The sequence below is a fragment of the Schistocerca gregaria genome, chromosome 4 (assembly GCF_023897955.1).
Source record: "Schistocerca gregaria isolate iqSchGreg1 chromosome 4, iqSchGreg1.2, whole genome shotgun sequence".
NCBI classification, from domain to species: Eukaryota; Metazoa; Arthropoda; class Insecta; order Orthoptera; family Acrididae; genus Schistocerca; species Schistocerca gregaria.
Window position 1 is genome coordinate 585968318 of NC_064923.1, and position 288358 is coordinate 586256675.

The 288358-nt window shown below is 40.2% G+C and overlaps 1 protein-coding gene and 1 non-coding gene across 3 annotated transcripts; one reads left to right on the forward strand and one right to left on the reverse strand.

Moving 5' to 3' along the window:
- Positions 1–76939: 76939 nt before the first annotated feature.
- LOC126267478 (cystatin-like) lies at positions 76940–215664 on the reverse strand. 2 transcript variants are annotated; one of them, XM_049972761.1, is made up of 6 exons: positions 215518–215664; positions 172240–172386; positions 132422–132526; positions 115041–115145; positions 107045–107188; positions 76940–77291 (listed from the first exon to the last, which is right to left on the reverse strand). In XM_049972761.1, exons 1-6 carry the CDS (start codon positions 215596–215598, stop codon positions 77235–77237), a joined length of 639 nt encoding a protein of 212 aa, XP_049828718.1. In that variant the 5' UTR covers positions 215599–215664; the 3' UTR covers positions 76940–77234. The 2 variants fall into 2 exon arrangements, with proteins under 2 accessions (XP_049828718.1, XP_049828719.1); XM_049972762.1 differs by lacking the exon at positions 132422–132526 and having other exon boundaries at positions 215518–215658.
- On the forward strand, positions 95404–95478 carry Trnas-cga (transfer RNA serine (anticodon CGA)). The gene has a single exon. It is a non-coding gene; the product is annotated as a tRNA-Ser (tRNA).
- Positions 215665–288358: the final 72694 nt, after the last annotated feature.

A 288358-nucleotide genomic window follows, 5' to 3' on the forward strand; every position in this document is an offset into this window, starting at 1 on the left:
GCACAAATTGACGTAAGACACTATATCTTAACTATATTCAACTTAAAACCGAAAATGGGAAGAAAATTCAGTTAACGAACTACTAATAGATATCTGAGGTTGTTGTTCAGTATTATGTAACGCTCCTCTACCAACAAGTGGCTGTTCAAGCTATCACCATGTCGGGAATCTTCTTCGCGATTTTCTCCGCTCTTCTTCGACAGTTGCTAATAGAGTTAATGGAGCTGTTTTACGCACTTCCATTTTCGTCACGAAACTACCTATGTGGTTTGTGAGCCAAACAAAGCCACTGGAGAGAATCGCGTTAGCCAGCTTGTCCCGTGTGCCGATGACTCTCTCGTGAAGTCGAATGTCTCGTCCGCGTCCAGGTCAACGTTAGCTGCTTCGTCCCATATGAGGATGGCTTTATTGTCCTCTCGTTGTTGTTACAATTATATATTGTATATTACTTGTCTTTCTCTATCCTGTGCACTTATATACTGCTCTGAGCATATGAAATATCTTACACCACTTTATATGGTCGAACATATGCTCCCGGTCGGAACACACTGTATTCCGTAACGCAATTTAAATTCAACGTGAAAGAGTAAGAACCGTGGTCTGACAACTAATACAGGTGTGTTACCTATCTTGGAGGTCTGCTTTTTGTTTCTTGAGTGTACCTGTGACTGTAGTCATAATGGGCTTGGGCACAGAGTGGTGACATCTTTGCGGTGTATCATGATTCGAGAGTTATTAATTCGTTCATTTATAGCTTGTTTACATATCTGTATGGTACATAGGAATTGAAGGAAACACAAACTTTTTATTGTGGATCAAATAGCTCCTATACTTATTATAAATTAAAATCCCCGTCATCTATTTTGTCTGTCTGTGAAGGCTAGTCTCAGGTATCTGATACGCTTTTCACTAATAGTAAGAAGGATGTAGGTTGCAGTAAGTACTGGGAGATGAAGAAGCTTGCACAGGATAAAGTAGCATGGAAAACTGCATCAAACCAGTCTCAGGACTGAAGATCACAACAACAACAACAACAAGACTGATTAACAACGAAGGTTTTTATATATAGTTTACGAGGTGCGTTCGTTAACTAACGCTACACATTTTTTCCTCGACCAGTTTAGGTTCAAAAATTGCGGGATTTGTTGTGGGATGTCGTGGAATATTCCGGCTACAGTCCCTATAGCTTCATGGCGTTCCACTAGATGGCAGCGTTATACATAGCTTTCAAAATGGCGTCTGTAAAGACGTCCATTCCAAGCAGAGAACTGTCATTGAGGTTTTTTTTTTTTGGTGAAAAACTAGAGCTTTGTGGATATTCATAGACACATGTAGAATGTCTATGGTGACCTGCAAGTGAACAAAAGAACGACGAGGTCATCATCGCAACAAGGTCGCGCAAACCTCTCCAAACTCCCACATGCCAGCCACCCGCATAGAGCCGTGATTCATGCAGCGTTGGAATGTGCGGGCTCTCTCATTCTAGGTGATCAATGGATCACAATGATATGTCTCGTTTCTAACTGGATGTGGCTGTTGGCAATGGTGGCACACTCCTCTACCAGTTGGGGTACTCAAAGATATCTACCAACTGGGTTCGTCGCCACCTAAGACAATCGTAAAGAGCAACGAAGGACCATCTGTGCAGGAATTGCTTGGGCATTACAATGCGGTGAAACATGGGTTCACGACTTCGAACTGGAAATAAAACAGCTATTCATAGAGAGGTGCATTCAGTCAAAAAGTAGGCTTGAGGAGAAGTGAGATGCAGCAGAGCCAGCCACAGGCAGGCAAGGGTGATAGGCGCTGTTAAACAAAACACGGCCGACAGACAGTGCGAAGCAAAGCAAAGTGGGTGCAGTATAGCGACAGCCGGTGCTGCAATACGCCAGCTGAAGGACAGAAGCCTTTCCTCATTTGTCACCGCGGAAGTGTTTGGAGTGTGTGCCTTATGCCCTACACGAACATTTTCTTGAGTGTATAAGTAGTCAGCTTTTCACGTACTAAAATATTCTCATCTGAGTATCACAGAGCGTACACCTGAAGCCAGTGACACCTGGAGCGACATCCTGAAAGACAGTACGGGTCCACTGTTCGACCAGTGGTAGGGCAGCCTACCCTGAGTCATGAAAGCAGAAAGCAGCTGCGGCCAGAGCAGAGGGTTATCTGCTCACTGTGTGTATGTGTGTGTGTGTGTGGGGTGTGTGGGTGGGGGGGGGGGGGGGGTGGGGGGGGGGGAGGTCACGGCCACTTCTGCGGAACTGTCAGCTGCGCTTTCGGACTATCATCACGGCCGCCTCCGCAGACGTCCTGGACTCCTATTCTTTCACATGAGAGGCAACTGGACGCCTCCACCAAGCTGTTCCTGATGTACTACAGCTGAGGGCTGGAATAAAGAAGTTAATTAAACAAAACTACTGGCGTCCTGACGTCTCATTTCGCTCTCCACGGGTGACAATCCATATCCATATACCAGAGCCCCCCCCCCCCCCCCCCCCCCCCCCCCGCATTTCCACCACCGCCGCCCACACGTTATTCGTTCGTTTCTTTTGCCAGCCGACCAGACTGAATCGAGTTATCGAGAAGTTGTACTTTCCTATGCATCACGCGCGTCCTCGTCATCGTATTTTATACGTTTGTGTTTAGCACATAGATAGCTAACACATACCTACTAGAAAAGTCGTGACCATTCTAGTGATCTCGATACGTTATTCTGTCTCACATTTGTTCGAGAAAAGCCCCGAATATTCCACTGTTTTCTTGTACAGAGAACCTTCAATACGTAGCCTTATAAATACGGACTATTCGCCTAATAGGAAGCTAGTTTACATTCAGAAGCAGAAATATGGAAACTGAAGAATTAATAAGTAAAATGTCCTAGTTATAGCAAGTGAAAGTGTGAGGATCAATCAAGAGCGAGAGTGATTAGTTAACTGTGAAGTATTAATAATAGTAATTCAGAGTAATTTCTCAGTAAAAATATTGTTTCGTGACTCGTAACAATATTTTTACCAATAACGTAGCAGGCCAGAGTGACCGAGTGGTTCTAGGCGCTTCAGTCTGGAACCGCGCGACCACTACGGTCGCATGTTCGAATCCTGCCTCGGGCATGGATGTGTGGGATGTCCTTAGGTTAGTGAGGATGAAGTAGTTCTAAGTTCTACGGCACTGATGACATCAGCTGTTAAGTCCAATAGTGCTCAGAGCCATTTGAACTAATAACATAACAATAGTTACTATTAAGACGTATATCTCCGATAATGCGACTTTTTTATTGCGGTAAAAGTAAAGATAGCTCAAGATACCTTTAGCGCCCCCTCCTTTTCTGTATCCGCCACTGTCTAACAATGGTGTCAGATCATTGATGTCGCCTTCTTAGATCAACGTCTGAACCTGCAGCCTGGGGTACCGTAAGTCCAAAAATTTTGATTGTATTTTGGCCATGGAGAAAAGGTTTGACAGTCGTGCATTTTGTAAAGTAGATTTTATTGTGAATAGGGAATCAGTGCATTTTTCTAGGTTTGGAGTTAATGGAAGTCACGATTGGTTAGTGCAAGTTAGATGCGCACAGTATAACCTTGAGGCCACTCAACGCCAAGTACAGAATCAGTTCCAGTAAAATGTTATGCGTGTAATTGTTAGGTAGGCAGTGCCGGGAGTCGAGATGGCTCATGACTGCACTTAAGAATTAAGTTAATGTATTTTGTTCCCTTGTCTTACGAGTGTTGGTTCTCAAAATGGATGTTTCAAGGACAAAGCTTCGACAGACCAGAGACACAAGAAGCGCCAGAGCCTGAATCAAATGGTTCAAATGACTCTGAGCACTATGGGACTTAACATCTGAGGTCATCAGTCCCCTAGACTTAGAACTACTTAAACCTAACTAACCTAAGGACATCACAGACATCCACGCCCGAGGCAGGATTCAAACCTGCGACCGTAGCAGCAGCGAGGTTCCGGAATGAAGCGCCTAGAACCATCAGCGCCTGAAGCAGTGTGCATATTGTCAGAAAAGGTAGTACAAGTGACATTGGATAGTACAGAACTGCGTGGGTTGGTAGAATCGCGATCGTCACAGCAGCGTTTGTACACTACTGGCCATTAAAATTGCTACACCACGAAGATGATGTGCTGCAGACGCGAAATTTAACCGACAGGAAGAAGATGCTGTGATATGCAAATGATTAGCTTTTCAGAGCATTCACACAAGGTTGCAGCCGGTAGCGACATATACAACATGTTGACATGAGGAAAGTTTCCAACTCATTTCTCATACACAAACAGCGGTTGACCGGTGTTGCCTGGTGAAACGTTGTCGTGATGCCTCGTGTAAGGAGGAGAAGTGCGTACCATCACGTTTCCGACTTTGATAAAGGTCGGATTGTAGCCTATCGCGATTGCAGTTTATCGTATCGCGAAATTGCTGCTCGCGTTGGTCGAGATCCAATGACTGTTAGCAGAATATGGAATCGGTGGGTTCAGGAGGGTAATACGGAACACCGTGCTGGATCCCAACGGCCTCATATCACTAGCAGTCGAGATGACAGGCATCTTATTCGCATGGCTGTAACGGATCGTGCAGCCACGTCTCGATCGCTGAGTCAACACATGGGCACGTTTGCAAGACAACAACCATCTGCCCGAACAGTTCGACGACGTTTGCAGCAGCATGGACTATCAGCTCGGAGACCATGGCTACGGTTACCCTTGAATCTGCATCTCAGACAGGAGTGCCTGCGATGGTGTACTCAACGACGAACCTGGGTGCACGAATGGCAAAACATCATTTTTTCGGATGAATCCAGGTTCTGTTCACAGCATCATCATTGTCGCATCCGTGTTAGGCGACATCGCGGTGAATGCACATTGGAAGCGGGTATTGGTCATCGCCATACTGGCGTATCACCCGGCGTGATGGTATGGGGTACCATTGGTTACACGTCTCGGTCACCTCTTGTTTGCACTGACGACACTTTGAACAGTGGACGTTACGTTTCAGATGTGTTACGACCCATGGCTCTACACTTCATTCGATCCCTGTGAAACCCTACATTTCAGCAGGATAATGCACGACCGCATGTTGCAGGTCCTGTAAGGGCCTTTTTGGATACAGAAAATGTTAGACTGCTGCCCTGGCCAGTGCATTCTTCAGATCTCTCACCAACTGAAAACGTCTGGTCAATGGTGGCCGAGCAACTGGCTCATCACAATACGCCAGTCACTACTTTTGATGAACTGTGGTATCGTGTTGAAGCTGTATGGGCAGCTGTACCTGTAAACGCCATCCAAGCTCTGTTTGACTCAATGCCCAGGCGTATCAAGGCCGTTATTACGGCCAGAAATGGTTATTCTGGGTACTGATTTCTCAGGATCTATGCACCCAAATTTGCGTGAAAATGTAATCACATGTCAGTTCTAGTATAATATATTTATACAGTGAATACCCGTTTATCATCTGCATTTGTTCTTGGTGTAGCTATTTTAATGGCCAGTAGTGTAGATTTGTCAGTTATTAGTTTAATTGTTCCATTTTCTGGTAACGCAACTGAGGATGTGCAGGCCTTTGTGGGAGACCTTGAAAATCTGGTTGAGATGGAAGGTTGGTCTGATAAGGAATTATTAAGTGTTAGAAAACTGAGGCTAACAGGGGAAGCTAAGACTTATGTCGAGTATACAGTAGCTCTTAGGGGAGGCACAACATTCGAAGAATTGAAGAAGCGTTCATTCAGAGGTATGCAGAACGAAATATACCAGACACTGTAGGGAATCATTAGCGGTATTAACTAAGAGGAATATGGAAACTGTGGAACAATTTGCGGAAAGGATAAGGAAAATTAATGGTACCTATGAATTAGGAAAGGATGCTGAAGTCTACGCAATTATTTTATAAGAATCTGACAGAGGGCGCTCGATGCTTTTTTAAGAGGGGTGCATGGGGAAATGTCAAGATGTGTACGGACGGGAGGTCCGGCGGATTTGTGCACAGCAGTGAGGTTAGCTATAGAGCGAGGGGAGATAAGTTTGTTGACTGAACTGGAGGGTAAACGCACACTGTTTGCATCTAGTATGAAATATTTCTTGTGTGAACGAACGGGACATGTAAGAAGGCAGTTTCGCCAGGCTCAGTGTGAAGTGAATAAAGTAAAAAGAACTGATTGCTTTAGAAGTAGAGTACCTGGGAAGAATAAGGTGTTAAACACCAACGAAGTCCCCCTATGGTCATTACCAGTAAGATTTGATGCTACTAAATCGTACGTAGAGGTGGATTGTGCGATAAGAAGAATAGTAGAAAAAACGAGTTGCAGGATGTTATTGGCCAGAGGGACGCATGTGTCGGTCACCATTAACGATCTGGTGAAACGTAAGCAATTGGACGGACCACGGTGCAGATTGCGTTGAGTGGAGGACTAAGATGTCACACCAGTCAGATCGATGGAAACAGATTTTTGCTTGGCTGCGGTTCAATTTAAACAGTATGTAGAGATAGTGCCACACGCGAGTGAGTGCTATGACGTGATACTGCGATTAGATTACATATATCAGCATTGTGCCATAATCGATCTCCAGCAACATGGGTAGAACTTGACGGGAAAATGTTTCAGTTAGGTGAAGCCATTGCCGGCGTAGCGATGTCGCGGGGGTGTCTGTCGTGAAAGACACCGATTAGACCACGAACGACCACACTAAGATTTGATTCGCACGATTGTGTACTTAGGGGTACTGGGGACTCCCATTGGGTCAGTGTGGAATCTAGGTTGCTTGTGAGAACTTTGTCTTTGGTGGAACCATTAGAAGAGAATGAAGTATTATATCAGGCGGGTTGCTTGCTTAATAGAGATATTGTATGCATAAAAGAAATAAAGGTGGAAAAGAAGGAACCTGTTTTTAAAGATAATTTTAGTGCAGAGTTCATAGGATCAAGAAAGGGGTTGTTAATCGCTAAGATGGATAACCCGGAAGAAGAGGAATGGGCATGACCCATGTCAGACACTGACAATCGCCGGACGCCACTGAAACTGCATTATGAAAAAAAGTGAAGCACCCAGAAGGAAGCAATAGGAAAAGGGTGGAAAAATTACTTTTACAATTTAAGGACTCGTTTTTTCCAAAAGGGCCACTACCAGCTACGCATATTACACAGCATCACTTACCAAGGAGAAATGAATCACCAGTCTCAAACCATACAGAATACCTAGGAACTTGCAGCAAATTTTGGAGGAATTTACCGAGGAGTAGCTGAAAGACAGAATAATTGAAAAAAGTAGTAGTACTTAGGGGGCAGGAACAGTCGTCGTGCAAATAATAATAATAATAATAATAATAATAATAATAATAATAATTAAATGCATGAAACACGAAAGTATAGCTTTTCTTGTGATTGCAGACATATAAATACGAAAACCGTAACGGACACCTACTCCTTGCGAAACATCACAGAAACCTTGGATCATTTATGGCAACGAAAATATTTTTTAATAAAGGATTTGAAGAGCTGTTATCACCAGACAGAAGTTGCACTGCAGGATCGACACAAAATAGCGTTTTCGGCAGGCACCCTGGGGGCACTACCACTTCAGAAGAATGTCATTCGAATTAGAAAATGCACCTGCAACGTTTCAGACATCGCTGAACGGAGTGCTCAGAGGTTGAAAACCATATTTATCTATGGGAATGATACGGAACAGCATATACAGGGATTAAGGGAAGTATTCCTCAGATTAAAAGCAGCGAAGTTAACATTGAGTATGAAAAGTGTAATTATGTAATGGAAAAGGTAGCATACGTAGGTCATATCATAAATAATGATGAAGTTAAGATAGACAGAACATTAATTAGAGCTGTACGTGAATTTCCTGTACCAGAATCAGTAAAGGAGTTGCAATCGTTCTTAGGAGTCGCGGACTATTACTGCTGGCTCGTAAAACGATTTGTGGATACAGCCAGACCGTGGCCACAATTGTTAAAAAAGGGTACTGAATTTGTGTGGTCAGAAGAATGCCAGCATGCTTTTCAGGACCTAAAAGAAGCTTTAACATAGAGTCCGATATTGGTATTTCCAGATGTTAACAGAGAATTTGTTTTACCGTGTGATGCATCAAATCATGCACGTGTTGTCACAAGAGGTAGAAGGAGTAGAACATGCGGCAGGTTATACATCAAGGCAACTAAATTCTGCAGAAAGCAGTTATTCCACGACAGAAAAAGCGATGTTAAGCCTTATTTATGGATCAACGTATTTCCTATCTGTACAGTAAAAAGTTTAGAGTAATAGCAGATCGTACAGCATTAAAATGATTGTTTGGGTTAAAGGATTCTTCTAGTAGGCTGATGCGATGGGCAGTAAGACCAGGTGAATTTGATTTGGAAGTCATACAAAAACATGGGAAAAGGCACGGAAATGAGAATGGCTTAAGTAGAAAACCAGCAGTATTACATATGGAGATACTGAGCCTAAGGAATGGCAAACTGCAAAGATGGTAGTTGATGATTTTAAGCCGTATTTTAAGCAGTCACAGATTCGTGTGAGAATTGCGTTGCTATGTAGAGAACCCATGTTGGCACCACGGTAGTAGTACCAGCGAAGTTAAGGAACAGAGTGCTACAGGAGAATAGGCAGACGTACGTAAGCCAGTATGTGTGGGACTGCATACAGTGCCCACAGAGAGTGCATTTGTATCCAACAAGAGCAGCATAGTAGTGGGGGTAGGCCAGTGCGAACACATTTTGTTAGTACGGGATGCCTACATCAGGGGCAGGTATGCACTCAGGGACTAACCTATTGTTCTCCTTTGATTGACAGGTGGGTTAGTTTGTGGGTGTTGAAGGGACCAGACTACAAAGGCCATCGGTCCCTGATTGACAGGTTCTTAATCTGTTGTTCTGTTAAGTTTTTCTCCATGTCACCCCCATTTCCTTTTGACTGACAGGTACTTAACCTATTGTTCCCCCCACCGCCTGCCCCAACCCCTGTCGCACCTCGCTGCTAAAGGTACACTTTCAGGTCTGAGTTATTGGAATAGGCCCCCCCTCTCACTGTTATCAATTTGATTAACTGCTTAATTAAATTGATCAATTTATTAACCTTTCTGGTGTGAAAGTGCACGCCCCCCCCCCCGCCACACCCCTAAGGAGGGAAGTCCAAATTCCATCAGGGCAATTACAACCTCTACTAACCTAAGAAAATGGCGGGAAAGAAAGGGAACTTGGGCTACCTCCACTAACCTGTCATCTGACCGCCACCTCTTCCTAGCAATTGGTTGGAAAAGGACTCAGCCTGTTCTGGATAGGACAGACATAAGTCTCACTTAACCTATTGTTCTGTTAAGTGGTTTTCAAAGTCATTCCCATTTCCTTAAGCTATTGTACCGCCTTTGATGCCAAATTAAGTAATTAGTGCTTTTGAATGCCATTTATAGCGCATTCTTCTTCTGACACTCACCCCCTTAAACTATTGTACTGAATTTTACAAAAAAATTACGCAAATTAACCTAGTGTCATGCACTTAACCTGCTCATCTGCTACATGTCACCCACTCACGCAACCCCCCTCCCCCCAACTATTGTACAGCTAACACCACGTTGATATAAAAAAATTATGCAAATTAATTAAATCGATATTGTTCACATGTATGGGGTAGTTTTTTTTTATTCACAGCATCCTATTGGTCAGTGAAATCGATGGAATACAAACCCCCACCCCCACTCAACGCCCACTGCCGCAGCTGCCACTGCCGTCAACTGCCAAGCGGCGCGAATGCGTCAGTACAGGTCCTGGAGGGATGAGGCAGTGACATCTTTTTCATACATGACACCCGAGAAATTCCTGTCGAAACACGTGTTCACTGAGGTACCCTGCTGACACAAAGACGCACAGCTGTGCTGTGGGTCTAGCGCCGAGATAGAGGCCCCAATGCTTCCCAGAATAACACAGGCTGCATTCTTCCTAGCGATCATCACTGAATTTACCCATCAAACTGCTGCTGCTGCTGCCAGTGTGTGAGCAAGATAGAAGATAACAAAATATGTATAATGGTTGCATGGAATTACGCAGCATGAATTCGTTTATAGGAGCAGGAGGCATATGACTGTGTCCGCTTCCAAAGATATATAGCAGACATGTCTACAATTATATCTCCTGTACTTGAGGAAAACCACAGACATAGCATGTGATTTAAAAACTGTACGCTGTCACAGCAAGAGCATGGCTGAGAAAAAAAGAACACAGAGGTTGTGAGGTAAAAATTCATTTATTTTTGATCCAACGTAAAAGTAAATTTACATTTTTATAAGCAGACACAGCAACATGTTTTTATAGATGTTCTTGAGTCGATGGAGAGAAGGACACCCGTAGAATTCCAGGTCTTGAATAGTAGCAAACTTTAAGATTCGACACATCCATAAGATCTTCTCCTCCCTTTCATGTAGACGATGGTATTCGTGAGATCGAATAATTTAAGTGCCGTCACCATATCTTTATATTGTATGCCTGGAATCATCCCAGTCAATACCATAGTAGAAATGTGTTAACCACTTTGCACTCTTCCATGTCTTAGCACACTTCACGTACTTGAAAGACCTTGGTGATGCAATATTTGCTGAGAATGTCTGTATTATTCCAGCATCTTGTGTGAACGCAACAAACGCGACATCTCTAAATATTTACTGACTACACTCACCATCATAGAAACCCTGAGCGGCTGCGATGATGTTCACACCTTGAGACGCTGTTGTGAAATGCTCTAGGTATGGTACAGCACCTATTCATTTATACAGCGTGTTGCACAACACCGGTGAGCAGGCAGTAGTTGATCACACGGTCATGTAGAACTAAAGTATATGTGGCAGTGTGTTCTGGGAAATTTGTCGAAGATTCAAATTCAATTCGCACATCTGTAGGTCCAGACTTTGTATTGTGATGATCCTTGAAGTTACGTGGACTGAGTAGACACCCTCTTCTCTCTCCTTTGGCAATTTTATAGTAAAAAGCAAGAAACCTTGCATAATGTCATAAACTAGACTGTATACATTTTGATTCCACTGCATATGTAAATTGTCATATGGTTAGAATTCTGAAGTGAGGTTATAACGCTACCGTCTGCTACCGCTGTACCATAACCTTAAAGCAGGTTGTGAAATAAAACAATATTATTAAAGCAATTATGGTATAACGCAACAGAGCAGTGTTACCCTCTGGGAGGAATTTTGATGTGTTGACCGTGTTGTACCTAACGGAGGTGGCTTATCGGAAATGAAAGTCAGAACTACGGAAATATTTGAACAGTAACAAACAAAATTTTGCCTATCTGCACTGTTTAACAGGTAAAGAAAACGGTCGCTAGCCTAACTAGACAAGAGAATGATTAACATTCTCGTTCAAGAAAATAGTTATTAGTAACTTGAATGGATAAACACAACCTATACTTTGTCACACGTGAGTGCAGTGCACCTTTGACACATACATATGTGTACGGTAAGATTGAAACTAACAGTTAAAGCAGCACAAACTATTTGCAAAATTATAACAGATACGGAAACACACTATTACTTTCAGGGCTTACACAAACTGAATGGTCTTTATAATGTTATTATTATTAACTGCAGAATCATTAATTGGATATAGGTTAAGTCTCTCTCAGTTAAATACGTTACTATTTAAAATGAAAGTTAATTTGAATCCACTTAAAGGTTGCTCCTCACAATCATTTGACTAAAGAAATTAAGGTTTCCTTAATTAGTGGTCTTTCCGTTACTTGTGACCGAGCATTAACTCAATAGACAAACTGTGGATCCTATTATATTATTAATAAGCACTTTTGATACACAGGAGAGACAAACACTTAGCAAACTCGAGTATATAACGTTCCACAATGCAGTTTTTCACTTTTACTACATTGAGACACAAAATTAACATATATGTAAGATACTGACTCACCTTCTGTGATTTACAACAGGCAGTAATGAGATCATTTACGAAGCAAAACTTTATAAGCCTCAGTCTTACGAACTCTTAATTTGAAGTAGGCAACAATACATTAATAAGCACTTTTATTAGGAAAATTACTTTAATTAGCTTTCTTTTTTATGTTCAAGAGGCATTAATTATCAAAAACATTGTTAATGTTCTTTCATTAGGGACACTCGGAAATCACTTTAATTCAAACGGAGAGGATCCTGAGAGGTGTTATGATAAGGAGAAAAATTAAGGTAGGTGCATAAACTCAGTTATAAATTACCTTATATTTGAGCACACTAACACATCCATTTAGCTGATCCTTCACTGTACATTGCTATAGTGCTCCATTACAGTGATTGCGCAATGTGGTGGCGATTGCATGTCGGTAGGTGGAATTGCAGGTAGAATTACTGGACTCAGTCATTTCTTGGTGGCGATGATAGATACAAATTCCAGAATTTATCCATCCATCCGAGGCATTAGAAAGTAGCAGAAAAAGCCTCTCTCGGAACCAGGACAATGTGCAACTATTACATGGCAGTGCACAGTTTGGTAGCTCGTCCACGACTCGTAGCTCGTCCCTGACTGGTGGCTCGTCCCCGACTGACTCTTGTTCCACCTTTTCTACCTAGGCCAACCACAATTTGCGCGCGCTACACAGTTCCGTTCCCGAGGGGAACCACAACACCTTTTACATACCAAGTAACTAAGAACCCTAAGTGAGGATCAGCAGTTTACATAACAACAACCAAATTCATTCAATAAAACAGAATATTTGCACATATTGACATTTCTACCAAAAAAAAATATTCACACAGAAATTACAATTATATACAGTAAGTTTTGTTCCCTCCAAATGGGACAAAGAATTTAAATGACAGATACATTACATTGTAAAGAATCATATCATGACATCGAAGTTCTTACAAAGAAAGGGGTATACAATTTTATGTTATCGATCCAAGCAAACACATTTACAGAAGCTCAATGATGTAACATTAAATAAAACAAAAGCAAACTAAATCAGTAAAGCACTAGAGCTATGGTGTTACAAGGTAGACTTTGGCATTAGTTGACCTGCAGTTGCTGAACACGGTGGAATCATTTGTTATATTACCTCTTCTATCAGTCTGAAACGCATGTGTGATGAATCTAGGTGTCTCTAGCTGCGAAGAGGTTTTAATAGCCCGCGTATTTGTCTGCTCGCAGTCGGTAACACTGGGTACTCGAAAACCTCTCACAAGCGAAAATTCAGTGACAGAAATGTACCGGAATCCAGGACTTTTAAAAACTTCAAACACTACTCGGCGGATACGATGATGTGAGGCATTTTCCATATTATCTTGTTGATTGTGATCATATTCTCCTGTTGAGCTCCTTGAATGTATGAGTTATTGTCTGTCGCGCTCCACACCAGAATGAGCTCCTATTTAGCCTTCTTAATAATCTACCTCATGTCCTCAAAGTACCCCATAAGAGTTTTTAGAGGTATGCATGCAGTAAATCGCTTGTACTCTGCAACTGTTCTATCCTCTGGATCGTCTGTAGACCATCCCGCATTTTCTATACTATGCAAATCTGTGGGTGATGCAAAGACATATGTTTTAAGGGTCGATGTTATGCTGACATTGTGTGTAAGGTCGATCTCGAACCCATTGAGTTCATAGCGTATCTCTTGGAACAGGAATGCTAAAGCAATATGTGTAATCTTGGATCCCACTGTATCACTGCCGTCGGTTTTCTTGAATGACCCCTCTAGATGTATGAAACCCTTGCATGGAAGTGTGAGTGCATCTTGGTGCTGGACGACAATTCTAATTTCATCGTTCTTGTTAAATATGGTTGAAGCGTAAGGTTTATGAGAGAAGTATTCCACACGTATAATTCTCTCATCATACTCTACCGGAGTGTTATATTGAGTGAGGAAGCCACTGTGTGGTTTCAAGCCAACTGATTTAAGAAACTCGTAGTTCACTCGTGTTATCACCTTGCTGTTCGGTAGCGAAGTGACATGCTGTGGATTGCGTGCACTTTTTTTATACCATACACCCATCCCGCCTTAGATGATCTCCTCACCACAAAAAGTCAATAAGTTGGTTATTTTGGTAGGCAATACGCAGCTGCAAATAATCCACTGTCTGAGCTGTCACTGGAAGATATATTGCATTGGCAGGGTTCTCAACAATCTTATACGCCGTTGCAGCTAAGGGGAAGAATCCGTAAATAGTATAAATCAGACTATCGTTGAGATGAGATGGGAGTTCTTTGCAGTGTTACACTCAACTCGGATTGTGCTGGCGGGAAGTATGTCCACAGTCTGATCTGACTTGTAAAATTTACATTGATCCTTCTTCAAAACCTGCCCTTTTGTGAAGCCCAGCAGGCGCCCTATTCAACCTTTCTGGTTAAAGTCAATCGTTGCATTTATAGTCCTTATTTCAGATTTAAGTGTATTGATGTTTGCACGTAGTTCAATACCTTTTCCAGACTGTTTTAAGACTTCGTTTAAATCGTCGATATCGTATGCATCCGGATCTATTTCCACAATATCTTTTTCATCATTAATATCCAGATGCAGTTTGCTGTTAGTGATATTTGGGATGCTGTTGTACATCTCCAGCCCGTTCAATGCAATACTCCATTCACCAATGCTCAAATCAATTGGCGGAAGTAATTTGCATACAATACAGACGATCGTTCTTTTAACGTCAAAGTGCACGACATTGCATCTGAATCTCAACTGATGAAGGAATGTGTAATGCTCTTCCTTATATAGCATGCTTCTTCTTCTTCACAAACGTCAAGGGAAAAATGATATATAGATGTCCAGAGAGGTATGTATTTAAGTCCTGATAGCGCCGATAATTGTAGAATACAAGTCTTCTGTGAGTGAAGTATCGTTGTAATTCTTCTGGCGGTTGCAGGTCACCAAATGAGTCGAAATAGTAGATGGTATCTGCATTTTTACGTTTCTAGCATTCGCAGACTTAGAGAAAGCTTTTGACAATGTTGACTGGAATACTCTCTTCCAAATTCTAAAGGTGGCAGAGGTAAAATACAGGGAGCGAAAGGCTATTTACGATTTGTACAGAAACCAGATGGCAGTTATAAGAGTCGAGGGACATGAAGGGGAAGCAATTGTTGGGAAGGGAGTAAGACAAGGTTGTAGCCTCTCCCCGATGTTATTCAATCTCTATATAGAGCAAGTGGTAAAGGAAACAAAAGAAAAATTCGGTGTAGGTATTAAAATCCATGGAGAAGAAATAAAAACTTTGAGGTTCGCCGATGACATCGTAATTTTGTCAGAGACAGCAAAGGATTTGGAAGAGCAGTTGAATGGAATGGATAGTGTCTTGAAAGGAGGATATAAGATGAACATCAACAAAAGCAAAACGAGGATAATGGAATGTAGTCGAATTAAGTCGGGTGATGCTGAGGAAATTAGATTAGGAAGTGAGACACTTAAAGTAGTAAAGGAGTTTTGCTATTTGGGGAGCAAAATAACTGATGATGGTCGAAGTAGAGAGGATATAAAATGTAGACTGGCAATGGCAAGGAAAGCGTTTCTGAAGAAGAGAAATTTGTTAACATCGAGTATATATTTAAGTGTCAGGAAGTCATTTCTGAAAGTATTTGTATGGAGTGTAGCCATGTATGGAAGTGAAACATGGACGATAAATAGTTTGGACAAGAAGAGAATAGAAGCTTTCGAAATGTGGTGCTACAGAAGAATGCTGAAGATTAGATGGGTAGATCACATAACTAATCAGGAAGTATTGAATAGGATTGGGGAGAAGAGAAGTTTGTGGCACAACTTGAGCAGAAGAAGGGATCGGTTGGTAGGACATGTTCTGAGGCATCAAGGGATCACCAATTTAGTATTGGAGGGCAGTGTGGAGGGTAAAAATCGTAGAGGGAGACCAAGAGATAAATACACTAAGCAGATTCAGAAGGATGTAGGTTGCACTAGGTACTGGGAGATGAAGAAGCTTGCACAGGATAGAGTAGCATGGAGAGCTGCATCAAACCAGTCTCAGGACTGAAGACCACAACAACAACAACAACAACATGATACCCAGTGGCTGCTGGGGCCTCCAGCAACATCTAAATTCACAATGCCACATTCACCAGTTTTCCACATAGTCTTCGATAACGTATCCTCATAAACACTCCACGGAGTCTTGGTATGTTGAATTTATTTCTGACAAAACTTAAGATCAGTATTTGCGAGTGGTCGGTCTAGCAGGACCGCTAATGGGCTTTTTTATTTATGAATAGACCAAGCCCTTTCCTGTACTGTTTCAAGTATAGTCCTTTTCCGATGGCTGCTGCTTCCATCGTGCGGTTATGTCTTCTTGCCTCTGCTAAGTACGCTTGGGAGTTTTGTGCATTCTTGACCGTTCGAGAGATAGCTGCAGCGCCACCAGCGATTGACCCTACCGCCGAGGGTATTGGATATTGGTAGAATTCAAAGTGCTTTAACCGATCCTCTTCTTCTTCTTCTTCTTCTTTCCGCATCTTTCTGCTTCAGTGCGGTTTTCGCTACATACATCGCTGTCAGGATACAGTTCTTCAAACAGCTCTACTTCCCGCCCTTGTCTGTCTTCTTGCTTAGTGCACAACGTGCAGCATTCATAACTCGCTTGAAATTCATCACTCCTAAACCCAATTTAAGTTTTCCTCGCATGGTTTTATCAACTGCAAATGCTGCAAGGCATTTACCTGTACCACTATCCTTTCTTCCTCGTATCGCCTTAGCCTTATCAGCTAAAATCATATCTGCAATGTGACGACTTGATAGATCTTTATTTGCTGTGTATGCAATGTCATGTTCCATACACGCTTCGTCGAGCAGATTAAGCTCCTTATCACCTCGTGCCAAGTGTTTCTGAAGCTTTGTCCCAGATCCACAGTAGTTATACCCAGGGATGTGTAATTCCACTGGCAGTTTGTCTAGAATACCACCACCTCCTCTAACGCGTCTCCTAGCATGCGTGTTATGCTACTGTGGTGGTAGTGAACTATGCGCCCCCATTATATAGCAAACTGTTTTGAGTTGCAGAAAAACCAAGCCATTTGACTACTGCTTTATTTCCACGACGTGTTATGGCTCTCTCCACGAGAAAAACTCCCGGTTCTGAGCTTTTCTGCGGCTCCTCAGTGTAGAAGCTGCCTGCAATTTCTCCACCTTTACTATCTTTCAATATATAAGTTCTAGGATTCGTTCTTTGCACTTTTGAAACTGTAAATATCTCTGTTGACCAGTTCGGTAGGTATGATTTCTCAAATGCCGTCTTGTGTTTTGAGATACGTACCAAATCACTTAAATTAAATGTCTGTGTGCGTGGGTCCAGCATTTTAATGCGATAGTACACCGTATCCATGAGTCCATTATCACGATCATCGATTGGTCCCATTTTTATTGTGGTAGGTTTGGTTCAATTATACTGAGCAATTATTTCTGGGAGAATATCTGTCCATTTGTATGAGCTGCGATGGTTAAAACGCATCCACATTCGACCTTTTATTTTTCTGTTCAGCCGCTCCACGATACTTGCCTTCAGGTGAGTCAATGTTGAGTAGTGATGTATTCTATACCACTGCATCATGGTCTTGAAATACCTATTGTAAAGCTCTCCGTCGTAATCGGTTTGGACGTTGTCTGGGCATCGATTTGTCCCTGTCTAAAGCAAACCCTCAAAAATATCAGAGACATTTCTATCTGTTTTTGTTTTAACAGGTAATGCCCAAGTAAATTTGGAGTATGTATCAATAACCATTAAAATATATTTGAATATATTATTCTCATGTGAATATTCCATCATATCTACAAGATCAGCTTGACAGAAGTCATCCAAATCTTTAATCATAACATGCCTACGAGGATATGTTTTACGTGCTGGTTTGTGCAGTTCTCGAACTACTGTCTCCATACTTATCCGATGATACCTCTCTCTCAAAGCTCAGAGATTATTGAAACAACCTCATTCGAATGAGCTGTATTACCTGCAGCAGCTGATACCATAAGCAGCCGTAGTCGATCTATTAGCTCGTTGGGGTCGTCATAATACAAATACTGTGGGATTCAATTGTTCACTGCTTTATGCTCAATGTCAATACTATCACCGCTGCTACAGCTGTTGTTGTTGTTGTTGTTGTTGCCGTTTTCGCCTTCAAGTACTGGTTGCATAATGGTTTTATATTTCTTGTTGCTCAGTCTTTTTGTCGATCTTATGTACTCATTCATGTGCATTATTTCACGGTACGTTTCCCTATAATTAAGTGAATAATTTATAGGGTTTTTGGTGGGTCTTAGGAAAATAAGATTCATTAAGCCAGGTGTTCTCTCAAACCGTCCATCACCAATCTGTATTGTGTCATCAGTTACAGTTATAGGGTACGTACCCAACATGTACGGTCTTCCCCTGCTAAAGCCGAATGTTCTATCTATCTGACCAGGGGCGTGACGGATAATGAAATCGTCAATGGCTACACCATCCTTATCGTGTGTTTTTGTTTTTTCTTAGAGCTGTCGGAGAGATTCAGTGATCGGTTTAAAGGTCTCTCCCTTAGTGTTTGCTGTCTATCAATATGTCCTAACCTCAGCAACCGTAATTTCTCACGAACTGCTTTCCACACTTGAATCACTTTCTGCTTCGTTGACATCTCGGTGTATACTAATCAGACATCCGCTGATTTTCTTCTTCCTCTTCCTGTGTACCTGCTCCCCCTTCTCAACAACAAGGAATTCTACATCTATTTTCCCCTCAATAGCTTCGACCTTTTCATTTAAGTCGGTTATTTTTTTACGGACTTCATGAACTACCTCATTTAACACATTCACCATTTTCGGAAGAGTCTGGTAATATGTCTCTATTCCCTGGCATACCTCCAACTTTATGAACAATAGCCTGAATTTTTGCATCCATGTACAGGCGAATGATCTGTCTGTGTACACAAATTCTCTCGGGTCGAGAGCTACACATATGCGCTAATTTTGTCCATGGTGTAGCGTTGACTGATGTACTATCCTCTCTTACCGTGCTATACATGCATTAACTCTTGAAAGTTTCGCCTGTACCTACCATCACTCAGTTTTCTTGTTTTATCAATAACGAGAAACCCATACTGTGAATGATTCCAGCAATCAACACATATCTTTACAAAATCATTGAACGACATGTCAGTTCCGACATGTGCCTGGTAAATGTGTTTTAAATTCAGATTGTCTTCTTTGAAGACCAACTGTTTCGGGATTCTGGAATATGTTTGGCTTAGATAAAATACATCAGCACACATATGACGACCGGAACAGAAATATTTTCAAAGTTGGTCTTGGTTTTCCACAGCAACATAGTCAAATATGAAGACAGTGTTTGGTTTTGCTTTTTCAACTGGAGGGATATCACCGCTTTCACCGAATGTGCAAAGAAAATAGTGTGGGTGGTATCATGTCAGGTCATAAAGGAGGTATAGATTCAACATGGAAAACTGTGATTTGAACACACTGATAGCCGTAACAGGTATAAAATATTTTACGTGGAAAATTACGTCCAGTCATAGGGAGAATATAGATCTGCGTGGAGACACTGTTGCCAGGAGCAGATATTTCCAATACTCATTGTATTGTTGAATATCACAAAATGGCGCTGAAGTTGTAATATTTAATTGTAACTGTTGTTGTTGTTGAGATATTCGGTCCAAAGACTGGTTTTATGGAGCTCTCCTGCGCAGACCTCATCATCTCCAAAAAACTACTGCAACCTACATCCTTCTGAATCTGATTAGTGTATTAATCTCTTGGTCTTCCTCTACGAGTTTTGTCCCCCATGCTTCCTTCCATTACTAAATTGGTGATCCCTTGATGCCTCAGAACTTGTTTTACCAAAGATCCCTTCTTCTAGTCAAGTTGGGCCACAAATTCCTCTTCTCCTCAGTTCTATTCAGTACCTTCTCATTAGTTAAGTGATCTACCCATCTACTCTTCAGCATTCTTCTGTAGCACCATATTTCGATAACTTCTATTCTATTCTTGTCTAAACTAGTTATTGCTCATGGTTTACTTCCATACATGGCTGCACCCATACAAATACTGTCGGAAAAGACTTTCTGACACTTAAATCTACACTAGACGTTAACAAATTTCTCTTCTTCAGAAACGCTTTCCTTGCCTTAGCCAATATAGATTTTATATCCCCTCTGCTTCCTCAGTCATCAGTTATTTTTCTTCCTAAACGGTAAAACTCATTTTCTACTTTAGGTGTCTCATTTCCTTCTCTAATTCCCTCCACACAAACTGATTTAACTCGACTTCATTCCATTATCCAGGCTCAATATCCTCAGGTTCCTACCTCTTTGCAGTCTCTTCAGCTTTAGTCTACAGTTCATAACCAATAAATTGTGGTCAGAGCACGCATCTGCCCCTGAAAATGTCTTACCATTTAAAACCTAGTTCCTTGATCTGTCTTACCATTCAATAATTTATCCGAAACCTGAAACTTCCTGGCAGATTAAAACCTTGTGCCGGGCGCAGACTCGAACTCGGGAGCTTCTGAGATTTTTTTTTTTTGGGGGGGGGGGGGGGGGAGTAGGAGACTAGGTACTGGCGAAATTGAGGCTGCGAGAATGGACCGTGAGTCTTGCTTTGGTAGCTCAGATGGTAGAGCAATTGGCTGCAAAGGCAAAAGTCTAGAGTTCCAGTCTCAGTCAAATAGTTGTAATCTGCCAGGAAGTTTCGTATCAGCGACACTCTTCTGCAGAGTGAAAATCTAATTCTGGAAATATCGCAAACCCTTCAATGTCTCCAGGCCTCTTCCACGTATACAACCTTCTTTCATAATTCTTAAACCAAGTGATAGCTACGATTAAGTTATGCTCTGTGCAGATTTCTACCAGGCGGCTTCGTCTTTCATTTCTTACCCCCGTTTCATATTCAGCTACTACTTTTCCTTTTCATCCTTTTCCTGCTGTCGAATTCCAGAGGATGAATGAAGTGAACTAGCAGAACTATTCCATATATATATGCCAGTGTTTTCTCAAAAAGACCAGGAGTAATTAACACATATTCTTATAACATTGAAATGAAGCCTCATACAGTATTCTACCACAAATCATATAGTGTACCACACTCACAGAAAGCAGCAGTTTCGAAAGAGTTAAAACAGATGCTGGAGTGGAATATTATTGAGCCCAGCACATCTTCATATTGCAGCCCGCTCTTAGTTGTAAGGAAAGCTAATGGTAGCATTAGACTTGTGTTAGATGCTAGGGCAATAAACCAGATTATACTACCTGTTCGAACTAAGCCTGAGAATCTTGAAGAGTAACTGCAGAAATTTCTAGATGCAAGATATTTTAGTTCCTTAGATTTGGTCAATTCCTTCTGGAAAACAAGACTGGAACCTCAGTGTAGAAAATATACAGCTTTTTCATTTAATGGAAAGAGTTATCAATTTTGTGTACTGACTTTTGGCTCGAATATCAGCTCTGGTGTTTTCATCGCAGCCTTAGAGACGATACTGAATGAAGACTTAAAATATTCTGTCACACACTATGTGGATGATCTTTTGATAGCCACCCACACATGGGAAGAACATTCATACATTCTTAACAAGCTATTAAACAGATTTACGGAATGTGGTGTTACAGTGAATCTATCTAAGTTTAAGTTTGCTTGTGAACAAATAAAATTTCTAGGACATATAATAAATGCACAAGGCGTAAGGCCAGATCCCATGAAGCTGGATGCACTGAAGAATCTCCCAGCACCTAGAACAAAGAAACAATTAAGGTCACTAACTGGGTTTTTCTCATTTTTTTTTAGAAAATTTTTACCTCACCCACTTCTAAACAACCCACATCTACTCAAACTACTTAAGAAAAACCAGACTAGGTATTGGAGTAAGCAGTGTCAGGAAGGCTTTGAGAAAATTAAACATGCACTAATGAATGCAGACATATTATGCCACCCAGATTTTAGCTCAGAATTCTGTTTAGCTTGTGATGCTTCCAACTATGGTTTAGGAGCATATCTTTTCCAAGTTGTAAATAAAGATGGTAAGGAAGAAGTTAGAATTATAGGATTTGCTAGCAGAACTTTGACCGAATGTGAAAGATCTTACACAACTACAGAACTAGAAACATTAGCCATAGTCTGGGGTTTCAAGAAATTTAACTATCATATTTTTGGCATGCACACTAGGTTATACACAGATCATCATGCATTCACATTTCTTCTATCATGTAAATTATTACACCCCAGATTAGCCAGGTGGGCGATTTCCCTTCAAGGATACTCATTTGAAATAATTCACATTAAAGGTACAGATAATGTCATAGCAGACACACTATCACGACTTCCACAAGGATTAAGTAAGGATACAACAGAACCAGAGAACCTCCTTGATAACAGAATTTTGCTAATGCAGAATACCAATTATATTCAGTATTACAAAGACTTGTGTACAAACATAGAAACACTACAGATGGCAGACCCTCACTGGTCAAAAATTAGTAAAGTTATCACATATCAGCCTCAGCACACACTGTGTAGTAAATATAAACTAGATAGAGGAGAACTATTTTACAGAAGACACATTCTGAGTAAAAACTGGTGCATTGTATTCCCCAGGAATATGAAGGATATCTTATTTGGCATACACATTTTCTCTTTGGTCATTATGGATCTAAGAAATGTTTTTTCTAGATTAAGTTCATACTGTTACTTCACGAACATGAGGAGAAAAGTACATAAAACACTCAAAACTTGTATCATATGTCAGAAAGCAAAAGCAAGTAACCAGTCACACAGAAAAGAACTACATTCAATACTGCCTACCAAACCATAGGAAATAATTAGTACTGACATATCTGGACCTCATACTACAAGCTCTGGAGGAACAAAATATATACTTTTATTTCATGATGTTTTTAGCAAACATGTAAAATTATTTGCACTGAAATCTGCAACAGCAAATGCCACTATCAGGAGATTTAAGGACGATTACATACCACATGTAGGAAAACCTGTTAAAATCCTATCAGACAATGCCACATACTATACAGGATTTCGTTGGAGGAAATTTTTATCCGACAACAACATACAACCCATATTCATTAGTAAATTTGCAATACAAAGTAACCCAGCAGAAAGAGTATATAGGGAACTCAGTCGGGTTATCAGGACTTACATACCAAATAAGCAAACCAAATGGGTAAGGGTAAGCCTATTGAACTCATTTGAGGAGGTGCACAATAATCTAAACATATATGACAATACCTATACACCCATGGAAATCATGTTTAACATAGCAGAAAGAAATGAATGGAGTCATCCAATACCAAAGTTGAAACACGAAGAAATCCCACTAGAAGACTAGCTAAGAGAAGTCTACATTACATTGGAAAGGGAAAGTAAGATAAGAAAAGGACACTACAGTAAAAAATCTAAGAAAAGACTAAACTACAAGCAAGGTGCAATTGTACTTTAGCGTATTCACCACAAATCCTCAGCTCTGATGCATAGAATCGCTAAGCGGAGACTTGTCTACGACGGTCCATACATAATCCACGGGAAACCGCATCCAGGAGCGTACTTACTAAAGAACAGGAGAAATGACAAGGTTATAGGATTATATTCATATAAAGACATTAAAAAGTACAACACAGAATAACTACATGTAAACAGTAGTTTTAAGGGAATGCACTGAATAATGACAGGCAGAGGATACTAATATTAATTAAGTAATATTTATATACCTGACTGAAGAAAGAAGACATGATTGCAGAACGCTGATGCTGAATATTATAGGCTAGTCATTAAGATAGAAGGTACGTGATATTATTTGTTATTAAGTGTATATGATTGTGCAAGGCACATCTATTAAAGAAGTTTGCAGTTCGATGTGCAGATTGTGACACCGATTCACACGCATGCCTGCGGAACAAATAGAAATTCTTGAGCACAGCGATTTGAGACAAAAACACACGACATTGAGTGACGCGAACACAGAGGCCAATTAATTGCATGGTTACCTTAGGTTATGATTTACTGAATAAATTTCCTTTTCGTTACGCGTTGACGTTTGTGTTTAATAAGCGCCTCAGGGTCCAGTGCTCTAGTTATGATGTATTTTGTCTTATATTCTCTATTTTCAGGTGAATTTAAACTTGTATATATTTGTTGAATTTTTGATTTGCAAACAATTCTTTCCATACCTTGTTGACAAAGGATACTTATTTCATTATGTTATTTAGCTGTGAAAACTAGACCACAACAGAAGGAGAAATGTGAATAATATTGTACATGTCTAACATGAAACCCTGACATGAATGAGTGAGAAATATAGTTGTAATTGTATTCTTTATTTTATTTCCATGTCAATGTATTGATCTATACCTGTAAATAAGGAAAAGAGTGTAGAAAAGGACCAGAATATATAAATGTCCACAAAATGAAACTTTTGTCAAACACAATGTGATTAGTGTGTTTACGTGTGAAGTTATTCCCGTGTATGAACAAGTGCGTTGTTAGGTCTTGTGTGTGAATGCGAACAATGTCAACGACGTGATACGGTGAAATTTGCAGTCCAGACGACTCTGAACAAAGACATTATGCCAATTATGTTTGACAACGAGCGCAAGCTGTCGCGAACAATTATCGTTGGAGAAACTGACTATGTAATGCCATGCCTTCTCCGGGACTAAACACTTGTGGCACACCTGAAGTTACGTACTTCAATTCTTACGTACGACCGGATCTGTGAACAACGACAAAATAGTCAATCAAACGACAAAAATGAACCCTTTCCTTCGTTAAAAGCGAGGAAAATGTGCACTATAATAAACTTTAATGGACAATACAAACCTGTATCACATGTGCAATAACACCGACAAATGGACTTTGACGGCTGACGTCAATTGACGGCACGAGAACCTAACGGATGCAAGAAATGAATAAATGATAAACAATACCAGTGCAATGAACATTGAAAACCAACGGAAAATATTTTCTTTTCAAAGTGATGAAGTACTTACTTGCAAGGAACTTTGGTATGCAGTCATATGAACGTTATCACGACGAGATACATCCGAGAATGTACGCGCGGCAACAGAGACTGAAACCGGCAACTATGCGAGACGGAGTATCTAGCAACGATCGCGGCGCGGCAGCAACCTACAGTGAAGCACATGCGCGCGGACTACAATAACAGACTATGGTCAACAAAGGGACATAATCCGGCAACTTAAAGACCGGCTAAGAACTTGATCTGTCAAAATGTAAATAAATGCAATCATAATGCATCTGTATATGTTGTTATGTTTAAGGAATTGTATGCGTATTTATTGTTTATTATTTTTTTTATTTTTGCCATCCCACTTGGGAAAGCTGCTTGTCTAAAGATGTGATCTTTTGCCTAGCAACTTTAGGGCTGTTTAAAGGCACATTTTTAGCCATAGCATGTAAATCTATTTTTTTAAAATCAGAAAACCCTTTTTAATAAGGCATGAAAGCCAATGCAAGTTATCTTGTGCGCGGTCGCATGTGATTGCTGGTGAGACACAGTAAGGATCTCTAGTCTATTGTTAATTACTTCTTGTGTTATCTGTTCTGGAATGGCGTCGAGGGAGAGCCTCGCGCGTTAGACTGACCGCTCTTATTTAAACTTTTTAATTTAAAAAAAAAAATCACTGCGTACTGCAGGGCGCATACTCGTGCATACTAGTCATTATATAAGAAAATGTCCACTGCGCACGGACGAGATACCGACGTGATTAATATTGTATTCCCAATGTGATTAATATTGTATTCCCAATGTAAGTAGCATAGTGCACCTCAGTAATTATAGTTATGCTTAAACACTATAGTGATTTCATTATTTGTTTAATCGATGATCCTAAAATTTCAACATTATATGTAAACTGTGTTTTCAGTATTTAACTCATTTTAGCTCAGAAATAACGTGGCCCTCGAACCTCATTCTTACAGCGACGAAATTCTCAAAGTATATGTCCGATGCCACCTTATCATGGTTTAAATATATTCACTGATTTTTAAAATATTTCCATCCATCTCAATTCAGTTCAACAAAAATTAAAATAATATAAATAGTCATATATATATTTTTAAAATATTTCCATCCATCTCAATTCAGTTCAACAAAAATTAAAATAATATAAATAGTCATATATATATATATATATATATATATATATATATATATATATATATATAATTATTATTTACAGTTGCCCTCCCAATCCCTGCAATACCCTTGCCAAGTTCTGTGCTCTTTCTCCACCCATCCTCACTGCAAGTCTTGCGCTACGCACCCTCCTACCATAAGCTATGTCAGTCCTGTAACTCGTAGAATATATACTATCAAAGGAAGAGCCACCTTTTACATCGGCATGACTACAACCAAGTTCTCCAAAAGAGAAAATGAAAGCGTTGACAATGATGGAAATACTGTTATAAGTCCATCTCTGATTCCAGAGTACTTTAATGAATTCTTTATAAATGTAGCAAATTTTGGTGTAGATGTAACAGATTATCACAAGAAAGTAGATTCCTTTGGCCTAAGTGAAAACGTGGAGGCTGTAGAAAATGCTATTCTACCATTAAGAAAAAAAAATCTGTGGGTTGTGGTGGAATACCAACCAAAGTTCTATGTACTGACTTGGCAGAAAATCCTAAGAAATTTTGGTCCTATGTCAAAGCGGTAGGTGGATCAAAACAAAATGTCCAGACACTCTGTGACCAAAATGGTACTGAAACAGAGGATGACAGACTAAAGGCCGAATTACTAAATGTCTTCTTCCAAAGCTGTTTCACAGAGGAAGACTGCACTGTGCTTCCTTCTCTAGATTGTCGCACAGTTGACAAAATGGTAGATATCGAAGTAGACGACAGAGGGATAGAGAAACAATTAAAATCGCTCAAAAGAGGAAAGGCCGCTGGTCCTGATGGGATACCAGTTCGATTTTACACAGAGTACGCGAAGGAACTTGCCCCCCTTCTTGCAGCGGTGTACCGTAGGTCTCTAGAAGAGCGAAGCGTTCCAAAGGATTGGAAAAGGGCACAGGTCATCCCCGTTCTCAAGAAGGGACGTCGAACAGATGTGCAGAACTATAGACCTATATCTCTAACGTCGATCAGTTGTAGAATTTTGGAACACGTATTATGTTCGAGTATAATGTCTTTTCTGGAGACTAGAAATCTACTCTGTAGGAATCAGCATGGGTTTCGAAAAAGACGATCGTGTGAAACCCAGCTCGCGCTATTCGTCCACGAGACTCAGAGGGCCTTAGACACGGGTTCACAGGTAGATGCCGTGTTTCTTGACTTCCGCAAGGCGTTTGACACAGTTCCCCATAGTCGTTTAATGAACAAAGTAAGAGCATACGGACTATCAGATCAATTGTGTGATTGGATTGAGGAGTTCCTAGATAACAGAACGCAGCACGTCATTCTCAATGGAGAGAAGTCTTCCGAAGTAAGAGTGATTTCAGGTGTGCCGCAGGGGAGTGTCATAGGACCGTTGCTATTCACAATATACATAAATGACCTGGTGGATGACATCGGAAGTTCACTGAGGCTTTTTGCAGATGATGCTGTGGTGTATCGAGAGGTTGCAACAATGGAAAATTGTACTGAAATGCAGGAGGATCTGCAGCGAATTGACGCATGGTGCACGGAATGGCAATTGAATCTCAATGTAGCGAAGTGTAATGTGATGCGAATACATAGAAAGATAGGTCCCTTATCATTTAGCTACAAAATAGCAGGTCAGCAACTGGAAGCAGTTAATTCCATAAATTATCTGGGAGTATGCATTAGGAGTGATTTAAAATGGAATGATCATATAAAGTTGATCGTCGGTAAAGCAGATGCCAGACTGAGATTCATTGGAAGAATCCTAAGGAAATGCAATCCGACAACAAAGGAAGTAGGTTACAGTACGCTTGTTCGCCCAATGCTTGAATACTGCTCAGCAGTGTGGGATCCGCACCAGGTAGGGTTGATAGAAGAGATAGAGAAGATCCAACGGAGAGCAGCGCGCTTCGTTACAGGATCATTTAGTAATTGCGAAAGCGTTACGGAGATGATAGATAAACTCCAGTGGAAGACTCTGCAGGAGAGACGCTCAGTAGCTCGGTACGGGCTTTTGTTGAAGTTTCGAGAACATACCTTCACCGAAGAGTCAAGCAGTATATTGCTCCCTCCTACGTATATCTCGCGAAGAGACCATGAGGATAAAATCAGAGAGATTAGAGCCCACACAGAAGCATACCGACAGTCCTTCTTTCCACGTACAATACGAGACTGGAATAGAAGGGAGAACCGATAGAGGTACTCAGGGTACCCTCCGCCACACACCGTCAGGTGGCTTGCGGAGTACGGATGTAGATGTAGATGTAGAAAGTGGTACCTACACAATAAAATTGCAAACCCAGTTGCTCAAATAATAAATCAATAATAAGCTGTAGTTAAACCACTCTTCAAGGTTCAAATGGCTCTGAGCACTATGAGACTTAACTGCTGAGGTCTTCAGTAGCCTGGAACTTAGAACTACTTAAACCTAACTAACCTAAGGACATTACACACATCCATGCCCGAGGCAGGATTCGAACCTGCGACCGTAGCGGTTGCGCGGTTCCAGACTGTAGCGCTTAGAACCGCTCAGACACTCCGGCCGGCCACTCTTAAAGAAGTGATCAATAGAAATTATGGGAAATTATCATCCTATCTCGACTCTCCCAGTCATATCTAAAGTATCTGAAAAACTTGCTGTTGCATAAATCCAAAACTTCATTGCAAAAATTCTGTTATTCTAAACCATCAGTTTGGTTTTCAGCGTGGGAAAATCACCACAGATGCAGTGAATAGTTTCATTACTACATTCATAGTACATCATTAGACAGGAGAAATAAGGTGGCAGGAATTTTGTGCAACTTCATAAAGGCGTTTGATTCTGTAAACCATACATTGCTTGTTTACAGGCTTGAAAAGTATGGCATTAGTGGCGGTGCCCTACAATGGCTTAAATCCTACTAATCAAATAGAAAGCAAAGAGTTAGCATCTCACCAAATGGCCCATACTATTTTTCTGACTGTAGGGTGTTCCACAATGCTCCATATTAGGCCCAGTCCTATTTCTCTTCTATGTCAATGACTGGCTATTAAATATCAGCTCCAAATCAGTTCTGTTTTCAGATGATACTTCTGCCTTAGTTAAAGATCAGGATTTGCAAAAAATTCCCAAATCTATGATCAGTACCCTCAGTACCTTAGAAACTTGGTTTCAGCTAAATGGGTTGAATCTAAACATATCTAAGACTCACATGATGCATTCAAAATGTGAGCAGATTAAGATTGCACACAACAACAGAGAAAAAGAAGAAGCTGACTTGGTCATATTCTTAGGTTTAAATGTAGATAAAAATTTGAGCTGGCAGGCACACATTGAATACCTAGCATACAAACTGAGCAGCTTTGCGTTTGGAATGCAAAAATTATCTACTGCAACTGACATGGACACATGAAAAGTAGGATATACAAGCTACTTTAAATCCATTATTAGGTATGGTATTCTTTTTTGGGGTAACTCGACAAACATAGTGCGGATACTAAAAATACAGACAAAAATCGTACGGAATATGTGAATGCAAATCATAAAGTACAATCTCGACCATTAATTAGAAAACTTAAAATATTAACTCTGTCATCCTTATAAATATATGAGAGTATTGTATGTTAGTGCACCAGGCATGAATTATTTGAGGGAAACCATTTTGTTCATCCACATGATACTCGAAACAAAGACAATTTTATGCTCCCCACTCACCGTCTCAGACTGTATGCCCTGGGACCTCAATACATGGGAATGAAAATTTGTAGTAAATTAAAAGGGAAGAAGTTGAAGTTGATGCACTTAGGTCCACTTAAAAGAAAGCTATATGAGGTACTGACACTGAAGTGTTACTCAGTGGATGAATTCATGCAGGACAAACTGGGAATTTGAGCTAGATACAATGTGTTACATATTCCAAGAAATATCCGTATAGTGTTATTGTTTTTTGTAGTGCAATTATTTATTAATGTAAAAATAATTGTAACTGAAACTTCTTGGCAGATCAAACCTGTGTGCTGGACCTAGACTCGAACTCGGGACTTTGCCTTTCATGGGCAAGTGCAATTCTTACGTGTCTCCTGTACGCAAAACCAAATGGATTGCAAATGTACGTCTTGAAATGAATAAAACACAATTCACAATATCACAGCTGGTAGCAATGTCATGGGGAACAAAAGAGAACTAGGAGCAATAAAACACTTTTTTGGATGTTCCTTCCTTTACGTTCCGAAGCGTTTCAGATATGGCGCAAAATATGAGAGTATTACCCGCTGAAAAGAACTAAACGACATGATATAAGAGTGGTTGCCGTCTCCAGGTAAAGGAGCTGCTGCACAAATTTCCGTCAATTCGTTTTTTATTATAGTCTTTAATCTGAAGACTGATCTGATGCAACTCTCCACATTAGTCGATTCTGTGCTAGTTTCTTCATTTCTTCATACCTGCTGGAACAGACGACCACTTGAACCTGCTTTCTGTAATCAAGTTTCTACAAATTTTATCCTCCAACAGTTTCATTCATCACCGAATAAACTAATCACTGACGCCTCATAATATGTGCTTACAAACTATTTCTCGTTTAGTTGAGTTGTGCCCTGAAACTCTTCCCTCCCTGTTTCGGTCCCCTATCTCTTCACTAGTTGCTCGATCTGCCCACCTAATCTTCAGCATTCTTCTCGAAAACCTCATTTCAAAAGTTTTTATTCTCTTCTTGCAGGTATTGCTTACTGTCCCTGTTTTATTTTTGTTTAAGGCTTTCAAGACAAATTTAGAAAGGACTTCTTACTATGCAAACATGTATTCGCTGTCATCAAATCTCTTTCTTCTAGGTAAACTTTTCTTGCTATTGGCAGTTTGAATTTTATATTCACTCTGCTTCTTAAATAAAAAGCCCATCCACTATTTTTAGTGCCTCATTTCCTATCTTGATTCGCTTAGCATCGACTGGCGTAATTGAATTACAAGAACTGGCCAGGTGCGAAGATGACTCGACCACTGAGGGTTCCGTACATACTTAGTTTTGTGTATGTGTATACATACTGGAAATCGAGAATCTTTTTGTTTATGATCAACACTGATACTGGCAAGATATCGCTCCCAGGGGTTTCAAGATTTTCAAGAATGTTTTAATTTCAATTATATAAATGTGACATTGTGTCACGCAGGAGGCAGGCAACCATTATTATAATAACCAGTAGTTCTCCATTCAGGCTGACTGGGTCGGAAAGGTAAAAGTCAAACGTCGACTTTATCTTACGATGGATAAATTACGAAACCCGTCAAATAAGCAATAAAGTCATTCCTTAGCTGATGCTTGACTTTTACTATTGCGACCCAGACAGGTTGAATGTAGAAATACTGATGGTTTTAATTTGAAGTTTGATGTCGATAACAAAAGACAAAATAAATACTCTTTTCGTCGAATGTAATTACACTTTATCAATTTTCGGATTTTTTCCTATACTTGTACTGTGCAACTTTGTTTCTTGCCAAATTTGTGATTCTAGTTCAACTGGAAATGCCCTATAGGTTCTGATGAGTCAGTTTACGAGTATCGAAATACGTGATCTTTTGATTGCAGTGACTTAGAAGCTAACATTTGTTCAGTATGTGACACAAATTTCAACTTATCAGTTTATCAACAGATAACGAATGATAAAAAAATTTGTTTGTGATATAATTGAAAATTTACAGTTTTCCGGGTTTTTCCTATATTTGTACTGTGAAACCTTGTTTCTTGAGAATTTCATAATTCTATTCCAACGGGAAGTACTCTATAGATTTTGATGAGTGAGTTTGCGAGCATATGTGACATAAACAGCTGTGTCTTTTGACTACATTCATCCAGAAGCTTCAATTTTTTACGTCGTCAAGGGGTCATAGGCATTAGTACGTGACATAAATTTCAACTCGATACTTGTACCCGTTCCTAAGAAAAAAGGGATCTTAACGGAGGGACGAATAGACAAAGTGTTGGATAAGAAATGTCAACATATCTCTTGTTTCTTGTGATATAATTACAGTTTTAAAGTTTTAGGATTTTTTCCTTTGGCTGTTATATAAATGCCGTGTTTATCAGAATTACGTCAACAGCAATAGCAAATGTCAACTTTGTTTCTACATCAACATTTCCCATTAGTTTCTGGGCTGCTTCCTTATTTAGAGATTGAATAACATTGGCGATAATTAAAATCGCGTCTCACTCTCTATGTAACTACTACTTTTTATACGTGTCCTTCAACCCTGATAACCGCAGTTACTTTCCTGTGCAAGTTGGAGATAACCTTCTGCGCTTTATATCTTTAGCTGGTAACATTGTAATTTCCAAGAGCTGCCAAAGACTTTTTCTCAATCTACATGTGCTATAAATGTACGTATGTCTTTCTTCAAACTATGTTTTAAGCTAAGTAAAAGGTTTAATATTGCGCCGCGTGTCCCCGAAGCCAAACTAATATACCAGTACTATTCGGCTTCATTTTTCTTTTAGTAGACGAATCGCAGGTTTAAGCTATGTTACAAACAGAAAAAGAGTGCGATGAACACAGTAGTTACAATCTTAGTGGATATTTCTTCGTTTATCTTCGAGTGCATCCTTAAGGGTTTTTTTTTAGATAGAAATTTTCGACCTCCGAGAGGAGGTCACAAAACTTCATTGAACTCTTTTCCCCCATCCATCCTACTGCTCGACTCTCGCACCTTTCGACTTCAGTCTGTTAGGCTCAATGAAAAATGCTGTTCATGGGAAGTAGTACATGAATGATTTGGAGATTATTGGTGCAACAAGACGGTATGTCCAGCATCAACCAGTAGCGTGTTACCATGCAGGAATACAAGCCCCCACAGTAAAGTGGCTCAAGGCCATCAAATTGAATGGAGACTATGTTGAAAAATAGGGTTGGAGCCAAAAGAGTGGGAAATAATATAGTATATTGGAATCATGAATGAAACGTACCTGCTTTCAGAAAAAAATTGCATTACTTATTGAATGTCCCTTATATACAGGATGGCCGCTATCGACAGGGGATCTCAAGTTGATTCTGTATTTCTAGATTTCCGGAAAGCTTTTGACACCGTTCCTCACAAGCGACTTCTAATGAAGCTGCGGGCCTATGGGGTATTGTCTCAGTTATGCGACTGGATTCGTGATTTCCTGTCAGGAAGGTCGCAGTTCGTAGTAATAGACGGCAAATCATCGAGTAAAACTGAAGTGATATCAGGTCTTCCCCAGGGAAGCGTCCTGGTACCTCTGCTGTTCCTGATCCATATAAATGACCTGGGTGACAATCTGAGCAGTTCTCTTAGGTTGTTCGCACATGAAGCTGTAATTTACCGCTTAGTAAGGTCATCCGAAGACCAGTATCAGTTGCAAAGCGATTTAGAAAAGATTGTTGGATGGTGCGGCAGGTGGCAGTTGACGCTAAATAACGAAAAGTGTGAGGTGATCCACATGAGCTCCTAAAGAAATCCGTTGGAATTCGATTACTCGATAAATAGTACAATTCTCAAGGCTGTCAATTCAATTAAGTATCTGGGTGTTAAAATTACGAACAACTTCAGTTGGAAAGACCACATAGATAATATTGTGGGGAAGGCGAGCCAAAGGTTGCGTTTCATTGGCAGGACACTTGGAATATGCAACAAGTCCACTAAAGAGACAGCTTACACTACACTCGTTTGTCCACTGTTAGAATATTGCTGTGCGGTGCGGGATCCTTACCAGGTGGGATTGACGGAGGACATCGAAAGGGTGCAAAAAAGGGCAACTCGTTTTCTATTATCACGTAATAGGGGAGAGAGTGTGGCAGATATGATACTCGAGTTGGGATGGAAGTCATTAAAGCAAAGACGTTTTTTTCGTCGCGGCGAGATCTATTTACGAAATTTCAGTCACCAACTTTCTCTTCCGAATGTGCTCCAAGGAGGTAGAGCTACTGAAAAGAGGAGGTAAAAGTTCTTTGACAGTAACCCCAGTACCAGCAACAAGCAGATGGCCCACTAGCCTAAAGTAAACCAGAAAACTGTGGGCAACATTCTGCATGAGAACTACCAGTATCTTTGCCACTTACAACACGTGCATGCTTGATTAACTACGAACTTGTCTTCACGGCGATGGTTTTGTCGCTGGTTCGTCGCACAGACCATGACCGTGCTTGAATGTCTATCAATTATCTTACTCGCAAATAAAGGTACCTTTGTGGGGGGAAGAGTATCATCAATCTTCACAATGCCCACCTGAGGGCTATTAATAATCCCCATAATATGATGGTAGCGAATCATCAGCACGAGCCTTAACGTGGATTACGGGCGACTGCCTCTTGGCGACCAGTATTCCTTCCACAACACGTCACAGCCGAGGCATATCTACGCTTCCTGTTGATGACCCTGTCCCTCCTGCTGAAAGACGTACCTTTGGTGGTGTGAAGGGTACTGTGGCTGTTACATGATGGTGCTCCAGCTCACTACCCTCTTGGGTGCGGAGCTGGAACACTGTTTCAGGCACAACAATCTCATTTCCTGGTGTGTTCTCATGTGTTCTTTCAATCATTAGAACCTACACAGCTAAAGAACTCTTATCTCTGTCTTCAAGAGAGTACCTTCCGTGGAATGAATGTGCAACCATATGTCCATGTGACCTTGAATGCTCTGTATCTCTCAAGAAACGTTTCCTGCAGTTTTTCCGCATTTACCAAAACCACCCTCCATAGATAAAGCTGTCTCAAAAATTGTTCATAATACACTCAAAAAGACAAGAAAGCAACGTCGCACCACAAAGGACTTATCTGTATTGGGTAGATATCGTCAGATGCGATGTACATTTACAGACAAACTAATGATTACAAATTCAGAAAAATTTGGTGATTTATTCAAGAGAACGAATTTCACAAATTGAGCAAGTCAATAAAGCGTTGCTTCACCTTTGACCCTTCTTCAAGTAGTCGTTCAGCTTGGTATCGATTGACAGAGTTGTTGAATGTCCTGCTGTGGGTTAGAGTGACAAATTCTCTACAATTGGTGCATTAGATCGTCAAAATCACGAGATGTTTGGAGGTCGCAGCCCATTGTGCTCCAAACATTCGCAATTGGGGAGAGGTCAGGCCACCTTGCTGGCCACGGTAGGGTTTGGCAAGCACGGAGACAATCAGCAGAAACTCTCGCCGTCTGCAGGCGAACGTTGTCTTGCTCAAATGTATGCCCAGGATGGCTTGCCACGAAGGGCAACAAAACAGGGTGTAGAACATTATTGACGTACTGCTTACTGTAAGTGTGCAGCAGATCACAACCCTAAATGTGCTGCTATGAAAAGAAATGGCACCCCAGACCATCTCGCCGGCCGCGGTGGTCTCGCGGTTAAGGCGTTCAGTCCGGAACCGCGCGACTGCTACGGTTGCAGGTTCGAATCCTGCATCGGGCATGGATGTGTGTGATGTCCTTAGGTTAGTTAGGTTTAAGTAGTTCTAAGTTCTAGGGGACTGATGATCACAGATGTTAAGTCCCATAGTGCTCATAGCCTTTTAGCCAGACCATCTCCCCTGCTTATCGCGCCGTATGGAGGGCGACCGTCAGGTTGGTATCCCACTGCTGCCCAGGGTGTCTCCAGACCCGTCTTCACTGGTCACTGGGGCTCATTTCAAAGCGGGAATCAGCGCTGAAGACAACTCTACTCAATCAGATTCCAGGCCGAAGATGTTGCTGGAGACGTCCCAGACAGCGGTGGCTACCAACCTGAATGTTGCCCCCCTTATGGCCCAACAACCAGGTATGATGGTCAGCGGTGCAATTTCATTTCACAGCAGAACCCCTTTGGTTGTCTACCACAGCACCCTTACACCATAGCGGTACGTCGACGGTAATCTACGTCCCATTTCGTTGCCCTTCATGGCAAGCCATCCTGGGCTTGCATTTCAGCAAGATAATGCCTGCCTGCACACGTCGAGAGTTTCTGCTCCTTGTCTTCATACTTGCCAAACTCTACCCTGACCAGCAAGGTCGCCAGATCTCTCCCCAATTGAAAACATTTGGAGCATTATGGTCAGGACCCTCCAAATAGCTCTGGATTTTGATAATGTAACATGCCATTTGGACAGAATTTAGCTTGATATCCGTCAGGAGGAGATCCAACAATTCCATAACTGCATAAGGGCCAGTTGTGGGCCAAGGAGCTACTTCTTGCTCAATTTGCGAACCTCTTTCTCTTGAATAAATCATCCAATTTTTCTGACAGTGTGATAGTTTGTCTGCAAATGTACATCATATGTACCGATTTCCGTCCCATTCGGATAATTCCTTCGTGGTGTGTCATTTCTTTTGTCGTATAGTGTACCATTAAAGAAGGAAGATTAGATTTTAAAGTCTCGTCGAAGCTACTAGAGAGGGAGCACAAGCTCTAATTGTTTCGAGGATGGGAAGGAAATCGGCTGTGCTCTTTCAAAGAATCCTTACTGATATTTGTCTGGAGCGAATTCGAAAATAACGGAAAACGTAAATCTTGAGGCCGGACGCTGGTTATAAGCATCGTCTTGCTGAATACGAGTGTACTAACAACAGTGCCACCTCGCTCGGTAATATTACTAACGGTTCGAACCCCAGATTCAATTCATTTCATGTCAGCTTAAAAGAAAGGAAAATATTTGCTTCTTCTTTCGTGCATTTGTTTGCGACAGATATTGACTGTACACTCTCTTGTCTTCTTATCTCCGCAGAAATCTTTGCTGCGATGGCTTTCCTGTGTGGGCAATTTCTTCGCAAAATATATGTCCCAACCACGACGTATTCCTCATTCTTATCATTTCTATTGTAGTTTTCTTTCCCTACTGTTCTTAAAAGTGCCTTTCGATTTCTCATTCTGTTAGTCCATTTCATTTCAGGTATTTTTTACGACTGCGACGTTAAAAAACCATCCTAGTATCTTTTCATACATCTTTTTGACATCCATTATTCACTGCCATATAATACTACATTCCAGACAAAATACGTGTCGAATCTCGTTATTAGTTCTGACGGAATTCTTGTTACTGTCAGAAAAATAAATATTTACCAATCGCTTGCGTGGAAACAGGACGAAAAGGCTGGTTTCACTGCGTACAGAGCACAATCTCCAAACTTTCCATCGTTCCAGATGACCGAGTGACACGGAAAATCCTGCTACGATCGAGTTATCTTGCGGTCCACTCATGTTAAGTTTTCCATCGTTATAGATGACCGAATGACACGGAAAGTATCGCTACTCCGGTTCTATCTTTTTTTTAGTGTGATCCACTGGTTTTAGAACTGGCCCCGGTATAACCTCGGGCCATGCCTGATTTCCTCTGATAAGCGACCACGACCTCTGCTTGCATGATGTGCGTTTCTTTTTTGGAGATAATGTGGACCAGCGCAGCTGCCACGAAAATGGCTGATGCAAAGATTCCGTGCTTGACTCCCTCTTTGCTGGTTTGCGTCTCACCTTGTTGCAGGGTCCACTTGCTTGGTTGTTTCCCTCCAGTAGTATCTGTCGAGCGCGTCCTCGGTTTACAGACCTGTTTCTCGTGCAGTCTCCTTCACCTTGCCACTCACCCGCTCATGAACAGCCACGGGATCTACGACTACAGGGTGGTACAGGTAAAAGTAGTCACTGTAGGTATAAGGGAAATGTAGCGAAATCACAAAAACGACGAGCTGAAATGGACTTACCATTTATTTACAGCGAAAAATAAATTCATGTATAATGCTGAAAGGGGCCCCCTTGCAACATCTATACACAGCCGTGCAAGTCTAAGCGTATTCAGAGAACCCAGCGTAAATTGCAGATATCGATGGCGGCAACTTCACGGCTGATGTTGTCTTCTCAATTCCTGTATTGTCTATGGATTTGTTTCGTAGGCTTTGCTCTTCAAGTGCCCCACAGGAAAAAAATAACATGTTAGATCCGGCGAACGTGGTGGCCATGGATGTTTGCTGACAGTGCATTCCTTAGTGAAGACATCGTGGACTCGTTCCAGGAATACCTTAGATGTGTGGCATGTTGCCTCATCTTGCTGGAAGAAGCAATATTATCTTTCAAATTCAGTGAGGTGAGCTTAAAGTACATTAAAAATTTCTGTATATGCAACCGTGTTGAGGATAGCGTCAAAAAATGTCAGTCGCATGATTCGCGTGCCTGCTATAGAGCACTAAATATCGATTTTTTTTTTTTTTTCATTAAGGAGTGGTTGTGATATACAGTTTTAGGGCTCCGTGTTCTATGAAGTCACACGAGTGGAAAGGTGAAACCATGCTTCATCACTCATGATACAATGGAAAGGCCTAACAAACTATCGTTAATGTTGTTCAAAAGCCACGTGCAGTAATTTACACTTTCTGGCTGTCCTCCTCCCATAATTGCTAGACAACCGTCACGCGATATGGTTTCAAATTAAGACTTTAATATCCGCTTGCAACTCCTCCTACTTAAATGCGCCTGTTGGGCCAATTTACGTGTAGACTTCTTTGGACTGTCAATAGTTCTTCGGTGAATGTCTGCAGTAGCTTCTGGTGTGCGAACTGAAGGAATTTTTGTCGTTCCATTTTGCACGGATCCGTAGGTGCGTCAATTTTTATACAGAATCTGTATGCGTCTCTTTGCTGGTATTCCTCCAACCAGATACTTGAGCTCGAAAATTTCGCGATTTTCCTTAACGAACCTGTTTTCACATGTTCTTCCACAATTTCTATTCTTTCTTCAAACCAGAAAGTCATTTCGCAGACCGCAAAGAGAAATTTTTAACTTCACTGATGAAACAAACTGAAATGCTGACAGAAGAATGGTAACAATCGATTACTGCGTAAATCTGTCCAGTGTTGTAGCTGCTTATTTCAGAAATCGAAATATTGTATACGCATTCAAAGGGGAGGCGGGCTACTTTTTTTTTACTGTGCCACTCTGCACATCTATATCTACGTGACTACTGATCATGTGGAGCACCACAGCAGACACTAGTATTGATGGTTAATGAAAAGCGCCTTTCATGTATTGTTACACATTCATTGTGATACGGGAGGACGACGGTTCAATCCCGTCTCCAGCCATCCTGATTTAGGTTTTCCGTGATTTCCCTAAATCGTTTCAGGCAAATGCCGGGATGTTTCCTTTGAAAGGGCACGGTCGATTTCCTTCCCCATCCTTCCCTAACCCGAGCTTACGCTCCGTCTCTAATGACCTCATTGTCGACGGGACGTTAAACAACACTAACCTAACCTAACCACTGTGTTACGATCGGTTTCGTTCGCTGAACATCATCGGGTTGCCTGCAGTTAAACAAAATAGGAAATTAGGGTAAAACTACAGCATCTTAACGAATAAAATGGGCAACTCGTACTGATAACAACCTTATACTAAATCCTTGCCTAGTTGTCCTTAAGTCATGACATAAATGGTCCGCTTGTCGTAAGTAATGTGAAAGACCAAATCCAAAAACACTGATCATAAACATACTGCCTGTCACTCGGGAGAAGTACGTCGAGCAGACACAGCATTCTACGTACAGCAAACCGCCCAGACAGGCCGCTCGACGAGAGAAGTAAACATGTAAACTTAGTACTGGGGTTCTGTTCAGTGAGGTCATCAGTGTTGTATTGGCAGAAGAGCCAACACCGTGTTACTACTGGAAACCGAAATGCACGCGTTTTAGCTGGCGTGAGGAGGGAAGGACTATACTGACGTGAAGTCTGGAACATGACAAGGAATTAGAGTTCAGAAAGCGGACGTAATTAGTTTGATACTTAACTTTTATCCATTAATGATGAACGTCGGTCTTGACGGTACATGATTCACAATATTATCTGTTCAGAATACATTCTTGAAGAATATGGCGTCTTGCTAGGTCGTAGCAAATGACGTAGCTTAAGGCTATGCTAAACTGTTGTCTCTGGAAATGAGAGCGTATGTAGACAGTGAACCATCGCTAGCAAAGTCGGCTGTTTAACTGGGGCGAGTGCTAGGGAGTCTCTCTAGACTAGACTTGCCGTGTGGCGGCACTCAGTCTGCAATCACTGGTAGTAGGGACACGCGGGTCCGACGTATACTAACGGACCGCGGCCGATTTAAAGGCTACCACCTAGAAAGTGTGGAGTCTGGCGGTGACACCACAATCAGTCCCCTAGAACTTAGAACTACTTAAACCTAACTAACCTAAGGAGCCCACACACATCCATGCCCGAGGCAGGTTTCGAACCTGCGACCGAAACGGTCGTGCGGTTCCAGACTGAAGCGCCTAGACGCCGGCCGGTGGTGGCCGAGCGGTTCTAGGAGCTTCAGTCCGGAACCGTGCTCCTGCTACGGTCGCAGGTTCGAATCCTGCCTCGGGCATGGATGTGTGTGATGTCTTTAGGTTAGTTAGGTTTAAGTAGTTGTAAGTCTAGGGTACTGATGACCTCAGGTGTTAAGTCCCATAGTGCTCAGAGCCATTTGAACAATTTGAAGCGCCTAGAACCGCTCGGCCACTCCGGCCGGCTGGAGCTCTGTGAAGTGCGTTAATCAACTGTGCGACCATAACCATTACAAGCAATACAGGTGCAGAAGAGATATTGAAAACCGCAGAATTAAGCCAAAAGATCGAAAAATTGAACCCAAGAAAAGTTAACAACACAATTATGCGCAGTAACAAGGAAACAGGTGACTATGCTTAGACCAAACTACATTGTCATTTGACAACTGTGACAGTAAGTGAATAATTATAAAATACAGTTCGAAAATAATTGAGTAAGATATATCAGGAACGGCAATATTCATATCACAGACCGATTGTAAGTCATTAATAACACAGTTACAAAGACTGTATTGTCTTTGAAAATTTAACTGGTTGTTATCATAGGGTGTTAATAAAATCACAAGCGAGTTTTGTTATATAACCTACAATTATTTACAGTGGAAGAGAACATACACCAGTCCTTACACAAACATGTATCAGCAATAGGGTGGTAGATTGTGAAGTAATTGCATATAATACAACAGAACCAGTGACTGTGGTCATACAAAGTGATCATGACTGCAGAATAAAAGATTTTATGCATTGTTCACGTTCGCTTTTTGTGAGCACATTTACTGTCTTTACTACATTGTGCACACTTACTTAATTTATGTAAACAGTTACAGTTTCATCTGTCTAAATTTGGTGGCATTTTTGTAAGCTTTAGCATTTGTTCTTCTATTGTACAGCACTGTTTGTACATTACAGCAGATCCAGCTGAGCCCTTGCATTGCTATAATTTGCAGCTGTTTACGAAGTGACGAAGGTACATCATCCTCAGATAATGCTGATGACATACCTTACTCTGTATAGTTGTATCTGTCTCAAACATGTCTTGCTTAGGTACTGGTGTGCATGTCTCTGTATCATTATGTTCATCTGATCTTCAAATAACAGATCAACAGTATCTAGAGCCTGGAGAAAATATTCTATGTCATAATCCGGGATATGTAACAATTTCTCTTTAATATAGAACGGTAAACGTGCTTTCAACGCACGGAGCAGATCTCTAGACATGACAGGTTCTGACAAGATATGCATCATATTTATATACTTCTCAAAGTAACGTCTAAGATTTCCATACTTTGGATTAAATGGTTCGGGTTCTACGATCTGTCTCCTTATTCTTTCCTGCACGATATGTGACCAGAATTTGGACAGGAAAGCATTTTCGAATTGCTGAAAAGTCTGGCATCTGTCTACCTCATGATAGCCCAAATAGCTGCGTTTCCTTGTATAATGACCTCATTGTCGACGGGACGTTAAACACTAACCACCACCACCACCACTATAAGATGCTGCAAAATTAATTTTCCTCTGCTCACTCCACGTGTGAGGAAATGCGTCTTTGATAGCTTTCATGAAAATTTCTTGTCTGAAGTAAAAGGTTGAAAGGTTCGGTGTTTTATAAAACTTTCTTGCCATCTGTCAGATTGATCTAGGTTTCCTCTTCTCGTCCTTCGTTTCTGATACATTTCAGGACAAGAAGACTGTGGGACAGAATCATTTCTGAAATTTCGGTTTTGTTCTACTTTTCTGTACTTACATCTGTCTGCATTGCCTGAATAAGTTTCTCTCTTATGTCTCAACAATTTATGTTGGTTGTGTTATTGAATGTAACCATCACTGTGATCTGAATTGTCTGTACTGTCAACATTGTGTACACATTTGTTTACACATATTCTTGTGTGTGCGGCATCAGGTACTTTGTCTTCTGTTAATCCACTCATGAAATTCTTCATTAATTTTAGAAAAACATTTGTCTGTCTCTAATTTGATTGTTTGGTCAATTGTCTTTCTCATGGTTTCTAAATTTGTCTCTACTTGTGTGACACACTTCGTGATGTCATCATGAGCAGTGATGCACTTTTGTCGCCACGGTGTCACACGTGCTACTTAACTGTTTGACATGGGTTTCAAGAACACTGATTTTGGTTTCTCTATGTTTTGCTAAAACTGTTAGTTTTGAAAACTTTGTGTCCATTTCATCGATCCTTTTGTTTAAGTCAGTACCAGTTTTGGTTAATTTAGCATCATTACCGTCAAGTTTTTTGTTTATTTCCTGAAATTTTTCCGTAAACTGTTTGTCATTGTTCTGTAAACTTGTATTCATCTGCTGAAATTGTTGTGTGACTGCATTGATAAATTGTGAGAAATTTACTGTTTGAACATTATCTGCCCCCGTTTTTTTTAATTTATTTATTTACACAACAAAAAGATATTCTAGATGTGGTGGACAAAAAGTTGTATAGAATGGACATAATTTCAGGGCCCATATAAGATACATATGATAAAAAGATATGTGTCCTAGGAAACATACTTCAGATAGATTCACATCCTGTGTGAATTTAGCAGACTGATGTCCACCAGGTACCAAGTTGTCTGCTTTAGCAGTCTTTTACCATTTTCCCTATCTTCTGTAAAACTGTAATTACTTTTAACTAGCCTACGCTTTATAAGTAATACGATAGAATAGATACACAGTGAGATAATTGTGGGCAATAAATGATGTAGGGTTACACACATAAATGGCAAACAACAGTAATTATCAAACATTAGCTAGCAGATGGGCTATGGAACCTATTGAGTTATTTCTTCTAAGTGGTACTGGCTGTTTTCACACTCAGTTTTGACAGGAGAATAAAGATGGTTACACCCTTCCCTATAAAGTGTAAATATGACAGCCTAACATCCAGATATGATTGCTGAAACACAGAATAGAAGGGCATTCAGAGTTATTGTAGTATGTAGGTAAATAATGAGTAATTACGCACAGAAGGCAGATTAGAAACCAAGTATCAATTCGGGATACATTAGGGACATTTTACCTTGATATATATGTATTGAAGAGAAGGTAAAGTTGTAGATAATATTAACAGGATATTGTACACTAATCTGTATGTATGTATGTATGATGTCTTGCAAAGGATTGGTGAACCTAGAGGAAACATGTGACCTTTACCTGAGAGAGAAAGGAGGATACATAAATAGCGACACTCGTAGGACAGTATGCCATTATAGCTTTATAACTCTTGCAGAATTTGAGATGCTCTTCCTAGGGGAAGTAAGTATTTAGTTCACTAAAAGTTTGTATTAGAAGAATTTCTAATTTTCTTATTAGAGATAAGTGACATGGTTAGGTTTATATGAATTTTTTATGTGATTAGGGTAATTTAGTCCTTGGAATTGCTTTACTTGTCCTATTGGGTTTTCTGTCGAAAAGGTGATTACTGTGTTGTGTTGCTATCCTCTCCACTAGGCATCAACAGTAAAGTTTTAGCATCATTTTTTTAAATATGGTGAGGAGAGGCCAATGGAGATTGTTTGGTAGAATTGATAAACGTTTTCATTCTCCAACCCAGAAAAAGAGATTCAATTTAAAAGGCAGAAAGCCTTATCTTAAAACATCATGTATAAGTTCAGCATCAGTAGCAAGAAAAATATCTCATAAAAATGACTGTAAAAAACACAAGCTTTTTGCAAAATCAGGAACTTTTCACTGTTGTCACAAGACAGGTCACTCGATCCGTACCTGCAAAAAGTGAAAACCCACAATTGCAAAGCTATCCTCACACAATGGAGCAGCTTCCATTGTAGACACACTGTTCAGGGCAACTGATTCAGGTGCAAATGGAGAAGCATGGTATGTAGATTCAGGAGCAACTGATAGTATGTAAAATTAATATTCTTCGTTCACCACATACACAGAAATTCCGGAGGCAAGACCTGTTCATATTGCTGATGGAAAATGCATTCCTCCTCTTGGATCTGGAGACATTAATATGAAATGAGTGGAAGGAAAAGCCATCAGCAATGTTTTGTATTTCAGAATTGACCTTCAATCTATTTCACTTGGGAGCAGCCCTTGATAAAGGTATGACATATCAGTCTGACAACATTATGTGTAAATTTTTAAAGGATGATAGTGTTGAGAGAAAAATGGCAAATTACATGAAATGAAATTTAAGTTTGTGCCAAATCGTGAGTGTTGTGGAAATGATGCTGGTTGTGAACCTCTTTCTTTGTGGCACAAGAGGATGCCACATCAGAATATAATTCAAATTAAACAAGTTTTGTCAAGTACCAACATAAATTTTCAAGATCAGAAGTTTCTGTGTGAGGACTGCATTATCCATTTCCATCCATTGATACAAAATCAAAACTAATAGGTGAGCTCATACATGCAGATCTGTATGATAAAATGCAAGAAGACTCCATGGGTGGTGTAGAATATTTCTTGATAATGAAAGATGACTATACCCACTGGAAAATGGTTTACTTCATCCAGAATAAATCAGACACAGTTGAATGTTTGACAAATTTCTTTAAACTGAGTGAGAAACATTTGTGCAGAGGCGTAAAGACTTTAAGAACAGATAATGGTTTAGAGTCTTGTAATCAATAGGTTAACAATTTGACTAGCCAGTACGAAACTTTTCACCAGAAAACATGCCATACAGTCTACAACAGAAAGGAGTTATTGAAAGGGACAATAGAACTGTTGTTGAGTTAGCAAGGACTAACATGCTTGCAAGTGGACTGCCAATTGAAATGTGAAAAGAAGCTGTGAATTATGCAGTATCCACACTGAACTGCACCAAAACAAGTAAAGAAAGCAGAGTTGTGCCATGTGAGCTGTTGCTAGTCAGAAAACCAAACATAAAATACTCAGAACTTCTGGTGAAGAGATTTATATCCATGTTCCTGAAGAGAAGAGACAAGAAGAGACAAAAATGGAATGCAAAGACCGAGAAGAGGTATTTTAAGGGCGTTTTGTTGCTTACAGCCAAAAAACCAAAGGTTACCACATGTGGTTTCCAAACTGGTGAAAACTTCACAGAGTTGTTACTTTTACTGAAAGACACTTTAAAGGAAACTGCAGCACACATGGAACATCAAGACCAAGAGCAGCGGAATTTTACATACCTGAAAATAAGTTATCATCTGTAGAAGACAACCTTCAGAATATTCGTGTGATGCAGGCTTCTACAGAACTGTATGAGGAGACAAAACTGCACATTCTGATGTTATCAGTGAACAACAGGCAGTAACAGACAAAGCTGTTTAGTTGTTGTTGTAGTCTTCAGTCCTGAGACTGGTTTGAAGCAGCTCTCCATGCTACTCTATCCTGTGCAAGCTTCTTCATCTCCCAGTACCTACTGCAACCTATGTCCTTCTGAATCTGATTAGTGTATTCATCTCTTGGTCTCCCTCTATGATTTTTACCCTCTACGCTGCCCTGCATTACTAAATTGGTGATCCCTTGATGGCTCAGAACATGTCCTACCAACCGATCCCTTCTCCAGTCAAGTTGTGCCACAAACTTCTCTTCTCCCCAATCCTATTCAATACTTCCTCATTAGTTATGTGATCTACCCATCTAATCTTCAGCATTCTTCTGTAGCACCACATTTTGAAAGCTTCTATTCTCTTCTTGTCCAAACTATTTATCGTCCATGTTTCACTTCCATATATGGCTACACACCATACAAATACTTTCAGAAAAGACTTCCTGACACTTAAATCTATACTCGATGTTAACAAATTTCTCTTCTTCAGAAACGCTTTCCTCGCCATTGCCAGTCAACATTTTATATCCTCTCTACTTCGACCATCATCAGTTATTTTTCTCCCCAAATAGCAAAACTCCTTTACTACTTTAAGTGTCTCATTTCCTAATCTAAATCCCGCAGCATCACCCGACTTAATTCGACTACATTCCATTATCCTTGTTTTGCTTTTGTTGATGTTCATCTTATATACTCCTCTCAAGACACTGTCCATTCCATTCAACTGCTCTTCCAAGTCCCTTGCTGTCTCTGACAGAATTACAATGTCATCGGTGAACCTCAACATTTTTATTTCTTCTCCATGGATTTTAATACCTACTCCAAATTTTTCTTTTGTTTCCTTCACTGCTTGCTCAATATACAGATTGAATAGAATAGGGGAGAGGCTACAACCCTGTCTCACTCCCTTCCCAACCACTGCTTCCCTTTCATACCCCTTGATTCTTATAACTGCCATCTGGTTTCTGTACAAATTGTAAATAGCCCTTTGCTCCCTGTATTTAACCCCTGCCATCTTTAGAATTTATAACTGCCATCTGGTTTCGGTACAAATTGTAAATAGCCTTTCGCTCCCTGTATTTTACCCCTGCCACCTTTATAATTTGAAAGAGAGTATTCCAGTCAACATTGTCAAAAGCTTTCTCTAAGTCTACAAATGCTAGAAACGTAGGTTTGCCTTTCCTTAATCTTTCTTCTAAGATAAGTCATAAGGTCAGTATTGCCTCACATGATCCAGTATTTCTGTGGAATCCAAACTGATCTTCCCCAAGGTCCGCTTCTACCAGTTTTTCCATTCGTCTGGAAAGAATTCGTGTTAGTATTTTGCAGCTGTGACTTATTAAACTGATTGTTCGGTAATTTTCACATCTGTCAACACCTGCTTTCTTTGGGATTGGAATTATTATATTCTTCTTGAAGTCTGAGGGTATTTCGCCTGTTTCATACATCTTGCTCACCAGATGGTAGAGTTTTGTCAGGACTGGCTCTCCCAAGGCCGTCAGTAGTTCCAGTGGAATGTTGTCTACTCGGGGGGCCTTGTTTCGACTCATGTCTTTCAGTGCTCTGTCAAACTCTTCATGCAGTACCGTATCTCCCATTTCATCTTCATCTACATCCTCTTCCATTTGCATAATATTGTCCTCAAGTACATCGCCCTTGTATAGACCCTCTATATACTCCTTCCACATTTCTGCTTTCCCTTCTTTGCTTAGAACTGGGTTTCCATCTGAGCTCTTGATATTCATACAAGTGGTTCTCTTATCTCCAAAGGTCTCTTTAATTTTCCTGTAGGCACTATCTAATTTACCCCTAGTGAGATATGCCTCTACATACTTACATTTGTCCTCTAGCCATCCTTGCTTACCCATTTTGCACTTCCTGTCGATCTCATTTTTGAGACGTTTGTATTCCTTTTTGCCTGCTTCATTTATTGCATTTTTATACACTCCTGGAAATTGAAATAAGAACACCGTGAATTCATTGTCCCAGGAAGGGGAAACTTTATTGACACATTCCTGGTGTCAGATACATCACATGATCACACCGACAGAACCACAGGCACATAGACACAGGCAACAGAGCATGCACAATGTCGGCACTAGTACAGTGTATATCCACCTTTCGCAGCAATGCAGGCTGCTATTCTCCCATGGAGACGATCGTAGAGATGCTGGATGTAGTCCTGTGGAACGGCTTGCCATGCCATTTCCACCTGGCGCCTCAGTCGGACCAGTGTTTGTGCTGGACGTGCAGACCGCGTGAGACGACGCTTCATCCAGTCCCAAACATGCTCAATGGGGGACAGATCCGGAGATCTTGCTGGCCAGGGTAGTTGACTTACACCTTCTAGAGCACGTTGGGTGGCACGGGATACATGCGGACGTGCATTGTCCTGTTGGAACAGCAAGTTCCCTTGCCGGTCTAGGAATGGTAGAACGATGGGTTCGATGACGGTTTGGATGTACCGTGCACTATTCAGTGTCCCCTCGACGGTCACCAGAGGTGTACGGCCAGTGTAGGAGATTGCTCCCCACACCATGATGCCGGGTGTTGGCCCTGTGTGCCTCGGTCGTATGCAGTCCTGATTGTGGCGCTCACCTGCACGGCGCCAAACACGCATACGACCATCATTGGCATCAAGGCAGAAGCAACTCTCATTGCTGAAGACGACACGTCTCCATTCGTCCCTCCATTCATGCCTGTCGTGACACCACTGGAGGCGGGCTGCACGATGTTGGGGCGTGAGCGGAAGACGGCCTAATGGTGTGCGGGACCGTAGCCCAGCTTCATGGAGACGGTTGCAAATGGTCCTCGCAGATACCCAAGGAGCAACAGTGTCCCTAATTTGCTGGGAAGTGGCGGTGCGGTCCCCTATGGCACTGCGTAGGATCCTACGGTCTTGGCGTGCATCCATGCGTCGCTGCAGTCCAGTCCCAGGTCGACGGGCACGTGCACCTTCCACCGACCACTTGGCGACAACATCGATGTACTGTGGAGACCTCACGCCCCACGTGTTCCTGGTGTGTCCGCTGTGCCGTGCGTGTGATCATTGCTTGTACAGCCCTCTCACAGTGTCCGGAGCAAGTATGGTGGGTCTGACACACCGGTGTCAATGTGTTCTTCTTTCCATTTCCAGGAGTGTTTTTTCTCCTTTCATCAATTAAATTCAATATTTCTTCTGTTACCCAAGGAATTTCTACTAGCCCTCATCTTTTTACTTACTTGAGCCCTCTGCTGCCTTCACTACTTCATCCCTCAAAGCTACCCATTCTTCTTCTACTGTATTTCTTTCCCCCATTCCTGACAATTGTTCCCTTATGCTCTCACTGAAACTCTGTACAACCTCTGGTTCTTTAAGTTTATCCAGGTCCCATGTCCTTAAATTCCCACCTTTTTGCAGTTTCTTCAGTTTTAATCTACAGCTCATAACCAATAGATTGTGGTCAGAGTCCACATCTGCCCCTGGAAATGTCTTACAATTTAAAACCTCATTCCTAAATCTCTGTCTTACCATTATACACTCCTGGAAATGGAAAAAAGAACACATTGACACGGGTGTGTCAGACCCACCATACTTGCTCCGGACACTGCGAGAGGGCTGTACAAGCTATAATCACACGCACGGCAAAGCGGATACACCAGGAACTGCGGTGTTGGCCGTCGAATAGCGCTAGCTGCGCAGCATTTGTGCACCGCCGCCGTCAGTGTCAGCCAGTTTGCCGTGGCATATGGAGCTCCATCGCAGTCTTTAACACTGGTAGCATGCCGCGACAGCGTGGACGTGAACCGTATGTGCAGTTGACGGACTTTGAGCGAGGGCGTATAGTGGGCATGCGGGAGGCCGGGTGGACGTACCGCCGAATTGCTCAACACGTGGGGCGTGAGGTCTCCACGGTACATCGATGTTGTCGCCAGTGTTCGGTGGAAGGTGCACATGCCCGTCGACCTTGGACTGGACCGCAGCGACGCACGGATGCACGCCAAGACCGTAGGATCCTACGCAGTGACATAGGGGACCGCACCGCCACTTCCCAGCAAATTAGGGACACTGTTGCTCGTGGGGTATCGGCGAGGACCATTCGCAACCGTCTCCATGAAGCTGGGCTACGGTCCTGCACACCGTTAGGCCGTCTTCCGCTCACCCCCCAACATCGTGCAGCCCGCCTCCAGTGGTGTCGTGACAGGCGTGAATGGAGGGACGAATGGAGACGTGTCGTCTTCAGCGATGAGAGTCGCTTCTGCCTTGGTGCCAATGATGGTCGTATGCGTGTTTGGCGCCGTGCAGGTGAGCGCCACAATCAGGACTGCTTACGACCGAGGCACACAGGGCCAACACCCGGCATCATGGTGTGGGGAGCGATCTCCTACACTGGCTGTACTCCTCTGGTGATCGTCGAGGGGACACTGAATAGTGCACGGTACATCCAAACCGTCATCGAACCCATTGTTCTACCATTCCTAGACTGGCAAGGGAACTTGCTGTTCCAACAGGACAATGCACGTCCGCATGTATCCCGTGCCACCCAATGTGCTCTAGAAGGTGTAAGTCAACTACCCTGGCCAGCAAGATCTCCGGATCTGTCCCCCATTGAGCATGTTTGGGACTGTATGAAGCGTCGTCTCACGCGGTCTGCACTTCCAGCACGAAGGCTGGTCCAACTGAGGCACCAGGTGGAAATGGCATGGCAAGCCGTTCCACAGGACTACATGCAGCATCTCTACGATCGTCTCCATGGGAGAATAGCAGCCTGCATTGCTGCGAAAGGTGGATATACACTGTACTAGTGCCGACATTGTGCATGCTCTGTTGCCTGTGTCTATGTGCCTGTGGTTCTGTCAGTGTGACCATGTGATGTATCTGACCCCAGGAATGTGTCAATAAAGTTTCCCCTTCCTGGGACAATGAATTCACGGTGTTCTTATTACAATTTCCAGGAGTGTATAATCTATCTGATAACTTTTAGTATCTCCAGGGTTCTTCCATGTATACAACCTTCTTTCATGATTTTTAAACCAACTGTTAGCTATGACTAAGTTGTGCTCTATGCAAAATTCTACCAGGCGGCTTCCTCTTTCATTTCTTAGCTCCAATCCATATCCACCTACTATGTTTCCTTGTCTCCCTTTTCCTACACTCGAATTCCAGTCACCCATGACTATTAAATTTTCATCTCCCTTCACTATCTGAATAATTTCTTTTTATTTCATCATACATTTCTTCAATTTCTTCGTCATCTGCAGATCTAATTGGCATATAAACTTGTACTACTGTAGTAAGTGTGGGTTTCGTATCTGTCTTGGTCACAATAATGCGTTCATTATGCTGTTTGTAGTAGCCTACCCGCATTCCTATTTTCCTATTCATTATTAAACCTACTCCTGCATTACCTCTATTTGATTTTGTGTTTATAACCCTGTAGTCACCTGACCAGAGGTCTTGTTCCTCCTGCCACCGAACTTCGCTAATTCCCACATTATCTAACTTTAACCTGTCCATTTCCTTTTTTAAATTTTCTAGCCTACCTGCCCAATTAAGGGATCTGATATTCCACGCTCCGATCTGTAGAACGCCAGTTTTTTTTCTTCTGATAACGACATCCTCTTGAGTAGTCCCTGCCTGGAGATCCGAATGGGGGACTATTTTACCTCTGGAATATTTTACCCAAGAGGATGCCATCATCATTTAATCATACAATAAATGCCCTCAGGAAAAATTACGGCCATAGTGTCCCCTTGCTTTCAGCCGTTCGCAGTACCAGCACAGCAAGGCCATTTTGGTTATTGTTACAAGGCCAGATCAGTCAATCATCCAGACTGTTGCCCTAGCAACTACTGAAGAGGCTGCTGCCTCTCTTCAGGAACCACACGTTTGTCTGGCCTCTCAACAGATACCCCTCCGTTGTGGTTGCACCTACGGTACGGCCATCTGTATCGCTGAGTCACTGAGGCACGCAAGCCTCCCCACCAACGGCAAGTGCTATCCATTGCACATCTAGAAACTGGTGTCTTGAACAGTTTGATGTCTGAACCACTTTTCTTTATGGAAATATATCAGAAAACATTTACATCGATCAACCAAAAGGTTTTGAAGGTAGGACTGATCATATGCGTAAACTAAATTGAAGCTTGTATGGCCTGAAACAAACTTCCATGTGTAGAAACAAATTCTTCTCAGCAGTTTTATGCAAGGTTGGACTTCAGCCAATGAAAGCAGATCAATGTGTATTCAGCAATCAGGCACAGATAATCCATTAATCTTGGCAGTGCTTGTGGATGATGGTCTGGTAGCTGCTAAAGATCCTGCTACTAGCAACGTTTTGCTAAGTGGACTAGGAGGAGAATCTGACATCACATCCAGAAAACTGGGTACCTACTTGGACCTGCAAGCAGAACAATTAGCAGATGGTACTATTTTTCTGCACCAAGAGGCTTATGCCAAGAAGGTTCTATGCTGCTTCAGGATGGAATATGCGAACCTTGTAACAGTAGCTACAGATTTCCATAATCAGATGTGTGCTGGGGAGAAGAACATGTCCAGTGTTCCATATAGGCAAGCTGGGGGTAACCTGCTGTATTTGCGAATGGGAACATGGTCAAAGATTACGTTTGCAGGCAATAGTGCCAACCAGCAACTTGAAAAACCAATGAAAATCCATTTCAGAGCTGTAAAACTGTAAAAAGGATCCTGGAATATGTTAAAGGCACTATGGACTTTATTTTCCTTCAAAGCAGGAAAATCACTTTCATGCCTACAGTGATACAGACTAAGCTGGTGATGTCAAAACTAGAAGATCCACATCTGGTATGTTGTTAAAGCTTGATGTATCCACTATTACCTGGGGTTCAATAAAACGTAAAGTGGTAGTGCTTTCTGCAACTAAGGCGGAATACATTACAGTCAGTCAGACAGCGAGAGAAATTGTTTGCGTTAAAAGTTTTCACAGTGGCTTGGGTTTGTTTAGCAAAATAAAGACAGCTATGAAAATTGACAATTTAAGTACTGTGAAAATTATTAAAAAACCAGAGTTTCATCAGAGAAGCAAGCATATTGATGTATGTTATCATTTTGTGCCCAATAAGTACAAGGAGAATGAGTTTGTTCTGGAGCATGTTTGATCCAAGGACCAGCAGGCTGATTTACTAACTAGGCAATTAATAAAGGTGACACTTCAGGCACAGATGAAGATATTTAATATACTAAGCATTCAGGACATTTTAAGAAACTTATAAACACTAAATAATTTGTGTCCTCTTTAATTGGGAGTGTTGAAATTAATAAAATGGAAAAAAATTATTTTTTGTATATGTTCTGGAGTGCTACATTCATTTTCTTTGCTGTGTGGTTTCTTTGCAGCCCATTATTTTTGTTTTCCTCATAACAAGTATTTAGTGTTCCTCCAATGTGTTGTGTGTGTGTGTGTATTACAAAATAAAATCCAAGTTAATCACATCTGATGTATTATTTGTTAATCCAGAAAGAATCGGTTCCAACAGAATCCTCTCAGATATGCTTCCCACCACAACTTTGGCTGAGCTGGTTGTTGTTGTTGTTGTTGTTGTTGCTGTGGTCTTCAGTCCAGAGACTAATTTGATGCAGCTCTCCATACTATTCTGTCCTGCACAAACTTCTTCATCTCCCAGTAACTACGGCAATCTACATCCTTCTGAATCTGCTTAGTGTATTCATCCCCTGGTCTACCTCTACGATTTTTACACCACATGCTGGGTGGTTCTTCGACGCCTCAGAATGTGCCCTTCAAACCAGTCCCTTCTTCTAGTCAAGTTTGACACAAATACCTCTTCTCCCCAATTCTGTTCAGTACCTTCTCATTATTTCTGTGATCTACCCATCATATCTTTAGCTTTTTTCCGTAGCACCACATTTTGAAAGCTTCTATTCTCTTTTTGTCTAAACTAGTTATCATCCATGATTCACTTCCATACACTCTATACAAATACTTTCAAAAAAGACTTCCTAACACTTAAATCTATAGTCAATGACAACAAACTACTCTTCTTCAGAAACACTTTCCTTGCCATAACCAGTCTACACTTTATATTCTCCCTACTTTGACCATCGTGAGTTATTTTTCTCCCCAAATAGCAAAACTCATCTACTGCTTTAAGTATCTCATTTCCTAATGTAATTCCCTCAGCATCATCCGATTTAACTAGACTACATTCCATTATCCTCATTTTGCTTCTGCTGATGTTTGTCTTATGTCCTCCTTCCAAGACACTGTCAATTAAATTCAACTCTTCTTCCAAGTCCTTTGCTGTCTCTGACAGAATTACAATATCATCAGCAAAACCTCGAAGTTGTTATTTCTTCTCCAAGGATTTTAATAACTACTCTGAATTTTTCTTTTGTTTTCTTTACTGCTTGCTCAATATACAGATTGAATAACATTGTGGATAGGCAACAACCCTATCTCACTCCCTCCTCAAACACTGCTTCCCTGTCATGCCCCTTGACTCTTATAACTACATTCTGGTGTCTGCACAAATTGTAAATAGCCTTTCGCTCCCTGTATTTGACACCTGTCACCTTCAGAATTTGAAGGAGAACACTCCAGTCAACATTGTCAAAAGCTTTCTCTAGGTTTACAAATGATAGAAATGTAGTTTTTAATTTCATTAATCTATCTTCTAAGATATGCCATAGGGTCACTACTGCCACATGTGTTTCAACATTTCTACAGAATCCAAACTGATTTTCCCTGAGGTTGACTTCTACCAGTTTTTACACTTGTCTGTAAAGTATTCGCACTAGTTTTTTGCAGACATGACCTTATTAAACTGATAGTTCAGTAATTTTCACACCTTTTAACACCTGCTTTCTTTGGGATTGGAATTATTATATTCTTCTTAAAGTCTGAGGGTATTTTTTCTGTCTCATACATCTTGATCGCCTGATGGAACAGATGGAAGAGTTTTGTCAGGGCTGGCTCTCCCAAGGCTATCAGTAGTTCTAATGGAATGTTGTGTACTCCAGGGGCCTTATTTCGACTTAGGTCTTCCAGTGCTCTGTCAAATTCTTCATGCAGTATCGTATCTCCCATTTCATCTTGATCTATGTCCTCTTCCATTTCCATAATATTGCTCTCAAGTACATTGCCCTTGTATAGACCCTTTATGTACTCCTTCCACCTTTCTCCTTTCCCTTTTTTACTTATATCTGGTTTACCATATCACCTTTTGATATTCATATAGGTTGTTCTCATTATTTTTCCTGTAGGCAGTATCTATCTTACCCCTAGTGATATATGCCTCTACACCCTTACATGTGTCCTCTAGCCATTCATTCTTAGCCATTTGGCACTTCCCATCAATCTTATTTTTGAGACGTTTGTATTCCTATCTGCCTGCTTCATTTACTGCATTTTTGTTTTTTCTTCTCTCCTCAATTAAATTCAGTATCTCCTCTTTTACCCAAGGATTTCTACTAGTTATCATCTTTTTACCTTCTTGATCCTCTGCTGCCTTCACTATTTCATCTCTCAAATCTATCCATTCTTGTCAATCATTCCCTAATGCTCTTTCTGAAACTCTCTACAACTTTTGGTTCTTTCAGTTTATACAGATCCCATCTCCTTAAACTCCCACCTTTTCTGCAGTTTATTCAGTTTTAATCTACAGTTCATAACTACTAATTTGTGGTCAGAGTCCACATCTGCCTCAGGAAATGTCTTACAATTTAAAACCTGGTGGTTTCTAAGTCTCTGTCTTACCATTATTTGATCTATCTGAAACTTTCCAGTGTCTCCAGGTCTCTTCCACATATACAACCTTCTTTCATGATTCTTAAACCAAGTGTTAGCAATGGTTATATTATGCTATGTGCAAAATTCTACTAGGCAGCTTCCTCTTTCATTCCATCCTCTCATTCCATATTCACCTATTACTTTTCCTTCTCTTGCTTTTACTCACATGAACTCCCAGTCCCCTATTACTATTAAATTTTCATATCCATTAACTATCTGAATAATTTCTTTTATCGCATCATACATTTCTTCAATCTCTTCATCACCTGTGGAGCTAGTTGGCATATAAACTTGTACTAATGTGGTAGGTGTGGGCTTCACGTCTATCTTGGCTACAGTAATGTGTTCGCTATGCTGTTCATAGTAGCTTATCCACGTTCCTATTTTTCTTATTCAATATTAAACCTAACTCTGCATTACCTTTATTTGATTTTGTATTTATAACCCAGTGTTCACCTGATCAGAAGTCTTGTTCCTTCTTCCACTGAACTTCAATAATTCCCACTGTATCTAACTTAAAGCTACCCATTTCCATTTTTAAATTTGCTGACCTACCTGCCTGATTGAGGAATCTGACATTCCATACTCTGATCCATCTCGCAATAATGACGTCCTCCTGAGTATCCCCACTTAGAGATCTGAATGGGGAACTATTTTACCTCTGGAATATTTTACCCAAGAGGACACCATCATAATTTATCCATATGGTAAAGCATCATGCCCTCAGGAAGAATTACAGCTGCAGTTTCCCCTTTTTTTCAGCCATTCACAGTACCAACACAGAAGGTTGTTTTGGGTAATGTTACAAGGCCAGATCAGTCAATCATCCAGACTGTTGGCCCTGCAACTACTGAAAAGACTGGTGCCCCTCATCAGAAACAACACGTTTGGCTGGCCTATCAACAGATACCCTTCCCTGCCCCTCCATTGTGCTTGCATGTACAGTACTGCTATCTGCATCATTGAGGCACTCAAGCCTTCCCCATCAATGGCCAGGTCCCTTGCTGCTTCAGTAATGGATCTCACTATTTGAAAGTGTCTTGTAATTTGCCTTATTATTATATATATATATATATATATATATATATATATATATATATATATATATATATATATATATATATATATTTTTTTTTTTTTTTTTGCTGGTAAAATGTTTGAGTGTAGCAAAAACATGGCTCCCTATAAATTAGAAAACTCTTTCTAAATTTTCATAGGCAAATGAAGAGTAGGAAATGGCCAAATGAGGTGTCAAATAGACCAGTGTGACTTGTAGTTTTTGGGGGAAAATATTAATTGGTTAAAAGAAATCAGAGTAATTATCAAAACCCTAATTAGTAATTCCAGGGAAAACTGAAATATTTTATTAACTGCCACTGCCACAGTACCAGTGTCAACAAGTTGCTTTCTTGAAAGCCTGGCTATTTCATAAATAAAGATTTGCATTGGTGTGATATTTAATTGTCAAAACAGCTTTGAAACAAGTACAGAATTCAGGACATTCTGAGGTGGCCAAGAAAAAGATGCTAGGGAAATGATTTTGTAAATGTATCAGTGATAACCCTTCAGAGCTTTATGGATGACAGCTGCATCTCTTGCAGCAGTTAGTGCTTCACAGTTAAAGGCAGGCAACAGCACTGCTCATTGTTAGGGATGTTGTTACACTGAATTGACTAGGGAATGTCTCAAGCATTACCTGAGGAGTGCAAGCATGACCGACTGTCAAGAACACCCAGAAAACATGAAAGGTCCCCCAGCAACATAAAGGAAGGGAAATGTGTAGAAAGGACTTCGAACAGAAAATCATACAGGAGTGTGGAATTACTTGAAAGAGTAGTGAGAGAATTCTTGGCAGGCATAACATTTTCCTGGCACATTCTGGATGTGTTTGTGAACGCCAAATGTTTTCACATCTTTTGGTGTGGCTTACAGATAACAGTAGGATTAATGACTGGGAGAACTTGAGGCATTACCCTGAGGGTGGTAATATATGCATGACAGCTGCAGCTGGTGCTCTTTGCACAGCAGTCTTCAAACCATAATCTCATCACAAAAAAAGGATTTTGATGCAATTTTATTGAGATGAGATGATTGTTGAAATTAACATCACAACACTTGTTTAAGATGCTCCCTATATTTCTAGTCTTGATGGAGAATAAGTGCCAATCAACTGCTTCAACAGTAATTAAGTACCAGAACAGTTTTTGTGGTCAATTATCACTGCTTGTTCTGAACTGAACTGTATATAATGGGAGGGATATTGTTAGTCTTGAACAATTTAGTGAACATCTAATAACCACTGGTCAAACCATGACTATACCTTTGGACAAAAGTTACACGTATTGCCATACTTACTCGCAAGCTTGGATGCCAACTGGTTATCACAATTGTCACTTGTAGTTCACTGGAAATTGAACTCAGACATCTCAAAAAGAAGTTCACATAGTCCCTGTTGAAAATCAAAAGATTTTTATTGCTTTCTACCTCATCATTCCTGTTGAAATTCCTAGAAATATTTCTTGACACACTGCTGAAACTATAGCAGTTTCTGACATGTCTGATACAGATAAAGACAGAACTGCGATTGGAAAACACGTTCTTCCTTTGAATAAAGAATTCCAGCCACCAGTCATTGAACGAGTTTTCAAAGAAGAAGAAGAAGGAGGAGAATGCAGATAATTTGTAAGACAATGTAAATTTGGAAAAATTGACTACCAATTGTGCCAACAATATTTGAAGGAATCTTTATCCAAGTGGAAGAAATGGATTTGCAGAAGAATGTGAAATAACCATAACCTGTGATTATTTCCAGCAGCCTGCTACAGGTAGTGATAAAAGATTCTGGTTTAGTGAATATATTTTTTCAATTACAGATTTTATTTCAAGAATATGTATTCTTATGTGAGTTACTGGAGAAACGTGATTTCATCAAAATGGTCAACCAGTTAAGACCTCCTTTCTGGTTCCTCACTTCAGGTTTAGTGACCTTTTCTGATGTCAAGTGATGAACAATCTGTTGATTGTGGACAACACTACCAGTAACAAAACAAATGAGAATGTGGCACTGGATGAAAGGATGGCATTATTAGACAAATTTCCTGTTCTTATGACACATTTTTATCATTGTTTTTTCAAGCATGTATAAAATGTAATTGTGAAGACAAATGTATTGAAAACATACTTCATCTGCTAATTCACCTGTTTTGAATTTCAAATGTGAGCTTCCACACATGCTCATGTTCTGCTCTGAATTGAAGTTGTTTCTGAAGAGTATTAAGCTGCAAGAATTGCATACACCAAGCAGGTGAGTCATTATAGTCACAAATTAGTACAGAAGCATCAGTTACACAATCATTGTAAGACTTGCAGAAAAGAGAATAAACTCTGCAGATACAATCTTCCTTGTGAACCCTGCTAGAATAAAACAGCTCTGAAAATGGTGGAAAAAATGCTGTTTGCCAATTACACCTGAGAAGCTGGTGAGTCAATGGTCAGTTACTATACTCCTGACATTCTGAAGCTATGCAAGCCAATGTGGGCATTCAATTAATTGAGATTGGTATTGCCATTTATGTTTCATAATGTATTGCCATATCTGAGAAAGACAAAATCAGCAAAAATATTCAAGTGGCTGTAGGAACAGACCCACAAAAAGTTAGCTTTTGTTTGATCATATGCAACATTCTGAACAGTTGAGAGGTTTCTAAACAAAAAGCATTTGCAAAGCTTTGCAGTCTCAAGTCATATTGCACTGTGTCAGATTAATTTGAGTAAAATCTGTACATGGAATATGCCTCCAGTGATTCTCCTGACAATGTTCAAAATCTATGTACTAGCGTGTGTCTAAAATTAATCACTGCAGCAGTCAGAACTCTGCATACTGCCACACAAAGTAATATTTAACTCACAGAATGTACTAGCACTTCAGTACTCTCTGACCACACTGGTGTTGACTTCGGTACCAATACATATACTGTGTAAATATATCTGTCTGGGATAATTTCATAAGCAATCAATGATTATGCCCAAAAAAGGTGAGTAGGTGCCTTGCTTGTATTGAAACTATATTACTCCTTTTAAGTAAACAAAAAAGTATGTACGTACATGCATACTGTGATGTTCCTTTGATTGGTTATCATGATAATAAGAGGAGATGTAACATTTATTCTGCAGCTATGATTTCTTGTTCATGTGGTTCACCTTGTTATTTCTTCACACTCACCACTATCTCTCAAAACAAAGTGTCATGTATAGTGCTCTTCTTAACAATGACTGTGTGTAATAGAGATGGCTCATTATTCAGAACATCACAAATACATAAATATGGACTATGCCAGAAAACTGTCCATTCAAGTTAACAGTTTCGAATTCAATATCAGTATAACAGTTATTCTCTTGTCCACATGATGTCATTGCACTTTGGCGTGGATAACAGAGATGACACATCATGGAATGGAAGCAAAGGAGCTTGGAAGGTTGCTGGAGGGAGTTGGCATCACATCTGCACACACATACCATATCATTCCTACAAATTCTGGGAATGGGTGCTGTGAGTTCTGACACAACGTTCAATCACATCCAAATGTGTTCAAGTGGGTTCAAATCTGACAAGTTGTGGAGGGAAAGGGGGGAGGGCAGAACATCAATTGAAACTCACCACTGTGTTACTCAAACCACCCCATCACTCTCCTGGCATTGTGACGTGGTGCATTACTTTGTTGAAATATGCTGCTGCTGCCTGTAAACTTGAGCGTCATGAAGGGGTGTATGTGGTCCACAACCAGTGTACAATACTCCTTGGCTATCATGGCACCTTGGATGAGCTCCACTAGACAATTGGATGCCCACATGAATGTTCCCCAGAGCATAATGGAGATGCCACCACCTTGTATCCATCTTGTACTACAGGTGCCAAGGAGCTGTTCCCCTGGAAGATGACAGATTAGGGCACTCCCTTTGGCATGACAAAGAAGGTGTCAGGATTCATCAGGCCATGTAATGCTCTGCCACTGTACCAACATCCAGTGCCAATGGTCATGTGCCCATTCAGTCACAATTGCCAATGTCGTGATGTTAACATTGGCAAATGCATGGGCCATTGGTGGGAGAGGCCCATTGTTAGAAATGTTCAGTGCACTGTGTATTCAGACATGTTTGTATTCTGCCCAGCAGTAAAGGCTGATTTAGTTCCACCACAGTTTGCTGCCTGTTTTGTTTTACCAGTCTGTCGAGCCTGTGACGTCCAACACATGTAATGAGGGGTGGCTGCCTAACCCTATGGCATCTGGATGAGGCTACACTTTGGTTTTGCCCTGTGTTGGTAACATTCACCACAGCACTTCTCAAATGTGTGCCAAGTCATGCAGTTTCTGAAATGCTTGTGCTGAATCTCCACGCCATCACAATCTGCCCTGAGTCAAACTAAGGCAGATCATGTGCCTTTCCCAATCTACACATGGGTAGCACACTCACTGATACTACATGTACTATGCATGTGTCTGAGTAGCAGAGACTTCTTGCCTGGTAACGGTGCTATCACCTGGAAAGGTTTATATCAATAGTAGGTCAGTGGTCATACTGTTCTGGGTGATCATTGTACTTGAGCCGTGAATGGCTCGTGTTCATACCATTTATTGTTTGTCCACTTCTTTTACGGTACTGCTGCCTCATTTTCTTATTCCATTTACTGGTGTCACTAGCTTTCTGCCTTACTTATCCGTGAGCAGCAGCAGCAGTGCATATTCATAAGTGCACTGTCATACCATCTCTGGAGCGACTGACAGTATTTCTGGGTCGTCACGTGTCTGGCAGTGAGTTGGAGATGGACCAGTAGTGCAGTCAGGATGCAGCAGCAGTGAAGTCAGGGATGGAGTGCTGGTGATGCATGGACAGCCAGTGCTCAGCGACCACTGGTGACACACATGAACTGTCCGACGGAGGGAGATTGGAGCGTGACAACCGTTGAAACTTCCTGGCAGATTAAAACTGTGTGCCCAACCGAGACTCGAACTCGGGACCTTTGCCTTTCGCGGGCAAGTGCTCTACCAACTGAGCTACCGAAGCACGACTCACGCCCGGTACTCACAGCTTTACTTCTGCCAGTACCTCGTCTCCTACCTTCCAAACTTTACAGAAGCTCTCCTACGAACCATGCAGAACTAGCACTCCTGAAAGAAAGGATATTGCAGAGACATGGCTTAGCCACAGCCTGGGGGATGTTTCCAGAATGAGATTTTCACTCTGCAGTGGAGTGTGCGCTGATATGAAACTTCCTGGCAGATTAAAACTGTGTGCCCGACCGAGACTCGAACTCGGGACCTTTGCCTTTTGCGGGCAATTGCTCTACCAACTGAGCTACCAAAGCACGACTCACGCCCGGTACTCACAGCTTTACTTCTGCCAGTACCTCGTCTCCTACCTTCCAAACTTTACAGAAGCTCTCCTGCGAACCAAGCAGAACTAGCACTCCTGAAAGAAAGGATATTGCAGAGACATGGCTTAGCCACAGCCTGGGGGATGTTTCCAGAATGAGATTTTCACTCTGCAGCGGAGTGTGCGCTGATATGAAACTTCCTGGCAGATTAAAACTGTGTGCCCAACCGAGACTCGAACTCGGGACCTTTGCCTTTAGCGGGCAATTGCTCTACCAACTGAGCTACCGAAGCACGACTCACGCCTGGTACTCACAGCTTTACTTCTGCCAGTACCTCGTCTCCTACCTTCCAAACTTTACAGAAGCTCTCCTGCGAACCATGCAGGTAGCTCAGTTGGTAGAGCACTTGCCCACGAAAGGCAAAGGTCCCGAGTTCGAGTCTCGGTCGGGCACACAGTTTTAATCTGCCAGGAAGTTTCATATCAGCGCACACTCCGCTGCAGAGTGAAAATCTCATTCTGGTGACAACCGTTGGTTGGTCGTTTGGTTGGTCGACTCACGCCCGGTACTCACAGCTTTACTTCTGCCAGTACCTCGTCTCCTACCTTCCAAACTTTACAGAAGCTCTCATGCAAACCATGCAGGTAGCTCAGTTGGTAGAGCACTTGCCTGCAAAAGGCAAAGGTCCCGAGTTCGAGTCTTGGTTGGGCACACAGTTTTAATCTGCCAGGAAGTTTCATATCAGCGCACACTCCGCTGCAGAGTGAAAATCTCATTCTGGTGACAACCTTTGGATGGTCGTTTGGTTGGTCGTCTCATTGGCTGATGTATATTTGGTCCTTACACCTTTTCTGGGCCTGGGCAACTGGTCAGTTGGCGTGGAGTAGCAAGGAAGCCCCTGTTGTGCAGAGTCGGGCCGGAGCCACTGGTGGTGTGCACGCATGGTTGGAGTGTGAGGTGCTGCTTGCAAGTGCTATGAAGTTTGTCACCCACCAATCTTGGACATGAGAGTTGAGTCCTCATTTAACCTACTATCAAACCTCAGCTGTTTACATTTCTTTGCCACGTGGGGTTACCCGAGCGGTCTAAGGCGCTGCAGTCATGGACTGTGCCACTGGTCCCGGCGGAGGTTCAAGTCCTCCCTCGGGCATGGATGTGTTTGTTTGTCCTTAGGATAATTTAGGTTAAGTAGTGTGTAATCTTAGGGACTGATAACCTTAGCAGTTAAGTCCCATAAGATTTCACACACATTTTTTGTTTACATTTCTTTCTTTGATCCTGGTAGTCACTTTTGGGACATTCCCGTGAGCAATAACGTGTTTGTTTTCAAGTTGGCTAAGATTCCAGCCGTCTTCCTGTGGAGTTTAACTTAACTTAATTTATTCCCTGTTATTGAAGTTGACCAGCAGTATCTTATGCCTTGTGGCCTTTGATGTTGATGTCCTGGTCATTGACATAATTTTAGGCAGTGTATTTTCCTTGTCGTGTTGTTGCTGTCCAGTGCATCACGTAGTTTGACAGCTGAGGGGTTGTTGGTCATTGTGGGCCCCAATATCCTGTGTGTCATTATATTGAAATCTTGTGGTCATTTTGCTAGTTATGTGGAGTGGAACTGATCTTGTTCATTGGTCAGTCGGCTGTCTGTCGGTTGAATTGCATTCATATTAAGAAGTCGTTGGACCGGCTACCTGTCTCACCTAAATGGACATTAGTGTTACAATCCCAGGCCGACCCTTGGAAACTTGTGAGCGCCGTTCTTTGTGTGTTACATAGTAATTTCCCTGTTTTGATTTTAGTTATTGGTTTGATGTGTGGCCTTCAGCCGAGTATCAATAACTCTTAAATTAATTTTCTTGTCATGCCCTTAAGGAATGAGGTTGTTATTCTTTTATATGTGGTCTTCCAGTGCATGATAGAAATGACTATTGTTCCATTTTAAAAAAGAAGGTATCTTTTTGCTGTAACTCTTTGGATAATAACACAATAAACTATGTTCATAGCTCCGCAGACAGTGTAACATTTCTAATGGTGACCTACCATAATAAATATCCTGTCGCCTATTACTTCTTAACTTACAGAGCAAACACATTGTGAAACACCCAGTAGGTTCAATAAGTACATAAAAATACTGTTAGGTGCCTCGATGGTTGTGTTTAAAGCATCTATGAAATGTGCAGTAGAAGAAACTGAAAATATATTAGCGGAACCAGGGAAATTGCTGGTGCACTTGATGGGACATGACAACATCAAGGACATTGTTCCTTGAATGGTGTTGTAAGTGCTACTTCTCTAAGGGAATGGAAAATTTGATGTTGAGTGCTTATCTAAGTACTGCCACACCTGCCATAGTAACACTGAAGGACATATTGAACACTGAAGGACATATTGAACGTAAGTGTTTTAAGGATTATGACGGTTACAGTGGAGGTATGGAGTGTGATGGAGCTCTACAAATATTTCAGAGGTCGGTGCCCATTTATAACATTAGATGTATGAAATACCTAGATGATGATGAGTCTAAAGTTTTCAATAAAATTAATGTGTTTAATATTTATGGTGATACCTTGGTAACAAAACTGCAGTGTTTTGGAATGTGCAAAAGAGGATGGGTGCTCGATTGAGGAAGCTATGAAGATAAATGAAAGGAAGGTTCTATCTGATGGAAAATCTCTGTCTGGCTGAGGCAGATTGACAGAAACTGAAATAGACCTTCCTAAGAACTATTATGGACTGGCCATTAGATGAACTGCACTTCTGAATGATGTTATAGCAATGAGATAAGCTGTTTCGGCCACCTACTTTTATAAGTTGTCCACAGATGACCACTCTGTTCACTGACTTTGCCCTGAAGGAGCAGATTCTTGGTGTGGTTACCAAAAAGCAAAAGAAAGTGTTCAAATATACCATCATAAGCATTCTCTCCCTGAGCCTGTTATGAATTAAAGAAAACCAATTTTTAGAGACCTGAGTGACCCTGTTTTGCATAGTAAACGTCTTCGTGGGAGCACTCAGAATACAAATAAAAGTTTCAGCCATTGCATATGGGAAAGATTACAAAGAATTTTTTATAGGACTAAATACATTAAAAGTTGGTGTACTAGCTGCAGTGATATGTTTCAATGATGGAGTGATAGGAAATTTGGAAGTCCTGAGAAATTTTGGCATAAAATGTGACTGTAATGTGGAAGATCAATTGCTTGAATGTGACAGACAATGGATGCATGTAGCTGAAAGATTCACACTTCAAGCTACCAAAGAAGCAAGAAATGCTGAGGTACAGTTTAATTGGACTCATATCTCCATTCGCAATTTCCCACAAGTTGTATTTTTCAGAATTCAGGTACAGCTATTTCCTAAGGTTTATAAAGCATTGCTCTAATTTTTTTTGTAACTTGCTACAGTCCATACTTATGTTGTAGATGTAAGCTTTATTGTACAATCAACTAAATTACAGAAAAAACAACATTTTTACTAGAACAAAAATTATAAAAATTAAAATGTAAGATTTTATATTTTTTTATCCTTGTAATATACATAATAGGTGGAATTAAATAGGCATAGTACCATAGCCATTATGTCATTCATATCTCTTAAAAATTTGGTCTCCTTCAAATGTATAACATTAGATTAAATGGTACCTAAATCTGAGGAAGCATTTTGAAAAATTGCATCAATTTCTTTGTAATTTTTTAATAACCATAAGCAAGTTCAAAAATATTCAAACTACTTCTAATTTGTTTAGAAAGTGTACTGCATTATCTAATATCAACAAAAAATTTGTAAAACATATACATTATAAACATTGCCTGAAAGAAATAGGTGTTGGTTTTTACATCTTATTGATCCAGAAAAGTACCCTGTATTCTTAAGAGATATAGTAACATGTTGTCGAATGAACGGTATGTGTTGTTAACATTTAATGAAAAGATTAATGTAATCGAGGTGAATGATAAAGACAAATTCTCTACGCGTGAAATTATGTTGGGTTTGAAATGCGGTAAAACACAAAATTTATGAGACTTTAAGAAACAAGGATAAGATTGGGGATGAATGGATGAAAGGAAATGGGCAGATGAAAAGAAAGGTGAAGAAGACTGGAGATGAAGAAATTAATGAAATAGTGTGTGAATGGTTCATAAGTGTGAGGGTAAAAATTTACCTTTATCTGGATCTATGTTGCAGAGTGAGTCTCTGAAAGTCGCTAAAGAGCTTGGAATTATGGAGTTAATGGCATCCAAAGGATAGCTGGGCAGTTTCAAAGTGAGGCACATCATTGTGTGGAATGAAGTGTGTGGGGAAGCTAAGGATGTGCAGGAAAGTGTAGCAACAGAATGGAAGGGAATAATGCACAACTTAATTGTGAATTATGATCCAAAAGGTGTGTTCAATGCCAATTAAATGGGACTGTTGCATTGTGCGCTGCCTTCAAAATTGCTAGTGAGGTGAAATGTGCACCGGTGGAAAAATGTCCAAGGAAAGACTCACTGTACTGCTGTGTGGATACATGCTTGGTGAATTGGAGAAGTCACTGGTGATCGGAAAGGTGGCAAAACCACATTGTTTCAAAAACATAAATGTCAGTAAGCTTCCAGTCACATGGTGAAACAATAAAAAGGTGTGGATGGTGAGTGGCCTTAAGGAAGAACTGCTGGGCCCATTCAATGCCAAAATGAAAAAAGGAAATGAAAAAGTTCTCCTTTTTCTAGACAATGCAACCTGCCATCTGCAAGTAACTTCATCAGATGTGAAATTGACTTGGTTCCCTCCAGGTTCAACCAGCCTCATGCAACCTATGGACCTGGGGGTTATTTACAGTCAAGTTTCATTACAGGCAATTTCCAAAGCAATATGTTATTCTTAGTGTTGCAGAAGATGAAAGTGCTTTTGCTCCTGCACGGTCAGTTTCTGTCCTGGGTGCAGTAAATTGGATTGGCATGGCACTAAAGGAAATAAAACCTGAAACTGTCACCAAGTGCTTCAACAAAGCAGGGTTTGGGCTCATGAACAAGATGCTTCTGTGGCCATCAAAGTTCAAGAAAAAGCAGCAGCAATTGCTGAATTAATGGTAATGCAAAACAAGTGATAACTTTCTGTCAACTCACTCAACTTTCACTTCAGCAACAGATTTAATACAAATTCGCAACACTGATGATGATCATGATGATGATGATGATGATGGTGATGAAACAAAGGAAAAAGGAAAGGAGCAAAATGATGTACCTAGAAAAATTAATACACCTGCATAAGCCATTGTATGCATAAACGATGTTATGCAATTTGCAGCTCACTCTTCCAACTTGTTTGAACTACTGTTTGGTGCAAAAAAATTGCCTAGAAAAAACTGTTTTCAACAGGAAATTAAAACAAGTTTCCCTCTGTGATATGTGATGAAAAAAGTGAAATGTAAAGCATGTAAACATGGGAATAATATGTATGTGTATACAATAATAAACGAGTTTAAAGTTTGAGTAAAACTGTAGAAATGCTGTGTTATTTATCCATTAGTGTAATGGTACAGTGTTCTGTTGTGCAATATGCAGTTAATTAACATCTATTGTGTAGGATTGAAGGTACGTAAATACTGTATATGCATAATACCTGACAAATTTTACATAGCCCAGTGAATTCTGTGTAATCCAGGAACTTGTCCAATTTGGAAAATTATTTTAGTCTCAGGCAATTCTGTTTTGAGAAAGTTTTACTGTATCTGAAATGCTATTCATATGGCAGGAAGTTCAGAGTGATAATTGACTGTACTGTCCTTTTATGGCTCCCGAATTGGAAAGACTCCAGCAGTCATTTACCTTGTTGAGCAGTGAAATTAAGTGAGTACGACCATGACATACACCAGAAGCTGGACAAACTTCATCAGAATGCACATGACTCAACTAAAAAGACATATGTAATACAAGCAGATGAGCATTGCGGGTACAAATCAGTATCGGTTGCCTTCCAGTACACATTGTGTCCCTTAGTGCCATTTGCTTTGTGCTGGACTAGGACATCCAAGACAGGGAGTTCACAATTCTCTTCGGCATCCATGGTGAATTTTGTGTTGGGATGCAGAATGTTCAGATGTTGAATCACTTGAAGCCTTTCACACCCATGTGGCTACCAACAAATGTGTCATCACCATATCTGAAGATGCATGCTGGCCATTGGTGAAGCTTTTTCTAGAGCTTGCTTCTCAATATCTTCCATGAATATGTTTGCCACAACTATCAACAGAGGACACTCCATGGCAACATGTTTGTTGGTAAGAGACTGTAGATTTGAGGACAAATTCTAAGAGGTTAGTCATTGTGGGGCTGAACTTCTCTCTGATCAGAATGAAGGAATCAAAGAGCATTACTCTGGTCAAGAAAGAGACCTCAGCTAAACTCTCCATAAAATCCTGGTTATGATGGCTTCTTGCTAGCAGTTTAATGAGTATAGAAGTGTACAGTGATACGAGTATAAAGGAGGTGTGATAGAGCAAATATTCTCATTCAAACATTATCACTCGAAAATAGCAGCGAATATTACGCTTCAAAAATGTCTGCCCCCAGCTGGACATGAGAGAGAAATGCAATCTAACTATGTCTTTGTGGCCTCTACAGGAGCGAGATGTATAACTGTCTTACATTTCTAGATTTCTCACTTAATATTGGTTCTGGAAACTTTGTAAGTATGTGTTCCTGGGCAGAACTTGATTAAATGAAGGATAGGTTTTTAGAACACATCCGAAGGCTACAAGAATTAGTTAATTTGGTATTGAAGTGTGGAATAACAGTTTTAGAAGGAAACTGAGGCTTAACTACAGTAAGCAGATTCCAATGTAAGAAAGATGGAGTGGTTATGCAGATATGAGTGAATATTCCGAAGAGAGACTAGGGTGGATAGCTGCATGAAACCACTTAAAGCCTGATGAGTACTGTTTGCACAGCAGCAGCAGCAGCACCTGCAGCTGGTTTGTCAGGGTGAAGAACTAACGTTGGCATAATGTTTTAATTCTTCTCAGATTTTCAGAACTTTGTTTGCTTCTTCAAACATTTTATCAATGCTACTTTGTCTATAAGAAAATAGAAATTAAAAAAGACTTTCTCACTGTTCAAGCACCTTTGAAGGTAATGACACCTTGACAATCTTCTTAGGGATTTTCTTTGCACGTCTTTTGAAAATCATAATTTAGTTGATTCCAAGTGTGTCAATTTTCCTTAGAACAATCTGTGTAGCTGGCAACTCCCATTGCAGAATGTTGTGGCTGCAAATTGCATTTCTGGCAGTCAACATCTATGATAGAAATCATGTCCACATCAGTTTTCAGATTGAGTGTGAGGCATGAAGCCTATTAACAAGTTGGAGACGCCTGCAAGAGTGTACCAAAACATTATGTTTCTTTACCTGTATGGTTACCTAGACATGTGTTGTTGAGTTGTGGTCTTCAGTCCCGAGACTGGTTTGATGCAGCTCTCCATGCTACTCTATCCTGTGCAAGCTTCTTCATCTCCCAGTACCTACTGCAGCCTACATCCTTCTGAATCTACTTAGTGTATTCATCTCTTGGTCTCTCTCTACAATTTTTACCCTCCACACTGCCCTCCGGAATCAAATTGGTGATCCCTTGATGCCTCATAACATGTCCTACCAACCAATCCCTTCTTCTAGTCAAGTTGTGCCACAAACTCATCTTCTCCACAATTCTATTCAATACCTCCTCATTAGTTATGTGATCTACCCATCTAATCTTCAGCATTCTTCTGTACCACCACATTTCGAAAGCTTCTATTATCTTCTTGTCTAAACTATTTATTGTCCATGTTTCACTTCCATACATGGCTACACTCCATACAAATACTTTCAGGGACGACTTCCTGATATTTAAATCTATACTCGATGTTAACAAATTTTTCTTCTTCAGAAACGCTTTCCTTGCCATTGCCAGTCTGCATTTTATATCCTCTCTACTTCGACCGTCATCAGTTATTTTTCTCCACAAATAGCAAAACTCCTTTACTACTTTAAGTGTCTCATTTCCTAATCTAATTCCCTCAGCATCACCCGACTTAATTCCACTACATTCCATTATCCTCATTTTGCTTTTGTTGATGTTCATCTTATACCCTCCATTCAAGACACTGTCCATTCCATTCAACAGCTCTTCCAAGTCCTTTGATGTCTCTGACAGAATTGCAATGTCATCGGTGAACCTCAAAGTTTTTATCTCTTCTCCATGGATTGTAATACCTAATCTGAACTTTTCTTTTGTTTCCTTTGTTGCTTGCTCAATATACAGATTGAATAACATTGGGGATAGGCTACAACCCTGTCTCACTCCCTTTCCAACCACTGCTTCCCTTCATACCCCTCGACTCTTATAACTGCCATCTGGTTTCTGAACAAATTGTAAATAGCCTTTCGCTCCCTGTATTTTACCCCTGCAACTTTCATAATTTGAAAGAAAGTATTCCAATCAACATTGTCAAAAGCTTTCACTAAGTCTACAGAAACGTGGGTTTGCCTTTCCTTAATCTTTCTTCTAAGATAAGTCATAATCCAAACTGATCTTCCCCAAGGTTGGCTTCTATCAGTTTTTCCATTCATCTGTAAAGAATTTGTGTTAGTATTTTGCAGCTGTGACTCATTAATCTGATAGTTCAGTAATTTTCACATCTGTTAACACCTACTTTCTTTGGGATTGGAATTATTATATTCTTCTTGAAGTCTGAGGGTATTTCGCCTGTTTCATACATCTTGCTCACCAGATGGTAGAGTTTTGTCAGGACTGGCTCTCCAAAGGCTGTCAGTATTTCTAATGGAATGTTGTCTACTCCGGGGGCCTTGTTTCATCTCAAGTCTTTCAGTGTTCTGTCAAACTGTCCACGCAGTATCGTATCTCCCATTTCATCTTCATCTACATCCTCTTCCATTTGCATAATATTGTCCTCAAGGACATCGCCCTTGTATAGACCCTCTATATACTCCTTCCACCTTTCTGCTTTCCCTTCTTTGCTTAGAACTTTGTTTCCATCAAAGCTCTTGATATTCATTCAAGTGGTTCTCCTTTCTCCAAAGGTCTCTTTAATTTTCCTGTAGGCAGTATCTATCTTACCCCTAGTGAGATAAGCCTCTACATCCTTACATTTGTCTTCTAGCCATCCCTGCTTAGCCATTTTGCACTTCCAGTTGATCTCATTTTTGAAATGTTTGTATTCCTTTTTGCCTGCTTCATTTACGGCATTTTTATATTTTCTCCTTTCATCAATTAAATTCAATATTTCTTCTGTTACCCAAGGGTTTCTACTAGTCCTCATCATTTTACTTACTTGATCCTCTGCTGCCTTCACTATTTCATCCCTCAAAACTACCCATTCTTCTTCTACTGTATTTCTTTCCCCATTCCTGTCAACTGTTCTCTTATGCTCATCCTGAAACTCTGTACAACCTCCAGTTCTTTCAGTTTATCCAGGTCCCATCTCCTTAAATTCCCACCTTTTTGCAGTTTCTTCAGTTTTAATCTTCAGTTCATAACCAATAGATTGTGGTCAGAGTCCACATCTGCTCCTAGAAATGTCTTACAATTTAAAACCTGGTTCCTAATTCTCTGTCTTACCATTACATAATCTATCTGATACTTTTTAGTATCTCCATGGGTTTTCCATGTATACAAACTTCTTTCATTATTCTTGAACCTTGTGTTAGCTATGATTAAGTTATGCTCATCCATGATACTGACAAGAGGGAGATTGAGTTAATAATTAAATCACTAAAGACCAAGAACTCTCATGGATATGACAGGGTATCTAGCAGAATACTGAAGTATTGTTGTATGTATGTTAGCCCAGTACTTAGCCATATCTGTAACTTTTCCTTTAGGAGTGGTCAGTTTCCTGACCGATTAAAGTACTCGGTAGTGAAGCCACTTTGTAAAAATGGAGACAGGGATAATGTTGACAATTTTAGACCTATTTCTATGCCATCGGTGTTTGCTAAAGTTATCGAGAAGGTTGTATATACAAGGTTACTGGAGCATTTAAATTCACGTAATTTGCTGTCAAATGTACAGTTTGGTTTTAGAAATGGTTTACAACTGAAGATGCTATATTCTCTATTCTCTGTGAGGTTTTGGATTGATTAAATAAAATGTTGCGAACGCTAAATGTTTTCTTTGATTTAACGAAGACTTTTGACTGTGTTGACCACAAAATATTACTGCAAAAGTTGGACCATTATGGAGTAAGGGGAGCAGCTTACAATTGCTTCGCCTCTTACTTTAAGAACAGAAAGCAGAAGGTAATTCTGCACAATATTGAGAGTGGTAGTGATGTTCAGTCCCAATGGGGCACTGTTAAGTGGGACGTTCCCCATAGGTCGGTGCTGGGGCCACCGCTGTTTCTTATTTATATGGATGATATGTCTTCTAGTGTTACAGGTGATTCAAAAATATTTCTGTTTGCTGATGACACCAGCTTGGTAGTGAAGGATCTTGTATGTAATACTAAAACAGTATCAAATAATGTAGTTCATGAAATAAGTTCATGGCTTGTGGAAAATAATTTGTTGCTAAATCACAGTAAGACTCAGTTTTTACAGTTTCTAACTCACAATTCAACAAGAACCAATATTTTGATCAGACAGAATGGGCATATTATAAGCAAGATGGAACAGTTCACGTTCCTAGGCGTTTGGATAGATAATAAGCTGTTGTGGAAAACCCATGTTCAGGATCTTGTTCAGAAACTAAATGGTGTTTTATTTACCATTAAAACAGTATCTGAAATAAGTGACAGTTCAACATAAAAAGTAGTCTACTTCACATATTTTCATGATGCCTTATGTCATATGGTATTATTTTTTTGGGGTAGTTCTTCTGATTCAAAAATGGTATTTTTGGCTCAAAAACGGGCTGTTCAAGCTATATGTTGTGTATGTTCTTGAACCTCTTGTCGACCCCTATTCAATAGTGTGGGAATTCTGACATTGCCCTCACAGTATATATTTTCTTTAATGTCATTTGTTGTTATCAATATTAGCTTGTTCCCAAGAGTTAGCAGCATTCACTCAGTTAATACTAGGCAGAAATCAAATCTGCATGTGGAATGCACTTCCTTGACTCTTGTGCAGAAAGGAGTGCAGTATTCTGCTGCATCCATTTTCAATAAGCTACCACAAGAACTAAAAAATCTTAGCAGTACCCCATACTCTTTTAAGTCTAAACTCAAAAGTTTCCTCATGGCTCACTCCTTCTATTCTGTCGAGGAGCTCCTGGAAGCGCAAAAAAATTAAGCAAATTCCAGTATTAAATTGTTGATTTTCTTTATTTAAGCTTACGACTTGTCGCCTGAATGTGTTTTTTATATTTCATTTTATCTGTTTCTACTACCGTGTTATAATTTCATGTATCGACTCATTCCATGACCAGGGTGACTTCTCCTTAATTTGGTCCCATGGAACAATAAATAAATAGATAAAAATAAAATTCTACCAGGCGGATTCCTGTTTCATTTCTTAGCCACAATCCATATTCAGCTACTATGTTTTCTTCTCTCCCATTACCTACTCTTGAATTCCAGTCACCCATGAGTATTAAATTTTCGTCTCCCTTCACTACCTGAATAATTTCTTTTATCTCATCATACATTTCATCAATTTCTTCATCATCTGCAGAGCTAGTTGGCATATAAACTTGTACTACTGTAGTAGGCATGGGCTTCGTGTCTGTCTTGGCCACAATAATGCATTCACTATGCTGTTTGTAGTACCTTACCCGTACTCCTATTTTTTTATTCATTAATAAACCTACTCCTGCATTACTGCTATTTGATTTTATATTTATAACCCTGTATTCACCTGACCAAAAGTCTTGTTCCTGTCACCGAACTTCACTAATTCCCACTATATCTAACTTTAAACTATCCATTTCCCTTTTTAAGTTTCCTAACCTACCTGCCCAATTAAGGGATGTGACATTCCATGCTCCGATCAGTAGAATGCCAGTTTTCTTTCTCCTGATAACAACGTCCTCTATAGTAGTCCCCACGCAGAGATCCAAATGGGGAACTATTTTACCTCCAGAATATTTTATCCAAGAGGATGCCATCATCATTTAATCATACAGTAAAGCTGCATGCCCTAAGGAATTGGAATTAATAAGCAGGGACAATTTGTGGTGTACTCCAATCTTGTAACTGATGGTTGACTTTGGACTTCAAGCTCTGCACTACTGTAAACAGTTTTTGACAGCTTCATAGTTTTACTTCTTGCAGCAATATGATAAGTAAATTCTGCACCCTATTCTCATGCCGCTGCAGGTGATGTCTATACTCTATACAGCAAGAGAAGAGTCCTGACAGTTGACGCGGCCTAGGCGCACGTGCTTTGCGCATCCACGATGGACACTTACATCATGACATTTTGTTTACTTTACCATGGCAACACTCCAGTGTTGCCGTATTGCTGGGCCGCTGCTGCTTTCAGGCAGTTGTGCCATGTGCTACATTCAGGTTTGTGTGTATACGTGTGTATTCTGCTACCTCTGTGAGTTTCTTGCCATGTGTATAAGTGGAAAATAGAGGTAACATCCTTATTCGATATTTTACACATAACATTTGTGCAATTTGCTTTACCTTGTTAATGTTGAAAATCTGATTTTGTGTAATTTTTATTTTGGCTGGTACCATAGTCATGGTAATTTTATTAATGATGTTACTGCACTATGACCTTAATAATTTTTATTTTATTGTTATATGATCTAAAGTGCATTCATAAGCAATTTTTCAAGTACAGTAACTTATTTATATTTCAAAAGGTATGAGACTGATATGAAATACAGCAAAATCGCAACCGCATAACAATGAAATAAAAATTGTTGCTGTCAAATGGCTGCAACATCATTAAGAAAATATTTATGTGTATGTTTGTGTAAGGTGCAAACACTGGTGGTTGTTGTTGTGGTCTTCAGTCCTGAGACTGGTTTGATGCAGCTCTCCATGCTGCTCTATCCTGTGCAAACTTCTTCAACTCCCAGTACCTACTGCAGCCTACATCCTTCTGAATCTGCTTAGTGTATTCATCTCTTGGTCTCCCTCTACATTTTTTAGCCTCCACACTGCCCTCCAATACAAAATTAGTGATTCCTCGATGTCTCAGAACATGTCCTGCCAACTGATCCCTTCTCCTAGTCAAGTTGTGCCACAAGCTCCTCTTCTCCACAATTCTATTCAATACCCCCTCATTAGTTATGTGATCTACCCATCTAATCTTCAGCATTCTTCTGTAGCACCACATTTCGAAAGCATCTATTCTCTTCCCTTCCAAACTATTTATCATACATGTTTCACTTCTATACATGGCTACATTCCATACAAATACTTTCAGAAATGCCTTCCTGACACTTAAATCTACACTCGATGTTAACAAATTTCTCTTCTTCAGAAACGCTTTCCTTGCCATTGCCAGTCTACATTTTATATCCTCTCTACTTTGACCATCATCAGTTATTTTGCTCCCCAAATAGCAAAACTCCTTTACTACTTTAAGTGTCTCATTTCCTAATCTAATTCCCTCAGCATCACCCGACTTAATTCCACTACATTCCATTATCCTCATTTTGCTTTTGTTGGTGTTCATCTTATATCCTCCTTTCAAGACACTGTCCATTCCATTCAACTGCTCTTCCAAGTCCTTTGCTGTCTCTGACAGAATTACAATGTCAACAACGAACATAAAAGTTTTGTATTTCTTCTCCATGGATTTTAATAGCTGCTCCAAACACTGGTAGTGCATGTGAAAAAACATTCCATCAAAGAACACATCGGTCAGCAGAATGCTGCCACTACAAGAATGCTACAATGAATGACCTGGCATTGTTAGGTTCTGAAGGAGTCGAGTGTTGCCGTGTGCTGAAGGGTGGGATGGGAAGGTCTGTCACCCTGCTGCCCCCGCCACTGGCTCACTGCCCATCTGTTTCGAATAGTGGCAATGGTGCTGCCAGCTGTCAGATCTTTTCTCTTGATGTACAAAGTATAGTACAGAACAGGGCAAGTGTAAACCTACACTACTGGCCCTTAAAATTGCTACACCAAGAAGAAATGCAGATGATAAACGGGTATTCATTGGACAAATATATTATACTAGAACTGACATGTGATTACATTTTCACCAATGGCACCTGATACCATGATGCCAGGTGATATACCAGTATGGCGATGATGTATAGGCGCTTCCAATGTGTGTTCACCGTGATGTCGCCAAACACAGATGCAACCATGTTGATACTGTAAACAGAACCTCGATTCATCCGAAAAAATGACGTTTTGCCATTCATGCACCCAGGTTCGTTGTTGAGTATACCATCGCAGACGCTCCTGTCTGTGATACAGTGTAAAGGGTAACCGCAGCCATGATCTCCGAGCTGATAGTCCATGCTGCTGCAAACATTGTCGAACTGTTCGTGCAGATGGTTGTTGTCTTGCAAACATCCCCATCTGTTGACTCAGGGATCAAGGTGTGGCTGCACAATCCATTACAGCCTTGCAGATAAGATGCCTGTCATCTCGACTGCTAGTGATACGAGGCCGTTGGGATCCAGCACAGCATTCCGTATTACCCTCCTGAATTGAATGATTCCATATTGGATCTCGACCAACATGAGCAGCAATGTCACGATACGATAAACTGCAATCATGATAGGCTGCAATCTGACCTTTATCAAAGTCAGAAACGTGATGGTACGCATTTCTCCCCCTTACACGGGGCATCACAACAACGTTTCACCAGGCAGCGCCTGTCAACTGCTGTTTGTGTATGAGAAATCGGTTGGAAACTTTCCTCATGTCAGCACATTGTAGGTGTAACCACCGGAGCCAGCCTTGTGTGAATGCTCTGAAAGGCTAATCATTTGCATATCACAGTATATTCTTCCTGTCGGTTAAATTCGCGTCTGTAGCAGGTCTTCTTCATTGTGTACCAATTTTAATGTATAATTGTGTGTAAAATTTGACAGTACACACTGCATATATTGTAAATAAGATATTAGTTTTCAGTGAATGTGTAGGATTAACACTTGCTTGCAGATGTTTTGATGGAAGAGTTCTCACTCTTTATTTTGTGAAACAAATTACATACAAAAAACACTGAATGGAAGCAACAAGGAAATTTATTTCATTAAAATGTTTGTAAATACATATTAATTTAATTCTTCCTTTATTATTTTTTCTACCTTTTACATTAATCTATTTACATTTTTTATAATATATAAAAAATAGTTACAAAATGCTTTTAATTTTTTTTATAAATTAATCCATGCTTCTTCACAGTACATGGATTTTTTTGTACTTTAGACTTAACTGCAGATTGGCCACATCATGCCATTTGTTTATACCTGCCTTTCATCAGCTTTAGGAATGGACCCTGATTTAAATATTTCATCTGTTTTCATGCGAAATATGAATATATGATGTCCATTCTGGAAGTTATCAAAATCAGTGTTCTTCAAGATCAGCAGCTTTGAAGGAAATTGATCTGACTTTAGCAGCATCCTGGAAAACAAAAATAAAGTTTTCCACATTTTTACAAAGATGGAATTTCAGAGTAGAATGCAGTCATTTGTTATTTGCAACTGACAACTGAATTCTGTGCAGAAATTTATGCTATAATTGCTGAAAAATTACAGCTATGACTAAAATAATAAAGTTAGAACTGCATCAGACTTTTTAAATGCTACAAAAAGAGCAAAGAAGAATGTGTAATAAAACTGCTCACTAATCACAAATACATTTCTCATTTTATTTGTACATAAACAGGAGACAACAGTTTTTAACTTCTATATTTTTGACCTTATCTCACAACAATTTATAGTTTGTGTGGCAAATATAATGGATCATTAACTTCTATGGTAAATCAGTGCCTTATTAGTTCTTAGGAAAAAGGTCTAATTTGGTAACTCAGTTTGGCAGGCAGTAGAATAATCAAAAGGTTTGCAGTCAGTCTGTGCTTGACATTAAGGATTCTTTTCTGGAAAAAATTTAATATCATGTCTGCACAGTGGTTTGAATTATGTGATGAACTGGAAATTAATTTGCATTTGGAGGTGCTAAATTTCATGTTAGAGCAAATGCACAGTGAATGCATGGCTCTTATGGGTCTGCAGGGAATATGTGGTGGAACTGTGTATGTGTGTGCAAAATATTTGAGCAGATACATGATTAGATCAACACAAACATACATGAGGATGTTGTTCTTAAGAGGAAAGACAGTCAGAAGCAAAAGTAACATCTGTTATGATCAAGATAGTCTAATGAGGCCACCACTGGCACTACTGTTCACAATATATATAAATCATCTTGCAGATAATTTATATATTTCTGTTAGCCTGGTGGCACCTTTTGCAACTTATTACAAACTGCAGCGACACATTCAGATGATCACTGCCTGATGCGAATACTATTAGTTGATGCGAAGACTGTTAGTTTACCCTCAGTGCCAAAAGTAATGTAATGCACATAAATAAATGAATGTATCTGTATTAATAACATTTCAATGAACAATTAGTGATCAGTCACAATACGCAAGCATCTACAAGTTATTGTGCATTATTATTTCATGTGGAATGCTCATAAAAGACCAACTGGAAATTGCAAATATTTTTAATGAATATTTTTCTTCCATAGGGGAAGCCATAAATGACAAACATAAAAATGTGCACTACAGCTTTAAAGGTAATACATGTGACCATAGTATATATCTAGCACCCACAAACTCTGCAGAAATAATGGGCATCATTAGCTCTCTAAAACCCTCTAATTCAGCTGGGCATGATGGCCTAAATACTAATGTTTGCCAAAATGTCTCTGTACTTCTGTCTGCAGCAGTCAACAATATAATAGAATCAGGCACCTTTCCAGACAGACTAAAATGGTGACAACAACAAAACAGAAAACTACAGACCAGTCTCAATCCTTCCTGTCTTTTCCAAAATAGTTGAGAAAGTTATATACAACAGGATTATAAACTTTCTTAACAAACACAACTTGATGTTCGAAAATCAAAATGGATTCCTAAAAGGTAAATCAACTAGCACTGCAGCTGCTCAACTAATTGAAGAGGTGTTAGGGGGTATAGAAAGCAAGGAACATGTGGCAGGTGTATACCTAGACCTGGAAAAAACCTTTGACTGTGTGAACATTGACATCCTATTAGACAAGTTATGGAACATGGGCATTAGAGGCGCTGCTTATGACCTAATAAAGTGTTATATGAACAATAGAAAACAATTTAAATAAAATAGAAAGAAACTTCCACATGGGAAAAATATATTAAAAACAAAGATTCCAAGACTTACCAAGCGGGAAAGTGCCGGCAGACAGGCACATGAACAAAACACACAAACACACACACAGAATTACGAGCTTTCGCAACTGGCAGTTGCTTCGTCAGGAAAGAGGGAAGGAGAGGGAAAAATGAAAGGATGTGGGTTTTAAGGGAGAGGGTAAGGAGTCATTCCAATCCCGGGAGCGGAAAGACTTCCCTTAGGGGAAGAAAAGGACAGGTGTACACTCGCACACACACACACATATCCATCCGCACATACACAGACACAAGCAGACATATTTAAAGGCAAAGAGTTAAGGGCAGAGATGTCAGTCGAGGCGGAAGTACAGAGGCAAAGAAGTTGTTGAAAGACAGGTGAGGTATGAGCGGCGGCAACTTGAAATTAGCGGAGGTTGAGGCCTGGCGGATATCGAGAAGAGAGGATATACTGAAGGGCGAGTTCCCATCTCCGGAGTTCGGATAGGTTGGTGTTGGTGGGAAGTATCCAGATAACTCGGACGGTGTAACACTGTGCCAAGATGTGCTGGCCGTGCATCAAGGCATGTTTAGCCACAGGGTGATCCTCATTACCAACAAACATTGTCTGCCTGTGTCCATTCATGCGAATGGACAGTTTGTTGCTGGTCATTCCCACATAGAAAGCATCACAGTGCAGGCAGGTCAGTTGGTAAATCACGTGGGTGCTTTCACATGTGGCTCTCCCTTTGATCGTGTACACCTTCCGGGTTACAGGACTGGAGTAGGTGGTGGTGGGAGGGTGCATAGGACAGGTTTTACACCGGGGGCGGTTGCAAGGGTAGGAGCCAGAGGGTAGGGGAGGTGGTTTGGGGATTTCATAGGGATGAACCAAGAGGTTACGAAGGTTAGGTGGACGGCGGAAAGACACTCTTGGTGGAGTGGGGAGGATTTCATGAAGGATGGATCTCATTTCGGGGCAGGATTTTAGGAAGTCGTATCCCTGCTGGAGAGCCACATTCAAGGCCTGATCCAGTCCCGGGAAGTATTCTGTTACAAGTGGGGCACTTTTGGGGTTCTTCTGTGAGAGGTGACCTTCCGGGTTACAGGACTGGAGTAGGTGGTGGTGGGAGGGTGCATAGGACAGGTTTTACACCGGGGGCGGTTGCAAGGGTAACAGCCAGAGGGTAGGGGAGGTGGTTTGGGGATTTCATAGGGATGAACCAAGAGGTTACGAAGGTTAGGTGGACGGCGGAAAGACACTCTTGGTGGAGTGGGGAGGATTTCATGAAGGATGGATCTCATTTCGGGGCAGGATTTTAGGAAGTCGTATACCTGCTGGAGAGCCACATTCAAGGTCTGATCCAGTCCCGGGAAGTATTCTGTTACAAGTGGGGCACTTTTGGGGTTCTTCTGTGAGAGGTGACCTTCCGGGTTACAGGACTGGAGTCGGTGGTGGTGGGAGGGTGCATAGGACAGGTTTTACACCGGGGGCGGTTGCAAGGGTAGGAGCCAGAGGGTAGGGGAGGTGGTTTGGGGATTTCATAGGGATGAACCAAGAGGTTACGAAGGTTAGGTGGACGGCGGAAAGACACTCTTGGTGGAGTGGGGAGGATTTCATGAAGGATGGATCTCATTTCGGGGCAGGATTTTAGGAAGTCGTATCCCTGCTGGAGAGCCACATTCAAGGTCTGATCCAGTCCCGGGAAGTATTCTGTTACAAGTGGGGCACTTTTGGGGTTCTTCTGTGAGAGGTCGCTTAGAGGAAGCCTTCTTGGTTACCCAAGCCTGCCAACCCAAAGTTTGGTACAGATTTATTGATGACATCTTCATGATCTGGACTCACAGTGAAGAACAACTCCAGAATTTCCTCTCCAACCTCAACTCCTTTGGTTCCATCAGATTCACCTAGTCCTACTCCAAATCCCATGCCACTTTCCTAGATGTTGACCTCCATCTGTCCAATGGCCAGCTGCACACATCCGTCCACATCAAACCCACCAACAAGCAACAGTACCTCCATTATGACAGCTGCCACCCATTCCATATCAAACGGTCCCTTCCCTACAGCCTAGGCCTTCGTGGCAAACGAATCTGCTCCAGTCCTGAATCCCTCGACCATTACACCAACAACCTGAAAACAGCTTTCGCATCCTGCAACTACCCTCCCAACCTGGTACAGAAGCAGATAACCAGAGCCACTTCCTCATCCCCTCAAACCCAGAACCTCTCACAGAAGAACCCCAAAAGTGCCCCACTTGTAACAGAATACTTCCCGGGACTGGATCAGACCTTGAATGTGGCTCTCCAGCAGGGATACGACTTCCTAAAATCCTGCCCCGAAATGAGATCCATCCTTCATGAAATCCTCCCCACTCCACCAAGAGTGTCTTTCCGCCGTCCACCTAACCTTCGTAACCTCTTGGTTCATCCCTATGAAATCCCCAAACCACCTCCCCTACCCTCTGGCTCCTACCCTTGCAACCGCCCCCGGTGTAAAACCTGTCCTATGCACCCTCCCACCACCACCTACTCCAGTCCTGTAACCCGGAAGGTGTACACGATCAAAGGGAGAGCCACATGTGAAAGCACCCACGTGATTTACCAACTGACCTGCCTGCACTGTGATGCTTTCTATGTGGGAATGACCAGCAACAAACTGTCCATTCGCATGAATGGACACAGGCAGACAATGTTTGTTGGTAATGAGGATCACCCTGTGGCTAAACATGCCTTGATGCACGGCCAGCACATCTTGGCACAGTGTTACACCGTCCGAGTTATCTGGATACTTCCCACCAACACCAACCTATCCGAACTCCAGAGATGGGAACTCGCCCTTCAGTATATCCTCTCTTCTCGATATCCGCCAGGCCTCAACCTCCGCTAATTTCAAGTTGCCGCCGCTCATACCTCACCTGTCTTTCAACAACTTCTTTGCCTCTGTACTTCCGCCTCGACTGACATCTCTGCCCTTAACTCTTTGCCTTTAAATATGTCTGCTTGTGTCTGTGTATGTGCGGATGGATATGTGTGTGTGTGTGTGCGAGTGTACACCTGTCCTTTTTTTCCCCTAAGGGAAGTCTTTCCGCTCCCGGGATTGGAATGACTCCTTACCCTCTCCCTTAAAACCCACATCCTTTCATTTTTCCCTCTCCTTCCCTCTTTCCTGACGAAGCAACTGCCAGTTGCGGAAGCTCGTAATTCTGTGTGTGTGTTTGTGTGTTTTGTTCATGTGCCTGTCTGCCGGCGCTTTCCCGCTTGGTAAGTCTTGGAATCTTTGTTTTTAATATAGAAAACAATTTGTTATACTTAAAACAGAAAGTGGTTTCTACAAGTCAAAGATCACTTGCATAAAATATGGTGTGCCCCAGGGCTCGTTGTTGAGCCCCCTTCTGTTCTTGATCTATTTAAATGATATTAAATACTGTACTATAAATTACAAAATTGTTTTGTATGCCGATGACACGTCCATTGTATGTAAAAAGGAATCATGTAACGAACTAGAGGCCGAGGGTAATAATGTGACAAAAGAAAATGTTCAGTTTTTTAATGAAATTCACTTAAATGTAAGCACCAGTAAAGCATGTTTGATGGAGTTTAACAAAAGTAGTTTGAATAATGAAATTAAATTATACATGGGCAACGAATTGGAAAAGAAAGAGTCTAGTGTAAAATTCCTTGGCATAACAATCCAGATCAACCTGAAATGGGAAACACATATTGACTCCCTAGCAACTAAGTTGTCAAAAAATATATTTGCAATCAGTACTATTAGCAAGTTCTGTAGAAACACCATAGTCCTAAAGACTGCATACCATGCTCTTTTATCCTCTCAGTTGAACTACAGTATTAAAATTTGGGGGGAGGCAACAACCAAAGCTAATCTAGATAAGCTACTCATTCTTCAAAAAAGGGGTGTGAGAATAACCTGTGGAGCAAAATATAGGGAATCTTGTCGCAACTTGTTTCCAAAAACAGAGGTGTTAACTGTTATAAACACATACATTCTAAAAGCCATACTGCTTGTGAAAAGACTGCACCCAAACACTTATTCAGATTTCCACCAGTACAATACTAGAAATAAAGAAAGATTTTACATTGGCTGCCACAGAACAGCACTTTACAAAAAGTGGCCTCAGTATGCAGGTATAAAATTAGCTAATGCACTGCCTAGTGCAGTCATGGCTCTTCCTACAGTTAAACTGAAACATCAGCTTAAGAAATTTTTAACAAAACAACCTTTCTACACATTATAAGAGTACGATACTTGTATGAAGAACAACAAATGCTCTGTGAAATTATGTGAATAGAAATCAGTAAACATCTTATTGTAATTTTGTTGTAAATTAATGACGTATTCAGAAGAATGTGTCTTGTGTATTGTACAAATAACTTTAATCACTACTGTTTCTTTGTACATGTGCAGTGTACCATTTGATGTTGAATAAAGCTATTATTACTATTATTATTATTATTATTTAATGAACACAGGTCCAGCCACTGGGAAGGCAAATGGCAATCTGATTTATTGGAAGGATTATAGGGAATTCATGCACCTAAGAAGTTTCTTAAAAAACCTTCTCACAACCGGATTATTAGATAAATTCTGGACTATGCCAAAGGGTACTGACAATCTCTTCCTCCAAGAACCAACAGTGAAAAGAACAGGAAGGGGATACAATGATACAGACACATTATGTTTCCCAATGTGGTATCCATATGTGGTGAGTGCCACTAGGCACTTTCACTAGAAAACTGCAAGTGGCTGAAACAATTGAGTGGATGGCAGCGCCTGCTACATGGACGTCTGAGTCACAGCTCTTGTACAGGATAAGTAATTTAAGTAGTAATAAACTGTTTTTAACACTTTAAACTAATTTATTACGTTAATTATAGTGCTCTGCAAGCATACCATTAAAGGTTTTTGTCTTACTCGCGTATTTTCACAGTAATCACGTAAAGTTCGTTTTGTTTACATATCGCGGCCAGGCCGAACTTTTGAGTTTTCAGATTAAACTTCATACCGCAATCTTAAGTGCATTTACTGATAGTTTAGTGTGCTAAATACGTTTGCTGCCCCTTTATATCTGTAGAGTATCCTCATCTCTTAAGTAATTTCCAGTAAAAAACTTCTGAACCACTGTTTACATAGTCGCGAGTAGGCCTAATTTTTCGCACACGTATTTTCATTGTTTTCCGGTAACTTAATTGTCTTTCTGTCACTAAAATCGATTTGTACCATGAGTGTAAAGTGCCTGACGTGCCGTAGGATCGTTAGCTCCGGGGTCTGGTGTGATGGATGTAGTAACTTTTTTCATTGGGGCGACTGTAGTGGCGTGGGAATTGGGAAAATGAGCGAGACTCATCAGTGGTTCTGTAGGCTATGCAGTAGAGATAGGAAGATTGTGGAACAGGAGGGGAAAATTGCTGCCCTTCAGGCTGAGTTAGATGAGGCTAGGTGAGAACTGGGCAGGTTAAGGGGGGAGAAGGGTAAACAGGGGTGGGAAGTGGCAACAGGCATGAGGAACAGGCCAAGAAATTCTTCTGACAGCTTTGTTATTAATGTACAAAATAGGTTTGACCTGTTGCCTCAGTCAGAAACTGATGAGCCTCTCACAGAAGTAGATGTAGACAGGGCTCAACAAGCTTTCAGCAGCAAATTGATTAAGAATGTAGGGAAGTCTGCAAAGAGAAAGAAAGTCTTGTTGCTAGGTAGTTCGCATGCTAGGGGTGTGGGCCAACTTCTGCAGGATGAATTAGGGTTGGATTACCAGGTCACAAGTTTTTTCAAACCTAGTGCTGAACTTGGGCAGGTTACAGAGGATTTAGGTTCACTATGTAAAGGTTTTACTAAGGAAGACACCGTGGTTATTGTGGGTGGGCCGGGCAACAGTATTGACAGAGATCCGGGGTACTGCATAAAGTGTGACCTGGCAAAGATTGCATCGGCATCGAATCATACCAATGTTGGGTTTGTGTCGGTTCTGGAGCGCCACGACCGACCTCATTTGACCTCTTCTGTCAGGAGAGTTAATTTGGAGTTGGAACGGCTACTTGGATCTGGTGCAGGGTCACACATTGGTGTGGTTCCTGTTGATTCACTCTGTAGGTGGGACTATACTAGACATGGCCTACACCTCAACAGGAAAGGGAAGGGTAAACTGGCTGGGCTGATAGCAGGAAATTTAAAGGGGGGAGGAACTACATCTCATGGTGGAAACTCTTTTTTAGTGTAAGATCAGTGTCCAGTGGGAAACTCAGCCAGGCAAGTACTAAAGATGTTAAAAAAGTTCAAGATACTCACAAAAGTAAAGTGAAAAATAATGTTAGTATATTTCATCAAAATATTGGGGGATTGAAGAATAAAAGTACTAAAGATGTTAAAAAAGTTCAAGATACTCACAAAAGTAAAGTGAAAAATACTGTTAGTATATTTCATCAAAATATTGGGGGATTGAAGTATAAAATTGATGAGCTTCTGCTTTGTTTAGAAGATATAGAAACCAAGAATGTAATAGATATACTATGCCTGTCTGAGCATCACATTGTCACTGATATGCAAAAGGTTAGCATCAATGGGTACAAATTAGCTGCACATGTAAGTAGAGATAATATGATGAGAGGAGGAGTTGCCATATATGTCAAAAGCTTCCACAGTGCAAAAAATTTAGAAACTAAAAAATTTTGTGTAGAGCAACATATGGAAGGATGTGCCACTGAACTTAAACTAAATGATGGCACTTTCATAATTGTAACAGTGTATAGGTCCCCCTCAGGGAATTTCCAGCTATTTCTAGAAAACTTGGATGCTTTGTTGTGCTATCTGTCAGACAGGGGGAAGCAAATTATCATTTGTGGGGATTTCAATGTTGATTCCCTGAAAGAGTGTAATAGGAAGAATGACCTTTTAGTATTACTCAGTTCTTTCAATTTGAGCTCCGTCATTGATTTTCCTACTCGGATAACAAAGAACAGCAGTACATTGATAGATAACTTTTTTATAGACCAAGATAAGTTTAAGGACATAAATGCTTATCCTGTTGAGAATGGTCTTTCAGATCATAGTGCACAGCTTGTTACAGTACATGACATAGCTCCATGCAGTATAATAAATCAGACTTTCAAAGCAGTGCGTTCAATTAACAATATAAATATTGCAAACTTTAGGGAAAGCCTACAGCAGCTAGACTGGGATGAAGTGTATAAGGAACCCAATGCAAACTTGAAATATAACTTATTTCACAATACATTTTTAAGGGTATTTGAAAATTGTTTTCCCAAGAAAATAGTTAAACATAATTCCAAGAAAACATATAAAAAACCTTGGCTAACTAAAGGAATAAGAATATCTTGCAACCGTAAAAGAGAACTGTATCTAACAGCAAGAGGGAGTACTGACCCCGAAATTGTTCAATATTATAAAAACTATTGAGCGGTACTAAGAAAAGTTATTAAAAAGTCCAGAAGCATGTGTATCATGTCTGAGATCAGTAACTCTGATAATAAAATTAAAGCAATTTGGAATATTATTGAAAGGGAAACAGGGCAACCAAGAGCACAGGAAGACTTTAGTGCAATAAAACTGAATGACAAGTGCACAAACAAACAATCAGAAATTGAAAATATTTTGAATAATCATTTTTTAAATGTTGTGGAGAAAATAGGATCTAGATTTCACTAGAAGAGGCAAGGCTATTAATAGAAGAGGCCATACCTGCGCAGTTTGAAACAACTGTAATTCCACCAACCTCTCCCTCTGAAATCAGTAAAATAATAAACTCACTGAAAAGTAAAAGCTCTTACGGAATTGATGGCATTTCCAGCCAAGTACTTAAAGCTTGTTCCCCACAGATAAGTAGGATTCTCAGCCACGTATGTAATAGCTCTTTGGAGCAGGGTGTTTTCCCTGATAGACTGAAATATGCCATTGTAAAACCATTGCATAAAAAGGGGGATACGTCGGATGTCAACAACTACTGCCCAATCTCTCTTCTGACAGCTCTATCAAAAATTTTTGAGAAAGTAATGTATTCAAGAGTAGCCTCCCATATTTGTAAAAATAAAGTACTAACAAAATGTCAGTTTGGTTTTCAGAAAGGCTTTTCAACAGAAAATGCTATATATGCTTTCACTGATCAAATATTAAATGCTCTGAATAACCGGACATCACCCATTGGTATTTTTTGTGATCTCTCAAAGGCCTTTGATTGTGTAAATCATGGAATTCTTTTAGATAAGCTAAATCATTATGGTTTGAGTGGGGCAGTACACAAATGGTTTAATTCATACTTAACTGGAAGAATGCAGAAAGTTGAAATAAGTGATTCGTGTAATGTTAAAACAACAGCTGATTCCTCAAACTGGGGTGCTATCAAGCACGGGGTCCCACAGGGTTCGGTCTTAGGTCCTTTACTGTTCTTGATATACATTAATGACTTACCATTCCACATTGATGAAGATGCAAAGTTAGTTCTTTTTGCTGATGATACAAGTATAGTAATAACATCCAAAAACCAAGAACTAAGTGATGTAATTGTAAATGATGTTTTTCACAAAATTATTAAGTGGTTCTCAGCAAACGGACACTCTTTAAATTTTGATAAAACACAGTATATACAGTTCCGTACAGTAAATGGCACAACTCCAGTAATAAATATAGAATTTGAACAGAAGTCTGTAGCTAAGGTAGAATTTTCAAAATTTTTAGGTGTGTCCATTGATGAGAGGTTAAACTGGAAGCAACACATTGATGGTCTGCTGAAATGTCTGAGTTCAGCTACGTATGCTATTAGGGTTATTGCAAATTTTGGTGATAAGAATCTCAGTAAATTAGCTTACTATGCCTACTTTCATTCACTGCTTTCGTATGGCATCATATTCTGGGGTAATCCATCGTTGAGTAGAAAAGTATTCATTGCACAAAAACGTGTAATCAGAATAATTGCTGGAGCCCACCCACGGTCATCCTGCAGACATCTATTTAAGGATCTAGGGATCCTCACAGTAACCTCACAGTATATATATTCCCTTATGAAATTTGTTGATAATAATCCAACCCAATTCAAAAGTAATAGCAGTGTGCATACCTATAACACCAGGAGAAAGGATGATCTTCACTATGCAGGGTTAAATCTGACTTTGGCACAGAAAATTATGCTGCCACAAAAGTCTTTGGGCACCTACCAAACAGCATCAAAAGCCTGACCGATAGCCAACTAACATTTAAAAATAAATTAAAAGAATTTCTAGATGACAACTCCTTCTACTCATTGGCTGAATTTTTACATATAAACTAAGTAAAAAAAAAAACTTAATCATTAGTGTCATGCAATATTTTGTGTAATGTAATTTCTTGTACAGACATCTTTTATTAACCTGACACGTTCCACATCATTACGAAGTGTCGTATTCATGATCTATGGAACAAGTATTAATCTAATCTAATCTAATCTAATCTATACACAAATAAAAAAAGAAAAAACAAAAAGGAATTCAAACATGAAGCTCAGAATCATTAACAGTGTACAAACAAATAGCAAACCAAGAGAAATAACTGAGTACAAGCATCCTACTGTGTACATAGTAATGTCAGCAACCAAAAAACTTTGGATACATCAACACAACTGGCTGATGAATGCACCCACACTTTCCTAGTGGTCTATGCTACCAGAAAGTCTTACCAACAGACCTGTGAATGACCATGACATCATAAATCTCTGAAGAGCCAATGCTGGTATATCTATCTGTACGTCAGTGTCAAAATTCAGTGAAGATACTAAATTCCTCTCCACTTTAATGTGGTTGGAAGTGACCAGACCTGTGTTTTAGCTACTGTGGCAATGGGGAGCATTGTCCTCTGGCAGTGGCTCCAACAACATTTTAATTTTCAAAGTTTCCATTTCTTTGGCATCTTATTCATTTTCCGTCTAGTTCAGTTGAGGCTGGAGTTGTTGCTGAGGCACTTAGACTGTCAGTGATTGTAACATCACAGGAAGTCACTCAAATTCCATGAGTTGCCAAACCTGTGCTGGTTCAGTCATCAACTGCTGCCACAGTTGGTAATAGTGGCATGGTGATACATGCTTGAAAGAGCTAGGTAATGTATTGCTGGAAAATGGATCCAATATACTCCACAGAACAACAGAGTGGCACATCGGTAAACAAGCAACATCAAAGCTGACTCAATGAAGTGTCCCGAGTCCTTTATGTATATATCAGTCTCTCACACATGCAGCTGGAGCAAAGAGGCCAAGTGTTTTGCAGGTTTATACATTGGTGAACCAGGAGCACTAACAGTCAGTCTTAATGGAACATTATTCTTATGGATCTTTGGTAATCCATACAGCCGAGGTGGTAGTGCTTCTGTGTTCTGGAGGTTCCTCTTATTGTCTACTGAGAGAGATGACGCCTTGGTTAACTTATTCTTATTCTGTGTGATCCGCTACATCAGATCTCCACTTAGTTTTTGGTGCACATTGAATCTAATAGGTCCTGGATCTTCTGCTTGTAATCTTCAGTTTTCATTGTGATGGTCACATTTCCCTTATCCACGAAGATCAAAGAGTGTCTTAGATCAGCAAAGGAGAAAAGAAACCCACTTGCAATGTCAGGAATATACTCCATACCATGTATAGGCAGAAAAGTCTATGTTGGTATAACTGGATGATTGGTCAACAATAGGATCACTGAACATGAGTCGCACTGCTGGTTGGACCAGGACGAAAAATCATCCGTGGCAGAGCAAACACTGTGGACGGCCAACCACATAGTGTAATTTGTGAACATGGAACTTCTTGGTGTAGAAACGAGTTGTCACACCAGCTTGTTCAGGGAAGATAAATATATACACAAACATGACGACAGTTTCAACAGAGAAGAAGAAACCTCAAGTTGGATGGATCCTGGATTCCCATGTTGCAGTGAATTATGATTGCAGGTAGCAAGAGGAGAACCTCTGTGATAATGGCCACAGAAAAGCTCTTGGACATTGGTGTGCCATATATATAAGCTGCAGCTGTGAGTTTGACTCCAGTCCACTATCAGCAATGTAGGGTGAAACTTACAGCTGTGCTGGCAAAACATCAGAAAAATCATCAAACATATGTCAACCAAAGACCCTGAGACAGTTCTTAAGCCAATAGACAATTTTATAAAACAACCTGCCACTACAGTCCCTGCAGAGAGGGGATCCTAAATACTGCTAGGATTCTTCATTAATCAGACAAATTACTGCCTCAGTGTCCATGTGGAATTAAGTATAAATACCACCGATGCACAACTCAACCAGGAATTTATTAGGCACGTGAACGAGTTCTGCCAGGACTGCACTTAAAGTGAACGTTGATGCTTGGTCATGTTCTGCTGCCCACAGTTACTGGTGAACACTGGTGCATCAGTACACAGTACTGTTTTACTGCCCTGTCACCTTGATTGCGACAGGCATAATATGTATCAAAAAGATGCAGCACTGCTGACTCTTGTGGCATGTCCCACAGTCTGGACAATGGCTTAAGTAAGCATCAGTGGGGATGAATACAATGCAGAGGGGGAACATTCCTTGATCTACATCAAGATACCTGACTAGGTAGCACTTTCTTACTACATCCATTGAAATCTGCTTAGAAGCAAGAAACATTTCTTTGCACAGGATGCACATCTTGAGTACCAGCTCAGGAAATTTCAGCACATGGCAGAGAGCTGAACTATGTGCCAACTATTGGAAAGTGCATTTTGAGCTGCTTCTGACATCTCAAACAGGTTGGCAGTAATAATGATTGTGCTTAAGGTGAGGTCAGACTATTCCAAATCTCCATACTAGACATCTACAATTTAAGAATCTGTGTACGAGACACTGAAGTTTGTTCATTAAAATTTCCATTTGCGGGTTACGCCATGCTATCCACTCTCCGGGCTGCATAAGACTGAACATTAACCAGGGTGAAGACTGCCCCACAGTTGTTCAACCCACAGACTGCTCAAGTTTCAGATCAGCTCCACAATGTTTGATCATCTCCTGCATCTGCTCCTGCTGCACTATATATGTTCCTTCTGCATTATTTGACACTGCCAAAGTTCCCAGAAATTATTGGTATTTTGTGATGAGATATTTAGCCCATGAGAGACAGCCTCATTGCCACCTATGTAATGCACTACTTAGGTGAGGGGAGTGCCACTAGGCAGTTTCTCTGATAAATGACTAGTGGCCACAGGACCAAGCAGACAATGGTTAATCATACACATGTCTGGAAGGACAAACCTAGAGGTATTCAAATGTGAAACCCAGGATCACCAACTGTGTTTGAGCAAAACCTGAATAGCAAACAGAGAGAAAAATGTGAGACCAAGCATGGCACTGCTAGCAAACAGTAATACACTGACCAGAAGGATTTGGATACATCAACACAACTGCCCGAGGAAAGCACATGCCACATCATTCACTCTGCAGCTAGACAGTGTTGCTAACAGATGCAGCTGTGAAACTCTGCAACTTTGGATGGCCATAGCAGTTCCTTTCATCTCAATATTAGTGTCCAAATCTGTGATGATGCTAAACTATGTACCATCCTCTGCACTATGTATGCAGAGTTGCATGAATAACATGCACGTGTTTTTATGAAGGCAACATTTTTCTCTCACAGGTCTGAATGGGGAGATGACTGGACACCTGAAGCTATCAGTCTTTCAGAACAGTTTTCACCTTTCACCACAACTACAGATTTTGGACATCTCAAAACAATTTTCACAGTCTCATTGTACATATTTGTTTACTAGGGAGTACTATATAACTTAATGCTTCCCTGTAATTAATGATCACAAGGCAAACAAAAATAGAATCATGGAACTTGTAATCAAATTATGTGTGTTGATCATCACTGTGCGCAGGAAACTTACGTGTTTTACTTGTCACAAACAGTGTGCCCGAACTTGGGACCTTTGCCTTTCACGGGCAAGCGCTCCACCATCTGAGCTACTGAAGCTTGACTCGCAGGAGAGCTTCTGTAAAGTTTGTAAAGTAGGGGACGAGATACTGGCAGAAGTAAAGCTGTGAGGACCAGGCGTGAGTCATGCTTCAGTAGCTCAGATGGTAGAGCACTTGCCCATGAAATGCAAAGGTCCTGACTTCGAGTCTCAGTCAGGCACACAGTTTTAATCTGCCAGGAAGTTTCATATCAGCGCACACTCCGCTGCAGAGTGAAAATCTCATTCTTGTTACAAACAGTTTGTGATTCAAATAAAGCATGCTCTCTCTTTCTCTCTCTCTGTGCCAATGGATTGTGCCTGCTGAGCACACATTCACTATTTCTTCAGCTGATATAATGTAGTGGCACAGTGCATCTGTTTTAAAGACTTTCTTAGAAAAAAAGTTATTCTGGCTATACAGCTTTTGGTCATTTTATGGCAAGTGGTCCAGCCTGACATGATTTCTGCCTGACCATTCACAACCCAATGAAAGTTTTTGAGCAGGTTCAACAAAGTATTGGATACACATGTACAAAGTTTAGATAGGGGTCCCAAATTTGCACCAGCTATTTGCATGGCTAAGTACCAACTTAAAATAACTATTATGAAAGCCCACATTTCTGCATACTTAAATAACTTTTTGTGTCTGATAAGAATATATTGCTTATTGGACTGTCAAATACATTTGATGACAGCTGTAATCCTTCAAAGGTGGAAGAAAATTCATTGTGCAACTTGGAGAGCACATCTGTGATCAGCCATAAATCGTAATTTTCGGGATGGATTCAGCCAAGAATTAGTAATATGATACGCAGTTGTGTTGTCTTCTTGAGGTCTTTGTACAACAGCCTATGTCCTATATCAAAATGTATCCTCCTGCAAAATTTGACAGAAAATTTTCAGTTGCCAAATTTTGGGTAGTTTTGGAGGGCCCGTATGTTAGGGTATATTCTTTATCTTTTTTATCTTGCTGTGTCTAGAAAGGGTATTCGTTAAGCTTTAGTAGGTATATAGTTCAACTTTTGGGCAATGCCCATTTATAACTGAAAACATGTTTGAAAGTTATTACCTTTCATACATGTTCTATATGCTGGAATGTGACATTAGTTAGTAAACAGAAAGTAAAAATCAGTGAATACTGCTTTTGTGCCCATAAAAATAAAAATGTAGTTATGTACAAATTAACTTCAAGCATTAATCAGCAATAAAACAAATGAAGCTCTACAAAGCTAGAATGTCAAACTCTACAACAGGAATAATTCTTTTCCACTTCAGACTGAATAAACTGCTGATACTGCTTCCAAATTCTAAGTAAATATATTGCCTTCCTGATGTTGTTGATAGTGCTTTAATGATTTTAAATTTCCATAGTTCAGGAAACCAGCAAGTATCTTTACTAGATGGCCAACTCAAGCAATGGGCAGGACCATGTAGTGTAATGTATCACTCGGTGAAGTGATGTATTGCACTGCATCAACTGAACTGATGAATGGTCATGGCCACCATAAAAGTTTTACTTAAGTAACAAGTGTAATATGGTATAGTGATAGCAAGTTTGTTTTATTTATGTGTATGTATTCTGGAGTTAAGAGATGCATTACATCTGCAAGCTGGATGATGATAGCAATGTCACTATGTTTCGCAGTAACTACTGTTTGGGCAGTTTATTCCATGTCCTACCTTGGAGATGTGGTGCATGCCACAGAAGAAGAATGACAGTGGCAATTCCAGTGAAGTCAGAGGAACAAGACCAAAACTTATCTATCAGATTCAATTTGATCCTGCTAGCCAAAACTGTCAGTCTACTGACATTGTCCTAACTGATGTATTTGTGGCATTCCAAGTAACAAGCACGTTATGAACTGTCATTGTAAAAGGAGAGTGCAATATATATCACATTATGTCATATTTATTTAAAGAATTTGAATAGTGGATTGTATTCTTTACTTCCAGCAATAAGTTCAGCACTTTGAGACACAAAGTCCAACCTAGAGATATTGGTAAATGTGAAGAAATGATCTGGTGAGCAAATCAGTAAAAGGCAATCATAGATCCTGAGTAAATGTTACATTACTAATCAATAACATTGGAACACCACAACCATGAGCATGCATAATGCTAACTGAGCTATCATTTTGTTCTTATGAAACTTCACACACATTTCTCACCCACCAAGCATTTTTATACACACAAACTACATATTGCCCACATTGAAACATTGTAGTTGAAACAGCTGGAATATTTCATCTGTTTGAAATGCTTTAACTGTGAATGCTACAGCATCCTTGGAAATGCTGCTTACTCTGTTTTTGGTTAAACCAATGAGCTTGAACTGATGATTTTCTCTTGTCCCAGAAATTGCATGGCCTCTAGCAAACCTTCCTTCCTGATCAAACAAAATTTGTTCACAGAATGAGATTTTCGCTCTGCAGCGGAGTGTGCACTGATATGAAACTTCCTGGCAGATTAAAACTGTGTGCCCGACCGAGACTCGAACTCAGGACCTTTGCCTTTCACGGGCAAGTGCTCTACCAACTGAGCTACCGAAGCACGACTCACGCCCGGTACTCACAGCTTTACTTCTGTCAGTACCCGTCTCCTACCTTCCAAACTTTACAGAAGCTCTCCTGCGAACCTTGCAGAACTAGCACTCCTGAAAGAAAGGATATTGTGGAGACATGGCTTAGCCACAGCCTGGGGGATGTTTCCAGAATGAGATTTTCACTCTGCAGCGGAGTGTGTGCTGATATGAAACTTCCTGGCAGATTAAAACTGTGTGCCCAACCGAGACTCGAACTCGGGACCTTTGCCTTTCGCGGGCAAGTGCTCTACCAACTGAGCTACCGAAGCACGACTCACACCCAGTACTCACAGCTTTACTTCTGCCAGTATCTGTCTCCTACCTTCCAAACTTTACAGAAGCTCTCCTGCAAACCTTGCAGAACTAGCACTCCTGAAAGAAAGGATATTGTGGAGACATGGCTTAGCCACAGCCTGGGGGATGTTTCCAGAATGAGATTTTCACTCTGCAGCGAAGTGTGCACTGATATGAAACTTCCTGGCAGATTAAAACTGTGTGCCCGACCGAGACTCGAACTCGGGACCTTTGCCTTTCGCGGGCAAGTGCTCTACCAATTGAGCTACCGAAGCACGACTCACGCCCGGTACTCACAGCTTTACTTCTGCCAGTATCCATCTCCTACCTTTCAAACTTTACAGAAGCTCTCCTGCGAACCTTGCAGAACCAGCACACCCCCAGGCTGTGGTTAAGCCATGTCTCCACAATATCCTTTCTTTCAGGAGTGCTAGTTCTGCAAGGTTCACAGGAGAGCTTCTGTAAAGTTTGTAAGGTAGGAGACAGATACTGGCAGAAGTAAAGCTGTGAGTAGCACGCATGAGTCGTGCTTCGGTAGCTCAGTTGGTAGAGCACTTGCCCGCGAAAGGCAAAGGTCCCGAGTTCGAGTCTCGGTCGGGCACACAATTCTAATCTGCCAGGAAGTTTCAAAATTTGTTCAGTTTCTTTAAGTGTAACATAAAGAAGATGCTGTCTGCAATATTTTCATTGGAGAACTTATCATAAGGCATGAATATTTGGTTATCTAAAAGTCTCTGTGAGCTAACATGTGCTGCCTTTTTAGCTGTTCCTCCAGTTCCATCACAAGGAGAATTTCCACAGCTGATTCCAAAGAAATTTCACTCAGCAGAGATATCAAGTCCTTTTCATGTAGACATAAATTGATAAAAAATTTGTAATGGGCAGCATATCCATCACTAAAGTAGTGAATGCACTTGATTTCTCTTATTTTTATCCTCAAATATTTAATCGGCTACATTATCAATGCATGAGCTGCAGTGCCATCATGATGGAGGCACTAATAATACAGACACTGATATTCTGTAGAGTATTACCACCAAAGTAAATCATAAGGGGATGTAATGTGTTTGGCTGGTTTCCCATTGAAACCCCTGAACAGCATCTTGAATGACAAATGGGTAGTTTTTGGCAAAATCCATCAAAATGATCACTTAACCATCTGCAAGATTGTTTCAAGTGCATGAAATACATCACTTTGGACTGAGTTAACAAAATTTTGAGAAGCCCGATTCACTGCCATATGCTTACAGTAAGCTATGAACATTTCTTTCATGTTACATAGTAGGAGCCATTTCTGCTTATGAACTTTTCACCATCCACTCTTACTCCTATGTAATGATTTTTGCCTGGGCACAGCCAAGAAAATTCATTGTCTTTGAAGAACCTGAGCACTTTATGCCTGAGGCATTTTTGAGTACACCTAGCAATGTAAGGGATCCAACTTTCCTGAGAAGAGGGGAACTAATGCATGAATTATGAAGGAGACAGGTAGATCCTAAATGTACTGTCCAGGAGCTATGGAACAAGTATGCAACAATAGTTATTTGCAGGTTGTTCAACAGATTACTGAGCTCAGTGAGCTACGTCTGACTGTTGTCTCAATTTGTGCCACATTTAAAGAAATATTAGAGGTCTTGGAATGTGAGGATAATTTTACTCTCAATTGAGTTCGAAGATTTCAGGCCCATTTGGATCACTGTGCCGACAGAATGAGTGACCTAGTGGATATGGACAAGAAACAGGAACAATGTTTAGAAACCTATAGCAACACTACTAATGAATGGCTTCAGACCCAAAATGAGAAAATGAGTAATTTTGGTAGTGAAGGTAATCAGAGCGTTCATCAGAGAGAGGCTCGGCAAACAATCATTGATACTCTGTTCACAAAGTTGCAGAACCACAGTATCTTGTCAGGTGTGCAAGATGTTGGCTCAATTAGACAAGGTAGTTCTGGAGAGCCAGGCTGTGGAATTTTTGGATATGATCAGGGATAACCGATTTGTAAGAGTAAGAGATTGGGAGAGTAGAGATTTAGATGGGAGACAGGAGGAGCAGGAAGTGTGAGTAGGAGGAGGAGGAGGAGAAGGAGGAGGAGGAGGAGGAGGAGGAGGAAGGTAGTAGAGAAGAATGCCTGAGGAACAATTCATCAAAAGTAGTTTGTCGGAATTGTGGCAAACCTAGACTTTTTTTAGTAGACTTTTCTATCAGAAGGTCAGTTGTACACTTTCCTCCTACTTATAGTATTACTTCTTCAGGAGAGATAGCCTTATCCAATTAGTAAAAATCCATTATGCATACACGCGATTCATGGTCATATTTTATATTGCAAGCAGGATAGGCCCATTAGTAAGGGGAAGGTTACAACTTAAAGTTAATTTTTACTCCTTTCACAAGGAGCCTTTAGTTTCATGATGATATTTGGGTGAGGATGACTTCAGATGATTAAGTTATTCTATTTTTTTTACACAAGAGGATGGCACTTCTAAGTGTTCTGAAATCATTGTGTACACAATAAAACATTGTGAATTATCCAACTGTCCAGTGGTTTCTTCACTTTTGAAAATGGACTCGTACAGTTGCAGATGCCCCACAAGAAGAGCTCTTTGTGAGTAGGTAAACATATTTCACTTGGACAGTTGTCTAATGTATTTCATTGGATAGTGTACCTGAATTATGTGCACAACATACTGTATAGTGGTTGTCAGGTGATGTAATATTATTTGGGCAGCATTATACTTGGCAATAATTCAAGTTATCTATAGCTTGATTGTAGTTACAATGCAATTTTCTATAAAATTTCTTGAAAGAAGACTAAATTTTATCATAATTCATTCACACTATAGGACCTTCCCCTCACAGAAGTGATCCTAGCAATGCAGACATGATACTGAAGCTACTAGAATTATCTGTCAAATGATTAAGATGAAATAGAGAACACTGAGACTATAAGAGCCACTTTAGGTTTGTGTCATGTGTGTTGAAGAATTATCCAGACACGACAAAAATTGAACATGATGACATGAAGTAAGAGTGTAAATCTTGGCACAGAATATCAGTTTACAGAAAAAAGCCAGGCAACACCACTTCCCTATTACTTCTTCAGATACAGCATACAACTCAGCAGGAAACCTCTGATATTGCCCCTGACAAGTGTGTCATGTGGTACATACCAGATGAATTATACGAACTTATTACTGAAACTTCAAATAAATATGATCTTCATAAAAACAAAATGCAAACAAACATCAGGTGATTCAATACTATGACTTGTGATGAAGTAAAAACTTTATTTGGCCTCCATTTAGCAAACAATGCTATGAAAACCACCACACATGAAGATACCAGTACACTCTCCCACAAAGAAGTGAAACACCCAGAAAATGTGGCTGGATGTCAGTACAACTCCATACACATACACACAATTGGTGGGTACGTAAATGATTAGGACTGTAAATCCCTGTAACAGGCAAGGGTATATTGGAAGTGTTAACAGAGTCAGGTGTTGAGTGATAACTGTGAAGATCAGGGAGATGCTAGGTACTTGTCTGAAGGAGAATTATATGGGGTATCATTTTGTGTTTTCATTTGGCTGGGTGGTCAGATTGTGCAATTTCCAGGTTTTTGGTGCATTCATGTGTGTCAGTAGCCTGATGTCGGACTGGATGAGAATTTGAGAGCAGGCATACTTGTCGTCAAGGTCAACAGCTTCTGACCACCACAAGGGAGTATCACTGTATTGTGGACTGAGCATCTGTATCTCCTTCACACCTGTGCCTGCAACATTATGTGTCATTCTGCACCATTAGTTGGAGGCTATCAACAGCTGAAATGGCTGCCACTAAAACCAGGCCATAAATGACCTCATTTAGAGTGGTGTTGCAGGGAGTATGGGACTGCTGATAAATAGTGTAGCATTGTGTATACCAAAGAATCATGGTTCCTGCTACCCTGAATTATTATCATCAGTGAGGATGGTGGCAATCTTGGGAGAGGTCCCATTCTTGTAATGTTTTGGAGAGATGCAGATGCAGATGTTATGATGTTGGGAGTCATCAGGTATGACATGAAGTCACAGGTGGTGATGAATGAGGGAAGTTTGACAGCAGCACAGTACACCACAGACATCCTCAAGTGTTACCTCTCATGGGACAGTATAATGAAGTGCACTGATGGCAAGCAAAATCCCCAGATCTGTCCTTGATGAAAGACATGTGGGACCAGTTCAAATGTCAACTCTGCCCTAAAGCCAGGATATAATGAATCGGTCACAACAGTTGAGGGCTGGCTTGTTACCAACCAAAACAGTGAATGCATCCAGGCCAGAGGGCTGCAACAGCATATGGATCGGTGGGCTCACGGTGCCAAATTCTTTATAAATTGGACTCAGTTTTGCAGTCACTGGAATAACATGACATAGTCTCTCAACTTGTGAATTTTCATTTTTTTTCTGTCTTCTGATTCTGGGTTCTTCACTTTTTTTGTCAGGCAATGTGCCAAGTGTAGAAGTATGGAATCAAAATTTGGTTCCTATAAGTACACATCTGTTATTTGAAACTGTTAAACAATACTTTATTCAAAATAACCTCCTTTGCTATTTATACATTTCTCTCACCTCTCTCGCAGGCTATGAATGCCACGTCAAAAAAACAGTTCTTCATTCGAAGTGAACCAGTCAGTGAGCCATTTTCGTACATTTTCATATGAACTGAAGCATTGTTCAGTGAGAGGATGTCCCAGTGGTCAAAACCTGATAAATGGACAGAGCCAAGTCTGGAGAATAAGCCACATGCCCTAGTATTTCCCAACTGAACACCTCGATAATTTCCCTGACCCATTTTGCTGTGTGTGATGGGGTGTTCTCATGGAGCAATATGACTGTGTTGCCTTTTTCCATATTCTGATAGTTTTTCATGTAATGCTCAAGTTAAATTGATCATTTGGTGTTGGTAGCAATCAGTGTTAGCAGTTTCACCAGGTTTTAGCAACTCATAATACATGACACCCTTCTGATCCCACCAAACACAGAGCATTGTCTTCTTTTTAAAGTTATTTGGTCCTGCAGTGGATGTCAGTGGTTTGCCTGGATTCAATCATGACTTACAATGATTAGGATTGTCAAAATATATTCATTTTTCATCACCTGTCACTATTCAATGGAGAAACAACTTTCTTTTGTATCTGGCAAGCAGTATTTCACAAGTGGTCTTTCTATTTGCTTGCTGTCTATCATTCAGTTCATACAGAACCCATTTTCCCACTTTCTGCATCTTTCCTATAGCTTTAAAACAAAGAGAAATGGCTTTCTGTATCACATTCAATTACTTCATGAGTTCCTGTTCAGTTTGAGTATCATCTTCGTCCAGTTGGGGCTTGCAATTCATTGTCTTCAAGCATTTTTGGTGGTTTGCCAAGCTTGTTGTTTCTCCTGTCAAAATCGTCACTTTTAAATTTTCAAATCTCTCAAAACACTGTGTTTTCCCAAGAGCACATTTGCCAAAAGCTTTGACAAGCATTCAACACCATTATGCAGCAGTTTTCTTCAAATGATGACAAAAAACCAATGCTGTCTGCAAATCATAGTTCATAGGCACAAAACTTGGCATGTTTATGGGTTTGAAATACGTATTGATGAATGGAACTTGGGTTATTGTGTGCTGATATTCGTCATCAGCCATTACAAGAAGCAGATGTCACTGCAGACATGGTCTCACGGGCCCTGCAGTGACAGCTAGCACCAGCTATAGGGAAATTCCAGTTCCATACTTCTACACCGGGTATATTCGGATAATACAAGGCATATTCAGAAAATAAGTGTACTAGATTCTTCTTCTTCTTCCTCCTCCTTTTTTCCAGAAGTGTATTACAAAAAAAAATTTCAAGATACTGATGTACTTGAAAAAGTGTATTTGAAAAGAATGCAAAATATTGTTGATACACTTATTGACTATTTTTCTACATAACTGCTGTCCCATTCAATGCAATTGGTGAGCTGTTGCATGAGCTTCTCCATGCCCTCCTCAAAGAACTCTCCCTCCATCTCCTTCCCCCCACTTCACAACCTGTTACTGCCCCCTTTGTTGAAAATTTGATATCAGTCATGTGTTCCTTCGCAGAGGTTAAAGATATTATCTGAAGGCACCAAATCAGGAGAATATGGGGGATACGATGCTTCAAAACATGCAATGGGGTGTATACACAGATAAGGGAAAAAAAAAAAAAAAAAAAAAAAAAAAAAAAAAAATCCTCGATTTTTCCCAGATTTCCCAGTTAAAAATGCATTTTCTCCTGGGTGAAAATACATTTTTTCCATGTTAAACGACAGTGGATTTTTCCCTCGGAATTGTAAAACTTGTCAATCACTTGAATGGTTATGTTTTTATACATGGGCATGGAATTTCCCGGCACTTTAGGAAACGAAACTCAGGGGAAAAAAACATGTTTTGTAAAGATCTTTCATGGGCAGCAACATGTATGCTGTGTATTTTCATATTATGAAAGTATAAATTTGCATTCCACCAAACACCTTATGTTACATTTGGAACCATTGAAATTGAGATTCCCATGTGCTTCATAAGCCAGTCATAACTCATGTCATGTGATCTCGCCAGCCGATGACAGTGGATATTCAGACCGTAGGACACGTGATGTACTCAGCCAATAGCAACCTCACTGTTAAGTATTGCAAATAAACAAACAGGAAAAGTTAATGTTTTAAATTAATATACATACTGTTGCTACTAGAAAAGCAAAGCTTTCATATATAATGTTGATCTTTTTTGTGCTTGTTACACTTTAGGATATATCCCATAAAAGTACCAGCAAAATTTTACGCCAAATCCATTGACTTGTGCTCGAAGTTTCCCACAAATAAATTAGTTACCAGAGACGAGAGAGGGCATCCCATAGTACTACATCAATTTACTCATAATCATGACATAGAAGTGTGATTTTGTGGGTTCGAAATTCCTCTAAATGGCTCGTCACCAAAGAGTTGACTTTTAAATGAGAGTCAAATTCTCTGTGATTTAAGAAATTCATTGTACATTCACACATAGTCCAACTTGCATAAAAGGAAATTTATTTTTAAAGTGATGCTTGTCAAACCACCATTCACAATATTTTCCCACAACATGTTAGGGACAAGTTCATTCCAGTAGTTGTCAGAGAGTGCCAGATAACAGGCACCACCACACTTGCTCAGCTACAATGACGCAGGAAGCCCGTATGTTCATACATATAAAACATTAAAAGATCTTACATTATGTCATAAAAGAAACAAGACATCAGAGTATACTCCAAATGCATTGGAATTTTGTTAACCATACTAAAATGGGCACATTTAAATTGCATACTTAAAGTGCACATTCACATGTCCAGATTGCCAATGAAGTAAGCCTCAACGTGATATTAAGCTTTTCACTGTGGTTTTTGGGATGTAAATTTTCTTCGAGTACCAGTACTGTATTGTCTCATGTTTGGTTCTTTATTATGGCATAATGCTACATGTGCTAAAAGATGAAAACATGCACTTGAAATGCAGCGTGCAGTTGAAATTAGCCAATAGTGTGGAATTAAACACTTAGTTTCAAAAACATTGAGTGCCTCAGGGGGAAAGATTAATAAAAGCCAAATTTCTTTAGCAAACCGACAAAAATAACTTCATTGTTCTGCAATGCGATTAATGCTTGACTGTCAGAAAGGTGGAAATAAAATAAAATCTGAAACTATTAAAATACTTTAACCTTCCATAATTATGTGAATGTATTTTAATTTACTCAATAGCTCCTGGCCACAGAAATCTGCTTTGTTTTCATTTGACAAGAGAGCAGTAAACAAAGAGGAAACAGCAAAATCACTAAATGTAAACACAGGTCACATGGAGACTACACACTTCCCCACTATAATTCAGACTGTTCTGCACATCGGCTCCAGATCAACACCTGCGCAATTCTAGATAGTGCCCACCCCCCCCCCTCCCCCCCTCCCCCCTCCCCTATGCACACATTCAAAAATCAACTTATGATTCATTCAGAAATCAACTTAGAATGTGTTGAAAAACCAACAGGGATGCATTTCAAAATCATATGAGTAATCAATAGAGCAACATGCGATTGATGCTAGGCACTTTGTGAAACAAGGTTTTTCCTCAAGAATATGAATTGCCTCCTCACCCCACACCCCATAGATCCGGGCCTGATGTGCATGCATGAATCTGTCAGGTTACGTGCGGAAGTAAAATTTTTCCCGGTTGCATCTAGCTGCTTGCTGCGAATGTTTACACAGCTAACAGCCCATATTTCTGTAGCCAGAAGTTGCAGAAGTACTACTCATTGACTCAACTGCGCATGCACATAAGCCGGCTCATAAATGCAAACAGTTGTGATGTCACGCTCGTCAGAGGCAATTTGTTGTTTTGTTGTTATGAAGCATTCCATAGTCTTCTTAAAGCCTTTGACACATTTTGTTGTTGCCAGGCACTTGTATGAGCACTGTGTTTTGTTGTTGTATATGGCACATTTCCTTTGCAATTTAAGTTTTATTTTCATTTTTTTTCTCAAGTTCATGTTTTATTGCTGCAATATTATTCTGCAGTAGCAGGATACAGTAATATCCTTTGTTAGAGTATCAGTTCTTAGCAGTAAAAATTACAAAAAATTAATTGAAAACTAAAACAATGAAAAATTCCCAGAATTCTAAAAAATTCTGGATTTTTCTCGATTTTCTCCCGGATGAAAAAATTCCTGACTTTTTCCCAAATCTCCCAGTTGTCCCAGATCATACACACCCTGTGAAATCAAATGAGTGCAAGAGTGCATTGTGGGCTAAGGCTGTGTGAGGACAGGCATTGTGATGCAACAAGCACACTCCTCTCATCAGCATTGCCTTTGCTTTGTTTTGAATGCTCGTTATGAGTTTTTTAGGGTCTCAAAAAGGTTGTTGTGCATTGATGGTTCCTCCTGAGGCAGAAATTCAACCAAAATTATGCCTGTTTGGTCCCAAAACACTGAGGCCCTGAGTTTTTGTGCAAAATTTGGTTTTGAATTTTTTGGATAGTGGGGGATTGGTGTGTCACCACTGTGTTGACTATTTTTGGCTCAGGCATGTAATGAGCCACCAACATTTCATCTCCAGTCACAACAGAGATCAGAAAATTCTCTCCTTCCCATTCACATTGCTCAAGAGACCCACAGGCACTAGTGACCTGATTTTCCTTGTGCTGTTCTGTCAACTGTTTTGGGACTCACCTTACATCCCAGTGTTTCTCTGGGCGTCTTGTATAAGAGAGTTCTGGAGAGTTGTGGACACTTCACAGAATTATCATCCACTGTCAATCAGCAGTCTTCATGAACAATTTCCTCAATCTTTTGCACCAACTCATCAGTCAAAACAGATCTTTCACTCTTCTGTCATCACGAACATTTGTTCTGCCTCCACTAAACTCCTTAGGCACTGAAACATACTCATTCTGTTCATAACACCCTGCTGTAAACAATTTTGATTCGCGAAAAAATTTCACTATGTGTTGTTTCATCCATGAGTAGGAAAAACTGGTCTCAAATTGGGCAGAATTTCTTATCGACATCTTTCACACAGTTGGACACCACAACATGAGCAAGTGCCTTTCTCGACATGCCTCATATATATGTCATACATATATTTAACAAACGATTCTTTCTCCCACATGAGAAGTAATTTACAGTTGGTAAACAGTTTGGAATGACCAATCAGTTGCCAAGGTGTGTTTCAGTATTGCACCAATATACAATTCAGTTATGAAAATTAGCCTACTACTCTATTTGGGCAGCAAATTTTGTATTGAGAAACAAATGATTTGATTTCATGTGGAACTTAATGTGAAACAATATGTACAAAAGCTTGACTCTTGGGCAGTTAAGACTAGTTTTGTGTGGAAAAATATTAATACTTTATTTCCATATGGAAACAACGCTATTGAAAGACATCGCACACATCTTGCCTTGTGTGTCCTTCTAATTCTTTGTTACAGACTATCTTCTTCAGGCTATGAATTATACTTTGATGACTATTTTTGATAAATTGTTTAGTTGCACATACCGAAAATGGAGAAAGGTAAGCATGAGGAAGAACTGCTTTAGGCACCTTCCGAATATATGTATTCGCTAAAGAATCCAAGGTGAAACCAACGGAATACAATGAAGAAGTCAGCAGTCTGGATTATGATGGTATAAAATGACTAGACAATAAAGCCATTATGATGACCTCCAGCTGCGTAGGAATAGAGAACTTGGGTTGTATGAGTAGATAGCATAAGAAAAATGGAAAATATTCTGAAATCCTAAGGCCTGAAAATGCCAAATTTATAACCAAAGTGCAATAATTTTCAATTTTTATAGCAAATTGCTGTCAAAATTCATAAAATGTGAAGAACAACGGCATCCATTAAGTAACATCAAAGAATTAAACTAATTTGAACTTATAACATTTTCTCACAAGAAACCTACTTGTCCCAGGGAGATGAGTAAGCACCACTCCAGTCAGAGTACACAGCATATGATACATTAAGTAGTTTTTATGACCTTAAAAAAATGAGTCACTTTTTTGTAATGGGTAGGGAGAGACAGAGAGAGAGAGAGAGAGAGAGAGAGAGAGACAGAGAGAGAGAGAGAGAGAGAGAGAGAGAGAGAGAGAGAGAGAGAGAGAGAGAGAGAAAGAGAGAGAGAGAGAGAGAGAGAGAGAGAGAATATCCATTGATAAAATAGGCCTAGAGTATTTTGTGTTAATTCATCCTCTGTCTTCAAAGGAGAACAAGGCTGCAAAAATCCTTGCTGAGTTGGTACAGATGTAATGGCAACAATGCACTCTCAAGACATAGTTAATTCATTGGTCCAGATACTTTTATTGAGATGCAACAAATCTGAATGATGATGAATGAAGTGGCAGGCCATCTCCCTGAGGAGAACCAGGAGAAGAAAGTAAGGGCTCTGCTGCTCAAAGACCAGCATATAACACTCAAGGAAATAGTGCAAAAAGCGAAAAATCAGTCCTGGGCCAGTTCTCAAAATCTAATATCCCTAATATCCTGCGTGGCATTCTGAATATGTTTGAAGGTCACCACCCACTGAGTTCCTTGGTGCACACAGCCATTCAAGAAAGGAATAATGTTGCAACTGTATCAAGCCAATTCAGGTGACCTCATTACCTCCCTGATCACCATAGATGAGTGTTGGGTGCATCAGTATGACTCCACTCCAAATCACCAAAACAACAAGTGGAAATATGTGGTTCTACTACCACAGAAGAGGGCATATACCCAACCATTATCAGGCAAGTGGAAACAGTTTTTCGATTCAGCTGTAGTACTCAAAATGATCAAGATAATTTCTTGTCTGCCTGAGAAGGCAAAACAAGCAACCCCTGTAGTTCAATGGACAGGAGTAAAATTGACAACCTGAAGATAGTCTAAGAACAAACCAGGTGGTTGCAAGACAATAAATGTTGAACAATGAAGCTGATGAGGTTTCCATTAATCACTAAACCTAATCACTTAATCTATAGCTGTTACATTGCAATCTCTCTCTACAACATGACAAGGAAATTTAAATATAACTTTCTTTGATTATTTCCTTGAAGTGTTCTGTCACTTGATTTGTGGTACTGAGCAAGGTGGTGCAGTGATCAGCACACTGGACTCTCATTTGGTAGGACAGCAGTTCAAATCCCCATCTGGCCATCCAGATTAAGGTATCCCAAAATTCCCCTAAATTGCTCCAGGCTAATGCTGAGATAATTCTTTCACAAGGGCATGGACGATTTTCTTTCCCATTATTGCTTAATCTGACCTGTATTCTGTCTCTAATGATGATTGCCGACTAGATGCTACAATATAAACTTTCTTCCTTCTTTTGTGTCTGAGGCATGTGAGCAATAAATGCCTACGTTTACTCTCTTAGAATGTGAAGTCTTGTCCTACATGAGAAGTTGTACAGTAAAAATAGTCTACCAGCATTTATGCTATACCGCATGGTGAAGCAATTAGAACATCATTTAGCAGTAATGCAGTTACCATACTCAGTACTCTTCCTTCCAGTGAATTAAAATTTTAATCTCAGCTGTGATGGTGCAATAGATTCAGTGCTACAGATATACTGCCAGATATTTGAGTAACATATCAAACTTTTATGTTCTCACCTGCTTCTGGGCATTCAGAATCTGAACTAGTGTCTGCTTGTAGGCTGAGTTTGACCTCTTGTCAATTTCAGTGAGGGCAAATTCTGCAGCTCTCCTGACACCTTCTTCACTCACATCTGCATCTGAAAGGCCCCCTGGAATTGTCTAGAGAATAATTCACATAAAATTAGGAACATATATAGATCACTACAAATGTTGATTTTCATTCACAATAAAATTTAGCCACTAACTGCAAAAAACAGATAATTAGTCTGAACTATACAAAGTAAAGGATTATCTCAAAATCAAACCAAAAATATTGTTAAGTAATGTAATGTAATTCAGACTATTATGGTGGCTATTAAAGTGTAAAAAGTTAATTATAGAAATCTTGCACTGATTTGTTGAGCTGTCTCTTCACTTTTGCACCCATTGAACATTAGGTATTCATTTATAATTTAAGTAGCAAAGATAACAATTCACTGAGTAACGGAGGTGCTGAGTCATCAATAGGTATACAAACAAGTCTGAGAACTTGTCCACATGGCTATGAATGACTTAGTGCCTCCATTATTCTGTGAGTTGTTGCCTTTTCTCCTTGAACTACTTATATTCCATTAAGTACTTTCCATTGCCATAAGAATCTATTTAGATAGAAATACTCAATATGAGGACCAGATGAAAAACTCTCAATCCAGCACATGTCAATGAACTCTTGATTTTCGTTGACAGTTGATCTTTAACGCAAGTCAGCTGTTAGTCTTCTTGCTGGAATATTTATATTTATCAACCTTTCAGCAGTCATGTTATGAGTTTCATTCAAATGGAGAATTGGAACACCAAACAATCATGTCAAACAAGTATTATCAAGTTGTCATCAGACACTGTATTTAAAAAAGAAGGAAAAAGAGGATATTAAAATAAAAGGAAACTAAATTGCACATCTAACTTCTGTATGCAACAATATGCATTTCAGTATATAACATAGAAACTGGCAACTGAACAGGACCAGAGATGTGCTCACAATGTAAACAAAGGAAGTAATAAAACACTTTAAAAATGCAGACAAAGTGGCACACATTGATAAACATCTTGATACCTGTCTATGTTCTTAAAGGATGCCATTTGGATGCACTTGCAAAGTTTCATATTGGTACTGATATTAAAAAAATGATTTTGAGAAGTACCCACAAAAGTTTTACACAATTAATGTGATTTCCATAACAACAACTTTTCAAAGTATTTTTTTACCTGGCATCGTGTTTCTCTCCTCCCTGCTGTTTTTGCTTTTTCATTTGTTGGGATTTTTTTTAATCAGCATGAACTTCTCTGACAGTAGTTTGATGTAAAAGTTGTTTCATTCTGGTAGTTTAGTACACAGCAGTGAGCACCAGCTAGTAGTTTGCTTCTCACAATTTGTTTCTGTAGGTTGACTTCATCTACCCTGCTTCTAGTGCTGACCTAGCTTATCTAAACCAGCAGTTAAGAAATTTTTTGTGGTTTTCACTTGAAGAATGGTTTCTCCAAAACTATATTTTGTATTGAGAATATTTTTTATTTTATGTCTGTGATTAAAGAGTGACCAACTTCATACTATTATGTACCTGACTGTAGCCTACAATTCTAAATTGACGAGTTACTGTGTTATGTGTTCAAATAAGTATAGTTGTGTACAGAATTTTGTTTTTCTTGTAATTTAATTCCATACTATTTTGCTGTCCTCCTTTTCTTTCTTTTTAAACAGCTCATCTGAAAATGACTTGGTAAGAAGTCAAGACCAGTAATGTTACCTCTCACATGACACCAGTTTGAATTAAATAATAAAAAAATTATAAGATTGTCTCTGGGGGAATATATAACAATTTTAGATATCTGTGTATAACAAGTTTCTCCATCATTTTCAACACTTAAGAAATGGGAAGCCTGTTGTTATTGTTTGACCTCAACATGAACCAGATTCTTACAAACAAATAAAAGTAACAAAAATGAATAAAATACTGGTGATATATAACATCAAAACATCTTGCAGCAAATCAAAATCAATGTCTACAAATAGCAAATACTTACAAAGTGTTTAATAAGTGACTAAATCAATTGGTAACTCTATTTCAATATTTTGTTTGCAATATCTTTTTAACAGACCTAACATGGACAATAAAACATTGTTTAAAAATACTACAAATTTAAGGAATGCATTAACAAGCCCTTGCAGATATCTGCAAAAATCACATGCATACAATCAACTCTCTTTTAAGGAAGGAAGATGTGGGAATTAAAGCAAAGAAATAAGAGAAGGTATAGAGGCAGCAGAAATGAGACTTCAGTGATAAATTGGGGAGTGATGATATCCACAGGGAACTTAATGACAAATGAAATACATAACTACCAAAAACAATGACACTCACATTTACAATGAATGACCCAAAACTCTCTCCACAGCAAGCATGCTTCTATAAATTCATGGGGAGATGACATATTGACAATTGAGAATAAGATGACTGTGTTGTCACCACCAGACACCACACTTGCTAGGTGGTAGCCTTTAAATCAGCCGCGGTCCGGTAGTATACGTTGGACCCGCATGTCGCCACTATCAGTGATTGCAGACCGAGCGCCGCCACACGGCAGGTCTAGAGAGACTTCCTAGCACTCGCCACAGTTGTACAGCCAACTTTGTAGCGATGGTTCACTGCCTACTTATGTTCTCATTTGCCGAGAATATAGTTTAGCATAGCCTTCAGCTATGTCAATTGCTATGACCTAGCAAGGCACCATTATCAGTTACTATTGATATTGTGAACTATGTACCATCAAGAGCGATGTTCATCATTAATGGATTAAAGTTAAGTATTCCACCAGCTACGTCCATTGTTTCTAAATTCTAATTCCCTTGTCTTGTTCCAGACCTCACGCCAGCCTGCATGAGCTAAATCACATGCCTTTAGGCCTCCTCTAGTAACACAGTGTTGGCTCTCCTGCCAACCACAACAATGACGTCAACAATTTTATTACTATCAAAATGGTCCCCCACCACATTAAGGCATTTATTGACCGATGACTAAAAGTTCATAAAATGGGTGATGCCATAGGCTTATCAGCAGAAAGAATAAGATATACATTACTTATTGAATTAACAATGAGAAAGCTTTCTGGAAAAAACTGGGGGTCAAACTTTCTCCATATACTGCGTGTTTCATATGATTTGTTTGGTCAGTATAGGAACTGATTCTTAAGAATATAACACATCAATGAGACGTTGTTTTCACCTAGGAAAACCTTTCCATACTGTGAACCATGAAATACTACTAGGGAAACTTGAAGCAATTGGCATTAGGTCACTGTCATAAACTGGTTTGAATTCCAGATGCAAAACAGTTCACAAGTTAATGAGCTGAGGTCATCTCACAATTTTCATAATTTTAAACTCATATCAGAATCAAAACAAACTGGAATAGGTGTTCCACAGGACTTCATCCTGATTCCTTTGTTATTTCTAATTTATAACAATGATATACAGGTTCTAGGCAGCTCAGCCAAGATTGCGTTATTTGCTGATGACAGATGTGTCATAATCAGTGATATACAAGAATCATTGTGTACCACAGCAGATAAAGTGCTCTCACACTTACAGTCATGGTTTCATTCAAATATGATGACTTTAAATATACAAAAGACTTAACATGTTATGCAGTATGGAAGTAAGTGTCAAGAGGAAAATATGTGCATGATGCTAGAAAACAAATAAAAGTTTCTGGGAATGTGTATTGAGCAACATTTAAACTGGAATGAGCATGTTGTGTGTCTTACTCAGAAACCAAGTTCAGCATGTTTTGCTTTATTAATAATACCCAAAGTATGCAGCCAAGAAGGTAGTAGAGCTGTGTACTTTGGTTATTTCCATTCAACTGCAAACTAAGGCACACGTTTTTGGGACAAAATCAAGGGAAGACTAAAAGAAACTTTTATTATACAAAAAAGAGCTATTTGTATCATGACTCACAGTGCACCATAAACATACTGTAGACACCTGTTTACACAATTAAGATATTAACAACACCATATGCCCCTGGAAATGATCAGTAAAAATCACTGTAATCTTCAAACCAACTCTATCTACCATTATCACAATAAAAGGCACTGTAAGGACTTCCACATTCCCCATGTAGCAAAAAGCAGAAGTCAGAAGCATGTGGGCCACTTAGAAACAAACATTTTAAATGCACTTCCATCCCAAACTAAAGAGCAGGAAAACAAAAGAAATTCAAGCATGAAGAAAAGAAAAGCCTGAATTAAAAAAAAAAAAACCTGATGGATAAATGCTTCTACAGTGTCGATTAACATCTGTCTGAGACAATAAATTGAAAGCTTTACCTGCTTTCAATAATTTAAACAAATTTATTTTCAAATTATGAAATGCTTATAAAATGCAGTTAATACCCTACATATTGCGGTGGCCTGGTGTACTGTTAAGCTCTCTCTATACTGCTTAATCATTTTCGTGGACTTACTTGTTGAAGACTGTTGGTTCTGCTTTCTTGCAGCGCCAATGTCTTCTGCTAGCACTGGACCCTTCTCCAAAGATTTCACTGCTAGGAAGGGGAAATTTTCACTCTCTCACTCTCTCTCTTCTTATTTAAAAAATACACTACTCTTGGAATATCATTCAATGCACCAGAACATATGTATTTCCACTTTGTACAAAAAAACAACTAAACTTTATTACATAAGCCCACACATTACCAAGTACCCCGAATCAGTTAATTACACATTTTTGTACACAATTAATACATAAAGTTTTATCGAAGCTGACAATCCACGTCCAGTCCACGTACTCTCAACAGCAGTTCAACGTCTAATAAACAGTCACTATTTCGAGTACCTCCAATTGTTTTTTAACAATACAATGCTGCATTACTCTTTGCAGCTGACCACGGAGCTTCTGAGCCATATTTGCTTATCCTTGGCATGTCGCGCTGAACACTTACCAGTGCTGACAAATTATCTCCCTGCACAAATAATAAATGGGTGCAGTATCCCATGCTCATCCTTATGGCCTGCTTTAAAATAATGTGTGTTCGAAACGGCTGGAACACAAGTCTCTCCAGACTTTCATAAAATTCTGGGGCACTACAATATGTTTGTCATTAGTATGTGTTTTTTGTGTACTACATGTTTGTTTTCTAATTATGTTCTATGGGCACGTAATTTGCTTTGCTTGTTTATTATGTTATGCAGTGTTATCATATGTTACATGCAACCAGTCTAATGAAAAATCCTTTATCACATGTGTGATGATGGATAAAATAAATAAACAAATAAATAAATAATTCCTGTGAAACGAGTCATGTTGTCTACAAGCTAAGCTGCAAGCACTGTGCTACATTCTATGTAGGCATGACAACTAACAAGCTCTCTGTCCACAAGAATAGCCATGACAACATGTGGCCAAGAAACAAGTGGACCACCCTGTTGCTGAACACTCTGACAAATATGATATCCTTCATTTCAATTACTGCTTCACTGCCTGTGCCCTATGGATGCTCCCCACCAACACCACCTTTTCTAAACTGCACAGGTGAGAAATTTCCCTGCAGTACTTCCTACATTCCAATAACCCTCCTGGCATCAACCTTCATTAGTCACTGTCCTCACCCACCCAGCCCCTTCCCTGTTCCCATCCAAGCACTACACATCCGTCTTTCCACCACCACACCCAGTGTTTTTAGTCTCTCCTTATCCACTACTCCCCCCCCCCCCCCCCCCCCACCTCCAACCCCTCCTGTGCCATCTGTCTAACCTGCAGCACTTCACTGTCTGCCACCCCCACCATACTACTACTCCCCCTCCCCATCCCAGCCTCCTCCTTACCCCCACCCCATCACCACTCCATCTTGCACTGGTGCTGCTGCTTGCAGTGTGGGTTCAGTTACATGAGACTGCAATTGTGTGCGAGAGTTGCATTTGCTTGTGTGTGTGTGTGTGTGTGTGTGTGTGTGTGTGTGTGTGTGTGTGTGTGTGTGTGCAGGTGAGTGCATCTATTGTTGATGAAGGCCTTAATGGCTGAAAGCTTTAATTGTGAGAGTCTCTTTGTTGTGCCTATCTGCAACTCAGCATCTCCGCTATATGGTGAGTAGTAACTTCCCTTCTCATAATACTGTTAATAAATAAATAAATGTGCATCTGCAAGGCCTCCCACAAGTGTCTACATAACAGTCTACATAACATTTTACACGCAGAGTATATATTTTTATTTTTCGCAAATTAAAGGTATCAAACTACTGACAACAAACACATAAGTCTGAGATGGTAGATTGTGTAGAATAGTCTTACATTTATAGAGGTCATCTTACATTTAGAGATGAAGCTTTGGCTATTGAAGTTGTGCAGGTTTATTTTGAAAAATTCAGGAAAGTAAGGCTCGGCACTTGATATTTGCATCGAAAAAGGCTTAAGTTTTCCCAATATGTTGAATTGTTTGATACAGTATCAACATTGTTTGAATTATTATGTGACATTGACTCACATGACACTAGTGCAAGAGATATGCAAGAACCTATGAACTGGGCACTGCAACAGCCTATTGCTTGGATTAAAATGTGATGATTCTGTGAAACATAAAAAGAAATAGCATTAAATTCTACCATTGTACAAACTTGTATCGTATTTGAACAGGTTTGCAATAAACATTGTCAAACACAGGTTGACTAGGTATACAAACACTAATGCTGATTTTTAAGTAAAGGTAACATTCAAAAACAGAAATGTTGTTCTTCAAAAAACATTGATTCAGAAACCAGACCAGTATTTTATTTGGTTATGGGAGACTGTAATAATTTGCTAAGTGGGTTGCAAATTACAAATTTGGTCACTGTTCATGTATTAGAATACAGGGTAAAAGTGTTACCAGCTTTTAATCGCCTTTAGAAGATGATTGTGACATTCAGTTGAAACAAGAAGAAAAATTAATCCAAAATGAAATATCTAACAAAGGAATTAAATCATACTAAACTAACTGTAATTCTTATCACTAGAATAAATTACAGCAGCAAGACCTGTCATGTGGATAGTAACAACAGACATCACTATGGATCATGGGACGAGCAGAAGTCTGAGAATGGGACAGAATTGTAACTGCAATCTTTCTTTCATATATTAGTTGGTGTTGTTACATATGACCTGCACTGTAGAAGATATTGCAGCCCTTTTTCACAGTTGCTCAAGGTGGGGGTTGGAAGAGGAACAGTGACACCAGCTCAGCTGTGAGCTTTGAAGATTTCGGTGAGGGGAATGATGAGTGAGTGGCAAATTTTCTCATGTTGCCAACAATAAGAACCTATACAACCTACTTTAGCTTTTTATGAACATCTACCACATTTAAACAGCAGTTTGCCTGAATCTACTTGTAATCTGAATCAAACTGACTTTAAAATTGGACAAATGCTCAACAACAGTATCCATTTCTGCAGAGGATGGTAAAAGTGGAGATAGGGGCCAGAGGTGTACTTATGTGTGTCTCACTATAATGTTGTTGACACTCACCATGACATATGACTGGAATTAAAGGGAGAGTGTCAGCTGGTTCTACACAGCCAATGAGAGGGTCGCAGGCTGTTGATATTTTTGGATGTAAGAGATATACCACAGACGACAGGGTTAGTAAGAAAAAAAAGTATAAAACAAAATGGCCTGAAAATTCATGTAAACCAATCTTTCTGTTTTTTTTTTTAATTTCTTGTAGTATTTTCAAAACATAAACAATATATGGCACACGTTTAGAATAGATATATGTTAACTTTTTCGCAGATACTTTAAATCAGTAAAACAGTTGTAATTTTGATTAGTCAGAGTAAGACAAAAATAAATTTTTTCAATGAGCCTCTTAAGAAAAGAGGGGGGGGGGGGGGTCACCTCATGCCCGTGATCATCTTATACTTCTAAATATGGTAAATATTCTGCTACTAGATAACATAACTGCCTAAAAAAGTTTAATAACTCATTCTTCAGAACATTCACTCACCTCTCTTTTCCGCCTTGCATTTATTGCAGTGCAATTTAGTTCTGTAACTTCACGTTCAGGCAGCCATGGTCTATCCCACACCTGTACATCACATAGTTGCTTGTTCTGAAATAACACCACACAAGAGATGAAAATCTGTAGATTTAGTTTTAACACGTGTATACACAAAGAATTAAGTTGTATGGAAAGTAGAAGTCTCCTGAGAAAATTTTTAAAACTACAAGGAGACAGAATGCATGGCAAATGATTACTTTCAGGAAGTGAAACTGAAAGTAGTGCTGATGGACACAATTAAAATTTTCAAAATAATTTTGACAATTTGTGGTATTATGCAACCCAAAACACAACAACAAATCTTCAAAAGATTCCTTCTGTGCAAAAGCAGCATTATTGTTAACAATGTTATAAAGCTCTATTCAAATATACACTCCTGGAAATTGAAATAAGAAGACCGTGAATTCATTGTCCCAGGAAGGGGAAACTTTATTGACCCATTCCTGGGGTCAGATACATCACATGATCACACTGACAGAACCACAGGCACATAGACACAGGCAACAGAGCATGCACAATGTCGGCACTAGTACAGTGTATATCCACCTTTCGCAGCAATGCAGGCTGCTATTCTCCCATGGAGACGATCGCAGAGATGCTGGATGTAGTCCTGTGGAATGGCTTGCCATGCCATTTCCACCTGGCACCTCAGTTGGACCAGCGTTCGTGCTGGACGTGCAGACCGCATGAGACGACGCTTCATCCAGTCCCAAACATGCTCAATGGGGGACAGATCCGGAGATCTTGCTGGTCAGGGTAGTTGACTTACACCTTCTAGAGCACGTTGGGTGGCACGGGATACATGCGGACGTGCATTGTCCTGTTGGAACAGCATGTTCCCTTGCCGGTCTAGGAATGGTAGAACGATGGGTTCGATGATGGTTTAGACGTACTGTGCACTATTCAGTGTCCCCTCGACGATCACCAGAGGGGTACGGCCAGTGTATGAGATTGCTCCCCACACCATGATGCCGGGTGTTGGCCCTGTGTGCCTCGGTCGTATGCAGTCCTGATTGTGGCGCTCACCTGCACGGCGCCAAACACCCATATGACCATCATTGGCGCCAAGGCAGAAGCGACTCTCATCGCTGAAGACGACATGTCTCCATTCGTCCCTCCATTCACGCCTGTCGCGACACCACTGGAGGCGGGGTGCACAATGTTGGGGCGTGAGCGGAAGATGGCCTAACAGTGTGCGGGACCGTAGCCCAGCTTCATGGAGACGGTTGCGAATGGTCCTTGCCGATACACCAGGAGCAACAGTGTCCCTAATTTGCTGGGAAGTGGCGGTGCGGTCCCCTACGGCACTGCGTAGGATCCTACGATCTTGGCGTGCATCCGTGCGTCGCTGCGGTCCGGTCCCAGGTCGACGGGTACGTGCACCTTCCGTCGACCACTGGCAACAACATCGATGTACTGTGGAGATCTCATGCCCCACGTGTTGAGCAATTTGGCGGTACGTCCACCCGGCCTCCCGCATGCCCACTATACGCCCTCACTCAAAGTCCGTCAACTGCACATACGGTTCACGTCCACGCTGTCGCGGCATGCTACCAGTGTTAAAGACTGCGATGGAGCTCCGTATGCCATGGCAAACTGGCTGACACTGACGGTGGCGGTGCACAAATGCTGCGCAGCTAGCGCCATTCGACGGCCAACACCACGGTTCCTGGTGTGTCCGCTGTGCCGTGCGTGTGATCATTGCTTGTACAGCCCTCTCGCAGTGTCCGGAGCAAGTATGGTGGGTCTGACACACCGGTGTCAATGTGTTCTTTTTTCCATTTCCAGGAGTGTATATTGAAGTGTGGACTTGGTTGTCACTGCTTACAGTCATAAGCATGCAGCAATCCGGCTTTATTGCTGTACCCAAGCACTAGGCTCATGGGTGAGATTTGATGACAGGAAATGATGGGAATCGTTTTTGTCAGTGACACACATTTATTTTTCCATACTTTACAAGATAGTACAAACAATATTTATCATTAATGTCCATACATACAGATCCATTGTACTGCCAGTATGGTTCAATGACCGATCTTGGTGGGGTATACACTCTGGTGATGAGCTGTGGCGAGACCACGTGGACCACACAACACAAATGCTGCATCTCAGAAAGTTCAGTTTTTTACGTGACCCATGGATCGTCATGACTTTCCCAGGTGGGAGATAAAGCTCTTCAAAATGAATGGATGCACATTGTGAAATGAGAAAATGTGCAAGATTTCACATACACGGTTGTGGGGGATCGTGTTAACTTGACTTGGTTTATGGCGAGAAAGGTCGGAGATGACGAGAAAGGTTGGAGACATGAGTTGCATCGCTTTGACCAGCTCGCACTGCCTGCCTGCTTTGTCCCACATGGGCCTGTGCATGATGCACCATTGCCAAAATCTGGTGTAACAGGAAAGCTGCATGTGTGGGCCATGCGAATGCCTGGCACCATTTGGTTGTGTCAGCTGTGGTGCAGCTCTGCCCTTCATCCATTTCTCTCAGAGAGCAGTGTTCCATAGCTGCAAAAAAAAATGCCGATCAGTCTGTGGCATGCATTTGTTTAAGTTCGCATGTTGCATGGTGACAGTGTGGGCACAGCAGAACTGGGCTGGTCAGCAGTGGAGGGCTGATGGTCCATGAAGTCAGCCTACCGGACTGGCATTGTTGGGAGTGTCCTTGCACAATCAGCTAGTGACAGTGCTGGTAGCATGATCTGGCTACAAACTTTTTGTAGCAAAGTGTGGTGTTTGTGTGTGGCTGCAAGTCAGTTGGGAAGATGTCTCAAAGGCCGATGCACTGATATCTTAACAACGACGTGGAGTGTGCACTAGTGCTACATTTAATGCACTACAGTAGAACAAATTTAACTTTTTAGATTGTTCAGAGTGACATCAAAAATGACAAGTCCAGGTGTTCACATGTGGCATGTCCCACAAGTTCATCGACTGACTCAGTTGCAGGAGCACAGTGCATTGCTCGATCCAGCCTCTAAACTCGAGACAACGCAGACCTGGAGAGTATACACGAGTATGGTGTCTTCACGACTTCAACGCGGGTCCTAGAGCTGCTAAGGACAAGTCCGGTGGCATGGAGGGCAATGTGTGGAGCTCAATGGCAATGCAAATACAGTAGGTGGCACAAATATCAATCTGGCCTTAACACCCAATGTGGCAGAGCGACAGGTACACAAACACAGATCCAGGAGCTGCAAAGGACATGGGAGGCATTGTCTGGAGCTTGACTGGATCTATCGGCTGAAGGTGTGTTCAGCTTGGGATGGGATCTCTACAGCACAGACATTTGAATGAGACGTGGTGGCCAGGGCATGTGCTGTAGTCCACTGGCAGCTGTGGTGAGGGTCCAGGCGGCAGCACAGCCTCCCTGGTTGGTGTGGTGGAAGGTGTATGTGGTGCCACAATGACAGAAGGCTGCAGCTGTGCATCACCGTTGGCTACATGTGTGGGATCTGTCTGACTGCTAGTGGAAATAGTGTCATCTGCCGTCAGATCTTCCTCCGGGCTTAAAAAGCATGTGGCTGTTGGAGAAGGCAAGTTGCACATTGGCTTGATGCAGTTGGTTGAGACTGAAGACTGCTTCCTGTTGCACTCATTGTCCAACGTTTTTTCCCTTGGGTGAGCACATGGCGTGGTCCAGAGCAGGGCAGTTAGACAGGTGACTGTACTGTGTCGGTATGCAACATGATGTGCATGCAGTGGTGCAGGTTGGTGAGCATGAATATCTTCCTGGTGCCGTACTGCATCGGCTCATGCCCTCAGAAACCAGCCATTTGAGTGTGCAGGCATTTTACCAGAGTGGGTGCCATGGCATTATGTGGCGGTGATAATTCTACAAAATCACCCAGGCTTGTCAGAGGTTGTCCATAAACGAGATCGACAGCTGGCACATCGATCTCTTCCTGTGGCATTACTTGCATGGCGAGCAGTACCAGTGGGAGTGCCTCAGTCCATGAGGTGTCATGGAAAGTTAGGGCAGCTTTCAGAGTCCTGTGGAGCCATTCAACTATGCCATTTGATGCCGGATGGTAGCATGTTGTCTTGTGTAATCGGATGCCACACCGTCTAGCAACGTGCGTGAACAATGTGCAGTGAAATTGGCAGCTGTGGTCAGTCGTCACATTACTGGGACATATAAAGCATGCAACTCAGGTGTCAATGAATGTGGTAGCAACGGTCTTGGCAGTGAAGCCTATGATCGGTGTTGCCGCAGCCAGTGAGTGAAGTGGTCCACTATACTTATCAGATACCATGTGCCTTAAGAGAGGGAGAGAGCCGGCAAATGAGGTCCACATGGACATGCGCAAATTGATGTGTTGCATTGGGGAAGGTGCCTCCCAACTTTGGCAAGCTGATATGGCATGTTAGAGCATGCCCATTCGCAGCAGTCCTTCTGAAGCCTACACCAGATGAAACACACAGCGAGGAGGATCAAAATCCTGTTGGTGTCAAGGTGTTACAGCTTGTACACGCAGTCGAGGGCACTGCACCGGAATTTCTCTGGGAGAAACAGTCGGTGTGCACTGGTTGAGATTTCGCACCAAATTTTCCATTTAGAGCTGGGGACAGGTACCAACCTCTGTTGCAAGCTGCTGGAGGTGGCGTGACAGAAACTGTGCAGTTCATCATCATTCTCCTGTACTTTGCCAATGTCCTCAAAGTTTTTATAACGATGATATAATGGCACATTCTCAGGTCAAACAATCAGCGACTATGCTGTCTATCCCTGAAATATGGCGGATGTCAGTAGTAAATTGTGACATTGCTGGATATGACGCAGTGAACAGAGTGATTGTTGTGAAACACATGAGTAATCGGTTTGTGGTCAGTGAAGATGATGAATTGTCAGACTACTACTGATTGGCAGAAGTATTTCACTGCTGCATATACCACAAGCAACTCTTGGCCATAAGTGTTCCAAGTCCATTGAGATTCCGATAGATTTTTAGAGATAAAACCGAACATCTGCCAGCTCCCATCAAGGTGCTGTTGTAACACCATGCTGATGTTGGTCTGGCTTGCATTCACCACTACATCTAAGATCGCACTGTGTTGCTTCTGTGACATTTCATTTTGAGTCCATGAATCTCTACTTCAGTGTGTCAGTCCAATTAAAAGGGGTCTTTCCTTTCGAATTGGGACTGTGTAGTGCCTTAGTCATGGGCTATTGCATGGCGGCAGCATTGGGCAGAGCATGGCAGTAAAAGTTCAACATGCCAATGTTATTTCTTGTGCATCTGAGCATGCAGCATGTTTAGAATCACTTGCACTTTGTCCAGCTATGGTGTCAATCTGGTGGAGGTAATTAAGTGGCCATTGACCTCGTTTCTCATCACACTGAATGCACGCTTCACTGGATTGACAATGGTGCCAGCTTCACTCAGGTGCTGAAACACGGTCGTTAGGTGGTGGCAGTGGGTCTTCGGCAACTTGGACTGCACCAGGACATCGTCAAGGTATGTGAAATGGCAAGCCTCACAGTATGCAATCCAGTGACTGCTGCCAGATATAATCAGCAGTGCAAAGACCAAACGTCACAAACAGGCTTTCAAAAAGCCCAAAGGGTGTTACAATAGCTGTTTTCTCAATGTCTTCACGTGCCACCAGAATTTGGGTATATGCCTTTGTGCAATCAATCTTGCTAAATAATGCACAGCCTGCCAATGTGGGGCTAAAGCCTTGAAGGTGTGGGACTGGATATGTCTGGCACCATTTGTGGGCTAAAAGCATGACACTCTCCATATGGGCACCATGACTTGTCTTTCTTCGGACTACATGTAGCACCAATGACCATGGGCTGCTTGATGGTCGAACTATGCCTTCCCACAGCACGACCTTCAAATTTGCCTTTGCTACTGCAAGTCTATTGGGCACAAGTTGATGTGGGTGGCATGATGTGGGAGGGCAGGGCGTGGCTATTGTGTCATGCACCATCAAATGATTAATGTCCTTTGGTGCAACAGCCAGGCAAGTGAGATCATGGAATTTTTGGAGGATGTCATTCACAGTTTTTATACTGTACAATGTGGCCTGCCAGTGCTGTATCACTGTCTTTAAATTTGTTGTCACATCAATGAGTTGGATATTTGTTATGTTGGCTAGCAACCTGTAGTGGCTAAGAAAGTCTGCACCCAGGATCAGCTCATTGTCGTCGGCCACAGAAAACATCCACAAATATGTATGATGTCCCAGGCCTAAATTGGTGTTGTGTGTACAGTAAGTTTTAATGGCCAAATTGTTTGCTGCCTGTGAGGGAGGGTTCCTCAGCCTGCCCTGCTGCCTACTCATATAGGATGGAGGAATATTGCAAAGTCCGAACCTGTGTTTACAAGATACTTCACACTGCCCACTCGGGCTACGAAGAGACATCTTGATACTGAATTGCAGCCAAGTGCTCAAAGGCCTTGTTGCACTTGGCATTTGGGAGCATGCAGGGAGGATGACACTTTGTCACTTCATTGATGAAGCATGCATGCATGGTTTATGTGGATTTATCAGTTCATTCTTACATACATTTTAGTTGAATTTCAATAATTATTACAATTTATCCTAGAATGTTGTGGTTATCATTAAGTGTTTTGCAAAATTGTACTTATTATGGATTAAAGTATGGATGGGCAGGGGGGTTAATTTGATGGTCTCTACTGTCATGTTATTGTAATGAAAATTATGAAAAGGAAAGTTGCTACTCACCATATAGCGGAGATACCGAGTCGCAGATAGGCACGACAAAAATACCCTCACAATTAAATCTTTGGGCCATTGACTTTTCTCAACAACAGATGAGACACACACACACACACACACACACATACACACACACACACAAACGCAGCTCACACACATGACTGCAGTTTCATGCAGTTCTAAGGTTTCAGTTGCCTGAGACTGCAACATGAGCACTAGCTGTGTTTGCATGAGTATGCGTGCATGTGTGTGTACGTGTGTGTGTGTGTGTGTGTGTGTGTGTGTGTGTGTGTGTGTGTGTGTGTGTGTGTGTGTGTGTGAGTGTGTGTGTGTCTGTTGTCTATAGTTGATGAAGGCCAATGGCTGAAAGCTTTAATTGTGAGAGTCTTTTTGTTGTGCCTGTCTACGACTCAGTATCTCCACTACATGGTGAGCAGCAATTTTCCTTTTCATGATATTGTACATTCCATCCTGGATTTTCCATTGTTTGATTATTGTAATGAAAATTAATAACTAATGGAAGAATACAGAAGTAATTGTTACATTGGAAACAGAGAGCTAAATGAAAATATTTTTCATGTGTATCAGATATTTTTGCTTTTCCCATTTACGTTTTATGACTTTTTTTGACCATGAGAGAAGAATAGTAATATAAGAAGTCAGATTTTGTTATTTAATAAAAATCTTCTAAGAAAGTTAGTTGTCCTGATCTGAACGAAGCTGTTGCACCCTGTGTGTCAGCTTCCATGTGTTTGCATGAAGTCCCATGTTTTTCAGTGATGGTACAGTGTCATGTTTGCATAGCAAGAGAATTGCTTTCAAGTATTTGTACCCTGGCCACCAGGAGATCTGGGTTGTATGAGCAATTTGTTTCACCATGCACATGTTTATGCTTAGATTTAAATTTATTTTCTGTTTTGACTACACTCTGATATCAGGCTATGATGTTTTTCAGCATCCTTTCTGATTAAAAACTGTGATTCTGTAAGGAGGCTATGCTTCAATTCAATTATTCTTGAATTATGAGTGGAGAGTAGCCTAATGTGTTGGAATTATTAAAATCTGTTATTCCATTCCTGAGTTTTTTCCTCATATACATAGAACACATCTGACAACTGTCGGGCAGCATTTCCCCCATAAGCACTGACAAGTGGTGATCCAAAGGTGCCCGGAAGGAAAAGTAATGTGTCAGAGACATAGTGAACCATGCAATGGTCGAAGAGTGCACTGTTTCAGGACTAGCACTAAGTCTTTGCCACCATTCTGGCCACACAATCCTGTTCTTTGGTTTGCACAAGCAGAAGCATGTTTCTGCTGCATAGGAAAAATGGCCAATGTGACTAAGTTTGCCCTTGTCTTAAATCCATTGGACCACAGATTTGCAGTCAAGGTACAAGATATCATTACCGCACCACCTGAGAAAGGCGCATACACTAAGCTCAAGACAGAATTGATACAACTTGCGGCTGCCTTCCAGGAAGATCACATGATCACATTAGGCAAGTGCTAACACAGGAAGAGATCAGCAATAGCAAACCATTGCAGTAACTGTGTCATCTGCACAGTATAGTTGACATGGGCATAGTATCGGTTACCTTGCTATGAACATTATGAAATATCCACTTGCCACTGCAGATCAAGGCAATCGTTGCCTGGCAGATGGACATGCAGCTCAACTGAGCAATACACAGGTATGTTGGTAACATTGCTAGTTTGGTAATCAGGTGAAGAAGTGTTCACCATCTTGTTTGTTCCCAAATGTCACTGACAGTCAGTAGCAGGCACAACTTATTGCCGAACGACCTTCAAGCACCTGTTTTTAATTGATTGAGGGTCTGGTATAGAATTCCTGGTAGACGCTGGCTCTGACCTGAGTATATTGCCTTGTACGTCTCTGCATCATTTTCAGGTGCCAATTGCTTTTTGCCTAACAGCTACTAACAACTCTTCATTTGCATTGTATGCCAGTCAGCAGTTGGACCTTAATATTGGACTGTACCACCCATATGTGTGGGATTTCACCATTGTGGACATCACAGAGGTAGAGCACACCTGGTGCTCTACCAGCTACTACCAAATGTGATGAATGCCCACTTGGGGGATAATGTAACCAGCCTTGTTGTCACCAGCTTCCACTACTGCACAGCAGTCCACAGTGCCAGCTGACGGAGGCTTCAAGTGTTGAGTATGATGCATTACTGAGGGACTACCTCACTTTGACCAGACCACCAAGTGCCCCAAGGTGAATACCCCGTGATACAGTGCACCATATTAAAACAATGGATGGACTCTCCATGGTGTCTATGTCTAGATGTTTGCTAAATCTTTGGCTCCAGACTGTTAAGCAGCTGCGAAGGCCGAATTTGATTTGATGTTATGGGAAGGATTAATGCGACCATCCAAAAGTCTGTGGTAATCGGCATTGTACTTAGTGCCAAAGAAAGGTGACACCTGGCACCAATGCAGTGATTATTATGGCTTAACTTTCAAACAATCTCTGGCAGATACTCTATACCACTATTACAGGAACTTTAATTACACACTACATGGTGCCACCATTTTCACCAACTTGGACTGAGCAAAAGTTACACCCTGATACCTGCAACTGCAGGAGGTGTACCAAAACCACCATAATCTCACCTTTTGGTTTATATGAGAGAGCATGATTATGAGCTTCGGCTTATGCAATGCAGCTCAAATGTAGCAGAGATTTATAGAATCTGTTCTCCAAAGATTAGCATTTTGCTTTGCTTACCTTGATGATGCCCTGGTGTTCTCCACCAATCTGGACAACATCAGCTCCTGCTTGAGGTCTTCGGATAACTAGAACAATACGGAGCCGTAATGAACATAGCCAAATGTGTTTCTGGCAGTCAGAAGTGACGCATCTTGGTCATAAAATCTCAGCTGTGGGCTTTCTTCCTTTGACCAAGAAGATAGAAGCAATACTACAACCACCCAGGCCACCTACAGCCAAGGAATTACAACATTTATTGTGTGTGCTTAATTTCTACAGATGACACCTTCCCCATGCAGCAGAGATACAGGAACCTTTGACAGCAACATTGTCAGCTTCTAATGTTAAAACAGGAAGTCTCTTGTGCACTGGACAGAAGATATGTGCTCCACATTCAAGGATACAAAGAAGAGCAATGCCAATGACAGCGCTTTAATCATCCCCAAAACGTGATGCAGCGCTAACTACTGTTGCGGATATGAGCCAGATACCCATTGGTGCAGCACTCTAACAATGCCTGGCAGCTACTGGCATATTACTCCCACACATGAAATATATGACTGTGAGCTTCAGGCTGTGTACCAGGCAGTCAGATATCTTCATCTGCAAGTCGAAGTGTGGGTCTTTACTTTCACGACTTCTCTGTCTTCTACATTGACTTCTAAATGTTTACCAACCACAGGTAATGTATGTGTGGTGGAGGGGGGGGGGGGAGGGGGGAGCTACTGGTAGTTAAAAAGTAGAGCCAAATGTTGTAAATAGGGTGGATAAATTTGAGCTTCAAATGCCTCATCTTTCCCATTGACAAAGGACACCTTGTACGCAGATGAATTCTTCAGACATGAGGCTACTTTTTTTCCTTCATCACCCTTTTCTAGAACACTTGTGTTTTATGTGCCAGTTATTGCTTAGCCCTTAGCAATATTATTGTCGAGAAGAACTCTTTTTGTATTCCAGATAAGACTTCTTGACATTTTTCTTACAGGTGATATCAACTTGACTTTGTGGTGCAAAATTAATAGCTGCCACTGACTGCACAAAAAAAACGGTGCACAAGATTGACTGCATTCTTTTTAAAATGATCCAAACATTAAGTCTTCATGATTTTATTTTAGCAGCCTCTATTGGTTATTGGTTCTTCATTGATAAAAGTGAGGTTGATAATTATCTTTGTGAGCCCATTGCTTTTATTTCTATATGGGTAGTCATGGCCATAGGAGTGTGTGTGTTTCCTGTTATAAGTCTCTGTGAACCACAGATTGGTCTGCTGTAGCTGAGAAATTTCATTTTCCATATTTTACATATACACTGTGTATCACTGTAGTATATAGCAAAGGGTGCCTTTCATTCATATTAAGATTTCTTCCTGTTCTGTTCATGGATGGAGTGTAGGAAGTATGAGTGCTTGTTTGCTTGTGTGTAAGTTATTATTTGGTTATTTTTAATCAGCTCAGTCACTTTATGGGATAGATATATAGAGGTCCAAAGAATGTCCATAGTGTATCTCCTGAAATATGGTTCCTGAATTTTTTTTAAGCCAGTTCTTGTGGTATGTATATCTTTCTTTCAGTGTTTCCCACCTGAGATTTCACACCATTTCTGTTGCACTCTTTCACAAGTCAAACAAGTCTGTGAAATTTCTACTACTCTTCTTTGTATGCACTCTATGTTTCTGCAGTGACACAGGTCCCACCATATTGAGCAGCCTGCAAGCACGGGTTATGTATATGTTTTGTACGCAATCATTTGTAGACAAACGACAAACGATACCCAGCATCCTACCAATGAATTGTAGCCTACCATTTGTTTCACATATTACTGAGGCTATATGGTTGTTCCACTTCCCATCTCTATACATTGTTACTCACAAATATTTGCATGACATAACTGACTAGTTGCAACTAATTAATCCTGTAGTCAAAGGATGTCACACATGTTTCATGAAGTAAAAAATTTAACTTTTCCCTACATTAAGAGCTACTTGTCAGTCTTTGCACAAGGCTGATATTGTGTCCACATCTAAAAAGGTACTGCCACAATATGTACTGAATTGCATTTGCTCATATATAAGTTTATCGTTTGTGAAAACCCTGGGATTGCAACTACAACTATCCATCAAAGCATTATGTATAACTTGAACATCAATGGTATTACTACATCCCTCCAAGTCAAACCAAACCTTCTTTGGTGTCAGTAGATTACCCTCAGTGCAAGATAATGTGCTGCATCCTGTTTGTCATGAAATTTTCATGTGTCTGCCTTAGAAGGCATCAGGACAATGATCCCTATTGTAATTTTGCTCTGTAAGTTGGAGTTGAGTGGAGTACCAAATTAGGGAGAGGAGAAAAGTAAACACAAAAGAGAAGCCAGGTTAGAGTCAACTCCAATACATTCATATACACACATAAAAAAGTTTTGTCATCACCCCGGTTCCCAGAACTCCTGAAGATAGATGTTGACTGTGGATATTTTATCACAGACATAGTCTCTTTTGACTGTTCAGAGATGTTAGTATACCCGCCCAAAAATGTAAACAACCATTCATGAGCAGTGCCTACTACACGGAGGGGTCCAACAGCCAATCAGTTCCAGACATTCCACCAGGAAGGAGATACATGGCTCATGTTGTCTGTAGTTCACCCATACATAGACGGTCAGTACCACAGTTTGATTGCATTCTCTTTGTTACTTTGTGCCAGTAAGGGCTCTCAACAAGTGGTGTCCAGGCGTCTCAGAGTGAACCAAAGTGATATTGTTTGGATATGGAGGTTTAGATTAGATTAGATTAGTTTTCGTTCCATAGATCCGTGTTGAGGAGATCCTCGTGAATGTGGAACATGTCACCTTTTTTTATTTTTTATTTTTTTAAAGCTGAAATAACAAAACTAATAGTATAAATATATACAACACATCATTTGTTTCTATTAAAAAAATCGTCAATGCAGTAGAAGGAGTTGGCCACTAGTAAGTCTTTCAGGCTTCTTTTAAACTGAACTCTATTTGTAACTAAATTTTTTGTGTTTGCTGGTAAATTATTGAAGATGAGTGTTCCTGAGTAGTGGACCCCTTTTTGAACTAAAGTAAGTGCTTTTAAGTACTTGTGCAGATCATTTTTGTTCCTGGTATTGTATGTATGAACTGAGCTGTTTGTTGGAAAAAGAGATATATTATTTAGGACAAATTTGATTAAGGAGTAAATACACTGAGAGGCAGTAGTTAGTATACCCAGTTCTTTGAAGAGGTTTCTACAAGACGTCCGTGAGTTTACTCCACAAATAATACATATTACAAGCTTTTGGACGCTGAAAACTTTTGTTTGACTTGAAGAGCTACCCCAAAATATTATACCATATGACATTATGGAATGAAAGTAGGCAAAGTATTCAAGCTTTTTCACTTTTATGTCACCTATGTCTGCTAACACTCGAATTGCAAATACAGATTTGTTAAGACGTTTCTGCAGTTCTGTGGTGTGCTCCTCCAAACTGAATTTATTATCAAGTTGTAATCCCAGGAATATAAGACTGTCAACCGCTTCTATCTGATCTTCTTCATACTCTATGCATATGCTGGGTGGAAAGCTCTTACAGGTTCTGAATTGCATATAGTGAGTCTTTTCGAAGTTTAATGTCAGTGAGTTGACTTTAAACCATTTATTAATATCCATGAAAATATCATTAGCAGATCTTTCTAGAACTACACTCGACATACTATTTATTGCAATACTTGTGTCATCTGCAAACAAAACGAACTCTGCTTCTGGCAGTGTAACTGATGAGAGATCATTAATGTAGACAAGAAAAAGCAATGGCCCTAAGATGGATCCTTGTGGGACACCACATGTAATTTCTTCCCATTCTGATGATGACTGATGACTTAATTCACTAGTCCCTTGCACTGACACCCTTTGTTTCCTGTTAGCGAGATATGACTTGAACCATTTTGCAGCAGTGCCCGTGACACCATAGAATTCTAATTTATTTAAAAGGATGTTGTGATTTACACAATTGAATGCCTTTGACAAATCACAGAAAATACCTGTTGCTTGTAACTTGTTATTTAATGAATTAAGTACATTTTCACTGTAGGTGTAAGTAGCCTTTTCGATATCAGAACCCTTCAGAAATCCAAATTGTGTTCTTGATAATATGTTATTTGTGGTCAGATGGTTGAGAAACTGCCTGTAGATTACTTTTTCTAAAATTTTTGAGAATGCTGGCAAAAGTGAAATCAGTCTGTAGTTTGATGGCATCTCTTTATCCCCTTTCTTGAATAGAGGCTTAACATCTGCATATTTCAGCCAGCCAGGAAATGTCCCAGTTATAATTGACTGGTTACACAAGTATCTTAGAATTGTACTAAACTCACAAGAACATGCCTTAATTAACTTTGTTGATATTTCATCGTAACCACTAGAATGCTTTGTTTTTAAAGATTTTATTATGGAAGTTATTTCTTTTGGTGATGTGAGTGACATATTCATGTTCATAAAGCTATTTGTAAAGGCTAGTTTCAGATATTCAAGGGCATTATTTACTGATCCTGACAATCCCATTCTATCAGTAATGGATATAAAGTACTTGTTAAATAGATTTGCCACACTATGACCATTGGTTACTAATGTGTCATCTACCTTTAGTGCTATTGGTCCTGTTCCTTTCTGATTCTGCCAGTCTCCTCTTTCACTATATCCCATATTGTTTTTATTTTGTTCCCTGACATTGCTATCTTCTTCTCGTAGTGTATTTGTTTAGATGCATGAATTACTTTTTTTTAAATATTTTACAGTATTCCTTGTATTTAGCTAAATCATCAGCATTGGTGCTATTCTTGGTCGACAGATACATTTTCCTTTTTGTCTTACAGGAAATCTTTATTCCTTGTGTGATCCATGGTTTTATTATAGATTTCTGTTTAATTTGAGTAACTTTTAGAGAAAAACAGTTTTCAAACATGGTACTGATATTGTTCATGAATGTGTTATATTTTTCATTCATGTCATGAGAGCTATAAACATCTTTCCAGTTCATATCTTTTAGCAGTTTTCTAAAACACTCAATTTTTGGTTGATTGAATACTCTCCTGTACTCAGATTTAGCAGTCTTGATAATCTGCTTAGAATTTACATATAAAACAAGGAGCTGCATGTCATGATCTGATAGTCCATTTATTACAGGTTTTATGATATGATTTTGTTCCTTTGATTTGTCTATAAAAATGTTGTCAATGGCTGTCCTTGAGGATTTAGTGATCCTAGTTGAAAAGTTTACAGTGTGAGTTAGATTGAAAGACAACATTACTAACTGCAGTAAATGTTTACTGGAAGATTGAATTAGAAAATCTGTATTAAAGTCACCAGCAATCAAAATTTCTTTGTTTCTTACTGTTAAATAACCCAAAAGAGCTTGTAGATGATTTATGAATAGATTATAATTTCCTGCAGGTGCTCGGTAAATAGTTACTATTATATAGGATCTGTTATGGAACTCTACTTCTGTTGCACGTGCTTCTAGATGTTGCTCTAAACAGAATTTATTAATGCCAATGTTCTTGAATTTATGGCAGTTTTTAATAAATGGGGCAACTCCTCCTCCCTCCATATCTACTCTGCAGAAGTAGGAAGCTAGCTTAAATCCTGAAATGTCTAACATATCTATACCAGTGGTCACTTGATGTTCAGAGAGGCAGATTATGTCAATTTCGTTAGATGAATTCATTTCATTGATACAAATGAGTAGTTCATCAATTTTATTTCTGAGTCCCAGAATGTTCTGGTGTAATAAAGATAACTGATACTGCATACTAATGTGATTATAACTGCTTTGGTGAAGATGAACTGGCAGTTTCTGATTACTTTCTGTTAAACATTGTTTAAATGGAGGCTGTATGCTAAAATCTGACTTCTGTTCATCTATTTTCTCAAACTGAGTCTGTCTGTCAATCTCTCTTAAAACTCGTTTTCTATCCCCCTTCCCTATCCTAAAAAAGGCATCCCTCTGACACCTGTGACCACTGGTATTTTACCACTTGTGACAGTGTCCCCCCTTAAGTTTTCTGCAACCAAGCCAGACAGTTTTCCCTTCCCTTTGCTATTGAGGTGAAGGCCATGCCTAGTGTAGTCCCTCCTATCAATAGCATCCACAGGAATCAAACCATTATGGGACCCTATATCCGTCCTAAGCAGCCACTCCAACTCCAAGTTCACTGTCCCTACAGAAGAGTTCAAATGAGGCCGATCATGGCGTCTCAACACAGACACAAATCCCACACTCGTATGCTTCGTTGCTGATGCTATCTTCACCAGGTCACTCTCTATGGAATATTCAGAGTCTCTGTCAATGCTGTTTCCCGGACCACCCACTATAACCACGGCATCCTCCTTTGTGAAATCCTTGCATAGAGAACCAATATCCTCTGTTACCTGACCAAGATCTGCACTAGGCTTGAAAAAGTTTGTGACCTGGTGCTCTGGACCTAGATTTTCCTGCAGTAGTTGGCCAACACCTCTACCAGGAGATACAGAGAGACAGGAACTGACAATGAAATGCCTTGTTCATGCTGCCCAAGGACTACTACTGCAGTGAATGACCACTACATATGGATTATGGCTCGGAGTAACTCTGACAGCAATGCCACCATGTTGAATAATGCGTTTCATGCAGCCACAGGATGTCATGTTATGGTTCAAATGGTGTGCAATAGGATGCATGATGAGCAACTTCACTCCCGATGTCCATGGCGAGGTCCATCTTTGCAACCACAACAACATGCAGCACATTACAGATCGGCCCAACAAAATGCTGAATGGACCACTCAGGATTGGCATCATGTTCTCTTCACCGATGAGTGTTGCATATGCCTTCAACCAGACAATCGTCGGAGATGCATTTGGAGCAATCCAGTTGGGCTGAATGCCTTAAACACTGTGTCCTGCGAGTGCAGCAAGGTGGAGGTTCCGTGCTGTTTTGGGGTGGCATTATGTGGGACCAATGTACACTGCTGGTGATCATGGAAGGTGCCATAACAGCTGTATGATACGTGAAAGCCACCTCCAACCAACAGTGCAAGCATATCAGCAGCATATTGGCGAGACATTCGTCTTCATGGACAACAATTCGCATCCCCATTGTGCACATCTTGTGAATGACTTCCTTCAGAATAACGAGACATCACTTGACTCTGGAGTTTCCAGCATGTTCTCCAGACATGAACCATGTCGAACATGCCCAGGATAGATGGAATAGGGCTGCTTATGGAAGATGTGACCCACCAACCACTCTGAGTAATCTACGCTGAATCGCTGTTGAGGAGTGGGACAATCTGGACCAACAGTGCCTTGATGAACTTGTGGATAGTATGACATGATGAATACAGGCATGCATCAATGCAAGAGGATGTGCTACTGGGTATTAGAGGTACCAGTGTGTACAGCAATCTGGATCACCACCTCTGAAGGTCTCACTATATGGTGGTACAACATGCAATAAGTGGTTTTCATGAGCAATAAAAAGAGCAGAATGATGTTTATGTTGATCTCTATTCCATTTTTCTGTACAGGTTCCGGAATTCTTGGAACCAAGGTGATTGAAAACATTTTTTGATGTGTGTATATGAACCCACAGTACAGTGATGGTAACAAGATGTATAGCAAGGCAAGATTTGGTATGGCATTTGGATGCACGGACTACAGAGAACATTACAGATGGCAGATTACAAGGCATGAGAGGCAAGGCTCAGCTAGTTATATGAAACTTAAATGTCACACAAACTATTCATATGAGATTAAAAAGATACAGTTTGAAACACAGGTGTCAGTGAACACAGTTATTATGAAGGGAAATGCAGGTACATGAAATATGAACTGTTTTTGTTTCGTGTTTCTACGATATAAATCTTACCACTTCTCCTGTTTGAATGCACTCAGAACTGGGATCATCTTCTCCCCTGTTGGAGTTGGTGGTACAAACTTCTAGCCGGAGGTAATAAAGAGTACCTGCAACAATCTAAAACAAATGTGCCTTTTTATATATCAGAACCACAATTAAACCCAAATCTGAAGGCAGGTTCATAAATGAAGTATAAAACTTACAAGGAAAAAAAGCAAATTTAGTACTGTCACCAATGTACAACCAGAAGAGAATTGATCTCTTGGATGGAGAATGCAGCTTGTAACATTACAGGACATATTGGGACATATTGAAGTATTTGATACTGTAGACTTTTAGGGGATGTCGATACAGATATGCAAAATGTAAAGGGAAACTTTAGTGATGTTTAAATATTGTACTGTGTCAATATTAGGACATTTTGCACAGAAGGAACAAAAATAGAATTAATGTAAATATATATTAGTGTTAGTAACCTATTTTCATTCAATTTTGTAATTATATTTCATTTTGTAAAAGAAATACTCACTGTTTGCTGTAGCTCTGATTAATTGTATAAACTATCAGTTTTGAGCTAAATTATTTCGTATAATATGGACAAGATACTTTTAAAAACTCACCAGCTAAAGAGAAAGTCTGGAAATGAACGTTTAATGCACACTTCTGGAACTTTCTATGGAGAAATTCTATATTATGATCGCAAAAATACGAAAACTTGTGAAAACTGTTTCATAATCTAATTTAAAAAGACGATTTGTATCAAGAAATATTTCTAAAAAGATTTATTTACGTTTTGAAACACGATTTAAATCATTTTACATATAAATAGTTGTTCTAAATCACTCAAGAAATATCCAGAATCAAATGTCAAGATATTTCTGGAAACATCGGTAAAAATCTGGTGAAGGTTATCCAGAAGCTGGTAGAAAAATGTTATAAAATCTATTTGGAAATTATGCTTGTAAGAATTTATATGTACTGATCCTTTTACTTGCTTAAATCTGTGCTAAAGTTCTGTAATGTCTGATTTGATTTTAAGTCGTGAATTGCTATCGTATTGTGAACAAAGCATTGTCAAAGACTCTCATTGTTTGGAAAGATATTAATACACCTAGGAGTTGTCAGTTGCCAGTTCAGTTCGGATATGCAGTGCGGTTAGCTCAGAGAGTCAGTTGTTGAGTCTGTAAAGTCTGTCAGTTCTGTTTGTAAATAAACGTCTGTAATGAAGAATTACTTGTTGTCGTCAATATGAACTCAAGACCTTTTGCACGAAGCAGACACCTCCTAATGCAACGTTTTAATTTGGTGTTGAGGGGCTGAAATGTTATAATTTGGTGCAGAAAGTCCTGGGACGTTATAATTTGGTTGAGGAAGCTGGGATATTATAAGCTATTTACACAAACACTGAATATTGCTGAATACCAGTATTTATACAAACATCAAGATTCCTGAATGTACAGAAATTCTTGGCATATACTCTCCCTGCACAACAGGCATGTTCTATAGGAACAGTGTTGTCCTGCCAAATCAGTCTGCTTTGCAGGGCAGATTACATTTAGTGTTAAGAAATGATGGTCCAGGCACCTACAAGTAGGCTGCCTATCATGACTGGTATGTCGTGTTGGAGTAATACTGGCCTATGTTATCCATCTGCTTTGCAAGGCGGCCTGTACGTCAGGGGCAAATAAATGATTTTTGAAGCCTCTGTTGTGTAGCCTGCCCTTATATGTGGGAACAGTGTTGTCCCGCCAAATCAGTCTGCTTTGCAGGGCAGTCAACATTTAGTGGTAAGAAGGCCCCTGCAAGTAGGCTGCCTATCATGACTGATGTGTTGGAGTAGTACTGGCCTGCATTATCCACCTGCTTTGCAAGGCAGCCTGTACGTCAGGGGCAAATAAATGACTTTGAAGCCCCTGATATGTAGCCTTCCCTATATGACATGGATGTCATGATGTCATGGGAGCAGTATCAGCCCTTCATCATTTAAGAGTACTCCATGCAATACACATGGAGATGACTTGGCTGGGCACAGTCTTAAATTGATAGAGGAAGGGACGGTTAGAACGAAAGGATGAAGGGGAGATGCATGAGGCAGGTGTAAGATGTAGAGTGGTAGTGTGTAGGTGAAAAAGGAAGAGGGGGAGACAGAGACTGAAAGAGAATTAGGGAGGATGATTGGTTAGAGGAAGGGGAAAGAAAGACATTGTCACAGAGGGGGAATGGAGGAAATAGACAGAGAGAAGTAAAGGAGGAGATGAGGAGACAAAGAGAGTGAGGAGGATGAGATAGACACATATAGTTGGAATGGGGTGGACACAGAGAGGGTAACAAGGTGGTGTGTTCAAGATTCATGTCAAACTCTTACGCAGGTGAAGCCAAGGGGAAGAGGCTAATAATAAATAATTTCTGGTGGTCAGGTTTGCACTGATGATCCACAATGTGCCAGCCAGGGATGCTAACCATTACACTATAGTGCATGCCCCACATGTCATGGCATTACTCCCTCGTCTGGAGAAACAGCAACTCCCTCTTTCAGAAGTTCCCATTGGTGCTGACAACAGTGTCCTGGATCTAGACCCTGTCAATGGTCCTCTTTCTGGTGGTACTAGCAGGTGTCTGCATTCTCGTCATGTTGTTCCATCCCCTTCATTATGATGAACATTTAAGGTAGCCCCTCCTACCAAAGCTCCACAACTGTTGAGTGGGTCTTCATTTCCTTGAACCTCCCATTGTCTATATGCACCTCTGGACTGTAGTAGGCCTTCATAGGCAGGACAAGGATGATGTCCCTGTACTTAAGTTGTCTTGGTGAAGGGTCATAATTCTCGACTTCAAATGTGACATCCGAATAGTGACAAAGGATATGATACCACCAAAAGCAGTGCTTTAGTAACTTTTTTCATAGCCCTGTTGTCCACATAAGCATAAAAATTCATATCAAGCCTCCTGGGATCTATCTCACCCTCTGGTGCTTAGTGTTTCAGTACTTTTTTCTTTCTCTTGGACATCCAGTGTCCACATGCAAGCCAGCTGCCTTGCTTCTCCACGCTGGTGATTATGTTTGAGGGTTGCCCACAAAGTAATGCAGAGCACATTTTTTCTTCAATAATTCTTTATTGAACATAATGAGAATTAGACACACAAAAGAATGGTGTTTATCTACACGCACAAATTTTCCAGGTAATCTGTATCCCATTTGATGGCCTTCCTCCAGCGTGAAACATGGGTGTGTATCCCTGTCGGTACCAGTCTTTGTCTTGGTGGTGGAGCCAGTGCTTCACTGTGTCAATCACCTCCTCAACATCCACAAAATGCACAGTTGTAATGGGTCTGTCCTCATGAATGACAACATCAGCTCACTGCAACATGTGAGGTGTGACAGCTGTGGATGGTCTCCGCGGCCACTGCAAATCGTGGAGCTCCACTGAATTGCCTGGTGACCTCACCCTCTGTGCCCAGTGACTAACTGTGCTTCTGTCGACAGCAGATGCTCCATAGACTTTGCACAAGCGTTTGTGAATATTCCCCAGTTTCTTTCTATGTAGTGAGAAATTTGATGATGACATGTTGCTTGTAATGTACATCACCTACAGACAATTTTGAAACTGTCCTGCAGCTACACTATCTCTCAGGTGTGATGGAAACTTGGCAGGTGCACTCAGAAAGCTTCAAATAATACGCATGTAATGTTTCACATTCACGGCATTGTTTTTGGATGAGAAAAATGCAGTGCATTACTTTCTGGGCAACCCTCATATTTCATGTAGTGATCATGAGTATCATCTGTCTGAAACTGAAACAAGGTACTTATTGTGACTTGACCTCATGACAGTGAAGCAGAAAGAACAGGTTGAAGGTTCAAATGGTTCAAATGGCTCTGAGCATCGTGGGATTTAACATCTGAGGTCAGCAGTCCCCTAGAACTTAGAACTACTTAAACCTAACTAACCTAAAGACATCATACATAGCCATGCCCGAGGCAGGATTCGAACCTGTGACCATAGCGGTCGCGCAGTTTCAGACTGAAACCCTCAAGAACCACTCAGCCACAATGGCCAGCACAGTGTGAAGTGTGCAGTGTCTTGTTTCATTGTGCTCTCTGTGAATATTGTGACAGGCAGTACAGTACCCCATTCTCTCCATTTTACATTAATGTATATTCAGAGAATATCTGCCAATGTTTTATTAAAGTGCTGTGTGGGACCACTAATCTGTGGATGATAGACAGTTATCATTCTGTGGGTGATGTCAGAACATGGAATTACCTCTGAAACTAGTCTCGATTGGAAAACTTTTTCATGATGAGTCATCATCACACAGGGTGCTTGTGCTTCCAAATTATGTCTTCTACAAGGAACTACTCAATTTATGGAGCTGCAGCAGTTGGCACTTTTGGTGACTGCATAGCAGGTGAGGTAGTCAGTGCAGACTATTAACCATCAATTCCTATTTGTTGAGTTCAGGAACCTCCACGAGAGATCGATTCCTATGTGGCACAATGGCGCTGCTACATCGGTACCAGATGCCCCAGAGGTAACTGTAGCATGTTGTAGTGATTCGAGAATTTCTGCATAAATTCTATAACCACTTGCCCTTCTACCATCTCAAACATACAATATTTTAAAAATAAGCGTGAGAGACTGTACATACTGCATGACACGTGTTTGTGTGTGCAGGCTGGAAAGGAGTCATGAGCAGAAGGTAGACGTGATAGTCGAATGGCGTCAACAAGTGTTTGCCGCTCACGCCATATTGGTAGAACAAGAAGTAATTATATAGTTTCTTTGTTATTTAGTGACTGTAATTATTGTTAAAGAAAAATGAACAATTGAGTATAGACTTTTAAGTACTTCATGTATTGGACTTGCTGGAGGCATGATGGGTTCATAAATTATTTGGTTGTTAAATCAACTTTATTGCAGATGTAATTTTATCAAGTCTAATGTGAGATCAATCAATTGACTTGTAAGCATTCGAATATTGATGTGAGAAATGGTGAATATGTTATGTATGGAAGCTGAAATGTACCAAGACTGAACTAAAAGTATTCTTCGAGTACCAAATTATTTAAAAAGTAGAGAGAGAGTCTTATAAATTTCTGTTAGGCAGCAGTATTCTTTGGAGAAAAAGTTTTTGGATATTGACATAGCTGGAAATCAAGAGAAGAAGATTGGATGTACATACCAAGTAAGTCAACCTATGGAAGAGACATGTGAATTTTGCAATCCAATGTCACATTTCTTTGGGTAGTCTAAAGCGTTAGTATGTAGTGACCAGTGAAAAGAACTAAAAAAAAAAAAAGGGAATTTTGAGAGGAAATCGAAGAAGAAGATATGATGTTTTGCCATAGCAACCAGGTATAACAAGACAAAAGAACTGTTTCGTGTAATTGGATTAAGTGCAAAAATTAAATAAAAATTTTTGTGAGTGCAACACAGTGAAAGATGTATGAAAGTAACAACATTAAAAGAATGGAAAGAAGATCTCAACGTATTAGACTAACAAGAGAGATGACGAGAATAATTCAGCTAAGAAAATCCAGTGTGGGGAGTGTCCTGCTCTCACATGCATCACGGGGACGCTGGTACAGGGACAACATCGGTCACCACTGGCACCAGTTGCTGCTCACCAGTGCTGATTCTCCATCAGATCACTGACACCAATGCAGAGACCAGCAACCGATGCCACCAGCACCAGTTACTGTTTACCGGTGCTGATTCCAGTCCTGCTCACCAACACAGGCTAAAGCTCTAGCCAGGTGTGCAATAAACAATAATTGTTCAAGTATAAAGTTGACTGTGTTAGTGTAGTTATTATACTTAGAGTTAATTTGTTAAATGATTATTAGATCAAAAACTAAGAGAAACATGGATAATACACAGAGAATTGGGGGAACTTCAGAACCAACCATGACTATGACAGTGAGTAAGGGCATGCCAGACAGGTCTGAAGTAGTAAATTTAATCAAAGCCCAAAGAGCAGATTCAGTGGCTTTAAGAAAGGAACTAAGTGTGATTTTAAAAGCCAAGCTAGAAGCCCAGAGATAACAATTAAATTCTAGATTGGATGCACAAAGTGAAGAATTAGGCTTAATGAATGCCCAAAATGCTTCTTTAAGATAGGAACTAAGTCTTAAATTAGACTTAGTAAATACTCAATTAAATGATAAAATAAATGACCAGGGTGCTTCTTTGAGAAATGAAATAAGTGCAACTTTAAGTGAAAAACTCAATGCACAGAGCACTAGTTTATTTGGAGAAATATACACAGTGAATACTCAATTAAATATTAAATTGTATGTTCATAATAAAACTTTAGGATTGTTTTGTGCTAAGGTAGATTCACAAAATAACAACTTTAGTAATTTATGTGAACGTATGGAAAACTTGAAGACTGAATTTGATGCTTTAACTACAGACCTATATCATTGACGTCGGTTTGCAGTAGGGTTTTGGAGCATATACTGTATTCAAACATTATGAATCACCTCGAAGGGAACGATCTATTGACACGTAATCAGCATGGCTTCAGAAAACATCGCTCTTGTGCAACGCAGCTAGCTCTTTATTCGCACGAAGTAATGGCCGCTATCGACAGGGGATCTCAAGTTGATTCCGTATTTCTAGATTTCCGGAAAGCTTTTGACACCGTTCCTCACAAGCGACTTCGAATCAAGCTGCGGAGCTATGGGGTATCGTCTCAGTTGTGCGACTGGATTCGTGATTTCCTGTCAGGAAGGTCGCAGTTCGTTGTAATAGACGGAAAATCATCGAGTAAAACTGAAGTGATATCAGGTGTTCCCCAGGGAAGCGTCCTGGGACCTCTGCTGTTCCTGATCTATATAAATGACCTGGGTGACAATCTGAGCAGTTCTCTTAGGTTTTTCGCAGATGATGCTGTAATTTACCGTCTAGTAAGGTCATCCAAAGACCAGTATCAGCTGCAAAGCGATTTAGAAAAGATTGCTGTATGGTGTGTCAGGTGGCAGTTGACGCTAAATAACGAAAAGTGTGAGATGATCCACATGAGTTCGAAAAGAAATCCGTTGGAATTTGATTACTCGATAAATAGTACAATTCTCAAGGCTGTCAATTCAACTAAGTACCTGGGTGTTAAAATTACGAACAACTTCAGTTGGAAGGACCACATAGATAATATTGTCGGGAAGGCGAGCCAAAGGTTGCGTTTCATTGGCAGGACACTTAGAAGATGCAACAAGTCCACTAAAGAGACAGCTTACACTACACTCATTCGTCCTCTGTTAGAATATTGCTGCGCGGTGTGGGATCCTTACCAGGTGGGATTGACGGAGGACATCGAGAGGGTGCAAAGAAGGGCAGCTCGTTTTGTATTATTGCGTTATAGGGGAGAGAGTGTGGCAGATATGATACACGAGTTGGGATGGAAGTCATTACAGCATAGACGTTTTTCGTCGCGGCGAGAGCTTTTTACGAAATTTCAGTCACCAACTTTCTCTTCCGAATGCGAAAATATTTTGTTGAGCCCAACCTACATAGGTAGGAATGATCATCAAAATAAAATAAGAGAAATCAGAGCTCGAACAGAAAGGTTTAGGTGTTCGTTTTTCCCGCTCGCTGTTCGGGAGTGGAATAGTAGAGAGATAGTATGATTGTGGTTCGATGAACCCTCTGCCAAGCACTTAAATGTGAATTGCAGAGTAGTCATGTAGATGTAGATGTAGATGTAGAAGTAGAAAATCTTAAAACAGATTTGAAAGGTACGTTAACTAGATCTTTAAGCAGTCACATAAATCAATTGTTCACTGACTTTAATCAGAGACAGAATGATCAGTTGCAGAATTTGACAAAAAAAATTAGAATTTGATATTGAAGATAAATGTAATAGTGTAGAAAATGAACTGAGTGAAAAATTAGGATCATTTCATAATGTATGTAATATTGTATTTGATGCTGTAAAGCAGAGGTCACATACCTTAAAAGAAAATGTTGAAAAACAGGATAAGTTAATACCAATCACAAATTGTGAGCATTAACACTTGAGTAGATAACATGGAAAGAAACTTTAAAGAGAAACTAGCAACCTCAGACACAATAAATATAAGCAGTTTAGAGGAACAGTTAGAAGAGATGATGCTGCCACAAGAGTAATCTCTGAGAACATATCTCCTGTTTTATCTTCTGAGCTTAGTAACACCACGAGAAGTATGGATGAACTATGGAAAGAATTCAAACTTATTCAGGACAAAATAGATAATAGGGTGACTTCTCCTAATGTGGTATTGACTAGTGTGGTAATGATGGATTTACAATGGGGAGCCAATTCTGGATTATCCAGGCAATTCCCTAAGTTTAAGCCAGATGAGGAAGTACATCCTACCCATTTTTTGAAAAGGTTCAATCAAGCCTTGCCCAAGAACTGGGAGGATTTGAAAAAAAATTGAGTTTGCTGTGGTGTATCTATTAGGGGAAGCCGCAAAGTGGGGTACAGTAAACATTGAGAACTTTTCCTCTTTGGGAGATTTTCAAAATAATTTAAAGAGAATTATTGGTCAGCAAGCACCCAAAAAAATTAATATCAGTCTTTTGGGATCCCAAGTGTTTCAGTAATACATGGGGTACAATGAGAAAGTATTTTGACTGGCATTTAACATGGGCAAAGTAATTAGATAAGCCAATGGAGGAAGAGGGGTTAGTTCGAATTTTAATAAGATGATTACCCATATAAGATACATTATGTGGTGGGTGGAAATCAGTAGAAAAGTTGTTGTCCTTTGTAGACGCACTGGATGCATTAAGTAAAGACTGCAACAAGAATCTACACCATAGTGAAAATCAGAATTACAAAAGGAATAGTAATAATATTTTTTTTAAAATACATGAGGCCAACTTAGCTAGAGTACACCAGTGCAATAGAAATAATGGTAACGATGATTATCAGAAGAAGCATCCAACTTCGAATTTAGGTCCAGTAGCTCTGCAGGAATTTGTGCCAAGTAATAATAAAGTACAAAGTGGTAACATAGTACCCTGATTTCATAACCAACTTGTGATTAATAATAATGAGGAAAACACAGCATGGATCTGGGGCTGGGGCTGAGGTCTTAGAGATACACTAGGAGGCCTGGTTCATAATAAGTATGTCAATTTCATGCACAAAATACATATAAAAGAATTGTTGTTACTGGAAGAACCATGCTTGTCTACAAATAATCCACAACAAATAATAGCAGGAACTGTGGAAACTTCTGAAGTTAACACATTTATAGATTCAGGGAGTGAAGTGTAACTCATTTCTAGAGCATTCTTTAACATGATACAGACTAAACATTACTTACCACTGTTACCAGTAACTGGAGTTTACATATTTGGCACAACCAGAACGAAAAGCAAGGTAGTGACACACGAAACCCAAGTGAACAGCCACATTGGAAATATCTTATGTTGCCAAACACTTTTAATAATAAAAAATATTAATTAGGATATATTATTTGGCCTAGATTATTTATTAGAATTTAACATCATATTGAATTTTGAGGAAAATCTTCTTTGTTTTGGCAAAGATGACAGTAGATGTTGGATCATTTGTGACTGATAAATACATTGCAAAACAAACAACTGAGTGTCATTGTTTATGATTAACTCCTACAGTATGATTTTCACCAGACATCAGTAATGTAGAGTGGGTATCACATTGAGTTGACGTACAAAACAAAGTAAATGAGTCTCTAATATTAATCAATGAACAAAATCTAGGTTTATATAGAATTCTAATGGAATATGAAGAAGTATTTTCTGATCATCCTGGTAATATCAGTGATTACATATATAAGTTTAAAATCAAAGATCACACTCCATTTTTCTGTATATATCCAATACCGGTAAGTTTGAAAGAGACAGTTAAGGAGGTAACTGACAAAAGATTGACAACAATATAACAGAACCTAGTTTTGGCATCATGAATAACACTTTAGTAGTGGTAGAAAAGGCTACTGAATGTGTGTGATTAGTGCTAGCCACACTTACATTGAATAAGCATGTAGTGACAAAACGAGACAGACCTATTAACATTGATCAATTGTTATCCAAATTTGAGAAAGCAAGGTTTTTTAGCACAATGGACCCGACTGCAGGATATTGGCGAATTAGGTTATGTCCTGAATCAAAGAAGTATACACCGTTTCTGTCTGATGGTAAATTGTATCATTTCATTGTGTTACCATTTGGACCTAACATCCCTGTATCAGTATTTATACATTTGTTGGACAAGGCATTAGGGAGAGATTTGTTGACGGATTTAATAATATATGAAGATGATATCCTCATAATCTTAGTTACCTGGGAAGAACATTGTCTAACATTGAGTAAGACCCTGAAAAAATTTAAAGAAAAAGGTATTACAGTGAAATTGTCTAAATAGCACCTTGTGCAGCAAGAGCTTGAGCTTTTAGGGCATATTGTAGGAGTGCAGGGGGTTTGACCAGATAGTGAACACATAAAAGCTATTAAAGATTATTCACCCCCTAAAACATAAGACAATTGAAGGGATTTAAAGGAATGGGAGGGTACTATAGATGTTATATTCGAAGTCAAGAGCTGAATGACCCAAGAATTTTACGTTTGTTAAGAAAGGGAATACTGCAGGTTTGGGATCAAGTGGCAAATGATGCACCTGAAAACATCAAGAGAGCACTAGTAGAATCATCCATATTACATCATCTGATTATGGGTGAGCCATTTAAAATTTCAACCGATGAATCTGATTATGGTATCGCTGCAGACCTCTTCCAAGGAGAGTGGAATCTAGACCATGGACAACATTGAACCATAGCCTTTGCTAGCTGGAGTCTGATTAAACATGAATTAAAGTACACAGCTACTGAAAAGGAACTGTAGCAATTGTATGGAGTATCCAGAAATTCCAAACATTAGTATGGGGGTCAGAAATCCATATCTATACAAATCATCAGGCTGTGAGTACCAGATGCTTTGTCTAGGTTACCTATAGGCATGGAAGAGTTAAAAGGTATGGGAGGACCTGGCATAATTTTTTCAATTATCTTTATGACAGTAGAATATTCACACACCAGGATACAAGAAACGGCTCAAAGGATAACAGAAAACATCCATCATGATCCCTATTTTACAGAAAGGTTTACTATGTGTAGCAGGAATCCCCTACCTCATAATCAGGCAGGAATGTGGAAAATTATAGGGCATAATTTGTTTTGAAGAGACAGTATACCATCGCAACCTTGGCACATATGCATTCCGAAGTTAATGGAAGACGAAATTGTATGGTATGTTCACACAGGATATGGACATTTCGGAATAAAAAAGTGTATAGCCCACAAGAATAAGTTCTATTATTTTAAGAAGCTAGGACATAAAGTAACATCTTTAATCAGAACCTATGAGACCTGTCAAAAGGTGAAAGAGAGTAACACTCATGTTAAATACAAAATGTAAGCGATTATTCCTAAACTGTTACACGATCTCGCAGCAGCTGATTTTTTGGACCAGTTCTGAAATGAAAGAGAGGAGTTTCATACATTTTAGTCATTATAGAGCACTGGTCAAATAAAGTATGTTAAGTTATATCCTATCAAAACAGCAAATACACTGTTTGCAACAGTACTTTCTGGATGTAGGAAAACCGAAATTATTTCTTACAGATAATGGACCACAATTTGTCAGCAACGAATTTAAAGAATTTCTAGCTTGGGAAGATATTTGTCAAGTATTAACACCCAACTATAACCCGTCCTTGAATCTGTGTGAAAGAGTTATGAAAGAAATTGGGAAATTATGCCGCATCTACTGTCATGAAAAGCATTCTGTATGGGCAATGAAAATTAAAGACTTTGGGGTTATTTTAAATGAATTGCCACATTTATCAACTGGATCATCACCTTTATAAGTAATAGATAAACCTTTTGTAGGAGAACCTCTGATTAAATGTTTTAATTGGCCTGAACAACCTATTGTCGATTACGATCTTAATCAGGAAATAGTTTCCTGAAACTTAGATGAAATGGCACATCAAACAGTGAGTAAACATAATGAGAAAGTGGTTGAAACTCAGTACAGGGTCGATGACCTAATTCTGGTAAAACAACATCTTCAGAGCTCTTCTCTGAAGAAAGAGACACATACGTTTTTGCAGAAATATGAAAGATCTTACCGAATACAAATGGTAATACATACCAAAGCCTTATTCTTAGTAGATCCTGCAACTTTATCAGAGAAGGGGAAATATAATGTAAAGGACATAAAGTTGTATATCCTCCAGGGACACTAACATTCTGTGTTTACGGGCGAAGTCACGACCATCGGATCCCAAGTTGTTTATGGTGTTCATTCCAAAATAGTTTTCCTGCACTGAATTTCCTTCAAGTCTTAAACTACTCTGTAGTTTATTACTGCATTCTTAAACTATCCTATAATTTTAGTATTTAGCAGACTGGATATGACCATAATGTAAAGACTGGTGTAAGAGAACAATGAATAAACAGTGATCTCTAGACATGAAATGAAATGAGTAGTATATTATATCTATGGATAATGTAATATTATGTGACAAAAAGACCAACTATTTCATCATAGTGTATAATTTTCTATTTTGTATAGAATATTTTATATCTTTTATGAGATGTGATGTAGACAGGAGGGTTTGTATCAATTTTGAGTAGTGTAGATAAAGGCAGGATGATTCAAAATCACATATGTACATAAGTATAGTAAAACTATAATGATTTTACAACGAGTGTACATAAGAAGAGGGCATGAGTAATGAAGGAGAACGCAAGCCAGATTGGAGTTGATTGTGATGCTTATTTAAGAAATGTCAAGGTAGCAAATACTTTGATAAATTTATGAACAGTAGGATAGTGGGACTTGAACAATATATGTGGACATAGTATCTACTAAGAGTTGAAGTATGGGAAAACATAGTGTCTATTAAGAGTATAGAAGTTGAAGAGTAAAGGGGGACTCTAGGGTATTAAATGAAGTGTTAAGAAGTGGGTGTAAAGTGTCAAATAGGTTTTTATTTTTACCAGGAAATTTTTAATTGTAGTGTAAATAAAAGATGTACTAGGGCAATAAACCACAAGGCCTACTCATAAAGGATAAGAGGGCATACCCAGCATTTGCTAAGGATATAGGGCAGGCATACCTACATAGAGACAGGATGACTTGTAGCCTGAAGAACAGTTTTTTTTCAGTCCTGAGACTGGTTTGATGCAGTTCTCCATGCTACTCTATCCTGTGCAAGCTTCTTCATTTCCCAGTACTTACTGCAACCTACATCCTTCTGAATCTGCTTAGTGTATTCATCTCTTGGTCTCTCTCTATGATTTTTACCCTCCACGCTGCCCTCCAATGCTAAATTTGTGATCCCTTGATGCCTCAAAACATGTCCTACCAACCGGTCCGTTCTTTTTGTCAAGTTGTGCCACAAACTCCTCTTCTCCCCAATTCTATTCAATACCTCCTCATTAGTTATGTAATCTACCCATCTAATCTTCAGCATTCTTCTGTAGCACCACATTTCAAAAGCTTCTATTCTGTTCTTGTCCAAACTATTTATCATCCATGTTTCACTTCCATACATGGCTACACTCCATACAAATACTTTCAGAAACGACTTCCTGACACTTAAATCTATACTCGATGTTAAGAAATTTCCCCTCTTCAGAAACGCTGTCCTTGCCAATGCTAGTCTACATTTTATATCCTCTCTACTTCGACCATCATCAGTTATTTTGCCTCCCAAATAGCAAAACTACTTTACTACTTTAAGTGTCTCGTTTCCTAATCTAATTTCCTCAGCATCACCCGACTTAATTTGACTACATTCCATTGTCCTTGTTTTGCTTTTGTTGATGTTCATCTTATATCCCCCTTTCAAGACACTGTCCATTCCGTTCAACTGCTCTTCCAAGTCCTTTGCTGTCTCTGACAGAATTACAATGTCATTGACAAACCTCAAAGTTTTTATTTCTTCTCCATGAATTTTAATACCTACTCCAAGTTTTTCTTTTGTTTCCTTTACTGCTTGCTCAATATACAGATTGAATAACATCGGGGAGAGGCTACAACCCTGTCTCACTCCCTTCCCAACCAATTCTTCCCTTTCATGCCCCTCTACTCTTATAACTGCCATCTGGTTTCTGTACAAATTGTAAATAGCCTTACGCTCCCTGTATTTTACCCCTGCCACCTTCAGAATTTGAAAGAGTGCCTCACATGTTCCAACATTTCTGCGGAACCCAAATTGATCTTCCGCAAGGTCCGCTTCTACCAGTTTTTCCATTCGTCTGTAAAGAATTCGCGTTAGTATTTTGCAGCTGTCACTTATTAAATTGATAGTTCGGTAATTTTCACATCTGTTAACACCTGCTTTCTTTGGGATTGGAATTATTATATTCTTCTTGAAGTCTGAGTGTATTTCATCAGTCTCATACATCTTGCTCACCAGATGGTAGAGTTTTGTCATGACTGGCTCTCCCAAGGACGTCAGTAGTTCTAATGGAATGTTGTCTACTCCCGGGGCCTTGTTTTGACTCAGGTCTTTCAGTGCTCTGTCAAACTCTTCCTGCAGTGTCATATCTCCCATTTCGTCTTCATCTGCATCCTCTTCCATTTCCATAATACTGTCCTCAAGTACATCGCCCTTGTATAGACCCTCTATATACTCCTTCCACCTTTCCACCTTCCCTTCTTTGCTCAGAACTGGGTTTCCATCTGAGCTCTTGATATTCATACAAGTGGCTCTCTTTTCTCCAAAGGTCTCTTTAATTTTCTTGTAGGCAGTATCTATCTTACCCCTAGTGAGATAAGCCTCTACATCCTTACATTTGTCCTCTAGCCATCCCTGCTTAGCCATTTTGCACTTCCTGTCGATCTCATTTTTGAGACGTTTATATTCCTTTTGCCTGCTTCATTTACTGCATTTTTATATTTTCTCCTTTCATCAATTAAATTCAATATTTCTTCTGTTACCTACGGATTTCTATTAGCCCTCGTCTTTTTACCTACTAGATCTTCTGCTGCCTTCACTACTTCATCCCTCAAAGCTACCCACTCTTCTTCTACTGTATTTCTTTCCCCCATTCCTGACAATTGTTCCCTTATGCTCTCCCTGAAACTCTGTACAACCTCTGGTTCTTTCAGTTTATCCAGGTCCCATCTCCTTAAATTCCCACCTTTTTGCAGTTCCTTCATTTTTAATCTACAGGTCATAACCAATAGATTGTGGTCAGAGTCCATGTCTGCCCCTAGAAATGTCTTACAATTTAAAACCTGCTTCCTAAATCTCTGTCTTACCATTATATAATCTATCTGATACTTTTTAGTATCTCCAGGGTTCTTCCACATATACAACCTTCTTTCATGATTCTTAAACCAAGTGTTAGCTATGACTAAGTTGTGCTCTGTGCAAAATTCTACCAGATGGCTTCCTCTTTCATTTCTCTCCCCCAATCCATATTCACCCACTATGTTTCCCTCTCTCCCTTTTCCTACTGACGAATTCCAGTCACCCATGACTATTAAATTTTCGTCTCCCTTCACTACCTGAATAATTTATTTTATCTCATCATACATTTCCTCAATTTCTTCATCATCTGAAGAGCTAGTTGGCATATAAACTTTTACTACTGTAGTAGGAGTGGGCTTTGTGTCTATCTTGGCCACAATAATGCGTTCATGATGCTGTTTGTAGTAGTTTACCTGCACTCCTATTTTTTATTCATTATTAAACCTACTCCTGCATTACCCCTATTTGATTTTGTATTTATAACCCTGTATTCACCTGACCAAAAATCTTGTTCCTCCCGCCACCGAACTTCACTAATTCCCACTATATCTAACTTTAACCTATCCATTTCCGTTTTCAAATTTTCTAACCTACCTGCCCGATTAAGGGATCTGACATTCCACACTCCGATCTGTTGAACGCCAGTTTGAACGCCCGTTTTCTTTCTCCTGATAATGATTTGTTGTAAAAGGGCATACCTACCGGAATGTAAGGAGGAAGTGTACTCATAGGGTCAACCCACAAATAAGGTATAGGTACTGGTCCTAGGGGAAAGGGACAGTATCGTGACAGGAGTCACACATTTTTATTGGAATTATTCTGGTAAGTTTGAATCCTATATACCACTAGCATTATTATGATTTATGTGAGTTTACACATGCTTAAAAAAACACTTTCATTTGCTCAGAATTCCTCCAGACTACAAACCGTCTATAAATAATGAGACTATTACATACTAAAGAAGCAGTACAAAGGATTAGAGTAAAGAATAAAATACTCAGGTATCATTAGCACCTGAAGTTTACAATTTGAAACCTAAGGTTAGTCCTCATGATGCCTAGGCATAAAAAGAATTGACCCCAACACTGAGTGAAATACTCCTATTTAATAACCAAAGTAAAATGAAAAAAGAAGAGCTAAATAGTAAAAAAAAGGGTTATGCATGGTTAATAAGAAATGTGGAATGTATACTGTGGAAATATGAATTGTTATTATAGGTAATAATAATGTACATAATGAGTATGTATAAAATATCATGTGTTCAATCTCTGTGGAGGGGGCAGGAGGGGAGGGATATGTAGTGATTTGCGAATTTCTGCATAAATTCTAGAACCCCATCTCGAACACACAATATTTTAAAAATAAGTGTGTGCGTCACATGTTTATGTGTGCAGGCTATAAAGGAGTCATGAGTACAAGGTAGGCACAATGGTCGAATGGCATCAACAAGTGTTTGCCACTTGCGCCACAGAAGCCATATTGGAAGAACAAGAAGTAATTATGTAGTGTTCTTTGCTATTTAGTGACTGTGATTATTGTAAAGAAAAATGAACAATTGATTATAGACTTTTGAGTACTTCACGTATTGGAAGCACTAGGGGCAAGACGGGTTCATAAATTATGTGGCTGTTAAACCAATTTTATTGCAGATGTATTTTATTGAGTCTAATGTGAGACGAATCAGTTGACTTGTAAACATTTGAATATTAATGTGAGAAATGGTGAATATGTTATTTTTGGAAGCTGAAATATACCAAGACTGGACTAAAAGTATTCTTTGAGTACTAAATTATTTCAAAAGTAGAGAGAGATTCTTATAAATTCCTGTTAACCAGCAGTATTCTTTGGAGAAAAAGTTTTTGGAGATTGATATAGCTGAAAATCAAGAGAAGAAGATCAGCTGTACATACCGAGTAAGTCAACCTGTGGGAGAGATGGGTGAATTTTGAAATCCAACTTCACATTGCTTTGGGTCATCTAAAGCATTAGAATGTGGTTCTGTTATTGGCATCCCTTACAGTGGCTCACTTCTCAAGACCTGGCCAGTGATTCCTGCATCTGTTTCTGTCTAGATTCATCATGAACCCCAAGTCCCCTGATGTTGGAGAGTCATGGAAATACTTGACGACAGCTGATCGTGGATGAGCCGAGATGATGAGCATCATTTGCATCTAACTGGATCACAGTTCCCCTTATACAATTCACCATTTATTAATTAGAATTCTCCTTTGCTCAGTTCCCAATTCTTCAAGATGTCTATGGTTTGCAGCAGTGCTGTATCTTCCCTCTGTTCAACAGAATTGACATTTAATGCAGTAATGACAGATTTTATCCACACTGCTGTGTTCCACTACAGTATTACTTGAAAGGCAGTTAGCATCTTCGATTTCACATCCACTTTTGTGACATTGTACCCTCAAAGACTCAGTGCCCATCTTGGTAGTCAACTCAATGGATCCTATGAGCTAATAAGCCAGTATAGAGAACAGTGGTCTATCACAACAAAGAACGATGGGCTAAACAAATACATCCAGAACTTGTATGTGCCCCAAATGGCTGCAAGGCATTCTTTCTCAGGTGTAGAGTATTTAACCTCAGACTTGTAGAGTACTCTGGAAGCATAAACTGTCACCTTTTAGTCATCTTCCTGAATTTTCACTAGAATTGCACTTATACCATAACTGACAGTGTCAGTGTGAAGTTCTGCCTCCTTAAGGGCAAGTAGAGAACTTTCTTGCACCTCATTCCAGGAAAATTTCTCATCTTTGACAATAGTCACTGTAATGGACATGCTTTGGTACAAAAGGCCAATCACTGGTAGCATGTGCACTTTCCAAGGAGAATTCTCAAAACACAAATGTGTCAGGAAGTCAGAAAATATGTGACTTTATCCTTTTTTTGGAGGGGGGGAGGGCATTGGGAAGGACACCTTCACACTAGATACAGAGAACAAGTGTGTCTGAAAACGAAAGTGCACAGAACACCCCTAATGAAGGGACTCCGATTCTGACAACCCATGAAAATACCAATGTTAACAACATGACATTGACAACTACAACTGTAATGGGCACATGGCCATTGGTACTAGACATTGGACAGTGGCAGAGCATTGTATGATCTGATGAATTCTGATACATCCTTCATCATGCAGATGACAGGAGAACAGCTCCTTGACACCTGTACTGCAGGACAGATACAAGCTGGCAGCAGTTCCATTATGCTCTGGTGAACATTTGTGTGGGCATCCATGGGTCAAGTGGAGCTTGTGCAAGGCACCATGATGGCCAAGGAGTACTGTACACTGGTTGCAGACCACATACACCTCTCCATAACGATCATGTTTCCCGACGGCAGTGGCAATTTTCAACAAGATAATGCACCATGTCACAATGCTAGGAGTGTGATGGGATGGTTTGAGGGACATAGTGGTGAGTTCCAGTTGATATGCTGTCCCTCCAACTCCCCAGATCTGAACCCAATCGAACACACCTGGGATGTGGTTGAATGTGGCATCAGAGCCCATCACTCTCTCCCTGGAATTTATGGGAATTAGGTGATTTGTGTGTGCCAATGTGGTGCCAACTCCCTCCAGTGACTCTACCCTAGGCCACATTGCTACCATGCCATGGCAGGTTATCACTGCCATCTGAGCCAAAGATGGACATACCAGCTACTAGGTAGGTGGTCATAACATTCTGGCTGATCAGTGTATGATACCCAATGTTTATACAATGTTTTACCATGAGCTGATTGGTCTTTCAAATCTCCAATCTAGATTTTAAAGCATCCAAAAACTGACACAGAATGGAAATCATTCGCTGATATCATTCCTCAAATCAGGCCAAATCCTATTGGCTGTTCGATAGTAGTTTCCTCCCCTTTGTTACATGCACTGGTAGTGTAACAGGATTCTTCTTTGATGACACTAAGCTGCTCTTCTTGGACTGGTTTGGCTGCCCCTATGTGCACAACTAAAGGAAGGAGTTGTGGCAGCTCAGGACAATAGTCCTACAATACTTATCATCATAGCTGGCACATAGATTTCCTTTGTGAACCTGAGGAGCTTCCAGCAATTCATAAAAGATCCACAATTTAACAGAATATGACAGATAACTGTAACTCATCTCACTGATGATGGCGTGATAACAATATCTTCCACAGCAAACAACCATTCAGAACAATACTTGTTATGTGTCTTTGTTGGAAAAACTTTGTTAATCTGAAGCTCTGATCGTTCAGAGTCTATGACTGCTCATGATGCCTGCAAGAGGTTCTATACAAGAATAATAGTATGTCTACATTCTGTTAAAGAGATAAATTTGAAGTACTGTGTTGTGTCATTGGTAGTTATTCTTGTAATACATGTTCCTGTCAAGATGTTCCATCTGAGAATAACAATATGACTACATTCTGTTTAAGTGTCAAATTCAAAAGACTGCACTGTGTCATCAATAGATATTCTTGTAAGACATGTTTCTGTCAGCTGCGCATATTACCCATTTGAAACTTTCAGCACAATCTTGTTTCATGACACAAAACAAAGTCTTCTTTAGCTGATGATGATACACTTCAGACATTACAGAAGAGGAAGCCCCTGGCTAGTGTCTGATCATGACACCAGTGAGATTTTCCAACATCTTACTGGTAGTGACTGTCACTCCTGGAGGATTTGCATTTGTGGTGGCCCCATCACCATAGACGGTCATCTTGCTTAGTTTTCATGAATCTGGCAACTATGTGAGCAGCTATTATCTATGTAAGGTGACACAGGGAACGACTATGCTGTGTTGGGGAGTGACCTCACCTCATCTAGGGTACAGCAATGGGCTATGTCCCACATCTCAACTATAATTGTCTGCAGTTGTCTGGTGGGGTGGAACTTTTGTGATGGCTGACATTTAGTGGCATAGCAGTTGTCAGAAACTTATCTTCCTTCTCTGCAGAAGCATCCAGCATGTCCAGGACACACAATGGAAATACATTAATGTGTTGTCCTGTCCTTCAAATATCTGTTTTTCTGTGGGGCATTGTACTTGGTGGAGATGTTACACCTGCACCGGTCAGGAGGCGGGTTTTCATTTGACAGCTGCAGCACAAGTCTGAGTTGCTCAGTCCATTCTTCTTACACATTTGACTAGTGGTGGAGATTATCGATACACCTCTCCTTTCACATTCTCCATTACCTCTCAACTTATGGGTGGACAGTCATGGCAGCTAACTCTTGTGTAAACGATACAACATCTCTGGCCACCACATTCTGCTATGCCTCTTCTCTTCATAGCTGGCATTTGAGAGAGGTGAGCTCATGGTGGTCATCCATAACTTCAGCAGCTGGTCATACCTCTTTCATTCAACTCTTCTGTTACATTTCCTTGTATCACTGGCACCTGATGAATTCCTACCAGAAGAGCTGTCCAAGTAAAAGTACACATCTGCTGAACACAAAATGGAAACCCAACTGTTGTAACTGGTAAACTGGTCAAACTCTTAAAGCAATTTCATCAGGTTCTGAGAAATATCTCCTCAAAACACTGATGGGTGCTTACTGTGGGGCTGATTGGCACTGCTGCATCTCTTCCAGTATTAGCTGGTGTATGAGTATCTCCTGAAGATATAGATCTTAGGAACCATGTACTGTTTTTGTAACACAGTGACTTTGTGAAGCACAAAATGCATGTGACGAGGCCACAGCATCTGTCCAGACCAGTTCTCACCACAATGGAAAACAGAGTAATAAAATTAATTCTTTAATTCTGATCACAGATTTGAACTCCAAATAAAATTCTATGTAAACTGATAGATAACTGAGACCAGTTGATTAATTATTAAAAATTCATCAAACCTAATTACTGAACTGATACTGCTAAATTAATTTTGCCACGTGAACAGAAAGTAGCAAGGTAATGTCTACGCAGAGGACCATCATTTGAAGAAGGCAAGGCAAATTTAACATTTCTTGTCTAATTAACATAGATAATGCCCAAAATGCCGAAATCTATCTTGGTTTTCTGGCCATTATTTCAAAGCATCATTGAGCCACGTGGTGGTGGAGGCATACACATTTCTCACATATTCTGAGAATTTGTGCCAGTTCAAGTCACTCAATTTGAGGACTGGAATTTCTCCAATCCAGGTGGCCAGGACAGTAGGAATCTTTCCACCTCTCAACCACTGTTAAGTTGGCTACAAGGACCTATTTGTGTACAGTGGAGATGCACTGTAGCTCATCAACTGAGTATTTAACTAACATGGGGAGCAGCTCTCCAGCCCATTTGATTGCAATTTTTAGAGGTATCAGCATTTCAAGGTGCAGTGTATGGCAGTTGGTGCCCTTTAGTTGCTGGTGCTTCCCATAACCTTGGGAAAAGCTCAGGTTAGTCACTTGCAAATCACATGTGATGTTTAGACTTACTAACCACATTGGTATTACAATGACTGCAAGTGTTCTACTGCTACATGTGTACCACAAGATACTGTAACTGCAGATCAAAATGTAGTGTGGTGAGCTGTTTTGACCCTGTTACTGTCATAATAAGCATGGCCCATGGGTAGTTTCTTCTGTTATTGTGATACCTGTTATTTTATTTCTGTGCTCTCTCTAGGAACTGGTCTTTTCTGTAAAGCACGTTTTGTTGTATGAAAGTGTTTACTTTCAGCTTGTCCTACGGGGAGTCTATTGTTCACCGAGCACTACATCCTGTGAGTGATAGTTTATAGAAACTTGTGACTGGGCCACCTGCCATTTATGTGTTCATTTTTGAGATTCTGCTGACTTTCATTGTCAATAGATACCCTATTGCCCCTTTTGTAAATCAATTACTTACTAGGCAATGAAACACCTGCAGCAAGAAACCAAGTCCAATGCCTGGGACAAAATATCTGCAGATAAGTGTTAGGGGACAATGTTAGTTGGAGCTTCTTTGCTAACCTGCTGCAGTTACATCCACCAACAACTGAAGGCTACACACATGATAGTACCATCTATGCTTCACAGCCTGATCACAAGTTTCAGTCACTACTATTGTCGGCTGCTCTTTGCTGGGTCATAACGGTGACAGTAATGTGACTTGTTTCTTGCTACCCTTACTCTGTAGGTGGTGACCTAAGTTTATTTTTAAATTCAGAGAGAGAGTGGGTCTTATTATTCTTTTCTCGTTGCAAGCAGCAGCAATTTTACCATGAAGGAATGCTTGCAGAACAGATCAGGTGGTTTGGCAGACAGAGAAGAACAAAGACAGGATGCCTTGTGAGGTGCACAGCACCTTCCCCCAGAAGCAGCAGAACCCAGCCTTTGTATGGAGTTTTCCTTGCTAACAGAGCAACCCCGGTGGGTAATCTGGCTGACCACCCTCACTCCTTGCCCCGTGAATGAGAAACGCTGACCACAGCTCTGAGTGACACTGCTGCCACAAAGCCACACAGTGAGATGCTAGACCAGATCGTGGTTGAAAATAAGGTGGCATGGAATAAGGTGGAGGGAAATCTCTGTTGATAGATGTTATGTTTAACGGGATTGACGAGCAATTAGTAAATGTCACTTGTGAAATTGAAGAGTGAAAAACTAAGCCTGAAGTGCTGAGCGAATGGGTGGGAAAGTCTAGTACAGTCATTTCTGGTCACACCAAAATGTTCAGTACTCTGGAATCCTGGTTTGAGACGGTAGTGGAAACATTAGGACAATTTTAAACAAAGATGTTGGACAAGGTTGCCACATAATGCATGGAATTTGAGTTAGAATTTAAAATAGGTGATAAAATTGCCTGTGCAGTGCCTGTCCTGCAAATTTCTGAGTTGGGATGGGACAGCTGTTGTCTCCCAAAGTGCAGAGGAGAGGAATGTTATGAGTGGCTGCTCTGAATATGCACATCACAGAGAATGGCAGCCTGTCAGAAGGATTAGGCTCAGTTGCTGCCCTTTTATCAGTTGATGAAGGGACTTTGGTAATCACCTGTGGCTGCATCAGTAGGAATGGCTTCTGAGGCAAACTGATGAAATAACACTAGATCTATAGCTCCCACCAAGAGAGCCACTACTGTTCTGGTGGGAAGTAGCATTTTGAATTTGATTAGAAAGGAATTAACGCACTTGCTTGGAAGCTAGTCATCTGTTTATGCAATAGACAATTCCCTACATTCTACCTAACTGGGAATGTTTTAGTGAAATGAATTCGAAAGTTCATCCCATGCATCTCTCCAAAAATTTCCAAGATTGGTACGAATCTGGTACCATCACTCAATGGCAGTTACTTAACTTCTTTGGACACCACCTCATATCCAAGGCAAGCCTGTGGTGGCAACTAACTGTATGATATGGTACACACCTTGTGCAGCTGAGCCGTGAGTCACTGGCTCACTACTGGAACTGTGCACATCAGAAGAGAGTTATATGAGGTCTGGTGATGGAGCCGCATTTCGATACAGTGGCAGGAGTCTGCAGGAGTTTTTTCCCTGTGAAGTTTTGGCTCTACAGCAACTGGAGCCACCCATAGATCCCAAGGAAATAATTCCACTAACATATCATAGAATACCAGAATGGGCAAGGTAACAATTATTAACCGTCAGTACACAACATTCTTTGGAAATACTGTCAGCACTCCACAACTTTCAAGAGGAGAGAAACCATTGCTCTATACCTATCGTAGGAATGGGTCATGGCAATGCCTGACCACAGAATCAAAACTCTAGTGCAACAGGTCCAGACAAGCCAAGGGTCAGACAAGTCAAGGACATGGCAAAAACTCCCATCTGAATAATCAGGATGGTGGAAATGTTCTGTCAGTGCAGTGTTGTAATTCTAAAGGCAGGAAATGCAAGAACAATTGGTGATGTATGGCATCTCAAACAATAATGAGGATACACAACTGACAGCTACCACTTCTGTTATGGGAGTTGTGTCAGAAAACTGACGAGCACAGTCACATTACCCCTGTCGGTTGTGTGTAGTTATTCAGCAAGGGAGGTGAACTGTCCACAGGATTCTTCGGAAGACTGATTGGTGGGACAGTGGGAAGTAGAAAGGGCACCAGTGGTGCACAATCCAAGCCAGTAAACAAGCAGGTGTTATTGTAATTGTCACTGTAAAGGATATGCATGGTACCAGATTGCTCTGGTTGTGGCATGGCTATCAGTACCTGTAGTCCTGGGTGCTTATTGACTGAGTGGCATCAATGCCATAATTGATTGTGAGCACGAAAAAGTCAGCATTTAAGTGAACGAGAACAGATACACTCTGCAATTCTTTGAGCCACTGAAGGGGTGCTCTCCAGCAGTGTGGCTTTCCCAGATGCTGCCGACTGAAGTGGATTCCCTGGTACAGCCTTGCAGCCATGCAGATAATAGATGGCCCTGCCAAGTGAGAGTGTCCCCCGTCCATTGGCTGCCTGAGGAAAAGCTTGAGAAAAGGATTAGGGTAGGGAGCTATCTGAACTTGAAGCAGCAGGCCACCTCATTTGCGGAGCTGCAAGACAGGCCAAGCTCATGGAGTGGACCCACCTGTTATTTAGACCCTATGGTGTGATAAAATGTCTCGCTATGCTGAAACAGGATGTGCACTTCAAGAACATGGTGTGTTACTGTCAAACAATTAACCAAGTGTGTTCTATACTAGAAGGCTAAGCCAGCAAGAGAAAGAATTATGGGATTAATGCAGCATGTCTTTGCATCTGCACTGTGAGAACTACTGTCAGTAGATATGTAGTGGGAAGTCTTCCTATAGGCAGAGGTAGAACTCAGTTTCTTTCTGTCACCCTAGATTAATTTACAAAGTACAGGGTACATCAAAAAGAATAATCCAATTTCGAATGCCTCTATTTCTTAAACTAATAAACATATACAATGAATTTTGTTTTCGGTGAATGTGAAACTCAAAAAGTTGTTTTTCATACCTTTCCATAGGTGTTCAATATGGCTCCTTGAGATGCATGGCATATGTCAATGTGATATTCAAATTGTTCCCAGATTGCAGGGAGCATGTCTTGAGTTACAGCTACTGATATGTGAGGTCTCAGCCCATTCATTGTTGTTGGTAACGGAGGCTCAAAAACAGAGTCTTTTATAAACCTCCACAAGAAATACTCACATACAGTCAGATCTGGTGACATTGGAGGTCAGTACTGTAAGTCTGAATCATTTGGTCCAGTGCACCAAACCATCGTTCAGTAATTCTTTGATTAAAAAATTCCCATACTTCCAGATGACAGTGAGCAGTGTCCCACCCTGTTGGTGAATGAAGTCATTCAAATCAGTCTCCAGCTGTGGGAAAAGAAAGTTCTCAAGCATATTGAGATATGTGCTTCCTGTACAGACTTCTCAGCAAAGAAAAATGGACCATACACCTTTTCCCATGAAACTGCACAAAACACATTAAATTTTGGAGAGTCCCTCTCATGCCATACAACTTAATGTGGTTGTTCCATACTCCATATTCTCATTCCATTTAAATGGGATATTGCCTCATCACTAAACACTAAGTGTGGAAGAAAACTGTCATCCTCCATCTTGCCAAGAACAAAATTACAGAACTCCACATGTTGTTGTTTGTCACCTTCATGAAGAGTTTGCAGCAGCTGAATTTTGTATGGTTTCATGTGTAAACATCGACACAGCAAATGCCAGATGGACATTGGGGGTATGTTTTGCTGTTGAGCTGCATGGCAAACAGGTTTCTGCAGCCTCCTTGTGAAACTATGGTGGATGCATTCAACATCTGTCAGACACTCAAGGATGGCCCACTGATTTGCCTTGACACAAATAATCTGTTTCATGGAACTGTTCATGCCATCATCTAATGTTCTGTGCTGTAGGAGGATCTGCACTGTACTCAGTGCAGAAGTCATGCTGAACACTTATTTCTGACCCACACTGTGCAAAATGTAGAACAGAAAACACTTCCTGTTGTCCAAAATCATTTTTTACTAGAACCGAGGTGGGTGTACACTGCTGCTACCTATCAGGAACCACGTAAAACTTGAGAGTTTGCTCTTTCCAACATTATAGTGTTCTTGCACATGTCTCAGATAAAATAATACTTATGTTTTTTTTTTAAATCAAATGATTCTTTTTTATACACCCTGTATATTATGTTCCATCCCATGAGAATCATGTCAGCTGTTGTTCTTGTGAGGTGTTTGCAGAATTATGCTGATAAGTTAGGTAACCCCAAAGGGATCTTGTTGGACAATGGACCACAGTTCACATCTCGTGCCTTGGTCACTGAAATGCTGCAGCAAGGAATCATTATACACCTGAGGCCCATGAGAAAGACAGGCTGTGATGTGCTTACATAACGAAGGTAGGCTGAGCTTGCTCACTCGCTTGCTCAACTAACAGAAAAACTGCATTTCTACACCTGTTTACTCACAACTGGGTGTGTATGTACAAACAAGAATTGCACCTTCTACTGGAATCCATTACTATGGTGACAGAAAGTGCTTAGGTCTTCTAATAATTTGTTATGGCTGTACTGGAACACAATAAAATTAAAATCTTGTCAAAATGATTATCAGTTGCATAGGCACCACATCTTGTATGAAATGAGAACTGTTACATGGCAGAGATTAAATGCTACAAACAAGCAGTTTTACTACTTATGGTGAGAACTGATCTTAAATTTTATTGTACAACTAGTAATCATTAAGACTTCATTAAACCAGACTCCAGTAGAAGATGCAATTCTCATTGGCACATACGCATCCAGTTGTGAGTTAACTAGTTTAGAAGCACATTTTAACTGCTTAGTTAAGTGAGTGAGTGAGCTCAGGCCTACCTTCACGATGTAAGTGCTGTGGCCTGTCTTTCTTGTGGGCCTCGTATTCACCAGACAAGCATTTACCATGCAGCTGTGGACCCAGCTGAATTGTGTTTTCACAAAACGGGGGCCCTGGTGAGGATTCACTGTTCAGCTCAAGATTTCAAATAGGTTTAGTATATACTGCAGTTCAAAGAGTTGTTAGCAGTTTAATTCACAATGCTACAAGCTGTTCCCCAGCCGGTCTTATGCTCGAGGGGCCAGTAATTACACCCCTCATAGCCACAGTGCAGTTACCTCCTTCCCCAGAAGAGGAACTACAAACAAAATTGTCAAATTCCCTAAGAGGATGAGGAGGAATGAAGCTCACCATTAGGTGCACCATGATTGCACAGCCAGGAACCCTATGATTAAGGAAGGTGATTTGGTTCTAGTTTGAAACAATCACTGGTGTGACCTCTTAGAAAAGAAAGCCAAGTTCTATCTACTGTATGACAGTCCCCACCAAAATGAAAAAGTTCTGTGTGATCATTCCTATAGCTCCTACATAGTTGTCAACCCAGATATTGGTGCTGAGAAAGGCATACAGAACATTGCAAATATCAGGTTGTTCATCAATGAGAGCCATTCACACCCAGAAATTAATTTCAAACTCTAGTTCAGCATTCTTGAATGTGAATTTGTGATGATATTGTAGTCCATTTAATTTTCATTTGCTTTGAAATAAAGGGTGAGCTTGTAATGATTTCCCTTTATTCTGTGTGTGCCTAAGGTAATGTGTTAACATGGGCTAATATAACAATGCAAACAATCAATCTTTGACAAAATAATTTAATAGGATAGAAAAGAAAGCTACTCATCAAATGGTGGCAGAACACATTCCCTAGTTATAAGTTGTTGTGATTTATATAACTGTGTGATGTTTGTCAAGTATTAAGAAGAAAACTGAGGAGAAATTTACAGGGTTCAATAAGAACAAATGGCTGATACTGTTGGGAAAAGGCTTGGGGTGAACTGGAATAGTGAAAGTGGAAATATAGAGTGCATGTCTTGCAGTGGGTGTAGGTGGTAAGGGTAGTAATGAAACGGAGCTTGTTCCTCTTGAGGTAGCAATGGGAGAGTGACTGTCATGCATGACAAGCATGACAGGGTGCAATCATAAGTCATCTCCCCCCCCCCCCTATTATTTGCCAATGGCAGATAATGTTTGCAAACTGATCTCTAATACCAAGGACTTCACAACAGTGTCAAGACGTTAGATTGAACATGATGAAAACACACACACACACACACACACACACACACACACACACACACACACACACACACACATACACACACACACACACATGCGAGCATCCACACACCACTATCACTCAGGCTACTGTCTACAATTAAGTCATAAAATTTATATGATGCTAACATTACACTAGGAAAATAGGATGAAGGGGGGTTAGATGAGTTATTAAGTGTCAATTTCTTATATTTTTTTATGTCAAGGGAGGTCAAATCCTACTATCAGGAGGCATTTCAAGGAATGCAGTGCAAAAAATGCATAGTGAGAGGAGAATGACTTAATGTGGGGAAGAAAATTTGTTAAGAAAAATAGATAGCTGGAGATGAACAATCACAATACCATTATGATTGTGTTGGTCTTAACACACATTTCTTTCAGCACTTCTAGAAAATACAAAGTATGGGAAACATGGATCTGTAAAGGAAAAAGCTGCCTTGTGATGAGACTAGTATCTACGTAGCAGCTTCATCCAGACATAGTGATTTCAATGCGAAAAATAAACATGGGAAATAAGGGAAAAGCAATAAATGCAGTGTTAAAGGGAATATTATAACACTATATTAAGCTAAGACATGTAGCTTAGAAGAAACTGAAGGGTAGGACAACTAATGCAGTGCTGTCGCCAGTGAACAGACAGCCCACAGGCTTTCTCAGCCTAATAAAAAGTATCATGTTACTTTAAAGTACTGTATAAGTGTTGGGCACTTAAAGTTGAAGAGGTGTCACAGAGACTGCAAGCCTGATTTTTGTGTTTACTGTATATATACACTCCTGGAAATTGAAATAAGAACACCGTGAATTCATTGTCCCAGGAAGGGGAAACTTTATTGACACATTCCTGGGGTCAGATACATCATATGATCACACTGACAGAACCATAGGCACATAGACACAGGCAACAGAGCATGCACAATGTCGCCACTAGTACAGTGTATATCCACCTTTCGCAGCAATGCAGGCTGCTATTCTCCCATGGAGACGATCTTAGAGATGCTGGATGTAGTCCTGTGGAACGGCTTGCCATGCCATTTGCACCTGGCGCCTCAGTTGGACTAGTGTTCGTGCTGGACGTGCAGACCGCGTGAGACGACGCTTCATCCAGTCCCAAACATGCTCAATGGGGGACAGATCCGGAGATCTTGCTGGCCAGGGTAGTTGACTTACACCTTCTAGAGCACGTTGGGTGGCACGGGATACATGCGGACGTCCATTGTCCTGTTGGAACAGCAAGTTCCCTTGCCGGTCTAGGAATGGTAGAACGATGGGTTCGATGACGGTTTGGATGTACCGTGCACTATTCAGTGTCTCTCGACGATCACCAGAGGTGTACGGCCAGTGTAGGAGATCGCTCCCCACACCATGATGCCGGGTGTTTTCCCTGTGTGCCTCGGTCGTATGCAGTCCTGATTGTGGCGCTCACCTGCACGGCGTCAAACACGCATACGACCATCATTGGCACCAAGGCAGAAGCGACTCTCATCGCTGAAGACGACACGTCTCCATTCGTCCCTCCATTCACGCCTGTCGCGACACCACTGGAGGCGGGCTGCACGATGTTGGGGCGTGAGCGGAAGACGGCCTAACGGTGTGCAGGACTGTAGCCCAGCTTCATGGAGACGGTTGCGAATGGTCCTCGCCGATACCCCAGGAGCAACAGTGTCCCTAATTTGCTGGGAAGTGGCGGTGCGGTCCCCTACAGCACTGCGTAGGATCCTACGGTCCTGGCGTGCATCCGTGCGTCGCTGCGGTCCGGTCCCAGGTCGACGGGCACGTGCACCTTCCGCCGACCACTGGCGACAACATCGATGTACTGTGGAGACCTCACGCCCACGTGTTGAGCAATTTGGCGGTACGTCCACCCGGCCTCCCGCATGCCCACTATACGCCCTCGCTCAAAGTCCGTCAACTGCACATACGGTTCACGTCCACACTGTCGCGGCATGCTACCAGTGTTAAAGACTGCGATGGAGCTCCGTATGCCACGGCAAACTGGCTGACACTGACGGCGGCGGTGCACAAATGCTGCGCAGCTAGCACCATTCGACGGCCAACACCGCGGTTCCTGGTGTGTCCGCTGTGCCGTGCGTGTGATCATTGCTCGTACAGCCCTCTCGCAGTGTCCGGAGCAAGTATGGTGGGTCTGACACACCGGTGTCAATGTGTTCTTTTTTCCATTTCCAGGAGTGTATAAATTGCATACTTTGCTTACTTTCATTCTATTAAGTCATATGGGATTGTATTCTGGAGTAACTGGGCAAACTGAGCAAAAGTTTTTAGTGTGCAAAAGCATGTAATAAGACTCTTTCACAGTGTAAATTCAAGAACATCGTGTAGAAACCTATTCAAGGAACTTTGTATTCTAGCTACTGCTTCCCAGTGTATTTATTCCTTAATGAAATTTGTTCCAAGTAATATATCTCTATTTCCAACCAATAGCTCAATACATAGTATCAATACTATTAATAAGAAAAATCTGCATAAAGACCTAAAATCACTTACCATGGTCCAAAAAGGGGTTCAGTATTCAGGAACACACATTTTCAATAAATTGCCAGCAACCATTAAAAACTTGACATTACAGATAAAGCACAGTTTAAACAGAGTTTGATAGACTTTTTGACAGACAACTCCCTATACTCTATAGATGAATATCTTAACAGGGACTGTTACACCAGCTTAAGTAAACATGTCTGTTAGATTTCAGTTTTAACAGCACTTGGTCACAACAGACAATATAAGGTATTTTGTTTATGACTAATTTATTAAAAGAATATAATTGTGTTTTATTGTAACAGTGTTTCTGTTGTGTAAATCTTAGTGGTTCCATTTTACTGTAATGTATTCACCATTTTGACAATCTCCTGAGAAATGACCACGGTAGTTAGTATTGTATTCGTATGTTTTATGTTTTTTATGACTTTCTGACTTGTTCCACACTCACAAGAATCATCTCATGTTTGGGTATATGAAATAAAAACCAAATCTAATCTAGTCTAAGGTTTTACTATTACAGCTGAAGACTATCAGAGGGCATTCTGCAAATGGTTCACCATATATAGCCTGTTGCTGGCTACTCCCTCAGAGAGCGCCGAAAACACAAGTCTTTGGTGCATTGAAAGTATTAACCAGACAGCTTATTACAAAGTGGTGAGAGCTTGCAGCAAGCACATGCCTCTCAAGGTCACAGGTCAGTAGGGAACAATGGGTTAAGGCACTGGAATGGTTTTCGGAGCCATTGACAAAAGGCTGCAGCTCCTGTCATTGGGATGTGGTCAGTGCAGCTGTGAAGGGTAGTGATCACTGCTTGAGTCAGCTGAAGGACTGACCCACCTACTCGCCAATTATCCCCTCACGCCAGCCTCTGACAGAGTTGACAGCAGGATATGTCCTTTTGTTCACCTGACCAAGAGTTGTGAGTGCCAGTGTTTAGTGTAAAATTAAAGGGCCAATTGAATTCTTGTTCAGTGATTCATCCAGTAAAACTAATGCTTTAATTTAGTGTAGTGAAATGGATCAGGTTAATGATAGTTATTACAGCACTGGTAAATATTGTCTATGCGAAGGGTCCCATTTGGTCACACTGACGTCCTTCTCACAGTGAAACTAAAAACCGTAAAAATTAATGGACACAGTATTGAGGGAAAATTGTACTTAAGCTGAGGAATTATTTTATAAAATGCTGTACAGAGCTAGTCCTGCTAGGTACCATTCATTAAAAAAAATTATTCCAGTGTCCTAATTGTACTGTTTGTGTTTTTTGTTGTTGTTGTATACTGGAGTCGAGAAGGGCTTTGTTTTCTTTAAGGGCAGCTAATTCCCAAATCATACTCTTGAGGAGGCAGCTGTAATGCAGTAACTTTGTCAGACACAAAATGCGCTTGTCAAGGCTACAGCATCTGCCGAGACCAGTCCTCACCACAAAAGAAGTGAGAGTGTTAAAATTAATCCTTTAATTCTGATCACAGGTTTGGACTCCAAATAAAATTACAAGTAAACTGATATCTAAATCAGACAGTTCATTAATTAATTAATAAGTCTTAAAATTTAATTACCAATTTGACACTACTAAATCAATTTTCCCAACTCCACAGACAGTAATAAGGTACTGTCTACATAGAGGACTATTAGTTGAAGGGGGCATGACAAATTTAACATTCCTTGTTTAACTAAAATAGAAAACACAAATGATAGCACAATCTAGATTGGTTTTTGGACATTGCTTACAATCATTGTTGAAGCCATGCAGAGGTGGAGGCATACGGAGTTCTCCCAAGTTCTGAGACTTTGTGCCAGCTCTGTTCCATGAAGGTGCACCTTAGCCTATGGACCAGTCTTTAAATAACCTTGGGAGCAGCTCTCCAGCCCATTCTGTTGCTGTTTATACAGGTGCCAACACTGCAAGGCTTTGTGTATGGTAGTTACCTGCATTTAGTGGCCAGTGATTCCCATTACCTTGGAAACAGCCTAAGTTAGTCACCTGCGAACCACTCATCATGTTTAGAGTTACTAAGCACATTGTTACAATGATTGTGACTGTACTACTGCTACATCTGAACCACAAGATACTGGTGCTGCAGATTGGCAGGTAACATGGTAAGCTGTTTTGGGACCCCTGTTACTGTTATCATAAGCATGACCAATGCTTAGTTTCTTCTGTAATTGTGATACCCATTATTTTATTTCTGTGCTCTCTCTGGGGACTGGTCTTTTTTCTGAAGATGGTTTTCTTGTGTGGACTTGGGTATTATCAACTTTCCATACAGCATATCCATTGCTTGTCCAGTGGCTACATTCTGTGAATGATAATTTATGGAAACTTGTGACAGGGCTAACTCTCATTCATATTTGTTTTTGAATATGTGTTTCTCCTGATTATCCGGACTTTCGTCATCTGCAGCCCTACTGCATCTTTTGTGATTAATTCCTTACCAGACAATGAAACAACTGCTGTAAGAAATGAAGTTCAATGCCTGTGACAAAAGATATGCAGATGAGTGATCTGTTAGGGAACAACTTCAGTCAGAGCTTCTTTACTAATTTGCTACAGTTATATCCATCAACAACAAAAGGCTGCAATTGTGTTCCATTTCTGTCCATGTAGGTGAAATCTTTTACACTGCCTTACTGGAGACATTGTGATGAAAAGCAGGGTCGTCAGTGAAGCACAACACTTAGAAGTGAAAGCATGTTTATTACTGGCTGTCTGAACAAGAACTCACTCCTGGGTGGATGGTTCAGCTATTTATACAAACACCAAATATTTTGGAATACACACACATAATATATTTCACGAACCTTCCATAAATTGTAAATAATAAATAACAATTAACTGTTGGAGGTGTCTTTTGAACTTGTGACACACAACATCAGCCAGCGATGGTAACCGCTGCACTACGCTGCGTGCACCAAAGCATGACGCTAAGTCTAAGTGTGTCTAAAACAGCTTTCTGATTTTTTGAAGTAATCTAAAATTTTCCTTCAGTAATTGCAATGTCCGTACCTTTGCCATTTTGTTTGTACAAAACACTTAGAAGTAAATGGAACTAAATGCAGTTTCTGTTTGTAGAGAGTTGGATGTGTGTGTGTTTTTTGTTAAGATAATGAGGATGGTAAACTAGGAATCTGGTGGATGCCAAGATTTAGTAGGAGAACCAACTACAAGGTCTCAATTCATCAGTTTTCCTCAATGGACAATACAGATAACTGCATAGCCCTTCTATTCTTGTTGTTACTCTCAAATGGCACACTGTGATTTGGAAGCAATAAATATCGATTTTGATATGGGCTTTGAACTTGACAACACTTTAGGGAGTAAAATTTTCAGTTGTAATGTCAGGGAAATTCACAAACAAATTGATCAGGTGAAACAGATTAAGACACTGTATAAGCATTATTGAGATCACCAAAAACCAATTTCTAGCTTATTGAGATTTCTCCAAGCATGACCAACAGGTGTGAAGTACATCAAAGCCTTTAGTTGTAACTGTGGTAGGGAAAACATCAGCCATATGGTAGTAAAATTCTGTTTGGGGATCGTGAACAATACAGGTATGGAAACATTAACCACCAGTTGAAAAATGTGCCTGTCAGAGAACAAAATGCAAATATGCTCCTCTTTAAAATACTGTGGAATAAGTGCGAAATCAGCTGCATGAGTCTTCCTTCTGCCTGCCTCACCACAATTTTAGCATGCAAACAAATCCATACTCTTAACACAGAACATTCTCAATCATTTTCCCACATCTGTGGGCTGAGAATGACATGGCAGCTGGTCGGTTCCATTGGGCCTTCATGGCCTGTTTGGGCAGAGTTTTTTTTTAGTTTTAGAATTTTAGTGAAACCTTCATAATGGCATCTCCCTCTCACTGCAATGTCTATATATGTCCCTCTCACAGTGTCACATGTTTTTTCTCCAACTGGCACTGTCTCCTGTCTGTCTGTTCCACTGTCAAAAGTATTCATCCATTTCTCTCATTCATCCACACCACTGTCTCCTTCTCCACAACTGTGCCCCACCCACTGCCAATGTCTTTGCCCCATTCTTTTTCTCTCCCATTGCCTCTGCCTCTTTCTTTCTCACTAACAGTCTGCTGTCCTTCTCTTCAACAACCATTGTCTCCTCTCCACATATGCCCTTGGGGGTGGAATGGTGTGGGGATTTCAATTCCTAGAGCAGTCAACTTTAACATGTGAGTATATGGGATGGGGAAACATGATCAAATTTTTTTGTTTTAAATTTTGTTGGTCTAGATGGGTCCACACCCTCCCCAAACCTAACTATGGGCTCCACTCATCTTTTTCATTTCCATTGTCTCCTCTCTCTTTGGCTCCCACTGCAATTTTCTTCATATAGCTCTCTTTCTCTTTCATGGCCACTTTCTCTCTCTGGCCATCACTGTCTCCTCTCTCTTCCTGTCTGTCTGGCAATGTCTCCTCTCTCTTCCACTGCCACTGTCTCTCTGCTACTCTCTTTCAGCACAAAATAGTGTGAATATGTTCACATGCCAAAATTTTTGGCGAGGAAGATAGAATCGAGATTGTGATAGCTGGTTACCCTTTTTTCTGTCAGTCTTTTAAGGAGGAGCATATTCACCTTTTTGTTCTACAGTAGTAGCATTTTTCAACTGCTTCCCTTATTTTTCCTGCCACAGAAGGATGTCTTACATAAAAAGAATTCCATAAGTCAGTAGAGTTTTGACAGCTTGTTTATATACTTCTACACATTTACATACTTTGATATGTACAAACAAGAAATCAGTAAGCATAACATAACTGTGTCTGAGCAGGTCTGGGAAGGGCCAACATACCGACCGAGTGTCACGTCATACTCAGACGATACGGATCACTGGATGTGGATATGGAGAGGCATGTGGTCAGCACACCATTCACCAAGACATTGTCAGTTTTTGTGACCAGAGCCACTACTTCTCAACCAAATAACTCCTCAATTGGCCTCACAAAGGCTTAGTGCTCTCCCCTTGCCAACGGCACTCGGCAGACTCAGACTGTCACCCATCCGAGTGCTAGTCAAGCCCAACAGTGCTTACCTTCAGTGATCTGACAGGAACTGGTGCCAAACTTGCAGCAAGGCTGTTGGCAAGTATAATATACATAATATAAGGTTAACACAAAATCATCTCCCATCAAATTCAAGTTCCCTTCACACTACTTTACATAAAAGTGTACAACATTTTTAGGCTGCACCTACAGTATAGCAAAAAATGTGGAATGTAATATGACAATATAAATTTTTGTAAGGTGCCTACAATGCTAGGAGCACCATTCATTGTCAAAAAAAGGCAATCCAGAATCCTTGCAATGACCTCCGAATTACCCCAGAACTCTTGGCAAGTGTTAAATTGGCTAAAACCATATTTATTCCTCAGACCACATATTTCAAGCATATTATATGTGCATAAATATAATAACTTTTAATTTCCAGGTCTCGGTAACGGCCAATGATATCAAAAAAATTACTAAATTCCCAAGAATATCATCATAAGAAAAGGTGGTGAAAATTTCTACAATTTGTCATGAACAGAAATAATACAAGTGGCCATCCCCACATTTAGTACTTTTGGTACCTGAACATCATGGTTTTTGGGGCTTTCTCAGGAACTGCCCATGAACAAATGGTGCTTTTATAAGCTGCCTAAGGTCTGTCCTAGGCCACACCTTGTGCAGAAGAATATAAACGTGACAAAGTCATACAAATGTTTGTTTCACATATAAGCAGAAAAGCTATATCTATGTGCAAAATTGCTCCTGGATACCTGATGATGGATAAATTCCAAAACGCATCATGTGAGCAATAATGTAATTTTTTTTCCTGATGGTTGACTTTTACCATAGTGACCCAGTCAGCATATATGCAGAACTACTGGTTATTATAATGCAAAAGAACCAATCAACATGCTAAATTTGCTTGGTTTGGAGGAATTGTGTAATGTTTAAATTTTGACTCTGTACTATAGGAGAGATACATTATGCCCTTTCTTCTGATATGTATGTAAATGGTCACTAGGCCAAGGGCTAATACATTTGACCTCTTATCTCTATCATCAACTGAACCCTCATATGACTCCCTGAAAAATCACATTCTTTTGCGGGGCTTTTTGTAACATGGTGGTCCATGCACTGTCGTGCATGTGCACATAAGGCTCCACTGAGTAGACATTATCTGAATGAGTGTCATTATTTTAGGATCATTGAGGAAACTAAATGTCACTGTTGGAGAGAAATTTACCTTCCAAACCACTAACAACAGGTAGTTGCTAAAGTTTTGTAAGCATTTCCTATCACACAGATGGGAAAAAACACTTCAAAACAGATTATCCCCTGAGTCTACCTTTAGAATGCAGTGAATGGCATATACTATATGTAATACATATATGCTTTTCAAGAAAATAGAGTCAACAAAACAGTTTTATAAGCAGCCAATTAACATGATATTGGATTTTGAAAAAACAGATCTGAGACCACATTCCTGGGCAAGCATACACATGTTGTGCTTCCAAAGCTAAATAAATTTCAATACTAGAACTTTATTGGCCTGCTGTGCATCATACCTCCAATCTACCATCCATCTGACAGAAATCTGCATTATAAACACACAACACACAACCCTGATGCTAGGCAAGGCTTGCCACAGTACAGAGGCATTACAAATATCACCTTGGAGAAAGTGATACAGATCAAAAGCATAGAAAGCTTGAGAATTTTATTGTAATACTGTACAAGTTGACTGTGTATCTCCCTTTAGTTTGAGTTGTGTATGATCTCACTGGGAATTTACACAACCTTTATAACTCATAAGCTATCATTATGTTGCAGAAAAATAATCAAAAGTGTTACAGAAACCATGTGCTGGCTCATTATTCTGATAAGGGTGTTTGGCAAATATGTTGACTTATACAGGTTAATTCTTACAAAAAAGGGAAAACAGCAACCAACTACTTATGTTCCACAGATGAATTTCTATTATTGTAAAGCATAAAAGGTGGCAGTTAGGAGTTGTTAACTCACATCTGTGTATTTAGAAAAATATATACTAGGTCTTCCACTTTGCTTCTGCCATTTTTTCTCAAAGTTCAAAACTTCATTGTGAAAAACCTACAAAAAATTTACAATTCAAAGTATTGGTCGTTGCTGACCCCTGCTTTCTCCTAGCTTAAGGGCAGCATATGAATTCCGCAGTGTATAAACTGGGTGTCTTTACAGAGGAGCCATGAATCGATCCATTTTGAACTTGTTCACATGACCACAAGTGCTAATCATCTAGGTCATGTGCCATACATCGAGAAAGGTGGCACTAAAAGGGAGGAATATCTGGAGAATACAGCAGGTGGGGTAGAACTTCCCATTTCAACATTCCAAGTATGGTTTGATGGGATTTTTGACTTGGGGTCATGCATTGTCTTTCTGTATTGTTTATCACTGTATTGTGGCCGTTTGTCTTTCAGTGATCAGCTCAAACACATCAATTGCTTTCCATAACAATTTCCTGTGATTGTTTCTGTCAGTTGCAGTAACATCAAAAGCTTTCTCTCTTTCACAACCATGATGGTCTTCAATGTCAAAGTCACTGTTCTTGAAGCATGGAAACCATTTTCTGCAAAGTTCTGTCACTAACAGGCATCTCATCATAGGTCTTACTTAGCTTTTTATGAGCCTCAGTTGCACATTTCTTCATATCAAAGTAGAAAATTATAGTCTCCCGCAGATCATGAGAATAGGGCTCATAAGTTGACATATTCAGCCAAGAATAACTTTAAGATGCAATCAAAAACTGACTAATATTTTGATGGCGTTATTTTCTCAAATGCCTAAGCTTACTTACACCAGTACTTTCCACTAATGCTGTCTACTGCAAAATGACAGAAGCAGTGTTGTAGACCTAATAATATTATTAATAATAACAATAATTTGCAATGGCTCATTTCATACCATTATGAATTATCATGCAACTTATTCATGGAACACAAAACTAACTAGCCAGGCAACCTTTCTTAATATTACCATTTATTAAAGACAAATAGTGCCAGTAATGATACTGCACCAACATATTCATATCCAGATGGGCATTCATGTTTAAAACGTCATTTAACTTATGCTGAACATATGATGTTCACTTTTTTTGCTTTGGCAAAAGCCAACATCATGTGCACACCACAAGGTACATCTAATTTTAAATGTGCACTGACATCTGGGAATGCATTTGTCAGCTTGAAACCAGTACTGATGCTACAAATTTTAAATAAACGATACTATTAATTTTACTTTTTTGTAATAATTCACTTTTGTTTTTACATAACCCTAGTCCCACCATGACAATTTCCAACAAAACATCATAGTGACATATATATTTTCATAAAAATATTACATAGAAGTGACAACAATGGAAAGTGGGAAACCTTCAGAAATACAATAAAACGAAAGGAAAATACACACATCAGAGAAGAAAACTGATGACCATGGTGTTATATAAAAACAATATTAAAAAAGGAGGCTTTTTAACACAACGATTCTTGCAAGTTGCCTAGTTCTAAATAAAAGATATATCCTACTGATACTAATAAAGAACTCCTCCAAATGAACCTCATCACTTCAGTGAAAATCACTGACAAGTATGTGCAAGAGGTATATTTGCAGCAGTTCATTAATACAGCAGCAGCAAAATTTTCACAAATTAGGCTTAAGATTATCCATTACAGTAACCTTAATAGAACTTATTCACTAATAGTTGATATTTTTATGCAGCTAGCTGTAAAGATTAAGAGGTGTATTACTATTGCTGGTCACAATAATAGTAACCTGATAGATCAGTAGTACCATTCAGTAACACACAAGAGAATTTTATTTTAAGAGATTATACAAATATGTTCTTGATAATTAACAACAATAAAAATGGCAAACTGAAATTGTAGCACATTAACTCCAACACTTCCAAATGTTACAATCATATTTTGAAGTTGAGTTTTCTCTTTACCTGAGTTTCTGCACTAATAATCCGAGCTATCTTGAAAGTTGCATCAAATCTCCTATTAATTGTAGGCAGTGCAAACGCTGATATATTCTTGATGTATGGATCATTGACATCAGCTTTTGTGAGACCTCCTGGAATAGGAGTAGTAGGCTGCAAAATAAAATAAATTTCAATAAAAGTGTCAGATCCAGAACAGATTATGTATACAATGTTTTGCTGAAAAGTAATGCTTCTGATTTTATAATGTGGAAACTCTTAAAGCTTTTTAAGTAAAACAAACTTTATTAACACTCTACATCCTTATTCTCTGTGTCTACATATTTGTGTCTCAACGTAGTCACCCTGGTGATGAACATATTTCTCCAAATGAGAGACCAGTTTGATACTGTCACTGTAGAATGTTTGATTTTATTGATGGAACCACAACCTCACCTCTGCTTGCACCACTTACTTACTATATGGACAATGTCCACAAAATGTTGTGTGAACAGAGTTAGTTGTAAAGAAGAAACAAATTAAATTTTCACGCCTGGTGTGGCAACTTTACTGCATGAACAGCAATTCTTATTTTTTATATTATTTATTTTTGAGCTCCATGGATCCTTAATGCAAGTGTTTTTCTAGATGGTAGAATGTGTCATATTATTTCAGTAATTACTATTCAGAAATGGTAATGAGCCTTACAACCTTAATCAAATGTTAATAGATACATCAAAAGTGAGGTGTAAGGGTTAAGGTGGCAGTAGTAATAATAGTGGTATGAACAGTTTGTAAGGGTTACATTCTAATTTTAAAAAATTAAGTCTTCTTTCAATAAAGTTTTCTTTCAAATAACATACTGTCAAAGTCACAGTTCAGATTTATAAAGGGTTCTGATATTGAGAAGGCTACCTACACTTACTGTGTAAATGTCCTTAAGCAATTAAACAAAAAATTGCAGGCAACTGTTATATTTTGTGATCTGTCAAAGTCATTTGACTGTGTAAATCACAATATCCTTTTAAGTAAATTAGAATATTATGGTGTAATAGGAAATGCAGCAAAAAGGTCCAAATCTTATATCTCAAGCAGGAAACAAAGGGTTGTTATTAGGAAAGAGACATGTATTAAGCTATCAGGCATCATCCAACTGGGAACTAATTACACATGGGGTCCCACAAGATTCCATCTTAGCTCCCTTACTTTTTCTTGTGTATATCAATGACCTTTCATCAGTAACATTACCAGATGCCAAGTTTGTTTCGTTTGCTGATGATACGAACACTGAAATAAATAGCAAATCAAGTGTAGTCCTAGAAAGATCGGCAAATAAAATATTTGTGGACATTAATCACTGGTTCCTAGCCAATTCTTTAACACTAACGCACTACATGCAGTTCAGAACTTGTAAGGGATATCCCACAAGCATATTCCTAACATACGATGAGAAGCAGATAGAAGATGCGGACAGTGTAAAATTCTTGGGATTACAGCTTGATGGCGCACAGTCTGCATGACTCCCCTCATCGGAGGTTTGAGTCGTCCCTTGGGCATGGGTGAGTGTGTTGTCCATAGCATAAATTAGTTTAAGTTAGATTAAGTAGTATGTAAGCTTAGTGACCAATGACCTTTGCAGTTTGGTCCCATAAGATCTTACCACAAATTTGTAATTTTTTCACAGCTTGATTTTAAATTCAACTGTGAGGAGCACACCACCGAACTGCTGAAGCATCTTAACAAATCTCTACATGCAATGCAAATTGTGTCAGACATAGGGGATAAAAAATGGAAAAGCTGGCATACTATTCTTACTGTCATTCCATAATGTTATATGGGAATATTGTTTGTGATAATTCATAAGCCAAGCTAAAGTTTTCTGGGCACAAAAATGTGCAATGAGAGTTATATGTGCTGTGAACTCAAGAACATCCTGCAGAAACTGGGTTAGAGAACTAGGGATACTAACTACTGCATCCCAATATATTTATTCCTTAATTACATTTATCATTAAATGTATATCACTTTCTCAAACCAACAGCTCAATTCATGGGATCAATACAAGAAATAAGAATAATCTTCACATGGATTTAAAGTCACTTACTCTTGTCCAAAAACGTTTGCGTTACTCAGGAACACACATTTTCAATAACATGCCAGCAGCCATAGAAACCTTAACAATCAATGAAATTCAGTTTAAGAGAAGGCTAAAGGATTTATTTGTGGCGGCCAACTCCTTCTACTCCATTGATGAATTTCCCAGTAGAACCAGCTGATTTGTGTGTGTGGATATTCCTAACCTAACATATAACTTCTAGACCATTTCAGTGCAGTAATGTGTTCATTATAAATAAGTATTGTAGTAGCTCTATTGTGTATGTTTACTACCTTATAAATCAACAAAAAAACTTTTTTAAATTTTAAATTAAGTGCGCTAATGTCATCTTAGTAAATGAGTGTTTGTAAAATGATTTTTTCATATAGTGTTCATTAAAAAACTGACAATCATTCCAGTTGGGACCTGTGGAATGTACATTAGCTTATTTGTTTCAGTTGTAAATATTTGTCATGTGTTATTGTTTTTCTAACATGTTCTACATCCTGGAGGAACTCCTCAGTGTGAATCAGTTAGAATGAAAGTAAATCAAATCTGATAAGTGATATACCTGTGCTATACAGTAAGTTCACTTAGTAATGCCTACAAGAAAATATAGTTCACAGAGTACTACTCATTGTCAAAAAGAGTTGTACAAGGAATAGGAAGAGCTACCTGAAAGATAAAGTTTGGCTACTTTTTTAAGTTTAGTCACATCCCCAATGAATTATTTAACATGAACTGGAAGTTTATTGTAAAACATATTGCTCTTCTTAAGTTCTCTCATTCTCAAATACTGGAAGAATACAGTCTGGGTATTTTTGCACAGTAAGATACATATACACAGTGTCCAACTGTTATTAAAACCTTTAATACAACACCATACATCTTAATGAGTAGATTATGAAAGCATTACAAATTTTTAAATTCTCTCATTTGTTACACAAAATACTGAAAATAAAATTTTGGTTGGTCCCGAAGAAGATGTTAGATAGGCACCTTGCAAGTGTTTGTGGGAACCATGAATCAAGACATTTATTTATTAACACAAATTATATGAGTTACAGATATTTTGAAACCATTCAATTGTATTATTTCTCCATGATATTTAAATTTATGAACCATTCCCATTTTACTCAAGCCTGAGCCTGTATGTGCTTTGATTGATTTGGGTAGTAGCAGTTCATTGTTAGATTACCAAAGGTACTTTGAATTTAAAGCGATCTGTAATATGCCTCCCTTGCATGCCTCATCCCAGAGATATTGGCTGTTAATGAACAAATATTGCGTCTGATGGGTAACATGCATGAGAAGTTGAGTTGTCTTGGTTTTCCGTGGCTGATTTACTGGGTGGTAACACTTTTTTGGTTAACCTTTTTTTGGGTTGCAATTTCAAACACTGCACAGGGATTTTATTAGATTATGCTAGTAAGCTTTTTACTTCAAATTTTGTCCTTGTCGCTGGATAACATTGTTTTCTTGCCAAGAGTGTGACTGAGTCAATGTGTTGCAAGTCCACGTTTCCGATTTTTATGTCAGTCATCTTGCTGAATCAAGGCTGAGAAGCTATGCAACTCCTTGCTCATTTTCCTGATGTTCTGACAAATAGATGGGCAACACCAACAGAAGTAAGTACATGATTTGTTTGGCTGATGATGCTCCTGTGGTGTAAACCATGTATAGACTGTCAACCCCCCCCCCCCCCCCCCCCCTTCCCCCTCACCCCAAGATGAGGATCTCGAGAAGGATTGAATAAATGGCATGACCCAAGATGGAGTAATTAGGGTGCCTACAACCCCTATGCCTTTCTGGTTTTTCTCATCCCTAACAAGCAAGGGGAAGATTATCAGTGACCTATTGTTGACTAAAAGGCAGTGAATGAGAAGATTATTTTGGAGTCTGTTCCATTCCTGGATCTCAGCAATACTTTTACATGGTTTCTGGAGCATTTTCCATCAGTGTGTTGGAGTTGAATTAAGCATGCTATCAGATTCCCTCAACTGCAGATTAGAAACAGGTCACTGCCTTCTGCACTGGCTGGAACATATATGAATTTAATTTCGTTTTCTTCAGCCTCTCAGCTGGAGCTGCTGTGTTATCTCAGCTACTGTGATCTTAAATTCAAATCCAATAATAACTCTCTGGATGATGTCATTATTTATAACACTACCTTTGCTCAACATCTGGAACATCTTGGGCATGTATTGCTTCAGTTTAGGGAGGCTGGGCTCACTCTTAAGCCCTCTAAGTTTAATATAGGTTGTTGGCAGATCTCTTTCTTGGGCAACCAAGGGAATGAGAATTAATCAAGAACATATGCACAATTTGCATAAATTCCCACTATCTAAGAACAAGATGGGGTAGCCAGGTTTACTGAGATGGCCATTTTTTTCACAAATTTGTGCCTAATTTGGCGCAACTAGCAGCCCCCCTTAATAGTGTGTGTAGGAAGGGAGAGGTTTTTGAGCAGAGCAGAAGTCAACAAGCCACATTTGAAGCCATCGAAGAAGCTCCTAGTAATCCACCAGTTTTGGAAACACCTAATTTTGAGTTGCTGTTTATTGTGCAGACTGTTGCCTTAAATTCCAGTATTGTTGCCATACAGACTGTTGCCTCAAATTTCAGTATTGTTGCCATTTGTTTATAGGAAACTGAGTTCCAATGCCACCTCATAGCATATACCTTGAAGAGATTATCTCCTGCTGGAGCTTATATGGTTGTTTTATGTGTGGGAAAGTTTTGTGGTTCTCTTTGACTAAGAGAAATTTAAATTTTATCTTGAGCTTAGGGAATTCCAACTTTAGAATGATAACCAAATCTTAAGCTACATATTGGGGTGCCCTAGGAAGAGGGAGAGGATTGCTCATAAGGCGTCCCACATCATGGCTTTCCAAATTACTGTCAAACACTTTAGAGGGAAAGAAAATCAAGTTGCTGACATCCACACCCATATGTTTGAGGGACAGTCTTGTTGGAAGTGGTTGTGAAGCTCAACCTATAGCGTGTGTGTGTCCTAAGTGACGAACTGAAGCTCTTTTTGGGTCTGAAGCACAAACAGGATGAAGATCCTTCTATTCATTCTACTGAGTGTGGGTTACCCAGGGAGGCGGGAGGGTAGCTAGTTATGAATTATGTTTTAAATAAAGGTCTGATTTGCTGTAAGGAAAGGAAGGGCCAGAATTTTAAGACCTGCATACCCAAGGAGTTGGTACCAGCTGTCTTCCATTATCTCCACAATTCTGTTCTGGGTGGTCATTTAGGAGTGTACGATACTGTTGCTAAAACTAGACAACTTGTGGCATAGCCCTCCTTGTACTTCACTGCCATTATTGCATTGAAAATCTTTGATCATTGTGGGTAGTTGTTGTTTTCCCTCTTTTGGTACAGTCACTTACTGTGTTCCAAGCAGACTGGATTGCCAAGCAGAGATCATATTTGACAGCCTTGTTTTCTCACCAGATATTTGCTGGGGAGTCTTGGGTGTTGCCTCTGCACTGGATAAGCAATGACTGCAAGGCAGATTTACAACTGAATATTTCGTGAACTAGTTTTAATGCAAATTTAAATGTTGTTTTGACCCAAACATTTCAAGATTTAAATTTCCTTGTGTTGCTGTCTTGATTTGGCTGTAGCTCTCCTTGTGTTTGTAAACTGTATTTCGTACATTTTAATTGAAACTGTGTCACCAGACTTTGGGGTCCATTGGTGTGTTGGGCTTGGTTGTGCTAATTTGATTTTGTGTGCATCCAGTTGACATCTTGGTAATTTAATATTTACTAATGTATGCTCTGTACTCCAGGTGTCTATGTTAAGTTAAACTTGATTACTTGTGGGCCTTGTACTGCTATGCACAGATGTGAGCATATGAGCCTGGTTGGGGCTTGTGAGCCTTGTTTTGCATGCCTGTAGTCTCACAGTAGTTCAGTTTCTCCTCCCGCCAGCTGTCAGGTAGTAGGACTAGTGAGACATAAACTGTGTCTGCCATTGTGTACAACAGTGTAATTGTAGCCCACTCCATGCTCAGAATTCAAATACAAGATAAGTCGTTTTTGTTTTGTACTACCCATCAGTGTCTTTTTTACAGTTTTGGAGTGTTTGCTTTAAGAGCTTGTGCTCTCCAAGCGGTCACCAAATTCTGTGTTAAAGTAAATGGTTTTAATTTTGTATATTATCATACCTTTGGGTTGAGTATTAATACTGGTCTATTTTTACTGGTGTTGTATTTGTATATTTCTAAAAGGAAAAAAAGGTTCATATTTCAATGCTTTCCTAAAAATGTTGGTGGGAACAAAGAATTTCACCTGTGGTATTCACTAAGAGTATGGGCGTCTCTTGTCCCTGGTAGTGGTGATTATCACATGTTGTTCAAGCTTATTCCAATAAGCAGGGTTTGTGGTCCTTCATTTTCGTGGATCAAATTCTTGCACTTTATTGGCATAATCTTGTTCCTTCTCCAGGCTAATTATTATTAGCAGGATCACACTCCTTTGCACTTATTATCTGTTGTTAATAAATTTTGAAAATTATCACTCTCTGTTTGACTGTTTGTTAACTGCTAAAATTGTCATTTGGAAGTAGTAGCTCACAACCAAAATGTAAAAAACACCAGACTGTCTCTTCGAGCTTACATGATTAAACACAGGCAAAATATTGAGGATCTAAGTGCGCTACATAAGTCAACTAAATGGTAAATATTTAGAATAAGTACAATCAAGCTAAAAACAATTTCAGGAACAGCTCTCAAATTTAAGAAAACAGATCCTAGATAAGCAAATAGCTCAGTCAACAAATATAGGGAAGACTTCATGGAATATAATAAACATATATCACAAAGCCACCCCTAAGTTAGATGCCCAAATTGACAGAATCCAACATGAAGGAAACCATATTAATGATCCGGATAAAATCTGCAATATATCTAATGAATATTTTATATCTTCATCTGTGAATCGAGTTAAGAACACAAGTCTGACTCAAATTGTAAAGCCTTACCCTAGGCTGGAAACTGCTTTCTAATTTAAGGAAGTGAGTGTGGAGGAAATAGGAAAAACAATAAACAACTTAAAGAATAAGATCTCATCTGGCTGGAATGGACTGAGTAGTATTATAATTAAAAAATGCAATAAGGAATTAGTTGAAATAATTATCCATGTGATCAACAGTTGTGTCAGGGAGCACATATCTCCAAATATATTGAAGAAAAGTACAGTTAAACCTGTGCATGAAAAAGGATCGAAAGAAGAGCTTTCAAACTTCAGGCCCGTATCACTAATACCAATTTTCAGTAAAATATTGCAAATGTTTTGTTGACACAACTTATTGATTATTTCACAAAGAATAATTTACTAGCAGAAACACAGCATGGCTTCAGAAAGCATCACAGTACCATTATGACAATTACAGAACTTCACCACAAGGTGTATGGTGCCCCCTGTTGCCCCCTAAGTCGTTGTTCTTGAGGTCAGTCAAGCAAATTTTTATGTTCCTTTAAATTAAATTATTGCCTTTTTTCTAGCAGAAAGCTTTATATTGTTGAATTAGTGTTTTAAAATCACAAGTTCATTTGAATTAAAAAACCTTTATATTTTCAAGCAAAGTTCATTGCTTGTTTTAATTCTGAAAGCTTTTATGAATAAATCATTTATGTGCAATTAATGGCGACTGATGATCTAAAACCGTGATGTCCAGTCCTTCCACTGAAATGGTTTTCTGATTACATTATACATTAGGTTTCTATAATTTTGGTGCATTTTTTGTTATGTTTCTCATGAATTTATGTTTTTTTTAGCTGAAATTCTAGGATCCATTTTTGTTTGCTATTTCCTCTTAAAAATTATTTATATGATTCTTTCTGTAAGATTTGCTGCATGTATTTCAAATGCTAGGCAGCTAACATCAATTTCCTCTCAGATTTCTTTGCCTTCATTTATCTTTTTTCTGAAGAGACCTCCAATTGTATTTGTTCACTCATTCATTGGAGTTTTACAGCCCAGCAACTGTCAAAGACAGTGTACTGTCTCCACAGTAACGAGTGAAATAGTGAAGAGATTGATTTGTAAACTGTGAGGGCATGTTAAAAGTAGTGGCTCAGAAATTTTTATTCTGTTCTCAATATGATTGACTTCCCTGCTTCACTGGCACAAGCTCCAGCCCTCTGCTGTTAGAGGGATCAAAATTATAGTGTGTAACCTGGTGGTGTGTAGCATCACTATGTCTGTGCATGAGAGTATCTAACAGCAGAAAACATGCCTCCAGTTGAAATCCATAGACGACTGAATGTCATGTATGGTGAAGATTGTATTGACATCAGTATTGTGGGATTCTGGGTTGGTAGTGCTTGAATGAAGGAAACAGTGGCACTAACCATAATGTGTCACAGAGCTTTGAGTGGATGACCGCATACAGCAAACAATAACCCTCATCGGAATTCAGTTGATGAACTCAGCACAGAAAATCAGCTTTCAGATAAGTGTGGCACATAATGAGATGTGAGACGGTAGGTCTGTCAATAAAGTCAAATATTCTACAGTGATGATGTCAACAAACTGTTACTCATAGGGAGAAATGCATCCATTGCTAGCATGACTAGGTTGTGAAATAAATATGTAGACATGAAGAACAAAAATGTAAAATGTTAATTATGTTTGTTTTATTTAAAAAGCTTTGTAAGTTTTCAAATAAACAATTTGGAGGTATTAATTTTCAGATGCCCTCTTACTTACAGAAATTAGTAGAAACACTAAAATAGATAAAAGGGCCTGGAATTGGAATTTAATTTCTTTACAGTCTCATCAACAGATGACTGCCAAAAACTATGTGAACTGGTAACAGACTTTAACTCTAATTAATACATTCTTAGAGTATTATTTGCACACTTCAAAACTCTGAGGCTGTTTTCAGAGAACATCTTAGCTCACTCATATTAGACAGATTCTTAAAAATCACAAAAGGACCCACTGCACTGAGCTACTCAAAAAATGTGGTATTCTGACAGTTCCAAGAGAACTCTTTTTTAGTGTAAGATCAGTGTCCAGTGGGAAACTCAGCCAGGCAAGTACTAAAGATGTTAAAAAAGTTCAAGATACAAAAGTAAAGTGAAAAATAATGTTAGTATATTTCATCAAAATATTGGGGGATTGAAGAATAAAAGTACTAAAGATGTTAAAAAAGTTCAAGATACTCACAAAAGTAAAGTGAAAAATACTGTTAGTATATTTCATCAAAATATTGGGGGACTGAAGAATAAAATTGATGAGCTTCTGCTTTGTTTAGAAGATATAGAAACCAAGAATGTAATAGATATACTATGCCTGTCTGAGCATCACATTGTCACTGATATGCAAAAGGTTAGCATCAATGGGTACAAATTAGCTGCATATGTAAGTAGAGATAATATGATGAGAGGAGGAGTTGCCATATATGTCAAAAGCTTCCACAGTGCAAAAAATTTAGAAACTAAAAATTTTTGTGTAGAGCAACATATGGAAGCATGTGCCACTGAACTTAAACTAAAGGATGGCACTTTCATAATTGTAACAGTGTATAAGTCCCCCTCAGGGAATTTCCAGCTATTTCTAGAAAACTTGGATGCTTTGTTGTGCTATCTGTCAGACAGGGGGAAGCAAATTATCATTTGTGGGGATTTCAATGTTGATTCCCTGAAAGAGTATTATAGGAAGAATGACCTCTTAGTATTACTCAGTTCTTTCAATTTGAGCTCCGTCATTGATTTTCCTACTCGGATAACAAAGAACAGCAGTACATTGATAGATAACTTTTTTATAGACCAAGATAAGTTTAAGGACATAAATGCTTATCCTGTTGAGAATGGTCTTTCAGATCATAGTGCACAGCTTGTTACAGTACATGACATAGCTCCATGCAGTATAATAAATCAGACTTTCAAAGCAGTGCGTTCAATTAACAATATAAATATTGCAAACTTTAGGGAAAGCCTACAGCAGCTAGACTGGGATGAAGTGTATAAGGAACCCGATGCAAACTTGAAATATAACTTATTTCACAATACATTTTTAAGGGTATTTGAAAATTGTTTTCCCAAGAAAATAGTTAAACATAATTCCAAGAAAACATATAAAAAACCTTGGCTAACTAAAGGAATAAGAATATCTTGCAACCATAGAAGAGAACTGTATCTAACAGCAAGAGGGAGTACTGACCCCGAAATTGTTCAATATTATAAAAACTATTGTGTGGTACTAAGAAAAGTTATTAAAAAGTCCAGAAGCATGTGTATCATGTCTGAGATCAGTAACTCTGATAATAAAATTAAAGCAATTTGGAATATTATTGAAAGGGAAACAGGGCAACCAAGAGCACAGGAAGACTTTAGTGCAATAAAACTGAATGACAAGTGCACTAACAAACAATCAGAAATTGAAAATATTTTGAATAATCATTTTTTAAATGTTGTGGAGAAAATAGGATCTAGATCTTCACTAGAAGAGGCAAGGCTACTAATAGAAGAGGCCATACCTGCGCAGTTTGAAACAACTGTAATTCCACCAACCTCTCCCTCTGAAATCAGTAAAATAATAAACTCACTGAAAAATAAAAGCTCTTACGGAATTGATGGCATTTCCAGCAAAGTACTTAAAGCTTGTTCCCCACAGATAAGTAGGATTCTCAGCCACGTATGTAGTAGCTCTTTGGAGCAGGGTGTTTTCCCTGATAGACTGAAATATGCCATTGTAAAACCATTGCATAAAAAGGGGGATACGTCGGATATCAACAACTACTGCCCAATCTCTCTTCTGACAGCTCTATCAAAAATTTTTGAGAAAGTAATGTATTCAAGAGTAGCCTCCCATATTTGTAAAAATGAAGTACTAACAAAATGTCAGTTTGGTTTTCAGAAAGGCTTTTCAACAGAAAATGCTATATATGCTTTCACTGATCAAATATTACATGCTCTGAATAACCGGACATCACCCATTGGTATTTTTTGTGATCTCTCAAAGGCCTTTGATTGTGGAAATCATGGAATTCTTTTAGATAAGCTAAATCATTATGGTTTGAGTGGGGCAGTGCACAAATGGTTTAATTCATACTTAACTGGAAGAATGCAGAAAGTTGAAATAAGTGGTTCGTGTAATGTTAAAGCAACAGCTGATTCCTCAAACTGGGGTGCTATCAAGCACGGGGTCCCACAGGGTTCGGTCTTAGGTCCTTTACTGTTCTTGATATACATTAATGACTTACCATTCCACATTGATGAAGATGCAAAGTTAGTTCTTTTTGCTGATGATACAAGTATAGTAATAACATCCAAAAACCAAGAACTAAGTGATGTAATTGTAAATGATGTTTTTCACAAAATTAGTAAGTGGTTCTCAGCAAACGGACTCTCTTTAAATTTTGATAAAACACAGTATATACAGTTCCGTACAGTAAATGGCACAACTCCAGTAATAAATATAGAATTTGAACAGAAGTCTGTAGCTAAGGTAGAATTTTCAAAATTTTTAGGTGTGTCCATTGATGAGAGGTTAAACTGGAAGCAACACATTGATGGTCTGCTGAAACATGTGAGTTCAGCTACGTATGCTATTAGGGTTATTGCAAATTTTGGTGATAAGAATCTCAGTAAATTAGCTTACTGTGCCTACTTTCATTCACTGCTTTTGTATGGCATCATATTCTGGGGTAATTCATCGTTGAGTAGAAAAGTATTCATTGCACAAAAATGTGTAATCAGAATAATTGCTGGAGCCCACCCATGGTCATCCTGCAGACATATATTTAAGGATCTAGGGATCCTCACAGTAACCTCACAGTATATATATTCCCTTATGAAATTTGTTGATAATAATCCAACCCAATTCAAAAGTAATAGCAGTGTGCATACCTATAACACCAGGAGAAAGGATGATCTTCACTATGGAGGGTTAAATCTGACTTTGGCACAAAAAGGGGTAAATTATTTTGCCACAAAAGTCTTTGGGCATCTACCAAACAGCATCAAAAGCCTGACAGATAGCCAACTAACATTTAAAAATAAATTAAAAGAATTTCTAGATGACAACTCCTTCTACTCATTGGCTGAATTTTTAGATATAAACTAAGTAAAAAAAAAAAAAAAAAAAAAAAAAAAACTTAAGCATTAGTGTCATGCAATATTTTGTGTAATGTAATTTCTTGTACAGACATCTTTTATTAACCTGACACGTTCCACATCATTACGAAGTGTCGTATTCATGATCTATGGAACAAGTATTAATCTAATCTAATCTATGTAAGCCAAATCACACATTCTATGAAAAAAAACATTGAGAAATATGCAGCAAACAGCTCCAGTGTTTGTTGGTAATGAGGATCACCCTGCGGCTAAACATGCCTTGATGCACGGCCAGCACATCTTGGCACAGTGTTACACTGTCCGAGTTATCTGGATACTTTCGAATTTTATTTTTTCGGAAATTATTTTTTCGAAATTTTCTTGAATTTCCCCACCCTTTAACGTGATCTGGAGACAACATAACTACCCAACCTTTGCACCCATTGTTGTTCACCAACCTAAGTTCTGCACATGATCAACATAGCTCATCTCAAACCAACACTTTTTCGACTTTTTTCACACCTTTATCTCTCCCTATATAAATCTCTCTTTACTTTCACTTTAACCTCATATTACCCTTTCCACCTACTAATACCATGTCAACCTCACAACATCCCTACAACGACCCCATTAAATTTTATTTACATTCCCTCTGCAAACATGCCTTCACCCTAGCCAGATTACGCTCCCATATTTTATTTACTCAGGCTTGTCTGACATTTGGCATTACTCCCAAAGGCCTCACACTTAAAGTTCCCTTCTCTTGCTGCAATCCTTCTTTCCATCAGTCCTTATACCAGTTCCAAACAGCACAATCCATAGCCCTCACCCGCCTAATCCTTCACCTATACATCGACTCGGTCAATGAACACACCCGTCAACTCCTATCCCAAATCAAAGTCCTCAATCTTTCCTCTCCCACATCCACACCGGCTGTACATAGCATCCTCCTACAGGCCAACCGCAAATTAGAACAACATGCCACCCTCCACCTCAAAAAACTATCCAATCTCCTGGTTTCCCACCTCCGGAAAGGCAACTCACTCACCCTCCACAACCTTTCCAACAAACCTCAACCTCCTCTCATTGCACACAGACCCAGTCTCTCCCATCTACTCAATCTCCCACTTCCAGCTCCACTCCCACCAACACCTCAAAATTCTAGTCAACACAATCTGGAACCACAACACCCCAATTCAGTAGTTAACCTTTCCTCCAAACCCCTCTCCCAATCCGAAACCTCTGTCCTATCCAAAGGCCTCACCTTCAGCCCCACTCCCAGGTTCGACCAAACTGCCCTTGTCAAAGATTTACTGTCCTACACTCGTAGTCTCTGCTAGAAATATCACTTTGCCATGAAGAAAAACAATCCTGATCCCACTCCTAATGATCCAACTCCCCAAGTCACTATCCAAATTGAACCCTGCCTGCAACAGTTCCGTCCTCCATCACAGCGGGACCCACCTCCTCTTCCTCAAAATCACCCTCTCCAAACCTTCCAGGAATTTCTCACTTCCAGCCTTGCCTCTCAATCATTCTTGAAAAACCTTAATCGTACTCCCAACATCACCACAGCCGAAGCCCAGGCTATCCGTGATCTGAAACCTGACCGATCCATCATCATTCTTCCGGCTGACAAGGGTTCCACAACCGTGGTACTTGATCGTCGGGAGTATGTGGCTGAGGGACTGCATCAGCTTTCAGACAACTCTACATACAAAGTTTGCCAAGGTAATCCCATTCCTGATGTCCGGGCGGAGCTTCAAGGAATCCTCAGAACCTTAGGCCCCCTACAAAACCTTTCACCTGACTCCATCAAACTCCTCACCCCACCGACACCTCGCACTCCTACCTTCTACCTACTTCCTAAAATTCACAAACCCAAACATCCTGGCCGCCCCATTGTAGCTGGTTACCAAGCCCCCACAGAACGTATCTCTGCCTACGTAGATCAACACCTTCAACCCATTACATGCAGTCTCCCATCCTTCATCAAAGACACCAACCACTTTCTCGAACGCCTGGAATCCATACCCAGTCTGTTACCCCCGGAAACCATCCTTGTAACCATTGATGCCACTTCCCTATACACGAATATCCCGCACGTCCAGGGCCTCGCTGCAATGGAGCACTTCCTTTCACGCCGATCACCTGCCACCCTACCTAAAACCTCTTTCCTCGTCACCTTAGCCAGCTTCATCCTGACCCACAACTTCTGCACTTTTGAAGGCCAGACATACCAACAATTAAAGGGAACAGCCATGGGTAACAGGATGGCCCCCTCGTATGCCAACCTATTTATGGGTCGCTTAGAGGAAGCCTTCTTGGTTACCCAAGCCTGCCAACCCAAAGTTTGGTACAGATTTATTGATGACATCTTCATGATCTGGACTCACAGTGAAGAACAACTCCAGAATTTCCTCTCCAACCTCAACTCCTTTGGTTCCATCAGATTCACCTGGTCCTACTCCAAATCCCATGCCACTTTCCTAGACGTTGACCTCCATCTGTCCAATGGCCAGCTGCACACATCCGTCCACATCAAACCCACCAACAAGCAACAGTACCTCCATTACGACAGCTGCCACCCATTCCATATCAAACAGTCCCTTCCCTACAGCCTAGGCCTTCGTGGCAAACGAATCTGCTCCAGTCCTGAATCCCTCGACCATTACACCAACAACCTGAAAACAGCTTTCGCATCCCGCAACTACCCTCCCAACCTGGTACAGAAGCAGATAACCAGAGCCACTTCCTCATCCCCTCAAACCCAGAACCTCTCACAGAAGAACCCCAAAAGTGCCCCACTTGTGACAGAATACTTCCCGGGACTGGATCAGACCTTGAATGTGGCTCTCCAGCAGGGATACGACTTCCTAAAATCCTGCCCCGAAATGAGATCCATCCTTCATGAAATCCTCCCCACTCCACCAAGAGTGTCTCCCTTAAAACCCACATCCTTTCGTCTTTCCCTCTCCTTCCTGATGAAGCAACCATCGGTTGCGAAAGCTAGTAATTCTGTGTGTGTGTTTGTGTGTTTTGTTCATGTGCCTATCTGCCGGCGCTTTCCCGCTTGGTAAGTCTTGGAATCTTTGTTTTTAATATATTTTTCCCATGTGGAAGTTTGAAGGAATTTACACTACTGGTGATAATGTAGTTTCAACTCTTGACTTCAATACTTTAATCCCAAGAGAGATCCATTCCCTGTTCTTGGTTTTGTTCAAATCCTTCCTGGATTGTGCTAAAGGGAAAGGAGACTCTACAAATGTGTGTAAAAGTGATTTTAATTCTGCATACACTGTCTACTTAGAACATACAGTCCCATAATTTATCTCAAAATACCATGACTAAGTATTTATCTATGATTTTGTAATACGGTATTTCTCTTCTTTAATGTGAACCCTTAAGATATCTCCTGCTGATGGGCAATAAATTATCAGCACCCTACTACAAACTTGGGTATTTTCTGACTCATTATTTTGTATATTCTCTCTGAAAAGAAAGACATCCTGCGCCTGTGTGAGCACCACATAACCACAGGGTTTTATATAGATGATTACACTATATCAGCTTATGCATGTAGAAGTAATATGGGAAAGTGAGGAATTGTTACATATATTAAGACAGAACACAAGTTGAGAAACATTGACACAAGTAGACTCTGTAGTGATTAGCACACAGAAGTGTGTGCTTGTCAATTAATACTGAACAATAGTTCACTTTTAATTGTAACTGTATGCTGAGAAATTTTGACTGTTTATGAGGAACCTGGATTCCTCACTGTGCTGTCTGTCAGGCAGCAGCAGTCAGTTAACGCCAGACACTTATTTCTAGTAATCACAACAATTATTTACAATTATAAATAATAATTACTAATTTTTTTGAACAATGATGTATCATACAAATTTATTGTTGCTACTGCTAACAAGTTTCTTAACTATAGATTTTAATTTATTAACTATTCATACAATCTTCTAGACACACTTAGTATATTTGGTCCATTTTACTCTCACATGTGTTTTACAAACAGCTCTGTATTACTTTTTACTCAAGTCATCTGAAGCTGCTAGATGCACAAAGCACAGATGATTTCTGTTTTACAAGCACATTTTCCACACACAGCTTTGTGGCACTTTTCAAAGTTTATTTCTGGTCTTGTAGTGTTCGCAAAGTCTGATTTGGCACTTCCACTGCTTTCTAGGTGATTTCAGTCCCATGTCCTTCTTCTTTTGCCTCATGTTCTCACTCATTTGTTCCCTTGAGTTCATTTGCCAGTTGAAGTATGAACTTCTTCCTTTCCATTTTCTTGTTTGTTACAGTGTTATAGACGACCAATGTATTTATTGCCACTGTGTGCACTATGTTGTAGAAGACACGCATTGGCCATCTCCTATATGCAACCTTCATAGTATATTTATGGGTTGTTTGATCAACACGTCCACCTCGTACTTTGTTGCATTGTAGAACATTACGGTTTCAGGTTTTTTCTTTCCTTCCTTGCTTATTGCTACTTCAGCATGCAGCATACTCAGAAGAATTATATTTTATTTTTCTCTCTTTGGTATACAGTGAAGGTGCAGTCTGTATTGCCACTATTGTACAGTACTTTGATGGAGGGCATTTTGCATTTGGCTTGCTTACTTTATCAGGGATTTCATGGGTTATCTTCTTTATTGTACCAACTAACGAAGTTTTCTTTTCTTTGAGTTTTTTTTGTAAGTTGAAAAGATGTAAAGAAGTTTTCTGTGATCACATTTCTTCCTTGATTTACAAATGGCTCTATGAAATGCAAAATCATGTACTCTCCAAGTGGTAGTTTCTCTCTATGCATGTCCTCTTTGTCAAGATATGGGAAAGCATTACATGTATACTTTGTCATTACATCAACATCCAACCAGAATTTGAGACCATATTTGCTGCATTGGACATGAATTGAGTAAACCTGCATCTCACTTTGCTTGGTAACAGTTGCTCATCAGTGGTTATTTTTTCTCCAGGGTGCCAAGCATGAATACCGTTTTCAATGAACTTTCTCCACATTTCAGATATCAAGCATGAATACCGTTTTCAATGAACTTTCCCCACATTTCAGATATAAGAGCAAATTTGTTGGCTGCTAGGTGTTCAGCCTGGGTTGATTTTTCATCAAAATGGAGAAATCTGAGAAGCTCCTGAAATCTATCACTTGGAATAATATCCTTGATAAAAGCAGGCCCCCAAGAGTGCAACTAGAGATTATCCACAGACATATCTTTTGTGCACAATACTCCCTGGACATACATAATGGCTATCTGTTTCTCCAGCCATTGTTCTTTAGTACTTTTCAATCATTTGATTGTTTGTATTCCTTCATGAGACACATCACTGCTTCTTCAAAAATAAGATGGAAAACACTGATGACAGAGCTGTCTACTCGTTGGCAAGCATAAGCAGTGGAACCTCCTGTCTCCTTCAAAACATTCACAGCTAACCTCCTTCCAGAAGATGAATAATTTCCAATCTCCCACATGGTTCCATCCATTGCAATCATCTTTGTAGACACTTCCAGCTGTATCTGCTATGGTGAAAGAGGTGATGATTGACATGTATCAGCATGTGAATCCTCTTCCACTAATTGCCCCTCAATCAAAATGTCTCCACCTTCACTTGTATCAGGTACGTAATCATCACCTTCATCAGTGAAGTCAATTTCTGATTCAGCTTTGGAATTCTCTAAGAAATGTAACACTTTTTCATCAGAAAATCCACCACACTGATAATACATGTTTGAAAATATGTTTCACAGACAAAGACTGCCTCAGTGTCACAACATAAGCTGTGGCAGACTGGAATGCACTCGTGCCAAGGAGCAACTGCTCTGTGTTACTGCTCACTGTTGCCACTGTATTGTTGATAATGTACTTATATTACGAAGAGAAATTACAGAGGGTTCAAATTGACCCCTTCACCATTCTAGGTATACTGAATGAAATGGCAAAGAAAATTAAAATATTTTGTAAATACTAAAACATCTTCAGAAAGAGGAGAAAAAGACTAGAAAAATTCATATAGTTTCATTAACAAAGTAAGTAAATTGGATATGACAATGAACTAAAACCATTCTAGTGTTAATAGTATGTGGTAATTTCAATGTAGATTTTCTAAAGGAGTCTGATAGGTAAAACTATCTGGAAACCTTTTCCGAATCCTACAATTTTACCTCTGTTTTTAACTTTCCAACTCTTGTTGATAAAGACAGTAGGACAGTAATTGATAATGTTTTCATTGATGAAGCTCAAAAAAGCTCAAAGCAAGAAAATAACTGTTCCCACAGTAACAAATGCTCTCTCTGATCCTGATGCACAGTTAGAATAAATAACATAATGCCTACAGTATGGATACTCCTCAATGGAAAGAAATTAGAATAATTAATGACTCCAGGATAAATGATTTTAATAACAGTTTACAGATTAAGACCTGGGAAGAAATTTATAATGAACCAAATGCTAACATAAAATTTAATCTGTTCCATAATAAATTCATATCTTTTTTGATAATAGCCATCCATGTAAGATAATCAAAAGGACACTAAATAGCCATGAAACCTTGGATCATTAGATAGGTTAAAGTATCTTGTGACAAGACCAAGTACCTATGCTGTAATAGTTGCACACTACAAAAACTATTCAAAATTACTAAAAAAATGTTATTACAACATCAAGAAACATGCACATATTGTCATAAACTGGTAATTCCAATGAGAGGCTTAAGGCTATATGGAATGTATTGAAACAGGAGACAGAACAACTACCCACAGAATAAGATAACACCAAATGGAAATGCTAGAAATGATAAGTCACAAGTAGCAAATGCATTTAATAATCATTTCTTAAATATAGTAGAAAGCATAGGTACAAACAGTTCAAGAGAAAAGTCATAGCAGTATGTTAAAAAAATAGCTCCCATAAAATCAGTCATATGAGCAAATCACCAACTTCTCCTTTGGAAATTAAAAAAAAGTTACACATTCTCTCAAGAATAAAAACTCATGTGGTTTTGATGGGGTTTCCAATAGAGCACTAAAGATTTGTTTCCATACAACAAGCCCAGTTATATCCCAAATACATAATTCATCACGAACTCAAGGCATTTTTCCAGAGAGAGTGAAATTTGCCATTGTGAAACCCCTCTTTAAGAAAGGTGGTAAGAGAGATGTCAGTAACAAGGTACATGTTTCATTGCTGAGGACATTTTCCAAAATTTTTGAGAAAGTGATCTATTCTACAATAGTATCATTTATATTTTCGCTCACCAGATTTTACAAGCATTAAATAATAAAACAGTGCTAGTTGGAATTTTCTGCAACCTGTCTAAAGCATTTAACTGTGTATTCTCAGTACTCTCTTGGGTAAATTTCAGCTTTGTTCATAGTAATTCAACCAATATATTACAGGGACATAATTCTGACTGGGGAGAAATCACATATGGGGTTCCCCCAGGCTTAATCGAAGGTCCACTATTGTTGCTCATATATGCAAACTGTCTTCTGCCCAATATGCTGCTCATATATGCAAACTATCTTCTGCCTAATATGCAACAAGCAGAATTAGTTCTTTTTGCAGATGGCACTAGTACTGTAGTTAATACAGGCATACACAGAACAGAAGAAATGGCAAAGAAAGATTTAAGATCTCAGTATTAAGTATCATTAACTAGTTTACTGTGAATGGCCTCACACTCAATTTTAAAAATACACAAAGACACAAGATATTCAGTTCTGCACTTCTGGGGGTACTACATCAATGATAAGTAAACACATGGTGAGAAAATAATAACTAGGGTGTAAACTTCAAAATTCTTAAGTGTTGATATTGATAAGATTTTAATTGCAAAAAGCACATTTTGAAACTCATACAATAACTTAGTTTAGTCACATTTGTATTCAGAATTAAAGAAAATCTTGGGGAAAGGCAAATCAGTCAGTTGGCATATTTTGCATAATTTTATTCAGTAATGTCACTCGGAATAATGTTCTGGGCAGTGGTGGCTCGTGAGTACACATTCTGGGTGTTCACAAATTTTTGATGCAGATAAATTTGAGAGTGTGAAATTAATAGCATCTGGTATATAACATCAACATGCTTATACAACTACAGCCACTGTCAACAACAATAACAACAGCAATAATAACAACAATAAGATGTGCAACTTATCTGACAAAGTAAAGATTTGTTTTATTTGAATTTTATTGTTTTGTATATAATTATAGTTCAAGCTAATAAAGAAATAATAAGCTTTCACAACTCTCCATTTTGCGTTTTTGTGTAAATGGGAGTTTTTGTGCTTTTCTATTTTTCAGTCAAATGTACAAGATTCCACATTTAAATAAAAATCAGAGAAACCAGTGATTCAACTTTTCGGGAATTTCCATATATACTATGTGGGCCTACAGCACAGATACACGTGACACACCATAAGATCAGCAGATGACAGAAACATGGATAAATGCTACAGTCTTACAGTTGACAATGTGCTTTAGGTCCTTATTGTTCTCTGCACCTCAAATGGATTACTGTATGAAAAAATCTGAGACCTGAAATACTGTAACTTACTCAGAAATCCATAAAATAGTTTTACTGTCAGTACAATTTAACATATACTGATGTCCATCCAGTTATACTACAGTATACAGTGAGTGAATTAGCATGTCTGAGGAGTACGCTATCACTTAACAGGATTTATGCAAAGTGAATGGGGATAAAAGTCTGACAGAGTGTGCTGTCACCTGGTGACAATGATGTAGACTTCTAACTGAGTGGAAAGGTTTAGCTGTGAACATTGTGAATGGTTCACATTGTTTATCAAATGTGTATGGTGTTTGGCCTGTAAGGCAAATATTTTGTGTGAGTTGCGCATGCACAATAGTTCCTTAACGCGTGCACAACTGAAGGTGTGCTCATGATCCTGATGTCAAGTTTCACGAAGTCTAGAGGGGCAGCAGCACAGTAGATTTATGTATTTATTTATTTGTTTAGTGCCCGTATTATCACATTGTGATACTAGACTTGTGAAAGTACAAAACAGTATAAAATGTTACATTTTTACATCATGTACAAAATCTTATCATTCGTATCGACTCAGCTCAATAACAAAACATTATTCTGCTTAATTAGATTATGAAATTATATCTGTACATACAAATAAAACAAGCTAGTGAATCAACTTTGTTGATTTTTCTAAAATTATTAAATGCCAGTACTTTAGTTAAATAGGCATAGTAACATATGGTACAAAAGTTAGGTGTGTAATTAGATATATACATCGTTAAAAGAAATTTAGTTTTACCGAGGAATGGTTTGATTATAATGAATTTTTGTTTAGAGAGTTATAGAGCAGACCTACAGAATTGAGCAAAATTCCATGTATCGTTAATGCTGTAGAAGCTGTTGTTTATTCATAGATTTTTTAGCTCTTTTTTAAATGTATTAATGTTTGGTATTTTTTATGCTATCTGACAATGCACTATAAAGAATTTTTGGTTTGTGAATAGCACTGTCCTGATATATTGATTTCCTGTGCACATCCCTATAATAGTCATCCCTCTTCCTTGTTTGATAATTGTGGATCTCACTAGTCAAAGCTGTAACATTATGGTTTTCAGTGAAGCAGATTCTTTCAAATATAAATATATATGGTAAGGTCATGATTTTTAATCCCTTAAAGATCCCTCTGCATGATGTTCTGTAGGCAAATCACTTATTAATCTGTTGAAACTCAAAAGCCTTCTTTGCAAAAGAGGTGTTTTTCCAGCATACTATACCATACCTCAGTATACCACGCAAGAATGCTTAACAAGCACTTAACACTGTTTTGCTGTTGCAGCAATATTTAAGCATTCTTAATATGCAACAGTACTTGCTTAATTTTTTAAAAGCATTTCTACATGTTTTTCCCATCTTAGATGCTCATTCACACATAACCCTAAAAATTTTATGTGATTCTTTTGCTGAATTTGGCCATTCAATAATGTGAATTTTACAATGGTCTTATTTTTGTTCCTTATGTGGTTGAATTTCATCCATACAGTCTTCTTGTCATTGACAACTAGACAGTTACCTTTAAACCATTTTTCTGGCGCTTCTGCTGTTTTGTTGATTTCTTGGTGCATCTCATAACCATTCTTCCCTTTTATAATGAAGCTGGTATCATCAGCAAATAATATAATATCAGCTGTTGAAAACTGTTGTGGTAGCCATTAATAAAAACAGAGAATAACAATGGTCCCAATATCGAACCCTAGGGGAAACCACCAGTTACCTCTTTTATATTCAGAATGGTGCACACTTCCATCCTGTGAAATTTGCACTGTTTGTTTCCTGTCAGTTAAATATGACTTGATAACACCATGGACACCATAATTATATAGTTTCATCAATAGTTGTAGTAATCGAGAATTTCTGTGTAAATTCTAGAACCACTCAGCCCCTTCTACCATCTCGAACACAACGATATTTTGGATATGAGTGTGGGACGGTAGAATCCTACCTACTGCACATCACATGTTTGTGTGTGCAGGTTTAAAATCAGTGGTGGGAAGAAAGTAGACGCGGGAGTCGGACGGTACTGACAAGTACCTGTCAGAGGCAATCCATAGATGTTTTGGTGAGTGTAGAAGGAAGAACCATGGAGTTTACATGCAGCTCTTTGCTTATTGTGTCATTGAGTATTGTCAAGAACTGTTGAAAAAGAAGTTTTGTACATTCTTGACTCAGCCTTGTTATAGGCTAGACTCATTTTATCATTCATGTTTAGAAACTTCATGGTATCCAAACTTAACTATCACACTTTAAGTCGTTACAACATTAGAACGTGGTGACCTGTGTGAAAGGACAGAGAAAACAGGAATTTTAAATCAAAAACGAGAGAAGATGATGTTACGTGTTGCCATAGCTACCAAACATAATAAGACATGGGAATTATTCCGAGACATTGGAATATGTTCAAGTTTCCAATGGAGCAAAATTTAAATGGAAAAAAATTGAAGAAATGAAGAATTTTCAGTGATAAAAATAGCATAAAAGATTTCGACATATTTGTCTAAGAAGAAATAAATATAGAACGCTTCAACCAAGAAGATCCAGTGCGGGAAGTGTACATCTCTCACACACATAGCGGGGAGACAGACGCGGAGACCAACATACATCCGACGCTGCCAGCACCAGCTATGTTCATCGGTATTGACCTGCTTCCACATCTCCTCACCTACGCAACGAGAATTCTACGCCAGGTAAGCGTGAAACAAAACTTGATTATTTTAATATGATTTGGTACACAATACTGTTGAGGGAACTTTTATTGTGTAATTAGCATATTTAAAGTTAGTTTTAAATGCTTACAAGACCAAAGCATATAAAAGTATGGAAAAACTACAACAGGTTGGGGAAACTCAAGACCCAGCTATGGCAGGGGCAACAGTCTGATGATTGACTGATATGGCCTTGTAACACTAATCAAAACGGCCTTGCTGTGCTGGTACTGCGAACGGCTGAAAGCAAGGGGAAACTAGAGCCGTAATTTTTCCCAAGGCCATGCAGCTTTACTGTATGGTTAAATGATGATGGCATCCTCTTGGGTAAAATATTTTGGAGTTAAAATAGTACCCCATTCGGATCTCCAGGCAGGGACTACTCAAGAGGATGTCGTTATCAGAAGAAAGAAAACTGGCATTCTAAGGATTGGAGCGTGGAATTTCAGATCCCTTAATCAGGCAGGTAGGTTAGAAAATTTAAAAAGTGAAATGGATAGGTTAAAGTTAGATATAGTGGGAATTCGTGAAGTTCGGTGGCAGGAGGAACAAGACTTTTGGTCAGGTGAATACAGGGTTATAAATACAAAATCAAATAGGGGTAATGAAGAAGTAGGTTTAATAATGAATAAAAAATATGAGTGCGGGTAAGCTACTACAAGCAACGTAGTGAACGCTTTATTGTGGCCAAGATAGATACGAAGCCCACCCCTACCACAGTAGTACAAGTTTATATGCCAACTATCTCTGCAGATGACGAAGAAATTGAAGAAATTTATAACGAAATAAGAGAAATTATTCAGATAGTGAAGGGAGAAGAAAATTTAATAGTCATGGGTGACTGGAACTCGTCAGTAAGAAAAGAGAGGGAAGGAAACGTAGTAGGTGAATATGGACTGGGGCTTAGAAATGAAAGAGGAAGCTGCCTGGTAGAATTTTGCGCAGAGCACAACTTAAACATAGCTAACACTTGGTTCAAGAATCATAAAAGAAGTTGTATACATGGAAGAAGCTTAGAGATACTAAAAGGTATCAGATAGAATATATAATGGTAAGACAGAGATTTAGGAACCAGGTTTTAAATTGTAAGACATTTCCAGGGGGGGGGGGGGGGGTGTGTGGACTCTGACCACAATTATTGGTTATGAACTGTAGATTAAAACTGAAGAAACTACAGAAAGGTGGTAGTTTAAGGTGATGGGACCTTAATAAACTGACTAAACCAGAGGTCGTACAGAGTTTCAGGGAGAGCATAAGGGAAAAATTGACAAGAATGGGGAAAAGAAATGCAGTAGAAGAAGAATGGGTAGCTTTGAGGGATGAAGTAGTGAAGGCAGTAGAGGATCATGTGGGTATAAAGACGAGGACTAGTAGAAATCCTTGGGTAACATGAGCCACCACCTGCATGTTAGCTGCACCCTGTACCCTTCAAGGCATCCGGAAGGACCCTTTCCACATCTTGCATGACTCCTACCGGTATGCACACGGAGTGCACATTGGCTTTCTTCCCATCCTTAGCTGCCATATCCCTAAGGAGCTCCATCACCCGCCCAACATTGGAGCTCCCAGGAAGACCGGCCACTGCCGCAACAGGCGAGGCCGCTCTTGCTAGCTCAGAAGTTCTTTCAGCAGTGGGCAGTACCTCAGAAACTGTTGCGGAGACGTAAGGGCACAGCCTTGCGGCCTGCACCAACTTTCGCCTTCCGCCCAGGGATTCGCGACCCCGCTACGGTTCGTCAGTCACCGTCTGGCAAGTGTCGACCGGCAAAGACTTCCGAATCCGAGGGCGCAGTGGCATCAGAGATCCCAGGCGATGCTACAGGTTCCAGGGGCGCCTCGGGGTGTCCCAATGTCACTGCGGCCCAGGGCAACAGCCTGCAGCCTGTCGACCACGGCCAACACAGCTTCCAGGTGTTATCGGACGATGGCCAATTCCCCCTGAATCCGTACACAACAGCCGCTGTCCATATCCATCCCTAACAATTTTTCCCTCTCTTTTATCTCACAAGCCGGAATTTACACTATTCAGGTACTAAAAAGATATGCTACAACACTCAAATATATAATACGCCCGAAAAATTTTGTGAAATTAAACTATGCAAGTACCCAAAAACAAGCACAGAAATTAAGAATTAAACTATGAAACAAATAGTGAGCTAAGACGACGACTTGCTGCTGGCTGCTGCTTATCCAACGGTGGCAGGGAGCTGATAGCTGTTTGTACTTCTTTGGGAATTACAGGATATAGATACATTATCCATTCATTTATAGGAATTATTACCTTTGTCTTTAGATCATATTTAGTTGTGATCAGGTTTTAGGCTACATTAATATAATGATCATTAAATATATTAGCTATTAGAAGTGGATCATCAACAACTTCATTTCTGTGTTTTATGGTGATTTTATTACTTGCATTTTCATGTTTGCCTGTATGATTATTAATAAATTTTCACATTGATTTCATTTTGTTGTTACACTTTCTGATATATGAATCATTGCTCTTCTTTTTTGCAGCAACTACAGCTTCCCTGTGCTTTTTCTTATAACACTTTACTGTGGTTTCAAGATAGTATTTTGCTTTGCACATCTATATAGCATTCTAAGGCTTTTTGGCGGCTCTTTGATTTCACTTGTTATCCATGAATTATTTTTTTTTTATTTTCATTCTCTTCAGAGGGAATGAAATATCAGAGCAGTATTTATAATTTGAGAAGAACTTGCTGAATTTTTTATCTACAGAACTATTGGTTTCCATGTTCCATGATCAGACAAACCTGTCCCCAATACCGCAGTTTAAAGCCACATTTTGATTTGTCAATGAAAATTTGGTCAGTAGTACTTTCACTTTTGCTGCCGTATGTGGTGGTATATTCTACACATATGTCCATATTGTATGTTTTTAGTAGATTAACCAGTTTCTGCCTTTTTTACAGTTGTCCTTGAAATTCCCATTTAAATCCCCAACCATAATTATGTATATTGACTGACTTTTCAGACAGTTCAAAAGATTTTCCAAATTTTCCGAGAACTATTCAAAACTGCCAGATGGGGATTTATACACTCCTGGAAATTGAAATAAGAACACCGTGAATTCATTGTCCCAGGAAGGGGAAACTTTATTGACACATTCCTGGGGTCAGATACATCACATGATCACACTGACAGAACCACAGGCACATAGACACAGGCAACAGAGCATGCACAATGTCGGCACTAGTACAGTTTATATCCACCTTTCGCAGCAATGCAGGCTGCTATTCTCTCAGGGAGACGATCGTAGAGATGCTGGATGTAGTCCTGTGGAACGGCTTGCCATGCCATTTCCACCTGGCGCCTCAGTTGGACCAGCGTTCGTGCTGGACGTGCAGACCGCGTGAGACGACGCTTCATCCAGTCCCAAACATGCTCAATGGGGGACAGATCTGGAGATCTTGCTGGCCAGGGTAGATGACTTACACCTTCTAGAGCACGTTGGGTGGCACGGGATACATGCGGACGTCCATTGTCCTGTTGGAACAGCAAGTTCCCTTGTCGGTCTAGGAATGGTAGAACGATGGGTTCGATGACGGTTTGGATGTACCGTGCACTATTCAGTGTCCCCTCGACGATCACCAGAGATGTACGGCCAGTGTAGGAGATCGCTCCCCACAAAATGATACCGCATGTTGGCCCTGTGTGCCTCGGTCGTATGCAGTCCTGATTGTGGCGCTCACCTGCACGGCGCCAAACACGCATACGACCATCACTGGCACCAAGGCAGAAGCGACTCTCATCGCTGAAGACGACACGTCTCCATTCGTCCTTCCATTCACGCCTGTCGCGACACTACTGGAGGCGGGCTGCACGATGTTGGGGCGTGAGCGGAAGACGGCCTAACGGTGTGCGGGACCGTAGCCCAGCTTCATGGAGACGGTTGCGAATGGTCCTCGCCGATACCCCAGGAGCAACAGTGTCCCTGATTTGCTGGGAAGTGGCGGTGCGGTCCCCTACGGCACTGCGTAGGATCCTACGGTCTTGGCGTGCATCCGTGCGTCGCTGCGGTCCGATCCCAGGTCGACGGGCACGTGCACCTTCCGCCGACCACTGGCGACAACATCGATGTACTGTGGAGACCTCACGCCCCACGTGTTGAGCAATTCGGCAGTACGTCCACCCGGCCTCCCGCATGCCCACTATACGCCCTCGCTCAAAGTCCGTCAACTGCACATATGGTTCACGTCCACGCTGTCGCGGCATGCTACCAGTGTTAAAGACTGCGATGGAACTCCGTATGCCACGGCAAACTGACTGACACTGACGGCGGCGGTGCACAAATGCTGCGCAGCTAGCGCCATTCGACGGCCAACACCGCGGTTCCTGGTGTGTCCGCTGTGCCGTGCGTGTGATCATTGCTTGTACAGCCCTCTCGCAGTGTCCGGAGCAAGTATGGTGGGTCTGACACACCGGTGTCAATGTGTTCTTTTTTCCATTTCCAGGAGTGTATATACAAGCAGTTATAATTTTACTTTCTGTTACTTCACATAAACAATACTGAAAATCTTTTTCAATGCAGTAGGCATTTTAAACCTAATTTCCTTTGATTTAATACCTGTTCTTAGATATATACATGTTCCACTGCCTCTGTATGTTTCCCTGCAAAAGTTGTAGATCAACAGGAAGTCTGAAATGCCAGCTGACATTTTTGTATATTTCTTGCAGCCAGTGTTCAGTTACGTACAAGATTGAAATATCCTTCAATGTACCATTCAAAAGGACCTCTCGCTCATATAACATACTGGTTAAGCCCTGTACATTATGATACAGGAGAGTTAAAGAATTATTCAGTTCTACGAGAGGTATATTTTTTGCCTGGTTAATTCTATGAAGAGTAGTCTCTAGTCTTATTTACGATTCTGCCTTGATTTTCACCTCCTGGGGTCCTGAACTTTTTCTTGGATGTTTTCTTCTGCAGTGGGTTGGGCCAAAAAATCCTTCATGTGTAGTCTGGATGCTGTCCTCTTTCTGGTGCTTCATCGTAATCTTCTGTCCACTCTGGTCCAGCTTCTTCCTCAGTCTTTTTACAAGGTGATATTGTCTTCTGTGCTGCTTCCCTGTCATTTGTTCATTCCACTGAAGCCATATTTATTGTTAACTTTTAGGTTTATTCTTCTTTTATTTATCGGGCAGGTATGTTAGAAAATTTAAAAAGGGAAATGGATAGGTTTAAGTTAGATATAGTGGGAATTAGTGAAGTTCGGTGGCAGGAGGAACAAGACTTCTGGTCAGGTGACTCCAGGGTTATAAACACAAAATCAAATAGGGATAATGCAGGAGTCGGTTTAATAATGAATAGGAAAATAGGAATGCGGGTAAGCTACTACAAACAGCATAGTGAACGCTTTATTGTGGCCAAGATAGATACGAAGCCCACACCTACTACAGTAGTACAACTTTATATGCCAACTAGCTCTGCAGATGACGAAGAAATTGAAGAAATGTATGTTGAAATAAAAGAAATTATTCAGATGGTGAAGGGAGACGAAAATTTAATAGTCACGGGTGCCTGGAAATCGACTGTAGGAAAAGAAAGAGAAGGAAACATAGTAGGTGACCATAGAATGGGTGGTAAGAAGTGAAAGAGGAAGCCGCCTGGTATAATTTTGCACAGAGCAAAACTTAATCATGGCTAACACTTGGTTCAACAATCATGAAAGATGGTTGTATACATGGAAGAAGCCTGGAGATACTAGAAGGTTTCAGATAGAATATTTAATGGTGAGGCAGAGATTTAGGAACCAGGTTTTAAATTGTAAGACATTTCCAGGGGATGATGTGGACACTGACCACATTCTATTGGTTATGAACTGTAGATTAAAACTGAAGAAACTGCAAAAAGGTGGGGATTTAAGGAGACGGGACCTGGATAAATGAGAGAACCAGAGGTTGTACAGGGTTTCAGGGAGAGCATGAGAGACCAATTGACAGGAATGGGGGAAAGAAATACAGTAGAAGAAGAATGGGTAGCTTTGAAGAATGAAATAATGAAGGCAGCAGAAGATCAAGCAGGTAAAAAGACGAGGGCTAGTAGAAATCCTTGGGTAACAGAAGAGACACTGTGAATTTAACTGATGAAAGGAGAAAGTATAAAAATTCAAAAATGCAGTAAATGAAGCAGGCAAGAAGGAATACAAACATCTCAAAAATGAGATCGACAGGAAGTGCAAAATGGCTAAGCATGGATGGCTACAGGACAAATGTAAGGGTGTAGAGGCTTATCTCGCGAGGGGTAAGATAGATACTGCCTACAAGAAAATTAAAGAGACCTTTGGAGAAAGGAGAACCACTTGCATGAATATCAAGAGCTCAGATGGAAACCCAGATCTAAGCAAAGAAGGGAAAGCTGAAAGGTGGAAGAAGTATACAGAGTGTACAAGTGCAATGCTCTTGGGGACAATATTATGGAAATGGAAGAGGCTGTAGATGAAGATGAAATGGAAGATATTAGAGAGCATGAAGAGTTTGACAGAACACTGAAAGACATGAGTCGAAACAAGGCCCCAGGAGTAGGCAACATTCCATTAGAACTACTGACAGCTTTGGGAGAGCCAGTCCTGACAAAACTCTACCATCTGGTGAGCAAGATGTATGAGACAGGCGAAATACCCTCAGACTTCAAGCAGAATATAATAATTCCAATCCCAAAGAAAGCAAGTGTTGACAGGTGTGAAAATTACCGAACTGTCAGTTTAATAAGTCACGGCTGCAAAATACTAACGCGAATTCTTTACACACGAATGGAAAAACTGATAGAAGCCGACCTTGGGGAAGATCAGTTTGGATTCTGTAGAAATGTTGGAACACGTGAGGCAATACTGAAACTTATCTTAGAAGACAGATTAAGGAAGGGCAAACCTATGTTTCTAGAATTTGTAGACTTAGAGAAAGCTTTTGACAATGTTGACTGGAATACTCTCTTTCAAATTCTAAAGGTGGCAGGGGTAAAATACAGGGAGCGAAAGACTACTTACAATTTGTACAGAAACCAGATGGCAATTATAAGAGTCAAGTTACATGAAAGTGGTTGGGAATGGAGTGAGACAGGGTTGTAGCCTCTCCCCAATGCAATTAAATCTGTATATTGAGCAAGCAGTAAAAGAAACAAAAGGAAAGTTCGGAGTAAGTATTGAAATCCATGGAGAAGAAATAAAAACTTTGAGGTTCGCCGATGACATTGTAATTCTGTCAAAGGCAGCAAAGGGCTTGGAAGAGCAGTTTAACGGAATGGACGGTGTCTTGAAAGGAGGATATAACATGAACATCATCAAAAGCAAAACAAGGATTATGGAATGTAGTCGAATAACAGTTGGGTGATGCTAAGGGAATTACATTAGGAAATGAGACTCTTAAAGTAGTAAAGGAGTTTTGCTATTTGGGGAGCAAAATAACTAATGGTCGAAGTAGAGAGGATATAAAATGTAGACTGGTAATGGCAAGGAAAGCGTTTCTGAAGAAGAGAAATTTGTTAACATCGAGTATAGATGTAAGTGTCAGGAAGTCGTTTCTGAAAGTATTTGTATGGAGCGTAGCCATGTGTGGAAGTGAAACATGGACGATAAATATCTTAGACAAGAAGAGAATAGAAGCTTTCGAAATGTGCTGCTACAGAAGAATGCTGAAGATTAGATGGGTAGATCACATAACTAATGATGAGGTATTGAATAGAATTGGGGAGAAGAGGTGTTTGTGGCACAACTTGACTAGACGAAGGGATCAGTTGATAGTACATGTTCTGAGGCATCAATTGATCACCAGTTTAGTACTAGAGGGCAGCATGGAGGGTAAAAATCGTAGAGGGAGACCAAGAGATGAATACACTAAGCAGATTCAGAAGGAGGTAGGTTGCAATAGGTACTGGGAGATGAAGAAGCTTGCACAGGAATGAGTAGCATGGAGAGCTGCATCAAACCAGTCTCAGGACTGAAGACCACAACAACTACAACATTCTTTTATTTTCTCATACTGTGCTGATATTGTCTTCTGAGCAGCTTTCTTGTCACTTGTTCGCTCCATAGCATGCATATTTACTGTTACGTTTTACGTTATTTTCCCATATTGTAAGCATTTAGTTTCGATGATTGACTGATCTAAGTGCTGTGTCGTTTGGATTGCAGCATCTGTGTTGCGTTTAACAGCATTCAATGAAAAATAACCAATAAATGCGCAAGGTGCCGAAAGTTAGGATGTTCACGTGCTCTTTGACCTAATACACCGCAGCTGTCACTAGTTCTGTTCTAGTCGACATCGTGCAAAAACGTGCTGTAAGAATAATATGTGGTGCTCACCCACAATCTTCTTACAGACATCTGTTTAAGGAGTTTGGCATTCTGACTGTTGCTTCACAATATATTTATTCTCTCACGAAGTTTCTTCTAAATAAGACACTCTTTGAGTTCTAAAGGAACAATGCTGTACCAAATCGCAATACCTGAAGGAAAAACAACATTCATCACTCCACATTAAGGTTGTCTTTAGCACAAAATGGAGTGTACAATGCCGCTACAAAAAATTTTTGATCATTTACCCAGTGATATAAAATGTCTATCAGACAGCAAGGAAAAATTTGAAAACAAAGTAAGGAAGTTTCTCATTGACAACTGTAAAAGAATATATATATATAAGTTAGAAATGTTCAGAATATCACCACATGCATAATTAATTTGTAATGTGAATGTAAAATGACTTGTTCCACATCATTACGATCTACCTTGGAAAATGTTCCGTAACGAACCAAAAAAGTAAATACTTCATAAACCTCCTTAAACCCTGTAGCAAAGGCTACTTCTAAAACCACTTCCATTTCTCCCTTTCTTGTTCTATTTGCAAACGAAATACAGGGAAAAAAAGTGTTGGTCAGCCTTCACACAGGCTCTTAAGTTACCTTATTTTCTTGTCACAGTCATTTTACAAGAGGTATGTGAGAGGAGTTAATACTTGGTTTTACTTTCTTTGGCACAGACTAATAAATTTAACAGTAAACATATCTTATGATCCACTACATCTAATGTCTACCACTGCAGTCTGATAAGCATTTCTATAAACATCTTACACTTACTAAATGAATCCTTCTTGAAACACACCATTCTTCTTTGGGTCTTCTGTTTCATATGCATAGTTCATATCTAGTAATGGCCCCAGACTGCCAAGCACATATATAAGTGCAACATTCAGTGTCTTATTCCGCCAATTAATGTGTGAGTTAATGTTTTGCTACATAACATTTTTTATGAACATGATGGGGAATGAATCAATGAATGGATAGATGGATGGATGGATTGATAGATGTGTAACAATAAAATTCTACTGACAGTTTTACTGCCCTCAGCCCACTTTACTTACATTTATATCCTACAAATCACTACAATGTGTGTCTCTAATGAATTTCACATCGACAAGAACATACATCCATCAATACTGAAGCAGAATAAATGAAAATGAAAGGCACAATTAAGCCACTTCCATATGGTAGCTCAATAAATATACATTATAAAAGTAAGTATACAATGTATTCATCGATAAAACTCAGAAATGAGTACCAGTATGATCAAGGGAACTATATGTTGTGGTAGCTCTCTATCCCCCATCCATGAATAAGGTTCCCGTTTTTACCTGAAGGACATGCTTTTGAAGATATAAGGGCTGGCATGTTTCACCCTCTAGAAATTTCGAGAGTATTCGAGAACATTCCAAAACATTTGAGAGTATTCGAGAGCATTCCACGACATTCCAGAATGATCCACAATGGTCTTTGATGTTCTGGAATAGTCTGGAACATTTAGAAAGATTCTAGAATGTTCGGGAACATCCCAGATCACTGTGGAACATTGTGGACCATTCAATGCCTTTCCGGTATGTTCTGGAATTTGCCACTGGTGAGCCTGCCCATCGGTAGTGGTGAATAAAGCAAGACCCGTCGTGGGTTTTAACATCAGTTTCTTATCAATTATGAAGGAAGGAGTCGAAGAAGTACTACAGTGGCCGGCCGAAGTGGCTGAGCGGTTCTAGGCACTACAGTCTGGAACCGCGCTACCGCTACGCTCACAGGTTCGAATCCTGCCTCGGGCATGGATGTGTGTGATGTTCTCAGGTTAGTTAGGTTTAAGTAGTTCTAAGTTCTAGGGGACTGATGACCTCAGATGTTAAGTCCCATAGTGCTCAGAGTCATTTGAGCTATTTTGAGTACTGCAGTTATTGCATAAAAACAAACAGTGAAACGTGAGTAGTGAAAGTGATACAGAGACAATACAAACCGAAAATAACGTGTAAACGTATGTGAAGTGTACTTAGTGTAAGTGTTAATAAAAATTTGATTTATATTTTAGACAATGCCCAAACGTAAAAGAGAAGTAGACCTTGCAGTTATGAAGTAAAATGGCGACAATAAAAAGAACACCGAAGAAACGAAACAGAAGAAGAGAGCGAAGCACGTTGTAGCGTCTTCTGTCATCGTCCAGCGCCGTGACATGCGCGGGTGTTTGAAAGTACGGTGCCGCGAAACTTCCCCGCTGAACGCCAGAGACGCTATACACAAGCGAAATTTGTTCTGTGATTTACTCTTTGATTGTGGTTTTCTGTTCCACGTTCTATTTTTCCACGCTCCTTGGAGAAAGCGTGAATCCAAGTGGATACTGAACTTTTCTCACGCCTTCGCACGAGTTATCGGTTGCAGTGTATCATTGTCTATTCCGCCCGCAGGGTTTCGTTAATAAATTGTTACATCAAGCTGAGACAAGCCTACTTCCTTTATTCAGCCTACAAGAACACACAGATGTTAAACCGTCGATCGCGGTGATTCAAACCGGTACCGACACACGTTAAATTTCCCAACGAACGGGAATGAGCACCGTGAGAAGCAGAGAAACCGAAGAACATCGAAATGAACGGACTGGAGAATCAAGAATTGTGAAACAGTCTCATAATGCAAGACCACGAACTGAAGCGAGCCATGACAATATCACCCTACTAGAAGTGTAGACAAGGACAAATGAACAGTACAACCTATCATTCCAGCAAGACCCGACGAAAGAATATAACAAACACAAACACGTCGTAATCGGAAAAATGGATAACATCTGCCAGTTCTGCAACGCGAACAAATTCAATAGAGAAATACAAGGATTCTGTTGCATGAATGGAAAAATTCGATTAACACCACTGGAAGCACTTCTGCAAGAATTTTTACATTACATGATCGGGGAAACTCCTGAATCAATAAACTTTCTTCAAAATATAAAAGCGTACAATGCCTGCTTCCAAATGACTGATATCGGCGTCATTTCGATCAACACTAACAGAGATGAAATCGATAATGTTTTCTCCATCCAAAGATAAATCTATCACAACATGAAATCAATACTACCACAACCCAACGAACATCATAAATTTCCGCAAGCATATTTCATCAGAAACAAGGAAGCAGAAAATGATTGACGATGCAAAAGTATCGTTGGATTGAGACGGGGAGTAGCCCGAGATGTACAGAGGATCTTACTCGAATATATATCAACTGATTCACGTATTCAAAACAGCATTAGTCCGAATGATTTCTCATGACTATATAATTAAAGTTCTAGCCAACAAAAGACTACAAGGAGAACACGAACGTCGATTTAATGCACCTCAGATATACGAAGTCGCCATCGTAATTGTGGAGAATGAAACACAAGCCGTGACATAAATGAACAACGAAGAAGAGGACTACGACAAATTGCAGAGACACACTGTTCATATGATGCCCTCCAGTATTCATAACTATTTCTACACAGAGAGGACGGATGTCATTTTAATATCAAACAAATCCAACTGAAACAGGCGAAGAGAGAAACAAAAAGTCACTTCCAAGGAGTTCTACGTTTGCCGTTTAGAAAACTATAACACTTTTTCTAATAAAGTGCTTACCTTATTCGAACACAGTTTTCCCCCAAAACATGCCAAGGTCAAAGCAAAGTCTACAAAGAAGCCATGGATACTTAAGGAATAGAGGTATCTTGTAAAACAAAAAGAAAACTGTATCTGTCAGTTCGAAACAGTTCTGCTGTTGATGCTGTAGCACATTACAAGAAATATTGCAAAATATTAAAGACTGTAATAAGGACATCAAAGCAAATATATTAAAAGGAAAAGATAGTCACATCACATAACAAAATAAAGACAATATGGGATATAGTGAAGGAGGAGACTGGTAGAACCAGACATAAAGAGGAACAAATAGCACTAAGAGTAAATGATACATTGGTGACAGATGTGTATAGTGTTGCAGAACTTTTTAACAGACATTTTATAACTGTTACTGAAAAGATGGGGTTGTCAGGTGCAGTAGATGCAACTATGGAATACCTCAGACCAGACATTTCAAGTAACTTCCATAATATGAATTTGACCCTCACTACCCCAGCAGAAATAATGCCCATCATAAAATCTTTAAAATCAAAAACATCTAGTGAATATGATGAAATATCAACAAAGTTAATTAAATAATGTGATTCTGAGCTAAGTAACATATTAAGCTATCTGTGTAACCCGTGGATTATCAGTGGAATATTTCCTGAATGGTTGAAATATGCTGAAGTTAAACCACTGTTTAAGAAAGGACATAAAGAAACAGCATCAAATTTCCGTCCAATTTCACTGTTTCCAGCATTCTCAAAAATTTTAGAAAAAGTAATGTACTGTCGGCTTTATAACCATCTTATCTCAAATAACATACTGTCAAAGTCACAGTCTGGATTTTTAAAGGGTTTTGATATTGAGAAGACTATGTACACTTACAGTGAAAATCTGCTTAATTCATTCGACAAAAAATTACAGGCAACTGGTGTATTTTGTGATCTGTCAAAGGCATTTGACCGGTAAATCACAATATCCTTTTAAAAAGATTAGAATATTGTAGTGTAACAGGAAATGCTGCAAAATGGTTCAAATCTTATATCTCTGGCAGGAAACAAAGGGTATTAGAAAAGAGGCATGTATCAAGCTATCAGGCATCATCCAGCTGGGAGCTAATTACATGTGGGGTCCCACAAGGTTCCATTTTCGGACCCTTACTTTTTCTTTTGTATATCAATGACCTTTCATCAGTAACATTACCAGATGCCAAGTTCGTTTTTTTTTTTTTTTTTTTGCAGATGATACAAACATTGCAATAAATAGCAAATCAAGTGTAGTCTTAGAAAGATCAGCTAATAAAATATTTGTGGACATTAATCACTGGTTCCTAGTCAATTCTTTGTCACTAAACCTTGAAAAAACACACTACTTGTAGTTCAGAACTTGTAAGGGGTGTCCCACGAGAATATGCCTAACATACGATGACAATCAGATAGAAGAAGTGCACAGTGTTAAATTCTTGGGATTACAGCTTGACAATAAATTCAACTGGGACGAGCACATTGCAGAATTGCTGAAGCGTCCTAATAAATCTCTGTTTGCAATGCGAATTGTGTCAGACATAGGGGTATAAGAATAAAAAAGCTGGCATATTCTGCTTACTTTCATTCCATAATGTCATGTGGAATTATTTTTTGGAGTAATTCATCAAGCCAAGCTAAAGTTTTCTGGGCACAAAAACGTGCAGTAAGAGTTATATGTGGTGTGAACTCAAAAACATCCTGCAGAAACCTGTTTAGGGAACTAGGGATACTAACTACTGCTTCCCAATATATTTATTCCTTAATGAAATTTATGATTAAAAAATATCACTTTTTCAAACCAACAGCTTAATTCATGGAATCAATACTAGAAATAAGAATAATCTTCACAAGGATTTAAAGTCACTTAGTCTTGTACAAAAAGGTGTGCATTATTCAGGAACACACATTTTCAATAACTTGCCAGCAGCCATACAAAGTTTAACAACCAACGAAATTCAGTGTAAGAGAAGGCTAAAGGATTTATTGGTGGCCAACTCCTTCTACTCCATTGATGAATTTCTCAGTAAAACCAACTAATATAACTTCTGCACAATTTCACTGCAGTAATATGTTTATTGTAAATATTTGTGTGTGTGTGTGTGTAAGTACGATCTAACTTCTGCACCATTTCTGTGCAGTAATATGTTCCTTGTATTATAGTAGTTGTTTACAAGTTTATTAACTTATAAATAAATTTGTAAAATGACTCTTTCATATAGTGTTCAATAAAAAAATGACGATCATTCCACTTGGGACGTGTGGAATGGTACATTAGCTTATTTGTTTTAGTTGCAAAAATTTGTCATGTATTGTTGTTTTTTCTGACATGGTCTACACCTTGGAGGGCCTCCTCACTATGGATCAATTGGAATGAAAGTAAATCTAATCTAATCTAAAAGATAATGAAACACACGATAGCATTCTCAAAACGCTCATTTTATTCCAACAATTCGTGGTAGATTTGTATGCAAAAATAGAAGAGGAACGGATGCTGTCTGTAAGACTCAACCAGAAAAACTAAGCACAGAGGAATATATCCACCTTCAAGTCCTCATCGTAAATTACAGAAACATTTTCGACATTGGAACAATGGTAATCTTACCGTCATCACACATAAGTCCGAGACATGCACGAATTCACTCTAGATGCCATGACCTGCATAGGAAAATGAGGTCAACCTGACCTCTTCATAACATTCACATGGAAGTCGTTGTAGCCAGAATTCAAAGAACAACTAAGATACGGACAAGTCCACATGCATCAACAGCACATAATAGCCGGAGTCCCCAACAAAAACAAATGAGATTTATTGAAGTCATCACAAAACATCACATCCTTGGAACCGTTAGATGTTGGATGTGCACAATCGAATGGCAGAAACGAGAACTGCCTCACTCGCACAATCACATATGGCTGCAGGACACAATTCCTCGCACAGATACCAACAAAATCATCCAAGCTGAATTTCCCAACCCACAATAAGATATGGAACTGTACGACATAGTAGCGAAAAAGATGATTCGCGGACCATGTGGGCCATTACACGATGTTGTTGTTGTTGTCTTCAGTCCTGAGACTGGTTTGATGCAGCTCTCCATGCTACCCTATCCTGTGCAAGCTGCTTCATCTCCCAGTACCTACTGCAACCTACATCCTTCTGAATCTGCTTAGTGTACTCATCTCTCGGTCTGATAGCTTGTCAATATTTAGAAAGTCGTTCAAATGGCTCTGAGCACTATGGGACTTAACTTCTAAGGTCATCAGTCCCCTAGAACTTAGAACTACTTAAACCCAACTATCCGAAGGACATCACACACATCCATGCACGATGCAGGATTCGAACCTGCGACCGTAGCGGTCGTGCAGTTCCAGACTGAAGCGCCTAGAACCGCTCTTCCACAACGGCCGGCTGTCAATATTTAGACGACACGCAAATCGGTGTTGATATCCATCCCAAATATAGAAAATGAGCACCCAAAATCGGCGACTGCACAGCAAAAATATGAATAACGAGGCAGCGATGAACTGGGAATAGAAAATCAATGGGTAGTACGATGTAACACTACTTTCCAAAATATTCCAAGCACACATAAACATAGAATACTGCAATTCAGTGAAATCCATCAAAGGAAGTTGACATGGCAGTATTTCAAACAGCCAAAGACATTGAAGAACAAAATAGAAACGACAAGATCCTCATCTACCAAATGGGACGATATATCTACAGTAAAGAGGCAGCCTGCCGGATTTTCAGTTTTCCCGTACACGAATACGAATGAACTGTGCAACATCTAGCAGTACATTTGGAGAATGGACAGGGAGTTTACTCCACAAAAGATACCGCCAGAAACATTGCAAGCGAACCACCTCAGAACACAAAATTAATAGTTTTTTTACCAACTGTCCTAAAAGGATCCATTCGCGAAAACATTGTCGAGCTCCCTACCTATTGTATGTATAACACAACAAAGAGAATCTTTCAACGACGGAAACAAGGAATTCCAGTAGAAAATCATTCAGGAATCATGAAAACTGGAGCACTAGGCCGAGTATACATCGTACATCCGAACAATACAGAATGTTTCTATCTCCAGATGTTGCTACAGGAAATACGGGGTCTAAAAATTTTCACAGATCTCAAGACTGTTGACGGTTACTTGCGACAGACGTACAGAGAAGCATGCCAATGCTTAGGACTATTGGAAAACGACAACCACTGGTAATTAACATTGCAAGAAGCCTTACTCACAGCCTCAGCTGAACAAATGAGAGAATTATTCGCCATAGTTCTAAGAGCATGTAACCTGTCGAATCGAAACAGCTATGGGACTTCTTCATAGAGTGTACGAGTCCGACAAGCTCATCGTGAGCTGAACAACGAATTCATCGACTGCATCTTCAATGAAACATTCATTCGCCTAGGAGATAAATGTTAATCAACAAACAAACATGTTAGTACACCTTGAGATGCAAGCACCACGAAAAGATGCTATCACTGTGCTAATCTTCGAAATTACAAAGGAAAAAAAGTTGCAGTATCAACGAGCTACTTTAATACGTTTCTCACAACATACTACTCCTCAATGACAATGAAAAGGAAATTTACAATCTTATCAAGGCCCGGATCGACAACAACACTAGCGGAATTTTTTACTTGGACGCACCAGGAGGCAGCGGGAAAACGTTTCTAATAAATCTATTGCTAGTGGAAATACGTGCAAAACAACACGTTGCAGTTTCACTGGCATCATCCTTATTGCAGCCACAGTTTCAGAAGGAGGGCGAACTGCCTGTTCGGCCTACAACTAGCGTTGAATACAGCCGAACAACAGTTCCCGGTATCTAAAATTTCAAGAGCATCCGGACGGGATCAACTTCTCAAGCAAGCTAAAATTATCTTCAGGGACGAATGCACAATGGCACATAAAAAAATCACTCGAAGCCATGGACAGAACATTACAAGACTTGCGAGGAATCTCTGAAGTGATGGGAGGAGATTTACGCATACTTTCAGGAGACTTTCAGCAAACATTTTCAGTTGTTGTTGTTGTGGTCTTCAGTCCTGAGACTGGTTTGATGCAGCTCTCCATGCTAATATATCCTGCGCAAGCTGCTTCATCTCCCAGTACCTAATGCAACCTACATCCTTCTGAATCTGCTTAGTGTATTCAACTCTTGGTCTCCCTCTACGATTTTTACCCTCCACGATGCCCTCCAGTACTAAACTGGTGATCCCTCGATGTCTCAGAACATGTCCTACCAACCGATCCCTTCTTCTAGTCAAGTTGTGCCACAAACTTCTCTTCTCCCCAATCCTATTCAATACCTCCTCATTAGTTACGTGATCTACCAACCTAATCTTCAACATTCTTCTGTAGCACCACATTTCAAAAGCTTCTATTCTATTCTTGTCCAAACTATTTATTGTCCATGTTTCACTTTCATACATGGCTACACTTCATATAAATACTTTCAGAAACGACTTCCTGACACTTAAATCTATACTCGATGTTAACAAATTTCTCTTCTTCAGAAACGCTTTCCTTGCCATTACCAGTCTACATTTTATATCCTCTCTACTTCGACCATCATCAGTTATTTTGCTCCCCAAATAGCAAAACTCCTTTACTACTTTAAGTGTCTCATTTCCTAATCTAATTCCCTCAGCATCACCCGACTTAATTCGACTATATTCCATTATCCTCGTTTTGCTTTTGTTGATGTTCATCTTATACCCTCCATTCAAGACACTGTCCATTCCGTTCATCTGCTCTTCCAAGTCCCTTGCTGTCTCTGACAGAATTACAATGTCATCGGCGAACCTCAAAGTTTTTATTTCTTCTCCATGGATTTTAATACCTACTGCGAATTTTTCTTTTGTTTCCTTTACTGGTTGCTCAATATACAGATTGAATAACATTGGGGAGAGGCTACAACCCTGTCTCACTCCCTTTCCAACCACTGCTTCCCTTTCATGTCCCTCGACTCTTATAACTGCCATCTGGTTTCTGTACAATCCCCAAGTAAATACCAGCAGACGAGATCAAATCATGCTTAAAAAAAGTCACATCCCTGGTCACGCTTACAAATATTGGGACAAACGGAAAGTATGAGAGCTGAACTATCGAAAGACGAAACAACAGCACATTTTGCTAATCTTATACAAACAGCCGAAGACACATATCCAATTGACCACATGACAGGCCTCGTTAAACTCGACAGCGACTTCTGCAACATAGCCGCTGCTGAAAATGAGCTCGTCGACCAAATTTATCCAAATAATGTTCACAATTATACCAATACGGACTGGCTATTTTAAAGGGCAGTTTTGGTAACTAAAAACGCCTGTCGGCAACATCAACTTTAATATTCAAAAGAAAATTCCATGTGAAGATAGAATATACAAATCGATCGACACGATGGCAAACGTTGAAGAACGTGTGAACTTCCCTACAGAATTTATAAACTCTTTGCAAATACCAGGAATACCATTACACCGCCTTCGACTTAAAATTGTATCTCCGTTCATACTACTCAGAAATCTCAACTCACCAAAACTATGTAATGGAACAAGGATGAATGTCAGACAGTTATCGAATAACATCATCACAGCCCAACTTATGACTAGAAAGTACAAACGACACACATTATTAATCCCCAAAATACCACTGATCTCTACTGAACTGCCATTCTAATGTAAAAGACTGCAATTTCCAATCAAATTAGCGTACCATTTTACAGTTAAGGAAGCGCAAGGACAAGCTTTAAAATATTGCAGCATCAACTTCAAAGACTCCTGCTTCTCTCATGATCTACTACAAGTAGCTTGCTCTCGAGTAGAAAATTCGGAAAATTTGTACGTATGCACCTCAGAAAACAAAATGAAAAATGTTCTTTATAAACAAGTATTGTAAATAGCTAGAATAAGTTTTCAATAAAAAATTTTACCTCTTATACTTTAACAAGTACTGTAAATAGTTAGAATACGTTTCAATTTTTTTTACCTCTCATACTTTAAAGTTTCTCCTTTTATTCCATCTACCACACATTCTCACATCTCCTCCCTGAGCGACGCTGGGTACCCCAGCTAGTATAATTACAAGCAATAAAAAATAAAATAGAAAACTAGAAATATCTGTGGATTTTTACTACAAAAATTATGAAATACGTTACATGAAATTTTTCGCTTTGAACCGAACTAAACCTCCACACACTTATAAATTTAAATGTGTTTAACCACCTTGAATCATTGTACATGCTAGTGATGTTGACACAGGTTGAATAATGTAAATAATGCACCAAATATATGACAGTAATACATGTTAGGTTACAATGAAATGCCCCACAGGTGGTAAGTAAAGATGAAACCAAACAAATTCATAAACAACGAGTCAAAGTGTAAGATCTTCTTGTATGACTCATGGATTCTCAATTGACTAACTTTCGTTTTGTAAAGGCAGTTCTGAACACCTTTTTGATAGCCTTTGCTGAGGCTGCCTGTGAAGGAAGTGTACTAAAAAGTTTAATGCTCAGGTATAAATAATTATTTTGTTTTTTCCTAAGTCGAGGAACTACATGTAAACTTTATTTTTTTCGTTTTCACGTTACCCCGAAACAAATTATTAATAAAACAGATATAAAACTTGCAACTTTAACACCCTTTTTATTTTCTTTTTCATCCACATTCAACGTTGCTTCCTACATATTTGCTAGTAAAATAAGTAAAAATATTGTTTTCACTTTACCCTGAAACAAATAATTAATAAAACAGATATAAAACTTGCAACCTTAACACCCTTCTTATTTTCTTTTTCATCCACATTCAACGTTGCTTCCTACATATTTGCTAGTAAAATAAGTAAAAATATTGTATATCGGTTTCTGAAATTTTTGAACTTACGTCTGTCTCATTACATAACCCAAGGTGTGCATTTACCGAAATGCATGAACAGTATAACACCAGGAAATAAACTAGTTTCATGGTCGAAAGATTTATAGCGGCAGCAGCGCAACTCCACAGTCTCCTGCTGTACTAGTGACAACTAACGATACGAACAAGGCGTTGCTATTATTATAGTGTGCCGGTCGCGGTGACGTTGCGATGGAAGGGGGGGCTAGACAGTATCTGAGCGGCTATTGGCTGTGCACCCACTTCTTATCATCTTAGTCCTCGATAGCGCTGAAAGTATACGGCGTGCCTTGGAATTTTGTGTACGTACAACGAAGCGCGAGATTATACCGAAGAAAATTATCCAACAATTGCACAGCAGCAGGAAAGAAAACAAACAAGATGGTGAAAACATTCACAAGACGAGAAAGAAGGAAGTTAAAACCATCAGTGTTGTCACTCTCTCCGACTAGTTACATAAATGTTTTTTGCCATTACAAAGACGGGTGCAGAGTGTGAAGAATGATTTCTTATAGGCCTTCTTTCTTCACGCGAGATATTTACTCACATGTTAGGTAAGTGAGATGTTTAGCCATTTATCCAACTTCCGCACGAAGGAAACACGTTAGTAACAAATTCACGTCGCCCATCTAAATGCACGCTCCACGCCTCCTGTTATTCTCATTTTTCTCCCTCTGGGAAACAGATTGAGTGAAAAGTGATTGACTGTGTGCCTCTGTACGAGACCTAGTCTCCTTTATTTTCCATTGCTGATTCTTATGCGAGATGACTTGGCTACAACAGAACCATTCAACACTCTCCATCAAATGGTGCCTCTCAATAGCGTTTCGTGGAGCGATCGTCTTCTAAACACCAAGGATTCCCTTCTAAGCTTACGGAGTATTTCCGTAACACACTTGTACTACCGAACCGTGCAGTATCAAATGTAGTAACACGCCTATGAACTGCATCGATGTCTTCCTTTACTCCAAATTGCTGGGATTCACAAAGACTCTTAACAAGACGGTGTCCAAAAATGGGTCGCACAAATGTTTTGTACCCGGTATCCCTTATACTACGTGTATGTTAAAACTCTCCCAGAAAGCAAGCAAAAATTAGTAGCCGTTCAGCCGCCGTCTCTAAAGCTGAATGTGTGTATCTACTCGTTCCATTTCTTTTCGTTTCGTAATCTTACTGCCAGATAGTTAACCGACATGCCACTAAAACTTCAAAGATTGCTCGTCTCACAGCTTGCCAGAACGCTTGTTATGTATGCGAGAATAGCGGGCAAGAGCGTTGGGTAGCGGCCCATACACGTAGTGTACAACAATGTTGTGCAATGTTATTGAATGTCTAACTAAAATGCTCAATAAAAATGTGTAATATTCAGTATGGTTTGAAATTATGGACGGTCAAGATGCGGCTGCTGTGGCAGTTGCTCTGCTTGAGGTTCAATGAGGTACATGTCTATCAGAATTTTTTACTTGCTGGTGCAACATCTGATACATTATTTAAGATTGTTGTCGTTATGGTTGTTCTTAAGGAATTCCTTATAGCTGTAGGCTATCCAGAAGAATAATGTATAATTAGAATTATATATTAATACCTTCAGCTGCTGACGGGCGTTGATGTATATGTATGTGAAAATCTATGCCCCGACCGTGACTCGAATCCGGGATCTCCTGCTTACATGGCAGACGCGCTATCCACCTATGATTTTTTTTTTCGATATAGTTCGTTGTGTTTGGTCTGGTTGGACGTCACAAGACATCCGTTGAAGCTGATCGTCGATTCCATGAGTCAGTTTTATTATTATTATTATTATTATTATTATTATTACAGAGAGCACGCAGCCCCCTGACCGAACACGTTGAGCTACCGTGCCGGTTTTCTGAGCCACCCGAGGGCACAAAGGATAGTTCGACTGCAGGGACTATCTCGCACACGCCTTCCGCTAGACCCACATTTTCTCCTTATATGTCCACACACTTCGTTCGTAGTGTCCGTACCCAACACACTCATTACTCGTGGAAGACATCTTACCAAGTCCCCTAAGAGTTCCGGAAATATGTGTGCATCTGCACAGAAGAAGAAAGTCATGGCCGGTGTTGCCAAAACTATATACTTATATGGATATGTGTCTGTTCTTTCGGACATGTCCGCCGCGAGTAATGAATGAAACGGGCAGGGACAATTAAGTCTGGAAGTGGGTCTCACGAGAGGCGTGCCAGAGATAAGTCCCTGCAGTCGCACTCTCCTCTGTGTCCTCGGTGGCTCAGATGAAATGCCGGCACGGTACCTCAGCGTGTTCGGTCAGAGGGTTAGCTGCCCTCTGTAATACAAAAAACTGAGTTAATCGATCGACAACGAACTTAAACGGATGTTTTACGACGTCCGCCCCGAGCAGATGCAACAAACAAAAGCGAACAAAATGGGTTAAAAAAAAGATGTAAAGAACATCTGCCATGTAAGCAAGAGATCCCGGGTTCAAGTCCTGGTCGGGGCACACATTTTCAACTGTCCCCGTTGACGTATATCGACACCTGTATGCAGCTAAGGGTATTCATTTCATTGTATTTCTTAAATTATAATTTCATTCTAACGAGCTGCACGGTCACCGATGGTATCTGTTCTTTCGGACATGTCCGAAAGAACAGATAACATCTTCATATATATAAGAAAGCTTTCTGAAATAGCAGCTGGTTTACACCTCTGCACATCATACCACCAGGACCACCAAAACGATCACGTTCGACAACGTTCCCGGTTTCACTGAGTGGTGCGAATAAAACCTTCTACTTAATGGTCTTTAGATTTAGCGCCTGCTTTTTGTGAAGTGAAGAATTAGAAGCTAAGTGTAGGTAGCTGTATCTCATTCAGTTGGAAAATGCAAGTAGATTTTACAGTGACAGATAAAACCCATGGGCAACAAGATACATCTTGTTTTTTTACTGTCAGTCATCATTCGCTTGTTCGCGACAAATCGCTCCCATTCTGTGTCTGTCCCCCTACCCTTCTACTCTCTCGACCCAGTGTACTCATAGAAAACGTTAGTTGCTTGGAGGAGAGTGACGCGCAGGTGATGTTAGTTTATGAACCAATTATCAAATGTTCAGATGTGTTTGAAATCTAAGGTCATCAGTCCCTAAGCTTACACACTACGTAACCTAAATTATCCTAGGGACAAACACACACACCCATGCCTGAGGGAGGACTCGAACCTCCGCCAGGACCAGCCGCACAACCAATTATCGACATGTCTTCCAGTGAAGATGCTAATGATACCACAGTCAACATAGCACTGTTCGTCAGTTGGGCACGATATTGAACTACAAAAATCTAGGATACCGGAGGTAGTGTCAGAAAAGAAGAACGCATGGAATACAACTGCTGAGGAACACTCTCACGGATCTGACAAGCAGCACTGTGTTGCAAAGATTAATAAACTGTTCACTAATCTGAAGAATCAAATAAATAAGGAATCCGTTATGAAGGAAACAGGATTTATCGGTACTGCTTTCCCAGGAAGACAATTCTGTTTTTAGAAAGATTCCAGGAGCTATTTAGGTTGGTGCCAAACACGTGTCAAACTCTGCTAAGAACTGCGATAGAAATGAAGATCAGAGAGAAATGCCATACGCAAGTATGTACCCAGTTGCTCCTCCTGTGACAACAATACCGACAACCTCAAAGTAGATTGAACCTGAAATGAAAACTCTTGAAGCACCCTCACTTCAGTCGTCTTCTTCTTCTGCATCTTTCCTGTCCTCCAAATGATACTGAAAGTGTTCTTTCAGGTGCCTAGAAATGATGTGTACTATACAACACGCTACTATTAGTTTGGGGTATCTCTCTCTCTCTCTCTCTGAAGAAAGTTTTACATCGTTAACGATGATCGGAAATCGTTGCTTCAACTGATCAAAGGCTCTCTCCACTACCGCTTTTTTATTCTATCATGAACCAAAGTGAACAGTCGCTGATCAGCATTTCTTGCTGGCTTAAATGGAATGACCAAGCATGGAGATTTTTCATATCCCGAATCACCAAGTAAACAAACGTCCCCGTTGTACCTTGAAATTGTATTTCTAATTGGGCCACGTCTCCATACTGTAGCATCATGCATCTCTGTTATACCCTGAAATTATGCACCAAAGAGCCAAAAACCGTATAGGCATGTGTATTCAAATACAGAGATACGTAGACAGGCATCTGCCGCCGCTGCAATAACTGAAATTGTGCCGGGAACTTAATTTCAATTTTCTTTCAGGAGACGCTTTGAGAACCTCTGACAGATGGAAGTGCCTGTCTTCATTATTTGCTTCCTCCTCGGAATTCTTTTTTTTAACGCTGCAATGAGTTTCACTGTCTTCATTTTTATGTATTTTCCTTGTTCTATTTTTCGGTTTACCAGCTTAGGATGCATTTTTAAACCTGTTTGAGACAAATTTTATGCGACTGTCTTCATGATCATGGCTACTGTCCTCTTCCTCAAAAATGTTCAAATGTGTGTGAATTCCTAAGGTACCAAACTGCTTAGGTCACCTGCCCCTAGACTTACACACTACTTAAATTAACTTATGCTAAGAACAACACACACACCCAAGCCTGAGGGAGGACTCTAAGCTCCGGAGGAAGGGGCCACGCAGTCCGTGACATGACGCCTCAAACCGTGCGGCTACGAAGGCTGTCCTCTTCTTCAGAACTGCCTATTGTTTTCTTGGAAAGAGCTTGCAAGAGGCATAGTTGATCAAACTATACCAACTGTTTTCTGCTAAAAGCTTCTGTACTGTTTTTTACACTACTGGCGATTAAAATTGCTACACCACGAAGATGACGTGCTACAGACGCGAAATTTAACCGACAGGAAGAAGATGCTGTGATATGCAAATGATTAACTTTTCAGAGCATTCACATAAGGTTGGAGCCGGTGGCGACATCTACAACGTGCTGACATGAGGAAAGTTTCCAACCGATTTCTCATACACAAACAGCAGTTGACTGGTGTTGCCTGGTGAAACGTTGTTGTGATGCCTCGTGTAAGGAGGAGAAATGTGTACCATCACGTTTTCGACTTTGATAAAGGGCGGATTGTAGCCTATCGCGATTGCGGTTTATCGTATCGCGACATTGCTGCTCGCGTCGGTCGAGATCCAATGACTGTTAGCAGAATATGGAATCGGTGGGTTCAAGAGGGTAATATGGAACGCCGTGCTGTATCCCAACGGCCTCGTATCACTAGTAGTCGAGAGGACAGCCATCTTATCAGCATGGCCGTAACGGATCGTGCAGTCACGTCTCGATCCCTGAGTCAACAGGTGGGGACGTTTACAAGACAACAACCATCTGCACGAACAGTTCGACGACGTTTGCAGCAGCATGGATTATCAACTCGGAGACCATGGCTGCGGTTACCCTTGACGCTGCATCACAGACAGGAGCGCCTGTGATGGTGTACTCAACGACGAACCTGGATGCACGATTGGCGAAACGTCCTTTTTCGGATGAATCCAGGTTCTGTTTACAGCATCATGATGGTCGCATCCGTGTTTGGCTACATCGCGGTGAACGCATATTAGAAGCGTGTATTCGCCATCGCCATACTGGCGTATCACCCGGCGTGATGGTATCGGGTGCCACTGGTTACACGTCTCGGTAACCTCTTGTTCGCATTGACGGCACTTTGAACAGTGGACGTTACATTTCGGATGTGTTACGACCCGTGGCTGTACTCTTCATTCGACCCCTGCGAAACCCTACATTTCAGCAGGATAATTCACGACCGCATGATGCAGGTTCTGCACGGGCCTTTCTGGATACAGAAAATGTTCGACTGCTGCCCTGGCCAGCATATTCTCCAGATCTCTCACCAATTGAAAACGTCTGGTCATGATGACCGAGCAACTGGCTCGTCACAATACGCCGGTCACTACTCCTGATGAACCGTGGTATCGTGTTGAAGCTACATGGGCAGCTGTACCTGTAGACGCCATCCAAGCTCTGTTTGACTCAATGCCCAGGCGTATCAAGGCCGTTATTAGGGCCAGAGTTGGTCGTTCTGGGTACTGATTTCTCAGGATCTATGCACCCTAATTGAGTGAAAATGTAATCACACGTTAGTTCCAGTATAATATATTTGTCCAATGAATACTCCTTTATCATCTGCATTTCTTATTGGTGTAGCAATTTTAATGGCCAGTAGTGTATATTTTTCTTCTTTTGAAGCTTCCAGCCAAAACGGATAGATCTCTATCTCTTATGCGTCACTGCCATTGGGAAAAAAACGACACAGAGAGAGGAGGAATGCAGAATGTTGTAATGTACTGCAGCAACCACGATGTTCACTATATTATATAAACAAGTTCTGAGGGAATGTGCTGCTGAAGGCACGTGCTCGAGTGATGTATTGCACTGTATTTGCGCCAAGGTCCATCGGGTGAAAAGTGGCGCCACAAGTGGCCCATAACTAATAGGTATAGTCTCCATTAACCGCAATGCCTCGTAACGGTCTTGGGCAACTCCAAGTGGACGGAGCTGTTAGTGAGCCCAGCAGCTGGTATATCTGTGGCGCTGCTAGTTTCTATCGGCTAATAGACTAGCACCACTGCCAATACGAAACAATGCACCAAAACCTCTTGCATCTAGCGGAGCTACTCAGAACGTCACGAGTGGCTCCCTTTATGGTATTCAGCCTTAGCTCGACTTGTGAGTCGTGCCTGGACTCCTCAGTCAATAAGAGCATCGTCCGCTATATCAGAGTTTTCTGACATTCGCGCGTTCCTTGAGGAGACTCTCACCGACAGTGTGTAGAGCCATCAACGTAGCTAGCCTGAACCCTAAACGAGCCGTTGCTGGAGGCAGCAGCTGACGCCATCGTGAAGTTCACCTGCAGCTACGCCGGCCGTCGCAGACACTGAGTTACTCGTTACCATGCAGGTCACGCGATCGCATTTAGACACGTGTCGTCGTTAACCATCGCGGGTGCGGGTTGTGGACGGTCTCTGTCTACCTCGGTTGGTCACCAAACCCCAAACCCCAGTGTGCCGACGACGGCAAATGCGTCACGCGCACCTTCTACGTCGAACCTTATGGCTGGATGACCAGAGAAGCCCCACCTCTGCCGTAAGCGGGCTGCACTTGCTGGCCTTCGCCCCTGTCTCGTCTTCGTAGGCCACGTCACCTCTCAAACTGACTGTCCGTGCAGAGAAACTCTTGACACTAAGCAATTCCCCACAATAGCATACGCCACTCGGTAGGTCTCCCATACTTTGTTTCAAGAGAATCAGGGCAGGGAAATTTCAGTTTATTTATACAAGGTGATACCGTAATTATGTTAAACACTTCCAGGGATGACGGGAGAAGGGTAAATGCATCAATCTGAGGCAAGGGACCCTGGTGTGGAAACGGTCGAGTCGGATACTGTAAGCGATAAACATTCTGAAACCTCTGGCAGTGGTATACATGCACCGATACTATTGTTGTTAAGACTTTAGGGTAGGTAATTTTCAGACAAGGTAGTATGGACCAAAACTAGTCAAAAATGTCCAGTAAACAGGGGCTCTAAAATGCATATCTTACGAGCTATGGGCAATTCCTCAAAAGGAGAGATGTGTTCCACAGTAGAGAAGATGAACAAGTGCTCATGGCTCTTGAAGTAAGATTTTTAGAAGCCCATATTTACTGGACTGTTTTCCTTCTTTTGATCCATACACCTGCTCCGACAGTTACCTAGCCTACAATCTTAGCAAAAATGGTACCGGTACATGTATCCTACTTGTCTGATTTATCAGAACAATTTCCATTTCTAGCTTCCGACTCAGTCATTTCTGGACAAGGGTCGCTTACCATAAATTCATAAATTTACCCTTCTCCATCAAATCTGAAAATCTGTAACATATCGACCTTTACTAGTTTTTGTTTGCCTGCAGTAATTCTACGTTATTTAATACTCCGAGCGTAATAGAGGCAACAGTCAGCGACAAATATCATTAAATTGAAATTCAGCCAGCCGCCATACAGCGATCATGGGAGGGTATCGGTTATCATTCTGACATTGGGATGTATACTACTCTGCTGCCCCACTCTTTGTAAGTCTAAAATTACATCGAAGAGAAATAAAAGTGATGTAACTAGCAGTTTTAGACCTTCTGACACTGTCTATTGTCTCACCGACCTTCATCCAAGGAAAATATTGGGCTTCTTGGTAATATTCGTCTTTTACAAAGGGACAGGAAAAGTGCGTGACGTCCCACCCACCAGAACATTGTTACATGTGGTAATTTCGTTAGTTTCAATCATATAAGTTGTCCAACATTACAGAAAATGTTATCATTCGACGGTTAGAACTGAAATACATGAAGTAGGATACAAGATGAAATATTAATAGGTGTCTTTCGTTTTCATGGAAAAATAAATGAAATGATAAATAAACAATGCTGACTACATTTTTGTTAATTGCACTGAAACTACATTATCCCAAGTATTCCTAGAATGTTTCCTGCTTGGAATATGAGTACATTATCTTTTAGTGTAGACTGAATTCTAACATATAATCCAGTAGCCTGTAAACACTGTTGGCATTCTCAGTTTAGTTTCGTACTGTGAATTACAGTGGTTACGAAGTAATTAGGTGTCGTTATGTTAAACAGTAGTATAGTAAGTTGACAGCATGACAGAGTAATTACATTATATTTGGTGCTTTTATGTTATCCAGTTGCTTGCAAACGAATAGTGCTAACTTAACTAAAGGAATCCACGATACACGTTCCTTACCTGTGGATGAACTTACTATTGGCGAATACTTTGACATTAAGTTGTTGAAAATCACATCGCAGAACTCAGAAGGCGAAATTACATATATGGATTCTACCTAATGTAGTAATAGTTAATCAAGCGATGCAAATTAGCTTCGAAATCGTATGAAAAATGGCTGCATCGAATGGATAAAAGAGAATTGTTGAATGACACTGCTACTCAGTTTGCTGTTGATACATTTGCAAAGATTCCAGGATGCTCAGAAATGCGCGTTACAGACGTGACGAATGGCTTCGAAATGACAGTGACGTTGCATGCGGTGTGTTTTCTGATCATGGAATTTTAGGCTATTGTTCGTCAGGAGGCAATGATGACAGTGATTTGGATAAGCTGACGAAGTTGGCGCACAATGTGAGCACATTATGTCACATAAAAATGTATCAACACAGCTGCACAAAACAACGACTTTTTTGGAATATCAGGCGCAAATAACTTCGTCCAAAATAACACAGATGGAACGCCTACATGATCGTTCTGCAAATAAACGACATACTTATCTGTCTTATATGACACTGATTATTTCAGTGTTTAAAATTCCTGTTCTTTTTCAGTATCTGGTCAACATTTTCGGGAAATGAATAATTTGTGCCTTTGTGTACAAATAATTATAACGTGTGTGTTTAGAGCAACTAAATCATTTCATGTATTTTTTTCTAACTTCCCGGACTATCTAGATTTTCGATTATGGGGATGGCTTACGGTGTCACCTAGTCCCGGTAAACGAGGTTCCACTGAACTTAATTTCTTATTTTGGCTCATTAGTCTTCTGACTGGGTCGTCCCTGTGACAATGTCTTCATCTCAGAACAGCATTTACACGTCACGTCTTCAATTATTTATTATTTATAATCTACTCTCTGTCTTCCCCTAAAGCTTTTAACCTTTGCAGTTCGCTGAAGTGCGGCAGAAGTTGATCCCTGATGTCTTAAACGAGTCCAGTCAACCTGTCCCTTCTTCTTGTCGGTATTTTCCACAATTCCCTTCCTCAGCGATTTTGTACCGAGCTTCCACATTTAATATATAATTAGTCCACTTAATTTCAGCGTCTCAGACACTTCAACTCTTCTTTTCCGGTGTTTCCATAGTCGATAATTCATTTCCATCCAACGCTGTGCTCCAGAAGTTTATTTTTCACATGTTTTCTCTGTGTTTTGTATTACGAGGCTCGTTTGAAAAGTTCTGCCTACTGTAAGATATAATTGAAGAAAATAGTTTATTTTACAAAATACCTTTACAAGTCTTCAATATCCCAGCAGGAGGATGCACCGCCTCATTTCCTCACGGAAGTTCGAGGTCTTCTTGATAACCGCTTCCAAGGTCGGTGAATTGGCCCTGAAGGGGCACTCGCATGGTCATGTAGCTCCCCAGACTTACGCCACTGGATTTCTTTCTCTGGGGTGTGTGTGTTCCTCCCCTATCAAACAATTTATCTACGCTGCCGCTGCAAAAGGTACGCCTGATTTGCTGCAACAAGTGCGGGAAGAAATTGATTTCCGGTGATATGTTTTCTGTATCGCAAATGGTAGTCACATCGAACCAAAAGACACTTGACACTTTCATGTGAAACTTGAGGTTGTTTGCTACAAATTGACATATCTACCGATTCTGCAAATTATCTCAATAAATGTCTACGTGATTTCAACGTTGTTAAGTCATTTTTGACTCGCCATGTAAGATTCACTGAACAAGTCCTGTAGCTCTTCCTCATTTTCAAACAGGATAACACTGCCATCAATCGGTGACAACATTCACTGATGGCGCTGTTACACCCTGTTCAACAAAACAAATGGTTCAAATGGCTCTGAGCACTATGGGACTCAACTGCTGTGGTCATCAGTCCCCTAGAACTTAGAACTACTTAAACCTAACAAACCTAAGGACATCACACACATCTATGCCCGAGGCAGGATTCGAACCTGCGACCGCAGCAGTCGCACGGTTCCGGACTGCGCGCCTAGAACCGCGAGACCACCGCGGCCGGCCCTGTTCAACAGGGTGAACAATCTACTGAGGGGGGAATGATGATAGAGAGTAAATTAAAGAAAGATTAAGGTAGTGGGGAGGAGAAGAATTAGTATTAGCGACAGACTTAACATCAAAATTGGGCACCACGTAACAGATGAAGTGAAGAAAGTCTGTGAACTCAGATACAAAACTGCGAATGACAACGAAGAAATGAGGATATGACAAATGGACTAGCACAGAGAAAAAGAGCTACGAGGGTCATTTCAAACGTCCTACAAACTGTGAATGCGCGACCGTTACTGTGGCGTGATAAAGTTGAAATTCGTGTCAGTTGTGAGCTAAACTTGGCGTGACGGCCGTTGATGTGTTTGCTGGTTCGCTTGGTTGTGTCGTGAGTAATTCATTTCTGACACTGAAGCTGCAACCGAGTCAGGTCGGATTACACGTAACGACTAGCGTTCCTACATCAAAATCGAATTCGTACGTGGAAAAGCCTAACAGAAATTTACAACGCTTTGAGAGAGATGTGTGGGAATACTGATGTGGATCGTAACATAGTATCGTGGTGGAGTGTTCATCTCCAAGAAGGTTGTTTAAGCGCTGAGGACAACCCAAGAGGTGGAAGTCCATCGAGTGCAACAAGCTACACCTCTCAGCATATTTTTAATGGAGAGAAGAGGAAATTGCGTATGAGACCGGAATGTCTTTCACTTCAGTTTACAGAATCATAGCATAAATCTTGAAGACGACAAAATTTGCTGCCAGATGGTTTCCGCGCGATACGTGAGCAGAGCAGGAAGCCTGTCGCAAAAGAATCGAAGAAGAATTACTTCAACGTTATCAGACAGAAAAAATTCGGCCGCCAAGAGTCAAAGATGAAACTGATGATGATCTTTTTGTATGACATGAGTGGAGTAATAGCTACAAATAGAGTGCCCCATGGGCGTCTGTAACAGGTACGAAGTAAAGCTGATTCTGCAAAATGTTTCGCGCCCGAAAATTCATCACAGAAGGTGCGACATCATTGCAGCTGGTGTCCTCATTTTGCAAGACTACATGTTGCCCTGCCCGTCAGAGAAATGTTCGACAAATATAGATGGGATATACTTTCCCATCCACCATAGAGTCCTGATATGAGCCCACAAGACTTTGATTTCTTTCCCAAATTGAAGGAAAACTCCGGGTAAAACTTCTCGATACAACTGATGAAGCTATTCCATCTCAGTAATAATCATCGACCTACGAAATTAACAAGTTTTCAAATATCTCCAGATACACAACACCAGTGATAGTTTCTACATGAAGAAGAAAGTGAAAGTAGCCATTTAACTGGCACTACGCAGGTGTTCCTAGTGGCGGAATGGGGTACTGATGCACTACATAAATCAAACTTGAAACTCTTTTCAGCAAAATGACCCATCTACCGATTCTGTAAGTTATCTCAATAAATTTCTACATCATTCAAAAGTTGTAAAGACCTTTTTGACCTTCCATGTATAGTCGACGTTGTTCGTAGTGGTCCTGTGGTAAAGCTCTTACTTTGAACACAAGAACATGCGACATCGAATTTCGGATCGACCACGGAAATTTTCAGTCCCCGAAATGAAGACGAATTCAAAGACTTGCAACCTGCCATGGAGTTACACGAAATTATCATTATTATTATTACTATTATTACTGGGTGTTCCCCATAGCTGCGCTCACATATCGATAATTTTGTTACGATGATTGACGGCGAGTTAGTAGGCTATTGTACGAATCAACTGCTCTCACGTGTCTGCCTGTTCAGATAAGCATGGCTCTAATGTGCGAAAGGGGTGTGGGCATCAGCAAACATCTATGCATCGTGCTATCGAAGCAGATGTACACCATACGAAGTGTACATTACGCAAAAAATTCAATAGTTTTTAACATAATTTATGATCAATATTACAAATATTGGGCTTCTTGGTAATGTATGTCTTTTAAAAAGTGACGGGAAAATTGCCTGTATCACCACCCCCGAACTGGAGATTAGTTTGATTTTGGTTCAAGGTTGTCTTCCCCTAAATTGACGTTCTTTCTGGATTTTGGAGACCAGTCTTCCCCTTTTTTCCAGTTCTTCCGCAGCTCAGATTACTTCTTGAGCACCGTCGACCATTTCTTGAAGACAGTTCCTCTGGTATATCCATCAATGAGATTCAAGTTTCTCTTCAGTCTTCAGAATCATTGAGTGTCTTCACCTCAAATCCTGGCAGGAGACCCTTATTAGGTGCTACCAGATGGGCCCACTCTTTACTTTGCTTTGTGACAGCAGAGCCCAGCATCGAATGTTCGGCCCAGGTTGGCTGGTTTAAGGTGATAGTTCTTATGGGCAAAAATGTAGGTTCATTTATGGTGTAACCACCTTGCAGGGGTTGCCAACTGTCGAAAAAATGAATAAATCAAATTAAAAGTCTTTAGGACAATTAATCTTGAAGAACGTAACGCAAACAAAAGTTCTTGAAGTTGAACATAGAACTTCATCAGAAAAAGATATGTTGGCGTAAACTTAATTTCTTTTCGTTGCTGCAGTTGATTTTTCCTGTAAATTTCTTGAGCGATGACGGCCCAGATAGCACCATGGTTCTCCAGTAACGTGAATGGCCAAAAAGTGATCCAAGTGTACTCAGATTTAGAACTCAGAATGTTTTTTTTCTTGACTTGACGATATGTCACACACCGCAGCTCAAAATCTCATATTGTACTGGCCCTCCAACCGGAGTATTCACATTTATAATTATTGGTATAGTTTGTTACTGATAGTCATTCACTCTGAACTTGAATCCTACTCTTGAATGTTGCTTTTATTTATTTCATTACTTCTTCGATATACTGATAGAACAGTAGTGGGGATAAAATGCATCCCTGTCTCTCGCGCTTTTAATCCAAAACTTTTCTCTCGGTGTTCCATCTTAATGAGTCCTCTCACAGGACGTGAAAACGCGCCTGGACAAGGAGCTAGTAACGTCGCAGAGTGGAATTCCACGTTCCAGTACACTACGGAGAGTGAAATAAACAATCTGACATGTCCAATTTTGCCTCGTGAAGAGGAATGTGGCCAATGACATGCGACATCGTTGTACGTCAGAAGCAGAAGAAAGGAGTCGCCATATCGTAAGGCGTTAAACATCGTATTTGGTGGGTTTTCTTTATGAAAATGAGTTCATTGTATGAAAATAAGCTGTTTCAGAGCATCAGTAAATTGCGGGTCTCTCAGGAACGCGTCGCTTTAGCTACAAGTTGTTATAATAAAATGAAACTACGTATCTGTATGTAAAGGCTCACTGTAGTTGATTTTTTTAGTATTACAATTTGTGTGCTAGGAAAGTACACCGTTTCAATGCTACAGCGTAGTGATAATCTATCAAAATCACGTATTTTTGGTACACTTTTCATATTTAATATCAAATAATTTCATTTGTTGTGTATGCCATATATGGACACCTGGTTGCAACGTCGAAGCTGTAGCACAGTTGATGACCTATGAAGAGAAACGTATAAGAATAGCGTCTACCTCCTAATTTTTTTCACGTTTCGGTTTCTTAAAGATTCTGGGTCTTCCTTATTCATTTAATAGAAGCATTTTTTCGAATGTACATGATTTTATTGTAAATAATGTATTTACTGTTAGGCAAAAACCTCCATGTCCCTGTCAGCAAAAGTTTTAAAGTAAGCAGAGGTACTTTTTGTTACGCTTAAACTTTCTGTAAAATATAAACTCCCATCTTTGGGTTTATGGACTGGCTTATGTTTCTATCTTGCCAATATATTTCTTTTCCATTGATGACGAGCAGCTTCGTAAAATCTCTTCCATTCGAACGAAATTACGAAATGAAGGCCGGCCGCTGTGACCGAGCGGTTCAAGGCGATTTAGTCTGGAACAGCGCGACCGCTGCGGTCACAGGTTCGAATCCTGTCTCCGGCATGGATGTGTGTGAAATCCTTAGATTGGTTAGGTTTAAGTAGTTCTAAGTTCTATGGGACTGATGACATCAGATATTAAGTCCCATAGTGCTAAGAGCCATTTGAACCATTTGAACGAAATGAAGCTCGGTCTTGACATCTATATGATGTAGTACGTTTTTTCAGGGTGTTGATAGTCAACGCAACATCGAGAATATGGGTATATTGCACACACAAACTGACGTTAGATGCTACAGCTTAACTACATTCAAATTAAAACCGAAAATGGGATGAAAATTGAGATGAGGTCAATTTCTACTAACAGGTATCTCAGATTTCTATTCAGTATTATGTAATGCTCCTCTGCCAGCAAGTCGCTGTACAAGCCATGAACAAGTCGGGAATCTTCTTTGCGATTTTCTCCACTCTTCTTCGACAATTGCTAACAGAGTCAATGGAGCTGTTTTACGCGAATTCATTTTTGGTCACGATACTACGTGATCTGCGAGCCAAATAAAGCCGACAACGGCCGCTGGAGAGCGCTGAGACTCAAATCACGTCAACTAGCTCGTCCCGTGTGCTGACGGCGCTCTCTCGTGCGGTTGGACGTCTCGTCCACATCCACGTCAATGTTAGCTGCCTCGTCCCAGACTAGGATGGGTTTATTGTTCTCTCGTTGCTGTTATACATATTGTATATTACTTGTCTTTGTTTCATACACTTATTTACTGCTCTGAGCACCTGAAATGTCGCACACCACTTTACACGGTCGAACACAAACTCCTGGTCGGCACATACTGTATTCCATAACGTAAGTTAAACTCACCGTGAAACAGTAAAAATGGGGGTCTGACAGCTAATGGAGTTGTATTAGCTGTCTCAGAGGTCTGCTTTGTGTGCCTTTGAGTGTACCTGTCAATTGTAGGTGTAATGGGCGAGTGCATAGAGTGGTGCCATCTTTGCGTTGTATGATGATTCGAGAGTTATTAATTCGTTCATTTATAGCTTGTTTACATATCTGTATGCTACCTATTTATAACTCACGAACGGCTGGACCGATTTGGTTGAAAATTGGTGGAGAGGTAGCTTAGAGCCAGGAGACGAACATAGGATCCTTTTTATCCCGTTCGACTGCTATAAACCGTGGTATAACAAAAACGCATCTGGCATGGAATAACAAAACGCAAATTTCAGCTAAGCGTCACTATAAAACGTGACCATGACCATTAACAAATCACAAGGCCAATCCTTGGAAGTTTGTGGTTTAAATTTGGAATATCCATGTTTTTCACATGGTCAGTTATATGTGGCATGTTCACGGCTCGGAAGACCATCAGCGTTCTTTGTTCTTGCGCCTGATAATAAAACAAAAAATGTCGTGTATCACAAGGTACTTAATTAAAGAGTGGAAGCTATGCACCAAAAAACATAAAGCATAAAGAATCATTAAAATACTTAATTTTTTATTTGTATTTCTATAAAAAATTGAACTTAACATCCAAAATCTGATTATTTATTGGCTTTAAGGTGGAACAGAGTTCGCCAGGTCAGCTAGTTGTGTATAAAAATATCTCCTTTACGTATTATAAATTAAAATCCCCGCCATCTTTTCTGTCTATGTGAAGGGTAGTCTCAGAAACCACTGTAGGGATTTTGATACGCTTTTCACTAATATCAAGACTGATTCACGAGGAAGGTTTTTGTGTGTGTTCAGTAAGTAACACTATACATGTTTTTCATGGCCTATTTAGTTTGAAAAATTGCGGAATTTGTTGTGGGGTGTCACAGAATATTCCCCGTTACAGCCTCTATAGTTCTGAGAAGTTTCAGCAGGTGGCAGCACTATATGTAGTCTTCAAAATGGCGTCTTTAACAAAGTTTCATTCCAAGCAGAGAGCTGTAATTGAGTTTCTTTTTCCAGAAAACCAGAGCATTGCAGATTTCAGAGACAAGTGCAGAATGTCTATGGTGAGCTGGTAGTGAACACAAGATTGGTGAGTCGTTGGGCAAGTCATCTATCATCATCGCACCAAGGTCACACAGACCTGTCCGATCGCCCACCTGCTGGCCTGTCGTACACAGCTGTGATTCTTGCAATACTGGAATGTGGGGCCACTCTCATTCGAGCTGATCAATGACTCACAATCAATCGCCTCTTTGCTCAACTGGATGTGATTGTTGGTAACCATGATATTCTCATCCACCAGTTGGGGCACTCAAAGGTGTTTAACCACTGGGTTCCTCACCGCCTAGTACAACCATAAAGAGCAACAAGGGATCATCTGTGCAAGAATTGCTTGCAGATTACAAGGTGATGAAACCTGGGTTCATCATTTCGAACCGAAAATAAAACAACAACCAATGGAGTGGTGCCACACCACTTCTCCTCCAAAGTGTAGTGTATCGACAGCACTCAGTCAAAAAGTATGCCAGAGGAGAAATGAGTTGCAACAGAGCCAGCCGCAGGCATTGCGAAGCAAAACATGGTTGACAGGCATTGCGAAGCAAGAGCAAAGTGGGTGCAGTATACTAACAGCCAATGCTGCAGTAAGCTAGCGGAAGGATAGAAGCCTTTCCTCACTTGTCAACACGGAAGTGTTTAGAGTATGTACCTTAAGCCATAAACAAACATATTCTCGAGCATATAAGTAGTCAGTCATTTGGGTACTAAAATATTGTCATCTCAGTATTAGAGCCCGCACCACAAGCCAGTGACAGCTGGAGCGAATTCTGGAAGACAGTACAGGGTCCACTGTTCTACCACGGGGCAGGGCAGCCTGCCCTGAGTCATGAAAGCATAAGGCAGCGGCCGCCAGAGCAGAGGGTCATCTGCTCATGGGGCGATGGGGGGGGGGGGGGGGGGGGGGGAGGTCACGGCCACTTCTGCGGAACTGTCAGCTGCGCTGCCGCGCTATCATCACGGCCGCCTCCGGTGACATCACTGATAGCAATATTTGAGAGGTGCCAAGCTCGGCCTCGCACTTCGCACTGTCAGCAATGCTGGACATTTGTTGTTTCATATGAGAGGCAACTGGACGCCTCCACCAACCTGTTCCTGATGTAACTACGGCTGAGGGCTGGAATAAAGAAGTTAATTAAACAAATCTATTGTCGACCTGACGTCTCATTTCGATCTCCATGGGTGACAATCCATTGGTGATCTAACACTGGTGTCAGACCATTAATTTCGCCTCCTTAGAGCAACGTCTTAACCTGCAGCCTGTGGTATGCTACGTCCAAGAATTTTGATTGTAATTTGCTCATGGAGAAAAGGTTTGACAGTCGTGTATTTTGTAAAGTAGATTTTATTGCATTGAGGGGAATCATTGGATTTGTCTAGGTAGAGGTAATGGAAGTCACGACTGGTTAGTGCCTCTTAGATGTGCTCAGTTTAACCTTGAGGGCCACTCAGCGCCAAGTACAGAATCAGTTCCAGTAAAATGTTTTACATGTAATTGTTGGGGGCATGTGACTAGGCAGTGCCGGGAGTCGAGATGGCTCTTGATTAGACGTAAGATGTAAGTTAATGTATTTTGTTTTCTATACTTCTGAGTGTTAGTTCTCAAAATTAATATGTTCAAGGACAAAGCTTCGACAAACCAGAGACACAAGAAACGTCAGAGCTGGAAGCAGTATGGATATTGTTAGAAAAGGTAGTACAACTAACACTGGATAATACAGAATCACAATCGTCACAGCGGCGCATAGATTTGTCACTCGCCGGAGGTTCGAGTCCTCCCTCTGGCATGGGTGTGTGTCTTGTTCTGAATGTTGAGTTCGTTTAAGTACTGTGTGAGTCTAGGGACCGATGACCTCAGCAGTTTGGTCCCTTAGTAATTCCCACACATTTGAACATTTAAATTTTTCCTTTTTCTGGTAAGGCAACCGAGGACGTGCAGGCCTTTATGGGGGACCTTGAAAATCTATTTGAGATGGAAGACTGGTCTGATAAGGAATTATTGAGTGTTAGAAAATTAAGACTAACGGGGGAAACTAAAACTTACTTAGGGTACACAGAAGCTCTTAAGGGAGGCACAACATTCGGAGAATTAAAGAAGGATTGATTCAGAGGTGTGCAAAACGAAATAGTGCCACACAGTGAAGGGAATCATTATGTGTATAAACTAAGAGAAATATGGAAACTGTGGAACATTTTTGCAGATAGGATAAGGAAAATTAATGGATGTACCTACGAATTAGGAAAGGGTGCTGCCGTCTACGAAATTATTTTGGAAGAAGCTGACAGAGGGCACTCTATGCTGTTTTAAGAGGGTTGCATGCGGAAATGTCAAGATGTGTACGGACTGGGGGTCCAACGGATTTGTGCACAGCAGTACGGTTAGCTATAGAGTGTCGGGAGATCGATTTGTTGACTGAACTGCAGGGTAAACGGTCACTATTTGCATCTAGTATAAAGGTTTCAGATGTGGACGAATGGGGCATGTAAGGAGGTAGTGTCGCCAGCCTCAGTGTGAAGTGAATAAAGTAAGAGGAAGTAGTAGTTTTAGAAGTAGAGGACCTGGGGAGAATAAGGTGTTAAAGGCCAACAGGGTCTCCAAGTCCATCTATGGTCATTCCCAGTAAGTCTGGATGCTACTAAATTGTACATAGAGGTGCGATAAGAAGAATAGTGGGAAAAATGGGTTGCAGGATATTATTGGACGCATGGGCGCATGTGTCGATCCCCATTAGTGATATCGTGAAATGTAAGCAACAGGACGGACCACGATACAGATTGTGTGGAGTGTGTGATAATGATTCCACACCATTAAGATCGGTGGCCATAGACTTTTGCCTGAATGCTGTTCAGTTTAAACAGTATGAGTGAGGGCTATGACATGATTTTGGGATTAGCTTTCATATATAGCCATTGGGCTATAATCGATCTTTGGCATCATGGGTGGAACTTGACAGAAAAATGTTTCATTGAGGTGAAGCCACTGCCAGTGTAGTGATATCGCGAGGGGAGTCTGTCGTGAAAGACACCGATTAAACCACGAACGGCCACGCTAGGACTTGATTCGCACGATTGTGTACTTAGTGGACATTGTATGTCCTACGCCGAAAATGATAAATTAACGGATTTTGTGACCCGTTATCTTGGAAACTTTTTAAGACACTAACTTACAATTTTCCATAATTATTGAATGCACCTTTCTAGATACACTGAACTAGAATTGTTACTAAAATTGTATTGTGGGGCACGTTATCTTTTCTTCTCTCAAACACTCAAATTTTTGACAGAATTTTGTAAATAAATGAAAATAAAAACAAAACAACTCAGGATATTTTACTTATTCTAGTTCCACATGTGTTGAATCTCACACTTGGCATGCTGTGAAAATTTCAGACCTCTACCGTCAGTACGTTGTTAGAAAACGGGTCACTATTGCAAAAAAAAAAAAAAAAAATGTAGTTAAGAGATATTGAGATTTAAAACTTTTTTATTACAAATTCTTATACAGACTTACAATTCTGCATCTTTTATGCACTAGAATTGCCCTGGCCCAGAGTCTGTGTCTTCTTCAGTGTCACAACAGCCCAGAGCTTGCCTCCTCCTTTTCTTTTTTGTTTCTTTTGTCATTTGCTGAGCAGCTAACTCTGCTTTATGTACACGAAGCTCGTCCAGTTCTCGCAGTCCTTTAGCTGTGTACTGTCCAAATATTACCCCTAACTTCTCCAGATCCTTAAGTCTTTCATAGTACCCACCATTAAAGGTTATTACAGCATCAGACACTGCTAACATTAGAGTCATAAGGCCAACAAATACTTTTTTTAGGCACACGGCACCGCACGTTATTGAAGGACTCATTCACGTTCTAGATCTTCCCACGTAAACACTTCTTTAGTAGCGCAGGAATTGCCAAATCTCTGTAAATAGGTTTCATTGTGTTCATTACTGCCAAAGGAAGAAAATGTTTGTGTGTAAGTTCATGAAGAGTGCCAGAAAATTCAGCTTGCCTATATTTACACATGTGTTTGACGGAGATTTAAGTGTCAAAAGTCATTTCTGAAAGTATTTGTATGGAGTGTAGCCATGTATGGAAGTGAAACATGGACGATAAATAGTCTGGACAAGTAGAGAATAGAAGCTTTCGAAATGTCGTGCTACAGAAGAATGCTGAAGATTAGATGAGTAGATCACACAACTAATGATGAAGTATTGAATAGAATTGGGGAGAAGAGGAGTACGTGGCACAACTTGACAAAAAGAAGGGACCGGTTAGTAGGACATGTTCTGAGGCATCAAGGGATCACAAATTTAGCATTGGAGGGCAGCGTGGAGGGTAAAAATCGTAGAGGAAGACCAAGAGATGTATACACTAAGCAGATTAAGAAGGATGAGGGTTGCAGTAAGTACTGGGAGATGAAGAAGCTTGTACAGGATAGGGAAGCATGGAGAGCTGCATCAAACCAGTCTCAGGACTGAAGACCACAACAACATTGATGGAGATGGACACAAATCAAAACATGGCTTTTCGTCAGTTGATATTCGATGAAAGAAAGTGCTCCACACAGCTGTTTTCATCTTCTCTAAATTGTCACAATTGTCTCTAATGGCCTTCCCATAATATTCCTGTAATTCTTCAATTACTTTGTCCATTAGTCTTCCAGCACTTTTTATTGTCTTGCCATCAGACAGTTCTATGTTACCAACCACGGTTTTTAGGTTACACAAATGTATTCATATCCTTTTCTTGACATGTCCTTCACACTCAAGATTTTGTATAGGAACATCCAATGGCTTACTGTTTTGTACTGCAATCAAAGCCTTGCTTTCTCCTCAGCTAAGTAATTCACATATCTGACACCTCTCTCCTTGTGCGAAAGCTGAGAAATGTTAACTGCTCCTTTTCCTCCATTCCTCCACTTGTGCCATCATAATTTTTTATACACTGCTGCTTATGAAGTAATCTGTTCTTCTGGTTCACTGTACAAACTTGGTACTACTTACTGAGAACTTCAAAAACCAATAGAAGTTAGCTTACTACAAAAATAGCTGGTAATCACACTACTTTCAACGAAAAGTAGTATCAGAAACAAAGGACTTAATTGTTTATTCGCAATGCCAACTTCTGTGCAGTAGGCACAAAACAGAGCAATTCACAGACTTCTAGACTGTGTAGTTCCCAAGATATGACTGCTCAACATGGCAATATATGCATAGCTGCGAAATTTGACAGTCACACGCCAACATTCAAAATATTATTTAAAGGTCTCTCAATTTTCTGATTTTAATGCATTATATACCAAAATGTTCAGGAAAGTCCAAAGTACATTATGGAGTAGAAAACAGAAAATGTCAAATGTCAACGAATTTCATGTACAAGGTCCCCTTAAGGGTACTGGGAACTCACTTTGGGTCAGTGTTGAGTCTAGTTTGCCAGTGAGAATTTTGTGTGTGGTGAAACTGTTAGAAGAAAATGAAGCAGTAGATCTGGCGGATTGCTTGGTTGAAAGAGGTATTGTATGCACACAATAAACAAAGGCTGGGGAGAAGGTACCTGTTTCTATAAATAATTTTAGCGTAGAGGACGTACAATTAACAAGGGGGTCTTCATCGCTAATAAGGATATCATGGAAGCAGAGGAATGGGACATGACAGGTGTCAGCAATAGTGAAACAACATGGGCGCCACCCCACCCTCCATTGTTGCCAAATTTATTCAAGATGTCCAATCCAAATTGGCAACGATAGATATGGCAACGTCACAATGACGTCATGGAGGAAAGTTCAAATTTTGGCGGAATAATAGCTCAATTGGGCTACGTCCACTAACCTAATCTCCTCCCCTCCCTCCTTCCCATCCTCCCCCAGCTACTGTCAGGAAGTTCAAATTTTCATGGGGAAAAAAGGTCACTTGCTCTACCTCCACTAACCACCACCTCTTTCTACTAACTGGCTGGGATAGGAATCAGCCTGTGCTGGATAGGATAGATGTAAGTCTTTATTTTGTAGTCAGTCTTTATTTAAACAATTTCAGGCAGCAGCTCCATCCAGTGTGGCCACCATGAGGTTTGGAATCCAACTGACCTAGTACACAGTACTGCCACTAGAGGGCTCTGTCATCCCTACCATGATATAATCCAAGATGGCGGACTGGGAGGAAAAATGGCGGGAAAAGGACTCAGTCTATGCTGGGCTGCTGGATAGGATGGACATAAGTCTGTAATTTTCCGGCAGTCTTTATTTAAACAATATGATGCAGTAGCCCCATCCAGTGTGTCCACCATGAGGTCCAGAGTCTAACTGACCTAGTACACAGTACTGCCACCAGGCTGCTCGTTCATCCCATGGCGGTCGGGGAGAAAATGGCGGGAAAAAGACTCACACTCTGTCCATCTACTGGAGAGAGGAAGGATTATACTTTATTTATTTTGGAACAATTTTTTTAGGGATGGATTTCAAGTAGTTTATTTATTACACTGATACAAAACACTCGGTCTGACGTGCTTGGGGTCCCAATTCACATCCTACAGACCTGCAAACTACTTGTAAATCACCGAAATAATGCAGTCCACTGATGTGTAAACCTGCAAACTACGCGTGAACTGTCAAAATAATGCATGTATGCCATGCAAACACGCTTGCTAATTGTAAACTATCGAAATAATGCATTTAACAGCCTACAGAACAGCAAACTACTCGTAAATCGCTGAAATAATGCAGTTCACTGATGTGCAGAGACGCAAAAAACTCGTAAGTTGTCAAAATAATGCTCTGAAAACACACTTGCTAATCGTCAACAGTGGAAATCATGCATTGGACAGCCTGCACACCTGTTCAGAAAATAATGCAACAGACATGAAAACAACTTGTGAATTGTCAAAAGATAATGTGTGTGTAATGCTTAGCAAACACACTCACAATGCTTAAACAGCCTAAAACAATGCAGTGCACAGACACTCATTGCACATAAAAAACGCTTTCGAATTATCGTCAACTGCAATGTACAGCAAACTGTTCCAACCCGCGCAGACGTTGATGCCGCTGCAAACCACCGCCAGATAGATGAACGCATGAGACGCGAGCTATTGCTCTCAGGCCGCTGCTGACAGCAAACAGCAGGTGAAAGTCACGTCTACAGTTAGAGTTCTTCGAGAGTTATACTCATGTCACATTTCCATGTAAATAAGAGCCAAGTCACCCTCTGGATGTGCATGTGCTTACCATTGCTGGCGCGATTCCTGAAGACCAGTAGACTGTTTTAAGGAAGTTGTTTTTTCTTTTTACAGTTTTTTGTCACAGTTTATCGTAGAGAAATCTACAAGAAGGAGGTATGTCATGCACTGCAAATGTATTTCTTATATTGGAATATTAACAGTGTTTTATTCCACATGACTGATACGTCAGAGTCTCGAGCGATCTAACATTATTGCCTGTCTTAAGTGCAGAACTGTGTAGCCTTAGGAGTGCTTGTGTCTATGTTCTCTCTTACCAATACCCTCCTGGCACTGATCACAAACACTAGTACAATACTGTAAAATTGATAGAAGAGTTGATTCATGTAAAATGCTTCGAACTCCTTCAGCCAGGAGCCCCATCATGCGTAAAAATCACCCGTTTCTTGTTCTTCTTAACCGTCTACTGTTACATCACAACACTTTCAAATGATAAGGAGCGTTCAAACGATAAGGAGTGTTAACCTACTCGACATGGGCGCATCTGGAGAAATCTTGTGCATTTGGATGGCCAAGGACTCGGCAAGCTCCATTCATTTACGAAGCATGGAATGTAGAGGTCTACTTCTGGTTGGCTGCATATTAAATTGGTAACGGTGCTGCAAGGCATTTTGGTCAAAGGCAGTGTGAGGGAGTCTTTCAGTCTTTAATTTTATCCTAAGACCGCGAGAATTCTCTGTGACTCCCATCTGCATAGATGGAGATCGTAAATTAAGCACTATGCTCGAGGTACTAGAAATATGCGGTACACTGTCTGGTATACTTTGATGATGTATGTGTTCGTGAATTAACAATGAATGGATGTTCTGTACAGTCATCTCTCTACATTCACAATGATACTCGCAAAGTAGAGGAGGGGCGGTTTAGCTATGATACTGAAATTGGGAAACATGCTGTCGCATCACTGGTCAGTGTTGAAATTGCTAAAATTATTCACACTATCAACTGTGATTCTTATTATTACAGTACATCGACGATGTCTTTTCGATCCCAGCCATCCACTGGTATGCTGTTGATTACCACATAATGATTGACTGACATCACTTGTTTGAGTTGTAGAAAGAGTTTTGGTTGAGGGGCTAGCACTGAAATAGTGATTGAGTACATGACTGCAATACGAGTAATCAGTCAAAATGGAACACAGAGCCATCAGCTATTCCGTCACTGTGACAGATGAGTTTAAATGAAGAGGTCGCCAATCACCTTCGGACAGCAGTTTTGGAACTCTTCAAAACGCCGCCAAACCCTTCCTGTTTCCATATGTTGTAACTGTCTTTTATTTAAAATCATCCAGTGTGTGTGGCATGTTATGGTAGATGCAGTAACAACATGATTTACACTGTGCGATGTCTAGTTTTCTGTGAGAGTCAATGGATTAGAACGTGTTAATGTCAGTTTAGAACCTCACACAAACCTCGAAATCGTGGCGGAAAAAAACAAAATATATGGTCAAACTTCCTGGCAGAATAAAAACGTGTGCCCGACCGAGACTCGAACTCGGGACCTTTGCCTTTCGCGGGCAAGTGCTCTACCATTTTTTTAACCTCATTTTGTTCGCTTTCGTTCGTTGTATCTGTTCGGGGCGGACGTCGTAAGACATCCGTTTAAGTTCGTTGTTGATCTATTAACTAAGTTTTTTTATTACAGAGGACAGCTAACCCTCTGACCGAACACGCTGAGCTACCATGCCGTACCGAAGCACGACTCACGCCCGGTCCTCACAGCTTTATATCAGCGCACACTCCGCTGCAGAGTGAAAATCTCATTCTGAAAATATATGGTAGTGTACAAAGCGTGTTACAGCAGAAAAAAACAATGTTTCAAACAACGACACACAGTCACAGTTATGGTCTGTTTGCCTTACAGTATAGTTTGTGGGATACGGTCAGCCTTCTACAGCACGGGCTATAAACTTTATACTGGTATGTGAAATGGATCAATAGCTGTATATTTAATAGGATCGTCGCATGTGCTCAATGCTGGCATGCAGACAGTATTTGTTTTCGATATATGGGAGGAGAGAGATGCAGTAAAAATCTTATGGAGTTCTCTATCGGATGATGTTAGTCGAGTTTTTATAGTTCGCAATTTTTCTCTGTTGGTTGGTACAGAATAACTAAGACAGCATGTTGAGCTGATAGACGTGAATGGGCCCTGAGGGATGCGAATCTGCTTTGGAGAGCAGTACTGGTATGTGGTTTAGGGGCGCACCACAATATAGTAGCAAAATACTTATCCTTCTCCACAGTTCCCATACTGTCTTTCATACTACCTCGTGCTGCAGGAGCAGGCTTAATTTGGCACTGACCTTACATATCATACACTGTTGGCGGAGCTATAACAACATGTTCCCATTTCCACAGAATGGTCAAAACATGGGTCTGTCGCACAAACTCAAGTCACTCTGTTTCTACACGGGTTGCAGAATGGAGTGGATATAGCTGTCTCCGACTTCTGCTCTGTTCCGACTTAAATTAGAACGATCACATGTGCAAAGCTGCAGAAATGGCAACAGTTGTAGGAGGCATAGGAACTATCTTAAGTTTTACTGTAGCTGATAGGTTCGAAAAAGGTGACTTGTTTCGAGATATGAGAGTGTCAGAAATATGATTCACTAATGAGAGTAATCATTAAAGGATTTCTCCATAGGATCCAACGCAGGTATGTGGTTGAATGGAAAGACTTGATTCCTAACCCCAGACAGTATTTCTACTGTAGAGTATAACACTAGAAATATGAAAATCCTATATACATTTCTTACGACCTCAATCAGCACTCCATCTACTGTTTGTGATCCTTCTCAATCAACCTTCGACTATAGCCCAGTGGATATATCGCAGAACCTCTGACGTGGCATCGAGACAGAATACATTACAAATACTGGAAAAATATCTAGCGGTGGCATGAGGGACTTGCAAATACCAGTTTCATACCACATTCCTCAGCTGAGCCACTTTCAAAATTCTGTGATTTTATCAGGAGGTTAAATCGTGGGCTACGTTTAACTTCACTGTTGGTCTGCTAATGTACACTCCAGTGATCACCGTCAATATTCAGTATCATGGCTTCTGTCAGAAAAAATCAATTCATTCGGATATAATTCCATAAGTCGATTTATAAAGCGGGTATAGCTTTTGACATGAATACTTGTGTGCACCTGTAGAACAAAGACCGATTGTGATAGTAATATGGTCGTGTTTTTTTTTTTAACATGTAGCGGTTTATAAGACATTATGCTTCTCTTTCTGTGACATAGTGGTCGCACTCGCAGGAAAGCTTATGAGATATGTCCACCCATCGCTGATTTTCTCTCAGTATTATTTCTTATCACCAGCAATCAGTTACTGGCAAAGTATGATACTTAGTAGTAGGGGGTGCGTAAGAGGTTTCCTCTTAAGCATCAGCCTTATAAAGTTTGTGTGCGTGTTCCGACATGTGCAAAGGAAATGCCTATGCCCAGTTGTAAGGAAGGTATGGATTTGACGTGGAATACTGTGACAGCAAAGTGAAAAGTATGTCAAGTAATAATAATGGTACTGATATTTCTATTTCTAGAGCCAAAGCTGTCAGCAGAGTGTATTTCCGATACTTCGCTCATTGTCAAATGTCATCCAGTTGAGACTGTGATCGTAACATTTAATTGTAAGTATAGCGATCAAATACGTTTGTGACTGGTTTCCTAGGATAATTCTGTCTAGGTGTGCGTGGCACGCCAGCGGTGACCTGTGGCGGAAATGGTTCACGTTTCCGGCTATAGGTAGAAGCTGTCCAAATAGAGAGGCCTTTTGGGATGCAGGAATGTAGCGAATTTAACCGTGTAGTCTTCTAGACTGCCGAGTAGTGAACTAACACTTAGTATGTGTTGGATAGCGTTCATAATTGCGTGGGAATTTGAGAAGATTCAATATGGACGCGTATTTGTACTGGACCATTATTCCCTCCCATGTAAATTGTACGGTTGACTGCTTATGCACATTTCGCGCCTTTATTTAGTTGAGGGAACATCGATTGTGATAGGTGTACCTAGCAGGTGAAAGACAGGTGGAAGACACGTTTTCTGGTTCTCTAGACATGAGAGACACCTTAGTTGACTTTGTAAATTATACGGATGATTTGTAATCTGTTACATCGGTATTCGCTAGTGGAAATATCATTTTCCTCTATTTTTTCTAGTTTTCATGTAAAGTGCTTCACAGACGGGATTAGTTTCTACTCACTCAGTGGTTTACAGCACACATCCACTTCGTTCAAGTTTCGGGTTTCTAGAGAAATAATTTCCAGTCTACTTCTTCGGGATTATGTTCAGCAACCGGTACTGCTGTGCAAGCGATATTGCTATGTGCTTGATATCGAGAAGTATGGCGTAAATGATGTAATATTTTGGCAAACCATGTGAAAATACATTTGTTCTTGTAATCCCAGAGTCTGGAGATTGGTGTAGAAAGCAAGCAAGCGGGTCAGGACCAGAAATAGTGACGTCTTTGTGCTGAGGGGAACTGACCCAGCCTTTGTATAACAGTCTTTGCGGTATATTTACATGTGTCTCGCGGTCGATAGCTTTATGAATGATGCAAGAGGGCTGATTTTGTATTTGTGCTGGTTACGAATTGTATGCTTACTACATCGACACGGTACGTGCTGATATTGTCCAGTTGGGGATTGGTTTCAAGCTCTAATATTCAAGCGCCCGTCTCCAGTGACAGAGCATTGTAATTGAGTAACAGACTTTCCATACTTGATGATCTGTAGGCCCCTTTGCAGTGTTTAATTGTCGGTGCAATACTGTGACCTGTACAAAATAGTTTTTCCACTGAAAGTCTTCTCTGCAGAAAGAAAAAAAATGGCGGACAGTGCTTCCACACTGGCGGCATCGGTAATTCGGCGGGTAATTCAATTCAGCCACTGATAATGCTCAGTTCATATACAAGACATCCTTTGTGCAGGGGCGTAGAAGCCTCTACATAGCAGTGAGAATGTTTGCATTTCAGAGATGTTTGTTGAAAGCAGGACTTAACGATTTCCAGGAAGGCTAACACATGATGGACGGGGTGTCACATTAGGACCATCAGGAGGAATGCATTCGGTGTTATTCTTCGTTATTTTCGTTAACAGGTTCTGTTATGACAAAAATTTCCATGCAGACAAGCTGAGACATCACGAAAGCTCCTACAAAAGTGACTGTTAATTATTTCTGAGACACTATACAGTCTCCGAGAGGTTGACATGGCTCTTATTTTATTATTTTACACAGCCAGTGTAACATTGTTGACCTTTTAGATGTGCTTGTGATGGTGTGTAGCTACGCAAACATATCAAGGCGATGCGTCAGCCATGATTGGCTGGTAAACACGTGCATGGCTAGAAGCAACTCACATGTCCTGTTAGGATCACTATGATGCTTCTGGGAAGCATTGAACAGATTTCTCCTGCATCTATGAGGGTGAGTCGCTCATCAATTATGTCTTTACAGGACCACAGGCTTGGCACCAGCAACGGTGAACACATGCACATCTATAGGATGACTTGGCTCTTATTTACATGGACATGTGACATCAATATAACACTCAAAGAACACTAATTGTAGACACGACTTTCAGCTGCTGTTTGCCATCAGCAGTGGCCTGAGAGCCATAGCTCGCGACTCTTATGTTCGTCTACATGGCAGTGGTTTGCGGAGGCATCGACACGTGCACGCATTGGAACAGTTTGCTGTATGTCGGAGTTGATGGTAGTTTGAAAGCATCTTTTATGGGCAGTGAGTGTCTGTGCACTGCTTTATTTTCGGCTGTTTAAGCGTTGTGAGTGTGTTTGCACAGCGTTACACAAGCATTATCTTTTGGCAATTTACAAGTTGTTTTCATGTCTGTTGCATTATTTTGTGAACAGGTGTGCAGGTTGTGCAATGCATGATTTTAACCGTTGACGATTAGCAAGTGTGTTTGCAGAGCATTATTTTGACAATTTACGAGTTGTTTGCGTCTCTGCACATCAGTGTACTGCATTTTTCAGTGATTTACGAGTAATTTGCAGGTCTGTAGACTATTTACTGCGATCTCAAGCACGCCAGCCTGAGTGTTTTGAATCAGTGTAATAAATAAACTATGTGATGTCCATTCCTAAATAAATGTACGTATTATTTCGACAGTTTATAATTAGTGAGCTTGTCTGCATATCAGTGAAGTGCATTATTTCGGCGATTTACGAGTAGTTTGCAGTTCTGTAGGCTGTTCAGTGTATTATTATGCACTATTTCGATAGTTTACAATTAGCAAGCGTGTTTGCGAGGCATTATACATGCATTATTTTGACAGTTCACGATTAGTTTGCAGGTCTGCACATCAGTGGACTGCATTATTTCGGTGATTTACAGGTAGTTTGTAGGTCTGTAGGATATGAATTGCGACCCCAAACACGTCAGAGTGTGTTGTATCAGTATGATAAATAAACTATGTAATCCATACGTAAATAAATTGTTCCAAATTAAATAAATTACAATCCTTCCTCTCTCCAGCAGATGGACACAGAGTGTGTCTTTTTCCCGTCATTTTCTCCCCAGTCCGCCATGGGATGAACACACACTCTGGTGGCAGTACCATGTACTAGGTCAGTTGGACTCCAGACCTCATGGTGGATACACTGGATGGAGCTACTGCCTGAAATTGTTTAAACAAAGACTGCCTGCAAAATAAAGACTTACATCCGTCCTATTCAGCACAGGCTGAGTCTTTTCCCAGCCAGTTCATAGGAAGAGGTGGCGATCGTATGACTTAGGTTAGTGGAGATATCTCAAGTGTCTTTTTTTCGCACCATTTTCTTAGATTAGTGGAGGTAGCCATGGTGTATTGCATTGTCCTGCTGGAATTTGAATTTCCGCCGTTTTCTGGGGGAGGAGACGGAGGAGGACAGGGAGTTAGGTTAGCAGAGGTAGCCCGTTTGACCTGTCTTCCCGCCAGAATTTGAAATTCCCACCATGACGTCATTGCGACGTTGTCATATCTATCGCCGCCATCTTGGATCCGCCATCTTGAATAAACTTGGCAACAATGGAGAGTGGAGTGGCACTCTTGTTCTTTCACTACTATCAGTCTCTGACAATCGCTGAACGCCACTGAAACTACATTGTGAGGAAACGTAAAGCATGTAGAGGGAACAGACTGAAAAATTACTTTTAGAAGTTAAGGATTTGTTTTTCCAAAGGGGCAATTCCAGCAGCACATAGTGCACAGCATCACATACCAAGGGGAAATGAATTACCAGTCACAAACAATACAGAGTACCTAGGAACTTGCAGCCAGTTTTGGAGGAATTTATCGATCAACAGCTGAAAGATGGAATAATTGAAGAAAAAAAAATGGTTCAAATGGCTCTGAGCACTATGGGACTTAACATCTGAGGTCATCAGTCCCCTCGAACTTAGAACTACTTAAACCCCACTAACCTACGGACATAACACACATCCATGCCCGAGGCAGGATTCGATCCTGCGACCGTAGCGATCGCGCAGTTCCAGACTGAAGCGCCTAGAACCGATCGGCCACACCGGCCGACAAATTTTTTGATGGAAAAGGTAGCAAACCTAGGTCATATCATAAATAAAGAAGAGGTTAAGACAGACAAAAGATTAATTAGAGCTGCACGTGCATTTCCTACATCAGAAAAAGTAAAGGAGCTGCAATCGTTTTTAGAAGTCGCGAACTATTACCGGTGGCTCCTAAAACGATTTGCGGCTGCAGCCAGACAGTTGATACAATTGTTAAAAAAGGGTACTAAATTTGTGTGGTCAGAAGAGTGCCAGTATATTTTCAGGAGCTAAAAGAACCTTTAACATCGAGCTCGATATTGGTATTTCCGGATGTTAATAGAGAATTTGTTTTATCATGTGATGCATCGAACCATGCACTTGGTTGTGTGTTGTCACAAGAGGTAGAAGGATTAGAACATACGGTAGCTTATACATCAAGGCAACTAAATTCTGCAGAAAGCAGTTATTCCACGACGGAAAAAGAGATGTTAAGCCTTACTTATGGAATCACGTATTTCAGATGTTACCTGTTCGGTAAAAAGTTTACAGTAATAGCAGATCATGCGACATTAAAATGGTTGTTGGAGATAAAAGATCCTTCTAGTAGGTTGACGCGATGGGCAGTAAGACTAAGTGAATTTGATTTCGAAGTCATGCATAAACATGGGAAGAAGCACGGAAATGAGGATGGCTGAAGTAGAAAAGTAGCACTATTACATATGGGGACACTGAGCCTAAAGAATGGCAAACTGCAAAGAAGGTGGATGATGATTTTAAGCCGTATTTTAAGCAGTCATAGATTCTCGTGTGAGTGCGTTGCTATGCAGAGAAACCATGTTGGCACCGCAGGTAGTAGTACAAGCGAAGATAAGGAATAGAGTGCTTCAAGAAGCTCGTGATCACAGATTAGTGGGTCATGGACATCTATCACGGACGTAAGCCAGTATGTGCGAAACTGCATACAGTGCCCACAGAGGGCGCATTTGTGTCGAACAAGAGCAGCATTGCACTCGTTACTATTAGCATTAGCACCATCCGAATTTATGGGGATTGATGTCTTAGGTCTACTCAATAAAATACGTGCAGGGAATAGATATGTACTCACAATCATAGATCAGTTTTCAAGACACGTAGGCGATGCCAAACTAGCAGGCATCAAGAGTGGCACAAACGCTAGTAAATAACTCGATATTGAAGTCTGGAGTGCCTGAAACAATAGAAACAGACCAGGGAACGAACTTCATGTCAGATCTATTCAGGGAATTGTGTAGATTATTGAATGTGAAGAAGGTAAGGACGAATACTCTAAACCCGCAAACCGATGGAAGAACTGAAAGTGAGCATAGGACAGTCGGTAAGATGCATGGATACTACATTGATTCACATCACACCAACTGTGATGTCTGTCTGAAGAAAATTATCTCCTCTTACATGTCATAACATCTTACGAATACAGGATTATCGCCATATGAAGTAGTATATGGTTGTAAAGCGTCATGACCGTTCGGAGAGTCTGTTAAGGAATTTGCCAGAGTAATTAGAGAAATATGGAACTGAGTACGGAGGGTAAATACAAGTACACTGGAGAAACAGGAATGGGTGGGCCGTACGGTAAGAATACTACCGTATAAGGCTGGTCAGTGGGTGATGCTGTCAACTTCGTATGCGCCGAAGGAAAAGACAAAGAAGTGCTTTGCAAAGTATCAGGGGTCCATACCAAGTGGTAGAGACTACGCCGCCGGTAAATGACAAGATTCAGTTACCGATGACACCGACAACTGCGCGTGTAGGGTGGTTGAAACATTTTCAAGAGAGTCCGGAAGTTATTCCGCGGACAGGAGATGCGGTCTGGAAAGGGAGAGTGAGGAGAAAGGTTTCAGAAGATAAACAAGACGTTGTGAATGAAACAGTAACGAGGAACCCGTATGGATTAAGGCCTTGGAGATACTCATTTAATTTTTTTTTAGATTAGGTGCAGATTTAATGTAACTGGTGTAAGCAGTTGTGGAACAGCAATAAAATAAGAAAGAGAAAATAAAAGCTATTCCTACGTATAGGTGAGGTGCAGAGAAGGCAAGGTGATGCGGTTCATAGCGAGACTACTGGTCTTCATTGAGGTGGAGGCGTTGAAGAACCAGCACCTCGAAGAGTGCTTTTCGCCAGGCACGAAGACCTAATGATCATCAGTCATCGCTGGGTGATACGGGTTGTATTCAACGCATGGGAGATGCGTAACGAGGTGAGAAGACTGGAAAAAGCATTCGACAAATTCCGTCACGGGATACTCAAAGGAAGTGCCTGGGTATGTGAGACAGTACATGGAGCATAAGAAAAATTAAGGAGTGAGGTGACCGAGGTACCGGCGGTTATTCCAAATACACTAAGGAAGAGGAGTTGGATCGACGCCGGAGGTCGGCTTCTAAAAACAGTATCTGCACTGTTAACGTGGAATTCGTTCGAAGGGTGAACGACACCGTAGAAGAGGTTAAGTAGTAGGCAAAAGGGAACAAAGCCGTGAGTGATTGGCACACTACACAAATTGCAAGTTTAACGAAGGACGTATTAAATAACAAATGACTACTACAACTCACTGGAGAAGTAATTTAGTGTGCCAGAGCTACAGAAGAGGCAGTTAATCAGAATACCACAGAACTATAAACCGAAGTAGAAGCCTTAGATACGGCAGTAGTAATGACAAAATGGTTTAAGTCCGTAAAAGACAGTTTTTGCAAAGCTGGAATAAAAGTAACGGAACAAAATGAGGCTATGCAGCAGGCTGTCAGAGTTCATTTCTCGCCAGAGCAGTATTTAGAGGGTCTAAGTAAGTACTGAAGGAACTACAGTCAGAGTTGGGGTTGGTTTCAGAACCCGACCACAAACACTTAGGTTTTCGAATCACTGCGTATTAATCTAATTTATTAGACACAGTTCCTGCGTTTTCGTCAGGGTGTTCAGTAGGTTTCCGCAGCGCGAGTCGATAGTCGTTTGTTTTGAAAGCTAGTGACCGCTTGTTGGCGTCAGTGAGCCAGTCAGTCAGGCAGCAGTAGGCGACCAAGACACAAGCAGCAGTAGGGAAGTAACCGATTTTCTGACTTTTACAAGTTCCTAACCAGGAGCGAATTTTATAATATCATCTGTGTGCTCTAATAGTTTAATTTCTTGAATCTCTGTGTATTTATTTAATATCTAATAGCCACAGTTCTCGTGTGGGGATCCAACGAACTTCCAGCACGTCAGAGTTCTCCAATCTGTCCTCACCAGTGGCCAGAGGAAAGAGGAAGTCAAGCAATTAATCTTTGAGTCAGAAATTTGCGTGGCAGCCGCGCTGGTCCACATTATCTCCAAAAAAAGAAACGCATACTGTGCAGCCAGAGGCCGTGCTCGCTTATCAGAGGCCCGAGCTTTTACCGGGGTCAGTTCTAAAACGAGTGAACCAAAAGAGAGAAAAAAACAAGATGGATTCGGCGTAGCAGTACTTTCCGTGTCAGTCGGTCATCTGGAACGATCGACAACCTGAGTGGACCGCAAGATAACAGAATTTTCCGTGTCACTCGGTCACCTGGAACGATCGAAAGTTTGGAGATTGCGCTCTGTACGCAATGAAACCAGCCTTTTCATTCTCAGTTTCCACACAAGCGACTGGTAAATGTTTATTTTTCTGACAGCAAAAAGAATTCCGTCAGAATTAACTACGAGATTCGACAAGTATTTTGCTTGGAATATAGTATTATATGGCAGCGAATCACGGATGTCTAAAAGATGGAAGAAAAAATACTAGGATGGTTTTTTAACGTCGCTGTAATAAAAAAAGTACCTGAAATGAAATGGACTAACAGAATGAGAAATCGAATGGCACTTTTAAGAATAGTAGGGGGAAGAAAACTACAATGATAAGAATGAGGAATACGTCTTGGTTGGGACATATATTTTGCCAAGAAATTGCCCGCACAGGAAAGCCATCGCAGCAAAGATTGCTGTTGAGACAAGGAGACAGGTGTGCGTACAGTCAATATCTGCCACAAACAAATGCACGAAAGAAGAAGTAAATATTTTCCTTTCTTTTAAGTTGACACGAAATGAACTGGATCTTGGGTTCGAACCGTTAGTAATATTACCGAGCGAGATGGCACGGTTGTTAGGGCACTCGTATTCGGCAAGACGATATTTCAGACCCGCTCCCGGCCTCAAGATTCAGGTTTTCCGCTATTTCCCTAATTCGCTCCAGACAAATATCAGTATGGTTCCTTTGAAAGAGCACAGCCGATTTCATTCCCATCCTCGAAACAATCAGAGATTGTGCTTCCTCTCTGGTTACTCCGACGTCAACGAGACGCTAGAACCTAATCTTCCTTCCTTAATAATACACTATACAACAAAAAGAAACGACACACGATAGAGGAATTATCCGAATGGGACGGAAATCGGTAGATATGATGTACATGTGGAGACAAACAAATTACCACACTGTCAGAAAAATTGGATGATTTATTCAAGAGAAAGAGCTTCGCAAATTGAGCAAGTAGTAGCGCCTTGGTCTATCACTGGCCCTTATGCAGTTATGGAATTGCTGGATGTCCTCCTGAGGGATGCCAAGCTAAATTCTGTCCAATTGGCATGTTACATTATCAAAATCCAGAGCTGTTTGGAGGGCCCTGACCATAATGCTCCAAAGGTTCTCAATTGGGGAGAGATCTGGCGACCTTTCTGGTTTGGCAGGTATGGAGACAAGTAGCAGAAACCCTCGACGTGCGCAGGTAGGCATTATCTTGCTGAAATGCAAGCCCAGGATGGTTTGCCTTGAAGGGCAACAAAATGGGACGTAGAATACCGTCGACGTACCGCTATGCTGTAAGGGTGCTGTGGTAGACAACCAAAGGGCTTGTGCTGTGAAAAGAAATTGCACAACCTGGTTGTTGGGCCACAAGGCGGGCGACATCCAGGTTAGTAGCCCGCCGTTGTCTGGGAAGTCTCCAGGCACATCTTCGGCCTGGAATCTCATTGACTGGAGTAGAGATGCCTTCAGTGATGAGTCACGCTTTGAAATGAACCCCAGGAACGATTGAAGACGCGTCTCGAGACGCCCTGGACAGCAGTGAGATAGCAATCTGACGGTCGCCCGCCATACGGCCCGATAAGCAGGGGAGATGGTCTGGGCCCCTATGGTTGTGATCTGCGGCACACTTACAGTAAAGCAGTACGTCAATAATGTTCAACACCCTGTTTTGTTGCCCTTCATGGCAAGCCATCCTGAGCTTACACTTCAGCAAGACAGCGTTCAGCTGCACACGGCGAGAGTTTTTGCTGATTGTCTTCGTGTCTTCCAAACCCTACCGTGGCCAGAAAGGTGGTCAGACCTCTCCCCAATTGCGAATGTTTGGAGCACAATCGGCAGGGACCTCCAACCATCTCGTGATTTTGACGATGTAACGCGCCAATTGTACAGAATTTGTCACTCTAACCCACAGCAAGACATCCAACAATTCTGTCAATCGATGCCAACCTGTACAACTGCTTGGAGAAAGGCCAGAGGTGAAGCAACGCGTTATTGACTTGCTAGATTTGTGAAATCCGTTCTCTTGAATAAATCATCAATTTTTTTCCGAAATTGTAATCAATTGTTTGTCTGTATATGTACTGTCAATGGCAAGGAAAAAGAAGATGAGAAATTTGTTAACATCGAGTGTATATTGACGTGTCAGGAAGTCATTTCTGAAAGTATTTGTATGGAGTGTAGCCATGTATGGAAGTGAAACATGGACGATAAATAGTTTAGACAAGAAGAGAATAGAAGCTTTCGAAATGTGATGCTACAGAAGAATGCTGAAGATTATATGGGTAGATCACATAACTAATGAGGAGGTATTGAATAGAATTGGAGAGAAGAGATATTTGTGGCACAACTTGACTAGGAGAAGGGATCGGTTGGTGGGGCACATTCTGAGGCATCAGGGGATCACAAATTTAGTATTGGAGGGCAGCGTGGAGGGTAAAAATTGGAGTAATCTATAAACCTCCAAACGTCGGTGCCATGTCCTCCTTTCAGTCTGCCCTGTCCTCACTCGTGACACAGTATGAACACATAATCATTATGGGCGACACAAACATCGACTTACAGTTAAAATCTCCCTCTGCCGAAAAACTAAGGCGACTGTTCCACTCCAATGATATGAGTTTAACACCGCTGGACCCAACTCATCACACGCCACACAGCCACACAATCATAGATATAATAGCAACAAAGCGACCAGATAAAATAATCCGCGCCAATCAGACATCCGCTCCGGGACTCTCTGCTCATGACGTGATATTTTTAAATTACTCAATGCATACTACCAAAGAAAAATCTCACCTGGTAACCTATAGAAACTTAAAAAATGTTAACCATGACGCTCTTCAAAAGGATTTCTCAGACATCCCTTGGCATGATATAAGCGATGAACCGACTTTAGACGAAAAAATTCGGCAATTATGTCGCAAAATTATTGCACTGTATGATAAACATGCTCCTCAACGCACTGTTAAGGTAAAGAGAGCTCCCGCTCCGTGGCTCACCACTGCATTACGTCAGTTAATGAATAAACGTGATGCTGCACATAGGGCCTTCAAGCGTAACCCAACTCCCGAGGCGTACGAAGCTTATAGGAAACTCCGAAACAGAACCAAGCAAAGCGTGAGGAATGCCAAAATCAGACATGCCCGCTCTGTCGTATGCGGCATATCAAAACCTGGTGCACTGTGGAAAAAGCTGCGCAGTTTCGGTATAGGGAAGCGAAGATCTGACTCTGTTTATCAAGCGTCTGCAGAAGAATTAAACGATTTCTTCTCAACAGCTGCAAACTGCCACGCAGCGACAAATTACCAGCCCCAAGATATTAATCTCTCGAGACACAAGTTTTTCCTAAAACATGTCACTATCGGCACAGTACACAAGGCAATTATGAGAATCTCTTCCGAGGCAGTAGGAAATGATGGAGTGAGCATTGGCATGATTAAGAACGTCGTAGACACTATTATTCCAGTTATCACAGACATCTTCAACCTGTCTCTTGTCAGTAGTACATATCCTACTGAGTGGAAGCAAAGTTTAATTAAGCCTATACCCAAGACTGACAACCCTAAGTCGCCAGGTGACTACAGGCCGATCAGCATACTACCTGCAATTTCTAAAGCCCTAGAGCACATCGTCCATGAACAACTGACGGATTGTCTCAAAACTCATAACATCCATGACGAATATCAGTCAGGCTTTCGAAAGCACCATAGTACAGCAACGGCATTAATCAAAGTAACTGATGACATTAAACATGCTATGGACAGACGTGAAGCTACTATCCTAACACTGCTTGACTTTAGCAAGGCTTTTGACACAGTTGACTTCGATATATTACTAATTAAAATGAAACAGCTGAATTTCTCAAACAGCGCAATACAATGGTTCGACAGCTACCTCAAAAACAGAAGTCAACAAGTCATCTGTGGGTCGGAAAAGTCATCATGGAAAAGCGTGCGCTCTGGAGTTCCCCAAGGCTCCGTCCTTGGTCCACTACTCTTCTCACTGTACATTAATGATATTTCTTCAGTGATTCACTCCTGCAACTACCATCTTTATGCCGACGACATCCAACTGTACATAAGTGCAAGCCCCAAGAACATTGCTGCCGCAGTAGCGAGTATGAACGCAGATCTTTGCTCTGTTTCTCGATGGGCACAGAACCTAGGTCTGAAACTAAACCCCAAGAAATCCCAGGTCATACTTATATCTCATCCAAAGTTAATCAGCCGGTACTTTCGCGAAACAGTCCCTAAAATACTCCTCAATGGTACCCAACTACCATACCAAAAAACAGTAAAAGACCTTGGAATAATCTTGGATGAACACCTAAACTGGGAAGAACAAACAGTCACAGCTTGCCGGAAATCGCTCTCCTCCCTACATGCAATTCAAAAATTTAGAAAAATATTTCCAACCCATGTTAAACAAAAATTAGTCCAAACACTAGTCTTGCCTAATCTTTACTACTGCGATGTAGTTCAACACGGCACAAATAGTGAAAATTCTAGATGCCTCGAGCTAGTGATGAATGCTTGCGTTAGATACGTGTGCAATATTCGGTTGTATGATCATATCAGTCCTTCATACTCCCAGCTAGGTTGGATACGCCCACATACGGCACGCGATCTCCACACGATGTGCCTACTTCATCGATTTCTTAGCCACTGGTGCCCCCAATACTTATCTTCTCACATTAAACACCTATCATCATTCCACAATCGCAACACCAGATCGGATACGTCTATCATCTTGGCTGTACCTTTACATAATACAAAATCTTTCTCCGTGTCATTCTCCATCTCAGCCATACGACTATGGAACGCGCTCCCCTGTGATCTGCGTCTTATCCAGAACTACTCAACATTCAAGAGGGAACTCAAAACATACGTATTAGGGACGGTATAGCCACCATTCTTGTGCCCCTCCCATCTCTTTCTTTCTCCTCTCCATCACAGCTTCGAATTTTACCGTTCTATTTCTCTTCCTCTAACCTGTCTACCTCTTATATATCTCTTTCACCCCATTCTATCGCCTTATGTCTCTGCTCGATGAGAATAACTCACAAGCTGCAAGAACATAACGAGAAAATTCCCAACTAACAATGTGACTGACATTCAGAAAAGAAAAGTATGTTTACTTTCATATACATAGTCATTATTATTATTATTATTATTACTATTACTATTATTATTATTATTACTATTATTATTGATTGTTATAATTATTTTTTATTGTTATAATTATCATTGTACTACTGTTATGATATCTATTTTTTTCTTTAACATCAATACTGCATAATAGGCTATATGTCCTTAATGTTAAGTAGAAACTGTAACTCGTTCAATCTGAGTATGCCTGGTTAGGTGTAAGAGAGGGCCTGAAGGCCCTAATCTTGCCAGGTAAAATAAATGAATAAATAAAAATAAATAAATAAAAATCGCAGAGAGAGACCAAGAGATGAATACACTAAACATATTGAGAAGGATGTAGGTTGCAGTAGGTACTGGAAGGTGAAGAAGCTTGCACAGGATACAGTAGCAGGGAGAGCTGCATCACACCAGTCCCAGGACTGAAGACCACAACAACCACATATGTACATCACATCTAGCGATATCCATCCAATTCGGATAACTCCTTTATGGTGCGTCGTTGCTTTTATGTATTTTAGAGTGTATCATGAACAACTTTTGAGACAGCTTTATCTATGGAGAGTGATTCTGGTATACGGAGAAAACTGCAGGAAACGTTCATTGAGACATAAAGAGCATAAAAGGTCACATGGGCATACGATCGGAAATTCATTCCACTGGGGGTACTCACTTGGATGCAGAGATAAAACTTCGTTGACTGTGTAGGTTTCGATGGTTGAAAGAACACATGAGAACACACCAGGAAACGCGATTGTCTTGCCTGCAGCAGTGTTTTAGCTCCGCACTCAAGAGGGTAGTGAGCTGGAGCACCATCATGTGACAGCCACAGTACCATTCACACCACCAAAGTCACATCTTCCAGCAGGGGACACAGGGTCATTAGCAGGAAGCGTAGATATGCCTCGGCTGTGACGTGTTGTGGAAGGAATACTGGTCGCACGAGGCAGTCGCCAGGAATCTACGTTGAGGCTAGTGCTGATGATTCGCTACCACCGTATTATGGGGACTGTTAGTAGCCCTTAGGTGGGTGTTGTGAAGATTGATGATACTGTCGCCCCCCTCCCCATAAAGGTATCTTCATTTGTCAGTAAGATAGATAATAGAAATTCAATCACCGTGGTGGTCTGTGTCAACCAGCGACAACACCATCGCCGTGAAGACAAGTTCGTAATCAATCAACCCTGCCCGTGTTTCAAGTGACACAGATACTGCTAGTTCTCATGGAAAATGTTGCACACAGTTTTCTGGTTTAGATTAGATTAGGTTAATAAAAGATGTCTGTACAAGATATTACATTACACAAAATATTGCATGACACTAATGTTTAAGTTTTTTTATATACATTTAGGCTAGTAGGTCATCTGCCTGTTGCTGGTACAGTGGTTACTATCAAAGATCTTTTACCTCCTCATTCTCGTAGCTGTACCTCCTTGGAACACATTTGTAACTATACATCCACATGACCTGTTTTTGCTTCTTATCCCCTCAGATATCGTTTCCTGCAGTTTGCCCGCATTTATCAAAACCATCATGTATACGAGGGACATTCAATTAGTAATGCAACACTTTTTTTTTCTGAAAGCAGGTTTGTTTCATTCAGGACTCCAATATACCCCACTCTTGTGGGGATTCCCCACTCTTGTGGCTCCAACCCTATTTCTCAACATAGTCTCCATTCAATGCGATTGCGTTACTCCATTTTACTGAGAGAATTTGTATGGTCACATGGTATCACGCCACTGGTTGACGGTGGACGCACCATCTTGTTGCACCAATAATCTCTAAATCATCCAGTATGCTCTTTGGAACATTCATGTGGGTATCGATAGGTCCAGTGGAGTTCATGCCAGGCACCATTTCTTTTCATAGCAGGACCTCTATGGTTGTGATCTGTGGCACACTTACAGTAAAGCAGTACGTCACTAATGTTCTACAGCCTGTTTTGTTGCCCTTCATGGCAAGCCATCCTGGGCTTACACTTCACCAAGACAACGTTCGCCTGCACACGGCGAGAGTTTCTGCTGATTGTCTCCGTGCTTGTCAAACACTACTGTAGCCAGCAAGGTGGCCAGACCCCTCCCCAATTGCGAATGTTTGGAGCACAATGGGCAGCGACCTCCAAACATCTCGTGATTTTGGCGATCTAACTGCCAGTCATTACGAAGGGGTATGGTACACTGATTGCAGACCACGTACACACCTTCATGACGGTCATGTTTTCCGACGGCAGTGACACTTTTCAACAAGATAATGCGCTACGTCACAAGGCGAGGAGTGTGATGGAGTGATTCGAGGAACACAGTGGCGAGTTCCAATTGATGTGCTGGCCCTCAAAGCCCCTAAACTCGCCAGATCTTTGATGTGATTGATGTGGCGTCAAAGCTCATCACCCCCTCCCAAGAATTTACGGAAATTATCTACATCTACATGTACACTCCGCTAGCCATGAAGCTGTGTGTGGCCGAGGGCACAATTCGCGCCAAAGGCATATTCCCCCCTCTGTTCCACTCGCGGATCGCGCGAGGGAAAAACGACTGTATGAACGCCTCAGTACGAGCTCTGATTTCCCTTATCTTTGAGTGGTGATCATTGCGCGATTTGAAAGTTGGTGGTAATAATATATGGTCTTCAACCTCGGCGAATATCGGATTTCGGAATTTAGTGAGCAGTCCCTTCCGTTTAGCGCGTCGTCTATCTGCAAGTATGTCCCACTTCAAACTTTCTATGAGATTTCTAACGCTCTCGCGATGACTAAATGCACCAGTCACGAATCTTGCCGCTCTTCTTTGGACCTTCTCAATCTCTTGAATCAGACCCTACTGGTAAGGGCCCCATACAGACGAACAATACTTTAATACTGGAGGATTTAACGTATTGTAAGCAATTTCCTTTGTTGAAGGAGTGCACCGCTTCAGGATTCTACCAATAAACCGCAATCTAGAGTTCGCCTTGTCCGTTACTTGTGTAATCTCATCATTCCATTTGAGATCATTTAGAATAAACACACCCAGATACTTGACGGTTGTTACCGCTTCCAAAGACTGGGCATTTATTTTGTACTCGTACATTAATGGGTATTTTCGCCTTGTTATACGCAGTAGGTTACACTTACTAATATTGAGAGATAACTGCCAGTCTACACCACGCATTTATTTTCTGCAAATCCTCATTGATTTGTTCACAACTTTCGTGTGACACTACTTACCTGTAGATCGGCAAACAGTCCAATGCCGCTGTCAATACCATCAACCAGACTGTTTAAGTAAATCGTAAAAAGCGGCGGACCTATCACGCTGCCCTGGGGCACACTTGAAGTTACGCTTGTTTCTGTTGAAGTCATACCATTCAGGACGATTTATTGCTCTCTGTCTGTTACAAAACTTTCTATCCAACCGCATGTGTCATCGGATAGACCGCAAGCGCACACTTTTTGGAGCAAGCGGCAGTGAGAAACTAAGTCTAACGCCTTTCGAAAGTCGAGACATATAGCATCAACCTGGGAGCCGGTATCTAGAGCCTGTTGTATAACATGCAGAAAGAGGGCCAGCTGTGTCTTGAATTACCACTGTTTCCTAAAACCGTGCTGGTTTTTGCAGATGAGCTTCTCAGAGTCTAGAAATGTCATTAAGTCTGAACACAAAATATGTTCCATGATTCTACAACAAAACTACGTCAGTGAAATTGGCAGGTAATTATGTGCATCCGATTTTCTACCCTTTTTATAGATTGCTATGATATGGGCCTTCTTCCTGTCCCGTGGAACTTTCTGCTGTTCCAACGATCTCTGATAAATGCTCGATAAGAATGGTGCTATATTTGTAGCGTAGTCAACATATATTCTTACGGGGAAACCGTCTGGGCTTGATGCCTTCCTGGCATCTGAGGACCTTAGACGTCAGGAAGGCATCTGGCCCAGACTTGTATGTGCAGATGTGGTACCAACTCCCTCCAGCGACGTACCAAGGTCGCATTGCTTACAAACCAGACGCGTCGCCTCTGTTATCTGTGCAAAGGTGGACATGCCGGCTATTAGGTTGGTGGGTGCAGTGTTTTGGCTGATCAGTGTATGGGGGCTGAAGTGTGAATATTTCACGATGTCCCACAACAGATTCCGCATTTCTTTTTCAGTCGGAACTGCCCGAGAAAAAAAGGATTGTGTTACTTGTTGAATGCCCCTCGTACCACTTCGATGTTTTCAGGAGGTCAAAATCTTCTAGCTGAAATAAGCTTGGGAATGTACTCGACGATAAGTGACGAAATACCCACTCACGTTGTAACTACTGTGCACATCGTACTCTTTGTCTGTTCATAACATCGCTTAAACCTGCGGTAAGTCTACCAACAGAAAAATGGAGCGGCTTGGACAAGCCGAACAGTAAAGTCAGTTTGGTTTCCGGAGATATGCAAGAACGCGCGACACAATATTAAACCTTTTACTTATCTTAAAACGTAGTTTGGAGAAAGACATAGTACATTTATACCACATGCAAGTTTAGAAGAAACCTATATCAACTCTTGGAAATTCTAAAGTTACCAGCTAATGATATAGAGGGCGGAAGGTTATCTACAACTTGTACAGCAACCTAACTCCGGTTATCAGAGCCGAAGGTCATGTATACAATACAATAGTAACGAAGAGAGTGAGACAAGTTTATGATTATCACCAATGTTATTCAATCTTAAATCAAGAAACCAGTACAGAAAATAACGAGAAATGATGATGTAGAAGTAAAGGTGACGTAATTGTGATAGACGCGGCACTTAAACACTATTTGAACAGAATGGATAGTCTCATGAAAAGAGGTTACAAGATGAAAATCAATGAAAATAAAACAACGGTAATTTATTAGGGTACCGTTCCTCAGTCAATAAAAAGGGAACCCCTTCATAAGATCAAGTTGTTGTCTGTCCGACTGTTAAAAACATTTTATATCAGGAACGGGTGGACGTATCAAGTTCAAAATAATGATACATATTGAGGTCTATGATCTCTTGGCAGTGTAAAACAATGAAAATTCTAAGTCAATGCAGAAAAAGATACGGCCATTTATATTTTGATACTCGCAGATTTACTCATCAAAACTTATAGGTCACTTCCAGTTACCCTAGACTTATGAAATTTGGCAGCAGTGAAGATTTCGCAGTACAACGAATGGAAAAAAATCCTAAAACTACAATTATATCACAATAACAACAAAATGTTGACATTTCTTATCCAGCGCTTTGTCTATTCGTCCGTCCGTTAAGGTCCCTTTTTTCTTAGGAACGGATACACATATATTATATAACGTACTAAGACCTACGTTGCCTTATCTATGTAAAAAAAATGGAAGCTTCTAGATGAATGTAGTCAAAAAAAATACAGCTATTTACGTCACATATACTCGCAAACTCACTCATCAAAACCTATAGAATCATGGAACTTGACAAGAAACAAGATTTCACAGTAAAAATAAAGGAAAAAACCTGGAAATGTAAATTTCTAATAATTTCGCACAAATTTTTTTGTCATTTCTTATCACAACGATCAAAAAATAAAAAAAATAAAATAAAACAAATAAAAAAGATGGATAGATCGTCTGTCATGTAACCAGGAGATCCCGGGTTCAAATCCCGGTCGGGGCACACATTTTCGGCTGTCCCCATCAAGGCATGTCAACAACACCTGTCGGCAGCTGAGGGTTTCAGTAAATTTTAATCTAAAACAATCAGTAGTTCTGCATTCAAGCTGTCTGGTTCACAATAGCAAGAGTCAAGCATCAGCTAAGGAATGATTTTATTGCTCATTTGATGCATTTCGCAATTTCTCCATCATAAGATAAAGCATTCCTTGCCTGATGTTTGACTTTTACCTTTGCGACCAGTTCAGCCTGAATGGAGAACTACCGCAACTAATTATTGTCTTAATGGTTGCCTGCCTCATGCATGACTTAGTGTCACATTTACATTGTTGGAGTTGAAACATTCTCGAAAATCTTGGAACCCTTGGGAGCGATATGTTGCCAGTATCAGTGTCAATCATAGGAAAAAAGATTCTCGATTTCCAGCATGGATGAGGTGTCTGCATACCCGTACACAAAACTAAGTTTGTACGGAACCGTCAGTGCTCGAGTCATCTTCGCACCTGGCCAGTTCCTGCAGTTCAATTACGCCAGTCGATGCTGGGCGAATCAGGATAGGAAATGAGGCACTAAAAATAGTGGATGGGTTTATTATTTAAGAAGCAGAGTGAATGTAAAATTCAAACTGACAATAGCAAGAAAAGTGTACCTGGAAGAAAGAGATTTGATGACAGCGAATACACATTTGCATGGTAAGAAGTCCTTTCTAAATTTGTTTTGACTGTAGCCTTACACAAAAATAAAACAGGGACAATAAGCAATACCTGCAAGACGAGAATAAAAACTTCTGGAATGTGTTTTTCGAGAAGAATGCTGACGATTAGGGGGGCAGATCGAATAGCTAGTGAAGAGATAGTAGACCGAATTGGGGAGGGAGGAGTTTCAGGGCACAACTCAACTAAACGAGAAACATTTTGTTAGCACTTATTATGAGGCGTCAATGATTAGTTGATTTGGTGATGAAAGAAGCTTTTGGAGGATAAAATTTGTAGAGACTTGACTACAGAAAGCAGGTTCAAGTGGTCGCCTGCTCCAGCAGGTATCGAGAAATAATCCTGAGTTAATAATGAGCATCAAAACCGATATAGGGATTAGTGAACACATGGTTGTCGTAGCGAGATTGAATATTGTAATCCCCAAATCCTCGAAAAATAAGCGAATAATTTACCTATTTAAAAAAAAATAAAAAAAACAGATAAAAATTCACTTGACGCCTTCTTGAGAGACAATCTCCACTCATTCCAAATTAATAATATAAGTGTAGGCCAGATTCAAAGAAATAGTATCGGCAGGAATTGAGAGGTTTATACCAAATAAACTAACAAACGACGGAGCTGATCCTCCTTGGTACACAAAACGGGTTAGAACACAATTGCAGAAACAATGAAACAAAAATGCCAAATTTAAACAGACGCAAAATCCCGAAGATTGGCGATCTTTTACAAAGCTCGAAGCTTTGCGCGGAGTTCAGCGCGAGACGCCTAAAACAGTTTTCACAACGAAACTTTGGATCGAAATCTGGCAGAAAATGCAAAAGATTCTGGTCGTACGTGAAGTATATTAGCGGCAAGAAACAATCAATGCCTTCTCTATCGAAGACAGTGTTGCCAAAGCAGATTTACTAAACAGAGCCTTCCGAAAAGCCTTCACAAAAGAATTCGAATCAAGAACAGCTGCCAACATGAGTAACGTAGAAGTAAATATCCTCGGAGTACTGAACAACTAGAATCACTTAATAAAAGCAAGTCTTCTGATCCAGACTGTATGCCAATTAGGTTCATTTCGGAGTATGCTGATGCATTAGTTCCATACTTAACAATCATATACAACCGATCGCTCGACTAAAGATCCGTAACCAAAGACTGGAAAGTTGCACAGTTCACACCAATATTCAAGAAAGGTAGTAGGAGTAATCCACTAAATTACAAGCCCATATCGTTAACGTCGATATGCAGCAGGATTTTAGAACATATATTGTGTTCGAACATTATGAATTACCTCGAAGGAAACGGTCTATTGACACACAGTCAACATGGGTTTGGAAAGCATTGTTCCTGTGAAACACTACTAGCTCTTTATTCACATGAAGTGCTGAGTGATACTGACCAGGGACTTCAGATCGATTCCGTATTCCTGGATTTCCGGAAGGAATTTGACACTGTACCACACAGGCGCCTCGTAGTAAAATAGCGTGTTTATGGAATATCGTCTCAGTTATGTTCAAATGGTTCAAATGGCTCTGAGCACTATGGGACTTAACATCTGAGGTCATCAGTCCCCTAGAACTTAGAACTACTTAAACCTAACCAACCTAAGGACATCACACACATCCATGTCCGAGGCCGGAATCGAATCTGCGTTCGTAGCGGTCGCGCGGTTCCAGACTGAAGCGCCTAGAACCACTCGACCACAACGGCCGGCTCAGTTCTGTGAATGGATTTGTGATTTCCTGTCAGAGAGGTCATAGTTCGTAGTAACTGACGGAAAGTCATCGAGTAAAACAGAAGTGATGTTTGGCGTTCCCCAAGGTAGTGTTATGGGCCTTTTGCTGTTCCTTATCTATATAAACGATTTGGGAGACAATCTGAGCAGCCGTCTTCAGTTGTTTGCAGGTGACGTTGTCGGTTATCGACTAACAAAGTTATCAGAAGATTAAAAAAACTGCAAAACGATTTAGAAAAAGTATCTGAATGGTGCGAAAAGTGGCAGTTGACCCTAAATAACAAAAAGTGTGAGGTCATCCACATGAATGCTAAAAGGAACTCCTTAAACTACGGTTACACGATAAATCTGTCTAATCTAAAAGGCGTAAATTCAACTAAATACCTAGGTATTACAATTACGAACCAAAGGTTGCTTTTTATTGACAGGGCACTTAGAAAATGTAACAGACCTACTAAGGAGTTTGCCTACACTACACTTGTCCGTCCTCTTTTAGAATACTGCTGCGCGGTGTGCGATCCTTACCAGGTACGACTGACGGAGTACATCGAAAAAGTTCAAAGAAAGGAAGCACGTTTTGTATTATCGCGAAATATGGGAGAGAGTCTCACAGAAATGATACAGGATTTGGGCTGGAAATCATTAAAAGGAAAGTGATTTTCGTTGCGACGGAATCTCCTCACGAAATTCCAATCGCCAACTTTCTCTTCCGAATGCAAAAATAATTTGTTTACAATGACAAACATAGGGCGGAAGGATCACCACGATAAAATCAGGGAAATCAGAGCTCGTACGGAAAGATATAGGTGTTCATTCTTTCCGCGTGCTGTACGAGATTGGAATAATAGAGAATTGTGAAGGTGGTTCGGTGAACCCTCTGCCATGCACTTAAATGTGATTTGCAGAGTATCCACGTAGATGTAGATGTAGAAGAGATGAAGAGACTAGCGCCGAATCGAGTAATGTGGAGAACTGCATCAGACCAGTCTTCAGATTAAAGACTGCAATAAAAACGAAATGACGGACATTTTTGCCGCAGCTCCTTTACCTGGAGATAAGAACCTCTCTTAAATCATGTCGTTTAGTTCTTTTTAGCGGGTAATAATCTCGTATTTGACGCCATATCTGAAATGCTTCTAAACGTAAAGGAAGGAACATCCAAAAAAGTGATTGATTGTTCCTAGTTCTCTTTTGTTCCCCATAATATCGTTACCAGCTGTGATGGATCAACGCTTTCACTTCCTCTTGGAAAAGACGGCTCTTCCTTTGATAGTATCCGGTGTATTCCCTACCAGTTACAGGACTGACGTAGCTTATGGTAGGAGGGTGCATAGTGCAAGATTTACATTGGGGACGGTCATAAGGGTAGAATCCAAAAGTTGGAAGATGGGTGCAGAAGGAGCATAGAGTTTGACAAGGTTATTGCAGAGATTGAGAGGACAATGAAAACAAATTCTAGATGTGGTGGGAAAACGTTAAACAAAACGGACTTCATTTCAGGGTACGTATAAGATACGAGGGTCAGTCAAAAAGTAATACCTCCTATTTTTTTTTTCTAGGTTTAATTGTCAGGAAATTTAAATGCAATTACATAGGTTGAAAACCACAACATTGAGGATCATTTTGTCATTTTTCAATGTAATCTCCGCCCATCTCTACAGTTTTGGTCCATCTTTGAACAAGGGCATGTATCCCAGCATGGTAAAAATCACAGCTCTGCTTCCTAAGCCATTGACGCACGGATGTTTTGACGGCCTCCTCATCTTCAAACTGAATCCCACGATGAGCTTCTTTTAGTGGCCCGAACAGATGGAAGTCTGATGGTGCCAGGTCAGGGCTGTATGGGGGATGAGGCAAAACTTCCCATCCAATTTTGACAATCTCGTTAGAGGTGTGACGACTGGTGTGTGGTCTTGCATTGTCATGCAAAAGAAGAACATCTGCCATTGATTTTGTTGGGCGAACTCGCTGAAGACGTGCTTTAAGTTTTTTGAGGGTTGTGACGTATTGAACAGAATTTATTGTGCATCCCTGCTCCAAAAAATCAACCAGAATCACACCCTCTGTATCCCAGAAAACTGTTGCCATAACTTTCCCTGCCGATCGCACAGTTTTGAATTTTTTCTTCCTCGGCGAGCTTGTGTGACGCCACTCCATTGACTGCCTCTTTGATTCGGGTTCAAAAAAATGCACCCATGTTTCGTCCCCGGTCACAATTTTTTTCAGAAACTCATCTCCCTCCAAACGGAAGCGCTGCAAGTGTTGGGAGGCTATTGTTTTCCTTGCCTCTTTATTCTGATCGGTTAACATTCTTGGAACCCACCGTGCACAAACTTTTGAGTACCCCAATTGTTTAATAATCGTGATCACACTGCCTTTACTAAGAGAAATAATGCGACACACTTCATCTGCAGTCAACTGACGGTCACCACGAATGATGTCATCAACTTGCTGAATGTTGTGTGGAGTCACTGCACTCACCGGCCTGCCGCTCCGCTTTTCGTCAGTCAACGGTGTTTGCCCTTCAGCTTCCTTACAACGACCAACCCATCGTCTAACAGTGCTGACATCCACTGTCACAACACCATACACCTTCTTCAGTCTTTCATGAATGCGTATGGGCGTTTCACCTTCTGCATTCAAGAATTCAATCACACAACGCTGTCTCAAACGAACATCGATGTCGGCCATCTTACAAACTTCTGCTGTGCTGCCACCTGTTGACACAGAAAGTTACTACTGCAGTGGATTGCAGAAGAAGGTTTGAGGAATGGCGCCAAATTCAAATTTTTCACTTAACTTAATTTTTTTAAGAAGAAAAAAATGGGAGGCATTACTTTTTGACCGACCCTCGTACATATGGTAAAAATATGTGTGTCCTAGGAAACATACCTCAGATAAATTCACATCCTGTGTGAATTTGGAAGACTGACGTCTAACGCCTATCGAGTTGTCTGCTTTAGCTTTCAGTACAGCAATCTGTTACCCTTTTCCGTATCTTCTGTAAAACTGTAATTACTTTTAGCTAGCCTACACTTTACCAGTAATATGATAGAATAATTCATGTACAGTGAGATAATTGTGGGTAACAAATGACATGGGGTTACCTTCATGCTTGGCAGACAGCAACAATTAGCATACAGTAGCCAGCAGATGGGCTATGAAACATATTGAGTTATTTCTGCTAAGTGTACTGGTTGTTTGCACAGTCACTTTTGACAGGACAAAAAACGGGGTTACGTCCTTCGCTATAAAGTGAATATATGAAAGGCTAACGTCCACATATGATTGCTGAAACAGAGAACAGAAGGGCATTCAGAGTTATAGTACTATATGGGTATATAGTGAGTAATTATGCACAAAAATGGTACTGAGCGTACGGCATTGTGGGCCGGGAGCTCCCCATTCGGGTAAGTTCGGCCGCGGAGGGCAAGTACTTACTGCATTCGACGCCACATCGGGCGATTTGCGCGTCGGAGATGGGTATAAAATGATGATGAGGACAACACAAGACCCAGTCCGTGAACGGAGAAAATCTGCTACGCGAGATGGGTATCGAACCCGGGCCCCTTGGCGTGGCATTCCGCCGCGATGACCTTTATTTTTTCCTCTCATTTTGTTCGATATAGTTCCTTGCATTTGTTCTGGGTGGACGTCACAAGACATCCGTTCAAGTGGATCGTTGATTCCTTGGCTCTGTTTTTTTATTACTGAGAGCACGCAGCCCTATGACCGAACACGCTGAGCTACCGTGCCGGCAAACGAGGTCGGACAATTATGCACAGAAATCAGATTAGAAACCTGTATGAATTCAGGATACAATAGGGATATTTTACCTTGATATATATGTATCGAATGGTTCAAATGGCTTTAAGCGGTGTGGGACGTAACATCTGAGGTCATCAGTCCCCTAGACTTAGAACTACTTAAACCTAACTAACCTAAGGACATCACACACAACCATGTCCGAGGCAGGATTCAAACCTGCGACCGTAGCAGCAGCGCGGCATCGGACTCAAGCGCCTGGAACCGCTCGGCCACAGAGGCCGGCTATGTACCTAAGAGAAGGTAAAGTTGTAGGTGATATTAACAGGATATTTTTTATGTTTTATTTGATTTATTTATTGTTCCGTGGGACCAAATTAAGGAGAAGTCTCCACGGTCATGGAATGAGTCAATACATGAAATTATAACGCGACAGGAGAAACAGATAAAATGAAATATAAGAAATATATTCAGGCGACAAGTCGTAAGTTTAAATAAAGAAAATCAACAATGTAACACTGGAATTTGCTTAATTTTTCAGCTTTTCCAGGAGCTCCTTGACCGAATAGAAGGAGTGAGCCATGAGGAAACTCTTCAGTTTAGACTTAAAAGTGTTTGGGCTACTGCTAAGATTTTTGAGTTCTTGTGATAGCTTATTGAAAATGGATGCAGCAGAATACTGCACTCCTTTCTGCACACGATTCAAGAAAGTGCATTCCACATGCAGATTTGATTTTGTCTTGTATTAACTGAGTGAAAGCTGCTAACTCTTGGGAATAAGCTAATATTGCTAACAACAAACGACATTAAAGAAAATATGTACTGTGAGGGCAATGTCAGAATTCCCAGACTGTTGAATAGGGGTCGACAAGAGGTTCTCTAACTTACGCCACATATAGCTCGAACAGCCCGTTTTTGAGCCAAAAATGCCCTTTTTGAATCAGAAGAATTACCCCAAAAATAATACCATACGACATAAGCGTATGAAAATATGCGAAGTAGACTACTTTTCGTGTTGAACTGTCACTTATTTCAGATACTGTTCTAATGGTAAATAAATCACCATTTAGTTTCTGAACAAGATCCTGAACATGGGCTTTCCACAACAGCTTAATATCTATACAAACGCTTAGGAACATGAACTGTTCCGTCTCGCTTATAATATGCTCATTCTGTCTGATCAAAATATCGGTTCTTGTTGAATTGCGAGTTAGAAACTGTAAAAACTGGGTCTTACTGTGATTTAGCATCAAATTATTTTCCACGAGCCATGTTCTTATTTCATGAACTACGTTATTTGATAGTGTTTCAATATTACACACAAGATCTTCCACCACCAAGCTGATGTCATCAGCAAACAGAAATATGTTTGAATCACCTGTAATACTAGAAGGCATATCTTTCATATAAATAAGAAACAGCAGTGGCCCCCGCACCGACCCTTGGGGAACGCCCCACTTGACAATACCCCATTGGGACTGAACATCACTACCACTCTCAATATTGCGGAGAATTATCTTCTGCTTTCTGTTCTTAAAGTAAGAGGCGAACCAATTGTAAGCTACTCCCCTTGCTCTATAGTGGTCTAACTTCTGCAGTAATATTTTGTGATCAACACAGTCAAAAGCCTTCGTTAAATCAAACAAAACACCTAGTGTTCGCAACCTTTTATTTAATCCATCCAAAACCTCACAGAGAAAGAACAATATAGCATTTTCAGTTGTTAAATCATTTCTAAAATCAAACAATACATTTTACAGCAAATTATGTGAATTTAAATGCTCCAGTAACCTTGTATAAACAACCTTCTCGATAACTTTAGCAAACTCCGATGGCATAGAAATAGGTCAAAAATTGTCAACATTATCCCTGTCTCCCTTTTTATAAAGTGGCTTCACTACCAAGTACTTTAATCGGTCAGGAAACCAAGCACTTCTAAAGGAAAAGTTACAGATATGGCAAAGTACTGGGCTAACATACATAGAACAATAATTTAGTATTCTGCTAGATACCCTGTCATATCCATGGGAGTTCTTGGTCTATAGTGATTTAATTATTAACTCAATCTCGCTCTTGTCAGTATCATGGAGGAGCATTTCAGCTAACAGTCTCGCAACATTTTTTTATAAGAGAACTATATGATTCCCTTTTGGAACTAGGTTTCTATTTAGTTCACCTGCTATATTCAGAAAGTGGTTATTAAATACTGTACATATATGCGACTTATCAGTAACACGGACATTCCCACTACGCACTGATTCTATATCCTCGACCTGTCTCTGCAGACCAGCCACTTCCTTTGCGACTGACCATATGGTTTTAATTTTATCCTGAGACTTAGCTATTTTATGTACATACCTCATACTTTTTGCCTTTCTAATAACATTTTTAAGCACCTTACAATACTGTTTGTAATGGGCTGCTGCATTTAGATTTTGACTGTTTCTAACGTTTTGATATAATTGCCACTTTGTTCTACAAGATATTCTTATCTCTCTAGTCAGCCGCCCAGGTTGCCTGTTTGTGCTAGTACCCTGTTTTGAACGTTCCAACGGAAAGCAACTTTCAAAGAGCACGAGAAAAGTCTTCAGGAAAGCATTATGTTTATTGTCCATTATATCAGCACTATAAACATCTTGCCACTCTTGTTCCTTGATAAGCTTTACAAAGGTCTCTACAGCAACTGGATCAGCTTTCCTAAACAGTTGATAACTATATTTAACATGTGTTGCAGCACAAAAATCTTTTAGAGTTAAAATTCCTGCATCATGATCTGAAAGGCCATTTACCTTTTTGCTAACAGAATGCCCTTCTAGTAATGAGGAATGAACAAAAATGTTGTCTATGGTTTTTCTACTGTTCCCTTGCACTCTCGTTGGAAATAATGCGGTTTGCATAAGATTATATGAATTAAGGGGGTCTACCAGCATCCTCTTCCTTTCACAATCATTTATACAATTAATATTGAAGTCACCACATATAACTAACTTTTTGTATTTCCTATAAAGTGAACCAAGAACCTCCTCTAGCTTCAGCAAGAATGTTGTGAAATCGGAGTCTGGGGATCTATAAATCAACAGTTAGAAGTTTACTCCACTAAATTTAACCACACTTGCACAACACTCAAACAACTTTTCAGTGCAGTACTTTGAAACATCAATTGACTCAAATGGGATGCCGTTTTTCACATACATGGCTACTCCCCCACACCCCAAAGAGCTCCTAGAAAAGCTGCCAGCCAACCTGTATCCTGGTAAAGGAAGCCTCTGAATTATCTCCTTATTTAAGAAGTGTTGAGATATACCAATAATTTCAGAATCAACATTTATAAGCAGTTCACTAACTTTATCTCTAATACCTAGTATATTATACCCTAATCTGTAGGTATGTATGTATGTCTTGCAAAGGATTGATGAACCTAGAGAAAAAAGGTGACCTACACCTGAGAGAGAAAGGAGGATACAAAAACAGGGACATTAGTACTGTAGAGAGCTAAATTGTTGTGTAGAGTTAATCATTCTACAGAAAGTGGCGTATCTTGACATTTTCTGGAGAGGTAGTCAATGTTAGTTTCGAGATTCCTCAAAAGTAGCAAAGTAGATGAGCTTAGTTGACTTTTATAATCTGTTCCACGTGCTAATTCAAACATGGACTAATAGAGAAGCAAGTGTCTAAGTTTTGTATGCTATTACTATTCAGGATTGGACCAGTAAGTAAATGATTGTGGAATGCCCAGCAACCAAGGGTTATTAATTGGTCAAAGTATGTGACTCCTGTGGTTTGGTGGCAGTCTCACAAATAATGTACTAAAAGTATTATGTATCTCTACATGCTCTAACAGTTCTCATGAGTGTCTGATGACGAGACCAGCTACATAACAATGGTTTTTATGTTTCCTGTAATAACTTGCGTGGGGCAGTATGCCATAATAGCTTCATAAGTCCTGTAGAATTTCAGATGTGCTTCCGAAGAGAAGTGGGAATTTAGTTCACTAAAAGTTTGTATTAGAAGAATTACTAATCTTTTTTTTTTTTTTTTAAGATAAGTGACATGGTTAAATTTATACATTTTTTTTATGGAAGGTTTGGGTAATTTATTCCTTGGAATTGGTTTAATTTGACTGTTGGGTTTACTGATGAAAGGTGATTACTAAGTTGTTTCGCTACTCTCTCCCCACGTTGCAGGAATTAGCAAATCCCACGAGCCCCTCGTGTTGGTGAGGGAATGGGGGAGGAGGGTGCATGGGCGCGAAAACTCTTACCAAGTCAAGTTAGAGGGCTTTATTTTCTTTTTTGACTGTCATTTCAAGTACAGCACTGAAATGAAATGAAATGAGCGTATGGTATCGTTGGCCGGGAGGCCCCATTCGGGGAAGTTCGGCCGCCAGTTGTAAGTCTTATTTCAGTCGACGCCACCCTGGGCGACGCAAGACCCAGTCCCCGAGCGGAGAAAATCTCCAACCTGGCCGGGAATCGAATCCGGGTCCGCTTGCATGGGAGGCGAGCACGTTACTACCCAAAAAAGCACGCGGACTGGTATAGCATTTGTATGTTGCAAGTAGACTAGTAAAAAAGGTGACTTATCTCACCATTTGGTTAAGTTCGCAACTTTCTGCCAACTGAGTAATAATGTGTCTGGCGACACGATGATGAACAGAATAATCGGTGTGTCGGAACTAACTGAAATGGCTGGCAATAGCTTTTTAGTGACATTTAGTTCATACAATAAACCCCTTGCATGCAACCATCGCCACACAGCTCAACAACTAGAAGTGTAAAAGCGCGGGTATGTTGATGTTAGTAAACAGCGATTCAGAAAAGGCAGTCGACACAAGTCTTGGGAGGTACGCACATCTAACAGTTAGTACTTGGAGACCAATCGTCAACTTCTTTTACGAAGTAGAAGATTATGAAGTGGGTGACATAGATTTTATATAGTGATTCCAAAGTTGTTGACTGAAAAGAGGAAACCACTGAAGCGTAAGGCAAGGGCCTCGTTTGTTCATATATTCCACGAAGATAAAAAAATAAAAAAAAGCAAGTTGGTTTTCAGTGTGTAACTCTGTTGGAATTAGCATTTTGTGTTTGATATCATCATAAAACACTAGTTTTCATTTGGATGATTTCGGATACAGTAGACATTTATTTAGCGCTCAGAATTTCAAAATATTCAAATGTGTGTGAATTCCTAAGGGACCAAACTGCTGAGATCATCGGTTGCTAGACTTACACACTACTTAAATTAACTTAAGCTAAGAACAACACACCCAATCCCGAGGGAGGAACCGAACGTTCGGCGGGAGGGGCCGCGTAATCAATGACATGGGGCCTCAAAACTAGCGGCGCTCTGTATTTGTTCACCCTTATTACTGGTATACACTAGAGAGTTTTTAATACCGCAATGGAAAGTAATCGACTTGAAGTCATATGTCAAAGAGGAAAACAGAACACTAGTAAAATAAAAACCTTGCAATCGGTTTTGCGTCAAAATTTGAGGAATAATTTTGATAACTTTAATCTTCTGTGATATACATTTTAACCATTAGCACGTTGCTGTACCCCACCCCACTGTATCCTCTTAATGGTAAAGCGTGAAGCACGAACACAGCTAATTGGTTAAACAATTATGTTAATAACAGGTTAATAATTTTAAATTTACAAATCCATAGCGTTGAAGAATGGTGTAGATCTTGGATCTATACTTCACATTAATATTGTCACCTTTATAATTCAAAGGGAGTGCTCCCTTAACGACACCTCTAACAATTTTTCAAAATATGGTGATCTGGAGTGACGTCCACATAGCTACTCAAGACACTGGCAGCAAAAATGATTCAATACTGGATGTAGCTTTGCTGCATACAAGACGGTACTCTTAAATTGAAGTGCTCAGTGTTTCCGCTACATTGTGAATTTACACATTTAACAAAATTGTAACTTGAATATGTCTGTCCGTAGGAGATATTTAAGAAACCTGAATGCGAGGGTATTTTTATAACAGCTATCGAAGCGAAAATAATTATTTTTAGATTTTTTTTGTGTGTCTGTACGCGCACCACGCAAAATCTAATGCACGGAACTGGATGCGATTTTCTGCTGCATTTTTGCAGGTCTAATTTAAAATTTGATACACTTTTCATTTTGACACGCCGGGTAGAATCAAAGTTATCGCAGTTTTGCAATAAAAGCATGTACTGTTAAACACGCCATACGACTTGGTCGCCTGCTGCAAACAATCAAATGTGCCGGCAGAACGGCTAAATTTGTGAGCAGCCTTTCTTATGCGCGGACGATGTCACGTGTAAAAGGCAGTCGCAGTATGAAAAGGTGCAAAGCAAAGATGTCTCTGGCACCAGTTACAGATCAATAAAACACGTGAACTGTCTCAGAAGTACATTTCGCGGAAGTGGCGAAAAAATACGTGTACTTTTTAATGTCCGTTTGACGAAACTACACATACAACTGTCACCAGTAAATAAAATTTTAGCAAAGTGTGTTTATTAATGTGTTGTTTCCAGTCATTCTAATTCCTCCGACGACAGAAACAAGTCGGCGTTTATCTGAGACAGTCCCTCCACGCAATGGACAGCCTTGGATGTGGTCAATGTGAACACAAATCCAGAGAAAGCCAGACTTCTGACAACTCTAAACCATAGTCAGTCTTCTAGCTGGTTTTATCGTCATTCCAGAAATGGCAGACTCTTTAGTTCCATGTTCTTCATTCACTGACAAGGTTTTGTGATCTGAAAACTAATCTATTGTAATTTTGTATGATTTTAGGAAACGCCTCTTATCGCGACATCCGTCTGTATTCCTCGTCTATAAAATCACCTGTCCGCTAAAAAAAACAGACTTTGCTCATCTCGTGCCCCTAGTATGCACGTCGCTTCTTTTAAAAGTAAGAACAGAGGCTGCACCAAGTGTCGATCTGCAGATACCGTTGGCATGTTGTTTAGCTTTATATCATAGTATTACTGAGGCACAGACTGCACGAGTTAGTCGTCTTTCGTCCCCTTTTGATAGGACGATCGTATGTGATTTCTTAAATGAAAATACGCTTTACATAATCTATCGAAAACTCACATAGGTATAGTAGCAAGAGTGTCGTTGAAAAATTCTTCACACATAGTAAATATGATAGTTTCGTAACAATACCTAGGTGTTTTATTGTAGTAAGATGGTTAGCTTTCGCACCACATTAGAAGTCTTATTTAATGCGTTCACCTGCGTAACAGATTATTTTTAAAAAAATGGGCCCACTTATGTTGTGGCTATAACGTCCCATTGCTCAATACGCCAACGCGTACCGTCACGTTATTGTAGCATACGATATTAAATTTATGTAAATCGATTATGTTGACCTTTGAAAACATTTGCACACGCGAACATCGCTTTCTAACCTATTTACTGTTGATTTATAGATCGTTTTCGTTGTAATAATTAAAAAATCTTCTTAAGAGCACTGAAAGATTCCCTTCTTTTAAGTCTTCCAGAAAGTGACAGACCGTTTCGTATACTCCTTCGCTATCATCTCGCTCTGTTACTGATGATTTTTAATCTTCGGAACAGCCTTCATTGTTACTTACTTCCTCATTTTAGCAGGCATTGCCCTTACCGCCATTGGAGGTTGTAAAGAAGCATCGAACGTCAGTCCATTATTTACATCTTCATTTGGGAAATTGTTTATGATATCCGCAACGAGACTGAAACGTATAAATAAGAGCGCAAAGAAAAGACCATACACTCCCATTTGCATGTGAAACAGCCGGAAATTAATGATTTTAGTCAGTCGTGTCTTCACTAGCTCTCGGTATTTTACATTCAACCGTTTTAATTTGACCGTCTTTCCATTCAAATCCAGGAACTGTAGCTCGTGGGTAGCCGGTAAATCGAAGTTACGTTTGTACTTCGCACTTAGGCTTAAAATGGCTGCAGTGTGGCAGAGCGAGTGACGAACAAGTACGAGTATAGTCAGGCTTTACCTGCATACTTGCACGACATTTTACCAGCGTGCTTCCTTTATTAAATATAAAACATGAAGCCAAGTGGACGATGTTTTGTTGAGAGCCCTAATTACAGGTAATTAAAAGATGTGCCTGAGGTTATATTGATGGGTGGATAATAGCTGAGGGTTCACTGTCAACTTGTTTTCTTCTTCTTCCTGCATAATTTTTATGGGCGGAGATTCAATACACCTCGATAGGCAGGAGGCTGTAGTAGTCTAAACTCTTGGAAGGCGACTGTCAGTTTCGACCCACTCTCGTGTAGTGCTGGTGAGCAGACACTCGCTTCTGCTTACACGGCACATTTCATTCGCAAAAGCTCTATGGGTAAAAAACTCTAATATATATGTAACTTAGCATTTGCGCAGGCAATTGGCACTAGCTTTAATATAAAATGGACGTATATTATATATGATACTTATCCGTTACGTAATCCCGTTAAATAGTAGTGTTCCATTTTATTTTGTGATTTATTTTCCCTTCTACATAGATCGAGCTAACCACCATGGGCAACCGACAGAGATATTGGACACCACTACGCTCCTGAAGTGCAAAGCGTATAGCAAGAGATGAAGAGGAGGGAAAGACACATGTTATATCTAAAACACGTAAACTGGCTGAATTTTTCAGTATTCAGAATGATTTTGCCGAATATGCGGAAAATGATGAACAAAATACAAAAAAAATGTCCAAATTTGCGTGAATTCCTAAGGGACCAAATTGCTGAGGTCATCGGTCCCTAGACGTACACACTACTTAAACTAACTTCTCTGCTAAAAACAACACACATACATCCACGCAGCACTGCCACTCCACACGACACAAAATACAAAAGCTGTACATGATTGTAAGGATGTTAGTTACAATACAGAAGATTCGTCAGAATATGCAACTTTTTCCGATGTAGTTACGTTTTCCACAAGTGATACAGCAACTGAACAGACACAGTTCAGCCACATCGTCTCTAAGCCAAACTGAATCGAAAAGTCTAGGAAGTCCTATCGGCCCAGAGACCTCGTCTGCAAGACAAAGAGAAGCCGGAAAAATGTGACTGCAGCTTGTGCAAGTGAAACACAAGTGAAAGTAAAAGGTATTCTAACGTTATTGGCGTGAATGGGCAAACAACTTTGACTTTTTTATCTTCAACGAAAATAAGCCAAGATTCTGTAGAAAGTAGTTTTTCACGTATAAAACATAAACTCACAAATAAAACTTAAATCAGAAAGCAAAGGGCGACTGATCTATCTTGTTTGCAAAGTGGCAGATTCTGACGGCTCGCCACGGTTTACGAAAGACGGATTAGATGATAGGCAGAATGCAAATATTTTGCTGAAGAGACATGAAAAAAGCAGTTCGCATAGAAAGTGATAATTTCCCTCTTAGTTCTAAAAAGCAAAGAGCACGTGTGGATTCTCAACTTGTAGGCCAAATTGAGAGCGAACAAAAGTGTTGGCGAACACTCTTAGAACGAACTGTAGCAGTTATAAGTCTTTTCGCTGAGCGAGGGCCTACATTTCGAGGTAGTGATGAAATTGTTGGTTCTCCCCACAATGGAAATTATTTAGGGTTATTAGAATTAATAACCAACTTTGATGTGTTTCTGGCCCAAAATATACGTATTCATGCAAATAATGAAAGGGGACATACATCATATTTGTCAAAAACAACATGCGAGAAATTTATCCATCTAATTGCATCAGCCATACTGGATCATATTATTTGCGAAATTAAGAGATTCAGATACTATTCAGTCTCAATGGATTCTGCTCCTGATATATCTCACGTTGATCAACAGACTCTGGTAGTGCGCTATGTCCTACCATCCGGACCAGTTGAAATATTTGTGAATTTTTGGGATATGGAACTGCTCAACAAGTCTCCCAAAGCTTAGTATCCTTTTTAACAGAGAATGGCGTTAATATCGGGAGATAGTGGGCAAAGCTATGACAATGCCAGTAACATGAGTGACAAGTACAGTCATCTGTTCAAGATCTGAGCACCCGATATGCACTTTATAAATCCTTACATGAATATATCCAAACATTTTCAAAAATTGAAGCAATAGCCAAATCCCTGACTAGCTGTGAAGAATATCAGCAACAAACTTCAAGACGACGCAAGCGAAATACAAAGCACAGCCATTAAAGTGGGTCACCCAGAACATTATGACCACTGATCTGTTATTGATATAAACCTGTCCAGGCGATAGCAGCGTCACCTGGTGAGGAATGAGTGCTCGTCAGACATATTCATAGTGTATGTAGTATCAGTGAGTGTGCTGTCCATATGTAGGATGGGTAAGGCACACAATCTGCCTGATTTTGACCCAGGGTAGATTGTGATGGCGTCGAGGTTCAGCAAAAGCATTTCGGAAACTGCATGACTTGGTGAATATTCAAGGAGTGCTGTGTCAGACGTAAGGAAACCAGAGTGTAACAACGTCCAGATGCTGTGGGGCTAGGTGTCCACCCCTCATTACAGATGTTGGACATCATAGGCTGGGCAGACGGGTAAAACAGGACAGGCAACAAACTGTGGCGCAAATAACATCAGACTTTAATGCTGGGAAGATACAAATGTGTCTGAACACTCCTAATGATGGGCCTCTGCAGCCAACGACCCATGTATGTGCTAATCTTAACACCATGCCATCAGCAACTATGACTGAAATGGACACATGATTGGCACTGGATGTTGGCACAATGGTAGAGCATTGCATGGTCTGATGAATCCTGATACCTCCTTTATCATGCCGATGGGAGGGCACAAATCTGTCATCTTCCAGGGGACCAGCTCCTCGACACCTGTACTTTGAGATGGAGACAAGCTGGCAGTGGTTCCATTATGCTCTGGGGAACATTGACATGGGCATACATGTGTCCAGTGAAGCTCGTGCAAGGCACCATGATGGCCAAGGTGTATAGTACACTGGTTGCGGAACACATACACCCCTTCATGACCATCATGTTTCCCGGCGACAGTGGCGTATTTCAACAAAGGAATGCATCATGTCACAATTCCAAAAGTGTGATGGAGAGGTTCGAGGAAGACAGTGGTGAGTTCCAACTGATGTGCTGTCCACCCTACCCTCCCTAACTCGCCAGATCTGAACTCACTAGGCTACATCTGGATGTGACTGAACGTGGGGTCAGAGTTCATTGCACCCCTTCCCAGAATTTACAGGAATTATGTGGCTGTACATTCAGATGTGATGACAACTCCCTCTAATAACATATCAAGCCTCTTTTCTTCCATTCCATGATGTGTCACCTCTGTTACCCATGCCAAAGGTGCACATACTGGCTATTGGACAAATGGTCATAATGTTCTGGCTGATCAGTGCAGTTAGTTAAAAGAAATATGAACGATTAGATTGAATGGGCTATGGACTAAAGGTCGTAGGTACAGGTAGTCCATATGTATAAAATAAAATTGTTAAATGAACCACATTGGTAATAAGTATTTGTTATCCAAAGATTCATATTCATAGTAAGAGAAAGATGGCCTGGCAGATGTGCAAAGGGACTTGATCAAATTATGGTGAGGTTATGTCTGTGATTAATGATTTATAATTCATTGTTAGGTATTCCACACATAATAAATATGAATAATTATATTTATTACAATTGAAATGCTAATACAGTTGTGATCATGCATTAAATAGATACACGATATCAACAGTTTAGGATAAGAAGTCTAGAATTAGTTTTAAACTTGAAATGTTCATTGTTATTTGCCTTTTACAAGAGTAATGACATTGTCTGGCTAAGGGGAAGACTACGTGGTGTAACATATCACTTTGGTGAAGTGCAACATGGGGTAGCTGCATGGTCTGAGGCGTCTTGTCACAGTTTTCGCAGCTCCCCTGTTGGAGGCTCAAGTCTTCCCTCTGACATGGGTGAGCATGCTGTCATTAGCATAGGTTAGTTTCAGTTAGATTAAATAGTGTGTAAGCCTAGGGACCAATGACCTCAGCAGTTTGATCCCATAGGAACATATGCCACCACCACCACTTTGGTGAAGTGATATGTTGCACAAGCATCTACCAAACCAACTAATGACAATCGTCACTCTTAAAAGTTTATTTAAGTAACGAATTGGCGTAGCTTGTTGTTTGGATGTGTGTTTTATTTATGTACATACATTTTGGAGTGGTTGGACACATCATATCTGCAAGCCAGGTAGACCATAGTGATTTTAGTACATCCTCATTACATGCTGATTGAGTGGTTTATTCAATTACATTGAGTCTTGCCTTTCCTTGAAGTAATGGTGCAAACCATGTAAGAAGCATGACTGTCATAGTCCCAATGACATCACGTGGACAAGAGAATAACTGTTATATTGATAATGAATTCGAAACTGTTAACTTGAATGGACAGTTTTCGGGCATAGTCCATACTAATGTATTTGTGATGTTCCAAGTAATGAGAAAACTTTATTACACATTGTTAATAAGAGTACAATACATGACACTTTGTAGCTGAGGAGATAGTATTTATTTCGAGAATTTGGATGTGGGATTGTACTTTTAACTTCCACCAATAACTGCAGTACTTTGAGAGACAGAGTCTGATTGAGAGATAGTGTTGAGTGTGAAGAAATAACAACGTGAGCACGTAAACAAGAAATCATAGCTCTAGAATAAATGTTACTCAGCACTCAGTGTCATTAAAACCAACCAAAGGAACATCAAAGTATGCACATATGTTGTCGTCGTTGTTTTCAGTCCTGGGACTGGTTTGATGCAGCTCTCCATGCTACTCTGTCCTGTGCAAGCTTCTTCATCTCCCAGTACCTACTGCAACCTTCATCCTTTTGAATCTGCTTAGTGTATTCATCTCTTGGTCTTCCTCTACGATTTCTACCCTCCAAGCTGCCCTCCAATGCTAAATTTGTGATCCCTTGATGCCTCAGGATATGTCCTACTAACCGATCCCTTCTTCTAGTCAAGTTGTGCCACAAACTCTTCTTCTCCCCAATCCTATTCAATACCTCCTCATTCGTTACGTGATCTATCCACCTTATCTTCAGCATTCCTCTGTAGCACCACATTTCGAAAGCTTCTATTCTCTTCTTGTCCAAAGTAGTTATTGCCTATGTTTCACTTCCATACATGGCTACACTCCATACAAATACTTTCAGAAACGAGTTCCTGATACATAAATCTATATTCGATGTTAACAAATTTCTCTTCTTCAGAAACGCTTTCCTTGCCATTGCTAGTCTACATTTTAAATCCTCTCTACTTCGACCGTCATCAGTTATTTTACTTCCTAAATAGCAAAACTCCTTTACTACTTTAAGTGTCTCATTTCCTAATCTAATTCCCTCAGCATCACCCGACTTAATTTGACTACATTCCATTATCCTCGTTTTGCTTTTGTTGATGTTCATCTTATATCCTCCTTTCAAGACACTGTCCATTCCGTTCAACTGCTCTTCCACGTCCTTTGCTGTCTCTGACAGAATTACAATGTCATCAGCGAACCTCAAAGTTTTTACTTCTTCTCCATGAATTTTAATACCTACTCCGAATTTTTCTTTTGTTTCCTTTACTGCCTGCTCAATATACAGATTGAATAACATCGGGGAGAGACTACAACCCTGTCTCACTCCCTTCCCAACCACTGCTTCTTTTTTATGACCCTCGACTCTTATTACTGCCATCTGGTTTCTGTACAAATTGTAAATAGCCTTTTGCTCCCTGTATTTTACCCCTGCCACCTTCAGAATTTTAAAGACAGTATTCCAGTCAACATTGTCAAAAGCTTTCTCCAAGTCTACAAATGATAGAAACGTAGGTTTGCCTTTTCTCAATCTTTCTTCTAAGATAAGTCGTAAGGTCAGTATTGCTTCACGTGTTCCAAAATTTCTATGGAATCCAAACTGATCCTCCCCAAGGTCCGCATCTACCAGTTTTTCCATTCGTCTGTAAGGAATTCGCATTAGTATTTTGCAGCTGTGACTTATTAAACTGATAGTTCGGGAATTTTCACATATGTCAATACCTGCTTTCTTTGGGATTGGAATTATTATATTCTTCTTGAAGTCTGAGGGTATTTCCCCTGTCTCATACATCTTGCTTACCAGCTGGTAGAGTTTTGTCATGACTGGCTCTCCCAAGGCCGTCAGTAGTTCTAATGGAATGTTGTCTACTCCCGGGGCCTTGTTTTGACTCAGGTCTTTCAGTGCTCTGTCAAACTCTTCACACAGTATCTTATCTCCCATTTCGTCTTCAACTACATCCTCTTCCATTTCCATAATATTGTCAAGTACATCGCCCTTGTACAAACCCTCTATATACTCCTTCCACCTTTCTGCCTTCCCTTCTTTGCTTAGAACTGGGTTTCCATCTGAGCTCTTGATATTCATACAAGTGGTTCTCTTATCTCCAAAGGTCTCTTTAATTTTCCTGTAGGCAGTATCTATCTTACCCCTAGTGAGATAAGCTTCTACATCCTTACATTTGTCCTCTAGCCATCCATGCTTAGCCATTTTGCACTTCCTGTCGATCTCATTTTTGAGATGTTTGTATTCCTTTTTGCCTGCTTCATTTACTGCATTTTTATATTTTCTCCTTTCATCAGTTAAATTCAATATTTATTCTGTTACCCAAGGATGCACATATGTACATAATTATTTGTGTACGGAAAGGAGTAATATAGGTCTGATACATGCAAGGCACCTACCCACCATTTACAGATGTAATCATTGATTGCTTACAAAATTATTCCAGGCAGCAATATACACAGAATATGTATTGGTGTTTACTTTAGTATCATGTTTGATAGTCATAACAGTGTGGACAGGAAGAACTGAAGTGCTAGTACATTCTGTGAGTTAAATATTACTTTGTGGGGCAGTACACAGAGTTTTGACTGCTGCAGTGATTAATTTTAGACACACTCTAGTACATGAATGTGAACATTGTCAGGACTATCACTGGAGGCAGATTCCATGTTCAGACTTTACTCACATAATTCTGACACAGTGCAATATGACGAGATTGTGATACTTGACAAATGCTTCTTGTTTATAATTCTCCCAATTGTTCAGAATGTTGAATAACATCAAACAAAATGCTACCTTTTTGTGGATTTGTTCTTACAATAACTTGAATATTTTTGCTCATTTTGTGTTTCTCAGCTATGGCAATACCTTTTCAAACATAAATGGCAACACGAGTCTCAGTTAGTTGAACGTCCACATTGGCTTGCATAGTTAGAGAATGTCAGGAGTATTGTAACTGACCATTGACTCCCCAGCTTCTCAAGTAGAATTGACAAATAGAATTTTTTCCACCATTTTCAGACCTGTTTTACTCCAGCTGGATTCACAAGGAAGATTGGATCTGCTGAGTTTATTCTTTTTATCGAATCTTGCAATGATTTTGTAGCTGATGCTTCTGTACTAATTGATGGCTATAATGAATCACCTGCTCAGCGTATGCAATTCTTGCAGTTGAATACACATCATGAACATATTCAATCCAGAGCAAAGCATGAGCGTGTGCAGAACCGATCATTTGAAATCCAAACAGATGAATTAGCAGATATATCTTTAAAATGTTTGTCTTCAAAATTACATTGTATACAGGCTTGAAAAAGCAATGATAAAAGTATGTCACAAGAACAGGAAATTTGTCTAATAGTGCCATCCTTTCATCCAGTGCCACATTCTAATTTGTTTTGTCACTGGCGGTGCTGTCCAGAATCAACAGATTGCTCAACACTTGAGGCCAGAATACATCACTGAGCCTGAAGCGAGGTAGCAGAAAGGAGATACTAACTGGTTGACCACTCTGATGACCTCAATTAATATATTTCTTCAGTAACTTGAATTAGAATTCATATTCTTGAGATAAAATCTGTAATTGTAAAAAAAAATATATTCACTAAAACAGTCATAGGTTGTTATGGTTATTTTACATTCTTCTGTGAATTCATTTCTTGCACATGGATAAAGATTCCTCCAAATATTTTTGGCACAATCAATAGCCAATTTTTCCAAATTAACATTGTCTTATAAATTGTCTAGATTCTCCTTCTCCTTCTTTGAAAACTTGTTCAATGACTGGTGGCTGGAATTCTTTATTCACAGCAGAACATGTTTTCCAATCACAGGTCTTTGTAGGAATCAGACATGTCAGAAACTATTCTAGTTTCAACAGAGTGTCAAGAAACATTTCTAGGACTTTCAACAGGAATGACAAGTTGAAGCCAATAAAAATCTTTTGATTTTCAACATGGATTTTATGAACTTCCTTTTGAGATGCCTGATTGCAATTTACAGTGAATCACAAATGACAACTGCAATAACCAGTTGGCACTCGAGCTTGCGAGTAAGTATAGTAATACATATAACTTTTTCCAAAGGAACAGTCATGGTTTGACCAGTGGTTCTTACATATTAACTATAATGTTCATGACTAACACTATACCTGCCATTATATGCATTTCAGTTCAGAATAAGCAGTGACAATTGACCACAAACACTGTTCTGGTACTTAATTTCCGTTGAAGCAATTAATCGACATTTATTCCCCATCAAGACTAGAAAAACAGGGAGCAGCTTGACCAGTCATGATGTTGATTTCACCAATTGTCTCATTTGCCAAAAGTATGTTGTGATCCGACTGCTGCCATTTATTCCTGTAAGTCGATTGCACACTCGACAAAATTGCATCAAAATACATTTTTGCCATGAGATTATAGTTTCAAGGCTACTGTGCAAAGAGCAACAGCTGCAGCTGTCATGCACATTGTACTACCCTCAGGGTAATGCCTTAAGTTTGCCCAGTGTTTAATTCTACTGTTATCTCTAAGCCACACCAAAAGATGTGGAAACATTTGGCACTCACGAACACAGCAAGAATGTGTCAGGAAAGTGTCAATGTCTGCCAAGAATTTTCACACTCTCTTTCAAGTAATTCCACACCCCTGTATGATCTTTTCTGTTCACATTCCATTACACATTTCTTCTCCTTCAATGGTGCTGGAGAACCTTTCATGTTTATTGGGTGTTTTTGATAGTCGGTCACACTAGCATCCCCCAGGTGATGATTGAGACATTCCATAGTCGAATCAGTGTAACAAAATCCCTAACAACAAGCAATGCTGTTGCCTGCCTCCAACTGTGAAGCACTAACTGCTGCAGGAGGTGCAGTTGTCATTCATAGTTCTCCGACAATGCTGAAGAATTATCACTGATACATTTACAAAATCATTTTTATAGCATCTTTTTCTTGTCCACCTCAGAATGTCCTGAATTCTGTACTTGTTTCAAAGGAAGCTATTTTGACAATTAAATATCACATCAATGTATTTTTTGTGTATGAAACAGCTAGGTCTTGAAGAAATGAACTTTTTGTCACTGGTATTGTAGCAGCAGCTGTTCATAAAATATTTCAATTTTCCCTGAAATCACTAATTAAGGTTTCCTTAATTACTCTGATTTCTTTCAAGCAATCAATATTTTTCCCCCAAAACTATATGTTGCACTGGTCTATTTGACACCCCATTTGCCCATTTTCCACTCTTCATTTGCCTATGAATATTCAGAAAAAAGTTGCCTAATTTATAGGAAGTCATCTTTTTGTTACACTAAAGCATTTTACCAACAAAAAATGCGAAAACAGAAGACACTTTCAGATAGTGAGATCCAATATTGTAACAGCAAGGGAACTTTTCTGAGAAAATGTATATAAGGAAAGAAACAGCACATTTCTGTTGTTTATCTCAACAATGACCAGCTCAGTCAAAGTTGTGGCTGGAAGCATACATGGCAGGATTCTGTTGGGACCCATTCTTTCTGGGTTAACAAATAATAAACTCGATGTGATTAACTTGGATTTTATTTTGCAATAACATACACATCACACTGGAAGAAGAATGAATACTTGTTAAAGGAAGAACAAAGATAATGGACTGCAAAGAAAACACACACAGAAAAGAGTCCTGATAAACAAAGACAATGAATGTAGCACTTCAGAACCTACATAGAAAATAAATTTGTCCATTTTACTCATTTCCATGCTCCCAATTACAGAGGACACAAATTATTTAGCATTTACAAGTTCCTTATAAATGTCCTGAATGCTTAGTATATTCAATATCTTCATTTGTGTCTGAAGTGTCACCTTTGGTAATGGCGTGGTTAGTAAATCAGCCTGCTGGTCCATGGATCGAACATACTCCAGTACAGACTCATTCTCCTTGTACTTATTGTGCACAAAATGATAATATACATCAATATGCTTGCTTCTCTTATGAAATTCTGGTTTTTTAATAATTGTCACAGCACTTAAATTGTCAGTTTTCAAAGTTGTGTTTATTTTGTTAAACAAACCCAAGTCACTGAGCAAAATTTTCATGCAAACAATTTCTCTAGATATCTGACTGGGTGAAATGTAATCAGCCATATTTGTAGAGAGCGCTACCACTTTCTGATTTATTGAACCCCGTGTAATAGTGGGTACACCAAGCTTTAACAACACATCAGTTGTGGGTTCCTAGTTTTGACATTACCAGCTTTGTGTCACTGTAGGCATGAAAATAATTTTTCTACTTTGAACTAAGATAATGTCCATAGTGCCTTTAACCTATTTCAGGATCCTTTTTACAGCACTCCAATGTGTTTTCATTGGTTTTTTAAGTTACTGACTGGCACTGTTGACTGCAAAAGTAATGTCTGGCCATGTTCTTATTGACAAATACAGCAGATTACCCCCAGATTGCATATATGGAACATTAGACATGTTCTTCTCCCCATTTGTATGCTTGTCAGTGCACGTCTGATGATGGTTATCTGCAGGGTTAGCATCCTCCATCCTGAAGTAGCGTAGAATCTCCCTGGCATAAGCCTCTTGATGCAGAAAAACAGAACCATGTGCTAATTTTTCTGCTTCAGCTCCAAGTAGGTACCCAATTTTATGAATTTGATGTCAGATTTTCCTCCTAGTCCACTTAACAAAAAGTTGCTGGTAGCAGGACCTTTATCAGCTACCAGACCATCACCAACAAGCACTGCCAAGATTAGTGGATTATCTGTATCCCAGTTTGGATACAAAAATGAATTGTGTACTAACTGTGACAGGATGTGCAGCTTTGTTATTAATATCCATTTATCAGCTTCCATTGTCAATGACAGTTGGCAATGCATTGTAGCGGTTCCACTTAATTTTGTCTCTTTGGTTGTTACTTGTCCTCAGTGTCAACATACTGCGTTGCTACATTGGCTGAAAAATGGGGTTTGTAATTTGTACACTGAATATGGTAAATAATGTAGCCGACAGATGCACAGTTACATTTCAGAGTCTTTTACATTTGCTGTTCACAACCTCCCAATAATACACAATGATATGGCCAATGCACTACTGTTTAACCTTTGAAATGCCTCATTAATAGTTTGCAGGTGAACCTCCACATACTGCTACAATAGTTTCTTGTGGAACATCTATGAGCAGTAAAAACCTAACCACAAGGTTCACATTTCTTGAAGAATAATCAGGTACATATGGAGCAGACACTGTCATTGTTTATACACATGGCCTAATTGTTTAACATTTATTACACTGTTAAGCTGAAGCATTGTTGTCGGTCTAATCGGCATAGGTTACTCGTCTGAAATTCAGCCATGGACTGACTGCCTCGTGACCAAAATTTGGGCCCCTATATATCATCACAATATTAGGTGCTGAAACTACACATTGTTTGAAGTTAAATTTACAGAAATTACAATTCAAACTTAACTCTTCAAATTAAATGAATACATCAAAAAATTTCATCTTTTTAACAGATTCTTCTACTACAAGGTTTAGACTGAATTATTTGTTTAAATGATGAAATTAACAAATATAGTTACACAAACAATACTTACTACAAAACTGTTAATTAATTTGGAATTAATTAAGGGGTGGCTTTACTAACATGTTTTTGAATAAAGCCAAATAAATACTTTAAGAATTCTATTAATTGTTCCTCCAAATATTTATAAGTAGTACAAAATTTATATTTGTTTATACATCAACAATAGAATTTAAGGTACGAAACAATCACTGATTTCACCCTGTAATGAAAGATACTAACTAGGCATTGACAAAATAAATTAGAAAATCAATTACATTTGTAAATCCAAGCACAAAATTAAATCTGGTGTTAAATACTTTAAAAATTTTATAACCTTTATCTTTTGTGTAAATGCACATAATATTAATGTATTTTAATAGTAAGTAGTTAAAAGTAACAAAACAAATTTCAGGAGGCAGATGACAAAACAAGAGGGGAATTGGTTTGCAGGGTTATCTTGAATATGTTGTTAATGTTCAATGTTTCATTTTTAAGGAACAGTTGGGTGTTGGATGAAGCTAGCAGCAGAGAGAAAGGAACTGCAAAACACTGGTTAGTCCAGTGAAGTATAGGTTGTTATTCAGCAGCACACTTTGTAACATACCAACCCCTCCCCCCCTTTCCTTCCCCAGAATTACTGTAATATTCAATACCCAGAATTTGTAGCTGGGTATCGGTACTTTCTGTTACACAAAGAATAAAAATCATGCCACTATGGCACCTTTTCCTGTTATGTAATTCTACTATATAATACTATGAATGATATTTAAACCAAATTTACAAATAATTAAATAATATGTAAATATCTAACATAATAATCACATTTACTCAGAACTATAATAATCAGTATGTAATTCATTTGATTAGAAGTAGTTATAAATGTTAGCATTGTTATTACTTTTATTAATTAACTGCAATTAGATCTTGAAAGTTCAGTTTGAGAATGTTATTGTAAATCAATCAAAAAGCAAGAACCAAATTTAAATTCACGTAATTTCAAGTGATATGTAATTTCAAAACCAAATTTGTAAACCAGAACTAATACCATTACTAAAATAATTAATTGAT

Excerpts from the sequence above, each read along its gene's own strand:
- LOC126267478 (XM_049972761.1), bottom strand. The coding sequence starts at position 215,598 with ATGAAACTAGTTTATTTCCTGGTGTTATACTGTTCATGCATTTCGGTA. Across the intron at positions 115,146-132,421 it reads GCATTCAAACAGGAGAAGTG|AACAAGCAACTATGTGATGT; the intron begins GTAAGATTTATA and ends GTGTTATTTCAG. Across the intron at positions 107,189-115,040 it reads ATGCAAGGCGGAAAAGAGAG|ACAATTCCAGGGGGCCTTTC; the intron begins GTGAGTGAATGT and ends ATTATTCTCTAG.